The sequence below is a fragment of the Oncorhynchus clarkii genome, chromosome 7 (genome assembly GCF_045791955.1).
Source record: "Oncorhynchus clarkii lewisi isolate Uvic-CL-2024 chromosome 7, UVic_Ocla_1.0, whole genome shotgun sequence".
Taxonomy (NCBI): Eukaryota; Metazoa; Chordata; class Actinopteri; order Salmoniformes; family Salmonidae; genus Oncorhynchus; species Oncorhynchus clarkii.
Window position 1 is genome coordinate 17,194,426 of NC_092153.1, and position 211,741 is coordinate 17,406,166.

The 211,741-nt window shown below is 43.1% G+C and overlaps 3 protein-coding genes across 11 annotated transcripts; 1 reads left to right on the forward strand and 2 right to left on the reverse strand.

Annotated features, from left to right (window-relative positions):
- Window positions 1-6,482: 6,482 nt before the first annotated feature.
- On the forward strand, window positions 6,483-15,866 carry LOC139412987 (cystein proteinase inhibitor protein salarin). Of its 5 annotated transcripts, none has more exons than XM_071159928.1 (12): window positions 6,483-6,737; window positions 7,397-7,539; window positions 7,768-7,803; window positions 7,890-7,947; window positions 8,559-8,701; window positions 8,835-8,943; window positions 9,058-9,200; window positions 9,313-9,339; window positions 9,448-9,508; window positions 9,600-9,742; window positions 9,899-9,934; window positions 10,077-10,330. In XM_071159928.1, the coding sequence occupies exons 1-12, from the start codon at window positions 6,581-6,583 to the stop codon at window positions 10,095-10,097; spliced, it is 1,077 nt and encodes a 358-aa protein (XP_071016029.1). In that variant the 5' UTR covers window positions 6,483-6,580; the 3' UTR covers window positions 10,098-10,330. The 5 variants fall into 5 exon arrangements, with proteins under 5 accessions (XP_071016029.1, XP_071016025.1, XP_071016026.1 ...); XM_071159924.1 differs by lacking the exon at window positions 10,077-10,330 and adding an exon at window positions 14,926-15,866 and having other exon boundaries at window positions 6,511-6,737; XM_071159925.1 differs by lacking the exon at window positions 10,077-10,330 and adding an exon at window positions 10,798-10,950 and having other exon boundaries at window positions 6,530-6,737.
- Window positions 15,867-30,583: 14,717 nt separating this feature from the next.
- Window positions 30,584-147,325, reverse strand: LOC139414132 (beta-1,3-galactosyltransferase 1). Its single transcript, XM_071162012.1, has 3 exons — window positions 147,230-147,325; window positions 85,761-85,815; window positions 30,584-33,006 (listed from the first exon to the last, which is right to left on the reverse strand). Exon 3 carries the CDS (start codon window positions 32,735-32,737, stop codon window positions 31,748-31,750), a length of 990 nt encoding a protein of 329 aa, XP_071018113.1. The 5' UTR covers window positions 32,738-33,006; window positions 85,761-85,815; window positions 147,230-147,325; the 3' UTR covers window positions 30,584-31,747.
- Window positions 147,326-149,175: 1,850 nt separating this feature from the next.
- Window positions 149,176-202,156, reverse strand: LOC139412988 (xin actin-binding repeat-containing protein 2-like). Of its 5 annotated transcripts, XM_071159931.1 has the most exons (11): window positions 201,753-202,148; window positions 181,243-181,363; window positions 171,743-171,918; window positions 170,252-170,392; window positions 169,190-169,279; window positions 166,932-167,001; window positions 166,468-166,571; window positions 155,817-166,182; window positions 152,676-152,714; window positions 151,597-151,730; window positions 149,176-151,499 (listed from the first exon to the last, which is right to left on the reverse strand). In XM_071159931.1, exons 1-10 carry the CDS (start codon window positions 201,981-201,983, stop codon window positions 151,636-151,638), a joined length of 11,433 nt encoding a protein of 3,810 aa, XP_071016032.1. In that variant the 5' UTR covers window positions 201,984-202,148; the 3' UTR covers window positions 149,176-151,499; window positions 151,597-151,635. The 5 variants fall into 5 exon arrangements, with proteins under 5 accessions (XP_071016032.1, XP_071016031.1, XP_071016033.1 ...); XM_071159930.1 differs by lacking the exon at window positions 152,676-152,714 and having other exon boundaries at window positions 201,753-202,156; XM_071159932.1 differs by lacking the exons at window positions 181,243-181,363; window positions 201,753-202,148 and adding an exon at window positions 175,860-176,189.
- Window positions 202,157-211,741: the final 9,585 nt, after the last annotated feature.

Sequence of the window (211,741 nt, forward strand, 5' to 3'; positions counted from 1 at the left end):
CTACTAGTCCTATACTGTCTCTGTCCTACTAGTCCTATACTGTCTCTGTCCTACTAGTCCTATACTGTCTCTGTCCTACCAGTCCTATACTGTCTCTGTCCTACTAGTCCTATACTGTCCGTCCTACTAGTCCTATACTGTCTCTGTCTTACTAGTCCTATACTGTCTCTGTCCTACTAGTCCTATACTGTCTCTGTCCTACTAGTCCTATACTGTCTCTGTCCTACTAGTCCTATACTGTCTCTGTCCTACTAGTCCTATACTGTCTCTGTCCTACTAGTCCTATACTGTCTCTGTCCTACTAGTCCTATACTGTCTCTGTCCTACTAGTCCTATACTGTCTCTGTCCTACTAGTCCTATACTGTCTCTGTCCTACTAGTCCTATTCTGTCTCTGTCCTACTAGTCCTATACTGTCTCTGTCCTACTAGTCCTATACTGTCTCTGTCCTACTAGTCCTATACTGTCTCTGTCCTACTAGTCCTATTCTGTCTCTGTCCTACCAGTCCTATACTGTCTCTGTCCTACCAGTCCTATTCTGTCTCTGTCCTACCAGTCCTATACTGTCTCTGTCCTACTAGTCCTATACTGTCTCTGTCCTACTAGTCCTATACTGTCTCTGTCCTACTAGTCCTATACTGTCTCTGTCCTACTAGTCCTATTCTGTCTCTGTCCTACCAGTCCTATACTGTCTCTGTCCTACCAGTCCTATTCTGTCTCTGTCCTACCAGTCCTATACTGTCTCTGTCCTACTAGTCCTATACTGTCTCTGTCCTACTAGTCCTATACTGTCTCTGTCCTACTAGTCCTATACTGTCTCTGTCCTACTAGTCCTATTCTGTCTCTGTCCTACTAGTCCTATACTGTCTCTGTCCTACTAGTCCTATACTGTCCGTCCTACTAGTCCTATACTGTCTCTGTCCTACTAGTCCTATACTGTCTCTGTCCTACTAGTCCTATACTGTCTCTGTCCTACTAGTCCTATTCTGTCCGTCCTACTAGTCCTATACTGTCTCTGTCCTACTAGTCCTATACTGTCTCTGTCCTACTAGTCCTATACTGTCTCTGTCCTACTAGTCCTATTCTGTCTCTGTCCTACTAGTCCTATACTGTCTCTGTCCTACTAGTCCTATACTGTCTCTGTCCTACTAGTCCTATACTGTCTCTGTCCTACTAGTCCTATACTGTCTCTGTCCTACTAGTCCTATACTGTCTCTGTCCTACTAGTCCTATACTGTCTCTGTCCTACTAGTCCTATACTGTCTCTGTCCTACTAGTCCTATACTGTCTCTGTCTACTAGTCCTATACTGTCTCTGTCCTACTAGTCCTATACTGTCTCTGTCCTACTAGTCCTATACTGTCTCTGTCCTACTAGTCCTATACTGTCTCTGTCCTACTAGTCCTATACTGTCTCTGTCCTACTAGTCCTATACTGTCTCTGTCCTACTAGTCCTATACTGTCTCTGTCCTACTAGTCCTACACTGTCTCTGTCTACTAGTCCTATACTGTCTCTGTCCTACTAGTCCTATACTGTCTCTGTCCTACTAGTCCTATACTGTCTCTGTCTACTAGTCCTATACTGTCTCTGTCCTACTAGTCCTATACTGTCTCTGTCCTACTAGTCCTATACTGTCTCTGTCTACTAGTCCTATACTGTCTCTGTCCTACTAGTCCTATACTGTCTCTGTCCTACTAGTCCTATACTGTCTCTGTCCTACTAGTCCTATACTGTCTCTGTCCTACTAGTCCTATACTGTCTCTGTCCTACTAGTCCTATACTGTCTCTGTCTACTAGTCATATACTGTCTCTGTCCTACTAGTCCTATTCTGTCTCTGTCCTACTAGTCCTATACTGTCTCTGTCCTACTAGTCCTATTCTGTCTCTGTCCTACTAGTCCTATACTGTCTCTGTCTACTAGTCCTATACTGTCTCTGTCCTACTAGTCCTATACTGTCTCTGTCCTACTAGTCCTATACTGTCTCTGTCCTACTAGTCCTATACTGTCTCTGTCCTACTAGTCCTATACTGTCTCTGTCCTACTAGTCCTATACTGTCTCTGTCCTACTAGTCCTATACTGTCTCTGTCCTACTAGTCCTATACTGTCTCTGTCCTACTAGTCCTATACTGTCTCTGTCCTACTAGTCCTATACTGTCTCTGTCCTACTAGTCCTATACTGTCTCTGTCCTACTAGTCCTATACTGTCTCTGTCCTACTAGTCCTATACTGTCTCTGTCTTACTAGTCCTATTCTGTCTCTGTCCTACTAGTCCTATACTGTCTCTGTCCTACTAGTCCTATACTGTCTCTGTCCTACTAGTCCTATACTGTCTCTGTCCTACTAGTCCTATACTGTCTCTGTCCTACTAGTCCTATACTGTCTCTGTCTACTAGTCCTATACTGTCTCTGTCCTAATAGTCCTATACTGTCTCTGTCCTACCAGTCCTATACTGTCTCTGTCCTACCAGTCCTATTCTGTCTCTGTCCTACTAGTCCTATACTGTCTCTGTCCTACTAGTCCTATACTGTCTCTGTCCTAATAGTCCTATACTGTCTCTGTCCTACTAGTCCTATACTGTCTCTGTCCTACTAGTCCTATACTGTCTCTGTCCTACTAGTCCTATACTGTCTCTGTCTACTAGTCCTATACTGTCTCTGTCCTACTAGTCCTATAATGTCTCTGTCTTACTAGTCCTATACTGTCTCTGTCTACTAGTCCTATACTGTCTCTGTCCTACTAGTCCTATACTGTCTCTGTCCTACTAGTCCTATACTGTCTCTGTCCTACTAGTCCTATACTGTTTCTGTCCTACTAGTCCTATACTGTCTCTGTCCTACTAGTCCTATACTGTCTCTGTCCTACTAGTCCTATACTGTCTCTGTCCTACTAGTCCTATACTGTCTCTGTCCTACTAGTCCTATACTGTCTCTGTCCTACTAGTCCTATACTGTCTCTGTCCTACTAGTCCTATACTGTCTCTGTCCTACTAGTCCTATACTGTCTCTGTCCTACTAGTCCTATACTGTCTCTGTCCTACTAGTCCTATACTGTCTCTGTCCTACTAGTCCTATACTGTCTCTGTCCTACTAGTCCTATTCTGTCTCTGTCTACTAGTCCTATTCTATCTCTGTCCTACTAGTCCTATACTGTCTCTGTCCTACTAGTCCTATACTGTCTCTGTCCTACTAGTCCTATACTGTCTCTGTCCTACTAGTCCTATACTGTCTCTGTCTACTAGTCCTATACTGTCTCTGTCCTACTAGTCCTATACTGTCTCTGTCCTACTAGTCCTATACTGTCTCTGTCCTACTAGTCCTATACTGTCTCTGTCCTACTAGTCCTATACTGTCTCTGTCCTACTAGTCCTATACTGTCTCTGTCCTACTAGTCCTATACTGTCTCTGTCCTACTAGTCCTATACTGTCTCTGTCCTACTAGTCCTATACTGTCTCTGTTCTACTAGTCCTATACTGTCTCTGTCTTACTAGTCCTATACTGTCTCTGTCTACTAGTCCTATACTGTCTCTGTCCTACTAGTCCTATACTGTCTCTCCTACTCTGTCTCTCCATATGTCTCAGCCTCCACCCTGGTGAAAAGTCAAGCCTCAGAAGATTGAACACACTTCCCATGTCATTACTACCTACTGGGCGGCTGGTAGCGTAGCGGTTAAAGTGCTGGGCCAATAACCGTAAGGAACCTAGTTTGAATTAAGGTGAAAAATCTGTTGACGTGCCCCTTGAGCATGGCACTCAACCCGAATTGCCCCAGGGTTGCCGTTGATAACGGCAGACCCTGTCTCAGGGAGAGCGGGATATGCAGAAAACACATTTCCAATTCAAACATGCGTATTTGTACATGTGTGAAACAAGACAAATACAAGCACCCACCAAGTTATTATTGAACAGTCAATGCGTTTGTATTAAGCAGCGACAGCAACTGTGATTTAGAGACCTCTGTATTTCTAATGCTCCATCATCCACCGATGACACAAGGGGCCTCAACGAGAATGAGGAACGGGGGTCCAACTAAATCAAAGACTGTAGGTAGGCCTGCTCCCAAATGGCCCTGTCAGAGATTGAAGTTGCTTTGGTATTGAATTAGATGCATTTATAAAAAAAATCTAAGACCATGTCCACGGTTGGAATTGGTTGGAGATGGAATTTGATTCACTTGGGAGTGAATTACATTAAACTAGTGGTAAACTCAGTGGCATTAGTTGACCACTTGGTGGCATTGTATCCTATTCTTTTCACAAGTATTGTAGTGAACTGAAGTGGTAATGTAATAACAGAGTGTAGACCATGAGTAGAAGCACGGTAGAACATGTACTATATGCAGGATGGAGTACTGAACTGCGGAGGTAAGGTACCCTGCTGAATTCCACCTGTTGTGTTGTCATGAACTCATAGAGTGCCATTTGGGTAGAGTCATTTGGTTTTTAAAAAACTTCAAAAATCGGTCAACATTCTGTCATAAAAAGCATATGTTCAACTTACTTCCCATTTCAATGACTCTGGCGAAACAGATCACTATGATTTTACTATTTGACGTTCAATGTTTCTTTAAAAATATATATTTAAAAAGGAATAGTTTCACCGTTGTCAAAGGAGAGTCCAGTTCACATAACAGGGTTGACCTTAAAATGAGAGACAAATGTGAATCACGTACAAAATTAATTATAATCTTCGGAAATGACTTTGTCAAAGCAAGAAAAATAACTAGGGCTTTACAAAAAAAATATAACAATAAGATAATATTTGGGCTTCACAATGAGGTGAAAAGTTGGGGAAATGTTTGGGTTAAGTGGATTAAGACTTCCTAGAAGTCAGAAAAACAGGAGGGATATGTCAAAAAGCTGATTTGGGTCTAACCCTTGTCGTTGAAATTCTTCTCCATGTCGTGGAAATTACCACTAGGGACACTCGAAGTCTATCTTAAATGAATCATTGTTTATTAACAATTACCTGGAGAGGTTCCAACCAACTCAATGCACCATGTACACATGTTGATCAGGAGCTCCAACTGAGCAGTCCCGTTAATATTGAATGATGAATAAGCTAAATCATGCAAATATGACCTGTCTGCAGTATATAAGTGAACTAACGGATAACGTTTGCTTCATTCATGTGACCAACCAATACTGGTTCATGCATGTGGCAGACCAATACCTCACAAGGCTTCTTCTCTCCAAGCGGAGACCTTGACACTGAGATACCTTTCATTCTCAAAACAAGGTCTGGGCATACTGCCAAATTGCAGATACTGATAGTGAGGATTTTGTTCAATCAATCACTCACAGAAATTGGTTATTAGAACAGCACATGAATAGAACACAGAAATTGGTTATTAGAACAGCACACGAACAGAACACAGAAATTGGTTATTAGAACAGCACATGAATAGAACACAGAAATTGGTTATTAGAACAGCACATGAATAGAACACAGAAATTGGTTATTAGAACAGCACATGAATAGAACACAGAAATTGGTTATTAGAACAGCACATGAATAGAACACAGAAATTCGTTTTTAAATCAGATGTATTTAATTTTTCATGTAGTCTATATTAAAGGGCATTTCATTTAATATAAAAGGCTTTTAAAAGTCACTATTGGTGCACCATTTCTACTTAAAATATCAAAATGCACTATTTGTGGAACAACTCAAATAATGTGGACTATGCAATGACCATGGAGCGGATTGTGAAATTGGCCAGTTGTTGTTTGTATAACATGCATCTGTTTAACATCTGTTAAAAGCCCTGTTTATACCTTGTGCTAATGTGTCCTTATCTTGTCTACATTTTGATCGTGCCCACATTTCCAGAAATGTGACTACACATGGTATTCAAATGTATATGTTATCCCTTCCTGACGGTGGCCCGGAAGATCTTATCACAATGTGTCTTTTACTCATCTTCACCTGTCTAAAAATGCGGGCACAATCAGAATGTGGACAAGATCAGGATAAAGGACAAGTTATAACCAGGTATAAACAGGGCTTTAAACAGGACACTTATTTGAACAGAGAAACTGTAAAGTGATGAGTCATTAGCCTACCAGGTGACTTCGAATCAAGATGAGGTTAGATTAGGAAACATAGGGTTCATTTTACTTCTCTAAAAAGCTGTTTTGTAAGTGATTGTGAAAGACAGCATTGTGTGCTTGTGCAATGTGATTTTGAAAGAAGTACAGAGTTCATCTGTTTTGTTTGTCTACTGTGTCACTGGTGGATATAAAGTGGCAGTGTGCAGTGGTGCGCATTGTGAGTCTACGATCACAGGGAGAAGGTACAGTAAAACATCGCTGTCGAGTGAGTGTGGGGGTGTGTGTGTGTGTGTGTGTGTGTTCTTGTTTTGCTGACCCAATGTGGACTTTGAACTGTTTGCACACCTTTCGTACGGGGATGTCATGACCAGCTGGGGACAAAATCTTGGTCCCCACAAGGCGGACCGTGTGTGTGCGTGCGTGTGTGTGGTTTTGGGGTAGAAGTAAGGGGATGTGGATAAGCCTTTGAGTGTATCAATATCAATATATGGCCTATTTGAGTATATTGAGCTGGACCCAGATCTTTCCATGTGTTTCTACCTTTTCCCGCTCATCTCTAGAATGAAGTCTCTCGTGCTCCTTCTATTGGTGGGTGTTACTGTATCATCTGTGCTGTCTAAACCCCTCCCTGAAGACTCTGAAGCAGAGGTTCACAAGGAGTTTGAGACATGGAAAGTTAAATATGGTAAAACTGGTTCAGTACTAATATTTCACCAATGGATATTTACACTGAGTATACAAAATATTAAGAATTCCTTCTCTTTCCATGACATAGACTGGCCAGGTGAATCCAGGTGAAAGCTGTGATGCCTTATTGAACCATTCATTGTTAAATCCACTTCAGTCAGTGTAGATAAAGGGGAGGAGACAGGTTAAAGAATGATTTTTAAGCCTTGAGACAATTGAGACATGGATTCTGTTTGTGTGCCATTCAGAGGGTGAATGGGCAAGGACAAAATATTGAAATGCCTTTGAAAAGGGTACGGTAGTAGGTGCCTGGTGCACTGGTTTGTGTCAAGAACTGCAACGCTGCTGGGCTTTTCACTCTCAACAGTTTCCCTTGTGTATCAAGAATGGTCCACCACCCAAAGGACATCCAGCCAACTTCACAAAGGTGGGAGGCATTGACGTCAACAAGGGCCAGAAATCCTGTGGAACTCTTTCAGAACCTTGTGGAGTCCAGGCCCCAACGAATTGTAGCTGTTCTGAGGGCTAGACAGGGAGTGCAACTCAATATTAGGAAGGTGTTCCTAGTGTTTGGTATGCTCTGTGTATAATTGCATTGACAATGAATTAGTTGTCAAAATGTCAACACAGAAAGATACATTTAGAGTACATTTGCAGGGAAGAGCTATCCGTCTACCGAGGAGGAAGCCAAACGTAAGGAGATGTGGTTAGCAACGAGGAAGAGGGTGATGGAACACAATATGAGAGCAGGAAATGGATTAGAGAGCTTCACCATGGCGGTCAATCACTTTGCTGACCTGGTACGGTTCAATATTTACTGGTCAATTATTAACTTTCAATTGAGGTAGTTAGTTTAGAAATTCTATCTCAGCCACTGGCTTTACAATAACATTTCCAAATCTGTCTTAGGCCCATAGTTTTAGTTTAAATGATTGATTTATATTGTAGTCAGTTACTTCTGTGATATTTCCTTAGCAGCCCTGTTGAGTCTCTTTGTTGAGTCTCCGTGTCTTTGCTTCCTCTCACAGACTAATGAGGAGGTTCCTAGAGGACTTTTGCCCATGGTAAAGTACCACCGTCATTACAACGCAATTACCTATATGCTGAATCACAATAATAGTATGATGAAGAACTCTGTCTTCTGTCTCAGCCTCGACCTGAGGAAGAAGAGGTGGACAGAGAGTTTGAGATGTGGAAGACTCACAATGGTACAACTGGTTTAAGACTAACTGAATGCAAAGGAGGCTGGTGGCACCTTAATTGGGAGGACGGGCTCGTGGTAATGACTGGAGCAGAATGAGTGGAATGGTATCAAATACAACAAGCACATGGTTTCCAGGTGTTTGATGCCATTCCATTTGCACCATTCCGGCCATTATTACTAGCCTCCTGTGACTGAATGAGGCTTCATTTAAAGGCAGTGGCCGTGTCAGAATACCCATAATAGCGTACTACATAATTAAACTGCATACTCATTTCGGCATATGATCTAGTAGAAATCACTCGTTTCTTCCGACTCACGTATTTGACAACAGCTGGTAATCAGATAAATTGTTGCGCTGTACCAAAACGAATGAATGGTGGGAATCAACGCAATTGCGCATTAGATTACATATTCGGAGTACTGTTCTTTTTTTTAAATGTCGCATTCTATTTAGTACGCTAGTATGGGTATTCGGAGACGGCTACTGTTTCCACTGGTAGTAGTGCAATGGCCCCTAAATAATTAAAGGGAAACATGCTTTTAAAATAAAGTGTGGTGTTAGCCTAGCATTGGTGAATGCTGATGCTAATATTTACTAAAGAGACATGTTTATAGGTAAGACCTATAACTCCACCGAGGAGGAAGCCAAGCGTAAGGAGATCTGGTTAGCTACTAGGGCAAGAGTGATGGAACACAACAAGAGAGCAGAGAATGGCTCAGAGAGCTTCACCATGGGGATGAATTCCTTCTCTGACATGGTAAGGTGGTACCAGTTATTTATTGTCCAATAATTATCAAATTGATTCAAGTATTTAGAATATTCTGCTACAAACAGCTTGTCTAACATTTTATTGTCTTATTTTTGAGTCTCTGTCTTTTTTACACCCCCAGACTTCTGAGGAGATTCCTAGAGGAGGACTTCTGGTTGTTTCCCCCAGTCGAGATGGAGGGGAGGAAGCAGAGGTGGATAAAGAGTTTGAAACGTGGAAGGTTCAACACGGTAAAACGGGTTCAATACTCACTGAAAGAAACAAAAATAGACACCAGTGATGGTTGACTACAACAGTTTGAACAATACAGACGTTGCGTCTCAATGTTATCTGACCATTTGCAGGGAAGAGCTATGGTTCCACTGAGGAGGAAGCCAAGCGTAAGGAGATCTGGTTAGCTACTAGGGCAAGAGTGATGGAACACAACAAGCGGGCAGAGAATGGCTCAGAGAGCTTCACCATGGGGATGAATCATCTTTCCGACCAGGTATGATCACTGTCAGGGAGAGGTTCCTTGGTTCCGAGGTTCCTTCCTTGGTTACTGATGGTACTTTTCTTATAGGCTTTCTTGATACTATGCATGTTGCTTCCTTTCACAGACTACTGCGGAGGTTACAGGACGAAGGGTAGGGTCACGCACTTACTGCAATGCGCTGCACTTATAAGGTTGGTGAAAATATGAATCAATCATTTGTGGTGGTAATTGTATGATTGAGAACTCTCCTATTCCTTAGCTTCAAGATGGGGAGGAAACAGAGGTGCACAAGGAGTTTCAAACATGGAAAGTTAAATATGGTAAAACTGGTTCAACACTGACTGATATAGATATTTCCTGCATACTTAAAGTCAAACTCATTAAATAAGTTGACGTTTTTCATGCTTGCAGGAAAGACTTATCCGTCCCCCGAGGAGGAAGCTAAGCGCAAGGAGATCTGGCTAGCTACTAGGAAGATGGTGACGGAACACAACAAGAGAGCAGAGAATGGCCTGGAGAGCTACACCCTGGCAGTCAATCACTTTGCTGACTTGGTATGGTGTTATTATTAATAGTGAAATGAATTCAGATTAGTCTGAAAGAAATCTGGGTTGTTATTTGTAGTTATACATTACATTACTATGTTGATATAAGTTATAAGTTGATATAAGATTTCTCAAACAAGTTGTTTGTCCCCTTTTTGCTTCCAGACTACTCAGGAGGTTCCTAGAGGGCTTTTACCCATGGTAAGCTATCAGCATTTCAAAATGTAATGCGTTTAATGCAACAATGTCATTTAACTGAACTTACAGTGATTTAAAGTTTGTGTTAACTCCCGTTTCTCTTTCCCAATCACCCTCCTGGCCCTGACCACTCATCTCATCACAGGGTATGCTTCCAGTCACATAAGTTACTGACATTGTACTCACTACAGTCCGATTCACAACCCTTAACTACAATGAACATAGTCTTAAAAAAATGTTAAAGAAACCTTCACATTTACTAATGTTACACTCCTAAATTCACAAAAGAATCAGATATTGACAGACTGTCTGTTTCCTCCAACAGAATGAAGAAGCTTTGACCCTATGAGGAATGAACAATTTTGAAATTTACAATAAATATAAACACTACTCTTTCAATTCTTGTGTCCATTTCTTCTTTTATTTTATACCAGCCCATATGGCAGGGTTCCCCAACTGACAGTGGGCTGAATTTGGCCCGTGGGTCATTTTATTTGGCCCCCCAATGTCACGTTCTGACCTTAGTTCTTTTATTATGTCTTTGTTTTAGTATGGGCAGGGCGTGAGTTGGGTGGGTTGTCTATGTTCATTTTTCTATGTTGTGTTTTGCGTTCGGCCTGGTATGGTTCTCAATCAGAGGCAGGTGACGTTAGTTGTCTCTGATTGAGAATCATACTTAGGTAGCCTTTTTTCACCTGTGTTTCGTGGGTAATTCTTTTCTGTTCTGTGTTTTGTATTTCACCGTTCAGGACTGTTTCGTTTTGTTCTCGTTGTTTTTGTTTTGTGTTCATATAATAATAAATACAATATGGACACTTACCACGCTGCGCATTGGTCCTCCGATCCTTCTTACTACTCCTCCTCAGAAGAGGAGGACGAGAATCGTTTCACCCAAGTAAAAAAATATATATACATATATACACTACGGTTCAAAAGTTTGGGGTCACTTAGAAATGTCCTTGTTTTTGAAAGAAAAGCACTTTTTTTGTCCATTAAAAAAACATCAAATTGATCAGAAAGACAGTGTTAATGTTGTAAATGACTATTGTAGCTGGAAACGGCAGATTTTTTATGGAATATCTACATAGGCGCACAGAGGCCCATTATCAGCAAACATCACTCCTGTGTTCCAACGGAACGTTGTGTTAGCTCATCCAAGTTTATCATTTTAAAAGACTAATTGATCATTAGAAAACTCTTTTGCAATTATGTTAGCACAGCTTAAAGCTGTTGTCCTGATTAAAGAAGGAATAAAACTGGCCTTCTTTAGACTAGTTGAGTATCTGGAGCATCAGCATTTGTGGGTTTGATTACAGGAACAAAATGGTCAGAACAAAGAACTCCTCTGAAACTCGTCAGTCTATTCTTGTTCTGACAAATGAAGGCTATTTCATGCAAGAAATTGTCAAGAAACTGAAGATCTTGTACAACGCTGTGTACTACTCCTTTCACAGAACAGCGCAAACTGTCCAGTACTTTAAAAATATCCTCTCATGTTGTCCTCCAGTGGCTTGCAGAAGAGGATGTCTTCCTTAATTGACCCCCCATAAACGTAACGGACATATACCAGGAGCTGTGCCAGGCTCGCCACGTATGTTGACATCCAGCTGTAACACATATAATTCCCTGCGAAGCAGTAATTGTTTCATAACATCTCCTGCCATGTCACTGACGAGTCATGAAACAGTGTTTGATTAAGTCATTGTCTGTATATTTTTTTTGGGGCCTTTTCCCCCAGCATTGTCCCAGCCATATCTGCGGCAGCAGGAAGAATTAAGTCCTCCACAATAGTATGGGGCTTGCCTGTCCTCGCCACACGGTAGCTCAACATATAAGACACTTCTAGCCCCTTCTTATTAATGGTATCTGTCTTACTACTCGAAAGTAGTCTTTATTCTTGCTCAAAAAACTCCCGTGGCTTATTTTTCAAATTGTGATGTTGCATTTCAAAATTTTTGAGCAAGAGTGAAGGTTTCCCACGAGAGAGTAACGGTTAATGTGATTGGATGTTAATTATTTGACTAGGCTCCCTGTATTTGACATTGTGTTGTTATTTCGCTGAACACTAGATGGTTTAATTTAATTTTTGGCAGTGAAATGAGGCTATTCAGGCAGAGAAAAAAAACTCCGCCAAACGTATAGCCCCCGTTGGAAAATATAAATGTACTGTTTGAAAATGTGAAGGATTTGAAATTTTTTTACAAAAAATTTGGCATACCCCCGATGGCATTGCTCGTACCTCTGGGTATTCCAGTTTAGGAATACCTGGCCAAGAGAAAGTTATTAACAAGCTCTTACATCCTGACCAAACAGGGTTTATTAAGGGTCGTCATGCAGCCAGTAACATGCACTGCCTGTTTCATGTGGTTGCTGAGGCTTCCATTCTGGATACCCCATGTGCTGTGTAATCATTAGATGCAGAGAAAGCCTTTGAGTGGGAATATTTATGGCATGTTCTTGAACATTTTGGTTTTGGGGCTAGATTCATACCTATGATTCGCACCATGTATGTGAATCTTTCTTCTATTATACCAACAAGCACTACCCATTCTAATCCATTTACCATACAACCAGGACGTAAACAAGGCTGTCCCGCCTCCCCTATGCTATTTGCTCTCTCTCTTGAACCGCTGGCACAAAGCATATGTCAAAATTCTGCTTCTTCACATATCAAAATCAAACCGAACAAGCATTGTCTCCATATGCAGATGACATACACGTCAGAAAATGTTCAGAAAATAATTTCACAGCATTCAGCAGATGGTCTGGATAGAAGATCATCTGGTCTAAAACAGCTCTACTACCTCTTAACTCAGCTAAGGGAAGTGTGCAACTACCACCCTTTATCCAAGTGAAGAAACAAACCACCTACTTAGACATTACTTAACCCCCTCTATTCACACTACTTTCAGGAAGAACTACTTAGAAACCTTTCAGAATATCCAGAAATAGATAAAAAGATGGTCTGCTATGGCCACTTCTTTACATGCTAGAATCTCAATGATTAAAATGAATGTCCTCCTTCGTATCAATTTTACGAGTTCCATGTTCCCACTGCCGCCTCCTATCGACTATTGGTCTAAACTTGACTCTGTCATAAAGAAGTTAATTTGGTGGGGGAAAGAGACCACAGATTGAATATGCAACACGACAGAGAACGGAAGCATCAGGTTGATTTGCAGTTCCAAATCCCAATTTTTATCACCTAACTTTCCAAATTAATTTCCTGAAGACCTGGTTAAACCCAAAGACTTCTGTTCCTTGGCGTGCTATAGAAGATTCAATAGTTTCACCATTTAGATTACAAGATTGATTCTTTTCTGGATTGACTCCTAAAAAATGTGCATTATTGTTTGGACCCATTATAGCATACTCAGTAAATGTGTGGAAAGCTACAGAGAAGCATATGAGATCTAATCTTAAATGGCTTTCATAATCTCCAATATGGCGTAATAAACTATTCTTAGCGTGTAAGAAACCATTTACATCAGATTCTTGGTCTAAGAAGGGTATTTATACTTTCAAAGACATATTCAATGTGAATGGACTCCTCGGTTTCCATGAAATCCGCCAATGTTTTAATGTCCAGGTTCATCATTTTGTCTTTACCTTCAACGCCTATCCACGCGAGCCTATGGGGTCCTCTGGGGAGCAGAACTAGCAGTACACCCATTGGTCAAACTTCTAACGGACAGACGCCCCTCAAAAGGAGTGTCTAATATCTATAGTCAATGAACTCTAGCAGCACAAAAACCATGACCTCTATCCACTGTATGGGAAAATGATTTTACTCCTGCTGACAGACAGATAAATTGGGAGACAATATGGAAAATATATTTGGATCATCTAGAAACCCCAATCACCAATGATTTAAAACATTTTGCCATATAACCTATCTAACACCTCAAAAAAGACATCACATGGTATTAGTCCATCAGCATTATCTGAGTTTTGCACCACAGGGGACCTTGGTACTTTTCAGCATGTGCTGTGGAAATGACTGGGTGTGTTTGAATTCTGGGGGAAAGTCAACCATGTCGTCTCTGTACTTAGATTAAATACTGCCATGAGATCCAATAGGGATGTTGCTTTGTGATGTCTCTGATTTGCACTTGTCAGAAAGGCAACAGAGAGTGTGGTTGGTAGGAACCACAGCTGCTAAGAAAAAGATTGTACAGAGGTGGGTTCCACCTCACCACTTACCATTGCAACAATGGCTGCTCACATTTAACCCTCAGGTTGTCCTCATATTCTGTATACACCTCTTGTCCTAAGGGTCAAACTGTCCCGCCTTCATTAAACCCCCAATGAGCACATTTGGGACAGTATGCGTGTGCACAGCCTTTGTAGATATATTTATTATACCTGCAGCACACAGTATGTGTTTTACAGTCCTTCTTTGGTGGGCAGATCTGACTCCTCTTCCTCTTACTTGCCCCAGTAGGGGCAGTGGCTGGGGCAGCCTGGCTCCTCAGGTTGATCACGAGATTTAGCCGTGTGAACAGCTTTCACAACTGCTGCCGATGCACCTGTGCGGGGGGGACGCTCCCTTCTTTCGATGAATGGAGTTACAAGTGCCTTTCCCAGCTGCTCCAGGAACACCCTCCTCTTGTTCCGCTTACGAGGCATCCAGCTAGGGTTGATCTCTCTCCATATGACAAAGGCATTGTAGGAGGAAACATCAATGATGTTGTGGAAGATGACCAGGGGCCCAGCAGGCAGTCATCCTTCTGCAGCTGTACGTTCCAATCACCTTATCTAGGTTGTCCACGTCTCCTTTGTTGCAGTTGTAGTCTAGGATGATGGCTGGCTTCCTGTCCTGGCGATCGCCAATTTCAGCCTCTGTGAGCAGTGTGCTCAGAAGTAACACATTCTTGTTTTTCCCACTGGGTCATCTCCAGGCCCTTATGCTCTGTCATCCTGCCCTGGTTGTTCATATGCTACTGAGGACCATTTGATTTAGCTGTTTTTTGACAGTAAAGTCTCTCTTTCAGCTTGAGGGATTCCTTCTTCCTCATCTTCTGAAGATAATGCATCGTGCTCTGGGTTGTATTCCTCCCCATCTTCATCTTCTGACACATCCTCTTCAAAATCAGAGTAGTCCTGCTGAAAAGATTTGAAAAAATCTGTTTTAGAACCTGTTCAGCAGTGAACCGTTATGGCTTCAGCACCTTGGAGAAGACCACATGTCTGGCCATGTACGGACGTGTACCGATGACAATATTAGTATATTTTGTTTCCTACAGCTTACAGGGATACATGAATAAAGGCAACAGTTCACTTTTGTACTACTGGGGTCAGTCTAGGACAAGTAATCACATTCCAAGTTGAATAATATCCTGGACGGGATTGTTTTCACTGCTCCACATGAGCATGTACGGACGTGTGTCGACGACAATAGTAGTATATTTTCTTTCCTACAGCTTACATGGGTAGATGAATACAGGCAACGGTTCACTTTTGTACTACTGTGGTCAGTTTAGGACAGGTCATCACATTTCAAGTTGAATAATAGCATGGAGGTGATTGTTTTTACGGCTGTTAAAGAAACTCTCACTGTCACCTTCACGCAAATGATCCCAAAAATATAAAAATGAAATAAAAGTTGGTTTAACATAGGGGTGGGTCATGTTGGCCCGAGGACATTGGGAGGGTTAAATACAAGGGTGGGTCATTTTGACCCAAGGACAGCGGGAGGGTTAAGGAAATTGTACTTATGGAGCTCTCCACGGCCAGGATCCACAGGGCCAAAGATGTCCACTCTGGACACATGGAAAAAAGCAGCAGCGGACATTTCTGAACTCTTAACCAATGGGCATTTACATCCATGAATGTGTATCAATAATTTGTCACTATTTCTGAGGCTTTATGATGCATTGTTCAGCAGATGTATGTAATATTAATTTAATTGTTTTTATCTCGTTATTTATTTGACATGCTATCAGATTGCCGGTGAGGGGTGGGAGGGATTGAAACAATATATCTGTAAATGTACTGTATGAATCCTGTGAATTGAAATGATAAAAACTTAATGTAAAAAAAGTTTGGACATACTCATTCCAGGGTTTTCTTTATTTTGTCTATTTTCTACATTGTAGAAGAATAGTGAAGACATCAAAACTATGAAATAACACATATGGAATCATATAGTAACCAAAAAATTGTTAAAAAAATATGTATTTTAAATTTGAGAGCATTCCAGGTGAAGCAAAGTAGCCACTCTCTTGCCTTGAAGACAACTTTCCACACTATTGGCATTCTTTCAACAAGCTTCCTGAGGTAGTCACCTAGAATTCATTTAAATTAACAGGTGTGCCTTGTTAATTTGTGGAATTTCTTTCCTTCTTAATGCGTTTGAGCCAATCAGTTGTGTTGTGTCAAGGTAGGGGTGGTATACAGTATATAGCCCTATTTGGTAAAAGACCAAGTCCATATTATGGTAAGAACCGTTCAAATAAGCAAAGATAAACGACAGTTCATCATTACTTTAAGACATGAAGGTCAGTCAGTCAATTCAGAATATTTCAAAAACTTTTAAAGTTTCTTCAAGTACAGTCACAAAAACCATCAAGCTCTATAATGAAACTGGCTCTCATGAGGACCACCACAGGAACGGAAGACCCAGAGTTACCTCTGCTGCAGAGGATACATTCATTAGAGTTACCAGCCTCAGAAATTGCAGGCCAATTAAATGCTTCACAGAGTTCAAGTAACAGACACATCTCAACATCAACTGTTCAGAGGAGACTGCATGAATCAAATTTCTGCAAAGAAACCACTAATAAAGGAAACCAATGATAAGAAGAGACTTGATTGGGCCAAGAAACACCAGCAATGGACATTAGACCAGTGGAAATCTGTCCACTGAGTCCAAATTTGAGATTTTTGGTTCCAACCGCCATGTCTTTGTGAGACACACCGTGAACCATGGAGGAGAAGGTGGGATGGTGTGGGGGTGCTTTGCAGGTGACACTGTGATGGAGTGCTGCATCAGATGACCTGGTCTCCCCAATCACCCGACCTCAACTCATTTGAGATGGTTTGGGATGAGATGGACCGCAGAGTCAAGGAAAAGCAGCCAACACCGTCAAGACTGTTGGAAAAGCATTCCAGGTGAGGCTGGTTTGGAGAATAACAAGAGTGTGCAAATCTGTCATCAAAGTGAAGGGTGGCTACTTTGAAGAATAAAACATTTGCTTAACACTTTCTTGGTTACTTCTATTTCATAGTTTTGATGTCTTCACTGTTACTCTACAATGTAGAAAATAGTCAAAATCAAGAAAAACCTCTGAATGGACTGGTACTATATAGTACCAGTCCAAAGTTTGGACACCCCTACTCATAAAAGACTGAACAAAGATTTTAATTTTGGAATTCTGTTCCCAAGTATTCCCTATAGAGAGACGTGATCGTATACAAATGTAATCATTTGAAAATATGATGTTTTAGTCAAGTATTATATCTGTGTGGGCTTCTTGCGATCAATTTGCAATTTCCAAATTATTTGTAATTATGCTCCGTTCCCCCAACCATCTGCTTAAAGAAGAAATCGGACCATGGCTGAATCTAGTTGATGATCCCTGGAATGTGGGTGGGACATTAAGTTGACTTGACCAATAGAGGGCAGAGTTTTCTCAGTCAGTTCAGAGCCATTGCATTATCAAACGTCACTCACACACACACAACCCAGTTTTCTTGTGTCCCCAAAATCGCACCAATAAACATGAGCAGTAGATGCAACATTGCCATGTTTTTGTGTAGGTTATGGTAGACTTCTGCTCAAATTGGTTAGAAGACAGAGTGGCAACAGCCAAGAGAAGAGTGGCATTTAGGATCCTGTCGTGAGAAACTTCTGAAAATGGATGTGTATGTGCTGACAGTGTGTGTGTGTGTGTGTGTGTGTGTGTGTGTGTGTGTGTGTGTGTGTGTGTGTGTGTGTGTGTGTGTGTGTGTGTGTGTGTGTGTGTGTGTGTGTGTGTGACTGATGTTTACAGGCAGTAATTACATTGCAGGGCTTTTTTTGCATGTGCAATGACAATGGCACACACTGTCTCCATTTTTTGTCCCTGTACCTTGAATTTGCAACGTTGTCTCTAACATTCATTATAGCCATACATAATGAAAAATGTAGGCTTTAGGAGAGCTGAACATCTATTCTCAGTGTCATCTATGGTCATTCCAATAGAAGCAACAAGATGACGACTACTGAAGAACATTACGATTACATCGACATGCACATTACATTTTAGTCACTAAGCAGACACTCTTATCACCCAGAGCAACAATACAAGCACTCCAATTAGCAGGCTGAAACAACCGCACAACACAAGCATCCGCCAATCACAGCACTTGAGACATACGGTGCAATGAAATAAAGCAGTACAGCACCACAAATTGACACAAAGGAGGAGCAATAAGATAAAGCAGAACACATGATTGGTCCAATGATTCCATTATGAGTTGAAGGGCTCTTTCCTTCCTTGCTCTGAGATATCATTACAGTCCCCTCAGGTGTGACAGCCAGACATTGGGAATAGTGATTTGTCATGATTGGGTAAGTGTGGAGCCCCTCTAAGTGTTTTGAGTCAATACAACTCCAGGAGGGAGTCTTTCAGCTGACACTGATATCATTCAGCCCTGTGTGGGTGTTTGTGTGTGGTGTCAGCATGCAGGTGTGTGTGTCCGCCCCTGCACATGTTTTTTTGTTGTTGTGTGTGTGTGTGTGTGTGTGTCTCACCTTGCAGTGCCAGTCGAGGTACTGATTATTACTGCCATAAAGAACCTCAGTGCTATTCTCCCGTCAGCCATTATCCTATCACAGATTATCTCCCCATCAGCCCACAGAAGCCATATCTCCCACAATCCCCCTGTGACAAGAGCCCACTGCCAACCGCCTTAATTACATTTTCCCATTATCTTCCCCAGCAGAGAAGCCGGGACGGGTAGCTCCCCCCAAATGAAATGGATTGGAAAGGAAAGGGTAGATGACTAACACCCAAAGTTATGTAATCACTGACCTTGTGTTCGTCCAAACTGGTCTTTTTGATATTGCACTTTTACTTTAGCTCCTCTAACTTAAATCAAATCAAATCTAGTTTTATTTGTCACAAGCAACGAAGACCGGCAGGTCTAGACTTTACCGTGAACTGCTTACTTACGAGACCTTTCCCATCGATGCAGAGTTAAAAAGAGTTTTAAGAAAATGTGCTAATATAAATATGAAAAGTAACACAATAAACAACAATAATGAGAATATTTTCAAGGAGTACCGGTACCAAGTCAATGTGCAGGGATAGTTTAGGTAATATGTACAGTCGTGGCCAAAAGTTTTGAGAATGACACAAATATGAATTTTCCCAAAGTCTGCTGCCTCAGTTTGTATGATGGCAATTTGCATATACTCCATAATGCTATGAAGAGTGATCAGATGAATTGCAATTAATTGCAAAGTCCCTCTTTGCCATGCAAATGAACTGAATCCCCCCCAAAAATGTCCACTGCATTTCAGCCCTGCCACAAAAGGACCAGCTGACATCATGTCAGCGATTCTCTCGTTAACACAGGTGTGTGTTGACGAGGACAAGGCTGGAGATCACTCGGTCATGCTGATTGAATTTGAATAACAGAATGGAAGCTTCAAAAGGAGGGTGGTGCTTGGAATCATTGTTCTTCCTCTGTCAACTATGGTTACCTGCAAGGAAACACATGCCGTCATCATTGCTTAGCACAAAAATGGCTTCACAGGCAAGGATATTGCTGCCAGTAAGATTGCACCTAAATCAACCATTTATCAGATCATCAAGAACTTCAAGGAGAGCGGTTCAATTGTTGTGAAGAAGGCTTCATGGCGCCCAAGAAAGTCCAGCAAGCACCAGGACCGTCTCCTAAAGTTGATTCAGCTGCGGGATCGGGGCACCACCAGTACAGAGCTTTCTCAGAAATGGCAGCAGGCAGGTGTGAGTGCATCTGCACGCACAGTGAGGCGATGACTTTTGAAAGATGGCCTGGTGTCAAGAAGGGCAGCAAAGAAGCCACTTCTCTCCAGGAAAAACATCAGGTACAGACTGATATTCTGCAAAAGGTACAGGGATTGGACGGCTGAGGACTGGGGTAAAGTGATTTTCTCTGATGAATTCCCTTTCCGATTGTTTGGGGCATCCGGAAAAAAGCTTATCTGGAGAAGACAAGGTGAGCGCTACCATCAGTCCTGTGTCATGCCAACAGTAAAGCATCCTGAGACCATTCATGTGTGGGGTTGCTTCTCAGCCAAGGGAGTTGGCTCACTCACAATTTTGCCTAAGAACACAGCCATGAATAAAGAATGGTACCAACACATCCTCCGAGAGCAACTTCTCCCAACCATCCAGGAGCAGTTTGGTGACGAACAATGCCTTTTCCAGCATGATGGAGCTCCTTGCCATAAGGCAAAAGTGATAACTAAGTTGCTCGGGGAACAAAACATCAATATTTTGGGTCCATGGCCAGGAAACTCCCCAGACCTTAATCCCATTGAGAACTTGTGTTCAATCCACAAGAGGCGGGTGGACAAACAAAAACACACAAATTCTGACAAACGCCAAGCATTGATTATGCAAGAATGAGCTGCCATCAGTCAGGATGTGGCCCAGAAGTTAATTGACAGCATGTCAGGGCAGATTGCAGAGATCTTGAAAAAGAAGGGTCAACACTGCAAATATTGACTCTTTGCATCAACTTCATGTAATTGTCAATAATATCCTTTGACACTTATGAAATGCTTATAATTATACTTCCTTTTTCTATAGTTGTCACGACTTCCGTCGATGTCGGCTCCTCTCCTTGTTCGGGCGGCGTTCGGCGGTCGACGTCACCGGCTTTCTAGCCATCGCCGCTCCATTTTTTAATTGTTCCATTTGTTTTGTCTTGTTCCCTGCACACCTGGTTTACATTCCCTAATCACACTGCCTGTATTTATTCCTCTGTCCCCCCCCCATGTCTTTGTGTGAAATGTTTTTTTGTGTTTCGTGTGTACGCACCAGGCTGGGTTTTACCCGTTAGTCCGTGGTATTTTCACGAAGGATGTTTATTGTAAAACATTTGCTCATTTTTGTGAATGTTTCGCTCTTTGCCCTTTGACCTTTGGCTGGTGGTTTTTACACAGTGGCGTCTTGTCTGTTTTATTGCCTAATAAAGTGTGCACCTGTTCACAACTCTCTGCACAGGACTTCTCCACCAGTAGCACCTTGACAATAGTAACATCTGACAAAAATATCTAAAGACACTGAGGCAGCAAACTTTGTGAAGATTAATATTTGTGTCATTCTCAAAACTTTTGGGCTACGACTGTACATGTTGTCACACCCTGATCTGTTTCACCTGTCTTTGTGCTTGTCTCCATCCCCCTCCAGGAGTCGCCCATCTTCCCAATTATCCCCTGTGTATTTATACCTGTGTTCTCCTGTTTGTCTGTTGCCAGTTTGTCTTGTCGAGCCTATCAGCGTTTTTCCCGTTCTAATTTTTAAAAAACTTCCCAGTTTTGACCATTCTGGATGACCCTGAGCCTGCCTGCCCTTCTGTACTTTTTGGACTCTGCTCTGGATTACTGACCTCTGCCTTCCCTTGACTTGTCGTTTGCCTGCCCCCTGTTTTTGTAATAAACTTTTGTTACTTCGAACTGTCTGCATCTGGGTCTTCTCCTGAGCCATGACACATGTAGGTAGGGCATAGGTAATAAACAGAGTAGCAGCAGTGTATGTGGAAAGTGTGTGTGTGTGTATGTGTATGTGTGTTGTAGTGTGTGTGTGAGCATATGTAGTGTGGGTGTGTTGGAGTGTCTGTGTAATCATGTGGGAATTGGCCCAGTGTTGTCCGGGTTTGGCTGGTGTAAGCCATCATTGTTAAATAAATAAAGGTGAAAAAAGTGTATGGCTTGGGGGTACAATAGAAGCTGTTCAGGAGCCTTTTGGTCCTGGACATGGTACTCCGGTACCGCTTTCTGTGTGGTAGCAGAGAGAACAGTCTATGGCTTGGGTGACTGGGGTCTTTCACAATTTTCCAGGGCCTTCCTCTGACACCGCCTGGTATAGAGGTCTGGACTTGCAGGGAGCTCAGCTCCGGTGATGTACTGGGCCATCCACTCCACCCTCTTGCGCCTTGAGATCGACTGCGTTGCAGTTACCATACCAAGCGGTGATGCAGAAGGTATCTGAGGGGCCAAATCTTTTCATCCTCCTGAGGGGGTGTGAGAGGACCATGTTAAGTCCTTGTTGATGTGGACACCGAGAAAATTGAAGCTCTAGACCAAAGATCCATCACTGTCCGTGTGACACTCCAAACACTTCCACTCGTCGCACTCCCCTCTCGCTCTCGCTCTGAAATACCCTTGTAGCTTTTGGGTTTTGGACAGGAGACTGATGAACAGATGGTATCAGCTAATTTTCTTTCTCTCATGCCTCATTCTGTCCTCACAGCCACAAACCTGTCTGCATATAAAACACCTGCCTTCGCTCTCTCCCCTCTCTCTCTCTCTCTCTCTCTCTCTCTCCCTCTCTCTCTCTCTCTCTCTCTCTCGCTCTCTCTCTCTCACACACACACAAACACGCACAAACACATATTTTCTTTCCTCTTAAGTTGAAGAAACACCATAACCTTGAGCCAAATCCCCTTGAAATGAAAAATGACACGGCCAGCTATTAATCTTTTGGACAGTTGTATGCGTTTAGCTGAAACATCCCATAAAGGTGGAACTACACTGTGACAATATGGGCATGCTGATCTGAGAGCTGATCTTCAGATGTTAGATTGCGGTCAGTTGAGCTTGGAATTGATAATCACAACGATCAGATAAAGATAAGTACTGTTCACAGATCAGGGCTTACATGTACCTATCTATATAAGGGAGATATAGTAAAGAGACATAAATAGGGATGATAATGTTTAGATTGTTGAGAGGGGAATATTTCTCTGCCAGTCAGTACATCCCTAGTCCACTCACTATTGCTGCGTACCTCCCTTTCCTACACAGGTAAATAAAGACTGAATCACCAGCCCTTCCAAACACATGAAAGCAAAAAGGAGAGGTAAATAAATCATTTTATTCGACTGTGTCACATGGAGATTTGGTTTCTGTTTCGATTAATCACGCGCCGCCATTATCATTTGATAGGGAGGGAAAGAAGCAAATGCATTTGTCTCAAAGGGGGCACATTTAATCCAATTGAAATTGACGGCACTATTCGGGCTGATTAAATTACCTTGGAATCGGCGTTATCTTTTCATCCCCACAAAGCTACAAAGTATCGCAGGCAAAGTAAGTGCCACATCTAATAGATATTGATTGGATTCGCTTTATTAGTTTCTATTTGCAGATGAGATGAAACTGTTGTCTCTGAGGGCATCTTTCACAGTAGGAGGAGAAAAAAATGATGGTGGCCTAGAGGAAGTATAGGAACAAAGACAAGGAGGTAGGGAATAGGAAATAGGAACTCTTGTGTAGGGAGTAGGAAGCATCATTGACATGCTTTTGACTATGAGGAGGCTGTGCAGAGGCTTATAATATTATTAGGACTATAAGCAGCACTGCTGTGATGATTTGATAAGGGGCCAAAGGTGTAAAGAAGTTTCAGACTAGCTCTGCCTTAAAGCACTCTCCATAGATTGGTTTAGGAGGGCTATTGAATAAAAAACAATGAATTCATTTTTCATCGAAACTCTATGGTGACAGAATGCCTGATCTCCCGTGCATAGCTTTCCCAGAAATACCCTGTTGTGTTTTCCAAGCTGTTCTGGCTGTCTGAAGCCGACACACACAAAGTCTTGTCCTGCCTGTCAAAAGCTTCACAGGCATCTGCTGCGGATTTCGCTCTTGGTGTGGACAATGGAGGGAGCCTTAGAGGAGAAATTAGGAAAATGGAGAGAGATAAGGGATGAGGAAAACAAAGAGAGAGAGAGAAAACAGATTGTCACAATGAGTTCAAGCCCTGGGTTATCAGATTACCCTCCTGTGACCCCACAGCAGTTGGGCAAGCGACAACCCCAGCATCACCAAAAAGTGAGTGAGAGAGACAGAGAGAGAGAGAGGGAAGGAGAGAGGGAGAGAGGGAGGGAGAGAGGGAGGGAGTGAGGGAGGGAGGGAGGGAGAGAGAAAGAGAGAGAGGGGGGAGAGGGAGGGAGAGAGGGAGAGAGGGAGGGAGAGAGAAAGAGAGAGAGAAAGGGGGGAGAGAGGGAGGGAGAGAGAGTGAGAGAGCGAGAGGGGGAGAGAGAGGGAGGGAGAGAGAGAGGGAGAGAAATGGAGAGAAAGGGAGAGAGAGAGAGAGAGAGAGAGAGGGAGGGAGCGAGAGAGAGAGGGAGAGAGGGAGAGAGAGAGGGAGGGAGGGAGTGAGTGAGGGAGGGAGGGAGAGAGAAAGAGAGAGAGGGGGGAGAGGGAGGGAGAGGGAGAGAGGCAGGGAGAGAGATCCATCTAGTGCCTGTCACCTCAGAGTCTTAAAGCAGCAACACACTGACTCTCTAAGATGCACTCCTTACATGATAAAAGTGAGACAGAAAGGAGTGTTTGATATAATCCTCCCTCCATCCCTTCCTTCCCCTGTCTTCTCCCTCTTTCCTACAGAGCTCCATAGACCTGGTCAGTAATAAGACGTGTTTGCTGCTGGATTGCATTGAGGCCGACAGCATTGCATGCTGGGATGTACAGTAGGTCAGGTGAATAAGAGAGCGAAGTGAAGAGCAGGTCGGAGATGGAAGAGATTAGAATAGAGATGAATTGCCTCCCAAATGAGCCACCTAATTATCCTCCTCCTGTGTTTCAATTATTATTAATGGTATTTAAGAACTCTGTAGATAAAAGTTAAAAACTTGAAAGACACCAATCTAAAAGAAGCATCTAAAAGAGCTGGCTTGATGATGTTGTATTGACAGGGCTTATGGAAAGAGCTGACTTGATGATGTTGTATTGACAGGGCTTATGGAAAGAGCTGGCTTGATGACGTTGTATTGACAGGGCTTATGGAAAGAGCTGACTTGATGATGTTGTATTGACAGGGCTTATGGAAAGAGCTGGCTTGATGATGTTGTATTGACAGGGCTTATGGAAAGAGCTGGCCTGATGATGTTGTATTGACAGGGCTTATGGAAAGAGCTGGCTTGATGACGTTGTATTGACAGGGCTTATGGAAAGAGCAGTTTGAGAGGATGAGGAGATTGATTGTAATGCAGTGATTGATCACGAAGATAAGTAATTTTAATCTCTCCTTCATGTGTCAAGTGTCTTGCGTATTGAGACTAGCCTGAGGCAATAGCGAGACATCGACATCGTACAAGTTCTGCTTCTGCTCTTACTCTGAAGCACTCTGTATTCTGAACTAATTCTGTCAGTCTTATATCCAACATCCTAAATCAAATCACCTGTCAACACGTTGAATAATTCATCAATTAATTAGCTACCTGATGAATTATTTCAAATTACTGCTGAGATCATTAAAGTTTCAGCAGAAATGTATCAAAAGCAACAACAAAGTTTGTTAAAAGCTTATCAATTACAATCTCCTTTTGACAACTGTCACAGCTGGCTGAAGGACTGGACTGCATGGTAAGCGTACATGTTCTTTATTTAAAAATGACTTCGACAAAACAAAGAACAAAACCAAACCGTGAAGCTTTGGGCTATGTGCCCTGAACAAAGTCAAACCGTGAAGCTTTGGGCTATGTGCCCTGAACAAAGTCAAACCGTGACGCTTTGGGCTATGTGCCCTGAACAAAGTCAAAGTTACCTTCCCACAAAACAGGTGGGGGAAAAGGGTACCTAAGTATGGTTCTCAATCAGAGACAACGATAGACAGCCTCTCTATGGCCAGGGCGTGACAACAACAATAACAACAACAATGGACGTTAAAAATAATTGTGATGAATGATAAATCCTTTTGAATGCAATACCTCTCAACTAGCCCAGACAACCAGCGGGATCTGATTGTGATCCGAACTACGATTCATAAAGCTTGGGATGCCCAGAGCTATCCCAGGGCTGAGTCTCTAGGCTGGGCTAGTGTAGACTAGAGGAACCCTTCTAGCTGTCCGGATGGGTTAGGTATGCTGCTGTGAACACTGCTGAGTCTGTCATGGTCGGGAGAACAGAGGAACACAGCCTTGACCCCTATCAGTCCCACTGAGACAACACCACATAAACACTGTGATTCACCATGGTACAATACTAGACATGGCCTCAAAACAGGATGTTGTAAGCAGCAGGCTTACCTTATAGAATGTCTATTATCACAAGGGGACTTCAGGTCTGGTAGTTCTCAATATCTTCTTTGTGGTTTTGGGGGAAGGAGACAGAAGAGACATGGGAGGCATCCGAAACATAATACCTTCCTTGTGACATAAGTAACCTATTACTGTTTCTGTCACAGGCGATGTTCTGGAGTCTAACGGCATGCGACTGTAATGTTAAGCAATGGAGTGCTGCTGGCTTTAGGATGGTTTCTGTAATGGAGTTGCCTTGACACGGTGTGCTTCAGTGTGGTACCTTGTCTATTTAGCATCAGCAGTGGTCTGAATCACCCTCTTTATGAAACCCATCAGATATTTATGGTGGTCACCTCCACGGGCACGACCGCCTCTCCTCGCACAATCAAATAAAGCAGGGCTGCCTCGTCTGAGGCGGTGGGAGGCGCTAACCATAAATACTTCTACTTTCCAATGCATTGAAATGAACGGAGTCTGAGTCGGAGGAGGAAGGTGGAATAGGCCTAGCTCACAGCCCATCTCCATCACATCTAACAGAATGGTTTCATTCTGCACTTTAAAGAGTTCATTTATCACAGGAGAATTCCTCCGTTTCCTTGGGTGTCACAATTATCTGTCAGTCTCACTGCTCTCCTCCTAGTCTCTGGCTGATGTATGCGGCCCATTGAAATCACATCCATCTGTTATGTATGACAGAGCATAATTCACATAGGGCTGAATCCTGTCTATCCACCACGGCAAGCGCAGTCTCTTAAGGAAGAATTCAATATTAATGTCATGTTTTTCATTTTGCTGGTTGATGGTTTGCAAATGGCGTCTCGGTCTTGGACTAAATTAAATGGGGTAAATACTATTACGCAAATAGTTCCTGCTGTTGAAGTGGCAATAAAGGATGTGACGCATTCAGAGCCATCTTTAAGATTGTCATCTAATTACTTTTAGGAAAGTGAATGTGGGGTTGTCCAACTACATGGATAGAGGGACAGAGAGCGAAAGAGACAGAAATAGAGATAGAGAAAGAGACAACGACAGAGATAGAGAAAGAGACAAAGACAGAGATAGAGACAGAGATAGAGACAGAGATAGCTAAATAGACAGAGATAGGGAAAGAGAGAGATAGAGAAAGAGACAGAAAGAGACAGAGATAGTGAAAGAGACAGAGATAGATAAAGAGACAGACAGAGAAAGAGACAGAGATAGATAAAGAGACAGATAGATAAAGAGACAGATAGATAAAGAGACAGAGATAGATAAAGAGACAGAGATAGATAAAGAGACAGAGATAGATAAAGAGACATAGATAAAGAGACAGAGATAGTGAAAGAGACAGAGATAGAGAAAGAGACATAGATAGAGAAAGAGACAGAGATAGATAAAGAGATCGCAAAAGAGACAGAGATAGAGAAAGAAATAGAGAAAGAGAAAGCAGTTTTTTTAGATGCAGACAGGCTTATGGCATAGAGAACAGAAAGAGAGGGAATGAATGAATGTCAATCGTGCAGTATGAGCAGTATGAGTCAGAGTTGATTCAGTATGAGTCAGATTTGATTCAGTATGAGTCAGAGTTGACTCAGTATGAGTCAGAGTTGATTCAGTATGAGTCAGATTTGATTCAGTATGAGTCAGAGTTGACTCAGTATGAGTCAGAGTTGATTTTGTGCTTAGATGACACGTCTTTAGTAAACGGTGAATATCACGTTTTTATCCTCTAACTATTGGACTATTGGACTACTGAATGTTCAAAGCAGTCAGGGTCTCCATGAATGACGTATTGCATTAGCTTTAGCGATTACATGTCAACAGGATGTCTTACAAATATAAGATATGTCTGAGGCAATATCTGCATGTGATTTGATGTGATATATTCAAAGCCTGCCTTCACAAATCGTCTTGGGGCAAATATAAAGTGTTTTCTGAAAAACGAGGCAGACAAAATCCCTTCCCTAAAAACTGCAGTGACGGGCATGATATTATCGTTGTGGTTCAATGGAGTAAAAGATAGCAGACACAAGAACACAAACTCAGCTTGTCTCTCTGCTTGCCTCTCTTGGAAGTATTCTGATTGATCTGATTTTCAATGCAAATTCAATCCCAAAACATTCCAATCCAAACAAATGTACTTTTGTTTCATGCATATTTATCACACTTTTAAACTCCAGCAACTGTGACAAAGATGAATAACACGTGGGAGGATCATAGAGGCACTGCATCACATCCTGACCTTTAAGTCAGTTCTAAGTAATAAGAAAATGTCACCAACTGCCAAATACACTGTGCCCTCTCCAGAGTACAAGACCACGTCAATAGATGTTTGGAACTACTCGGCACTGAGGATTGAGCTGGGGTATTTACCCATGTGATGGAGTATTGCTTTGGCAATGTGTAAGCCTACATGCACGCACCGACAGGCCTGCTCACATACAGCACGGCACGCTGCTTTGCAAGACAGTTCCAGAGGAGATAGCTGTTGATTGGCAGATGTGGGGGAAAAAACGATAAGATTTTAAAATCTGCATAATCAACTCATTTTTCTGCTTCATCACAGTGTGCGTGGGGGAGCTTGTCTCCCAGGAGACTGGCACTAGAATAAAAATGGCTCGTTCTTCGATCATTTCTATTTCAAGGCTTTTCCTCAACACTCACAACAAGTGATCTGCACTCATCCACTCAGAAAAGCAGGGCAACAGCATCCCCGCCCCCCTCTTCCTGTGTGTGTGCTCCCATACACACAGACCACAGGCTCAACACGAAACAGTGTACAATGAGTAACCTAGATAACTTCTCTCTATTAGATCCACCAACGCCCTCTGTGAAACAGATGCAGAAAATCCCTATGCATATTCCTCCAGCTGAACAACACCAACACTCCATAATCCCATTGTATATTCAGAGATCATTTTGTGACACAATAGCATTACAGAAAATAAAAACTATTGTGTGCCCAGCTGCTTTCAGTGAGCCCTCATCTGAAGGAGCCCTTTGCTACCATGGCAGATGGTACTTGCTGCCCTCAGATTGATACCACTTTTTTTATGCGTTTTTTTTTTTTAACATAAATGCACTTTGAATGTGATAAAAGTCTACTAAGAAACTTGTATCTCTTTATTTTCCAATTTGTTTTACCAATGGCCTAGAGTCTATTGAAATAAACACACAAATGAATCCACTTCAAAGACTCAACACAGCAGTTTGTCTTCTCCGTCTGGCTGATGCCTCCTTGTCCTTGTCTCCTTGTCCACATGTCTTCCATTACTACATTATGTTATTCACAATTGTTCAGTTTATTGTACAACACCGCAAATATAACTGCAATCTATGGAACACAAAATGAGTCATATAGTGAATATATCACCCGTGAGTCATTTAATAGAAAACCATCAGCTAAATGGCCATTCTACTGAACAATCTCTGGGAATGAACATGTGGTTAAGTGGATCCATTTAGAATGGAGCAAGCCATCAAAACACCATTTATCTACAGTATTAAAAGTCCAATTACATTTCAAGGGGTTTCAAGTTGATCACAAGTTAACCAAATAGATTTTCAACCAGAACAGCATCTGGGAATACTCTTATTTTGAGGAAAACGGTTAGGACATAGGGATGTGTTTGTCCCCAAAGATTTCATGACAATATTGTTTGTGAGAACACTGTAAATGTTTTACCACAGTGTGTCTTTGTGTGTTCAACATATATACTGTTGAGAATCCCCTTTTGTTCTATATAGAATCTACCTCACTCCCCAGAGGCTCCCAGGAGCCATGATGGTAAACTTGTGTTTCAAAGTGTTCTCACCTCCGCCACACACACACACACCTGTCTGCATCTGACAAACCTGCTCTCACAGATAGGAAGAACCAATTACTGGAGCTCTATTCTTACATCACACACACGCGCACACACACGCGCGCACACACACCACACACACACACACCACACACACACACACACACACATTTTTAAATGTCTGTAATGTATGTGTCGGACCCAAGTAAGACTAGCTGTCGCCAATGGCGTCAGCTAATGGGGAGCCTAATTGACAACTCAAAACACACACACACCTCTACAAATGCAAATATTGAGTATTCAGTCGAGTAGTTCAGAGTCATAGCATGAAGGCGTTTCTCTGAGTAGTTGTTCATGGTGTGTTGACAGCTTTACACAGAGAGTTGTGTTGATAGGCAATCTTAATGAGTGCCGAACATGTTTACAATTCATTACCGGATGCACTGCAACTACAGAGAGGGACTTGGGTAAAGCTGAAGTCATTAGTTCAGGTATAAATAGGTATTTGGCAGTCTACTGCATGCATTGAAATACAACTCATTGAATAATTAAACAATCTTATAAACTGCCCTCTTACTAGGATCACACACAATAAATGACAGCCTTTTTAAAATCCCAAATACGTGGGAAAAAAAGGGATACACTCTCAAATGAAATACGTCTTTAATGTAATGCGGCTTCAAGTAATATAAAATATAACAATCTGCCGTCTGTCTTGTCACAGCGCGGCTTAAAGAGCGAAGAAGTTATTGCACATCACATACAGATAGAATAACATTCACCTGGGAATGCATGTGGTTAATATTGTTACATCGCCATTTGTACCGTCCCATAAGAAATACTGGTGTTCAAGAAATGAAGCCACTCTCTACCTAGTACAATACAAAGGACTCCAAATACATAGTAAGAAAATATGTTTGATCTTTAAAACAATATATTACAACCCAATTGCAGAGGCAAGTATGTCCGTCATGTCACACAGTAGGTCCATTGAACTGTTAGTCTCCTGTTCTAACAATCTTAGATCATTCCAATGAACACTCAATCTATGTCGACAGCACGTTGTTACATTGTATACTTATCATGGTCTTTTCACTATGACAACATCTGTTGCGGTACCAAAACAGTATATCCCACAAATACATCTTTATTAAATATACAAATTAAGAGTGGACATTCATTATCAACCTAACTGACAGCAGAACATTTTACATAGGTTGTATATCTTGGTATTTCTTATCATCCCTACTACTTCAGTAACAGGGCCAGACTTTTTCTGTAAATTAGCAGCGTTGCCTACATAGATTAGCCTAATAGCATCTGAGCTATTCTGTTCCACTGCTAAGCTTCTACCTCTGTGTTTTAGTGATGTCATCTCATAAACAACATATGGTGCAAATGGCATACTGTTGCATTGTGGGACATTATTTGATTTTCATAAGAGTAAAGTAAAGTCATAGAGTCATTTTAATCAAATATATTTCTGAAAATGTCTATAATTATTTTATTTTCTTACCTGTGGCCTTTAAACTCATCAATAGCTTCGGGGGAGAATGCAGAAGTTACAACGGCAGAGAGAAACCTTGGTCTGATAAAGAGGCTTTTAGCGAAGCGTCTCTTGGACTATGCAAACGGCCAGACGGTTATTGTTACAGTACTATTCCCTCAGGGTCATGTGCTGTACAGTGACAAAGAAAAGCAGAGATCGGAAGAGGAGGAAGGGGCAGAGGAGGAGGAAGAGAAGAAGCAATAAAGGAGAAGAAGAAGAATTCCGGACCTCCTCATATTGGCACTAACTGTAGGTAGCTGATTAACACTTGAGGTGTTTCTTGCTGGTCATGTCATTCCAGATGCGGTGCATCTCCTCCGGGGAGATCTGGTGGACCGTTACGACCCGTCTGTAGCGGCATAGACTGTAGGCCATCTTCCAGTGGTTGAAGCCACTGTTCTGGAAGGGGTGGATGCCCAGCTTGCGAAGACACAGCCCCACGTACACATCCTCCAGGTGGAGCAGTCTGGTGTGCAGGGACGTCTTGTAGATGAGCTCGGCCACATCTGCCGAGAACACGTACCCAGTGCCCGAGCAGAAAGGCGGGTACTTAGCCTCAGGGTAAAGGTCTCTGGGCATGTACCACTTACTGCGCATGTCTCTAATCGGACCTCCGTTGATGACGTAGCCCGTGAAGTAGCGTCTCCGCGGCTTGGAGGTGGGCTTGAGGAGGTTGTAGACCAGGTTCTCCATGTTGACGAAGATGTCCGAGTCCGTCTTGAGGACGTACTGTGCCTTGGAGCAGAAGGTGGCCACCCAGCGCATGCCCATCAGGGTCTTGAGGGTGAGGTTGTGGTAGGAGTCTATGAAGTCCTCCACCACGACATCGTGGAAGATCTGGCTCTCCTGTTCCACCATCTGGTTGAGCACCGGGTCCGTGTTCCTCCCAAGCAGGAAGAGTGTGAGGACGCGAACGCCATCGCCGAACGTGCTCTCGTCGCCCCACGTCTCTCGAATCGCTTGACGTGCATCAAACTCCTTGTGGGTGGTGCTGATCAGGATGACTAAGAAAGGTGCCTCCGTCTCACACTTCTTGGGCTCGTTGATGACAAAGTCGAAGGAGTGTGGGTTGAGCGGCCGAGTCCGTATATTGCTGAAGGTCACGTTCTTGGTGAGCTTGGTCTTCTGGCGGATGGGGATGGACAGCTGGCCCACGTAGGAGGTGGAGGGACGGGACAGACTCAGGTACCAGAGAGCGCTAGCCCAGCAAACGACCGTCAACAAGTATAAGCAGCTGACCTTTGAAGGCATTTCTGTTTACTTGGTGTGTGTTAGGAGCATTGAGAACGTCGAGAAGGTGGAATCTCCATGGGTGGTCCTCCAGCTACTTCCAGCGGTGCAGCATGATGCTGCCTCCACGAGACGCTTGACATTAATTCAGTACCCTCGACTGCTTTAATACAGCCTAGTGGTGGGATTCTGGTTGAAAAGGAGGGTTGTCGTTTTTCCTCAATGCAGCCATTGTACTATTCCATTCCATTAGGGGTGTTCCCTTGCATTCTTCTCGCCAGCACTTGATTCTGGACAGAAACAGATAAAAAAAAAATTAGTCAAGCCTTAACAAGAAGGTTTCAGAACTCTTTGGCAAAATTAGAGTATTCACTTGCGTGGAGTTATGAGGAGGGTTAGTATGATCTTAGAAAAACATACAGAAAGATCCTCTTTGTTTGTTTCCTATAATGACAAATAACAGATAACTCAACGTATGAGACGATCTCTATAGCTTTAGGTGAGTGAATACTCTTCCAAGCCGTCCTCTGGCGGTATGTTTCTGTCCTGCTTTTTCTTCTTCTTTAGTTCTGGCTACTTTGTGTTTACAAACACTGTTTATCTCCGCTTGTCCTTCCCTCGCTGCATACGCCGTGTTAAATTAGCAATATCACTCTTACTCTCTGAAAAGTCTCCTCAAGAAGAAACACTCCCGAAGGAAATGCTCTGGGTCCTCTCTTTCACTCTCTCGCTCTTCTTCCCTCTTTCCTTCTCTCTTTATATCTCTCTCTTCCCTTGCCTCTCTCTCTCTCTTTCTTGCTCTTCTCTCTCTCTCCTCTTTCTCTCTCAATGACACATTGATCTTGGCATGATGGGAAATATTGTTCAGTAATGAGCTCTTCCTCACTTGGTGGAATAGGTACTGTAGCATCCAGAGAACTAATGCCACAATGCTCTGGCGCCATTATTATGAGTTGTATGGATATATATCTCATTGGTATATACGTATGCACACACACTGCTTTTTAGAATGGTTTATGACGGAGCAAAATGAATCACAAAATAACCATTGTTTCGCTTTGATGATGAAAGACATGATTAAAGACAGTCAGCTCTGATAAAAAGCCCACCATGCTCAGTGAGTGTTTCCATCACAGACAGCAACAGCATTGGTCCTGGATCAAAGTGAAGAGTGCATTTTTCCATCATTACAGTAACAAGAAGTGAGAGGCACTCTACTGGATTTTACTCAGGGAATATTCACCTGTTGCTACCAGCAGTGAGACTACTGATTGTGGTCTGGAATAAGAAAAAGTGTGTCTTTATAGGTGTGTTGATGAAAAACAGTTTTACACCATGTGGAAATGTACAGGTAACTGCCAAAATAAAGGAAACACCAACATAAAGTGTCTTTATAGGGCGTTGGGCCACCACGAGCCAGAACAGCTTCTATGCACATTGGCATAGATTCTACAAATTACAACAGGCTATGCCAGTGGTTCAGAAGTTTACACTAAGTTGACTGTGCCTTTAAACAGCTTGGACAATTCCAGAAAATGATGTCATGGCTTCAGAAGCTTCTGATAGGCTAAGTGACATCATTTGAGTCAATTGGAGGTGTACCTCTGGATGTATTTCAAGGCCTACCTTCAAACTCAGTGCCTCTTTGCTTGACATCATAGGAAAATCAAAAGAAAGACAGGACCTCAGAAAAATATTTGTAGACCTCCACAAGTCTGGTTCATCCTTGGGAGCAATTTCTAAATGCCTGAAGGTACCACGTTCATCTGTACAAACAATAGTATGCAAGTATAAACACCATGGGACCATGCAGCTGTCGTATCGCTCAGGAAGGAGACGCATTCTGTCTCCAAGAGATGAACCTACTTTGGTGCGAAATGTGAAAATCAATCCCAGAACAACAGCAAAGGACCTTGTGAAGATGCTGGAGGAAACAGGTACAAAAGTATCTATATCCACAGTAAACAAGTCCTATATCGACATTACCTGAAAGGATGCTCAGCAAGGAAGAAGCCACTGCTCCAAAACCGCCATAAAAAGGCAGACTACGGTTTGCAACTGCACATGGGAAGATGAAAGTTTGTACATTTTGGAGAAATGTCCTCTGGTCTGAAGAAACAAAAATAGAAAAGTTTGTCTATAATGGCCATCTTTATGTTTGGAGGAAAAAGGTGGAGGCTTGCAAGCCGAAGAACACCATTCCAACCATGAAGCACGGGAGTTGCAGCATCATGTTGTGGGGGTGCGTTGCTGCAGGAGGGACTGGCGCACTTCACAAAATAGATGGCATCATGTGGGAGGAAAATTATGAGGATATAATGAAGCAACATCTCAAGACATCAGTCAGGAAGTTAAAGCTTGGTCCCAAATGGGTCTTTAAAATGGACAATGTCACCAAGCATACTTCCAAAGTTGTGGCAAAATGGCTTAAGGACAACAAAGTCAAGGTATTGGAGGGGCCATCACAAAGCTCTGACCTCCATCCTATAGAACATTTGTGGACAGAAATGAAAAAGCATGTGCGAGCAAGGAGGCCTACACACCTGAATCAGTTACACCAGCTCTGCCAGGAGGAATGGGCCAAAATTCACCCAAATTATTGTGGAAAGTTTGTGGAAGGCTACCCTAAACATTTGACCCAAGTTAAACCATTTAAAGTCAATGCTACAAATACTAATAGAGTGTATGTAAACATCTGACCCACTGGGAATGTGATGAAAGAAATAAAAGCTGAAATAAATCATTCTCTACTATTATTCTGACATTTCACATTCTTAAAATAAAGTGGTGATCCTAACTGACCTAAGCCATGGAATTTTTACTAGCATTACATTTCAAGTAATTGTGAATAACTGAGTTTGAATGAATTTGGTATATGAAGGTGTATGTTCTGATTTCAACTGTAGCTCAGATTTGAAAAAAAAATCTCTGTCTTGAAATTTGTGGAGTGGTTGAAAAATGAGCTTTAATGACTCCAACCTAAGTGTATGTAAACCTCCGACTTCAATTGTATATATTGGTCATGACTCCCGAGTGGCGGTCTAATGCACTGCATCTCGGTGCAAGATGCTTTACTACAGTCCTTGGTTCGAATTCAGGCTGTAACACATCCGACCGTGATTGGGAGTGCCATAGGGCGGGGCACAAATGGCCCTGCGTCATCCGGGTTTGGCCGGGCTAGGCCTTCATTGTAAATAAGAATTGGTTCTTACCTGACTTAAATAAAGGTTCAATTAAAAAAACAACTGGCTGCAACCGCAGCACAATCAATAGGAGGTGAACAGGGGCTGGTGCTGAAAATATAGCTGACTTGTTGTGCAAGTGTTGCACACCAACAGATGGAGAAAACCTACACCAGTCGAGCAATTCATTTCAACAAAAAAATGAATTTTAATTTGACTTTACAAACAACAAGAGGGCTTAATTGGAGTCTATTTCTTCGGAGCCCAGACCTATATAAACTAACTTAACTGGCTGAGGTAGGCTATGAGCCTTGACAGCCTAATAGAAGTAGGATTTTAATTAGGCCTACTTACAATTGCAACTGGTCAAAAATGTAGCACCTACATGAAATAATAATTTAAAGAAGAAAAGTCTGCACATTCAAACTAAAACAATGTAACTAATAATTAAAAGCGCACATTTGTAAATCCCAAACTCTAAAAGTAATTGGAAAGGTAGATACAAATGAAGTGCGGAATTGTGGTTACAATAAAGAATGTAGCCCGTCATGCAAATGTTTCCTATTAGCAGGACAATATACTTTTTACAGCCCGGCTACTGTTGTGAAAATCCCTCAAATTGCATTGTATTCAATGCTAGAGTACTCTAAAGTGTTACATTTCTAACTCAAAACAGCAGTACAGCATTTCTTCATCAACATCTTTATGCTTTCGTTAATAAAATAAAATAACAAGAAAAACGCAGATATTTATATTAACTACATTTGAGCTTCCCCCCAGCTCCAGGACCACAGGTAAAACCTTGCTGAGATGATCAATGTATTTGTTCCATTGTTGTATCGTCAATTTCTCTAGCCGAAACATCTCGATGGTCTTGACCAGTTCATCTTTGCCTGTCGGCTTGGCAGATATACGGATTCATGTTTTCAGTTGATGCCTAACAAGTTCGATCGGGTTGAAATCAGGAGACCTACATGTAGAGATGAAAAAAATATATATTTTGAGATATACTGTAGGTCTACCGAAGGTATTTTTATTTAACCTTTATTTTACCACATAAAGGTCTACTTACTCTGTTGGCGTTCTGACCCAGTTTATTCCCTCATTTGCAATGCAAACCCGGGCGGCAGTGTGTTTTGGGTCATTGTCTGCATTTGGAGAAGAAAACAAGACATTTAGCCTAACAGCCAACATTTAGGTACAATACTAGAAATATAAACGTAAATCGCCCTAAACGTAACCTAATATTTCTATAATCCTACCTTGATAGAAATGATGTGTACCCAGAAATACCTCTCTGACATAGGGTCCAGCATATCTCTTGATGTTTTCTTCCTCAAAGAAATCTCGAGCCATGATACCTGAAAAAGGAGGCAAGAGTGAATTATAGTGGAACACATAACAGTCTGTGAGGTGTAGGCTACAATATTTTATGTACTGTTTGCTTTGTAAATAGCCAAACTTACCAACAAAAATCAAATATGGGCCTGGTCCCTGGCAAGAAATTGCCCCCCAAACATGGAGTTTGAGGGGATGCTTGGTACTCGGCTTACTTGATCTTCTTCCTTTTTTTCTGTAGCAATTTTGAGCCAATTGCTCAAGGGCCACGGTTGATTTGTCTGTGAAGATGACGTTATTGAATGTCTCGCCAGCTTTTATCCATACCTGCACCTGCAGGACGCAAAGTTATTTGTTTGTCAGATGAATCATCAACAGTACAAAACAAGCAAACACACATGGTTAGTGTTCTGATAATTAAAACAAATAATATATATATATATATACAGTGGGGAGAACAAGTATTTGATTTTGCAGGTTTTCCTACTTACAAAGCATGTAGAGGTCTGTAATTTTTATCATAGGTACACTTCAACTGTGAGAGAAGGAATCTAAAAAAAATCCAGAAAATCACATTGCATGATTTTTAAGTAATTAATGTGCATTTTATTGTATGACATAAGTATTTGATCACCTACCAACCAGTAAGAATTCCATCTCTCACAGACCTGTTAGTTTTTCTTTAAGAAGCCCTCTTGTTCTCCACTCATTACCGGTATTAACTGCACCTGTTTGAACTCGTTACATGTATAAAAATAAAAGAAACCTGTCCACACACTCAATCAAACAGACTCCAACCTCTCCACAATGGCCAAGACCAGAGAGCTGTGTAAGGACATCAGGGATACAATTGTAGACCTGCACAAGGCTGGGATGGGCTACAGGACAATAGGCAAGCAGCTTGGTGAGAAGGCAACAACCGTTGGCGCAATTATTAGAAAATGGAAGAAGTTCAAGATGACGGTCAATCACCCTCGGTTTGGGGCTCCATGCAACATCTCACCTCGTGGGGCATCAATGATCATGATGAAGGTGAGGGATCAGCCCAGAACTACACGGCAGGACCTGGTCAATGACCTGAAGAGAGCTGGGATCACAGTCTCAAAGAAAACCATTAGTAACACACTACGTCGTCATGGATTAAAATCCTGCAGTGCACGCAAGGTCCCCCTGCTCAAGCCAGCACATGTCCAGGCCCATCTGAAGTTTGCCAATGGCCATCTGGATGATCCAGAGGAAGAATGGGAGAAGGTAATGTGGTCTGATGAGACAAAAATAGACCTTTTTGGTCTAAACTCCACTCACCGTGTTTGGAGGAAGAAGAAGGATGAGTACAACCCCAAGAACACCATCCCAACCGTGAAGCATGGAGGTGAAAACATCATTCTTTGGGGATGCTTTTCTGCAAAGGGGACAGGACGACTGCACCGTATTGAGGGAAGGATGGATGGGGCCATGTATCGAGAGATCTTGGCCAACAACCTCCTTCCCTCAGTAAGAGCATTGAAGATGGGTCGTGGCTGGGTCTTCCAGCATGACAACGACCCGAAACACACAGCCATGGCAACTAAGGAGTGGCTCCGTAAGAAGCATCTCAAGGTCCTGGAGTGGCATAGCCAGTCTCCAGACCTGAACCCAATAGAAAATCTTTGGAGGGAGCTGAAAGTCCGTATTGCCCAGAGACAGCCCCGAAACCTGAAGGATCTGGAGAAGGTCTGTATGGAGGAGTGGGCCAAAATCGCTGCTGCAGTGTGTGCAAACCTGGTCAAGAACTACAGGAAACGTTTGATCTCTGTAATTGCAAACAAAGGTTTCTGTACCAAATATTAAGTTCTGCTTTTCTTATGTATCAAATACTTAATGTCATGCAAATTAGTGATTTTCTGAATTTTTGTTTTAGATTCTGTCTCTCACAGTTGAAGTGTGCCTATGATAAAAATTACAGACTTCTACATGTATTGTAAGTAGGAAAACCTGCAAAATCGGAGGTGTATCAAATACTTGTTCTCCCCACTGTATATATAAAACATTTCTTACCGAGCCTTTCCATAAGCCCACACAAGTTTCTTCGACTGTCTTCTGACTGTAATTAGAGCGATGTTGTGCCGTGATGCTAGTAGATTACAGATTGCCTTTGCCAATCGCTCATCATCTTCATGAATATAAGCAAGTGATGTCTGCTAAATAATCTATTTAGGTTTCTCCAGAAATAATTCTAAATAACAAACAGGCTTTATTTACAAATTAGTGAGAATGTCTCACCCCATGCTCAAGAATTGCCTTTTCCCCGCTAACACTAGGTTAAATGCAAACGAAATCTCCAAAATATCGTTACTTTTTAAACAAAACGATTATTATTATAATAAATTCATTTAGAATTATATTTAAAAAATTTAGATATTCTCAGATATTCTCACAAATCCTAACAGAAAATGCCCCTTAGATATTAATGTAGAGTCCTCCAATCCTCTGAATGTAATTATTGGCAGAGAGTCAAGTCATTGAAAAAAATATTTTTCGATATACTGTAGGCCTACCATAGGCAAAATGAGTCTAACTAGTGTTTAGTAACGTGCTGTTAAAAATGGTGTAGGTCTTATTTATCTAAAGAGCATATAAAAGTTAGAAGCAAAAGCCTACAACTATTTTAGCACCGTTACGCGCTGCTCTGAGGCAAGCATGGGGACTGGTCTTGATAAATCAATTAGATTTTTATTTTCACTTAATCTCAGTTTGGGTATTGGTTAATAGACAAAAACTAGAACATTAGGGTGCAGAAATGTTATGCTCTTAGTGTAACCTTTATTTAACTAGGCAAATCAGTTAAGAATAAATTCTTATTTACAAGGACAGCCTAGTCCTTCCTCATGCCCTGCTGGGATTCTTTAGCTAAATAGCCCAGTACTGTACTGCCGTCCGTCACGTTATACAGCGCCATAATTTCGGTTCCAGCAAGTACCAGTCAAACGTTTGGACACACCTACTCATTCCAGGATTTTTCTATATTTTTACTATTTTCTACCTTGTAGAATAATAGTGAAGACATCACAACTATGAAATAACACATGGAACCAGTTAAGAACAAATTCTAATTCAGAAGGACAGCCTACTCCTTTCTCCACAATGGGGATTTGAACCCCGGTCTCCCGCGTGCCCCACATTCTTCAGTACAGACAGGGCCTGCTCTCCCTTATGTAAGGAAACAAGCACTTTCACATGTTTACTACAGTATGTATTGTAGACTGAACAGTAGCCTAATAAACAAACAAACACATTTCGTTCATAAAATAATTATACAAAAATGCAGATGTTGATTTAGTTATGGATCCATAACGAATTTCTACGGGAATAAATTTCACTGATTTACAGAAATATTGGAACAAAGTTGTTTAATGAAGGCAAACAATTTAGAATCCTCCAATCCTGTAGCCTACTCCCGGCCGTCATGTTGTACAACGCCATATTTTCCATTCCATCCTAACGGAAACCCTGAGGGTTTCGTTTTTCTCTGAATAGAAACACCATAATATTAATCAAATTAATTAAGCCAAATTGATTTCTTAAAATCATTCCCATATACTATATTATTACAAAAAAAGGTCTTGAATTCTCTGGTAATGCCAATACGGAATACTATCAAATGCTTCTGAAAGATGCCCTCTGGTGGTCAAACTAGCAATAACTTGCAGTAACAGAAAAAATGGCTGAAAATTAAATGACGTGCCACAGAATGCTGCGGCAGTGTAACACAACTTTTAAAGGATGAACCACTGTATGTGTCCCTTTTATTTGTCACAAAGATAATCCTTTGGATAACGCAATATGACATCTGTGCATCAACATAGGTGAACATTTATATTACTGTATCCAAAGGATTATCTTTCTGACAAATAAAATGTTCAGAGGTTCAGAGGGCTGAAGTCCATGTCTTTTGGAAATGAACATAGTTTTGGCATAGTTGAATGCTGTGTTGCGTGATCAAAGGAAAGTCCTGTGGATATCCCACAAATGTCATTTTGAGTGAAATGCTCAAAATGGTGAGATGCTCTCATGATTTCTTTGGATTAGCTTGACATCACAGTTCTGGAGTTGTGGTCCTGCCTTATCTGTCACACTTTGAGAGTGGACACTATTACATCTATTCATATTCTTTATCCCATCTCTTTCAGTGGCAGAATGATCTATTCTTTGTCTTCACATTTTCCGTCCTCCCATCACTTTTCACTGGGAGTTCAATCCATCTCATCATGTTTCCCTACCTCTCTCCCCTCTTCTCAATCATTCCTCCTCCATCTCTGTTTATCACTCTCTCCCTCTCTCTTTCCACATTGTTCGCCATCATTTCTCCTGCATCCCTTTCTCTCCCCTCATTCTCCATCATTCTTCTCTTTCTATCACTCACCCTCGCACTCCTTTTTCTCAGTGATACTGTTGATCCCTCTCCCCATGCTCTGCTGGGTCTTAGACACCCACCGAAAACACACTGCCTTACTGGCAGCTTTTTTACGCCACCCACTATAAACCATTCAATCTCTATGGACACCTCTGGCTGCTTCCTCTCATCTATCTCTCTATTCCCCTCTCTCTTTTAGTCTAGCTCCGCTACTAAATCATCTGCCCTCCATCCCGTTCACTCTATTATTTCAGTCTCTGAGCGAGAGAGCAATAGAGAGATACATTTTGCTTGCTTTACATCAGTCATTTCCTTGGGATTGTACTGTACAATTCCTTTAATTATTTTCTCTTAGACTGATTATTTGTGCTAGAGATCACAGTGTCAGCTGTTTCTGTTAAATGGTACAGGGAAAGTAGTACTAGAAACCTCAGCTCTTTTCATGACAGATGGACTTACTATTTCCTAACCATCTTAAATAAGCATGCCCCTTTCAAAAAATGTAGAACTAAGAACAGATATAGCCCTTGGTTCACTCCAGACCTGACTGCCCTTGAACAGCACAAAACCATCCTGTGGCGGACTGCAATAGCATCGAATAGTTCCCGCGATATGCAACTATTCAGGGAAGTCAGGAACCAATACACACAGTCAGTCAGGAAAGCAAAGGCTAGCTTTTCCAAACAGAAATTTGCATCCTTTAGCTCTAACTCCAAAAAGTTTTGGGACACTGTAAAGTCCATGGAGAACAAGAACACCTCCTCCCAGCCACCCACTGCACTGAGTGTAGGCAACACGGTCACCACCGATAAATCCATGATAATCAAAAATTTCAATAATCATTTCTCTACGGCTGGCCATGCTTTCCTCCTGGCTACCCCAACCCCGGCCAACAGCTCCACACCCCCCGCAGCTACTTGCCTGAGCCTCCCCAGCTTCTCCTTCACCCAAATCCAGATCGCAGATGTTCTGAAAGAGCTGCAAAACCTGGACACATACAAATCAGCTGGGCTAGACAATCTGGACCCTCTCTTTCTAAAATGATCCGCCGCCACTGTTGCAACCCCTATTACCAGTTTGTTCAACCTCTCTTTCGTTTTGTCCGAGATCCCTAAAGATTGGAAAGCTGCTGCGGTCATCTCCCTCTTCAAAGGGGGTGACACTCTAGACCCAAACTGTTTTAGACCTATATCCATCCTGCCCTGCCTATATAAAGTCTTTGAAAGCCAAGTTAATCAACAGATCACTGACTATTTCGAATCCCATCATACCTTCTCCTCTGTGCAATCCGTTTTCCGAGCTGGTCATGGGTGCACCTCAGCTACGCTCAAGGTACTAAACGATATCATAACCGCCATCAATAAAAGACAGTACTGTGCAGCCGTCTTCATCGACCTGGCCAAAGCTTTCGACTCTGCCAATCACCGCATTCTTATCGGCAGACTAAATAGCCTAAGCTTCTCAAATGACAGCCTCGTCTGGTTCACCAACTACTTCGCAGACAGAGTTCAGTGTGTCAAATCGGAGGGCCTATTGTCCGGACCTCTGGCAGTCTTTATGGGGGTACCACAGGGTTCAATTCTGGGGCCGACTCTTTTCTCTGTATATATCAACGATGTCGCTCTTGCTTCTGGTGATTCCCTGATCCACCTCTACGCAGACAACACCATTCTGTATACATCTGGCCCTTCTTTGGACACTGTGTTAACCTCTCTGATCTCCCCATCCCGGATCCGGTATCAGGAATACAGACTCAAGCTCATTACCATAACGCAACGTTAACTATTCATGAAAATCGCAAATGAAATGAAATAAATATGCCATCTCTCAAGCGTAGCCTTTTGTAAACAACACTGTCATCTCAGATTTTCAAAATATGCTTCTCAACCATAGGAAAACAATAATTTGTGTAAAAGTAGCTAGCTAGCGTAGCATTTAGCGTTAGCATTAGCGTTAGCATCCAGCACGCAACATTTCAACAAAAACATAAAAGCCTTCAAATAAAATAATTTACCTTCGAAGAACTTCTGATGTTTTCAATGAGGATACTCTCAGTTAGATAGCAGATGCTCAGTTTTTCCAAAAATATTCTTTGTGTATTAGAAATAGCTCCGTTTTATACATCACATTTGGCTACCAAAAAAAAACTAAAATTCAGTCCTCAAAACGCAAACTTTTTTCCAAATTAACTCCATAATATCGACTGAAAACATGGCAAACGTTGTTTAGAATCAATCCTCAAGGTGTTTTTCACATATCTCTTCATTGATATATCGTTCTTGGAAGCATGGTTTCTCCCCTCAATCAAATGGAAAAGTACAAGCAGCTGGCAATTGCGCACCGAATTCCACGCAGGACACCAGGCGGACACTTGGAAAATGTAGTCTCTTATGGTCAATCTTCCAATGATATGCCTACAAATACGTCACAATGCTGCTAACACTTTGGGGGAACGACAGAAAGTGTAGGCTCATTCCTTGCGCAATCACAGCCATATAAGGAGACAATGGAAAACAGAGCTTCAGAAATCTGCTCATTTTCTGGTTGACGCATCATCTTGGTTTCGCCTGTAGAATGAGTTCTGGGGCACTTACAGACAATATCTTTGCAGATTCTGAAACTTCAGAGTGTTTTCTTTCAAAAACTGTCAAGAATATGCATAGTCGAGCATCTTTTCGTGACAAAATATCGCGCTTAAAACGGGAACGTTTTTTATCCAAAAATGAAATAGCGCCCCTAGAGATCAAAGAGGTTAACTAACCTCCAAACAAGCTTCAATGCCATACAACACTCCTTCCGTAGCTTCCAACTGCTCTTAAACGCTAGCAAAACAAAATGCATGCTTTTCAACTGTTCGCTGCCCGCACCCGCTCGCCCGACTTGCATCACTACTCTGGACGGTTCTGACCTAGAATACGTGGACAACTAAAAATACCTAGGTGTCTGGCTAGACTGTAAACTCTCCTTCCAGACTCATATCCAACATCTCCAATCCAAAATCAAATCTAGAATCGGCTTTCTATTTCACAACAAAGCCTCCTTCACTCACGCCGCCAAACTTACCCTAGTAAAACTGACTATCCTACCAATCCACGACTTTGGCGATGTCGTCTACAAAATAGCTTCCAAAACTCTACTCAGCAAATTGGATGTAGTCTATCACAGTGCCATCCGTTTTGTTACCAAAGCGCCTTATACCACCCACCACTGCGACCTGTATGCTCTAGTCGGCTGGCCCTTGCTACATATTCGTCGCCAGACCCACTGGCTCCAGGTCATCTATAAGTCTATGCTAGGTAAAGCTCCGCCTTATCTCAGCTCACTGGTCACGATAACAACACCCACCCCTATCACGTGCTCCAGTAGGTATATCTCACTGCTCATCCCCAAACACTTCGTTTGGCCGCCTTTCCTTCCAGTTCTCTGCTGCCAGTGACTGGAATGAATTGCAAAAATCACAGAAGCTGGAGACTTACATTTCCCTCACTAACTTTAAACATCAGCTATCTGAGCAGCTAACCGATCGCTGCAGCTGTACATAGTCCATCTGTAAATAGCCCACCCAATCTACCTACCTCACCCCCATATTGTTTTTATTTACTTTTCTGCTCTTTTGCACACCAGAATCACTACTTACACACCATCATCTGCTCATCTATCACTCCAGTGTTAATCTGCTAAATTGTAATTACTTTGCTACTATGGCCTATTTATTGCCTTACCTCCTAATGCCATTTGCACACACTGTATATAGACTTAATTTTTTTTCTATTGTGTTATTGACTGTACACTTGTTTATTCCATGTGTAACTCCGTGTTGTTGTTTCTTTATCTTGTCCAGGTCGCAGTTGTAAATGAGAACTTGTTCTCAACTAGCTTACCTGGTTAAATAAATGTGAAATAATAAAAAATAAAAAAAGTATTCATTCCCCCCTCATGTTGAAGTAGGTAATTTTTTTAGAGAGAACACCTTGACCTGCAAACGCTAATTGAATGAACAGGATATCAACAGGATATCATTTCAGTATCATATTCATGTTTTCTCCCTGATCCTGGGATTGCCATAACGGAAGCGGAAAAGACAGGCTTTCAACAAAGCTCTGTTTAACTTTTTCTCAACATTCAATTAAAGAATAATAATTTTAACTGAAAATTAAAAATATTATTTTTTTCCTTACACTCAATAAAACTTAGTTAATCTTTCTAGCGGGAACCCCTCGTCAACATTCCGCTGAAAAGGCGAAATTCAAAAATATTTTTTAGAAATATGTAACTTTCACACATTAACAAGTCCAATAAAGCAAATGAAAGATAAACATGTTGTTAATCTACCCATCGTGTCCGATTTCAAAAATGCTTTACAGCGAAAGCTGTTAGGTCATAGCCAAGTTGAAAAAACACAATTTTCCCAGGCAAAGATAGGAGTCACAAAAAGCAGAAATATAGATACAATTAATCACTAACCTTTGATGATATTCAGATGACACTCATAGGACATCATGTTACACAATACATGTATGTTTTGTTTCGATAATGTGCATACTGCCTTACGTGCAGTAATGTTTTGATTCCAAAACATCCAGTGATTTTGCAGAAATACTCATAATAAACATTGATAAAAGATACAAGTGTTATTCACAGAATTAAAGATAGACTTCTCCTTAATGCAACCACTGTTTCAGATTTCTCAGCATAATCTGAGAACGGCGCTCAGAACCCAAAACAGCCACAGGAATATCCGCCATTTTGGAGTCAACAAAGTTAGAAACGACACCATAAATATTCACTTACCTTTGATGATCTTCATCAGAAGGCACTCCCAGGAATCCCAGTTCGACAATAAATGACTGATTTGTTCCATAAAGTTCCATCATTTATGTCCATTAGCCACTTGTTGTTAGCGTGTTCAGCCCAGTAATCCATCTTCATGAGGCGCAGGCACTTCATCCAGACAAAAACTTGAAAAGTTCTGTTACAGTCCTTTAGAAACATGTCAAACGATGTATGGAATCAATCCTCATTCAAGTTTCTAAAGACGGTTGACATCTAGTGGAAGCTGTAGGAAGTGCAACTTTATCCATATCTCAATGTGTATTCGGTAGGCCAAGCTTTGAATAACTACAAACCTCAGATGTCCCACTTCCTGGTTGGATTTTTCTCAGGTTTTCGCCTGCCATATTAGTTATGTTATACTCACAGACATCATTCAAACAGTTTTAGAAACTGCAGAGTGTTTTCTATCCAATACTAATAATACTATGCATATATTAGCATCTGGGACTGAGTAGGAGGCAGTTCACTCTGGCCACGCTATTCATCCAAAAGTGAAAATTCTGCCCTCTATCCCAAAAAGGTTAAACTTTTTCCCTTCACTCAATGAAGCGTTGTAGAGCTTAATTCACAAATTAAGTATTTGGTGTAAATAACAATAGAAGCCTATTAACATCAAGCAACAGCAGTCTTTGACTGATGTGAGCTATTGTATTGGTTGTCATGACAGCAGGAAGCAGACAGTAAAGCCTTGTGGAGAGAGAGAGAGAGAGAGAGAGAGAGAGAGAGAGAGAGAGGTCCCACCGCAGCCCTGTCACCGCCCCTGACTGACAACTGGCAGACAACAATGCACTCTGGGTAATTGAAAGGAAAAACTGTCTTCACACTGGACTGGGTGGGGGCTGGAGAGATGGGGGAGAAAATGCATCTGGCTGGATTAGCCCATTCAGCTCTAAATCCCCACAAACATCCTCCTCTCGTTGATCACCCTCTCATTGATCTACTGCTTTGGCCTGACGCCTAACACTCCTCTCCTTAGTGTGTGCGTTTTTGTGTGGTTCATTTGTGTGTGCGTGTGATAATACACAACCACTCTGTGTTGATGAAGGCTGGAGCCAGTTAAAGGTATTTTCCTCCCAGAGAGAGTATAATATACTGACTCTGATGCGCCACAACATTAGACCAGCCTGATGGCTACTCACTTCTGAGGGCCTCTCATTTTGTCCTCACACCTAATTAACTGAAGTTGTTAACTGACGTCGTTATTTAAGTGGAAAATGTCCTTGGCTAGAAGGGTGTGATTAGGGACGCACGATTCAAAAACAAGTGTTCAGGTAGAGGCTATTGTTGAGTAGACTGAGAAAACGGAGTGCTTCAGAGATGGACTTCAGCTCATAAGATGAGAGGAACATGCTGCTTTATAATAAATCATACATCACATCTATGGGCACATCCATCAAATGCCATACCAAAGGCAGACGTCTCACACTGCCCTGTCTAATTTAAGGATCTGTCTCGAGATAAAAGGCGGAAAGGGAGAAAAATACATAACTACCCCCTACAGATCTGATGCCTACCATCTCTTCATGAAATAACCTCCTATCACCCTGTGATTATCAGGTGTAACTATATCTGAAAGCAGGGAAAGAACTGTAACATAGAACTGTAATATAGAACTGTAATATCATTCAATCAAATCAAGGAGTGCGAAAGGCAGGTTTAAGACTTAAATGGAAATCCCCCTACATCCAAATAGAATATAGAGTATGCCGTTTCAGATATATTGTTAGCCAGACATGAAGTCTTGCTGTCAATGAGGTATGTCTCGGAAAGCTTCTGCTGCAACTAAGGGAAATCTCAAGAGACCCACTTTTCAATCTCTTTGAAATGCAAGCTGTGGAGTCAGTCAGACAGAGGCTGCTTGGGAATGCAGCACTGTGGGCCCCCATAGGCAGCAATACAGTGACATGGCAATCAAGGCAGCCTATCAACAGCCACCTTAAGGATCTGGGCCTGACCCTACAGTAATTACATGGGCAGCAGTGGAGGCCGCTGAGGGGAGGACGGATCATAATAATGTCTAGAACGGAGCGAATTGAATGGCATCAGACACATAGAAACCATGTGTTTGATACCGTTCCACTGATTCCCCTTCTGCCATCACGAGCCCGTCCTCCCCAATTATAGTGCCACCAACCTCCTGTGATGGGAATCTACACATAGGGAGCAGCTGGAGTAAGGGGGAGGTAATTGGGGTGCTCAGTGTCTTGAAATTAAATGAGTGTGCTGCAGGTTGCATGGAGCCAGGAGGACATAGTGTAATACATAGTGAACTACACCTTAACACTGTAGCATAGCCCCATATGGTTACTCCTTAAAGCTGCAATATGTCATTTTGTGGGCGACCTGACCAAATTCACACAGAAATCTGAGTTATAGATCTGTCATTCCCATTGAAAGCAAGTCTAAGAAGCAGTTCTATGTGCACTATTTCTATGCTTCCCGTTCTTAAGATTATTTTTTGTGTCTTTTACTTTCAGTTTTGTGCACCAGCTTCAAACAACTGAAAATACAATATTTTTGGTTATGGAGAATATATTTCACACAGGTTTAGATGGTACAATGATTCTCTACACTACACTTTTATTTTGTCACATAAGCTGAAATTAGGCGAACTATCAGAATTTTACCAACCAGGAAATGGCGGAGCGATTTCTGCATAGTGCATCTTTAACACCACAAAGGCACCCCACATGGTTCTGTGTGTAGGTGTAGTTCACTATGTAACTATTTGACCTAGTCCTTAACTACAGAGCATATACACTGAAGGAAAAAAGTATCTGATCCCCTGCTGATTTTGTACGTTTGCCCACTGACAAAGAAATTATCAGTCTATAATTTTAATGGTAGGTTTATGTGAACGGTGAGAGACAGAATAACAACAAAAAAATCCAGAAAAACGCATGTCAAAAATGTTATAAATTGATTTGCATTTTAATGAGGGAAATAAGTATTTGACCCCTCTGCAAAACATGACTTAGTACTTGGTGGCAAAACCCTTGTTGGCAATCACAGACGTTTGGCAACTCGAACCTTCAGCTCCCTCCACAGATTTTCTATGGGATTAAGGTCTGGAGACTGGCTAGGCCACTCCAGGACCTTAATGTGCTTCTTCTTGAGCCACTCCTTTGTTGCCTTGGCTGTGTGTTTTGGGTCATTGTCATGCTGGAATAACCATCCACGACCCATTTTCAATGCCCTGGCTGAGGGAAGGAGGTTCTCACCCAAGATTTGACGGTACATGGCCCCGTCCATCGTCCCTTTGATGTGGTGAAGTTGTCCTGTCCCCTTAGCAGAAAAACACCCCCAAAGCATAATGTCTCCACCTCCATGTTTGACGGTGGGAATGGTGTTCTTGGGGTCATAGGCAGCATTCCTCCTCCTCAAAACACTGCGAGTTGAGTTGATGCCAATGAGCTCCATTTTGGTCTCATATGACCACAACACTTTCCCCAAGTTGTCCTCTGAATCATTCAGATGTTCATTGGCAAACTTCAGACGGGCATGTATATGTGCTTTCTTGAGCAGGGGGACCTTGCGGAAGCTGCAGGATTTCAGTCCTTCACGGCGTAGTGTGTTTACCAATAGTTTTCTTGGTGACTATGGTCCCAGCTGCCTTGAGATCATTGACAAGATCCTCCCGTGTACTTCTGGACTGATTCCTCACCGTTCTCATGATCATTGCAACTCCACAAGATGAGATCTTGCATGGAGCCCCAGGCCGAGGCAGATTGACAGTTATTTTGTGCTTCTTCCATTTGCGAATAATCGCACCAACTGTTGTCACCTTCTAACCAAGCTGCTTGGCGATGGTCTTGTAGCCCATTCCAGCCTTGTGTAGGTCTACAATCTTGTCCCTGACAGTTTGGAATCTGATTGATTACTTCTGTGGACAGGTGTCTTTTATACAGGTAACAAACTGAGATTAGGAGCACTCCCTTTAAGAGTGTGCTCGTAATCTCAGCTCGCTACCTGTATAAAAGACACATGGGAGCCAGAAATCTTTCTGATTGAGAGGGGGTCAAATACTTATTTCCGTCATTAAGATGCAAATCAATTTATAACATTTTTTACTTGCGTTTTTCTGGATTTTTGCTGTTGTTATTCTGTCTCTCACTGTTCAAATAAACCTACCATTAAAATTATAGACTGATCATTTCTTTGTCAGTGGGCAAATGTACAAAATCAGCAGGGGATCAAATACTTTTTTCCCTCACTGTACTTTGGGGCCCAGATTTGTTATTATGCCCCAATGCTGTCATGCCAGCTCCCACTCCCCCTCGCTGGAGCTCGAGTGCGCCAGAAGGCCCATCATTACACACACCTGTCACCATCATTACGTGCATCAGCGCTTCAATGGACTCACCTGGACACCATTACTTATTGATTGCCTTCCCTTTATCTGTCTATTCCTCAGTTTCATCCCCGTGTCAGCATTAATGTCGTTTTGTTCTCCCTGTCCAGACGCTGTCCTTGTTTTGTTTCATGTCAGTTAATTATTAAATATTCACTCCATGTACTTGCTTCTCGTCTCCCAGCGTCTGTCCTTACAGAATGCTGACACCACAATATTGGAAGCATCAGGGAGTTTTTTGCTTTTTGTTGGTAACGTCGGTTCCTGGTGCCGCTGCCGAAGGAACCGGGGGTGCCTCAGCTGGCTCGTCAGGCTTCCATGCCTTAGCTGGCTCGAGAGGTTTTCTTGCCTTGGTTGGCTCGTCAGGCTTCCATGCCTTAGCTGGCTCGAGAGGTTTTCTTGCCTTGGTTGGCTCGTCAGGCTTCCATGCCTTAGCTGGCTCGAGAGGTTTTCTTGCCTTGGTTGGCTCGGCAGGCTCCCATCACACGTTAAATATTCACTCCCTGTACTTACTTCTCGTCTCCCAGCGTCTGTCCTTACAAATATACAAACATAATTGGACAAAAAGCATCAGGAAGAGGAGAGTAAATCAGAAATCAACCCATTATGTTGGACATTCTTCCAAGCTTCTCTCATCCACCAATTGGATGTTGCTGTGAATACTGTGAAGATGTCATTCTGCTTTCCTGCTGTTAAATGATGCGTGAAGGTCCTGATGGAGGCTGAATTAATAAGCACGCTCTCACTTTGATTAGTGTTAATTAAAATGGCATTGATAAAGAATCCCAGTATGGTTCTAGCCTTTGTGTATTCTCCTGTTAACAGATATAATTGAATGACTGTTGGTAAGAAATAATTAACTTAAGGCCACACACTCCACTTCTTGGAATAGAGAATTATGCAGAGCTGCTTGGAAGAGGCTCTTAGAGAATGAATGTATGTTCTGCGCAGACACTGTTTCTGTAGGGGCAACCATAAATATCTCTGGTCTCCTTATCAAATCTGTTACAGACAAACAGATGCTGGCATCATTGGCACAGACTCTTCCTTCAGTACCACCTTGTGACTACACTACATATTTTAACTGTGAGTCGCTTTGGATAACCATTCGCTAAATTACAAATACATTTGAAATTCTGAAGAGGGTCTTGTATGTCGGAGTCAGAGAGACACTGTTACTGTTTGAGGAGGGATGGAGGGAGAGAGAGAGAGAGAGACAGAGAGAGAACAAGAGAGCGGACAGCATTAGTAGTCTGTCCATGGCACCAGGACCTGTGCTCTGTCATAAATTGGAAATGACAACTTGATTCATGCCGGTGATATATTTTACCGTCTGACCGGGTGACAGTCTTATCATCTAATATCTGAGACTTGCGGCAGCGCTCCAGAGACGCGACGGGATGAAAATACTGGGTCCAGACGAATGAAGTAGAGCGAAAAGCAGGCCTAGAATTCATAGTTTAGTATAAACATGAGTGGGTAGACCAGCTGTGCATGTGAAATCAAAGAAAATGGAAGGGGGTCTTTAAAACCTGTCGATACACTGTGAAGGAAGTACAGGATGTTTTATTACATCAATAGAGTAAAAGCCTCCAGCTAAACATGTAGGTGACAGAGACCTTCAAAACCTTCTCTCTCAGCTTAGCTATACTGTATATTCTGGAAGTTTGAACTCTCATTATCTGGTATGGTATGTTGGATGTAAGCTAGTTGAGGTGAAATAAGCCATCGGCAAATGAGAACGGTGAACACTAAAACCACAAGAGGCTGGTGAGAGGAGGACAGGCTCATAATAATGTCTGGAATGGAGTGAATGGAATGGTATCGAACACATGGAAACAACGTGTTTGATGTGTTTGATACCGTTCCATTCATTCGGTTCCAGTCATTACTATGAGCCCGTCCTCCCCAATTAAGGTGCAACCGGCCGCCTGTGACTGAAACGTTCAGACTTCAAAAAGACAATCACTTTTCTGGCATTGACCTATAAAAGTTGGAGTTAGTTAGGGAGAGACAGAGTCCGATTGTTATTTTATTCATTTCTATGAACAATAGTACAGGACAAACAAGAACTGCTGTATTGCACCAGCGGGGCCAATTTGGAAACATTATTTTATATTTTAAAAGAAAGTGAAAATCTGTGCTTATTATTCAAAACAAATCATTTGATCTCAAGAGCCACTCCTGACAAAATGAAAAATACTTACTAGTACAGGCAAAACATTTCAGGAAATAATTGCACTAAAGCTAAATATATTCCAATATATAAATATAATGCCTCTTAACTGTAGTGTCTACACACACACACACCTCTCTCATCTCCCTTATGAGCTCTCTTATCCCCATGTCTCATCGGCCTTTCCTCCACCTCACGCTCTCAGGTGGAGGAACTAGCCCATATGTTCACCGGAGGGACTACTGAACCCCTGCAGTCATCAATTAGTGTGGGCACACACGCACACACACGCACACGCACACACACACACACACACACACACACACACACACACACACACACACACACACACACACACACACACACACACACACACACACACACACACACACACACACACACACACACACACACAGCCCTACTCTGACAAACACATATTCTGATTGTTCCAAGAGCATTTTGCTTAGATAAACATCTGGAGGCCTGGGTGATGGAGAACTAGCAGCAACCAAAACACGTGTCCAGAAAATACCCCCTCCGGTGCCATTACCAACCCCCTGTGCTGTGCAGTCCAGACACAGCATCACACAAAGAGCTCCACCAATAAATGAATGAATGACATTTTATTTTCATGTCAAATCGTCCTTTCACAGTGAGAATGTACTAGGAATTATCACAGGCACCATCTCAGTGCTCGTGGGTAGAGGCAGGCAAGCTGCGAGCACCCTGAACACATCCCATTATACTGCACAGCTGAAACACCATACCTGTCCTGATAACATCACAGCTCTGTACAATAGGCTTGCTCTGTCTCCCACTCTCTTACACACACACACACACACACACACACACACACACACACACACACACACACACACACACACACACACACACACACACACACACACACACACACACACACACACACACACACACACACACACACACACACGCACACACGCACACACGCACGCACACACACTCTCTCTCTCTCCCTTGCTCCATGTCGGTGCTGGAGGCTGACAGGGGTCCTGTTAGTCGCTCTGATGAACCTGGGAGGGGAGCTGGAGCGGTGTCTGAGCGGTGTTGAGGCGCTGAGCAGGCTTACGGCAATTACCCTGTCCTGTCCTCCTCTCCGTGCCAGACCCTGCTGCTGCTGACACAGCCAGGCACAGGGACAGCCAGGCACAGGGACAGGACATGCTGCGCCAGCATCTCTTTTCTCACTGCACTACTCCCAGAGAGGGTGCTGAAAAGCTGCATAAGATAGATGCTCTGTGTGAAGATAGATGCTCTGTTACGACAGCAACACATGCACACATACCGTATAAAGTCATGGGTATAATCAATTATATACTGTATTTGTGCATATAATCAACACACACACACACACACACACACACACACACACACACACACACACACACACACACACACACACACACACACACACACACTCGTCCCAGTGATATGTCAACCTGAGTTCAATACTTTCAGAGCCATGAGCAGGGTAAAGTATTTCCAGTGACCCTCTCTGGACCTAACCTGACAGTAACCTGTAGCAGCTCCAGGCTACTAACTACCCGGCATGGTGCTCTGCTGGTAAGGAGCTGTCGCTGCTACATCTAACTACCCGGCATGGTGCTCTGCTGGTAAGGAGCTGTCGCAGCCTCATCTAACTACTTATTTCCAACCTCTGCAGAGCAGGAGACCATAAATAAATGATTAAACTTGTCAGATCCACTCAAGCCTGATCCTTCAGGAAGTGGCTTGAGAGGAGGTGGTGGTGGTGGAAGCGGGGAAAGGGGGTGGTGGCGGGGGACACCGGAGGATGTCCACAGGTTAGAGGTGGGAGGATTAGATGGAGGGCATGGGTTGAAAGTGGGGAAGGGTGTTACAAATGATATCTGTCTTTTTGAGCGATACAATGAATGAAGCATACTTTATTTGATCTATTGTATTTGACCCTTATTTTACCAACTGGGAACACATTTACTTTTAAAACAACGACTTAGGGATAAGCTGCAGGGGAGAGGAGGCACACACACACACACACACACACACACAGACAGATACACACACAAGAGAAAACATTAGACATTAAGATCGCTGCTCCTCTGCCCACAGGCAAACAGATCTGTATGTGTCCTTGAACACTGTTCAAAGAACAGGCCTTAACCTTTAACACGGTCTCTGTTTGACTACAACATGCTTCAAGCCAAGACAGAGTTATGGGGAGTGCGTGAGCCTGTGTGATTGTGAGACAATGCGGATGAGAAAGATATAGTGTGTGAGTGAGTAATGTGTGTGTGTGTGTGCGGTATGTGTGTTTGGTAATGGAAGGGTTTGCATCGAAACACCCTTTTTGACTCCAAATGGCCATGTTACTATGGCAACAGGCTGGGTGAGGCGAGGGAATGTTCTCAATAGGAGAGTTCTGACACTGTGACGTGATCTGAATGCTCCCGCATGATCAGTCGGACTCAGAACGATGTCTGTTCAAAAGAAAAGCCAACTTCCTCTTGGGTTTGGGCAGACCTTGTCCTCTGATTTAGCCCAATAGACAGAGAGACTCAGGAATATTAGGCAACACTGGAACCACAGTGTGGGATCTAAATGGTATCATGAAAGTGATGTCCATCAGTGATTAGGAGAGCGTCAGGACTGGTTATATCAACGACTGACAGGAACAAATCAGGATGTACACATTTCAGGTTTAGTTGATATGAAACAATGTATAATCTACAGGATTTGCAGGGTGAATCAAGTCAAAAAAATATATATAATCAGCTCAATAATATCATTATTGTACATCCTCTATGGGTATCACATGATAAAGCCATATGCACCAGCTTAAGCAGCCTTGGATATAAAGAGGACTTAAATATACGCTGATACAAACACGTCAACAAGCACAGATTGGCACGGCACGTTGGGTAGAATAATTGGCACAGCTCTGAATGAATATTTTACTATCTTCTGGACTGGTTCCCTCTGCTGAACGAGGGGGATCCGCAACACACTTCTACTGAGAGCTCCGTCTCAAATCCCTGACCATTGTTTTTAATGAGTGCACTCCATATGTCTTCTTGTGAGTGTGTGTGTGTGTGTGTTCGTGGGCTCCCTTAACACAGTTGACAGCCCTTGATACAGCACCAGCTTCACTGAGTGTGACTGGCTGTCACGGTGGAAGGGGACATTAATTCATTGGAGACTGAAGGAAGGGGACTGGCTTTCTGCCATGACAGATCGATAGAAGGAGGCGTTAGGGAGAGACACCCTTTGGAAGACACCAAGACAGCAGCCAGCAGGCAGATATTGTAGGAACTCTTCAAAGAGCACTCAGTGGAACCTTAAAGAGACTGACTGGTGGGCAGCTGTCTGACTTAAGAGGAGGAGGAAAGAGGAGGAAGGAGGGAGGAGGACTGAGACGAGCCGTCATATCTAGCTGGCTGGCGTGATTAATGTTGAGATTGGAGAGGGAGGCTGTTCTACTTTATGAGGCCCCCGTCAGCTTTTACTGCCTGAAGTGAAGGGCCATGCAATCTGTCCTAAGATGGAGCCATCATGGAGAGATAGGGGGTTTGCATTCGCGGCTCGGGTTCACTTCTTGTCTTGTTGCTGCTTCGAGTTTATCCTCCATACACAGTACCAGTCAAAAGATTGGACACACCTACTCATTCAAGGGTTTTTCTTTATTGTAGAATAACAGTGGACATCAATACTATGAAATAACTCCTCTGGAATCATGTAGTAACCAAACAAGTGTTAAACAGATTAAAATATATGATGTATGTGAGATTCTTCATAATATCCACCCTTTGCCTTGATGACAGCTTTGCACACTCTTGGCATTCTCTCAACCAGCTTCATGAGGTAGTCACCTGGAATTAATTTAAATTAACAGGTGTACCTTGTTAAAAGTTATTTTGTGGAATTTGCTTCTTTCTTAACGCGTTTCAGCCAATCAGTTGTGACAAGGTAGGGGTGGTATACAGAAGATAGCCCTATTATGGCAAAAACAGCTCAAATAAGCAAAGAGAAATAGTCCATCCTTACTTTAAGACATGAAAGTCAGTCAGTCAATACAGAAAATGTCAAGAACTTTGAACGTTTCTTCAGGTGCAGTCGCAAAAACCATCAAGCGCTATGATGAAAATGGCTCTCATGAGGACCACCACAGGAAAGGAAGTCCCAGAGTTACCTCTGCTGCAGAGGATAAGTTCATTAGAGTTACCAGCCTCAGAAATTGCAGCCCAAACAAATGATTCACAGAGTTAAAGTAAGAGACACATCTCAAACTCAACTGTTCAGAGGAGACTGCGGGAATCAGGCCTTCATGGTCGAATTGCTGCAAAGAAACCACTACTAAAGGACACCAATGAGAAGAAGAGACTTGCTTGGGCCAAGAAACACGAGCAACAGACAGTAGACTGGTGGAAATCTGTCCTTTGGTCGGATGATCTCTGCATGTGTAGTTCCCACCGTGAAGCATGGAGGAGGAGGTGTAATTGTGTGGGGTGCTTTGCTGGTGACACTGTCTGTGATTTATTTAGAATTCAAGGCTCAATTAACTAGCATGGCTACCACTGCATTGTGCAGCGATATGCCATCACATCTGGTTCGCGCTTAGTGGAATATAATTTGTTTTTCAACAGGACAATGACCCAAAACACATCTCCAGGCTGTGTAAGGGCTATTTGAACAAGAAGTAGAGTGATGGAGTGCTGCATCAGATGACTTGGCCTCCACAATCACCCAACCTCAACCCAATTCAGATGGTTTGGGATGAATTGGACTGTAGAGTGAAGGAAAAGCAGTCAACAAATGCAAAGCATATGTGGGAACTCCTTCAAGACTGTGGAACTCCTTCAAGACATTCCAGATTTGTTTAACACTTTTTTGGTTACTACATGATATGTGTTATTTTATAGTTATGTTATCTTCACTACTATTATACAATGTATAAAATAGTAAAACAATAAATAAAAACCCTTGAATGAGTAGGTGTGTCCAAACTTTTGACTGGTACTGTATATGTATCAGCTGTATCTGGAGTGACACTGTTAATCAGATTGTTTGAACCTTTCTAATACTGATCCATCTGCACATTATATAAGTTAAGAGGTGGAGTATATTATATACTGAATAAAAATATAAACAAAACATGCAACAATTTCTAAAATTTTACTAAGTTGCGGTTCATATAAAGACATCAGTCAATTGAAATAAGTTCAATAGGCCCCAATCCATAGATTTCACATGACTGGCAATACAGATATGCATCTGTTGGTCACAGATAACACAGATTTAAAAAAGTAGGGTCGTGGAGAGGGTCGTGGATCAGAAAACCAGTCAGTATCTGGTGTGACCACCATTTGCCTCATGCAGCATGACACATCTGTTGATTGTGGCCTGTGTAATGTTGTCCCACTCCTCTTCAATGGCTGTGCAAAGTTGCTGGATATTGGCGGGAATTGGAACACGCTGTCGTACACATCGATCCAGAGCATCCCAAACTTGCTCAATGGGTGACATGTCTGGTGAGAATGCAGGCCATGAAGGAACTGGGACATTTTCAGCTTCCACAAATTGTGTACAGATCCTTGCGACATGGGGCTGTGCATTATCATGCTGAAACATGAGGTGATGGGGCGGATAAATGGCATGACAATGGGCCCCAGGATCTCGTCACGGTATCTCAGTGAGTTCAAATTGCCATTGATAAAATGGAATTGTATTCTCACTCTGTTCACAACGTTGACATCAGCAAACCGCACGTCCACATGGCACCATGCACGTGGTCTGTGTTTGTGAGGCTGGTTGGACGTCCTGAAAATTCTCTAAAACGACATTGGAAGCGGCTTATGGTAGAGAAATGAATATTAAATTATCTGGCAACAGCTCTGGTGGACATCCCTGCAGTCAGCATTCCAATTATAAGCTCCCTCAAAAACTTGAGACATCTGTCACATTGTGTTGTGTGACAAAACTGCACATGTTAGAGTTGCCTTTTATTGTCCCCAGCACCTGTGTAAATATCATTATCTTGGCAAAAGAGACACTCTCACTAACAGGGGTGTAAACAAATTTGTTCACAACATTTGAGTGAGGTAAGCTTTTTGTGCGCATGGAACATTTCTGGGATCTTTCAGCTCATTATTTCAGCTTATTTCATTTCATGAAAGATAGGGCCAACACTTTACGTGTTGCGTTTATATTTATGTATATAGTTGGTCTTTGAAAGTGACAGGCAGTGGAGCTGTCAGATGAGTGGGGCACGGGGGGAACTCAAGGTCTGTATTGTTCGTTAGTTCTCAGACAGGTAGCTATAGCAACGTGAGAGAGGAGCCAGTGTGAGTTTGCTCTGTGTGAGAGGAGAGTGAGTCGAGTGTTGCCCGTGTCGAGGGAGTGAGGGAAGAGGTAGCACTTCTCTGAGGTCTCAGAGGGAAAGCAGTGTGTGGTGTTTGTTTAAATTGGACCAGTCTGGTCTCCTGCTGGAGGTTGAGTGGACCAAGGGACCTCAGGGCCAGTTATTGTAATGATGAGAAACCGATGTGTGAAGACTAGAGACAGAAAGCTGTCAAAAAAATGCAGGAAGTAAAAATGCAGGAAGTAAGAAGTAGCAAGTAGGAAGTCATTAAAGCAACAGGTGGTGTGGCATCCTTCTCATCACTTTCTTGTGTCTCTCGCTCCCCATCTTGCTATCTTTTCTTTCAGTCTCATCTTGCTCCATCACCCCTTACCTGAATCCCTCCCATCTTTCTCCTTTCTCTTCCTGTTTCTCCTCATCGCTCTCTCTCTTGCCCCTTACCTGAATCCCTCCCACCTCTCTCCTTCCTCTTCCTGTTTCTCCTCATCTCTCTCTCTCTTGCCCCTTACCTGAATCCCTCCCATCTCTCTCCTTTCTCTTCCTGTTTCTCCTCATCTCTCTCTCTCTTGCCCCTTACCTGAATCCCTCCCATCTCTCTCCTTCCTCTTACTGTTTCTCCATCTCTTTCCTACTCATTCACTCTTAGGTAGTTTTTTTTTCACCTTCCAATCCAAGAGGTTCTTCTAATCTCTCCCTCTCCTGCTCTTGCTTTTGTTGCTCTTCTTCGAAATCAATTACAAAACAGTCTGCAGTAGTGATTGGTACAGCAGCATCCCCTATATTGGAACAGTGAGTTCTTTTTAGGTTTACTTATGTTAATTCTAGTCCTCCGACTCCCTTCTCAGAGTGCTACTTAACGAGACTGCTCTGCTTCTAAATGCATTAGGGAAGGTTTCCAATTATATGATGCAAATACAATTAATAACATTCTTTGTCAGATAAATGACACATATCAAACCAAGGAGAGAGAAAAGGCACCAGGTTAGTTAGAACTCCTCTGCACATTTTAATATTTGCATTACCCCCCCGTTCCTACTCTGCAATAAATAGAGGTGTGATATCGTGATCGACCAAAACAAAAAGGAACGATCGTGACTAGTAGAGTACTTGTCTTGTTTCTAGGGCTATTAGCGTTTCGGCTATTTTGAAAGGATCTGTGTATAATCAGCCTACACAACACATTATCCAGTGATGGGAGTGGTAATTATGGGCTCTAATAGGGGCCAATTAGGCTGACTCTTCAAGCTTTACACTGTAACGCTTGGTTTCATTCCTCTATCCACAGTGGCATGTGGATTTCCTGTACTGTGAGGGCTGCTGTTACTGTGGTAGAGATGGAATAATGTGAAGTCGGTTAAATCCTAGTGTAACCACACCGATTTCTAGTAGATTCAAAAACATGAGCTGGCGCACGCCCAGAAAAATGTGTTTGTGTGGAGGTGCTGTCTAACGGCGAATAAACTATAAACTATCAAAATAAAGGAAGTAGCACACTCCATGTATAATCTCCCAGCATTAAGTTGCTGGGAGTGGGGCCTCCCGGGTGGTGCAGTGGTTAAGGGTGCTGTACTGCAGCGCCAGCTGTGCCACCAGAGACTCTGGGTTCACGCCCCGGCCATGACCAGGAGGTCTGTGGGGCAATTGGCCTAGCATTGTCCGGGTTAGGGAGGGTTTGGCCAGTAGGGAAATCCTTGTCTCATCGTACTCATCCTGTGGCGGGCCGGGCACAGTGCACGCTAACCAAGGTTGCCAGGTGCACAGCTGGCATCCGGGTTGGAGGGCTCTGTGTTAAGAAGCAGTGCGGCTTGGCTTGGCTTGGTTGGGTTGTGTATTGGAGGACGCATGACTTTCAACCTTCGTCTCTCCCGAGCCCGTACGGGAGTTGTAGCAATGAGACAAGATAGTAGCTACAATTGGATACCACGAAATTGGGGAGAAAAAGGGATTAAAGAAAATAAAAGTTGCTGGGAGTTTATACATTTTGATAAATACATTTAAAATACATTTAAAAAATATATATTTAACCAGGCAATTCAGTTAAAAACTAATTTTTATTTACAATGACGGCCTACCCCGGCCTACCCCGGCCAAACGGACTCCCAATCACATCCGGATGAGATACAGCCTAGATTCAAACCTGTACGGGAGTTGTAGCAATGAGACAAGATAGTAGCTACAATTGGATACCACGAAATTGGGGAGAAAAAGGGATTAAAGAAAATAAAAGTTGCTGGGAGTTTATACATTTTGATAAATACATTTAAAATACAGATTTTTTTTTAAAATGAGATTTTTTATTTATTTATTTTTTTTACCTTTATTTAACTAGGCAAGTCAGTTAAGAACAAATTCTTATTTTCAATGACGGCCTAGGAACAGAGGGTTAACTGAACGACAGATTTTTACCTTGTCAGCTCGGGGGTTTGAACTTGCAACCTTCCGGTTACTAGTCCAACGCTCTAACCACTAGGCTACCCTGCCGCCTTAGACCACTGCGCCACTCGGGAGCCCCTAAATGTAGCTCTATGATCAAATATCATGACAAACATGATGTTTGATATTCTTGTGTCTATCCTGTTTGACTCAAATCAGTACGAGAACACACTTTTTAGGTACATTTGTGATATAGCTTGAATACATCAAAGACTGGTCCCCAACAAGCTCTCCCTGAAAATCTCCCTGAATATCAAGCTAGATAGCAGATACTAATGCCTTGAGAAAAAAACAGACGGCAGTCCAACACACTACAAACGGAACACTTCAAGATACCCACTTGTTACCAGACGCCATGATCTTGTTCAAAAACTCTTGTTTTTGTTACTTTGTTAGTACTTTTATTTGATTATTTTATGATGTGATTATTTTACTTTGTTACTTATATCTTTACACTAAACAAATAAACTTGTCTCCCCTTCCTCCCCCCAGTATGTCCTCTCCTCCTAGGCTGTAATGTGACAGACACCTCCCAGTGTGTCTCATCCAGAGGCTGTAATGTGAAGGACACCTCCCAGTGTGTCTCTCATCCAGAGGCTGCATGGTGTTGGAGAGATTGTGTCCCTGGAGCTCGAGGCCCAGGTAGGGAAGGATTCACTACTGTTCTCTAAGAACTCTGAAAACGTACAGCTCAAAACACTCTCAGTCGCTTTTCAAAACTAGATTATATTTTCGTGTGTGTGTGAGAGATAAGAGAGAGGGAGGGAGAGAGAGAGAGAGAGAGAGAGAGAGAGAGAGAGAGAGAGAGAGAGAGAGAGAGAGAGAGAGAGAGAGAGGGGAGAGAGAGAGGGGAGGGAGAGAGAGAGAGAGAGAGAGAGAGAGAGAGAGAGAGAGAGAGAGAGAGAGAGAGAGAGAGAGAGAGAGAGAGAGGGGAGGGAGAGAGAGAGAGAGAGAGAGAGAGGGAGGGAGAGAGAGAGAGAGGGGAACAAATTACAAAAATGTTCATTGCCATAGAACAAATCTGTGGAGACAGTTGATGAGGAAAATAACCAAACCAATAATGCAAGCAAAGATAATATCCTAGTTTAATAAAGGTTCTCATGAAACACATCTTTTAATTAACAAAACACTTTTTTTCCCCCAGCGATGCCAATGTGTAGAACTGGTTTTAACCAATTGCAAAAATCGCTGAAGTTGGAGACTTTTATCTCCCTCACCAACTTCAAACATCTGCTATCTGAGCAGCTAACCGATCGCTGCAGCTGTACATAGTCTATCGGTAAATAGCCCACCCATTTTTACCTACCTCATCCCCATACTGTTTTTATTTATTTACTTTTCTGCTCTTTTGCACACCAGTATCTCTACCTGCACATGACCATCTGATCATTTATCACTCCAGTGTTAATCTGCAAAATTGTAATTATTCGCCTACCTCCTCATGCCTTTTGCACACAATGTATATAGACTCTTTTTTTGTGTGTTATTGACTTGTTAATTGTTTACTCCATGTGTAACTCTGTGTTGTCTGTTCACACTGCTATGCTTTATCTTGGCCAGGTCGCAGTTGCAAATGAGAACTTGTTCTCAACTAGCCTACCTGGTTAAATAAAGGTGAAATAAAAAACCCTAGTGACTCAAAGTCATGTTTTCTATCCATAACGACAGTAGAGGACAGTAGCCACTCTTCCAAGATGTTCAAAACCATGACAACGGCATACTGTAAGAAGAGCAAATACCACACTGTTAAAGAGCATCGTTCCTTGCTAATAGAGCTGTGATGACTCCAGACATTGCAGGGTGGGTAATTCTGATTGGTTCTCTGTTGGTTCTACTGGCCTTGCCGAGCAGCCCTCTTTCAAAGCCCTCTTTTCAACATTCAACGGCGCACTGAGCAATATTGATTGAGATAGTTGGGTAGTTTGAGCATTAAAGAGCCTAAAAGTGGTTATTTGAAGACTGACACCCCCTGCCCAGCACGCATAAAGACACAGATACACACCGACAGTTGCTTTTAGTCAAACAGTCTCAGTCTGTGAGCCATAAAAGCATAAGATTCCCTTCAGACATATGGCCCGTCCGTGAGGGGTGTTACCAGGACTCTATAGGTCTCTACTGCATACACCCCAACTTAACCCTTGTTTGACACTCTCAGCCACTGAATAGTAATCAGTGTACTATTGTGCTTACATACTTTATATGCCTCAACTGTATAACTTGTTAACCCTTGGTTGACACCCTCAGCCTCCTGGCAGTAATCACTGCACTGTTGTCACTCACACACTGACACCTACATGCGTTACTAAGACCCCTGCCTCACTGTGGAAAGAGTGTGAGATCGATGTGGATCCAAACTGAATTGAACCATTATAATGAGGGCAATTTCCTAGGAAACTGCAGGAGAAACAAATCTCCTTAAATCACTACCCACACAGCAGCCTATAATGACCATATAATGGAGGCCTCCAGTGCTCCCACTCGATTTGGGCTGAGTATAAAGAAATCATATTTGCACGCCTTAAATTATACACCACCATTTTTTAAAACGTTTTAAAATGACTAAGCAACCATTTATTAGAAATATTGCAAGTGTTATTGCAAAATCAACCATAGTTACAGGCTCTAGCCTGAACAGTGTTAAAACATGTAATGTGCTATTTAAAACCTCTCTCTAGGTAAATCTCCAACACGGTTGCCTAAACAATAGAACAAGGAATATCCAAGAGAATCCTGTATAAATACATCTCTTATTCAACGTAAACACTAATTCCTACTTAAGTAAAGGGAAGTCGAGCATCACGTCAGTATGAGGTCGCGGAAAGTCTTTTTCGTGAACATAGGCGACAATTAAAGAGAAAGCAGACAGTGAGAGAGTGGGAGAAACAGCGGGTGTAGAGAGAGAGGTATTTGGAGCGGAGCGGTGCCGGAGCGCTCATTAGCCGAGGCTGAGGTGGCGGCACAGGACGCCCGACACGTCTTCAAACATGAGATTGCGCCGGTATTCGACTCGCTTCTACACATTAGCATCATCAAAGTGAATATTTAAGAGACCGAATTAAGAGAATAAAGCATATGCATGACAGAACCCATGACGCGTAAACCTTAGCGAAGGGCATTAGTGTGGGCGAGAGAAAAAGAGAGATTGAGAGAGAGATAAAGAGAGAAAGGGTGTGTGCCGTGCATGCAAGCAAACCTTAGCTTCCCCTGCCTGAGATAGAGAGAGAGAGAGAGAGAGAGAGAGAGAGAGAGAGAGAGAGAGAGGGGGGGGGGGGGGGGGGTGAGATTTAAGCACACATCAAATCTATTGAACGTTTACCAATCAAAACAATGAATTACACTGTAAATACCGAAGTAATAGAAAATGACAAAGCTGACGTATGAAAGTCTGCAATCCAAAGCTGCATCAAGGATACTTCTTTAGAAAAGGCTGAATAATGTTTTCGAAAATTGTAGTCTTCAGGCCATGAAAAGAAAATGAACAAACAGAGAACTTTTCATTTTCGACAGTGCAAAATCCTTGAAGAAAAAAAGTGGGAGGTACTCTATTTTCAACTCTTTTCCCCCAAAAGGTTTCCTGGTATGACGCCTTTTCATAAAGACTGACTTTGAATTTTTATCTCACCTTAAGGTATAGAGCTTGTCATCAAAACTTAATCTCTCACTGGTCCTACAGGAAAAACAATGGACAGCCTTGACCTCAATCTTTCAGACTTCTGGCTTGTTTCCTTCAGCCCCTAGACCCTTCTTCTACCCCTTTGGTGTTCACAGATCTGAAAGGAATGGATAGGAGTAAGCAAGAAAGATGATGACTCCACCTCCCCCATAGGCTAAGTGGAGTTCCTCCGCCATTATCTCTTACCAAACCAATCCTTTAATATCTGTGAACCTCTGTCTCTGATTGGCAATTACTATTACCCTGCAATTACTCTTCAATTCAATGAATAGCTTACGATCACAATAGATAATTACAACACTCCTATTCTGACAGAGGCACAGTAGGCTGCTCTGAGGAAAATAGGAACAAATACACCATCCAAGGATTTTAATCAGTGTAATTAGTAAATGGTGCACAATAGAAAGAGTATAAATGACAGTTTATCTTCTTGTAGAGTCTCCATTGATGTGTCACCAGGTGGTTGTGGGTAAATTGGTGAGATGGGTAAATTGGAGAGATGTAGAAACTAGATAATACATGAAGCACTTTATACCATAAATTACCTGAAGTCTACAAAATAAACTCTTTGTCGTACCTTCCCAAGCTCCCATTTGACAACAACTACAGTACATTCCAATTTTGATGTGAATTCATTCAGGCTAAAGCGTCAAAATGGCATATTGTACAGTACAAACAATGTAGGGATACAGAGAAGGAACTCTGAGTGAACTGTTGAACTCTGGTGTGTTTCGTCAGTGATGAGGGACTCTGTGTTAGCAATGTGATTTATGGTAGTTGGCAGATCAGAAGACAATTTCTCCAGGCATCTCTTTGTACTGTATGTGTGTGGGCAGATGTAGGATACTGTGTGTGTGTGTGTGTGTGTGTGTGTGTGTGTGTGTGTGTGTGTGTGTGTGTGTGTGTGCGTGTGTGTGTGTGTGTGCGTGCGTGCGTGCGTGCGTGCGTGTGTAAGAGAGAGAGAAAGAGACTGCCGTAGGTACTTGTGTGTACAATAACTGTTAGTGTCTGTGTGTCCTTGTGTTTTTGTATGCGTGTGTTTGTGTGCACGACTTAGTGCGCTTATGTGTGACTTCGCAGTGTTCACAGGTCCGCGAGTGGGAAGAGAAAAAACAAGTGGGCTGGGAGAGGGAGAGTGTGTGATTGCATGGTGCCAGTTCTTTGGTTTTAGAATCTAAATTTGGATTATTTTCAAAACCATTAGTGTCACAGTGCTCTTTGTTTGAGGTCAGAACAACTCGCTGAGGTAAAGCATTTTCAATTATTTATCCTTCTACTTTTTAAATTACCTTTAGTCATAGAGATTGCCGAGTATCTAGCAAGGGAACAAGGATAAACTACAAACAGAACATCAAGATGGTAATGGGTACTACCATCACACTCAAACATGCATCCTTCAACCAGACACATGGTAGAAGAAACTCTGTCTTACTCTCTCGCTCTCTTTTTCTCTCTCTACCAACCTGTCTATAACCCTGTCACCATGGTGATAATGAAGACAAATTGATAATAAATACAGTAAACACACCTTGACCACAAATCTAAATGACTAGATAGATACCATAGGTTTCCCAGCCAATTTTCTCAACCAGGTGTTGATTGGCTATTTCTCTCAAGAACCATGACATACCAATACCTTCCATACCATCCCATGGAATACACCATACATACATATCTACCACACTACACATATTTCTCTTTCCCTCATGAAATGTCCCAGATAATACTGACAAATCTGGTTCTTGGCCCAGTTTCTGCATTCAACATTCCTATACATGATTGGGTTAGTGTACAATAACTGTATGCAGCTTCAGGATGGTTCAAAGACTCCCCTGTTCCCCCTCCTCCCACCCCCGCCCATCCCCCAGTCTCCATAGATGGGTTGGTTGTTCAGCAACGAAACCGAAGCGTGCGCAACTATGGGACAAAACAGACTTACTGTAGATGGTTGACAACATGTAAACTATATTTAGTGTCCAATGTTGTTGGCTCTCGAATACATCGTCACAGTTGTTGGTTAGCTAGCTAGCCAGCACATTTTTGCCACATTAACGTAGACATGACATCAGCCAAAACACCTAATAACAAGATGGTATCAAGAACAACTTAAAACTAGTTGAAATGAGCAACCTGCAATTCTCCACATGGCAGCGTCTTGTCATCGTCATTGCTAGCTATCTGACCATCCAGATGTAATTACAACACAGGGACTTCTGCCCCATTGAATCGTGTGTATCTCTTCGGTGACGTTGTCAGCTAACCCGTCTATAAAGTTGAGCAGTGATGCGGTGACAGAGGGGGAAGGAGAGGAAGACGATGTCACCATGGGACAGGTACTAATTACGCTTCCATTATCCTACAGTTCCACTCTCTGCATAGCATTGAAAGCTTACACCCTCATAGAGCGTGGTGTCTGTCAGTGTAAATCCTCAGAGCACAGCTGCATGGATATACTGCCATTTAGGTAGACACCCTGTCGCCATGGGGATAAGAGTGATGTAGCCTGGTCATTTTATTGGATATTTTTCATTCGGTTAGTCTTGCCTTACCTCTGCTCAGTGTACCTCTGCCCTGTGTTAGTAGTTCTAAGGCAAGCACAACATAGTAAACTTGACAAAACTGAATAGCTGAATATTGAATAGGCTGATGCAATAAGGGGCTTGTGAAGCAAGAGTCCCCACTTTAAATCTTTGTCATACTTCCAATTATTATGATTTGGAACGCTACTCCTCTTATACTGTTTAGGCTAGAAACATAATTCCAACTTTAATTAAAATGTTCAGAGTGGTCAGGACCAGTGTGCTTGCATACAACTTTTTAATATATATTTAATACTTTTAAACTTTTAAACTCCCAGAAATCCAACATTCCATTCACAGTCAACAATGCAACTTTTGACAAAAATCTACTAATTTGACCCCTTTCGCAACCAGTTAGTCAAAACATGAGAGCATGTGAAATCTTCCTCTACTTCTCTGCTATTCCAATCGGAACAAAAATAGCTGCTACCAATCTACCAATACAGCTGTTTTAGTAACCTCATTAACAATTTTCCCCAAAACTTTTTTACAAACAACTGAAAAATGACATCTTGGTCTCCTGCTCTGGTATTAAAATGATCTGGAATCAGAACAAAATTATCTACTACCAATCAAAAGTTCCAGCTGTTTGTCTGAGTTTAGAGTGACGAAAAGTAGCTAGCTAAAGCCAGCAAACAGCTCTCTCAGTCTTGTCGTTGAGCAGCCCAAACGGAGCCGTTGCTATGGACACTCACACACACTTAAAGGGTATGACATCTTGGTTTACTTCTGTTCTATTTAAAGCTGGAATCAGAAAGAAATTATCTTCTACCAATCAACAGTTACAGCTGTTTGTCGGAGTTTAGAGTGACGGAAAGTAGCTAGCTAACATCAGCTAACAGCTCTCTCATGTCTTGTCATTAACTATATAAATGTGCATAAATGTGCATAAAATAACTTACCAAAAGTAATTCTTGAACCGTTCAAGATAGAGACCCCAAACCAACTTTCACATGTTCAGGCTATCTTAACTTCAAGTTCTTAAAAACGTTATTAATAAGGATTAGTCCCTTTTTTTCAATTTTCACCTAACTGCCTGTAACTCAGGCCCTGAAGCAAGGATATGCATATTCTTGATACCATTTGAAAGGAAACACTCTGAAGTTTATGAAAATGTGAAAGGAATGTCGTAGAATATAACACAATAGATCTGGTAAAAGATAATACAAAGAAAAAAAAATGTTATTTTGTATTTGTTTTGTACCATCATCTTTGAAATCCAAGAGAAAGGCCATAATGTATTATTCCAGCCCAGGTGCAATTTAGATTTTGGCCACTAGATGGCAGCAGTGTATGTGCTAAGTTTTAGACTGATCCAATGAACCATTGCATTTCTGTTCAAGGTTTTGTATCAAGACTGTCCAAATGTGCCTCATTTGTTTATTAATAACTTTTCATGATCAAAATTGTGCACTCTTCTCAAACAAAATCATTGGTATTATTTCGCTGTAATAGCTACTGTAAATTGGACAGTGCAGTTAGATTAACAAGAATTTAAGCTTTCTGCCAGTATCAGATATGTCTATGGCCTGGAAAATGTTCCTGGGAAAAACCTCATGTTTTAAGTAAGAAGCATCACTTCATGTTGTAAGTATCATGTTTGTCGGAGTTTAGAGTGACGAAAAGTAGCTATCTTATGTCAGTTAAAACAGCTCTCTCATGTTTCGTCATTGAGCAGCCCAAACGGAGCCGTTGTTATGGATACTAGCACACGCAGAGGAGCTCATGGGGCAGCACAGGAAGCTAGGGACAGACAGAGAGGGACAGAAGTTGATCCATCCTTAGTTTTCCACTATCACAGCCATTATGTAACTGTTTTCTTCCTCTCTGGCAACTGAGTTAGGAAGGATGCCTGTATCTTTGAAGTGACAGGGATTATTGATACACCATCCAAAGTGTAATTAATAACTTCACCATGCTCAAAAGGATATTCAATGTCTGCTTTTTTATTTTTACCCATCTACCAATCGAATCAAATTGTATTTGTCACATGCGCCGAATACAACAGGTGTACCTTTACTGTGAAATGCTTACTTACAAGCCCTTAACCAACAATACAGTTTTCAGAAAAATACCTACAAAAATAAGAAATAAAAGTAATAAATAATTAAGAGAAGCAGTAAAATAACAATAGCGAGGCTATATACAGGAGATACTGGTGCAGAGTCAATGTGGAGGCTATATACAGGGGGTACTGGTACAGAGTCAATGTGGAGGCTATATACAGGGGGTACTGGTACAGAGTCAATGTGGAGGCTATATACAGGGGATACTGGTACAGAGTCAATGTGGAGGCTATATACAGGGGATACTGGTACAGAGTCAATGTGGAGGCTATATACAGGGGGTACTGGTACAGAGTCAATGTGGAGGCTATATACAGGGGATACTGGTACAGAGTCAATGTGGAGGCTATATACAGGGGATACTGGTACAGAGTCAATGTGGAGGCTATATACAGGGGGTACTGGTACAGAGTCAATGTGGAGACTATATACAGGGGATACTGGTACAGAGTCAATGTGGAGGCTATATACAGGGGATACTGGTACAGAGTCAATGTGGAGGCTATATACAGGGGATACTGGTACAGAGTCAATGTGGAGGCTATATACAGGGGCTCCTGGTACAGTGTCAATGTGGAGGCTATATACAGGGGGTACTGGTACAGAGTCAATGTGGAGACTATATACAGGGGATACTGGTACAGAGTCAATGTGTAGGCTATATACAGGGGATATTGGTACAGAGTCAATGTGGAGGCTATATACAGGGGGTACTGGTACAGAGTCAATGTGGAGGCTATATACAGGGGATACTGGTACAGAGTCAATGTGGAGGCTATATACAGGGGATACTGGTACAGAGTCAATGTGGAGGCTATATACAGGGGATACTGGTACAGAGTCAATGTGGAGGCTATATACAGGGGGTACTGGTACAGAGTCAATGTGGAGGCTATATACAGGGGATACTGGTACAGAGTCAATGTGGAGGCTATATACAGGGGATACTGGTACAGAGTCAATGTGGAGGCTATATACAGGGGATACTGGTACAGAGTCAATGTGGAGGCTATATACAGGGGGTACTGGTACAGAGTCAATGTGGAGGCTATATACAGGGGATACTGGTACAGAGTCAATGTGGAGGCTATATACAGGGGATACTGGTACAGAGTCAATGTGGAGGCTATATACAGGGGGTACTGGTACAGAGTCAATGTGGAGGCTATATACAGGGGATACTGGTACAGAGTCAATGTGGAGGCTATATACAGGGGGTACTGGTACAGAGTCAATGTGGAGGCTATATACAGGGGATACTGGTACAGAGTCAATGTGGAGGCTATATACAGGGGCTCCTGGTACAGTGTCAATGTGGAGGCTATATACAGGGGGTACTGGTACAGAGTCAATGTGGAGACTATATACAGGGGATACTGGTACAGAGTCAATGTGTAGGCTATATACAGGGGATATTGGTACAGAGTCAATGTGGAGGCTATATACAGGGGGTACTGGTACAGAGTCAATGTGGAGGCTATATACAGGGGATACTGGTACAGAGTCAATGTGGAGGCTATATACAGGGGATACTGGTACAGAGTCAATGTGGAGGCTATATACAGGGGATACTGGTACAGAGTCAATGTGGAGGCTATGTACAGGGGGTACTGGTACAGAGTCAATGTGGAGGCTATATACAGGGGATACTGGTACAGAGTCAATGTGGAGGCTATATACAGGGGATACTGGTACAGAGTCAATGTGGAGGCTATATACAGGGGATACTGGTACAGAGTCAATGTGGAGGCTATATACAGGGGGTACTGGTACAGAGTCAATGTGGAGGCTATATACAGGGGATACTGGTACAGAGTCAATGTGGAGGCTATATACAGGGGATACTGGTACAGAGTCAATGTGGAGGCTATATACAGGGGGTACTGGTACAGAGTCAATGTGGAGGCTATATACAGGGGATACTGGTACAGAGTCAATGTGGAGGCTATATACAGGGGGTACTGGTACAGAGTCAATGTGGAGGCTATATACAGGGGATACTGGTACAGAGTCAATGTGGAGGCTATATACAGGGGATACTGGTACAGAGTCAATGTGGAGGCTATATACAGGGGATACTGGTACAGAGTCAATGTGCGGGGCACCGTTTAGTCGAGGTAATTGAGGTAATATATACATGTAGGTAGAGTTATTAGAGTGACTTATGCATAGATGATAACAGAGTAACAGCAGTGTAAAAAGAGGGGCATTGGAAAACCTCCCTGGTCTTTGTGGTTTAAATTCAGTGCTCGTCTGAGGGACCTTACAGATAATTGTATGTGGGTACAGAAATGATGTAGTCATTAAAAAATGTAATTCAAACACTGTTATTGTACACAGAGTGAGTCCATGCAACATAATATGTGACTTGTTAAGCTAAGCTTAACTTCTAAACTTATTTAGGCTTGCCATAACAAAGGGGTTGAATACTTATTGACTCAAGACATTTCAGCATTTCCTTTTAAATTAATTTGTAAACATTTGTAAACACATAATTGCATTACTGGGTATTGTGTGTAGGCCAGTGACACAAAATCTCAATGTAATACATTTTAGATTTAAGGTTGTAATACAACAAAACTTGGAAAAAGTCAAGGGGTGTGAATACTTTCAGAAGGCACTGTAACAGCTTTGCTTTAAATAGTAAGGTACAATTTTTTTAACTTCTTCCACTACCACAAATATACTTTTAAAAGAGCTAAAGCAAGCCCCACAACCATCTAGTTATCTAGTTATTGTTTTACTCTTCATAAAAGTAGAGTTTGTACATTTTGGAATTGGAAAACATGTTTGTTGTGTTCAGCCAAAAAAGACGAACACTATCCTGCTTTTAAGCGGTACATTAAACTGCAACATGGACAAAGGTCAAATGGACATTAGAGCCTTCATGAAGTAGCCTCTAAAAGCACTCAACGCAGATTTGCCTACAGAATGTGCACTTGCTCTTACTACGAGTCAAATAAATGCTCCCAATAAAGAACATAATATCCATAATTTGATTCAGAGACAAAAAGGGCCTTGGGGGGTATTTTATCTAACGTTATCAGAGAAGAGGATTCCAAAGTACTTATTTCTTTATCAGGCTAGTTTCAGAGGCACATGTTTTATATATAATTCCTGAAGATACATCTATGTGTTTAGCTGTTCTACTTTCCTCTCAGTCTATTGTACAGCCTGAAGAGGTACAGATGCTCTGATGTATCTATTACACACCATCCTCAAGGTCTGTTCAGCAATACATCCATTTGTTCTACTGACAGACAGTAGTAATAATACAGGAAGACCGATTACCTTATACATGCTAACATTGTAGCTTTGTCTTTATGTTCACTATAGACCTACAGTAGAGCACACGTCCAATCTGTTTAAATCTTCCATAGACCGTACCATAGACTACCTTGATGTCATTGTACCTAATGATCATAGGGCGTGATAATATGTGCAGGGGGCACGTCTCACCATTTGGCAGCGTGGGGAAATGTACCTTTGTTCACTGCTTCGTCCGTAACAGACCACATAAGACTCATCAAATATGACGGAGCATAAAGTCAGCCTGGAGCAAACGGATGGTGTTCCGAGCACGACTGTGGCCCATGACAAATTGGGTGATGACAATCGTTTTATGAAATGAAGCGTGTGTGTGTGTGGAGGCCAGATCATGCTGAGCTGACATGCCCCTGTGCTGTGAGACTTACGGTACGGGACCGGGGACAGACTCACAATTGACTCATGGCCCTGATGGCAACACTAACACACACACTGTACATACATCGGGCGTGGGCCAAGGTTTCACTAGGCAAACATGGGGGGAGCAGAGAGAATCCAATGCAAACAGGTGAGAGCTGAGTAAAGCCAGCAAAGCTGGTATGGTTCCCATTCAGTGAGCCTTTGATACCTAGGTCCATCCCTGTCAGTGAAGGTCCCATGGTGGTACTGTGGTGCAGTACAGTAGCAGGATAGGGCTATCAGTGCAGGTCCCATGGTAGTAGAGTCCTGCATGGGTCAGTTATTTGGAGCCACACCCGCCCCGAGCCTAACATCAGGACCAATTTTATTCCGAGAGCCGACCTGTTACTCGCCAATTACATGAATGTATTATTATTTTATTTATTTAAAAAAAAAGTAAAATGAAGGGCTGGATCAGCTGTAATATTGCGGATAGATTGTTGCTTCCATCAATGTAACTGTCTGCATAATTTCCTATCCCCCGTATATTTTTTGTGTAATTATATATATCCATATAAGTACATACATACAGTTGAAGTCAGAAGTTTACAGACACTTAGGTTGGAGTCATTAAAACTAGTTTTTCAACCACTACACAAATTTCTTGTTAACAAACTATAGTTTTGGCAAGTGGTTAGGACATCTACTTTGTGCATGACACAAGTCATTTTTCCAACAATTGTTTACAGACAGATTATTTCACTTATAATTCACTGTATCACAATTTCAGTGGGTTAGAAGTTTACATTCACTAAGTTGACTGTGCCTTTAAACAGCTTGGAAAATTCCAGAAAATTATGTCATGGCTTTAGAGGCTAATTGACATAATTTGAGTCAATTGGTGGTGTACCTGTGGATGTATTTCAAGGCCTACCTTCAAACTCAGTGACTCTTTGCTTGACATCATGGGAAAATCAAAAGAAATCAGCCAAGACCTCAGAAAAAAAATTGTAGACCTCCACAAGTCTGGTTCATCCTTGGGAGCAATTTCCAATGCCTGAAGGTACCACGTTCATCTGTACAAACAATAGCACGCAAGTATAAACACCATGGGACCACGCAGCCGTCATACCGCTCAGGAAGGAGACGCGTTCTGTCTCCTAGAGATGAACGTACTTCAGTGCAAAAAGTGCAAATCAATCACAGAACAACGGCAAAGGACCGTGTGAAGATGCTGGAGGAAACAGGTACAAAGCATCTATATCCACAGTAAAATGAGTCCTACATCGACATAACCTGAAATGCCACTCAGCAAGGAAGAACCCACTGCTCCAAAACCGACATTAAAAAAACAGACTACGGTTTGCAACTGCACACAGGGACAAAGATCGTACTTTTTGGAGAAATGTCCTCGAGTCTGATGAAACAAAAATGGAACTTTTTGGCCATAATGACCACCGTTATGTTTGGAGGAAAAGGGGGGAGGCTTGCAAGCTGAAGAACACCATCCCAACCGGGAAGCACGGGGGTGGCAGCATTATGTTTTGGGGGTGCTTTGCTGCAGGAGGGACTGGTGCACTTCACAAAATAGATGGCTACATGAGGGAGGAAAATATTGAAGCAACATCTCAAGACATCAGTCATGAAGTTAAAGCTTGGTCGCAAATGAGTCTTCCAAATGGACAATGACACCAAGCATACTTCAAAAGTTGTGGCAAAACGGCTTAAGAACAACAAAGTCAAGGTATTGGAGTGGCCATCACAAAGCCCTGACCTCAATCCCATAGAACATTTGTGGGCAGAACTGAAAAAGTGTGTGCGAGCAAGGAGGCCTACAAACCTGACTCAGAGACACCAGCTTTGTCAGGAGGAATGGGCCAAAATTCACCTAACTTAATGTAGGAAGCTTGTGGAAGGCTACCCAAAATCTTTGACCCAAGTTAAACAATTTAAAGGCAATGCTACCAAATACTAATTGAGTGTATGTAACAGATTCTACTTTTGGGAACAGAAAACTGTATTGAGATGAATTCTTTTATCGATGACAAAATTAGCAAAATGTCAGCCAAAATCCATACTGTTCTATCTTCTCCCACTGCCGGCTTGTGGGCTTCCTCTCACTACCATATTTGGTAGTGAGTGGAAACGCCAAGTGGATGCTTCACATTTATACATCTGGTGAAATATCTGTCTCATTGTTCTATCTGGGGTGGTACTGTAGCAGGATAAGGCCGGGCTGCTGACTGAGGCATTGGGCCGGCTCTGAAACAGTTACAGTAGGGAGAATAAAACTGCATAATGACTTGGGGTATTAATATTGTAAAGACCTGCCCGGGCTGACAGACGCTAGCTCTGAAATATCTGAGCCGTTAAGGGGAAAAATCTATCTAAAATACCTGAGCCGACATGATGAAAATCCTTGAGCAAAGAACTTACCCTAATTTGCTACAGGGTCTCCGTACTAGTATGACTGACCCTGTAAAACAACACATTTCACTGCACCTATCCAGTGTACCACATGACCAAAGGTACGTGGACACCTGCACGTCGAACATCTCATTCCAAAATCATGGGCATTGATATGGAGATGGTCTCCCCTTTGCTGCTATAACAGCCTCCACTCTTCTGGGAACATTGCTTTGGGGACTTGCTACCATTCAGCCACAAGAACATTAGTGAGGTCAGGCGCTGATGTTGGGCGATTAGGCCTGACTCGCAGTCGGCGTTATAATTCATCCCAAAGGTGTTTCGATGGGGTTGAGATCAGGGCTCTATGCAGGCAAGTCAAGTTCGCTACGCGCTTCAGCACCCGGCGGTCCCGTTCTGTGAGCTTGTGTGGCCTACCACTTCGCGGCTGAGCCGATGTTGCTCCTGGACGTATCCACTTCACAATAACAACACTTACAGTTGAACGGGGCAGCTCTAGCAGGGCATAAATTTGACAAACTGACTTGTTGGAAAGGTGGCATCCTATGACGGTGCCACGTTGAAAGTCACTGAGCTCTTCAGTAAGGTCATTCTACTGCCAATGTTTTCCTATGGAGATTGCATGGCTGTGTGCTCAATTTTATACACCTGTCAGCAACAGGTGTGGCTGAAATAGCCGAATCCACTAATTTGAAGGGTTGTCTACATACTTCTGTATATATAGTCTATGGAAGTATGGTAATGTTGTCATGCATTGTATTACAAACACACATTACCTCTAAACCCAGATTAAAAAGGCTAGAAGAATTAAGTCTCTCTCTCTCAACCCTGCGTTCTGTGGGTAATCCATGTTTTAATAACTCAAGGTGAGTTGGTGAGCCAAACTACATTATCCCCCAAGGAAATCACTTCTTTAGCACCTACGGGGCACCTTTGATTTTCCCCTATAGATTCGGACTCCCTTGGACCCTTCTCTCCTTTTCTCTCCTCTCCGCTCCTCTCACGTCCTCATCCCTCCTCTCATATTCCCGTCTCCTCTCTTGGCAGCGTTGGCTCTGGAGTCCTTTTTCATTTCAACTTCAATTACCGCTGCCTTCAAGGCAGGAGTCCCTCCGCACTGCGCATTTTCAGGTGTCTCTGAAAGGCGATCCTCGCTCTCTAGCAGCGCACACACTGATAATAGCATACACACACACCAAAGTCCCCCCCCCCCCCCCCCCCCCCCACACACACACACTCTACTTTATTTTTTAATGTGAAACAGAAAAGGTGCAGTGCCAGCGTGGAGGACTGACTGAGCCAGGGTGTTGGGTGTAATCCCTCTCATAATGCCCTTCACCACTGCCAGGACATGATGTCATAAATGAACCTGCCGGGAGGTCAGCAGGACTAATGACCAGCACAGCAGCCTTGAAAACATTGTGTATTATATCCTGAAAGACGTTCAGAAGGTCGAATGGTGAAGTGGTCAAACGGTATTAAGGTGGTTGTGCTAGAGTGTCGCGCGTGAATTCATGTAAAGGTCTGTGAAATACGGCCATATGACCAGATGGTCAAGCGATCGTATGGTCAAGTGTCCAGACGGTTATGCCAGAGTGTTACGCATGTGATGACAGAAGGGGGTGAAAGGTCAGCTGTGGGCGTGTAAAGTGGTTGCACCGTCCTCCAGTGTTCCTGTCACAGACACACATGATGCCTGGGGGGTTGGAGTGGGGCCAGGCGGTGTTGTGAGCCTAGGTTAGCCAAGTCAGTGCAGAGCTAGGAGGTGAAAACAATAGCCATCTTGTGAATGTCTGGAGGTCATGTTGAATCTGACCCCTGTGATGATAGGTGAGAGCAAAGGATGTCTCATGGGAAACTAGAGCCTTGAGTTTGGCATTCTGCTATAGGCATTCTGCTATGGTGGGTGGACTAGGACTCATGGTTCACTTCTGTCTCCAGGGGCCCCTGGGGAACGTAGACCTTGCTGAGACCTTGAGCTACTCTCTCTGCTCGACACTCAGACACGTACACATTCACACTCGCAAACAAGCATATACACATGCACACAATGGCACAGCCCACACTTGTATCACATCATTGTATCAAACCAAGGTTTCATTGTTGTTATCAATATTGTTACAACAGATACTGTTTTGTACACACCAACACAGTCCTCAATATAAATCCACACCAAACACGGTGATCTGTCACCATACAGCCCCCCAACACAAGGCTTCTATACTCCCACTCAAAATCTGTTCTGATAAAACTAACTGTGGCTCACATCAACTCTTGAAGACCATCGAAAAGCACTTTAAAAGTTAACAGCCCCTCTAAACAGCAGGCTCCCACTGGTCAAACTGTTAAGAATATATATATACGTATAGTTTTTTCTGATTACTGAGAGTAATACTGCCAGGTTAAAACATCAAATGATAAAATGAATGTTGTCTTTGTTCCGAGACAAAGCAGCAATTTGTGATATTCCCGCAAAAATTGGTTCTGAGTGGAAGTCGGGAATAGAGGTATGCCTCACGTTTACCCTCTCATACAGGGAGGACCAACCAAACAGGAAGGAAGGACATGATAAATTAGGTTTCGAAAACATCCGTCTTGAAACCTGTGTTCATTTCACTGGGTATCACAATAATGGTTTATTGTGTTCTTGCTCCTGAGGTGGAGTTGAAACAAATGTATTGAACTACACAATAGTATTTTATGTGCTGTACTTTAACTGCGGCAGCGTTTGTCTGTTCATCTACTGAAGTTCACCTCATCAAAGGTCGGTCTAGTGAAAGGGCTGCTCACTCTTTCAGTATGCAAAGGATACTAGGAGTTTGTGGTTATAAGGACTACGTGAACATAAAACAGGGAAGTGGACCAAAAAGTTAAAAGAGGAAAAAAATGAAATTTTATTTGCTTATTGATTTCCCTTTAATAGTTCCAGCGTACTGTATTGTCAAAGATGCAGCACTTTGGCAATACAGCATGAAGCGACCTGATGGACGTGTTTGAACTATCAAGTACAGGCGCTTTACACTCTATAGTTCCACGCCAGATATTTCTATCACCTAAAAACAACACATCAACTGGACAGAAACACTTGACTGAGTAGTATACATTACAGATCCAGAAAGCGGCTGCAGGGTTTACCCTATTAAAGCTCCTCTGTAGCCACAACACTAAAAGGTATTTATTGTGCTTCTGAGAGCTATAAGACCTATACCATCCAAGCTTTCACAGACTACAAAACAATCTCTATACAATGTTCTCAGCTTAGCGAAGCCTGGTGGAGATAACCTACAGTTGTGAATGCTACACTGTTTTTGTGAAATGTCATTATGTGTCTACAAACATGTATTTTCCTCGATCTGTGTAATCAGACGAGGCTGGAGATTTCAAACTTTTCTTTGCGGCTGACCCTAGTTTTAGACCTTGGGACTCTGAAGCTCAACTCAACTTAAAATCGCTTTTGTGGGCTACAGTAAAAAGGGTTGAAGCTACAGCGGAGACAGGTTTTTAACCCTATGAGCTATGATTCCATAATCTAGCCTTCATATCATAAGTGGTAGTTGGAATTTCTCCCATTGCGTACAGCGTAATCTGCAGTACACAGCACGTTGAGTCCCCTAGAAAAGTGTTATAGGAATCTAATCCAATATCAAATCAATTATCATCTGTTTTTTGCTTCGTTTCCCCAATAAACCCGAGAACGGATTTGATTGATTATCACATCCCCACATTCCTGCCCCTCTATCTCAGGAGCAGTGGGTTTGTGTGTTTATACCCCCTGGAACTGAAGAGAAGCGCTTCACGCTAGACTAATGAAACCTGTGCACTGTGTCATTTAATCTGACACTAGAGTAATCTTCTCAACTGCCTGTTTCCCACCCTGGTATGTTGCGTTATCCCAATTACAGACATGCTCTATTGATCTGAGATTAAAAGTGTTCTTAGCTGTTGTTTCCCCTCCACAATAACTACATATAGACTGGAAATAGAATCATGTCACCCAGTACCACTCAATAATTTTATTGGTCATTTTTAGTTGGTGTGTGTTTGCATGTGTGTGTACGTGTACGTGTGTGTGTGTGTGTGTGTGTCTGTGTGTGTGTGTGTGTGTGTGTCTGTGTCTGTGTGTGTGTGTGTGTGCATGTGTTAATTTTGGCACTTCAATAGAGTGGCAGGCAGAAGATGCTTGCTTTGTGTGCCTACACTACTATAGGGGCACCTTTATCAGGAATGTGTTACTAGAGAAATCCACTCAGTGGCACTTTTCCCTCCAAGAAATGGATGGATGCCAGGTTGGATGGCATCACCCACATCCACCACAACAAACCTTACTGAGATCATTCCATGACTTTATTTTTCAGAGAAGAAAAAACTTATAATATGTTTTATTGTCACATACGAACACTATATGTTGAGTCAGACTTGCTTCGGTCATTTAGCATTTCCTATTGATTCTCAATGCTAATCCGTGGATGCCTCCTTAACATGCTAGGGAAACAGCTTTCCTACACAGCTGTAGTAGAAACAGCATCCCTTTCCCTCCCTCCCTCCCCCACACCCCTATACATGCCAGAATGGATTTTCCTCAGAGGTCGGCATTTAGGGTGTATCCTTCTAATTTCCCTCTGTAATTCAAGTCTGATTGATTAGCGACTATCGACTAATTAATTAAAACGCACAGGGCTCTGTGGGAAAGTGGCTGTTAATTTCAGAGTAGGATCCAACGACTCCATTAGCTTAGCATCCATTCACCAATAATCACAGGAGATTGGCTGCAGTTGGCTACTTTACCAACCAGGAAGCTTTTTACTGCTATAGTGTATGGAGTTTACACACCACAGACCATCACTGTGTCTGAAGTGGCACCCACAATGTCCCCTATAGAGTGCACTACTTTACCCTATTCCCTATAAATAGTGCACTATAGGGAATAGGATGCCATTTTTACAAAGCTCTACTACACAAGCTTTCAACTTACCTAACTTCGCTGTTAAAATATAAAAACATGAGATACCAAACCCGTTCACAAGGTTGCTTAACTCTTGAGGTTCCTCGGGTGTCGACCAAACTCGATAAATCTGCTTTTAGCTTTAAAGCACCTCATTGCCGGAACCAACTACAAAATACATTACAATTAGATGTTCTGGTGTTTCTGTATGGACCTCGCTTTGTGCACAGGAAAGTGCCTTCTCCAAACTGTTGCCACAAAGTTGGAAGCACATAATCATCTAGAATGTCATTGTATGCTGTAGCGTTAAAATTTCCCTTCACTGGAAATAAGGGGCCAAGCCCAAACCATGAAAAACATGGTTCTTGTGCTGACGTTGCTTCCAGAGGTAGTTTGTAACTTGGTAGTGAGGGTTGCAACCGAGGATAGACGATTTTTATGCGCTACGCGCTTCAGCACGCTGAGGTCCCGTTCTGTGAGCTTGTGTGGCCTACCACTTTGCAGCTGAGCTGTTGTTGCTCCTAGACATTTCCACTTCACAATAACAGCAATTACAGTTGACAGGGACAGCTCTAACAGGGCATAAATTTGAAAAACGGACTTATTGGAAAGGTGGCATCCTATGACGGTGCCACGTTGAAAGTCACAGAGCTCTTCAGTAAGGCCATTCTAATGCAAATGTTTGTCTATGGAGATTGCATGGCTGTGTACTCAATTTTATACACCTGCCAGCAACGGGTGTGGCTAAAATAGCCGAATCCACTAACTTGATGGGGTGTCCACATACATTTGTATATATAGTGCATATGCAGGGTTCCTTTGTGAAAGAGACCCTGCTCTGAATGGTGACTCCCTGCTGAAATAAAACGAATAATAAAAATAAAATACAATCGGAAACAATGATTGCCAAAAACACAGATTGCATATCAATTTCAGAAATAATCCACCTTGTGGAGTGGCATTGGGTGCATGTGAAATGACACCTTATTCCCTGTATAGTGCACCACCTTTGACCAGGTCCAAATTAGTGCGCTATATAGGGAAAAGGGTGCCATTTTGGACGTACCCCGATGCTAATCACATGGATACAACTATGTCCTTTGTGAAAGGGTGTGAGGCCAATGACTGTGCTGAAGGCAAAGGAGGTAGTAGTAGATTTGAGGAAAAATAAATGTATGTTTTTAATCCTATTTTTATTAATGGTGAAGAGATTGGGACTGTTGACGCTTACAAGTACTTGGGTGTAATAGTGGAAACAAACTGAACTGGAAGGAGAACTCCCACAGCATCTACAAAAAAAGCCCGATCCAAACTGTACTTTTTAAGGAAGCTTAGATCTTTTAATGTCTGTGACAAAATGCTTTGCATGTTCCATGTTCTACAGCAGTGTCGTGGTGAGTATAGTAAGCTATGCCACTGTGTGCTGGAAAGATAATTTAGCCAAGGAGGATATAAACAAGCTTGACAAAATCATCAGGGAAGCCAGCGCTACAATTGGCTGCAGCCTGTAATCAATGCAGGACATGTTCATAAAAAAGCTGCAAGCAAAAACACAAATGATCATGGACAATGACACACACCCACTCCACAGCACTCTAAAGCAACACAGGAGCAGCTTCAGTAGCAGGTCCATCCTGCCCAGAAGTTCCACAAAGAGGTTTAGACATTTTTACCCAAAGACATGAGGCTTTTTAACGAGTATAATTGAACTGTTTTATGATGTCTTCCTATTGTGAACAGTATTCTTGCTGTTTTTTCCTCCAGAGTGGGATGGAAAACAGCACTTGAATCCGACTGCGCATGCTAAGGAGCAGGTGCCTTCATGTGTCTTGATATGTGTTGTGTTTGGTTGTGTGTCTGTCATTGTGTCAAGTCCTTATACGTTATGGATGATGAATGCTGCGATAAAACAATTTCCCAAACTGGGATTAGTAAAGTAATACTCTACTCTACTCAGTTCACGCACAAGGACGGGCCAGGAAGATGTATGGGCTGGAAGCATAATGTATTCATAGGGAGGACGATGGAAAAATTGGTCTGGAGACATGATGAAGCACCTGCTGAGGTGTCATTGATAAATTATTATGGAGTCTATAGGAATTGAGTCAGATCCCCACCAAAGACCATTCAATTAGCAGAGCACTATACGGTGCTTTACTGCTTCAGTTGAATTGACATATGTACAGTAGTGTAAACTGAACATATTTGGGATGATTTGCATGGGAAATGACAAGGAAATATCCTATTTGAATATTTCAGAGGATGCTTACGACCAATATTAGTTTATGATTGATTAAATTATGCTAAGTGCATTGCTACACACTGAGTCCAGAAGCACACTGTTCTGTGATATTATCATCAGACTCTTGTCAGGTTGCAAGTCAATGAAAAATCTGCAACTTCAAGTCACTGACTTAGCTAGATTAGTGAAATGCTTGTTTTTGCATTATAGTTCTACCCAATGAGAATCTAATTTATACTGCACAAACTAATCATAACAGATTGGGTTTATCTGGCACATTTTCTTAGCTCGCACACACCCATTATTCACAATATAGACTGTGTTAGAATCTGTGTCAGACCAGGTACTTTACTAAAACCTGCTCTAATGATGTGTGCATTATTCATAGGTAGCCTAACACTGTCTTTGTACAGTTTCCCTTCCTCGTGGAAAAACCCGCACAGATCCTCTGGCTTTTCAGACAATTAGCCTAGCGCAGGGGTGGGAATATTTTGGATGCAAGGGTCTTGAACTGAGCAACATCATAAATGAAAGCCTTGGATAAATTGAGTCAAATGGATTTACTTTAAATGTCTGACATCTTCATGTTGAACTCGATATGACTACCGCTAGGACTAGCCGTGGATCTGTTCGGGCGGGTTCAAAAGTGGGCGGTGGTGGTTTCTCACTCCCAGACGTAGGCTATGCATCAGACCTTTTTTATGTCCCATTCGGGGTTCACTGCCCTCCTGGCTTTCACTCATGACCGGCCTTCACCACACTGTATCTAGGAACTCTTCTGCTGTTGCTTCCCAATCATATCTGCATTCACGTAACGTGGCAGGCAGCTCTTGAAAGTTCTCTGTGCTGTTTGCCTTTGGTAATTAGACTGTGTCAAGACAACATGGGCGTCTACGAAAGCAGAGATGGGTTTGACTAGCCCAGCCTCCCACTTTTCACAGAACACAGGGTGATGCGACGAGTTGAACACAGTCTCACAAAAAGACGTAGGCCTTTATACATCTTCCTCTATTAGAAATTGATCTCTAGTAACGGTAGCTGAAGCTGTGTACATTTCTGATTTACTCTGTGCCCTCAATAAAACACTATAGTTCAGTGTAAGTAGAATGATGACCACAAATTCTGATCAGTTCTAGCCATATTATTATCATAATAAGTAGTGTTAGTCGTATTAGTACTGAAGTAGTATAGCAGTTAGTTGTACAGCAGTAGCACGTAGCAGTGGTAGCAGTGGAGGTGGTGGAATTATCCCTGACCTCATTGACATACAATAGCCTACTGAGAGGTATAAATGTCAATTGTATGCAGATTGACAGAATGATTCACTTCTTGTATCGCCAAGGTATTCAGCTGTAATTATGTGAGTGGGCTGGAGCAGTAGGTAGGTAGGCAGGCGCCTCTTGCCGTGTTGTTAGCCAGCGCTAATGATGGAGGACACAACATGCCTCTCAGCTTTACTCTGCAGCATGGAACATGGATGACCTTTCTACCTGCAACACACTGTCTGTATTCAAAATAGCAGCCTATTATCCTATATAGCCCTATGGGGCCTTGTCAAAAGTAGTGCACTATATAGGCAATAGGGTGCCATTTGGGATGCAAGCACTGATTCACTAAAAGAAAAGCTGAAGGTCAGCACAAGTCTAAGAACCCCTCGTAGCTTAGCATAGGATTGTATGTAGTTTTTCCTCCCAATCACATTACATAGCAGTCATACTGTAACACTATAGGTCAATGTGTTAGCTAGCTAGGCTGCTACAGGTAGATTGACAAGGTGTTAGCTAGCTAGACTGCTACAGGTAGATTGACAAGGTGTTAGCTAGCTAGGCTACTACAGGTAGATTGACAAGGTGTTAGCTAGCTAAGCTGCTACAGGTAGATTGACAAGGTGTTCGCTAGCTAGACTGCTACAGGTAGATTGACAAGGTGTTAGCTAGCTAGGCTACTACAGGTAGATTGACAAGGTGTTAGCTAGCTAAGCTGCTACAGGTAGATTGACATGGTGTTAGCTGGCTAGGATCCTACAGTTAGATTGACATGGTGTTAGCTACAGTAGCTAGGCTGCTAAAGGTAGATCAAAAAGCAGCTTTGAAACACTGTAACAGTCAAGGTGTTAGCCAGCAAGGTTATTATAGGTCAATTGAGAACAGTGCTGTACTGTGTGTTTTCATATATATTCTGGGGGCTTCTGTTGCAATATTATACTGTATGCTGCCAAATACTGGGATGTTTTAGTACAGTACAGGCAACATAGTCAAATACAATGTTGGTTCTTTATATCAGTTATGAATGATGTGATTAGACAGAGAGACAGATGGGCCAAACCAGCAGAAAGGGTTTGATAATAGAAAACACTGAGTCATTCCTTACCTCACACAGCTGGCTCCTGCCCTTAATGATAGGCTCTTTCCTCTTCACTCCATCTCTGCAAACAGAAGACAAGACAGCAAGGTGAGTGGTGATGAGAAAGACAAGAGAGGTGAATCATGAGCGAGAGAGAGTATATCATCAAATCAAATCTTATTATGCACCGAATACAACACCTTACAGTGAAATGCTTACTTACGAGCCCCTAACCAACAGCGCAGTTTTAAAAAATATGGATACGAATAAGAGATAAAAGTAACAAGTAATTAAAGAGCACCAGTAAAAAATAACAATACTGTATATACAGGGGGGTGCCGGTACAGAGTCAATGTGCGGGGGCAACGGTTAGTTAAGGTAGTATGTACATCTAGGTAGAGTTAATTAAAGTGACTATGCATAGATGACAACTGAGAGTGGTAGTGGTGTGGAGAGGGGAGGGGTGTGGGGACAATGCAAATAGTCTGGGTATCCATTTGACTAGATGTTCAGGAGTCTTATGGCTTGGGGGAAGAAGCTGTTTTAGAAGCCTCTTGGACCTAGACTTGGCGCTTGCCGTGTGGTAACAGAGAGAACAGTCTATGACTAGGGTGCCTGGAGTCTTTTACAATTTTTAGGGCCTTCCTCTGACACCGCCTGGTATAGAGGTCCTGGATGGCAGGAAGCTTGAGGGTTTGCACTACCCTCTGTAGTGCCTTGCGGTCGAAGGCCGAGCAGTTGCCATACCAGGCAGTGATGCAACCAGTCAGGATGCTCTCGATGGTGCAGCTGTAGAACCTGAGGACCAATGAGGATCTGAGGACCAATGCCAAATATTTTCAGTCTCCTGAGGGGGAATAGGTTTTGTCGTGCCCGCTTCACGACTGTCATGGTGTGCTTGGACCATGTTAGTTTATTGGTGATGTGGACACCAAGGAACTTGAAGCTCTCAACCTGCTCCACTGCAGCCCCGTCGATGAGAATGGGGGCGTGCCCGGTCCTCTTTTCCTGTAGTCCACAATCATCTCCTTTGTCTTGATCACGTTGAGGGAGAGGTTGTTGTCCTGGCACCACACGGCCAGATCCCTGACCTCCTCCCTATAGGCTGTCTCGTTGTTGTCGGCCTACCGCTGTTGTGTCATCTGCAAATTTAATGATGGTGTTGGAGTTGTGCCTGGCCGTGCAGTCTTGAGTGAACAGGGAGTACAGGAGGGGGCTGAGCAAGCACCCCTGAGGGGCCCCTGTGTTGAGGATCAGCGTGGCGGATGTGATGTAACCTACCCTTACCACCTGGGGGCGGCCCGTCAGGAAGTCCAGGAACCAGTTGCAGAGGGAGGTGTTTAGTGCTAGGGTCCTTAGCTTATTGATGAGCTTTGAGGGCACTATGGTGTTGAACGCTGAGCTGTAGTCAATGAATAGCATTCTCACATAGGTGTTCCTTTTGTCCAGGTGGGAAAGGGCAGTGTGGCGTGCAATAGAGACAGCATCATCTGTGGATCTGTTGGGGCTGTATGCAAATTGGAGTGGGTCTAGGGTTTCTGGGATGATAGTGTTGATGTGAGCCATAACCAGACTTTCCAAGCACTTCATGGCTACAGACGTGAGTGCTACAGGTCGGTAGTCATTTAGGCAGGTTACCTTAGAGTTCTTGGGAACAGGCACTATGGTGGTCTGCTTAAAACATGTTGGTATTACAGACTCGGACAGGGAGAAGTTGAAAATGTCAGTGAAGGCACTTGCTAGTTGGTCAGCGCACGTCCTGGTAATCTGTCTGGCCCTGCGGCCTTGTGAATATTGACCTGTCTAAAGGTCTTACATCGGCTGCGGAGAGTGTGATCACACAGTCTTCTGGTACAGCTGGTGTTCTCATGCATGTTTCAGTGTTATTTGCCTCGAAGCGAGCATAGAAGTAGTTTAGCTCATCCGGTAGGCTCGTGTCACTGGGCAGCTCTTGGCTGGGCTTCCCTTTGTAATAGTTTGCAGGCCCTGCCACATCCGACGAGCGTCAGAGCTGGTGTAGTACGACTCGATCTTAGTCCTGTATTGAAGCTTTGCCTGTTTGATGGTTCGTTGGAGGGCATAGCAGGATTTCTTATAAGCTTCCAGGTTAGAGTCCCGCTCCTTGAAAGTGGCAGCTCTAGCCTTTAGTGCGGATGCTGCCAGTGTGGCTTATCATGATAAACTCTACCTCAGGCGAGCAATAGCTCGAGACTTCCTTAGATGTCGTGCACCAGCTGTTGTTTACAAAAATACGTAGACCGCCGCCCCTTGTATTACCAGACGCTGCTGTTCTATCCTGCCGGTACATCGTATAACTAGCCAGCTGTATGTTGATATTGTTGTCCTTCAGCCACGACTCCGTGAAGCATAAGATGTTTCAGATTTTAATGTCCCGTTGGTAGTTTAATCTTCCCAGTAACTCGTCCATTTTATTGTCGAAAGATTGCCGTTTTTTTCTAGCAGAATTGCGGGAAGTGGAGGCCTATTCGATCGCCTCCAACTTCTCAGAAGGCAGCCCGCTCTCCAGCCTCTCTTTCTCCGCCTCCTCTTCACGCAGATCACTGGGGTCGGTGCCTGTTCCCGAGGGAGCCGTATATCCTCCGCCTCAGGCTCGTCAGAGTAGTGAAAGAAGAAAGCGTATTCTGCTAGTCCGTGGTGAGTAATCGCAGTCCTGATGTCTAGAAGTTATTTTCGGTCATAAGAGACAGTAGCGGCAACATTATGTACAAAAAGAGTAAAAAAATAAGTTACAAACAATGCAGATAAACGAACAACAAAACACAATCGGTTGGGGGCACGTAAAACGTCTGCCTTCTGCTCCAGCGCCATCTTACAAACGGACAGAGTGAAAAAAACACAGGGAAGACACGGGACATTTGTATACTGCAGAATAAATGCACTTAGAAGTTGCATGTTATATATTACAACAATACTATTTCTATTTTACGACTACAGTGATATTGTGCAAAGGAAAGGGATCACAGCCGCTACCTCGCTCTCCGAACCAAGGTGTATGAATTGTGGAACAAACTGAAGTAGAGAGGCGATTCAGCAACTCCCGGAGGACAACAAAAGTAAATTAAAAAGCTTTTTTGTTGTTGTTACAAGTGAAACCTGATATTGTGAACGGCCTTTCTACCTCCACTGTGCAGTCATAACAATGAACAAGGTGGCCAAAGAAAGAACAGATGTGGCCTCATTCATCCACACTGCATACAATTCAAGCCAAATTCATGTTGATATGGTAGAAGCGAAGAGCCAACATCTGATCAGTATTCTGCAGAAATGTTGCTGTATTAACCATCAACACTTCTGGAAGGTTGAGAATCTATTGATGTATGTGCAGTTCTTATTCAGACCCACTTACTGCATAAAAGGTCACATGAAATTCTCCCGTATCAAATTGAGTTTCCCCTTTCTCTGTTGATGAATGTGTTACTATGGCTGACAGCGCTGATGCAAAATGAAGGACTAAAAGACATATATTACTACCAGGTTCCCATTTCTGTTGTGAATTATATTCAATTGAAGGAAAATTAATCTATTTAAATAACCATAAAATAGTCAAATTACTTGATTAGCATAATGCATTAGATTACTTTTTTTTTAAATTAGGAAAAAAAACAGTGAGAAAATGGAATCAAACACTTGCCTGTATGACAGCATCTGTATGTGCACACAATAGTTTGATAAAGGTTTTCAGAGAAAACTATATATAAAAGCAGAGAAAAGTTACTGCAATTACTGCTAGACTCTATTTTGCTCTAAAAGGTTAAAACCCTGTGTAGTGTTTCTAAATGGGAAAGTAATTGAGAGTACAGTAATTTTAGAATACAAAGTGCACTTAGGTGTTCTGGAAACATAAAAAATAAATGTTGTTTTTCCACAACATGCCTTGTAAACCATTCTGAACCACTTCCTAGCCGAAGCCATTTCTAGTGCAAGCCAAGAACCTGCCATCTACCTATCAGCCTCTGTCAATCAGAAGAACCATACTGACTAGGTAAGTAAAGAGTAGAGCCAATTGAAAATAGAAAGGGAGAGAGTGAGAGGGGGGAGAGAGATTGAAAGAGAGAGGGAGAGGGAGAGTAAGAGAGATAGAGACAGGGAGAGAAAGACTGTTGCCCCACCTTACTGCAGCCTTGTCACCAACCCTGACTGACAACTGGCAGACAACAATGCATTCTGGGTAATATAGAGAAACCCCTCTCTTCATAATGGACTCTAAGTGGCAGGAGGGAGTCTGTCTGTCTGTCTCAACCCCAGCATGTGCACTGTCACCTCAGGCTCTGACCCCTGAGAATCACAGCAAATAATGTCTTATACACCCATGCCTGTCACCCAGGGGCCATAGCAGTCAGAGTACACACAAGACAGAAATCCACAGGGCTGACTCACTGTAAGAGGGACACCAGCATGAACAAAGATGCATGTACACGCACACACACATAAGCACACACACATGCACACAAACAGGAACTCCTTAAACAAGTGGCCTGCCGATGATCTTTCATCACTTTATGAAAAACCCTTTATAACAGTGATAAATTAAACCGTTTTAAATCTATTTCACATCCCATCCACCAGGCATGGGCAATTTGGTTGGGATTCTGTGAATGATTCCGCATTCGGTGGGGTCTTTCTCACATTTACACTAATGCATTTATCGCAGTTAGAAAACATGCCGTTGTTCACAGTTCACTCCATTCATCTGAAGCTGTAATCATTTAGCCATTTGAAATGCATTATGAAACTCTTTCTGTGGGCTCATCAGCATAACATGAATTATTGCCATCATTACGGAGGGCAAAGCAGAAACACAGTATCACTTAATTATTCACCAATCAAAGAATGAAGGTAAATTATGGAGCTTTTACTTTAACTGACAAAAAGATTAGTCGCTTACTAGATTTCTCTCCTTCAGGAAAACAAGACAGCACTAACAGTATAACCCTTACTGGATCTCTCCTTCAGGAAAATAAGACAGCACTAACATTATATCCCTTACTGTACCTCTCTCCTTCAGGAAAATAAGACAGCACTAACAGTATAACTCTTACTGGATCTCTCTCCTTCAGGAAAATAAGACAGCACTAACAGTATAACCCTTACTGGATCTCTCTACTTCAGGTAAATAAGACAGCACTAACAGTATAACCCTTACTGGATCTCTCCTTCAGGAAAATAAGACAGCACTAACAGTATAACCCTTACTGGATCTCTCCTTCAGGAAAATAAGACAGCACTAACAGTATAACTCTTACTGGATCTCTCTCCTTCAGGAAAATAAGACAGCACTAACAGTATAACCCTTACTGGATCTCTCTACTTCAGATAAATAAGACAGCAGTAACAGTATAACCCTTACTGGATCTCTCCTTCAGGAAAATAAGACAGCACTAACAGTATAACCATTACTGGATCTCTCCTTCAGGAAAATAAGACAGCACTAACAGTATAACCCTTACTGGATCTCTCTACTTCAGGTAAATAAGACAGCACTAACATTATAACCCTTACTGGATCTCTCCTTCAGGAAAATAAGACAGCACTAACAGTATAACCCTTACTGGATCTCTCCTTCAGGAAAATAAGACATCCCTAACTGTAAGGGATTTCCTCCTCTTCCTCCGAAGAGGAGAGGCGAAAAGGATCAGAGGACCAATATGCGGCGTGGTAAGTGTCCATGGTTCTTTTAATACGTAAATGTACACATGAACAACTGAATACAAAAACAAGAAACGTGAAAACCTCAACAGTCCTATCTGGTGCAAACACAGAGACAGGAACAATCACCCACAAACACACAGTGAAACCCAGGCTACCTAAGTATGATTCTCAATCAGAGACAACTAATGACACCTGCCTCTGATTGAGAACCATACTAGGCCGAAACATAGAAATAACCCAAAACATAGAAAAACAAACATAGACTGCCCACCCCAACGCACGCCCTGACCATACTGAATAATGACAAAACAAAGGAAATAAAGGTCAGAACGTGACACTAATAGTATAACCCTTACTGGATCTCTCCTTCAGGAAAATAAGACAGCACTAACAGTATAACCCTTACTGGATCTCTCCTTCAGGTGAATAAGACATCACTAACATTATAACCCTTACTGGATCTCTCCTTCAGAAAAATAAGACAGCACTAACAGTATAACCCTTACTGGATCTCTCCTTCAGGAAAATAAGACAGCACTAACAGTATAACCCTTACTGGATCTCTTTCAGGTAAATAAGACAGCACTAACATTATAACCCTTACTGGATCTCTCCTTCAGGAAAATAAGACAGCACTAACAGTATAACCCTTACTGGATCTCTCCTTCAGTAAAATAAGACAGCACTAACATTATAACCCTTACTGGATCTCTCCTTCAGGAAAATAAGACAGCACTAACAGTATAACCCCTACTGGATCTCTCCTTCAGGAAAATAAGACAGTACAAACAGTATAACTCTTTCTGGATCTCTCCTTCAGGAAAATAAGACAGCACTAACAGTATAACCCTTACTGGATCTCTCCTTCAGGAAAATAAGACAGCACTAACAGTATAACCCTTACTGGATCTCTCCTTCAGGGAAATAAGACAGCACTAACAGTATAACCCGTACTGTACCTCTCTCCTTCAGGAAAATAAGACAGCAATAACAGTATAACCCTTACTGGATCTCTCCTTCAGGAAAATAAGACAGCAGTAACAGTATATCCCTTACTGGATCTCTCCTTCAGGAAAATAAGACAGCACTAACAGTATAACCCTTACTGGATCTCTCTCCTTCAGGAAAATAAGACAGCACTAACAGTATAACCCTTACTGGATCTCTCCTTCAGGAAAATAAGACAGCACTAACAGTATAACCCTTACTGGATCTCTCTCCTTCAGGAAAATAAGACAGCACTAACAGTATAACCCTTACTGGATCTCTCCTTCAGGGAAATAAGACAGCACTAACAGTATAACCCTTACTGGATCTCTCTCCTTCAGGTAAATAAGACAGCACTAACAGTATAACCCTTACTGGATCTCTCCTTCAGGACAACAAGACAGCAGTAACAGTATAACCCTTACTGGATCTCTCCTTCAGGAAAATAAGACAGCAGTAACAGTATAACCCTTACTGGATCTCTCCTTCAGGAAAATAAGACAGCACTAACAGTATAACCCTTACTGGATCTCTCCTTCAGGGAAATAAGACAGCACTAACAGTATAACCCTTATTTGTGATCAGTTGTAAAATAAATTGTGATGCCAGACTCTTTTGACTGGTAAGTTTGTTATTATGTGGCAAGATGTTGAGCGTTGACATTACATTAAAGGCACACTAAGCTTTAATAATCCTCTAAACTGCTACGAACAACACAGGGCTGTCGAAAAACGTGTGGCAAGCAGACATTTTCCCTTTTCAATCAGGTGGAGCACCATTTCTTATTTAGTTTAGTACAAAATATTGAAGCGGAGTACTGTTTTTTAGACTGATTTGCCGCATGATTTGTCAACTCGCAATTTATCTGTCCTTCACATCAGAGTACTGCAGGCTTGATGAGTGCTTGACCAATCAGATTCACGGAAATCATGGGCTGTGTGTGCTGTGCACAACGCACACTCAAGTGCGCTTTCCACTTTCCTCCAGTATTTATTTAGCAAATGTGATAACACATCACCCTGACAGACACATGCAAAAACTCTAGGTGTCACATCTGCTCCTGCAACGCCCTCTACAGCTCATCCTGTGTCTCCTTGACCTGCCGCCACTCCCCCAGTACTCTCTCCCTCTGTGTGTGTGTGTGTGTGTGTGTGACTGTGTGGGTGGAGACAGTTGTGCTGGAGTCAGAGCAGATCCCTACCAGCTGCAACCTATTCCATAATCAAGACCTCGACAAATACTCAGCCCTGCCACTTCCAAGCTGCCAGATTGTAATCTCTGCTCAGTCAGTCTACGCGTCTAGCTGTTGTTACTATTCAATCCTGTTGTGCCTGTTTTCCTTGCCTGATGCTGTTTTCCTCTCCGCTGCAGTTTGCCCGCTCTGACTCTGGTCCCTGTCTCCAGTTCCACGTCTCGTCATCCTGCTACTCTGTCCTGGATTCCCCACTCTCCTACTCCCTTGGATTCCCCTACGGACCTGCTTACCCTGTCCCAACCCCTCTCGCTCCAGCCTCAGCCTCCGTACCTGGTTTCCCCCAACCCACCCGAGCTTCCCCTGGCCTGCACTCCAACTTCCCCCTGTGTTTCAATAAATACCTTGGTTACTTCATCCCAGTCTCCTCATCTGAGTCTGCTCTAGGGATCCCCTGTTCCACTCCGTGTAACACTAGGCTACCAACAACAGCAGTTTCATACAGCCTATGCGCCCTGTCCATCTGGCCAGGGTAAATAAAGTGGTAATGTTAAGTATATATAATCAATTTATTTGTGTTAGGAGAAAATGTGTATGTGATCAACTTGGTTTATATTAAAACTTGGGCTGCCTATTCCTTTTCTATCCAAAATGTCTAACTGGAATTAATGAATCAACATAAAAGTGATGACATTCTGTAGACTATCAGTAATTATTTTTTATTGGACATACAGTTTTTATTGTTTAAATTTAAACTTTATTTAACCTGTTGGATCTCTAGGGGCGCTATTTCATTTTTGGATAAAAAACGTTCCCGTTTTAAGCGCGATATTTTGTCACGAAAAGATGCTCGACTATGCATATTCTTGACAGTTTTTGAAAGAAAACACTCTGAAGTTTCAGAATCTGCAAAGATATTGTCTGTAAGTGCCCCAGAACTCATTCTACAGGCGAAACCAAGATGATGCGTCAACCAGGAAATGAGCAGAATTTCTGAAGCTCTGTTTTCCATTGTCTCCTTATATGGCTGTGATTGCGCAAGGAATGAGCCTACACTTTCTGTCGTTCCCCCAAGGTGTTAGCAGCATTGTGACGTATTTGTAGGCATATCATTGGAAGATTGACCATAAGAGACTACATTTTCCAAGTGTCCGCCTGGTGTCCTGCGTGGAATTCGGTGCGCAATTGCCAGCTGCTTGTACTTTTCCATTTGATTGAGGGGAGAAACCATGCTTCCAAGAACGATATATCAATGAAGAGATATGTGAAAAACACCTTGAGGATTGATTCTAAACAACGTTTGCCATGTTTTCAGTCGATATTATGGAGTTAATTTGGAAAAAAGTTCGCGTTTTGAGGACTGAATTTTCGGGTTTTTTTGGTAGCCAAATGTGATGTATAAAACGGAGCTATTTCTAATACACAAAGAATCTTTTTGGAAAAACTGAGCATCTGCTATCTAACTGAGAGTCTCCTCATTGAAAACATCAGAAGTTCTTCAAAGGTAAATGATTTTATTTGAAGGCTTTTATGTTTTTGTTGAAATGTTGCGTGCTGGATGCTAACGCTAATGCTAACGCTAAATGCTACGCTAGCTAGCTACTTTTACACAAATTATTGTTTTCCTATGGTTGAGAAGCATATTTTGAAAATCTGAGATGACAGTGTTGTTTACAAAAGGCTAAGCTTGAGAGATGGCATATTTATTTCATTTCATTTGCGATTTTCATGAATAGTTAACGTTGCGTTATGGTAATGAGCTTGAGTCTGTATTCCTGATACCGGATCCGGGATGGGGAGATCAGAGAGGTTAACTAGGCAAGTCAGTTAAGAACAAATTCTTATTTACAATGACGGCCTACCCCGGCCAAAACTGGACGACGCTGGGCCAATTGTGAGCCGCCCTATGGGATTCCCAATCACGGCCTGATGTTATACAACCTGGAATCAAAACAGGGACTGTAGTGATGCCTCTTGCACTGAGATGCAGTGCCTTAGACCGCTGCGCCACTCAGGAGCCCTGCATAGTTGCATAGGCCTACACGATGCAAACATGCATAAAGCATGTTCTATTGTCCAATCACAGTTGTCTCCGTGATTGTAGAAGAAACCCTGTTAGTCTAGTTTTAAAATATATTTCATATGAACAAGTACAAGGTTGCTGAAGTTTGACAAGATTTTAATCCTCCCCAGCACCAGTTTTTCCAGGATTCTTTTTGAAAACCATGTGACCTGATAAGTTTTTTTCATCTCATTATACACCATATAAAGCATTGTCACAACTGATTTAATCACTGTCATATGCTATAGAGTCTGAAAAAAATGGCCTACCACTGTCATGTTCTGACCTTAGTTACTTTTTTTTATGTCTCTATTTTTGGTTTGGTCAGGGCGTGAGTTAGGGTGGGCAATCTATGTTTTTGTTCTATGTTTTGTATTTCTGTGTTTGGACTGGTATGGTTCCCAATCAGAGGCAGCTGTCTATAGTTGTCTCTGATTGAGAACCATACTTAGGTAGCCTGTTCCCACCTGTGTTTGTGGGTAGTTGTTTCCTGTTTTGTGACCTGATAGGTCTGTTTAGTTTTTTCACCTTTGTTATTTTGTGTTCAGATTAATAAAGTTAACATGGACACATACCACGCTGCATTTTGGTCCGATCTATCCTACTCCTCATCAGACGAGGACGAGAATCGATACAACCACTCTGGGACCTGTGGTTCCACCTCTGTAACAACATCTTAGCTACCAGAGAACATTCTGATTTTGACAATGTAAAATCACTGTAAAATATATCAGCACAATACCTGATTATCTATGTAAGACCTGAGAGCATACAGGGTACATCATGGATCAATTAGCCATTCCGGTGTTAATTAGCTGAAATATGCTTCCGCTTCCTCACTTAACAAAATAGTGTTACTGTCCCTGAATCAATCAATTCATTTCAACACTGTTAAAGCATCCGTGGTCTAACCATCCTCTTCCGTTGTCATGGCGCATTACATCAATCGTAGCCTATTATGTGAACAAAACATTAGGTTCAATCCACACATCCATTTTACTGTATTATTATGAACCATATCAAATCAAGTACTGCCAATCACATCTATCCATCTTAATGACCATGGTAACAGCGAGATAATAGTGGCAGTGATTAACAACTTTAAATATCCTTGTCCGTCAAAAATTAACCACCAAAAGTCATGGACGGCTCTGGTATAGATGAGTTATGACTTCCTGTTGATGGAAAAAGAACGACGTTGTTTCAGATTGTGTGGCGTCACCTGTAGATTAATGCTACTCCCCTCCATCCTCCCCTTCAACCCCCCCCATCATTCCCCCCTCGAACGCCATTGTAAGAACACGGCCTTGGCGAGCGAAGGCCATTAGAAGCATCAGTCAAACCCGCCGTCTTCACTTTAAACTCTTACATTGACACTCCTGCTCTCTCCGATCCTAATTACCGTGGAGAAGTGTGCGGCTGAAGGGCGCGTTCTGAATTCAAAGTGTCAGGAAACGGATAGCGAGCGTCTGATCCAAAGAGGACCACAGGCGGGAAACGGGATGATTAACCTTCAGAAAAACGTTTCTTAAGGGGGACCTGTCAGATGTCGTTAGCGACGGCGAAGTGCCCGAAAGACTGATGACATGAAATAACTGTGTGAGCGTCATGGAAGTGTAGGTGCTGAAATGTTCTCTAAGCGGTTCCATGAGATTAATGTCCTCAAAGTTGTAGGGTTGAAATACATCTGGGAAGATAGAGAGATAGCAACCCTGAAGTCAAAGTGTTTTCAAAGTGGATATAATTAAGGACGACAATCATGGGCTCTGTACTGTAAGTACTGTACTACAAACTCTAGCCAACATGAACCTACCGGCTCAAAACAATGTCGGCCCATCGACCTTTGTCAACATCATGCCAAAGACCATAACACCCTTCTTGTAATACTGGTGAAATCATGTTTGTTGAGCTTTGTCTACTCAACAAAGCTCTCGATGCATTGAGCAGAAAAAACTTCCATACGCAACTCCATCTCTAGCAGCATTGAGATTCCTTTTCCTACCCGTAACCTGGAGGAATGATCTTCAGTCTGCCCTGATAGGCTCACGTCTTGATGTAAATGTTTACCGAAAGGAAATTTTCCAATCAAGGTTGATCTGAGCACTTGTCACTCTTTAAGCTCTGCTCAGCGTTATAAGTCTAGATGTCCTTCAAGCTCAGATGCAGAGATAGGTTTGTGCACAGCAGTGGAAAACACAGGGCTGATTGAAGTGGAAGCACGTCCCTCCCTCTCTCCCTCTCTCTCTCGCTCCCCCTGAACAGTAATTTACCATCGATTCACACTTGAGACACTGGATATAACGGTTTGTTCTACCGGAAAATACTACAGAGGATGTTGTGGACATACCTAGGTAGGGCTATGGTGGTCACAAAATGTTGTCAGCCGGTGATTGTCAAGCAAATAACTGTCGGTCTCACGGTAATTGACCGTTAATTAACATAAACACATTTAACATCTCCTGGCTTCCACACAGAGCCTACAAGCCATTTTAAAAAGTCTAATGAATCCATGTAATATAGCCTACACCTTCACAATAAATCCATTATTTATTTTAGATAGGTCTAAAGAAACATGAAAATGTAGTATATTTCAGAAGAAAATAATAGCATACTCTGAGTTGTCCTTATGTTAGGTCCCAATGTGGCTATGCCAAATGGCTGTGGGCTACACTAGTTAATTCAGCAGATAAGATTTGCTTATAATTCCGTGGCATTATTTTATAGTTTGAAGAATTCAATTGAACAAAGCTGAATAAAATATACATATTTTCTCCAAACGATTTGAGGAAGTGCACACATGCACTTTCTGTGTTGAGCAGAAACGAATAAATAGGTACTCCTATTTGCCTAATTTAGAGTTATTAATGTAACTTTAGTTGTTCTACAAATGTTGGACTATATGTTATGTTTAGATTTTAATGCATTGTTAGGCTGAAAGATAAGATTCTAATGATGATTTGAAAAAAGTAGCTTGAAAGGCATGAGCTCTGCTTTGTTTTTTGCGCAGGCTGTTCACACTCTGTTCACACTAGTCTCTCATTCACAATTTGGCAAGCACTTGATAATGCCTCAAATTTCATGGCAGCATCCCCTTTGTGTCCGTAATGCACCCTAAAGAAATCCATGCCTTTTGTGGACCGGAGTGCTGCATTGTGCCCTTCTCCCTGTGTGTGCTGCGCAATCCAAAGCGTTTCTCAATCACTCAACTCTCCGTCAAGTGATCGGGTCTTTCTCACAGGCTACAAGTTAAGACAGACACATCGGGGACACAACTGTGGGCGTCCTTATCCAATTCCGAGATGCATATTGAAGATATTTTTTCAGCAGCCAACAAGATGAGTAGGCCTAACAAACAGTAAAAGCACTAGCCTATGTCAATCTACTATCCCCCACAGTACAAAAGTCGACCTATTCTATTCTGTGCGAGAAATAAATATTCCAAACATAGTCTGGGACAATTGTGGGATGAATACAAACCTTTTTTTACGCAACAGATCAAAACGTTTAGCTTAAAATGTTGATAAACTGTTAGGCTATTTTTTGATATTATCAGCGCAGCAATGCGCACATGGCAGTAGGCTATACGCTTGAATGTTCCATAAGCGGAAAACACCATTAACAAAAGTGACCGCAAATGCAATTATTCATGTAATGCTTTTATTATAAAGTTGCATTTTTATGGTGAAAATTATCTTCCCCAAACTTGAAACTCACGCGCTGCTTATGTATACCAGTTAGGCTCTACACCCCTTGCAAAGCCGATTTAATGTGCTTTATTTTAAGAACGTGAAATGTCAGAATAATACTTGAGAGAATTATTTATTTCAGCTTTTATTTATTTCATCACATTCTCAGTGGGTCAGAAGTTTACATACACTCAATTAGTATTTGGTAGCATTGCCTTTGAATTGTTTAACTTGGGTCAAACATTTTGTGTGGCCTTCCACAAGCTTCCCACAATAAGTTGGGTGAATTTTGGCCCATTCCTCCTGACAAAGCTGGTGTAACTGAGTCAGGTTTGTAGGCCTCCTTGCTCGCACTCGCTTTTTCAGTTCTGCCCACAAATGTTCTATAGGATTGAGGTCAGGGCTCGGTAATGGCCACTCCAATACCTTGACTTTGTTGTCCTTAAGCCATTTGGGGTCATTGTCCATTTGGAAGACCCATTTGCGACCAAGCTTTAACTTCCTGACTGATGTCTTGAGATGTTGCTTCAATATATCCACATCATTTTCCATCCTCATGATGCCATCTATTTTGTGAAGTGCACCAGTCCCTCCTGCAACAAAGCACCCCCACTACATGATGCTGCCACCCCCGTGCTTCACGGTAGAGATGGTGTTCTTCGGCTTGCAAGCCTCCCCCTTCTTCCTCCAAACATAACGATGGTCATTATGGCCAAACAGTTCCATTTTTGTTTCATCAGACCAGAGGACATTTATCCAAAAAGTACGAACTTTGTCTCCATGTACAGTTGCAAACCGTAGTCTGGCTTTTATGTGGAGGTTTTTGAGCAGTGACTTCTTCCTTACTGAGCGGCCTTTTAGGTTATGTCAATACAGGACTCGTTTTACTGTGGAAAAAATTTGCTTTTGTACCTGTTACGTCCAGCATCTTCACAAGGTCCTTTGCCGTTGTTCTGGGATTGATTTGCACTTTTCGCACTAAAGTACATTCATCTCTAGGAGACAGAATGCGTCTCCTTCCTGAGCAATATGACGGCTGCGTGGTCCCATGGTGTTTATACTTGTGTACTATTGTTTGTACAGATGAACGTGGTACTTTCAGGCAATGGAAATTGCTCCCAAGGATGAACCAGACCTGTGGAGGTCTACTGATTGGCTGATTTCTTTTGATTTTCCCATGATGTCAAGCAAAGAGGCACTGAGTTTGAAGGTAGGCCTTGAAATACATCCACAGGTACACCTCCAATTGACTCAAATTATGTCAATTAGCTTATCAGAAGTTTCTAAAGCCATTACATAATTTTCTGGAATTTTCCAAGCTGTTTAAAGGCACATTCAATTTAGTGTATGTAAACTTCTGACCCACTGGAATTGTGATACAGTGAATTATAAGTGAAATAATCTGTCTGTAAACAATTGTTGGAAAAATTACTTGTGTCATGCACAAAGTAGATGTCCTAACCGACTTGCCAAAACTATAGTTTGTTAACAAGAAATGTGTGGAGTGGTTGAAAAACGAGTTTTAATGACTCCAACCTAAGTGTATGTAAACTTTCGACTTCAACTGTACCTCATCATGAGACTCAAAAGGTTTACCAATTGGACCATTATTTCTGGGACTTCGTGGATTCTTCCTCTTGAGAATCTGATGCTTCGTAATCCAGAGAGTCTTAAAAACACTTCCATCACTGCCTCACTGGAAGTCAACATTCCTTTCCTCTCCTCTTCTCCCATCATCTCCCCTCCTTTCCTTTCCTCCCCTCCCCTCCACTCTCCTCTCCTTCTTCCCAGTATGACAAAAGAGCATCTGCGCTCCACAGTAAAATAGGTCAGGCTGGCCTAGATTTCCTCAGTAACCTTCTGGTTCATTATCATCATGTGTAATGAGGGAAGTCGCTCTCGAGGCATTGTTAAACATGGAAGTGTGTGCACCTGTAACAGCATTCAGAGGAAGAAGGTGAGGACCAAGATGCAGCGTGGTACATGTTCATATTTATTAAACTGAACTGAACACTAAATACAAAGTAACAAAAGGAATAACCGAAACAGTTCTGAAAGGTGAAGACACACAAAACAGAAAACAACTACGCACAAACACAGGTGGGAACAGGCTACCTAAGTATGGTTCTCAATCAGAGACAACGATAGACAGCTGCCTCTGATTGGGAACCATACCAGGCCAAACACAGAAATACAGAACAAAAACATAGAAGGAACACCCCAACTCACGCCCTGACCAATCCAAAAATAGAGACATAAAAAAGGAACTAAGGTCAGGACGTGACAGCACCATGGCCACCAGGCCACTTTGTTTCCCAAATGGCATGTTACACTCCGCGACAAATAGCCAGAATGAGCGTAAAGCGGAAAAATGGTCAGTGACTCACAGGGCCAATCGGTCTTGAGGAATGAATCTGCTCAGTCAACTGTATGATAAGCAGTGATTCATTTTAATAGATTTTGCAAGTGTAGGTTCAAACATCTTAATAATGATGTTGATAAATAATATGATTATGCTAATGACTAAAGAGAAAAATGAAGAGAAATGGTTTTAGCTGGCTAAAGGAGAAGGCTTCGTCCATCCTGATGGCTACAGTGTCTCGTCATTCACTCTCAATTGGCATTGTAGCGCATCACAGCCGAAGAAGAGACAATCTTCCGGAAGCCTGCAAACACCCCGCCCTCTTTCTACGTCTCGTATACCTCCTCTCTCCCCTCCCCTCCTCCCCTCTTACTCTTTCTTTCTGCCTCTCCTCTTCTTACCCTCTTTCTCTGTCTCTCTGCCTCTTCCCCTCTCCTATCAATTAAATTCAAAGGGCTTTATTGGCATGGGAAACATATGTTTACATTGCCGAAGCAAGTTTCCTCTCTCTCTGCCAGGACCCTGTAGTGTGGCATGTCTGTCTGCACCTCTCTACACCAATCGCACCTCATCCCGCCATGGACACCATCGCTGACCGTCTGTGTACCTGGGCTCCCTTCATCCTCTCCCAAACCTAACGCCTTGCATACTGTTATACTGGCAATACTAAAGTGCCTATAAGAACATCCAATAGTCAAAGGTATATGAAATACAAATGGTATAGAGAGAAATAGTCCTATAATTCCTATAATAACTACAACCTAAAACTTCTTAACTGGGAATATTGAAGACTCATGTTAAAAGGAATCAGCAGCTTTCATATGTTATCATGTTCTGAGCAAGGAACTTAAACGTTAGCTTACTTACATGGCACATATTGCACTTTTACTTTCTTCTCCAACACTTTGTTTTTGCATTATTTAAACCAAATTGAACATGTTTCATTATTTATTTGAGGCTAAATTGATTTTTATTGATGTATTATATTAAGTTAAAATAAGTGTTCATTCAGTATTGTTGTAATTGTCATTATTACAAACAAACAAACAAAAAAATTGGCCGATTTGATCGGTATCTGCTTTTTTTTTGGTCCTCCAATAATCGGTATCGGCGTTGAAAAATCATACTCGGTCGACCTCTAGTTTAGTCCCAGGGTACTCAGTTGAGTAATGAGCTTTGAGGGCACTATGGTGTTAAACGCTGAGCTGTAGTTAATGAATAGCATTCTCACATAGGTGTTCCTTTTGTCCAGGTGGGAAAGGGCAGTGTTGAGTGCAATAGAGATTGTATCATCTGTGGGTCTGTTGGGGCGGTATGCAAATTGGAGTGGGTCTAGGGTTTCTGGGATAATGGTGAGCCATGACCAGCCTTTCAAAGGACTTCATGGCTATAGATGTGAGTGTTACGGGTCGGTAGTCATTTAGGCAGGTTACTGTGGTGTTCTTGCGCACAGGGACTATGGTAGTCCGCTTGAAACATGTTGGTATTACAGTCTCAGACAGGAGAAGTTGAAAATGTAAGTGAAGACACTAGACAGTTGGTCAGCGCTCGGAGTACACGTCCTGGTAATCTGTCTGGCCCTGCGGCCTTGTGAATTGTGAACCTGTTTAAAGGTCTTACTCACATCGGCTACGAGAGCGTGATTACACAGTCGTTCGGAACAGCTGGTGCTCTCATGCATGTTTCAGTGTTACTTTCCTTGAAGCGAACATAGAAGTAATTTAGCTCGTCTGGTAGGCTCGTGGGCAGCTCGCGGCTGGGCTTCCCTTTGTAGTCTGTAATACTTTGCAAGCCATTCCACATCCGACGAGCGTCGGAATCAGTGTAGTTCGATTTGATCTTAGTCCTGTTTTTTTCCTTTTAAAATTATTATTTATTTTTTTAAGGGATGGATGAGCTTAATATTGCGGAGAGAATGTTGCTTCCATCAATGTAATTGTCTTCATCACTTCCAATCCCCCATATATTTTTTGGGGAAATATATATATCCATATACAGTGGGGCAAAAAAGTATTTAGTCAGCCACCAATTGTGCAAGTTCTCCCACTTAAAAAGATGAGAGAGGCCTGTAATTTTCATCATAGGTACAGTTCAACTATGACAGACAAAATGAGAAGAAAAAAAATCCAGAAAATCACATTGTAGATTTTTTTATGAATTTATTTGCAAATGATGGTGGAAAATAAGTATTTGGTCACCTACAAACAAGCAAGATTTCTGGCTCTCACAGACCTGTAACTTCTTCTTTAAGAGGCCTCCACTCGTTACCTGTATTAATGGCACCTGTTTGAACTTGTTATCAGTATAAAAGACACCTGTCCACAACCTCAAACAGTCACACTCCAAACTCCACTATGGCCAAGACCAGAGAGCTGTCAAAGGACACCAGAAACAAAATTGTAGACCTGCACCAGGCTGGGAAGACTGAATCTGCAATAGGTAAGCAGCTTGGTTTGAAGAAATCAACTGTGGGAGCAATTATTAGGAAATGGAAGACATACAAGACCACTGATAATCTCCCTCGATCTGGGGATCCACACAAGATCTCACCCCGTGGGGTCAAAATGATCACAAGCACGGTGAGCAAAAATCCCAGAACCACACGGGGGGACCTAGTGAATGACCTGCAGAGAGCTGGAACCAAAGTAACAAAGCCTACCATCAGTAACACACTACGCCGCCAGGGACTCAAATCCTGCAGTGCCAGACGTGTCCCCCTGCTTAAGCCTGTACATGTCCAGGCCCGTCTGAAGTTTGCTACAGAGTATTTGGATGATCCAGAAGAAGATTGGGAGAATGTCATATGGTCAGATGAAACCAAAATATAACTTTTTTGGTAAAAACTCAACTCGTCGTGTTTGGAGGACAAAGAATGCTGAGTTGCATCCAAAGAACACCATACCTACTATGAAGCACGGGGGTGGAAACATCATGCTTTGGGGCTGTTCTTCTGCAAAGGGACCAGGACGACTGATCCGTGTAAAGGAAAGAATGTATGGGGCCATGTTTCGTGAGATTTTGAGTGAAAACTTCCTTCCATCAGTGAGGGCATTGAAGATGAAACGTGGCTGGGTCTTTCAGCATGACAATGATCCCAAACACACCGCCCGGGCAACGAAGGAGTGGCTTCGTAAGAAGCATTTCAAGGTCCTGGAGTGGCCTAGCCAGTCTCCAGATCTCAACCCCATAGAACATCTTTGGAGGGAGTTGAAAGTCCGTGTTGTCCAGCAACAGCCCCAAAACATCACTGCTCTAGAGGAGATCTGCATGGAGGAATGGCCTAAAATACCAGCAACAGTGTGTGAAAACTTGTGAAGACTTACAGAAAACGTTTGACCTCTGTTATATACCCTTTGTTGGCAATGACAAAGTATTGAGATAAACTTTTGTTATTGACCAAATACTTATTTTCCACCATAATTTGCTAACAAATTAATTAGAAATCCTACAATGTGATTTTCTGGATTTTTTTCTTCTCATTTTGTCTGTCATAGTTGAAGTGTACCTATGATGAAAATTACAGGCCTCTCTCATCTTGGTGGGTCCTGTGGCAGCCCCACACACCAGGCTGTCTCTCCGTCTCCTCCCTCCAGGTTCTCCCGCCTGCCCGGCGCCTCCATAGTCTCCCTCCTGTCCGGAGCCGCCAGAGTCGCCCGTCAGTCAGGAGCCGCCGGAGTCGCCCGTCAGTCAGGAGCCGCCGGAGTCGCCCGTCAGTCAGGAGCCGCCGGAGTCGCCCGTCAGTCAGGAGCCGCCGGAGCCGCCCGTCAGTCAGGAGCCGCCGGAGCCGCCCGTCAGTCAGGAGCCGCCGGAGCCGCCCGTCAGTCAGGAGCCGCCGGAGCCGCCCGTCAGTCAGGAGCCGCCGGAACCGCCCGTCAGTCAGGAGCCGCCGGAACCGCCCGTCAGTCAGGAGCTGCCGGAGCCGCCCTTCACTCCAGCACTGCCGGAGTCGCCCTTCAATCGGGTGCTGGTCGGAGTCTCCCACCTGTCCAGCGCTGCCGGAGTCTCCCGTCTATTCGGGGCCCGCTGCAAGAGTCCCAATCAGAGGCAGCTGTCTATCGTTGTCTCTGATTGAGAACCATACTTAGGCAGCCTGTTTTCCCACTATGGGTTGTGGGTAGTTGTTTTCTGTCTTTGTATTAGTTTCCAGACGGGACGGTTTCAGTTGTTCTTTTTGTTTACTTTGTATTGTAGTGTTCAGTTCAGTTTAATAAAATGACGAACACTTACCACGCTGCATATTGGTCCGATCCTTCCTACTCCTCCTCAGAAGAGGAGGAAAACCGTTACAGTGACTATTAAAACCATCACCCCTTTTGAATTTCTTTGCCCATGGGAGAAATATATTTCACCCATCAGTCCTTTTTCCACAAAACTTCATCTAAAACTGTTGAATGGGTTTCCTGTAAACAATAGATATTATATTCCTTCTCTTTTAGCCAGGGAAATACTGATTGTCTTTTCTTATTATCTGCTAAGCCATTACAATTATAACTGGCTATACTTATTTCACCACTTACCATAATGAGACACAACTTGAATTATATTTATCAAAATATATGTTTGCAAACGTACCATTAAAAAGTGACATGATGATTGTCTATATAGCTGCACCATGATATTTGCATTGCTACTAAGTAAACCTCCAATTTTTCCCCATTATTCCACCTTCTAAAAGCCCTCCTCATCCTGAGTTGGGTTGTCATCCCAATGCCCGGCAGACCACCCCTGACACCCCGTATCCCATAGCCCTGAAAAGACTGGGATCCATTCTTCGAAAAGAGCACACAGTGCCATTTACAGAACAGAAGTAGATCAACTGCCAAATGCATTTCCATCGCCCTCCCCTAGATTTGTATTATATATAGCCATAAAAAAAAATATATAAATATTTTAAGAATATTTTTTCTTATTTTCCATAATTAGCTAATATTTGTAGTAATGTAGGCAATTTATGAAAATGATTTTACCTCTCACTAGTCTCACCATTATCAAAATTACATTATTACACACAATTATTATATTAGCAAACAATCACTGTGAATCATCCTCTATTGTCCCTAACATCTGTTACTCCTTCAACAACAGTTGTTCTTCACAACACACACACACACACACACTCATACACACTCAACCCACACAACCATAGGCTCACATTCTCAACAGTTGCACCATCCCAGAGCCCAAGTCGAGAAAGGTCTTGAATTACGAATGCATTTATAGTCGCAGCTGTTTGAGACGGCCTGGAAGACTGTGCACAAAAAAAAGGGCTGAAATGGAGAGATTTTATTAACCATTGTCACGTTACGCGTTGCCTGTTTGATGGTTCGTCGGAGGGCATAGCGGGATTTCTTATAAGCAACCCTCTGCATCCGTGTGATTGGACATTACATAATTATGATAAACATGAATTATGAGTCTGAGTAACAGCAGAGTGTGAGCTGAACAGTGAGAGTTGATTGGAGTGCACCGACCTCATCACTGCAGGCTGCTATAGACGTTAATGGAGGGAGAGGGTAAACAACATTGAATGTTAAGTTCTCGCCGTGTCAAAGCCAGCAGAACAGTAGCGGGCAGATGAGAAAATTACATATTGCAGTAACGGTGTCTCGCTATGAAAACATGCTTTCAGACCTTGATCAATAAATTGTATTATTATGGTGGTAGGAGTCACATTAACCTGGTTAAATATGCAAATGAATGCACCGTTTGAGAATTAAATGCATAAATTGGTTTTAATAACACAAAATATGGTTATAATTTAGATGATGAATTGTCTTTGTGGTAACAATATTGTGACTAGGCAAAAACACATTTGAATGAATCATGGTTTCTTTTTAAGGGAAATATTATGCAGCAACATAGTGTAAAGAAAATGATTATGAACATACTTTTTATTCATTATGTTATGAACGATTCCAGGTAAGTTTAGAAATACAGTATATTTCTTCCACCATGGCGTAACCTTTGCAGTGACTGTCTACCATTATCTTTACCTATAATTTCCGAAAGCCGAAATCCTTTTTTAAGACGCCGAAATGGACAAACCAGAATGGAGAGGAGGTCAGAATAAGCCAAAGTCATCTCTCTTCACTTCCCCAGAGCCATTAGAGACTTGCACAAGGCCTTCCTCTCAACAGAGCCTTACAGCTGGCACAGTAACTTACAAACTCACACAGGGTTCAATTGTTTCCCCTCTGACTGAGCATTTTAAGTAAAAGCAATGAACTACTAATCAGGAAAGACTTTGGGTTTCATTTTTTAACCAAAGCTAAGTGTTTACACAGTGCACGCTAAACCCTAGGGGAATAAATACTTTCCTTCCTTAAAACACTTTGCCAAACAATCTGAGACGAAAATGGAAAAGTTCAATCCCGTGTAGAATATATTTTGGCTCTATGGTAAAACGGGAAGGTCGTCTGAGGAGAAATTTGTCATTTCTTTGAACATCATCAGCACGATGAGACAACATACGGAGAGGAGAATGAGAGAGACAGATATAGAGAGAAAGGAAGGAGTGGGGGAGAAACAAGGACAGAGAGGGAGAAAGAGAGACCTCGGATAATGGATGTGCGTAGGGTGCAGGGTTACTTTCTAAAGGAAACAGTTGAATTCATACCTCAGCTTTCTCTGGCACAGCACGCCTGCACTTAAAGGTGAACGGAGCCAGAGCCAGAGGAAAAGGAAAGGCATGATCTGTCTTAGAGGTACAGTCATAACAACCTGCCGTGTACCTCCTACCTAGACAACATCCCAGGTCTTTAACCAGCACACATACAGGAAGTGTTTCGAAAGGAAGCAACAACTACGGACACCAGGGAGTGAAGGTTATACTGGAAGGCGTGAGCTACGCATTACTGATAGCCAGCCTACAGAGTCACTATCCAAATGAAGAGACATAATGTGGTAGGCAGGAAGCAGCTCTCTAGGTGAATTAAGTGTCACCCTTAGTCACCTGCTCGTGTCCGGATGCTGCCATGAACTGTCACCGTCACAGAATCACAGTCGTGCCAAGGAGAGAGAGAGAGAAAGAGAGAGAGAGGAGAGCAGACGGACTCATCACAGGGCCTGTTGCTTCTTGAGCACCTCTCTACTGTGACTCTGTCTGTAATTCATGACTACCGCTTCCCCGCCACGCCTGTTATGACAATATCCTATAGATGAGGTTTTAAAAAGCCCATTGAGGTAGTTTCGTTTCACCTCTCTTGTCCTCTTTGAAATGTGCCGCTCAGATGGCAGTCAGACACGCGCCACAACCTAGCTGACGTGGCGGCGAATAAATAAAGCAGTCGCTGCTGGGAGTAGCAGCACTGTGGGTAGGCATTGACGTACAGGCAGAACCCATACAATTTCACGTTGATTCTCTCACAATGTGATTATAAAAGGGGATAGAAGAGGTTCAATGTAGTGGGTCGATAGAATTATTTGAGCTTTTAACCCTTTTGAGTGAGAGCTCAAGGATACAATAGAAGCAACTAGGCTCCTAGGGACTACAGCGTGGCAGTTCACCTTCCCTTCGGTCGTCACAGACAAAAACAAATGAGACAGAGAGAGAGAGAGAGGTCTTCAGTGAAAGCTCTGTTGTTGCTTAGAAGCTCTCTGAAACCAATAGACAAAAACGAAAACGCCCTGAGCTCGATACGAACAGCAGGCATTATGTGGGAACAAAAAATGAATACACTTGCGCTTTCGACATTCAAGATGGAGTATTACTCATTCTAATTAGACACACTCTTTCTTTTCTTCCCTCTCTAGATACAAACAGCACACACACTATAAAAGATGAGTCTTTGAACGAGAGTGTGAATGGAAGCTATGCCCTCCAGACTGATATGGTAATAAGGCTTCTTTTCAAAACGAACCAGTCAATAACTAGTGTAGTCATATTCTCCTACCTTTTGGACCATTAAACCCAGTGAGGTTGATGCTTTATAAAATGTCAATTATGACACGTGAACTAGATGAATACAAAGTATCTGCCCTCCCACACAGATGTAAATAATCATCCTCACACGGGGCACCATTACACACACATGCACCCACGTAGCCAAATGATATGAGCTGTCTTTATCTGTCTCTAGCTAAGCAAGAAAAATAAGATATTTCTGCACATGAATAAAGCAATCACATAGTTGTCAAACTCATAATGGTGTTTACACACACAAGGAACAACTGTTGGTTATTGTTTCACGAGTCGACAAGTCACCCTAATTGCTCATCTTTCATGAGGAGCCTGACACCCGTTCATCTATATTATCATTACTGACTAGCGGTTATTATTCTCAGCCTCCTTGTTAGCGCGGCAGAATGGCAACGGCACTCGTTTGTTTTCCCATGATTCCCTTTCTTCACGGCACAATTGGCTGAATCATATTTCTGCAGGAAATTGCACAGTGGCGGTTGGCAGGTGGTGGTCTGAAAAAAAAACGGAACATGTGCGTGAGAATGCAGATAGGGAGAGAGAGAGAGAGAGAATGAGAGGGACATCGCTCGTGCGTCTGACTCACTGAGCCCGGCACACACATCAGCTCTGACACAGACGCACCAGATGGGCAGAAGCAAAACAGAGGTAGAGCAAAAAAAAGTCGCTGAGAAAACAACAGCTGTCAAGCCACAGAGCTGGCAAAACAAAGACGTTATTATTCCAATCCACCCTTGTAAAATATCTATGGTCCCAACCTCTAATTAAGCCCAGGTAAACTGGCTAGGTCTGATTGGTGTTGAATTATCTGTCAATCTCATCAGGAATCATGGAGGGATTAGCTAATAAACATGTCAACTGCTAACAACATGTCAAAATGTCAGCTGGCTACGGAGCAGTTGCTCTCTGGTAGCTGCCAGAGCCAGAGAGAAACATTTACATGTGTTCATGAAGCTGATTGGCGAGGAGGGGATAGAGGATAAGTAGTGCACAGATGGAACACAAGTACAAATGCACTAGAGGTCGACCGATTATGATTTTTCAAAGCCGATATCGATACCGATTATTGGAGAACCAAAAAAAGGCCGAAACCCATTAATCGGCCGATTTTTTTTTTAAAACATTTATTTGTAATAATGACAATTACAACAATACTGAATGAATACTTGTTTTAACTTAATATAATACATCAATAATATCAATTTAGCCTCAAATAAATAATGGAACATGTTCAATTTGGTTTACATAATGTAAAAACAAAGTGTTGGAGAAGAAAGTAAAAGATGTGCCATATGTGCCATGTAAGAAAGCTAACTTTTAAGTGCCTTGCTCAGAACATGAGAACATATGAAAGCTGCTGGTTCCTTTTAACATGAGTCTTCAATATTCCCAGGTAAGACGTTTTAGGTTGTAGTTATTATAGGAATTATAGGACTATTTCTCTCTATACCATTTGTATTTCATATACCTTTGACTATTGGATGTTCTTATAGGCACTTTAGTATTGCCATTGTAACATTATAGCTTTCGTCCCTCTCCTCACTCCTACCTGGGCTCGAATCAGGAACACATTGACAACAGCCACCCTCGAAGCAGCGTTACCCATGCAGAGCAAGGGGAACAACTACTCCAAGTCTCAGAGCGAGTGACGTTTGAAACGCTATTAGCGCGCACCCCGCTAACTAGCTAGCCATTTCACATCGGTTACACCAGACTAATCTCGTAAGTTGATAGGCTTGAAGTCATAAACAGCGCAATGCTGCTGGCTAACCTGGATTTCTTTTAGCTAAATATGGCAGGTTTAAAAATACATACTTCTGTGTATTGATTTAAAAAAAGGCATTGATGTTTATGAAAATGCGCTTTTGTTAAATTATGCCCCGTTTGGCAAAGTTGGCTGTCTTTGTTAGTAAGAAATAGTCTTCACACAGTTCGCAACGAGCCAGGCGGCCCAAACTGCTGCATATATCCTGACTCTGTTGCAAGGGAAGTGACACATTTTACCGAGTTAAAATACATTTATGTTAGCGGGCAATATTAACTAAATATGCTGGTTTAAAAATATATACTTGTGTATTGGTGGCATTGATGTTTATGGTTAGGTACACGTTGGAGCAACGACAGTCCTTTTTCGCGAATACGCACCGCATCGATTATATGCAACGCAGGACACACTAGATAAACTACTAATATCATCTCCCATGTGTAGTTAACTGGTGATTATGATTGATTGATTGTTTTTTATAAGATAAGTTTAATGCTAGCTAGCAACTTACCTTGGCTTCTTACTGCATTCACGTAACAGGCAGGCTCCTCGTGGAGTGCAATGTAATGCAGGTGGTTAGAGCGTTGGACTAGTTAACCGTAAGGTTGCAAGATTGAATCCCTGAGCTGACAAGGTAAAAATCTGTTTAACCCACCGTTTCTAGGCCGTAATTAAAAATAAGAATGTGTTCTTAACTGACTTGCCTAGTTAAATAAAGGTGTAAAAAAAAAATTGTAAAAAAAAATCGGTGTCCAAAAATACCGATTTCCGATTGTTATGAAAACTTGAAACCGGCCCTAATTAATCGGCCATTCCGATTAATCGGTCGACCTCTAACATGCACACCAATGGACCAACACACAAACAGTGCAAACATGCACACATACAGTGCCTTGCGAAAGTATTCGGCCCCCTTGAACTTTGCGACCTTTTGCCACATTTCAGGCTTCAAACATAAAGATATAAAACTGTATTTTTTTGTGAAGAATCAACAACAAGTGGGACACAATCATGAAGTGGAACGACATTTATTGGATATTTCAAACTTTTTTAACAAATCAAAAACTGAAAAATTGGGCGTGCAAAATTATTCAGCCCCTTTACTTTCAGTGCAGCAAACTCTCTGCAGAAGTTCAGTGAGGATCTCTGAATGATCCAATGTTGACCTAAATGACTAATGATGATAAATACAATCCACCTGTGTGTAATCAAGTCTCCGTATAAATGCACCTGCACTGTGATAGTCTCAGAGGTGCGTTAAAAGCGCAGAGAGCATCATGAAGAACAAGGAACACACCAGGCAGGTCCGAGATACTGTTGTGAAGAAGTTTAAAGCCGGATTTGGATACAAAAAGATTTACCAAGCTTTAAACATCCCAAGGAGCACTGTGCAAGCGATAATATTGAAATGGAAGGAGTATCAGACCACTGCAAATCTACCAAGACCTAAACTTTCAGCTCATACAAGGAGAAGACTGATCAGAGATGCAGCCAAGAGGCCCATGATCACTCTGGATGAACTGCAGAGATCTACAGCTGAGGTGGGAGACTCTGTCCATAGGACAACAATCAGTCGTATATTGCACAAATCTGGCCTTTATGGAAGAGTGGCAAGAAGAAAGCCATTTCTTAAAGATATCCATAAAAAGTGTTGTTTAAAGTTTGCCACAAGCCACCTGGGAGACACACCAAACATGTGGAAGAAGGTGCTCTGGTCAGATGAAACCAAAATTGAACTTTTTGGCAACAATGCAAAACGTTATGTTTGGCGTAAAAGCAACACAGCTGAACACACCATCCCCACTGTCAAACATGGTGGTGGCAGCATCATGGTTTGGGCCTGCTTTTCTTCAGCAGGGACAGGGAAGATGGTTAAAATTGATGGGAAGATGGATGGAGCCAAATACAGGACCATTCTGGAAGAAAACCTGATGTAGTCTGCAAAAGACCTGAGACTGGGACGGAGATTTGTCTTCCAACAAGACAATGATCCAAAACATAAAGCAAAATCTACAATGGAATGGTTGAAAAATAAACATATCCAGGTGTTAGAATGGCCAAGTCAAAGTCCAGACCTGAATCCAATCGAGAATCTGTGGAAAGAACTGAAAACTGCTGTTCACAAATGCTCTCCATCCAACCTCACTGAGCTCGAGCTGTTTTGCAAGGAGGAATGGGAAAAAATTTCAGTCTCTTGATGTGCAAAACTGATAGAGACATACCCCAAGCGACTTACAGCTGTAATCGCAGCAAAAGGTGGCGCTACAAAGTATTAACTTAAGGGGGCTGAATAATTTTGCAGGCCCAATTTTTCAGTTTTTGATTTGTTAAAAAAGTTTGAAATATCCAATAAATGTCGTTCCACTTCATGATTGTGTCCCACTTGTTGTTGATTCTTCACAAAAAAATACAGTTTTATATCTTTATGTTTGAAGCCTGAAATGTGGCAAAAGGACGCAAAGTTCAAGGGGGCCGAATACCTTCGCAAGGCACTGTACATACATACACATGCAAACACAAAAGCGTGCATGTGCACACGCGCACAAACACTTCTGTCCATCCATCCACCCACCCACCCATCAATCCATACCCATACGTCCTTTTGATTCACCTAGCATACAGTGAGTGTGGAAAGGGAGGGGGAGTCGCTCAGTCCTCCATTCTCTCCCCCCATCATCTCTCCTGGGTGTAGGTTATCAGGATCCAGCCCTGCTCCCAGCAGCTGCTGCTTCCCCAGCTATGGACTGCAGTGAGCTGTGTTTAATGATCACAAGCCATCTGCATACTCCGCCTGCATACACACAACTCCCCCTTTTATACATACTGTATGTACGGAATGATATGATATAATATATTACAAGGAGAATGTATACACTATGTCACCAGAATGGTGAAGAGAAATCAACAAGGATTACTGGAAAACAAACATAGCCGCATCCCAAATTGCAACCTTTTCCCTATATAGTGCACACCAAATATTTCTAGCCCGGCCTAACGGAGGGAAGGGTGTTTCATTCATATTACACGTACAAAGGAAAGGGAACGGATGAAAGTGTGTTTGGTTAAATTAAACTGATATGGAGTTATTTATCCTGGAGTATAGGGACACTGATTAGGAACACCAGCCACATGTCTAGATGCTTCTAAGCAGAGGAGGCTTCACAACCCAATTGGTATTCATTTATGCAGAAATGGGGCGGCTGTGGAAAATAACCAGTCTAGTACATAGAATATTGTTTTTATAGCCTTTCTCCCAATTTCTAACTCTTTCCTCTCTCTCAATACATATTTGCTTTTCAGTACACATTTGTGAAGAACAATATATTTTAATAAAACGTGTTGTTTGTATCCTGGATGCTGATTGGTTGATAGCAGGGAGTTATTAACGACAATCCCTGGGTAATGCCTGTTATTAACAGGTTCCTGAGTGGCACAGCGGTCTAAGGCACTGTATCTCAGTGCTAGGGGTGTCACTATGGACCTTGGTTCGATTCCAGGCTGTATCACAACCGGCCATGATTGTCAGTCCCATAGGGCGGGGGCACAATTGGCCCAGCTTAGTCCGTGTTAGGGTTAAGCCGGGGTAGGCTGTCACTATTATTAACTGACTTGCCTAGTTTTAACTGTTTTTTTAGTTGTACCTTTATTTATAAAGACCAGCCAAGCAATTCATAAACTTAATTTCCCCTGGAAAAAAGCATCTAGACATTTCCCCATGCTTCCAGCCTTCGAAACCAGATGTTTTCAAAGTTAGAGACAGTGGGCCTCCCTTCGTTCAGAACAACCTGTCACGCAAACATTTAATCAAACTGACCACAACCTCAGGCTGCAAACTCCGGTTGTATTGGCATTTTTAAAACAATTCCATGCTCGCAATTTTAGGAATTGAAAAATAAACGTGGTAGCACTGGAAAGCTAAAATCTGTGTTTTCCCCGCGATTGTAGCTAGACACAAGCCTAATATTTATTCATTTTAGAGAACCGAATACAGTTTGACTTGGCTTTCCTTTCACGCCTCCCCTGAAAACTCTGGTACCCCCCTTGGGAGGTGCGCCACACACTTTGAAAACCTCTGGTCTAAACCTTGCTGCCTGCCTCTCTGACCTGTGCAACAATGTTGCTGGGGTGTTTTTGCGATTTCCACTGTGCCATTGAGAATGAACGTGTCCAGAGGAGACTCACTATAATGGATATATCCAAAGAAATTACAATAAAAAGCAAGTTAAAACAAACTATAATGTACATTGTTTTCTGTAATTTCAGCTGCTTGATGTGATTGTCTGAAAGCTTTACAGTTTCTCAGTCGCTTTGGTGCATTTCTTAGATCAAAAGTGCAATTCTTGATACTACTTGTACAAATTCCAAGGTGGAAGGTGTACGATCGTCAGCCACACACACAGATGACCCTGCTGGCTGCAATGGATGCAGCATGTGAGGACATCACAGTAGATGCCTGCAGAGGATGGATAAGGCATTCCAAAAGATTCTTTCCACGTTGCATTGGAAGGGAAAATATCCGGTGTGATGTGGATGAGAATATGTGGGCCGACAGACAGGAACGTCTGGATGTGTAGAGACAGCACAACAGTGCTGCGGGCAAGGTTGTGCCTTAGGGGTGGTTTCCTGTGTTTCTTTCTAATTTAGTTTTTTTTTCCTTTGTGCCCCTTGGGTTGTCCAGTCTCTTTCAATCAATAACCCACATACAGTAATATGTAAATAGTACTGTTGAAATTGATATATGCCATAGAAGTGCAGCCTTGTGCATTTTCAATACAGTAACTGTCATCCAAACTGTAGCCTAAGTTTACATCAGGTAATACTGTCAAAGTACACAGTTACATTGACAACATGCCTAAACATTTTGACGACCTTGTTCGTGAACAATGACTCAATGACTTATCATTCTGATGACACTGACATGATCATTGGCATGAATATTTACTTTTGAGAGATGTACTAAGGATTTTTAGTGACTGACTAGCTTTAGAAACATATCTATTGTATATTGCAGTTTGTACAAATTGTTCTGAGAAATGCACTTATTATTTTGCACATGTTAGGGATGATGTGAAAAATGCACCAAAGCGCCTGAGAAAAACCGTAATTGGCTAACTAGTAAAGGAGAAGTAGCCAGCTTGCATAGGAACTTTTTTAGCCTAGAATGGACGACCAGTCCACTTGGCGGGAAACCATGCCAATAGAATGGACGACCAGTCCGCTTGGCGGGAAACCATGCCAATAGAATGGACGACCACTCCGCTTGGCGGGAAACCATGCCAATAGAATGGACGACCAGTCCGCTTGGCGGGAAACCATGCCAATAGAATGGACGACCAGACTGCTTGGCGGGAAACCATGCCAATAGAATGGACGACCACTCCGCTTGGCGGGAAACCATGCCAATAGAATGGACGACCAGTCCGCTTGGCGGGAATCCATGCCAATAGAATGGATGACCAGCCTGCTTGGCGGGAAACCATGCCAATAGAATGGACGACCAGCCTGCTTGGCGGGAAACCATGCCAATAGAATGGACGACCAGCCTGCTTGGCAAGCAATTTAGAAATCTCCAAACTAACTAATGGCTTTTTCACAGACTATATTGTCTGGTGGAAGGATGAAATAAAACAAATGTAAAGTTTTTAATGTAAACCTGTCTTTAAATATTTTTTTATTATGTTGGCAACCATTTTATAAAAGCAATAAGGCACTCGAACCCGGGGATTATTGTGAATAACACCCTCGTAAGGGCTGTTTTCCCGGCCCTCAGCTTCACGCCAGCCCCGGGTTCGAATGCCTTATTGCTTAAATACTCAGTTAGTTTCTCTAAATATCTCTCAATTTCTCATCAATCCTTGTAAATGTAGCTGTTCCTGTACAATGTTGTGAAGAACAATATCTTAATAATATATTTTTTTCAAATGCTCTCTCTCTCTCTATATTTCTCTGTTCAGTGAAATCCCTGTGCATGTTACTGATTCAGTACAATGTGGTGAGAAACAATAGCCAAACTACCTCCAGCAGCCGCAGCCTGGAGCTAAGCTAAATAGCCTACATTAGTCTAAAACAAGGGCACTAAAATCCCAGAGGGAGGGAGGGATGGGGACCACACTGGCAGAGTCCTCATTTACTCTAGACTCACAAATTGCTGTGCATTACGGGAGTTCTCCCCGTGCCTAGACTGTTCCTGCCTGCTCAATTATGGGTCTCATTTTCCAAGTTGGCATTTTCCAAAGTCCCAAATCACGAACAGCATGGGGACGTCAGAGCAGTTCATCTTCGACAACACAACTATAATGGCTGCACAGCCAGCGCACACATTTTTGCAGCCCACTGTATGCGTATTTTACTGTCGTATCAGCTGTGTATCATGTATTGGACTAAATTCGGTAAAACAGTTATATTACATCTGCTCAGTATACAGCAATAATGATATGTGACCGACCGGCTCGATTCGGTCTTATGTAGCACATTTCGAAGTGGAGTTTTTTTTTTACATTGGGTAAAAGTAGAGCTAGAAAATGGTATATCATACACTACAGTTGATGAACAATGTGAAAGTTGATAAACTTGTAACCTCACTTTTGAGAAAATGGCCCTTGAATGTTTTGGTACCTACTGGAGAGCTATTTTTTGTCTACACGCATTCAGCATCGTTCACACCCTATTACGCTTTAGCCCCACCCATCTCTTTAAGGATTCACATGTGAGGCTATGTACTAAACAACTAAAAATGTCAAGGTTAAAGGCTGGCTTATACTACGGGTGTGTTCGTAAATTTATTCTGGAGTGCCAGAGTGTACTCTGGGCGTTTGTAAACTTGTCAGATTGGCCGTTCGTAAATTCAGAGCGTTTCGCTCCCGGAGCTCTCAAAGCGCACACTGGAAGCTCTGGCCGAAACGTAGGGTTGATCCGAGTGTTCTGAGCTAACAACAGCAGTCAAGGACCCAAGCTAACTGGCTAATGTTGGCTAGCTTGCTAGCTACTTCCAGACACAAATGATAGAACAGCCGACATTGATCATTTTACAGAGATGGTTATGCTGTTTTTATGTTATCCATAGCGTTGGTGACTGTGCTGCTGGCAAAAATTGTATTATGCTTTTTTGCCAAAGTTTACAGACACCAGCAATATTAAACAGGTGTTGAGCGTTCGTAAATGTATCAGTTATTCTGCACTCTGGCACACTTAGATGAGAGTGTTCTGAAATTGGAGTAGACAGCCAGAGTGAATTTACCAGCTACGTCTATCGATAGTGGTTGCAGTGACATCATAAACATTTTAAATAGTTACTTGTGTAACGGGATGTGAAACGGCTAGCTTAGTTAGCGGTGCGCGCTAAATAGCGTTTCAATCGGTGACGTCACTCGCTCTGAGACCTTGAAGTAGTAGTTCCCCTTGCTCTGCAAGGGCCGCGGCTTTTGTGGAGCGATGGGTAATGATGCTTCGTCGGTGACTGTTGTTGATGTGTGTAGAGGGTCCCTGGTTCGTGCACGGGTATGGGCGAGGGGACGGTCTAAAGTTATACTGTTACATTGATGCTGTTGACCCGGATCACTGGTTGCTGCGGAAAAGGAGGAGGTCAAAAGGGGGGTGAGTGTAACGGATGTGAAACGGCTAGCTTAGTTAGCGATGCGCGCTAAATAGCGTTTCAATCGGTGATGTCACTTGCTCTGAGACCTTGAAGTAGTAGTTCCCCTTGCTCTGCAAGGTCCGCGGCTTTTGTGGAGCGATGGGTAATGATGCTTCGTCGGTGACTGTTGTTGATGTGTTCAGAGGGTCCCTGGTTCGCGCCCGGGTATGGGCGAGGGGACGGTCTAAAGTTATACTGTTACACTTGCACAGTGCAGTCTTTTGTTTTCACAGATCATACATGTAACGTTAGCTAGCTAGCCAGCTAACAGTACATTTGAACTTGAAATTAAAATGACTTTCTGACAAAATTAGAAACGTGTAATATCTGAAAATGTAGCTAGCTAGACTCTCCTACCCGTATACATGGATGGACACTTCTCAATCTCTGTCACGGACGCCATGTTTGCACTTAGTTTGAAGATGTAATCCAGAGACAGGTGTGTTATACAACAGCCTTCTGTGTGTTCTCTTTTCGACACCGTCTGCACATTTGCAATCAAATGCCATCTCCTTAGCTATCATACTCTAATTCCACTGATTTCAAAACTAGGTCCTGCAGAAAGTGAAGAGCAAAACGTATACAATTCTACAACGTGATATCTTTCAAAAATACGCATTAGAAAGGATTACCTACACATACTGACCAGCTCATATTATAGACAGAACGGCAACATGGCAGACCAATCCGAACTCATCTCTCAGCATGCCCAGCACACTCATTATCTCAGCCAATCATGGCTAGCGGGAAGGTTGCTCCCTTTTTCGGTGGCTAAACCAACTAGGCTCGTAATTTAACAATTTGATTCATATTTACAGATGTCATACAAGTGTGTTATTACGGTACATGAAAGTTAAAATGTTCCAGAAGGCATTTCTGCCCAAATAAGTTAGTTTACGTTCAAATGGCACTCCTGTGAAGTAGTAACGCACGACATATGCCTAGTTTCCTGAAATGAGTCACATATAGCTAATCCTTTAGGGTTACCGACTTCATAACGTCAGCCCAAGGCACACTTAAACCTAATGAGACCACCTACAGTATTACAGTACAAACCATGCAAGGCTGTGACAACACATCACTCTTCTCCAGTGCACCTCTGCATCGTTATCCGGAAACACCTCCACTCATTAATCAGACAGAGAGAGAGGCAGTGTCCCAAATGGCAACCACCTATTCCCAATATAGTGCACAGCCTTATGGGCCGTGGCGAAAAGTAGTGCACTGCATAAGGAATAGGGTGATATTTGGGACACTGGGCCCGTTTTCTTCGTGCAGCATGACGCCACGTCGCGAGGCTGAGAAACATATTAGTCGCTGACAAGTATTGTTGCTCTTCAAATGTTTTACACAAGAAGACAGCAAATGAAGACTGAATAGAACACTGTAGGCGCAGGAACTAAATCCCTATTTTCAAGGACTGGAATACATGCAAATAGGATGCCATTGTCTTTAGGCATCTTTCACAATAGAAACATTGGTATGTTTCTGTGCATTGTATGCAAAGACAAAGCCACGAAGCCAGTGAGTGTTTATCTACCAATGTCCAAAGTCAATGTCCAAGGCCTAGGCCAGTAGCAGCCAGCCAGGGAGGATGCAGTACAGTAACGTTCCAATGACATTCAGGAATGGAAATCTCACCACCAGCCCTCCTTCCCCTTGAATATGGAACAGGGCCATAAGTGATTAGACCATTTTGAGAATAAATTAGAGAGCTTGCAACTGGAATTCTAATGTCCATGTTAACCGGTTAGCCAAAGTCCATTTGACATTCACTTTGAGGGTCCTCGTGTAATTCCACTATAATGCAGCTCAACCTTTGCTATTTTTTTACCCTTGTGTTCTGAGTTTTGCCAATCTAATTGGGAGAGAAAACTTCCAGTGGATGAGATGATTGAAAATCAGATTAAAGAAGATTAATGTAAATCAAATCACAGCCCCCCCCCGATGACATCAAGGGCTACGGGAGAGTAAGGAGAGCATAAAAGCTGTCTGAACTCGTGTGTGTGTGTGTGTGTGTGTGTGTGTGTGTGTGTGTGTGTATGTGCGTATGTGATGTGTATGTAATATGTGATCATCTGATAGCGTCACTTAGGCATGAACCATTTCAAACATCATCGTGCCAGGGCCCACACAGAGTTTGTCAACTGACACACCACCGTTACATCACTACACCACAATTAGTCTTAACTCAGTGATTAACAGTCAAACAGCTGCATACCTACACTTTTAAATAACACACGATTCGTACAGAGAGGATGAGACCTCCTCTTCCTAATGCCCTTTTATGAAGCAAAACATACAGACACCACACACACACACAAAGCAGAGGCAAATCTCAGGAGGGAGATGGACAGAAAAGAAGAAGAGAGGAGTGTATAGTGGAGTGGAACCAGCAGCATGCAGGCTGTGTTGTCTGTGCCTCCAGGTGGGTGCTTATCTATTCCAGGGAGATAAGAGAAAAACAAGCGTGCTATCTCCCCCGAGGGCTGGCCTGTGTTGGGTGGTTAACCTCAGAGCGCCTCGCTGCAACTCACAGCAAATGAAACCGAGAGCAAGAACGATACAGCTGAATGCTCACATACCTTCCCTTAGCACACCTATCACCTTGAAATGAGAAATCTATGCCAACACAGCAAAATGTGTATTGTAGGAAAAGCCATACCTTTAACATTCCAAGTAGTGAGCGGAGGTTTAGCGCCTTTCTGCACTGAATAATAATGGTTTATGATGCTTATGATGCAGTGGGCTGTAACATCATTGTATGTGGAAATGATGTTTGTGACAATCTGTGGCTGTGGAGAGAGAGAGAGAGAGAGAGAGAGAGAGAGAGAGAGAGAGAGAGAGAGAGAGAGAGAGAGAGAGAGATGGAAAGATGATGTATGAACAGAGGGATGAATCAGTTGAAAGACTGGCATTTTCATACCACATGAACATTCCTGGGTGGATGAAGTTTGATTTTTTTTTTTTATACGGGTAAAACTATGTAATACACAAGACTAAGAATGACAGTATGGATCTCTTACCAACGATCATTGTAATAATACTATATTTTTAGAAGATCGATTATCGCGTCATTTTACAATGTTTCGAGATACAGTAAGTCCTACAGCAAGTACTGGGAGTAATAGAGTAATTGCTAGCCATTCCTGTGATGTTTAGCTGACAGAAAATGTCACCCTGGAGTCTCCTGTCAGAATACCCTGGTAATTCTATCGTGTAGGACTCAGTCCCTCATCCCCATTTCCATTTGGCCTGGACTACAAACAGAAGTTAAACATATTTCTTTTCACTGAAAAACACTGGGTTTAATGAAATTCAGCCTGCCTTCCCACACATTTCCCTTCTCTAGAGTATTTACATAAAAGAGCTGCCCCCCCCCCCCCCCTTCTAAATAGGAGATGCTAGCTACATCAGTGTGAGTTCTGGGTTTGATGCTGTCGCTCTGCTAGAAGCCCATCGCTCATAATTACTGCATTTAGCTATCGCTGGGTCTCGCCTACTAACTGAGCTCAGACCAGTCTTTGCATGCCTCTTCAATTGTACCATATTCCCTACATAGTGCATTAATTCTCCATAAATAGGGGCTAAAAAGGGAAATAGGGAATAGGGTGCCATTTGTGATACATAGTTTATCATCAACTGAGCTGGGAATCAGTGTAAGACCAACGTTGTGGTCGCACACGTGCCGACACTATATGTCCTATCTAAAAAACAACTGGAAAGGGGGAATGCAATGTAAATTAATTCATTGTTATTGGCGAGATAACAGATGGTGGTGAATGAAGGCATAAGGGGTGTGGTTCTGGCTATAGGGAGCGTCTTTGTGAGGTAGGAGTGATGATGTTCATGTTTGTGCCTCGCACACTCTCTCACTCTCTCCCTCTCTCCCTATCTCATCTTTGGTCTTTGTTGAGGTTCTTCTTATCACTCCCATACTCCACATCTGACAGTCGTTGTAGGAGAAGAAGCATCACATAGCTAATCTTTTTATCAACTACTGTGTACAATCATTTGTGAACGCAACATTAATACAGCATTGGGATTTAATCGAAGGAATCTTCAAAGACAACATCATAAGGGAGTCGGGTATGACCCAGAGGCTATAAAGCAAAGTCATAATGTTATTAATTACCCATGTGAATAATACAATCTACATTTGACAGTCAGGGATGGTTATTAGCTTTTGCTTGTGAAAAAGCATTTTGGATAAAGGCGTATTAAGAAGATTACAACAGTAATCTATCTCACAACATAATGAAGCAGCTGTCTTTATAGAAGGCTTTTGGATCTTATGTATTTGAGTACTGCTGGTTGGACAGCAGGGTATTTAACTCTACGATACAGAATCACATGGATAAATAATGCCTGCAAATTGCCACAAACTTCCATCCATGTAATTGCGGTATTGAACATTTCCATGTGAAGGCAGCCTACACCATAATGTGAAATTAATGCATTTCTGAGACGCAAACGAGACACAAAAGATAATGTTCTGCAATGAAATTACCCGTTTGATTGTGTTTTCTGCTGTGATTCAATTCACTATGTGAAAACAGATGCCGATGTGCCACATCTTCCTTAATTGTTTCTGTGCAATGTGTTTTTTTTATAGCATCAATTCATAAAACACATTATATCACAATTATAAGCAACACTAGTGCATTCATATGTTTGTATGAGGAACTTTCCTACCATGACAGACAGCAGCTTAGAGCTGAATTCTGAAAGAGCACCAAGTACGTACTTGCTCATTCCTCACACAGTCAAGTAGTATGATACCTCTGTAACGGTTTTCTTCCGTTGAAGGAGAGGAGGACCAAAATGCAGCGTGGTTAGTTCATGGTTTTTAATAAGAGAAACTAAACATGAACACAATTACAAAACAACAAACGTTGTTGGACTCCGACCGCACAACCTAAACCTATAGGGGAGGGTCTGGGTGGGCATCTGTCCGCAGTGGCGGCTCTGGCGCTGGACGTGGAACCCACTCCACCATTGTCTTTCTCCACCTCCTTAGCATCCTTTAAGTGGCGACCCTTGCCGCCGACCTTGGCCTAGGAACACTAACAAAGGTCACCACTGGACGGCGGAGCGCCTCTGGACTGAGAGGTGCCTGACTGAGGGACAGCTCTGGACTGAAGGGCAGCTCATGACTGAGAGGTAGATCATGACTGAGAGGTAGATCATGACTGAGAGGTAGCTCATGACTGAGAGGTAGCTCATGACCGAGGGGTAGCTCAGGACTGTGGGGTAGCTCAGGACTGAGAGAGAGCTCAGGCTGGTTGACGGCTCTGGCAGCTTCTGGCTGACTGACGGCTCTGACGGAGCCTGGCCGAATGGCGGCTCCTTGCAGACTGGCAGCTCTGGCGGATCCTGGCCGACTGGCGGCTCTGGCAGATCCTGGCCGACTGGCGGCTCTGGCGGACCCTGGCTGACTGGCGGCTCCTTGCAGACTGGCGGCTCTGGCGGCTCCTTGCAGACGGGCGGCTCTGGCGGCTCCTTGCAGACTGGCGGCTCATGACAGACTGGCGGCTCTGGCGGCTCATGACAGACGGGAGACTCAAGCAGGTCTGGACAGGCGAGAGACTCTAGCAGCTCTGGACAGGCGGAAGACTCTAGCAGCTCTGGACCGGCGGGAGACTCTAGTAGCTCTGGACAGACGGGAGACTCTAGCAGCTCTGAAGAGACGGGAGACTCTAGCAGCTCTGGACAGACGGGAGACTCTAGCAGCTCTGGACAGACGGGAGACTCTGGCAGCGCTGGAGAGGAGGAAGGCTCTGGCAGCGCCTGGACAGGCGGGAGCACCTGTAGGGCTGATACGGAGAGACAGCCTGGTGCGGGGCGCTGCCACCGGAGGGCTGGTGCGTGGAGGTGGCACTGGATAGACTGGACCGTGCATGCGCACTGGAGCTCTTGAGCACCGAGCCTGCCCAACCTTACCTGGTTGAATGCTCCCGGTCCCCCTGCCAGTGCGGCGAGGTGGAATAGCCCTCACTGGGCTGTGCAGGCGAACCGGGGACACCATGCGTAAGGCTGGTGCCATGTACGCCGGCCCAAGGAGACGCACTGGAGACCAGATGCGTAGAGCCGGCTTCATGGCACCTGGCTCGATGCCCACTCTAGCCTGGCCGATACGAGGAGCTGGTATGTACCGCACCGGGCTATGCACCCGCACTGGGGACACCGTGCGCTCCACAGCATAACACGGTGCCTGCCCGGTCTCTCTCGCCCTCCGGTAAGCACAGGAAGTTGTCGCATGTCTCCTACCTGGCTTCGCCACACTTCCTGTGTCCCTCCCCCAAGAAATATCTTGGGGTTGACTCTCGGGCTTCCATCCGCGCCGCCGTGCTGCCTCCTCATACCAGCGCCTCTCCATCTTTGCTGCCTCCAGCTCTTCTTTGGGGCGGCGATATTCTCCTGGCTGTGCCCAGGGTCCTTTTCCGTCCAACTCGTCCTCCCAGGTCCATTCCTCCTTGCGCTGCTCCTGCTGCCGCTGCCTGTCACCACGCTGCTTGGTCCTGTTGTGGTGGGTGGTTCTGTAACGGTTTTCTTCCGTCGAAGGAGAGGAGGACCAAAATGCAGCGTGGTTAGAGTTCATGGTTTTTAATAAGAGAAACTAAACATGAACACAATTACAAAACAACAAACGTGGCAAAACCCGAAACAGTCCTATCTGGTGCAGAGAACACAAAGACAGGAAACAACCACCCACAAACCCCAACACAAAACAAGCTACCTAAATATGGTTCCCAATCAGAGACAATGACTAACACCTGCCTCTGATTGAGAACCATATCAGGCCATACATAGAAACGGACAAACTAGACACACAACATAGAATGCCCACCCAGCTCATGTCCTGACCCACACTAAAACAAGGAAAACACAAAAGAACTATGGTCAGAACGTGACAACCTCCAAAACAGGAGTGCTTCCATTGGAGTAGATACAGGAAGAAAGACATGTTTTTTATTGAAGTAACCCCCACCCATGCAGGAGAAGGTCTCAGGCTATGGCCGGGTGACCTGTGAGTGAGTGTTCTGAAAAGTCCCTTCCTAAGAACAACACAACAATTACATCGCTATCTGCCGCAGTCTTTCTCTCGGGCTATTGTTCCATCTATGACATCATAGCCTTAACAAAAGGTCCCAATATAAAAGAGGCGTGGACAAAAGAAAAGTGGTAAACAAAACAAAAATATGAAGGGCTTTCTTCTGTGGAACACAATGGGCCTATAACACCCAACCCGCCGAGCGTCGCCGTCCTCCACATATAAACCCCAACAGCTTTCACGGCGAGATATCAAGCCGCTTTAAATGAGATCTGTCTGTGTTTTGTGTGGTTTTTCAATTTCACAGACCCAGGCCTCCGTGTTTTCTCATGAAATGAACAGACACTAGAAGACTGTCTGTTTAGAGTCACGTGCGCGTGTGTGTTTACACGTTGTGCCTGTCAGGGAACACAGGGGACAAACACGTCCCTGGAGGCTCACAGCGCTGCTCCTCCACTTCTCCGTCAGCCAGGGTCACCATGAAAGACAGGAAAGGACTTGTACGGTGACGGCATCATAACCAGGCCTGGGACCAATTCAATTAAATTCAAATGGCCATTATGATCACGGGAGGTAAATGACAAAAAGAGTTGTCCATGCTTCAGAAAATGTCACTGTTGGAAACTGGAAGCATTGGATATATTCAAATGGTTTTTTTTGCCTAAGGTCTGATTTTCACTCTGGAGCAGGGCTGATTTGTTAGGGAAGCAGAGCTGTGATTTGCCTGCTGTCTCTGTGCAGGTGAACGGAGTCTACTAATGATACTGATTTGCTTAAAAAGGTACACTGCCAAGACAGGTGGGTTTAGGCAACACAACTCCATTGTTGAGGTCAGAATGCCCTCTGATTATTATCATGTCATAATCACCATTAACAACCAATAAAATCATCTGAAATTAGGCCTATAGCTGATATTCAGCCAGGTTCAATAGATATTTTGTAGCTGTTTCCCTTGCATCAGGATCATAAAGGTCCACTAATAATGATGATGACAACAACGGATTGCACATATACAGAAAATGTTTGACTCTCAAAACGCTTCACATTGTGTGAGGTTGCTCACCCCATCCTGCATTTTCCCCGAATCAACCACATTTCCAAGTCCCTGGAATAAAACCAACCTCTCACAACTGGGGAGTTATGAAACAATAACCTCAACGCCAGGCTGCTGTACATTCAACAATAATATTTATCATCTGTTTTCTCCTTCTCATCCCATCGCCCACACTGTCCCACACACCCTCGGGCTCCTAGTACCAACATAAGCCAACTAAATAAAAAGGCAACGGTAAACATGTGAATGATGCAGTACCACGAATGATGCAGTACCCCCCTTTGCCCAATCAGTGTAATTTTGTAAAGTACAGATCTTTATGGCAAGACGCATCATTCACCCAAGTTTTGTCAAAATCAGGCTAGTGATGTCTGAGTTATTGTCTGGGTTAGCTAGACTCATATCCCTGAGCATCTGGGACAAATTTCATCACTGTGAGTCAAACAGCTCAAGAGATATAAACATGTGCCTGTTATAGCGCCACCATGTGTTCGATGTTGAGGCTTGACAGTGTGTACACATTTTGTTACACACACACACCCATGTGAACGTATATTGGCCAATAGCAGCCATGTTGGTGTGGGTATTAGTCTGGAAAGTATTCAGCTGAGAGAGCTTTGTCCGTAGTTTCGTGCAGATCGGTCATTCGTTGCCAGAGAAGTAGCTTTTTAAGTGTTTTTCACAAACTTCAAAATGGCAGAAAATCCATCATGGCGGACCTTATTGGTCCCTGAGGCAAATGTGTTCCTTGTGATGAGAGAGACCTATGTACCGAATGATGACCTCAAACAGGTTGAGGGGCATGACATTTCAAAGATATCATTTTCAATCACTTGTTATAGCGATACCAACTTGCCAAACAGTGTAATTTTGTAAATGCCGGATCTCTATGGCAAGACGCATCATTCACCCAGGTTTCGTCAAAATCAGGCCAGTGCTGTCTGAGATATTACGTGTGACTATCGCATGAACGTACTAATGTACTAACAGAAGGAGACAGATCCACAGCCCCCTTCACGATTTCATTGTGGCGGACAATAATATCACTGTAAAATTAATACAATAATGCAACAGCAGGTCTGAAGGCAGGGTGAAGTACCCTGTACAGTACAAGACACAGGACCTTGGTGAAAACATGTGGATCAGCCAATTCATGTTGGAATGCAGCCCTGTCCAGCCTTCTATTTTGCTCTGAGGGAGTGAGGAGTTTTGCATGGCTATTATTTGCCTGAGAGGGAAAGTGGAGATGTATCTAATGTTCAGGGTTAGAGGTAAGAGCAGAGAGAGGGTGGGGGGCACAAAGAGCAATGGGATGTTCAGGTGAGAAAAGGAAGCCCTATGATTGGTGGGCTGGGTGTTCCAGGTGGGTGTGGCCAGGTAGATGGAGCAGGTAAAAGAGCAACAGCAGGGTCAGTTCAGCTCCACACCACACTGACTGATCATCATGCAGAGGAAGAGCAGCTTCACTGGGCTCCTCATCACTGCTCTGTGTGCAGTGGCCTCTGGGCTGACCAGCAAAAAGTACTACCATGTGGATAAAATATTGACCTGGCACGGTGCTCAACAGTACTGCCGAGAGCACTACACTGACCTGGCATTCATCAGCAACCAGGAAGAGGCAGAGCTGGTCTTCAACATTAAAGAAACGACCAAGGTGATGTGGATTGGTCTGTACAGAGATAACAATGACCCAATTGGGTGGAAGTGGTCAGGAGGGGAGGACTCAGAGTTCAGGCTTTGGGGAAAAAAAGAACCAAACAAAGGTAAATCTGAGACCTGCGCCAATGTGCTTGATAATGTATGGATTGACACATCATGCAATAATAAACACACTTTTCTCTGCTATGGAGGGGAGAGTGAGCTGATCCTGGTTCAGGAGAATAAGACGTGGTTGGAGGCTCTGAAGCACTGCAGGAATCACCACACAGACCTCCCCAGCCTACTCTCTGAGACAGAGCAGCTCCAGGCCCAGAGCAAAATGAAGGGGGCCCAGACGGACCACGTGTGGACGGGCCTGCGCTTCCATGCCGGCTACTGGCTGTGGGTGAACGGGGATGCTCTGGAGTACCAGGCCGGGCTAGGGACCGGGGGAAAGCTGCCCCAGTGCCCAGGCAGTTACCACTGTGGGACCCTGGCCAAAGAAGAAGAGTACTGGGGAATTAGGGACTGTGAGGAGATGATGAACTTCCTCTGCTACAGAAAGTGATTTGACTACATCGGCCAACTGTCTTATCCATATGCCTCCATGTCAATTTTGCCAGGTTTTGAAGGTTGAGGAGCATATTTTATTGCCGTGTGTACAAAGTGTATCTATTACTTATTTACTGTGTGATAAATATACTGAACGTGTATATTCATAATTTAATCAAACTTTATTTTACTATCAGAAGATACATACAAATATTCATAAAGAAAAAAAAGCTCTAATGGTTTCTGTTGGTTCCTGCTTCATATTGCAGACTGAATATTATTGTCTTACAGAAGATACAGTAGACTTTGCTTATGCTGGCCTTTTACGAGGCTGGCAACGCTACATTAGAGTTTACTTGATAAGTGATAACTGTAACCTGATAACTGTGGCCAGAGTTGCCATACATGCAATATGTTATCGGTGTGGGAGATGTGCTATTCCTCTTCACGTAAGGGAACATGTTTTCCCTATCTTCTATAGCAGGGATGGCAACTTTGGTCGGGGGGGTCCACAAAAAAACGGAACTCATCATGTTTGCAGTTTTTAATATGATATCTGATGATCAATGGGCCCCACCCAGGGCGGTAATAGGACCATGCTTACTACAAGTTTAGATAGCTGGCAGCTAGACTCATTTACCAATCTCATTTGTTTTAGATGACATGGGCTAATTGAGTGACTGCTGATGCACAACCAATTTTTGAAATTGCATATTGGATATTCTATTATTCTAACTCTCAACAGCAAGTTGAGACCCCGACTGAGTTCCAAAAAAAAGTATTATTATTATTTTTTTTAAATGATTGGTCTGCGGTGGGGTCCAGCTGTGGTGGGGTCCAAAGTGGGGTCCAGTTGACCATCCCTGTTCGATAGCATGCACCAGCTGAGACACAGGTAAACAGAACCGGCAGGGCTGGCCACCTGCTGTCACCCTTCCTTTCCTACGTCTCATCCTCCGTCTCGCTCCGGGGCCTACCCGCTCTGCATGGTAGCAGCCTCATCAGCATTCACTCAGGGGAGCACCTGCTGCTGCTGAGGTGGATTTTTCCACCGTTATTGGATCGCTAATCTGTTCCTGGGAGGCCTTTCAGACAGGCGAACGCTGGAGGACACGGTAATAAGCCATCTACAGGGGCCGTAATGATAAACTTTGAGCACGGCAAGGCGCGAGAATACAACGGCGGCCCAGACACGTTTGGGTTTGTGAGGAAAAAAGACAGTCGGTTGCTTGTCGGTTGCTTGCCAGCTAGGCCCGGCACCAACCGGAAGCACAGAGTTATTGCTTTTATCTGTAGACTGCTCCGGTTTTCACCCCCAATAAATCACAGCACTCGATATTACAGCGGGGAAGATGGTGGAGGAGCCTGGCCTGCAAACCATCTGGTCTCTGTGTCTCACAGACTACTATGCCAATCTCCTGGAACATTGAGTGCTTGCTCAATGGTGATGAATATACTGTAGCCTAGCTACCAGCGGAGAAAAATGTATTTCTCAAATCTGGTTTGACTTTACTGTACCGAGGCTGCTCTGTAAAAAACTCCAACTGTGACTGAAAGCGATTCATTCTTACAGTGAAAATATTTCTCATTATTTTCCTACAATGCACCTACAAATGACTTATGACTCTTGGAGATCCATTACATTTCCACCTCCAATATGAATTAGAAACCACAAAGAACGATGCCCTTAGACTGTAATATTTCTCAATTCGGTAACACTTGACACACAGCGTAATAACACATAATCGTGTCATAATGCGTCATAACAGCTGACATAACTTGTCATAACCTGTCATAAAATGGTCATAAAGCTGTCATGACACATATATTTACATCTGTTGGGACATATATCGCGTTATTTTATGGCTGGTTATGACACCGACATAAGAGTGTCAAACCCCAATTTTATTCAAATGTGTTTTTTCCTTTTGTTTTAAGTTTCCTTTTGTTTTAAAGTTTGTTTCTTAAATCCCTGGTTGTTGTAATTCATTATTTACAGTCATGTTTTTTCCCATCATATTTTAAATAACTGGTAGAAAATACATTTTATGACACTGTCATGAAGCATTATGACCATCCTGTATCACTTTACTTGGACTAAGAAAATACACATTATAACACTGTCAAGAAGCATTATGACCATCATAATCATATAAGCCAGATAGGCCGATCACGTCCATGCCCTCATATCAGTCATCAGTCAAAAAGAGCTGTCTTGTCCTGCTCCTGCATTCATTCCAGTAATCAGCAACAGAGTATTGGAGTAGTTGCATGTCTCACATAAATGTGTGTGCAATTACAATGATAATTTAATACGGTCAATTTCAGAAAATGTTATATAACATACAGACACTGTTGACGGGTAAATTATGGTGTAATGGAATGTTTTTCCTTGTGTGGTAGGATTTTGTGGGTTTTGACACTCTTATGTAAGTGTCATAACCAGCCATTTAATGACACAATATATGTCACAACAAGTCTAAATATATGTGTCATGACAGTGTTATGACCATATTATGACAGGTTATTACACGTTATGTCTGCTGTTATGACATATTATGACATGGTTATGACCGTGTTATGACAGGTTTTGACACATTATGTCTGCTGTTATGACATATTATGACAGGTTATGACCGTGTTATAACGTGTTATGACGCTGGGTAAGGTGTTACTTTGTCTCACTAAACCTCATCAACAGTAATGATAGTCTATAATGAAAAGAAGATGCCCCAAAAGAGAGAACAATTCTAGGAGAGAGTTTCATAGAGAAAGGTACAATCAAACATCTAAGCGTTGAGCACAAAGCAAAAAAAAACTAAATGTCGGATAATATAGCAGATAGCTGTCGTAAAACAGATGCTGCTTGGCCTAATGGCTGTATGTTTGGCTTTTAAACAGCAGCACCCATTGGTTCTGTGGTTATAAGAATCACAGTGTGGCCGCCACATCTTTGATTCAGAGCTGTGATCAACACTGCAGAGCAGACATGGGCTGTAAAGTACTGGTGGTGCGCTTAATGGCTCTCAGTTGATGTTTCGCTGGGAAGAGTGATGCATGCATCCTTGACGGTGTCTTTTTTACAAGACAAAATGATTGCATGTAGCCTCCGTTCTTTTGATCTCTCTCCAACCGCTGCCAGTCTTTAATGCCCCAAACTGAAATGCCCAACAAATGAATAGCAGATATTCATAACACTTTTTCCATTTGGGCTGACATCCACTACTCTGTTGGCAGAGTACGGGGTCAATTATGGATGATTAATTATCGTTGAACAATGGTGAAGAGTAGCACAGTGGTAAATGGCTTGTGGTAAAATGTCCAAGAGGAACAGATGGTGAATTAAAGTTGAGATATGTTGCATGATGGTGGATGGAACACTGTCAAAAGTTACAGGTTTGGGATACGGATATACTGCTACTCTCAGCACTGGCAATTTAAGCAGGAGGCTAAGAGCAGTACAAGAGATAAATAAGAATTGACAGAAACAATGAATGACCATGAGTAGGGCTGTTGCGTTGACCGTATTACCGCCACACTGTTTAGCCACGGCAATTAGGCTTCTCCAAGCTCTGATGCTGCCGATGGTCATTAGTAAACTTGCTTACCTGGTACTCAGTACTCCATTGTCCCTCTAATCACTCTGACATCAATGCAAATGTATTTGAAAATCTAATCAAACACTTCATGAGAGCCCATGAGCTCATGTTGCGCAACATTTCTATAGGCATGAAATGAACCACAGGAAAAGTGTCCTCCATCCACTCTTAAATAGAGCATAGATGACATGTATTCTTTCCCGCTGCCCCTATTGACCAGGGATGTTCTGTAGATAAGTGCGAAAATGACTATTTTCCTGTCCTGCTAAGCATTCAAAATGCAACAAGTACTTTTGGGTGTCAAGGAAAATGTATGGAGTAAAAAGTACAATATTTTCTTAAGGAATGTATGTAGTGGTGTAAAAGTAAAAGTTGTCAAAAATAGCGCTGCCGAGCTGGCGAACATCGTAGAGACAGTCCAGCATCACGAGGACAGTCTCTCCAGACTCGGCAGCGCCATGGACAGGATGCTGGAAACCATCCTGCGTTTGGAGGGGAATGTGCAGTCCCTCCAGTCTCTAGGACTAGTTCCGGCACAAGGCCCCACACAACCACTACCTGCCTCCGTCCTATCTGAGCTGAGGAGCGCTTTGAAGGTGCGCCAGCGAGATGCAAGGGATTCCTTCTGCAATGCTACCTGTACCTCACTCTCCACACCGAGGCTGTCTCTGGGAGAGACAGGGTTGCCACCGTCATCTCGGGACTGACCGGACGGACCCTGGACTGTGGTGCAACGTTCTGGGAAACGGTCGGGACCCGAGGTTGAGTCCTACGAGCGCTTCCTCTTCCACTCTGTGTTTGATCATCCTGTGGAGGGCCGAGAGGGGGGTGAGCGCCTACTCCGATTACGCCAGAGGTCTAGGACTGCCTGACTTCGCCTGTGAGTTCCGGACCATCGCAGCCTCCACCGGATGGAACGAGTCGGCTCTGGTCACCGGGAAATCTTGGTGGTCAAGAAGGCTCTGAAGGCGTAGAGGCACTGGCTGGAGAGGTCCAAACACCTTTTCCTGGTGTGGACGGACGACCACAACCTGGAGTACATCAGGGCAGCGAAGAGGGTAAACCCGAGACAGGCCAGGTGGGCTCTATTCTTCGCCAGGTTCCAATTCCCACTTTCATATAGGCCAGGCTCGAAGAACGTGAAAGCAGACACCCTGTCTTGCCTCTATGACGAAGAGGAGATAAGTGCCCGGAGAATCGCACGGGTGTGCGGGACCGTCTCCTTACCTGTGCACACACAGCGCCTGTGTCGGGTCATCCTGGGATAAGCTGTACCATCGCCTGCCTGACTGAGAAGTACTGGTGGCCCACCTTGGCTAGGGATGCCCACCTCCGCAGTGAGGCGCTTGTTTTCTGTCAAGGCGACCAGGTCTGGCTCTCCACCCGGAACTTGCCCCTCCGCCTGCCCTGCAGGAAGCTGAGCCCGCGGTTTGTGGGGCCGTTTAAAGTCCCGAGGAGGGTTAATGAGGTAAGATACCGTTTGCAACTCCCTGCTGATTACCGCATTAACCTGACTTTTCATGTGTCTCTCCTCAGGCCAGTGGTGTTGAGGCTGGACCCAGTGACGCCCCGCCTCCTCCTCTGGACATTGAGGGAGGTCCGTCGTACTCGGTCCGTGAAGTCCTGGATTCGAGGTGTTGGGCGGGGCGTCTCCAGTAACTCATCGAATGGGAGGGGTACGGCCCAGAGGAGTGGTCCTGGGTTCCTGCGGTGGACATCCTGGACGATTCTCTGACCAGGGATTTTCACCGTTGGCGCCCTGACCGAAGCACACCGCGTCCTTGTGGTCCTCCCCGAGGCCGGTGTCGTCCAGCTGGTACAGCGCGTCAGGGGGGGTACTGTCACAGGTCCCCCAGGTACTGCTGCTCATTCCGGTCACCAGCTCCGGAGGTCTACGACACCGGCCTTCTAGACATCACTGAATTGGATACCTTACCACCAACCCCGGACTGTCTTGTCTCATTACACAAACCTGGTTCCCATTCCCCCTGATTAGTATGTATTATGTGATTAGTAATATATGTGCCCTCTGTTCCCCATTGTCCTTGTCAATTATTGTCCCCATGTCCATTGGTCTTGTGAGTACCTGTGCTCTGTTGTATCGGCTTTCGTACTTCGTGTTATTGTGCACTTGTTATTACGGGTCTCGTCCCTTGTATTATTTAGAGGTTTACACCTCGCTCTTTTGTTTGGGTTACATCACTGTATTATATACTTATTTGTTTTGGGCTTCGTCCCCGACGTTTTCATGACGTACTTTATTTTGAATGGAGAAATAAAAAACCCTATTATGTATTCCTGCGCCTGTCTCCAATCATTAAACAGCGTGACAGTAGTACTTTAAAGTATTTTTACTTAAGTACTTTACACCACTGCTTTTGATAATGGTGTTTTCCCACTAATGGAAAATTTGCGCTTATAGCCTACTGCCATGTGCGCATTGCTGCGCTTATAATGTCAAGAAATAGCCTAATAGTTTATCAACATTTTAAGCTAAACGTTGTGATCTATTGCGTCAGACACATTGAGTAAAACATTTTTTTTTTTATGCTAGTGGTTTTATTAATTTGGGATCTATTGCACCCGACAACTGTCCCAGACTATGTTTGGAATATTTATTTATCGCACAGAATAGAACAGGTCGACTTTTGTACTATAGGGGATAGTAGATTGATAGGCTAGTGATTTTGCTGTTCGTTAGGCCTAATCATTTTATTAGCTGTTGAAAAGTAAATGTGGACAGTTCTTCCAATATCTTCAATATGCACCTCGGAATTGGATAAGAACATGCGTAGTTGCATCCTCGATGTGTCTGCCTTCACTTGTAGACTGTGAGAAAGACTAGATCACGTGTATTCTTCATACTATAAAATAATATAAAATAATGCCACGGAATTCTAAGCAAATCTTGTCTGCTAAATGAACTAGTGTAGCCCACAGCCATTTGGCATATGTCACGTCTAATCAAGGTGGGTGGAATCAGGCGCAGAGAGCAGATAGCGATTTAAAGTTTTATTCTCCGGTGAACATAACAAACACGATCAACCCAAACACACACAGGGTGAAATTATCCAACACAGGATAACAGACTAACCGGAGAATAAGAAACACAAAAACACAGATAGACGAAATGAATGACAACATAAACAATCCTGCACAAAACAAGGGTGGGACAACCTACATTATATACAGACACTAATTAACTAAACAACACACAGGTGCAGCCAGTCAGACAAAACCAACAGATACACGAAAAGGGATCGGTAGTGGCTAGTAGGACGGTGACGACGACCGCCGAGCACCGCCCGAACGGGCAGGAGAGCCAACCTCGGCGGAAGTCGTGACAGCATAGCCACATCAGTGGCTTGTAGGCTCTGTGTGGAAGCCAGGAGATGCTAAATGTGTTTATGGTAATTAACAGTCAATTACCGTGAGACCGACAGTTATTTGCTTGACAATCACCGGCTGACTAAATTTTGTGACCGCCACAGCCTTAATCATGAGCTCATCTTAATTTAGCTGGAAGGGTCAGGAGACATGAAAAATATAAATTTTAACTTAGTAGATCAAGACTAATGATAACTATCAACAACATTTATAAGAGATTGGTTATTTGGACACACATCGCTAGATGCTTGGGAATATGTCAGGAAAGAATATTCCAGATGGCACAATTTATTCAATTTTTTAAAAATTATTCTTTGCTAAGGCGATGTGATAAGCACAGTGAAGTATATTTCGCTACAAGCCAATATAAAGAGATTGATGTGCATCTGAAGTCTAAGCTTGGTTTATTCTCCATCATGTGGAGTTATCAGATCACTCATCATAATCACTCCATCCCTTCCCAATTTTCTGGGTCGCTGGCAGATGCTCCTAAGCACAATGAGATTAAATCAGTATTGTATGAAGATCAAGGAGTTTGCTATCAAAGATTTAATCAAAAGGAGGCTCATCACATATTTCAGTTTCGGGAAAGACTCAATGGCTTTATGTACTGATGTACAGTGGTGTAAAAAGTACCCAATTGTCATACTTGAGTTTAAGTTTAATTGCAAAAATATACTTAAGTATCAAAAGTAGAAGTAAATGTATAAATCATTTGAAATTACTTCTGTTTGGCAATCCAAATGGCGCAATTTTCTTGCATTTTTATTTTATTTACGGACAGTCAAAGGTACACTCCAACACTCCCAGATCAGAGCCAGTAGGGATGACCAGGGATGTTCTCTTGATAAGTGTGTGAATTGGACCATTTCCTGTCCTGTTAAGCATTCAGAATTTTGTACTTTTGGGTGTCACGGAAAAACATACATTATTTCTTTAGGAATGTAGTGGAGTAAAAGTAATAGTTATCAAAAATGAAAATAGTGAAGTACAGATACCAAAAATAACTACTTAAGTAGGACTTTCAAGTATTTTTTCTTAAGTATTTTACACCACTCCTGATGCATAAACAGGTCCTGGGTCAGTTGACAGCAAGGTGAAATGTACACAGGACAAAGTGAGAAAGGAAAAGGAAAGGGGGATACCTAGTCAGTTAAACAACTGAATGCATTCAACTGAAATGTGTCTTCCACATTTAACCCAACCCCTTTGAATCAGAGAGGTGCGGAAGGCTGCCTTAATCAACATCCACGTCTTCGGTGCCCGGAAAGGGCCAAGGGAGCATAATGTGTGTCACGGAAGCAAGCCTTGTTGCATTGAACAGATTCAATAGAATTCCTGCTTTCATAAGTTAATTCATAGCATCTGATAAACATCTGAAAATATTGCTGGAGTATTACCGACTCGTGGTAATCATGATGTATAATACGTATACTCAAGACATAATCCAGTATCTTCCTTTGTGTGAGATCATCCCATCCAAAGGCCCTGTGCTTATTAAATACAAACATCATCCAGAAACTGTAATCAACTGCATCATGAAATATGCATGGGCTCAACAAATGAGAGATGATATTGTGTGCAACACATCACAGCGCCCCTATCATGAAGCAATGACATTTTGTGTAGCCTGCGAAAGGAAAATAAGGACTTAAGGAGACAGATGCTTTGCTAAGAAATGGCTAAATCCAAATATTTGGATTACAGTTGAAGTACAAGTCAGGTCGATTTACTATTTTTGACTGCAACAGAGATGATGTTCTTTAAAACCTTGTTAAACTACAAAATGCAATACATTCAACACCCATGTTCAAATCCATGTTCAAATGCCTACAGTACTGGGGGTCTCGTCAAGAATAAACTGTGAAAACGGTGACCTCTATATGTACAGTAGCACCACATGATTAAACAAAAACAAAACAACTACGAATTAAAGGACAATAATGTAAGTAGTGCACACAATTGATTTCAAATTCCCCTCAGGAGGGATAACAGAGCATTCCTTCATCCTTAAGTCATAGATATTCTTTCCCACAATTCCCAGGGGACAGTAAATACACACAATTTGGCTCTATACTCAAGCATTTTGGATTTGAGATCAAATGTTTCATGAGGTCACAGTATGTAATAGTATTTTCACCTGATGACAAAAAAAATCATAAGCATTTTGACAAATTCACGTAAATGTAAGTGTATTCAAGTATGCAAAATGTTAGTATTTGGTCCCATATTCCTAGCCCGCAATGATTACATTAAGCTTGTGATTCTTGTTGGAACTTGTTGGATGCATTTGCAGTTTTTTGGGGGGTTTGTGATTCAGATTATGCTTTGCCCAATAGGAACTGAATGGTGCATAATGTCATGTTGTAGTCATTTTTATTGTAAATAAGAATAGAAGATGTTTCTGAACACTTCTACATTAATGTGGATGATACCATGAATATGGATAATCATGAATAATGATGAGTGAGAAAGTTACAAAAGAACAAAGATTATACACCCCCCCCCCCCCCCCCCCAAAAAAAAATGCAAACTTCCCCTGTTTATTGGTAATGGAGAGATGTTGGATCAGGGCCGGGCTACTGCATTTGAGGCCCCAGGGCACCGGCCTCCAGCAAATTTCCTGCAATTCTACACATTTTCCTAACATATACAACGTTACCTCCAGGAGGCACACAACCCCCAAAAACAAAAACATTACTTGGTTAGGGGCCCCCTGGAAATCTGAGGAGTCTGACTCCCTCCCTGAATATGCCCCTATCACGACTTCCAACGAAGGTGGCCTCTCTCCCTGTTCGGGCGCGGCTCGGCGGTCGGCGTCGCCGGCCTACTAGCCATCACCGATCCATGTTTCCTTTCCGTTTGTTTTGTATTTGGTTCTGTCACACCTGGTTTTCATTTGCTTTGATTTCTGTGTGTATATTTACCCTGTTTCCCCATTATTTTTCTTGTTGCTTGTGGAGGCTTGCCTCAGTGTATTTTCGCGTGTAGTGATTTTAGTAAGGTGCGTTGTGGTTCTACGCCTTACGGGAGAAATGTTTGTTCCCATTGGGTTTTGGGCATTTGTACTGGACTGTGTTTGTTTTGGACCTGATTAAAAGTTACACGCTACATTGACATTTCTGCTCTCCTGCGTTTGACTCCTCACCTACCTTCAGTACGCAGGCAACAGAATCCCGCACCAGCTTGATGGAGTCAGCAGGAGCAGAGGCTCTCCCTACATCAATGGAGGAGCGCGTGCAACAACATACAGCCGTACTGCAGTGTCTGGGAACGGCAATGGAAAAGGTGATGGCGACGATGGACAGGTGGGAGAGAGGTGGCCTTCCTCCACCGGCCACACTGCAACCACCCCCACAACCATCTCATGCGTCACCTGGCTCCAGTGTAATTCGGCTCGCGCTCCCGAGGGAGTACGATGGGACGGCTGCCGGGTGTCAGGTGTTCTTGCTCCAACTAGAGCTCTACCTGGGAACCGTGCACCCGGCTCCCTCGGGACGTGAGAGCGTGAACGCTCTTGTCTCCTGCCTCTCAGGCAAGGCCCTGGAGTGGTCTGGAATGATGGAGACTCGGCAAGGGACCACTACCCAGAGTTCCCCCGCCGCTTTCGGGCAGTGTTCGACCACCCACCGGAGGGCCGAGCGGCGGGTGAAAGTCTGTTTCATCTCAGGCAGGAGACAAGGGGCGCGCAGGACTTCGCCCTGGAGTTCCGGACCTTGGCCTACCGGTGCTGGATGGAATGACAGGGCCTTGATCGATCACTATAGGTGTAGTTTGCGTGAGGACGTCCGTAGGGAACTAGCCTGTAGAGATACCACCATCACCTTGGACCAGCTAGTGGTCTATTCGGCTGGACAACTTGCTGGCCACCAGCGGATGTCCGGATCGGGCTATGTCCGTTTCATCCCCCAGCACCTCTGCTCCAACACCTATGGAGCTCGGAAGTGCTGCAACGAGGGCGACAGGAGGAGGAGCTCTTTCCTGCGCCAGATGTTGTTGGTGGGGGCACACCGCTGACCGGTGCAGGAGGAGCTTTTCTGGGAGTCGAGACGACGGGCAGGGCACTGTTCGGGCACCCCAGGTGAGTAGGCACCAGACTCACCGAGAGTCCCCTGTTGCTCACATGTATGTGTTGATTGCTTTTCCAGAGTTTGGCCCCTCATTCCCAGGGTAAGGCGCTAGTAGATTTTATTGACCGTGGTTTTGCTTCTAGTCTAGGGATCCCTCTTGTTCAGGTTGATCAGCCTTTCCCAGTGCATTCTTTGGATAGCCGACCATTAGGGTCAGGGTTAATCAGGGAGGCCACGGCTCCACTGGACATGGTTACGCCTTTTGTATTGTAGATATGTAATGTTTTATGATGTACTGTTTTATCTTTTGTTTTATGTGTGATGTAAGTGCCTTAATGTGTTGGGACCCCAGCAAGAGTAGCGGCTGCCTTGGTAGGAACTAATGGGGATCCATAATAAACCCCAGGAAGAGTAGCTGCTGCCTTGGCAGGAACTAATGGGGATCCATAATAAACCCCAGGAAGAGTAGCTGCTGCCTTGGCAGGAACTAATGGGGATCCATAATAAACCCCAGGAAGAGTAGCTGCTGCCTTGGCAGGAACTAATGGGGATCCCTAATAAATATTTTATTCATTTTCTTTCTCACAGAAGACTGGTCTAGTGGAGTCTAGTAGAGCAAATGAGATGAGTCAATGTGTGTATTTTTTTAAGTGATCTTCAATTTTTTGGTTCATTTCAAAGTCAGTCAAAGCCTTTAAAGAGCACCTCTGATTCATAGAGTGTTTAAATCCCCTAGTACTAGTAGGTCATGTGACCATCGGGGATAAGCCAGGGATCAGACAGTTCCATATTAAACCTGCCTCCCTTCAAAATCAATTTGAGAGGCATAATTCTGAGAGGAAGGCAAATGTCAAATTGACATGCAGATCTCAGAGGAAAACTGAAACATGCGTGGTCTGTATCTAATTACTGTTTGCAAGAAAAATACTGTTAGGTCTACTCCATTCTATATACCGTATAAACAATCAGAATAGTGCATCGATGGAGGCTGCTGAGGGGACTACGGCTCATAATAATGGCTGGAAACGGAGCGAATGGAATGGCATCAAACACAAAGAACCCATGTGTTTGATGTTGTTGATACCTTTCCACCTATTCCGCTCTAGCCATTGCCACTTGCCCGTCCCTTCCAATAAAGGTGCCACCAACCTCCTGTGTAGTGCATAGCCTATTGGAGTGAACACATCAGTATTCAAATGAAACATTGTAGTCCACTGAGCTGTAATATTGTTTTGTTCACAGACTCACAGCGTGGAAACAGACTAGAATGAACAATGTGGGTTACCTTGTCCCATCTAAATGTAGCATGTCCTTCCAACAAGCCATAATCCTTCAATGTGACATCTGGGGGCTATCGTGGTCTGTACATGGCTTCAGATATGCAAAGTTACATGTATGGACCAAGCCTCCTCTTCCTCATCCTCCCTTTCTCTCAGTCTCTCAACCTCTAACCCAGGCCCATCATGAGTTTGGAGTCGTGCTGTGTTCTAGGAGGGTAAAAAAAACAACAATTAAGAGCTTAAATGGTTCTAATGGCGCACTGAGCCTGACCCCCTCCCCCTTCTAAATGGCACCGGACCAGAGACATAATGTATGTGGTGTGGGTGGGACATAACAGCTTCTACATAATGGAAATATAGGAGCAGATTCAACAACTACTATTGTTGGAAAAAGGGCACTTGCCAAAGTTTAACACAAGTAGGCAGCAAGGGGACCGCTCGTTCCCCTGAAGCCCCTCTCTTGTATGACTACTGAAGCGCAAATCCAATCATCCACTTGACCAGGGGAGCTGGGAGCCGTCCGCCTCCAGTGGCCAGTTTGGCAAACCAACAAAGGCCCTTCAGCAGAACCAAATTATATCTGAGACCCATGAGAAACTCTCAGAGCTTGGAGCTCTTCCCTTCCCACAGCCAACAGTGGTGTGGTGGCCTATGCTCTGTAGGCTGCTCATGTACTGTAGATCCACACACCGACACCGCAGAGCACGGACCAGAGTCGGTGCTCAGTCCCAGCTGTGGTGGAGGCAGGGCTGCAGAAAACAAAGTGGGCTACGGCTGTTGATGCTGCTGATGTGGTGGAATCGTGGTGCATTTGCCTCCTCTTTATCTCTTGTCCCAGATTGGCTGCCGAACACCGTGATACCAGCTCTACGAGCTCCAAGGACGTGTTAAAGAGGAACCTTTGTCCTAAAGGTCCTCGCATACTGTCTAAAGCACTTCAAGGAAGACTGCAACTGCAAGTTTACAGTTTAGCTCCCCCACATAATCAGCCGTTGGATTATATTGGGAAAGCTAATGGACTGAGTTTATGTAGCTGCGTTCATTAGACATCACATTGCTCACAATTCTTCAGATGGCGGTAGCTCACCTCATCAACCTCGGATGTGTTTGTGATTTTTGGCGTGACAGCCGCTTGGCTCCGCTCCGACACGTTCACATCACATCACACGCTATTCAATTGTTTCACAGAGAATGAATGTGGACGTCTGCCATTAGAATGCTTACGGAGGATAACAACGCTGTGTTTGCCATACAGGGCCATTTGCCATTCTTGTAAACAAATATGGTGGACAATGCTTGTGTCTATAGCTTGGCTTTGCTTAAATCACTGATAAAACAACCATTCACATACTGTACAACACAATCAATTTGACTCTGTACCTTCCTAATCACTGGTGTTGCATGCACTTTGGTATACAACACAGTGTTGTGGTCCTTTGTGGCTCAGTTGGTAGAGCATGGGGAATACAACGCCAGGGTTGTGGGTTTGATTCCCACGGGGGATCAGTACGGAATTGTATGCACTAACTGCTCACTGTAAGTTGCTCTGGATAAGAGTGTCTGCTAAACATCAACAAATGTATCTAGCTCGCCTATTTTATGCATGAGTCAAATCAAATCAAACATTAAAATTGTGTCACTGTGGTTGACTGACTGTGTGCTGCTGTCACATTTGGGCCTTGGAAAGCACAAGCAGGATGGGAGCCATGTGTGACTGTCATAGCTAAAGGGATTATCTAGCGATCCAAAAAACTCTGGATGGCAATGACAAAGATGATCAAGGCCGAGCATTGAGTGAGACGGATGAAATGTACAGTTGCATTTGTTAGTGACTCTGTATAGAGGAGGACAGCACAGGTCAAATCACATCAGCATGAAAACGTTGGAGACGCTTGGAGAATGAAAATCACTAATGGAAATGTGAGGAATTGTATTATAGCTGTACAGTGGTTCATACCACACACAAACATACGGTACCACACGCAGACATACGGTACCATACACAAACATACGGTACCACACACAAACATACGGTACCACACACAGACATACGGTACCATACACAAACATACGGTACCACACACAAACAAGACTAGTGCCTTTTATGCATGCTATACCAACACAATTGACATTACCAGCAGAAACACATAGAGTATTTTGGTAAAACAAGTGAACTATTGCTTTAGGTAGAATATAGTCCCACAAAAACGTGGTCACACAAATAATATATAGCCAACAGACTACAGGTAAAGTCTTAGATAAAAAGGTGCTATCTAGAACCTAAAATGGTTCTCCAGCTGTACACATAGGAGAACACTTTGAAGAACCCTTTTTGGTTCCAGGTAGAGCCCTGTTGGTTTCCCAAAAGAGTTCTACCTGGAACCAAAAAGGTTTCTCCTATGGGGACAGGAATAGAATAGTAAAATATATGACACTCTAAGTCATATTAATTCATATGTAAGGGGTAAACTGTATTTATTGTAAACAGCGGAAGACACTTTACAGGGAGAGTTTATGCTCTTGCTAGGCCCCTTACTAAACCAACCTGCCATATAGCAGGCTTTTAAAAGGCCTTCAACTAAAACAATCCCAAATACTGACCCAATATACACACATCCACAGGGTGTTAATAAAATGGCAGCTGTTTCAAGCGGACTCTGTTTGGACAAAAGAAGATAGGCATTTGACAAGCTCAGGCCGGCTAGACTTGAAAGACAGAAATACTCCCCTGAGTTAAAAATAAACTAAAAAAGTTTACCGCGACACAGATTTTCCTTTTAAATTGTTTTGATATGAAAGAAAACAAACAAACGCTGAAGTGCACATGACCTGGGAACAGCGTAATATGCTATTTTGCAATCCACATTTATATTGCTCTCTTATCGATGCCATCCATCACTGTCACATAGTGTTTATCTCCTGAATTAACTATTAACCTTGTAGATTCTTATAAATATCATTCCACCACAGCACACAAGTGTAATTAAGAATATGTAGCACTTGGATATTTTATTATCCCTGTGGGTAGAAGAGCATTCAATATTCCATTCCATTAGAACTGTGGCGGTACACTGTTGCATTGTTCTGAAGTGTTTATTTCAAAGGATCAATTTCTCAAGTCAAATTACATCCTTGATGTAGACCTACATGTTCCCTACACGAATGGAACAACGCATACAATGAATCTTAAGCAAGTAGCCAGTGGAGAGAAGGGCCATAAACACGCAATCAAATGCCCCTCAGCGAGTTAATACATAGGGTAGAGTGGAGCTTCTCCTCGCCAGTGTCAACGGGACATGACGGTAAAAGATAAGTAGCTATTTATAGATAAGAGGGTTTGTGATATGACCTGGATCGGTACACGTTCAATATTGCAATAGATTTGACGGGAATCAGTGCTTCTAAAAAAAATGCACAGGATGTTTCCTTAAGGCAAATCGTTGCTTCCCGTCGACCACCGCTGTTAACGTAAGATAAAGTGCATCCAAGGCTTTTATTGGGTTCCTATTACACTTGACCGATGCACGGCCTGCTGACAGCACACGGCTACTTTCTGTATTGGCTTACTATCGATCTATATCTAAGGTAATGCAAACGTGAACATAGACTCTGTAGGGTACAGCCAGGAGAAATAAGACGCTTTCGCTTTGATTATAGCCCATGATTTCTATTGAAGGAACCGTAATCTTTCAATGCAGTAGAGAAGAATAGGCAATTGTGAGGAGTGTGATATTATTGAGATCAGTCAATATGACAGTGTTTAGATGGATCAAACCAATTCAGCATCTCAATCCCTTGTACATATAAAAGCCCCTCCTCTCTCTTTTCTCTTCCACAACCTTCATTGTTCTCCTCATTTAAAGCTTCCATCTGTCTCAGATACCCGTTTGATATGTCATTGTTTAATTGAGATTCAACTGCTGCCTTTCTTGTCAAATTAGATAAAAGGGGCACTGAGGATGTTTGAAATGAAATGGGACATTTTTTTTCACCCATAAAATATCAGTTACTGGTAGGATGCCAGAACGCAGGTTTAAATGAGGGAATTTTGGCAGGACCAGGGGAATTAGCGACCAGGCACTGTAAGGTCGAGAGACAGAGAGAGGCTGCGCTTACACAAGACAGACTATACTTCTTGCTACAGCATTACTTTCTGACAAGCAAGTGTGTGAAAAGTATTAATGTAGCAAGTTCAAGCAGCAGTGTAATTCCAAAAGAGGATCAGTCGCACAGTGAAAAAGCCTACGGCGTGAGATCTATGGCGTTTCGCACTCCAAAAAAGCTCTGTCAGAATAAGTCTCTGCCAATAGATTTCCCGAGGTTTAGGCACACTGTTCACAGAATGACAAGACGCTGCAACTTAAATGGTCACTATGCCCTATTGGCTACAATCAACAGTTCTATAAAAGGAGGAGGTTCAGTCTTGCTTTGATTTACGTGGTCATGCTTGTGTATACTACACCTAAATGGTAAACAGTGGTGATACTCTAGTCCTGGACAGTAAACAAATCAACGACCTACTGTTGGGTATGTAACATTTGTTGTCCACATGCAGTTATTGGCTTTGTATGTGCAAGGTCATTGTAGTAGAACAAGTGCATTGAACCTACTTACTGCAAACAGATGCCTCTATCAACACTGTTCATCCTCTCCTCCCCTATGATATAATTAAAGGCTTTTTCAAGTATAGCAATTACATTTTCATCTCAATAGTGTGATGTGGCTGGTGCACCATCATGTCAAAAAACAGATGCTATCACCAAAACGTAATATGAAAATCAAAACGTAAAAAGTGAATATACTTTTATATATTTTGCCTATGCAAAGTCGATATTAAGAAACCATTCATAATTCATGTTTATGCTTTGAATACGATGAATCCTTGCCTCCAAAGGCTTATAGGTTCCCATTTGATGAGGGAGATTCTGAGTAAAATATCCCGTTAGTGTAGCCTATGTGTGGTATTTAAAAGAGTAGTTGTATATTAATGTATGTCCCTATGCTGAACGCCCTGTAGTATGTGGATGACATACAGTAAGTGCTAGTGGACTTGTTCCCGAGGCATGTGCTCAGTATGATAGACTATATAAACAAACAACAATATGACATGAAGTTCAAAATGACATAAACATGTAGGCTAGCCTTGCGCAATTAACTTCAAGCGCAGCAATACAAGGGTTTCAACTCATAGCTATTTGGATCGCTTTGCATCAAAGCCGTAGTTTACATCAAATCTGTCGACAATTCTGGACCACAAAACATCGCAGCATCACTGCTAATGTGAGACGCACTCTTCAATACAGAACATTCCTTTGGAGTCCCGGACGGTGCATCAGAGGGCAAAGCCAATAGGACAATAGCGAACGACGATGCATTTCTAAACACAAAGAAGCAGCGACCGAATGGTTTGCACTGTCACTACAAAACGATTATAATCTAACCACAAAGTAGTCGCATGCACGAAATAAAAAGGCTGAATGACGACGAAAGCTTGTACCAAGTGTTCAGTAAACTGTTGCGGGCTGTCGCCACTGGACAAACACAAATAGCAGCAATAGGATTCAGTTTACAAAGCATTTGAACCTACCGGTCTAGTTGTCTACATCCCACCAAGACAAGAGGTGCTGAAACTGTGTCCGTCCTGCGCTGGGCTCTGCATCTGATCTCACCGCAAGAAAGGAGTGGGGGAGACGTGACAGTGACTGTATGCGGTACTGCAGCTGACAAGAGAGCTGTCCAATCAGGATTATTTGCGAAATGAATAGTAGCCAATCAATCTGTCTGGAAGTGAGGACTCTACTTTCTTTAGCAAGGTTGACTGACATTGCCACTAAACACATTTGCAATGCATGACCGAAGGCTTCAAGGAATTGCACTGCCGAAGCTGAGAAGTTTGAGGTAGGCTAATGTGTATTTTTGTAGAGTTTGCATGGATATGATGCTACTCATAACAGACCATTGGAATTAGACAGTTTTAGGCTAAATTAACTCATGACTCGACTTCACAGTGAGGCCATGCTATGCTAGGGTGACAGAGCCCTAAAGTGCCTTCAGAAAGTATTCACACCCCTTAACATTTTCCACATTTTGTTGTGTTACAGCCTGAATATTAAAATTGATATACCATAATGTCAAAGTGGAATTTTGCTTGTAGAAGCGTTTTGCAATCAATAAAAAATGTGAAGCTGAAATGTTAGTCAAGTATTCAACCTCTTCGTTATGGCAAGCCTTAATAAGTTCAGAATGTAAAATGTGCTTAACAAATCGCATAAGAAGTTGCATGGACTCATTCCGTGTTCAATAGTAGTGGGGAGCATGATTTTTGAATGACTACCCCATCTCTGTACCCTGACACATACAATTATCTTTAAGGTCCCTCAATCAAGTAGTCAATTTCAAGCACAGATTCAATCACAAAGAGCAGGGAGGTTTTTAAATGCTTTGCAAAGAAGGGCACCGATTTGGTAGATGTGTAAACAGACGCTGAATATCCCTTTGTGTACGGTGAAGTTATTAATCAGGCTTTGGGTGGTGTATCGATACACCCAGTCATTACAAAGTCACAGGCGTCCTTCCTAACTCAGTTGCCGGAGAGGAAGGATTTCACCATGAGACCAATGGTGATTTTAAAACAGTGACAGAGTTTAATGGTTGTGATATGAGAAAACTGAGGATGGATCAACAACATTGTAGTTACTCCGCAATACTAACCTAAATGACAGAGTGAAAAGAAGGAAGTCTGTACAGAATAAAACATATTCCAAAACATCCTGTTTTCAATAAGGCACTAAAGTAATACTGCAAAAAAATGTGGCATTTTTAAAAGTTTTTGTCCTGAATACAAAGCGCTATGTTTGGTGCAAATCCAACACAACACATCACTGAGTAACACTCTTCATATTTTCAAGCATGCTAGCATGCTGGTGGCTGCATCATGTAATGGGTATGCTTGTCATCGGCAAGGACTATAGAGCATTTTAGGATAAAAAGAAACAGAATATCTAGAATATCTAAAAAGAAACATCTATAAACTCAGGCAAAATCTTAGAGAAAAAAACGGTTTAAATTTGCTTTCCAACAGACACTGGGAGACAAATTCACCATTCAGCAGGACAATAACCTAAAAACTCAAGGCCAAATCTACACTGGAGTTGCTTACCAAGATGTCATTGAATGTTCCTGAGCGACCTAGTTACAGTTTTGACTTAAATCGGCTTGAAAATCTATGGTGAGACTTATAAATGGCTGTCTAGCAATATCAACAATCAACTTGATGGAGCTTGAATAATTTAAAAAAGAATAATGGGCAAATATTGTACAATCCAGGTGTGCAGAGCTCTTAGAGACTTACCCAAAAAGACTCACAGGTGTAATCACTGCCAAAATTGATTCTAACATTTATTGACTCAGGGGTATGAATACTTATGTAAATTAGATATTTTTGTATTTCATTTTCAATAAATTAGCAAACATTTCTAAAAACATGTTTTCACTTTGTCATTATGGGGTAGTGTGTGTAGATGAGTGAGACAAATATATATATATATTTATTGAATTCAGGCTGTAATACAACAAAATGTGGAATAAGTCAAGGGGTATGAATGTTTTCTGAAGGCACTGTACATGTTAAAGTCTGTATTCCTATTACAACCCTCTGGTTCCCTCAATGGAAATTCAATATGGCTCTAACTTAAGAGATCTCAGCTGGCCAACCATACAGACCGTAGACCAAACTACACCTCTACACACAATGTTTACCTTAGTATCTCTTCCCCCACTGATTAAAATGTAATGTACCAGAAACATGTCAAGTCTTTAATAATAACTACATTACTAATGTAGAAACAATAGAATAGGAAAAGTAAATCATCTTTAATCAGACTCAGAAGATTAAACCTCACAGACATTCATTCCAACAAACCAAGCAAATCAAAAACCATTATACTGTAGAAAGAAATTATAATGAATGTTTTGCAAAATATGAATAGGTTCTGTTTTGATGATTTTAAAATATCAGAATCAATGTATACAGAAAAACATGAAACAGAAAATCCCTTTATAATTTTTAAAAACTGCACACCAGGTGCTTTTAAACAGCAAGATCAAATCAAGATATTGTAATACAGAGCATCGATATCATTGCCAAAACACAGTCCAAAAATAGTTATAGGGAAGTTGTGATATTAGCTTGATTCTTCTCTCCACGGACAGAAATGAAATTAGGGATTGTATGAGGACAGAATTAACAAATTGAGTGCTAGAAAATATGGATTAAATGTTATCAGATTTAGGAGTTGTCACTGTCGTCATCGTCATAATATCTGTTCCTCTTGATTTGTTCCTCCACTGACAGCGAGTCATAATCATCTTTCCACAGCATGCTGCTTTCCCCCTGTGCACAGACATCCTTCATGGCAAAGCTGTCAAGCTGTTCATCCCCTTTCCACCCGTCTTTGGGCTTATCTGTGTTTCCTCTTGACTCCATTCCAAAATCCAAAAGGTCGTCCAGAGATGACACCAAGGCCCTCTCACTGACAGACTCACTGAAGAGGTCAGACTTGAAATCAGACAGGAGGATGGAACTGTTATCGAGCCCAGCAAAAATGTCCTCCAGGAAGCTAGAGGTGCTAATCTTTTGTTCCGCTTCAAAATAAAATGTACTCTGAGTCGCCTCTGTGAAGACATGTTCATCTAGACTGTCGTCTGTGGCCTCCATACATTTGGCACCCATTGGCACAAAAGCGTCATCCCTCTGTGCCATGTCTAGAACGTCGGTTGGCATCCATTTTAGTTCTTCATCCCCGAATATGCCCTCCTTAAAATCGCTTTCGGCAGCCGCTGGTTCTGTGGACTGAAGTATTAAATCTCTTTCTCCTGTTTTGTAGTCATCAAGCATTTTGAACATTGGTTCATGGTCAAATAATAATAGTCCGTTATTGTTGTTGTTGGAGTTTGCGTTTACTGCTGGCTCACCTGATGCCTCACCATCTATCACTGTGACCTTGACCTTAACCTCCTCACTCCCATTTACTTTCTCGGGTTTCTCCTTCTCCTCTTTATAAGGGTTCTCTGCCTCAGCCTCCCCGCTATGTCCATTTACTCTCACATCCTCTACCTTCTCTCCACTTTCCTTTTCATCTTTTTCTGTCTCATTCCCACTTTCCACAGCTCCTTCCTCATTCACCTCGCGTGTCACTTCCACATTGGCTTCCACTTTCCCAGCTACCTCTATGCCACCGTCTCTTGGGGGTTCATGGGTGGGAGTACTCTCTGTTACCTCTACTAGGTCTACAGGGGTGGTCAAATCCTTCTTCTCTGCTGGAGTTTCTACAGTTACAACGGCACTTTCCCATGCAGTTTCTTGAGAACAATTTTGTGTTTTTATATCATTTAAAGAAGGTTCATTGATCTGGCTTTTATGGGCATCGGTGTCAGTCTGTGGAGAGCTATCCTGGGGAGGCCATGAGGGTTTAACCAGCTTCACCTCATCCTCCATCATGAACACTTTCTTGGGAGAATCATTCTGAGGGGGCCATACAACCGCAATCTTACTAGTGGGCTTTTTGTTTTCATCCTGTGATTTGTTCACTTCCTTTTCCTGTGGAGGTGGTACCTCTATCTTCGTCGAACTGACACTGCTCCTGGCTGTGGAATTTCTGGAATCTAGTTTTTCAGGGGACAGGGATTTTAGCTTAGTCTTTTCATTTTCAATGGAATACTCTTGATTTTTAGCACTCCAAAGGTCTTTGTGAGGCTTCTGTCCGAATCCTTCGTCATAATTTCCTTTGGACTTGAACAGCTGTTTGAAGTGGGGCTTGCAGTACATTCGTCCATGGAGAGAGGCGTAGTTGCCAAGGCTGAGAAAGACAAATGTTGTAACTATTCAGACACAACATTTGAAATAAGATAGTTGTTATTATTTGTACGGGTTATAAGTCGAAGTTTGTGGTTTACCTTAGTTTGCCACTGCAGTGCTCACAGCGGAAGCAGCTTTTATGGAAATTGTGTTTGTCTGCGACCAGACACTCCATCGGATACACCCTCTTCCGACACACCGTACACAGTTCGGACTCTGGAACTCGAATCTTCTGCAAGAGAAAGATAGCGTTAGTGCCTTCTTTTATGGACCTTTTCAGTAAAAACAAACAAAGCGACAACACTATTAGTTAATAATTTGTCATTATTACGAAACCTACTGGACTGTAAGTAATTTATGAAATCACAAAAAAAAATGTTCCCACTTGAAACGAACTACAAATTATGAAGGCTTTATATAGCTTACATACAATAACATCTTGCCAAGCACTACACAGATGCTTCACAAATCTGTTAATTCCATACTCTATAAAGGGTGTAGAAAAGGTGACAGAGTCTACCATTTGTTTGTACCTTTATTTTTAACTAGGCAAATCAGGCAAATGAGTTTCACAATGACGGCCTACCCCGGCAAAACCCTCCCCTAACCCAGACGACGCTGTGCCAATTGTGCGCCATCCTATGGGTCTCCCGATCACGGATGGTTGTGATACAGTCCGGGATCGTACCAGGGTCTGTAGGGACGCCTCGAGCACTGAGATGCAGTGCCTTAGACTGCTGCGCCACTCGGGAGCATCTCCCTATGTATAGTAGGCTGCATTGCCAAATATGACTTAACCAAGGCAGACATAACACACACCGACACACAGATGTTACCAAGCTAAGCTAAGTAGGCCTCATAAAGATGGCGTTTGTGCTGATGTTAATGATGATGATTGTATGTTAATGATGATGATTGCGGGTTCCGATACTGATTGTACGTTAAAATAACACTCCTGTAACATAATTGTTCACCCAGACACATTAACGGGACTTTTTATCTAGTTATAATTTGGAAGAAAACAAGCCTAGTGGAATTTCTATTTGGCTAGTTAGCGGGTAGGGTATTTTGAAATAATAGCTAAGCTAGTTATCTAACAAGGTATTGTTCAGGCCGTTTAGCCTTGCTAATTTCAAGGGTATAAGGGTTTCCTATTAATTTTCAAAAAACAGATTACCTTCTTTTCCAAAACCTCTTCTCCTGCGTCTTCTTTGATCTGTTTATAACAGATAAAAGAAGAGGTCAATAACAGGAGAATTAACTTGGCTGTTAATAGCTGTAAGTGTATGAGACCACATGTTAGAGGCCTGTAACACACTTATTCAGCATGCATCTGTGTTATACGAATGTCTAAAGCCAAGATTCCTATAGCTAACCTAATGTAGTTCAGATGCATTGTTTCCAATAGGAATTAACCAAGCACAATGCAGCAATATCTTTTTAGGTGTGTTATGAATGTCAATAGGTGTGTCACTTTAAAGGAAGTATGACAAAGCACTACCCAAAGTAGTCATGAGTGTGATCTAAATGAATCTACCCTATTATAAAAGTAGTATCGGGAATGATTGGTTACTTTAGGTGTGATAGGGTGTGTGACATCAGATCGGCAATGCTTTTTGTGGCGTAGATGGAGGCCTCTTCATGCAAGGTATGTACAACAAGGCAATATTAAAGTAAATCTGTAGCATACACCATGTGGCCTACCTATGCCAATCAAACATTTGCGTGTATGACTATACGTGGTGACTGGGTCCACGTGTCTATCGGTATGTATTGGCACTGAGAAAGATGTAACTTGGTGGTAGGTGTAATAATACCGGTTGTCTGCTTTCTATCCCCTTTTAAGGCCCTCGTTGAGGGCTTTCCTGAAGACAAGTAATGTCACCATCAGAATTGCCTCCTAACTAGTAGGGCTGTGACGATACCAATATTGCAATATTTTTTTACATGGCTGGTCCTGTATTTAAAATATTGTGTGCTATAGCTTGGACAATAAACACATGTGACTGGTTGATGACATAATGATGTTTGTTTCCAACATAAAGGATGTTTTCCTGAAGAAATTGAATCCGCTTTCAGTTATGTTTCCTTGCCATTATACTAATGTGTATCGCGATACTGGTATCGTCCGGTCCCTACCAATAAGCATTCGTCATGTCACCCTTTATAACCACAGATTTTGGGGGGAATTAGCATAGTGCGTTATGCGTTTAGCAGTGCACCCTACATATGGAGCGGTTATGTTAACCATCTATATAGTGCTTTATAGGTGACTCGTGAAACATCTACTGTCGGTTCCGACACCCTTGATAAAGATCAGCAATAATGACTGTATAAAATACAGAATTCAAATGCTGAGCTCTATTGTATGCTAAACATTTTTTTTTTAATTATATCATTTTACACTAATACAATTGCTCAGAAAAATATATTTTGTTTTAACAAGTAAAAAAAAACACCTAAAGATTCTTAAATAAATAAATAAAGTAGTCAAATGTTTAGTATTTGGTCCCATATTCCTAGCACGCAATGACTACGGATTACAGATAATCTTGAATGAATTGTGAATAATGATGAGTGAGAAAGTTACAGAAGGTCAAAGATCATACCCCCAAGACATGCTATCCTCCCCGTTATTGGTTATGGTGAGAGGATAGCATGTCTTGGGGGTACGATCTTTGAACCTCTGTAACTTTCTCACTCATCATTATTCAGGATTCATTCAGGATGATCCGTAACCATGGTAGCATTCATATTAATGTGGAAGTGTTTAGAAACACATTATATTCTTATTTGCATTAAAAGTGAATCCAAAATGACACAATACATGATTTACCATTCATTACTATTGGCCACAAAATAATCTGAAACACAACCAAAACTATGTAATTAGGCAAATGCATCCAACAAGTTTGTAGAGTCACGTGTTCGGAATATGGGAACAAATACTCAACTTTTGACTACTTTATTTATAAGATTTTTTTATTTTTATATATGTGACTTATTCAATAAAATCTCTTTCTCTGAGCAATTGTATTAGTATAACATCATATAATTTCCCCATAAAATGTCACATACAATATACATTAGCTCAGTATTTTAATTGTTTATTAGTCATCAGTCATTATTGCTCATATTAATTAAGGGTGTCAATAATTTAGGACCCCACTGTATGTAGTGCTCATGAAGACTTTATATTATACTATATGAGTCCATTATAAATTGTAGTTCATGTTTAGATCATATCAATTTAGATTTAAAGGTACACTATGCAGAAATCGAGCCGCCATTTCCTGGTTGCTAAAATTCGAATAGTTCGCCTAATTAGATTTTTAGTGACAAAACAAGTGAATTTAGTGTGGTGAATCATTGTACCATCTAAACCGCTGTGAAATATATTTTACATAACCAAAAATATTGTATTTTCAGCTGTTTGAAGATGGTGTACAAAACCAAAAGTGAAAGACTCAAAAACGAAACTTAAGAAATGGAAGCATTGTAATAACACAGATAGAACAGATCTACCGCTTCTTAGACTTGCTTTCAATGAGAATGACAGATCTATAACTCACATTTCTATGTGACTTTGGTCAGGTCCCCCAAAAAGTTACATGTTGCAGCTTTAAATCCTAATCAGAATGATCATATAACTTGTTACTTTTTTTATGGAATATACATGCTAATTCTATACTAATACGGTCCGAGGAGGTGTGGTATATGACCAATATACCACGGCTAAGGGCTGTTTTTAGGCACTACGCAGCCCCCGAGGTGCCTTATTGCTAGTATAAACTGGTTACCAATGTAATTAGAGCAGTAAAAATAAATATTTTGTCATACCTGTGGTATACGGTCTGAAATACCACGGCCGTCAGCCAATCAGCATTTATGGCTCGACCCACCCAGTTTATAACTAGAAATATACAACCGCATCCTCACACAAGCATGAAAACATTAATCCATAACTTCCCATCACTGCTTTTTGCAAAAGCAGCTCTATATCTTAGGCATCAACAAAACCACCCCCCTGTAGACAAGCACATCATGAGGCGCTCTCTTGCTGTGTTTTAATGCATTCTAAACAGACTGCCAGTACCCATTAGATTCATTATGCTTTAGAAGTGTTAGTGTCTGTCAGATAAAAATAAAGAAGAAGAGCAACAAAGGGGAAATGCATCATTAAAAACAGTGCAGATGCAAAACTTTAATGCTGAATTTGAAGGTACTGTTAATAGCTTTTTACTTTCACACAAAAAAATATGTTAAACACACCATCACTCTCTATTAGTCTCCCCTCATGCTCCACGTGTTGGTTTACCCGTCACGACAGTCTCCTGCTGGTGTGTTACGATCTGTGATGTCCTCTGTTCTGAGACACTGAATCCCAGATTCTGGAACACACTCTCGCTTTCGGCCCAGGACTGGTGGAAGCTCTTCAGTAGGTCCTCGGTGGCGGCCTCCACAGGAACTGCCATCTCTTCAACCGTCCCTTTCACCACGTCGGCATAGGAGGGAGGGAGGGGGCGGGTCATGTGGCTCTCAGAGTGCATGCTGGTCTCGCTCCTCACCCCTCTTGTTACGGTGCCAAATTCATCCATGCCAGAGAACTCCTCAGTGACGGACTTTGTTTTGGAGTGCCCCGTCGGTTCAGACTCTGATTCTCTCCTCTCTCTCTCCTCTTGTTTCTCCCTCACTTCTTTGAGAGCATTACGATCACCCAAGTCAAAGGCATTCTTGATGGCCTTGATGTTGAAGGCAGGTGTTTCACCGGTTTTTGGCGTTTTGGGGTCTGCCTCTGGATCTTCAGTGTCACTTCCCAGTCTATCCGTGATGATGATGGGATCTTTTCTGATGTACAGCTTTGGTTGTGGGGATTCAAATTGATTGACCAGCTTTGACAGGTCAAGCCTAGGGAGATCCTCTTTCATTATGTCTATATTCACACCCTCAGGAACTTCCTCTAGATCCTCTGGACCCAGGCGCTCCGGGATTTCAATGGGGTCCTTCCGCATGTATGTCCTGCTCACCTCTGCCTTCTGAGCTTCCTCAAAGAAGAACTTCTTGTCTCTGACAGTCATCATGGAGTCAACCATATCAGCCACATCCGGAGTCGTCGTCCCAGTCTCCATCTCCTGTGTCTGCATGTGGATCTCAGGTTCAATCAGCGCTGGGGAATCCTCTCTGTCAGAGGCTTGCTCTGTGGTCAGAAACTCAGGCATGGGTGGGGGAGGGGTCATGCCCCGAGAGAGCTTCGCAGTGGTGTCCTTCAACTTGGCTAGCTTTTCTGAGCGGCTCAAGGTGGGAGAGGGCGTGGCCCTACAGAACCGAGAGGTAGGGGTGCGGGGAGGGGGAGGTGGTGGGGTTGGGGTGGCACCAGACCTGTATGACAGAGGAGGTGAGGGTGTCACTGTGAGGGGTGAGTTTGTTCTCCTCACTGATTCAATGCTTATGAAGGTAGGTGAAGGTGTTCGCATTGCAAGCATGGGAGAGGGAACTCTGGGATCAGGACCTTTTACTTCAGTCAGCTCCGGCTTTTTGCTCTCATGAGAGATCTTCCTCTCCTCAACCACTTTCTTATGGGTTTCGACTCTTGACGAGCCAATGCTTATTTTAGATATTTTGGCTGTTGCTCCTCCAAATCCTTTCTTTTCCAGTGCTGGTGCAGGTGGTGGTGCAGGTGCTGATGCAGGTGGTGGTGCAGGTTGTGGTGCAGGTGGTTGTGCAGGTGATGATGCAGGTGCCGGTTCACTTTCCTGTTTTGCCGTGGCTGCCATGTGTCCTTCTAAGAATACAAGTTTTGCTTGTGCTAGGTTTCTCACGTGGAAAATGATCTCTGTGAGCTTCTTCTTATTCTGCTGAATAGCAACCTGTGTTAAATCACGCGTTTCCTCCGCCCTCATCAACCAGACAGGGACCTCACTAAGTATTGTCCTCACTGAGTTTGAATCCATTTTCCCTGGATGAAGCTGCTTAATGTTAAATAGCAGCTTCTGTACCATTACACATTTCTCTGAATCTGTGCTCTCCTCCACTGATTGAGCTGAGCTTTCCACCATTGATTGAGCTGCTTCTGTCTGTGCTGCTGCCTTCCCTGCAATGTTCATGGAGACAGCCGTAGACTCTGCCTTCGACCTCTCCTGATGCTGCTGCATTTTGCTTACTTCTCCTTGTTGTTGGAAAGACTTGACCTGCTGCTTTTGTGTGCGAACCTGCTGTTCCTGTTTCTGGAAGCTCTGTTGAACTACTCTCGCATTAACAATCACTTGCTCGTGCTTCTGAATGTGCTGTTCCTGCATGCTTTGTTGACTATGGGAGACAGATATGTGGCAGTGCCCTGGAGCTTGAGCTACTGGCATGGTAACTAGCTTTGGCTCTTTGGGCAAAGGGACTTTAATGGCTTTCTGCTTTGGCTTTGTCTTCATTTGACTTTCCAGCTTTGTTTCCTTGGCAACTGCAGTTTTCTCAACCTCCTCAGCTTTCTCCTGTGTCACATTCATCTCCACCTTTATGTCATTTTTTGCTGAGCTACTGGTGGCCATCTGGGTGCTCTCCTGAACTACTCTGGTCTCACTCTTAGAAATAGTCTCCATACCCGTTTGATGTACATGTAATTCGTTTTTCACTGCTCGTTGCTCTTTTTCCACCACCTCGCTTTTCTCCTCCTTCTTCTCTGTTGGCAACTTCACTGTTCTCACCTTGAAATTTGGTGTCACTTTTGGAATTTTGATTTTGGTGGGCTGAGATGGAATCTTTTTTACTTCCTGTGTGAGTAAGGCGTTAGTATTCTTTGCATCCTCTGCTTCGGATGTGACGGCGGATTGGGTTTGAAGATGTACATTTTCCTGGACAATACTGGAGATGATAGACCGTGAGCTAGCATTCATACCACTCTGCTGCTCAGCTACTGAGGAAGAAATCACATTAGAGCCAGATTGGACTTTAATGTTGGACTCATGGTGAGGGTGAGCAGCAGGGACTGAAACAGACTGATGTTTGCCAGTGGAAACAGACTGATGCTTGCCAGAAGAAACAGACTGATGTTTTCTGGAGGCAACAGATGAGGCGAGTTCTTTCCCAGAAGAGGCCATCGAGGACTGATCAGTGGTAATGTGTTTCTTATCTGAGGAAATATTTCCAGATTCAGAGTTTGATTTTTTATTTACCATGGAGATCAACGGTTTGCTCAGGGGGATATGTGATAGAGCTTTCTTCATGGGCGGCTCTTGTGATGCTGTGCGTACTTTGCTTTTAGACTGAGTTTCCTCAGCCTGTTCATGTGTTACCTCTGAGGTCACTTTTGACTGCTCTGTTTTGTGTGCAACTGAGTGTTGTTCACTTGCAACATTGGTTGAGCCCATCATCTGCATCATATTAGTTGGAGGAGAGGAGGGAGATGTGACTCGTGAAGTGGCGGGAGTTGTGTCTTGTGACTTGTTTCTCTCAGCCTCCTCTCTTTGCACACGATACCTTTCCTCTGCCAGCATCAGTGGGGTTTTGAATTTACGGGCATATGGTTTAGGTTTTGCCACTGGTGCAAGTTCTGCAGGTGGGGGTATTTTGATTTTAGGGATGAATGCCTTTTTAGGTGGTCGTGGCAACACTTCCTGTGGTGGTTTTGCCACTGGGATTGGTGAAGGGATTTTAGTCATGGACACTGTCGAATCAGATTGAACCTGTGTGTTGGTAGTATTTGTATTTTCTTCCTGTTTACAACTGATTTCACTTTTGACTTCCTGGACTACTCCTTCCTCTTTATGTTCTGTTTGAACCGTCATTGGTTGAGGAGGTGGAGGAGTTGGTGGTGGTGCTGCTGGCTTTTTCTGCCATTTTGGTTTGACCAGTATTGGTTGCTTGGGTGGCTCAGGTTTTGGGATTTTGAATAAAGGCCTAGTTTTAAATGGCTTTCCAGGTGGTGGTGTAGGCACTTGGTGTGGTATTGAGTTTAGCTCTTGCTGTGAGGGCGGTGGAGGAAGAAAGTCTTGCCCTGCCACTGATGGTGGGGGTGGGGGAGAAGGGAAAAAGTCGGGCTCCCCGCATTCTACTGGGGGTGGAGGAGGTGGAGGCGGAAGGTCACTGTCCTGTCTCATAATCAGGGGACGGGATGTGGGAAACATTGGGCTACGGCTTGACAGGGACATTGGGCAGCCTGCCACTGGTGAGGGAGCGGGAGGAAGAGACATCTCAGACTCAGAGGGTGGAGGCGGGGACGTGGGAGGAGGAGGGAAATGAATCTCAGGCGCCCCTTTCTTTAGCATACCTTTTCCCTTCATGTCCAGGTTCCGGAAATTTGTATTCAGATTTTTGACGTTGTGTTTTTGTGTGACAGTCTTATGCTCTGTCACTGTTGTTTGCAACTGTTTCATTGTTTTTGTTTCCTGTGTTTGCTTTGAAACAATATTAGTTTGAGATGTGCTTTGTCTTTCTTTCATCACATTTATGTCTGAGGCTGCTTCATTCTCAGTTATCTGATTGGCTGCTTTAATCTCCTTCATCTGATTCGTTGATGTATTATCAGTCGTCTGATTGGTCATGTTTTTCTTGTTTATGAAGATGGGTTTAGGGGGTGGTGGTATTTTCTGTTTCACAGCCTGTTCTTTAACATGTGTCTGCTGTGAGGACTCAGACATATTGACTGTTTTGACCTGTGTGGTCACGTTCATGTGTGAGACTTGCGTTTCTCTCTGTGTTTCTTTCATCACATTTATGTCTGAGACTGCTTTATTCTCAGTCATATGATTGGCTGATGTATTCACAATCATCTGATTGGCTGCTTTATTCTCAATCATATGACTGGCTGATTTATTCACACTCATCTGATTGGATGCTTTATTTTCGGTCATATGATTGGCTGATTTATTCACACTCATCTGATTGGATGCTTTATTTTCAGTCATCTGATTGGATGCTTTATTCTCAGTCATCTGATTGGCTGCTTTTTTTACAGTCATCTGATGGGATGATTGATTCACAGTCATCTGATTGGCTGCTTTAGTCTCTGTCATCTGATTCATTGATGTATTATCAGTCATCTGATTGGTCTGGTTTTTCTTCTTTATGATCATGTTCTTAGGAGGGGGTTGCATTTTCAGTTTCACACTCTGTTCAACACGTGTCTGTTCTTTAACTTCAGTCTGTTCTTTTACATGTTCCTGCTGTGAGGCCTCCAAAATATTTACTGTTTGTACCTGTGTTGTCATAGAGTGTTCCTCTTGGGTGAGGGTCCTGCTGCTCTTCACTGATTTGTTCTCGGTGTACGTCCCAGTGTGCTTTTGTGTGGTGTCCTGTGATTTACTGCTCTGACTCTGAGACAGGTTTTTCACAGCAGGGGCTAGATTGACTGTGACGTTCTCATTCTTAGCCACATCTGAGTATTCATGGTCCATCACTTGCTGTGTGGGTAATGAATTTTTCACATGAGCTCTGGGAGCTTTCCTGGGAGGATACTTTCGTACTTTCCGATTGGAATATTCTTTTCTCTGCATCAGATTCTTTATCGCTCCTTTAACATCTCCCTTTATCACCTCCTCCTTCTCCATCTGTGATTGCTCCTCATCCTGGTCCTGCCCCTGCCCTTCGTAGAGGCATTTTATGGAGGTCTTCACATCTCCCTCAGTGCTTCCCCTGCGTTGCATTCGTGGGGATGTGGATGGTTCTAGTAACAGCTGTATTGTGCCTCTCACGTCCCCCTGTTCACTCACTTGGTGCTGGTAAAGCTTTTTCTCACTCGAGGCCTCATGCAAACCCTTCAGCGCAATATGAATGTCTCCCTTTACAATCTCCTCCTTTTCCATCTCTTTCACTGCCTGCTTAGCCTCTTCTAGTGATTTCAAGGTGCCTTTGATATCGCCGGGCACTAAATCCTCAACAGTTACCTCAGTCTTGGTGGTCGCCGACTTCTCTAATGATTGGAGGGCTCCTCGGATATCACCTCTGACAATTTCTGGCTTTTCCATTTCCTTGGCTTGGTTTTGAGCCTCCTCCAAAGACCTCAGAGTGGTGTGCAGGTCCCCTTTCACCACTTCCTCTTTCTCTATCACGACTCTCTTGCTAATAGTTTTGGTCAGTGAGTCCAGGGCCGCCCTCAGATCTCCCTTGACAATTTCCTCTTTCTGCAGGTTGTCCAGCAAGAGAGCAGGTTCCATCATGAACACCTTCACAGTGTTGATGACATCTCCATGGACAATATCGTCGTCAGCCACTGTGCGTTCAATCTGCTGTTGATTCTTCCTTAGTGTCATTTTGGTTTCCATAACGTCGCCACCAATGATACGTTCCTTCTGCGCCTGTTCTTGTTCCTCATTAGGTTCAAACTGGAGTTGTTTGAGGTAATCCAGTGCCCCAGATTCAATACAGGTGGAGTAAAAGCTAACGTTACCCCTTTCCGTGTCTTCCACCCTTATCCTTTTAGATTCCTCTGACCCTGGGTTGGACAAGAGACTGTGAAGGGTCCTACTGACATTGCCTTTGATGATATCCTCCTTCTCAATGCCACCACCGTCTTCTTTATTGAGGAGGGAGTATATAGTCATTCGCACATCTCCCTTTTCATCTTCTTGAATCAGAATTCCACGTTTTGAGGAGCCCTCCTCCTTCAGTAGGTTGTTGATGGCCTCTTGAATGTCGCCTCTGAGGATTTCCTCCTTCTCAACATTGAATCCCTTTTCTTGGTTGAATAGCTGGTTTACTGTTGTGTTGATGTTGCCTCTCTCGTCCTGGTCTATGACTATCCCTTTCTCTGTCATTTCTCGTCTGTTTAGGAGGTTCATCATGATGTTGTTCAGATCCCCTCTGATCACCTCCTCCTTCTGGATTTCTGGAGCATCTTGGTTCATGAGTCTGTATTTTGCCATTCTGACATCTCCGATCTCATCCGTCTCAATGAGAATCCCTTGTGAGTCAACCATTTTCTGACAATACAGCTCTTCAAGGGTCTCTTTGATGCTCTTCCCCATTATTTCAGTTCTTTCTACACTGTTCTCATTAAATTTGGTTAAAGGAGTGGTTTCAAAAAGCCATGTTGTTGTCTTTACATCTGCTTGTGGGATCTCCTCCCGGGTGACAACAGTCTCTGTTCCGTCTGACTCTTTAATGCTGTCAAGCGGCTGTTTTTCAAAGAGCCACACAGACTGTTTGACATCTCCTTTCATCACTTCTTCTTTTGTCACGGTCTCCATTTCATCATATTCTGAGCCCTCGCCATGGATCTTATCGATGCTGTGTGTTTCAAACATCCACGAGGCAGTCCTGACGTCCCCTTTTTGGATCTCACTCACGCTAACAGTTCTAACATACTTCTGGGACAGTTCATCTGTCTCAAAAAGGTGTTTGTTTGTCTTCACATCCCCACCCTGGATATCGTCAACTGTTTTAGTCAACACTTTCATGTCCTCAGCGATTTCATCAAGAGGTTGTGTTTCGAACCTCCACCTGGCCGTGCTGACATCACCTTTCTGGACGTCCTCCTCAGTGACAGATTTGATGACATAGACGTCGTCTGTGTCCTTTATTGAATCCAGAGGTTTTGTCTCAAATAACCACCGGGCCCCCACCACGTCTCCTCTCATGATTTCTTCCTTTGTCATAGTGGTTACTTCATGGTAGTGGCCCTCTTTGTCACAGATTGCATACAGTGGCTGATTTTCAAACATCATGGTGTAGCTTTTCACATCCCCTTTCTCTATATCGTCCCTGATGATGCTCTGGAGTTTTGAAATTTCAGTCTCGGTGGACTCCTCCTGGATTTTATCGAGAGAGTAAGTCTCAAAAACGAAGCGTCCTTGACCAACGTTTCCTCCCAGCACATCGGTTACAGTGCGAGTGTCCTTGGCTTCCTCTGTATCCTCGCGGATAGTGTCTATAGGTTGGTTTTCAAAAAGCCACGTGTTGTTCACCACATTTCCTTTCTGAATTTCCTCCGCCGTCAGGGTCTTCAGCTTATGCATTGTTTCAGATGAGGTTGAGGTCATGATGTCGGAAGACCGATTCTGAAAGAGAAACTTCATCCTAGACACATCTCCAGACTGGACATCAATCTTAGTCACCCTCCTGAAGGCACCACTCTCCTCCCCTGTGAGGTTCTCCAGGTTCTCTGTCTCAAAGAGGAAGCGAGCGTGATGCACATCTTTGCCTTGGACGTCCTCTTGTTTGACAGTGCAGGTTTTGAGAACGGTCTCCGATTCGGACTCGGAATGGTCACAGATGTTATCGAGGTTCTGAGTCTCAAAGAGCCATGTGCATGTTTTGACGTCCCCTTTGTTGACCTCCTCAACCTCAGTCTCATTCCTCACCTTATCTGCTTTCTCATACAGATTGTCCATTGGTTGAGTCTCGAACAGCCACCTGCAGGTTTTTACATCACCCTTCTCAATTTCAACACTCTCCTTTGTCTTAGTTTCATCTTCTTCATTGTTGCTGAAATGTTTAATACCATCGAGGGGTTGAGTTTCGAATAACCACTTGGCTGTCTTGACATCACCCGATTCAATCTCCTCCTTTGATATACCTTTTATAATCTGGAACTTATTGCTACTTTCATCAAACCCATCAATAGGACGTGTTTCAAACATCCACCTGCAGCTGCGAACATCTCCTTTTACTATCTCCTCACGTCGCACGGTTTTCACCTCGTGGTAGTGTCCCTCGCTGTCTTGCATGGCATACATCGGGGTGGATTCAAAAATAACTTTGTTTGATTTCACAGACCCACTGGTAACACCTTCAACTTGAATTCTCTGTGCCCCCTCACATCTGCTTAAATCCAAGGTTTCAAATCTTTCCTTGTGATTTGTGACGTCGCCCTTATCAATTTCTTCAAGGTTTATAGAGCGTGTCATTTCCTTCTTCTCCTCCCTTATGTTTTCAAGTGGTTGACTTTCAAAAACCCACTTCTGATGTCTAACATCACCCTTCTCCTCCTCGGACGCAACCATCTTCTGAAGTTTCCCTACTTCAGCCAGATCCTTCAGGTTCTCCATTGGCACTGTCTCAAACAGATGTTTTGCTGATCGCACATCACCTCCTACAATCGCCTCTGAGAGAAAATGTCTGGCATTGGCGTTGTCTTTCAGAGTATCCATCTGCTGTGTCTCGAAAACCAAGCAGTGCTTCCGCACATCAGCTCCAATAATCTCCTCCTTTTGCCTGATGCTTTGCCATTCCTCATCTTTAATGGAGTCCAGTGTCTTTGTCTCGAACAGCCACCTCCCCCGGTTCACGTCTCCCTGCGAGTTGTCCTCCATGGAGACGCCACAGATCAGCTTCACCTTGGCAGGGTCTTTGTTGATCATGTCCAGAGGCTGGGTCTCAAAGAGCCAGCGGGAGGTCTTCACGTCTCCTTTCTCCATCTCCTCCCTGCGGATGGCGGTGATCTCCAGTATATTTCCAGAGTTGCCCCTGATGACACACATGGGCTGGGTCTCAAACATCCGTGTGGTTGTCTTCACTTCCCCTTTGATCTCCTCAAGCTCTGACTTCAGGTTCAAGAAGTGGCTCTCCTCAATGGTCTCTGTGTGGCTGAGGGAATCCAAGTGTTGAGTTTCAAACAGATACCTGGCCGTTTTCACGTCCCCTCCTGTAATATCTTTAGTGAAGACAACCTCCAAGGCTTGCTCATCATCCTGGTAGATTTTATTCAGACAATCCAGTGGCTGGGTCTCAAAAAGATATGTGGCTGTTCGTACGTCTCCTCTCGCCAGCTCGGTCAATTTCCCTGTCTGTACGGTGGAGTCTGGGGTGTCTGCACGCAGCGCATCCATGGGCTGGGTCTCAAACATCCAGGCTGTGTATTTGACATCACTTCCTGCAATGATTTCCTGCTCAGCAATGTTCTTCACTTCATCATCCTCATCTGGGGTGTCATCTTTAATGGTATCCAGCGGCTTATTCTCAAACATCCAGCGCATGGACTGCACTTCCCCTTTAAGGATCTCGTCCCACTCCAGGTAATCTCCCTCAGGGCTAATACATTCATCCCCACCACTGTTCTCAAACACATAGCAAGCCTGCTGGACTTCCCCGGTCATCTCATCTTCACTATCCAGCTGTGCCTGCTCGATCTCAGTGACGTCGGTGAAGTAGTCCTTCTCCATGGTCCTCCGAACCTCTGGGTGCATGTGCTTGTACAGGCGCTTCAGCTCATTGAGGTTCCTCTGCTTGGAGTACTGCTCCTTGTTGAATATGTATCTCTGTTGGCCAGGCTGCTCCTGAGGCGGGAGAGAGTCACAGCACTCGGGGACCTCCTGGGGCATTAGTTCAGCGGGTGGAGGAGGGAAGTGCTCCATGGTCTCATAATCCATGGATGAGGCTGAGACAGCGGTAGAGGAAGAGACAGCCCCTGTTCTCATGGTGGATGAGGTTGAGGCATCGGTAGATGAGGAGACAGCCCCTGTCCTCATAGTGGATGAGGCTGAGGCAGCGGTAGATGAGGAGACAGCACCTGTCCTCATAGTGGATGAGGCTGAGGCAGCGGTAGATGAGGAGACGGCCCCTGTCCTCATAGTGGATGAGGCTGAGGCAGCGGTAGATGAGGAGACAGCCCCTGTCCTCATAGTGGATGAGGTTTCATAGCTCGTTGCTGCTGAAGCTTTGGATGACTGTTTAACAGTGGAGGAACTTTCATAGCTAGCTGCTGCTGAGGAGGACTGGTTTACCGGTGCCCATTGAAACTGGTTGTAATCCAGATCTATCTATGGTTTAATGATTGATGGAAAGAAGGACAGTGATAGTTGCAGTCAGAATATGAAGTGAGAGAAATGGAAAAGAGGACAGTATAGCAGAAAAAAGCATAGAGTAGATTTAAGCAGATAATGACATCTCTGAATATGTTTGTTTTTACACAAAATTCTCACATCATCCAATTTACTCAGTACACACTACCCTGAAAGTGAATTCCCCTGCTTTGATGGTGATATCATGGCATCGTCTATAGACACACTATAATGGCCATGTAGATAAACAGACTTCATCATTACCTTAATTTGCTTGCCCGGCGTGGCCTGTTCTATCGTCTTCTCATACTGCTGCTTCAAAGCCTGAGTGGAGACCTTTGGTAAGTCCTCTCCTCCTATGACCCTAACTGAAATAGAAACAGGAAGCAGTTGTCTCATTAAATGATTCTCAGTTTGAAGCCCAGGTGGTTTGGAGGAAACTAAAATTGTGTCTTTAAAACCTACCATTTACAATTCCGAAAGTGGCACTGATTAACCTATTCCCAGTTGCAATATTTTTTGCCTTCCTATGCCTTGATTTAATTTGTGGCCATGCACTGAATTTCTAATAGAAAAGCATCTGCGATACAATTCAATTCGACACCTCCTCTGTAATTTAGGCTTGGAGAATAATCTCCAGCTTTTCAACAGTCATTACTATACAACGTACTCTCTAGGGTGTGATCAAAAAAGCCCAAAATGTAAATATGAATGGTATTATACTCTACCCGTTTCATCATAATGGTTTTCATAACTGGAGGCCACGTTGCTTTCTTGAACTCTTTGATCATGAGTCACCTGTAGTGAGATGGAGGCAAGCGGTGAGCACAATAGGCAATTCTTCTCATTGATTTCCTTTCCACACACTAACAACAGAAAGGGTGTGTAAGTGGAATGTTCATTCGTAATGAAAACAGCATTTTTCTTACCACGTAAGGTTCATTTAGTCCTGCATCTTTTTTAGTTTACTAAACTTTGGTAAACAAATAAAGTGATATGTGAAACAAAAAGTGTTACAACTATTCACGTACACTTAATTATAGATGTAGTTGCAGGGGCAGCTAACATATTGAGTTTAAACAATTAGACTTATTGAGTAGATGTGGGCTGAAATTATGGGAAACGGCCTAGCAGGCTTCATGATGGGCTCAATATGCGTTTGTGAGAAATAGGTTGAGTTTGAGACTGCACAGTTGCAGGGTTAAGGGTCCAACTGAATATAAAGACAAATTAAAATGTATATACAGTTGAAGTCGGAAGTATACAGACACTTAGGTTGGAGTCATTAAACCTCGTTTTTCAACCACTCCACACATGTCTTGTTAACAAACTATAGTTTTGGCAAGTCGGTTAGGACATCTACTTTGTGCATGACACAAGTCATTTTTCCAACAATTGTTTACAGACAGATTATTTCACTTATAATTCACTGTATCACACTTCCAGTGGGTCAGAAGTTTACATACACTAAGTTGACTATGCCTTTAAACAGCTTGGAAAATTCCAGAAAATCATGTCATGGCTTTAGAAGATTTTGATAGGCTAATTGACATCGTTTGAGTCAATTGGAGGTGTACCTGTGGATGTATTTCAAGGCCTACCTTCAAACTCAGTGCCTCTTTGCTTGACATCATGGGAAAATCAAAAGAAATCAGCAAAGACCTCAGAAAAAAAATTGTAGACCTCCACAAGTCTGGTTCATCCTTGGGAGCAATTTCCAAACGCCTGAAGGTACCACGTTCATCTGTACAAACAATAGTACGCAAGTATAAACACCATGGGTCCACGCAGCCGTCATACCGCTCAGGAAGGAGACGGGTTCTGTCTCCTAGAGATGAACGTACTTCAGTGCGAAAAGTGCAAATCAATCCAAGAATAACAGCAAAGGACCTTGTGAAGATGCTGGAGAAAACACGTACAAAAGTATCTACATCCACAATAAAGCAAGTTCTATATTGACCCAACCTGAAAGGCCGCTCAGCAAGGAAAAAGAAACTGCTCCAAAACCGCCATAAAAAGGCCAGACTACGGTTTGAAACTGCATATGGGGACAAAGATCGTACTTGTTGGAGGAATGTCCTCTGGTCGGATGAATCACAAATATAAAAGTTTGGCTATAATGGCCATCTTTATGTTTGGAGGTAAAAGGGGGAGGCTTGCAAGCCGAAGAACACCATCCCAAACGTGAAGCACAGCATGCATCATGTTGTGGGGGTGCTTTACTGCAGGAGGGACTGGTGCACTTCACAAAATAGATGGCATCACGAGGGAGGAAAATGATGTGGATATATTGAAGCAACATCTCAAGACATCATTCAGGAAGTTAAAGCTTGGTCAAATATGGGTCTTCCAAATGGACAATGACACCAAGCATAATTGCAACGTTGTGGCAAAATAGCTTAAGGACAACAAAGTCAAAGTATTGGAGTGGCCATCACAAAGCCCTGACCTCAATCCTATAGAACATTTGTGGGCAGAACTGGAAAAGCGTGTGCGAGCGAGGATGCCTACAAACCTGACTCAGTTTCACCAGCTCTGTCAGGAGGAATGGGCCAAAATTCACCCAACTTATTGTGGGAAGCTTGTGGAAGGCTACCCAAAATGTTTGACCCAAGTTAAACAATTTAAAGGCAATACTACCAAATACTAATTGAGTGTATGTAAACTTCTGACCCACTGGGAATGTGATGAAAGAAATAAAAGCTGAAATAAATAATTCTCTCTTCTATTAGTCTGACATTTCACATTCTTAAAGTGGTGATCCTAACTGACCTAAGACAGGGAATTTCTACTAATATTAAATGTAAGTTCAACAGTTGAAGTCGGAAGTTTACATACACCATAGCCAAATACATTTAAACTCAGTTTTTACACAATTCCTGACATTTAATCCTAGTTAGGATCACCACTTTATTTTAAGAATGTGAAATGTCAATAATAATACCAGGTAAGTAACGATTTGTAATAAGGTTTAAGTGTATATTACCTCCTGGCCATGGGAGTAGGCCACTTGCTGAGTGGTGGGACTGACCTCCCTGACACTGCTCCTCACTGTCACCTCCTGTGAGCTAGACACCTGTCAAGAAAGACCACACAGACCGTTCACACACTCGGCCTACATATTTATGATTCACAAACACAAATGTCTCCAGATGCCGGTGGGTGTGGTTTACACCGGTTCTACTTTACGGGGTTACGGCGGCATACAGTATTTTGTCACGGACCCGCTCGACTAGCGTCTGTTCCTGTCGCTGACAGGTCGCCAGCAACACACTCTCACACAAACACTGTAGCTAGCAGTCACAAACACACAGCAGTATTGTGTTCCCCCTGACAGCAGACCATATTTAGCAGCAGGAGTGGAAAATATGAATGTTTAGAGAGCAAAGCTTACTGGGAAATGAATCTGCTACAAATAATACATGATTTCCTATCAATTGCAGTAATTTGAAAATACACCAAATGCACCTCAAATAGGTTTTCGAAATTGAATACCTGAAATTGGACTTTCTTTCCCTGGCATTTAGAGCATAGAAGCATACATGCCAGAATAGTACTGCCTCCCTGAGACCACCTAGGTCTGGTATAACATGTTGTTGCTGTACAACTTGCCATACAGCGAAAACAAAACAGCATGTGGACCCATTACCTGAGCTGCAGAGACACATAAAAAGGCTCTTGACACACAGTAACAACAACTCAACAAAACCCACTGCTCCACATCTGACCACAGCCCCATGCATCATGAAGTATTTACACAAGCCCACTCTCTGAATCCAGCCTGTTTTTAAAGCTCGGCAGGATGAGAGAGACTGGGCAAAATTGAACCGACTTCTATGAGATCCAGTGAGATCACTACAGCATGCTGAGTCATCACACACCTCTATCCCCGTGTGGCTGTGACCTGTATATGGGCGTTCTGCCTTGTTATACTCGAGATTTGTATGACTCAGTATGGTTCAGTATGCTTTACTATGGTAGTGCAATATAAATAAATAAGAATACATTTCTATGTATGGCTTATGCTTTGCCTGTTTAGTTGCAGTACCTGCACGGATCTCTTTTCTACATGGGCCTGGGTAACGCTGGTCTGGGACTGGGAGGATGAGGCGTACTCCTGGCTCTCAAACTGTTTCTTCACGCTGGCCAGACCCCCTGGCAGAGAACAGGCTTCCGACTCCTCCATAACCTATGAAGAGAAGACATAGGCATCATTCGTTCGAGTCCTCGCCATGCAAACAGTTCTCATTAAAGTATCTTCAGGGGTACAGTGGTAGTTAATGCAGAAGTGATAGTTCCCGGGACTTCCTGAAGGGGGCATAAGTGAGCAGCATATTCCACAGGACTGGACTACTTTCCCTAAATACAGTAGGGAGTTATGACTTGGACCTCTTGACGTTTGCAAGAGAAGTCTCCCCACACAATTGGAAATCCCAAACATCTGTGACATCAAGTCAAATCAAACTAACTAGTACAACACAGTATAACAGTATCAAGCAATGTTTTAGCGGCATATGCAGACAGTGGCTGTCAATGTATTGATGGATAATTCTGGTCCAGATTCTGTCTGTTTCCCCTCATAGTGTGCAGTAACCCTACAGCCCAGCCTCCCACCGCCAGCTGTCAGCAGCCTCCCCATGGGCTGTGACACTGGGATCAACGGAGGTCACCGCAGAGGCACTGGCAAATGACACCGATGGCCTCAGAGCAAATCTATATTGCTGTCATTATTCAGTACTGAATGTAAAAGTAAATGATGCGTGATGAATGTTGATATCCCACTACTTGTCTTCAGAATGTTACAGATTACTGTGTGGACAGAGGGTCCTGGAATATGTGGTTGCTGGAAGATCTTTGTCGTGTCCAGGAATATTCAACACTGGGTTTCTTCATGACAAAAGAGGAATTCTTTCTAATTATGAGGATTCTCAATATAAAAAGGCTTAGGAATATAAAAATGTCTTCCTGACGTTCCTTTCAGTTCCAATCAGATAACCGTGACCTGGGTATAGAGAAGCTGAATGGAAGGCAACAGACCAGGGAAGAGAAGCCGTATAATAGTGAATAATAGTGAACCGCTGAGAATAGTAAAAGGCTAAAAGGCTGCGGCTCCGATGGCTTCAGTCCACAGACTGAGTTGAATTAATGGCCTCGGCTTAATACATGCCCTCGTTTTCAATTACAGGTTGGACACAGTGTAAGCTGCTTCCAGAGAGGTGTTTCTTTACTCTGATGAACCAGGCACGTAAAACTCTTTTTTGTTTTTTTTACACAGCATGTTTGTGTGGTCGTGGATGTCTGTGTAGAATCGTTTTGAGAATGCGTCATATTTGGAGGTATGTGAAAATGTTCTGTTAATAATTAAAATGGGATTAAAATGGGATGCACTGGCAGTTATACCGCGCGCATTTCAATGTGTGTGTTTGAAGGTATAGTGTCTGTCTTCCTGTCCTGCCTGCTTATCAGCCTGTCTAGTTATTATCCTTGGAGTGTCTTTCCCTCCATCTCTCTTTACGTCCTTGTGGAAGTATCCCCTTACCGTGGCGGATGAGCTGCTGGCCTCCTTCTTGGACACGGCAGCCTGATACATGGCCATGCGTTCCTTTAGTGACACGGACTCCGGCTCCTCGCTGGTGGGCGCTCCTCCGTCTCCTTTCCTCTGACTCGCCACCCCTTCCCTTTCCTCAGGACGTCCTGACCTGGTTCCACCCGCAGCTGCAAAACGCAACAGTTTACACTACAGGACATGAGAATGCAGTTCATGCACATAAAGAGCCGAATCCAGACTTGAAAGCGTCGTTTGTCACACGAATGTCTGCGTTCGTTCTCATCCTTGATTTACAGTAAATCCGTGGTTTACGTAAGAGTCGGATCAGTTATGAGTCAACCTTTCTGCGTTTCAGCTCATTGATGTCCACCATTTTGTGGTGCCAATAGACTAATGGTCAAATAAAAAAAACATGTACCAACAGAATAGATACTTTCAAGAGATACTTGTTGAAATAACCACGGAGGACATTTTAACAGGACGTATTGGAAAACAGCTGTGCTAGCTACGTCCTATTATCTGTAAGGACGGGGCCATGATGTAACTGCGAGCGGCAGAGCGACAACAGTGACCGTCTCCACCAGTGGAGGCTGCTGTAGGGAGGACGGCTCATAATAATGGCTGGAATGGAGTCAGTGGAATGGTATCAAACACGTGGGTTCCATGTCCCATTGACTCCATTCCAGCCATTATTATGAGCCGTCCTCCCCTCAGCAGCCTCCACTCATCTCTTCTGCCATCCAAGTTAGCTTCACACCTCCGTCCGGCTTGTTCCAGAACCACGTCCTGTCACATGTCCCTTACAGGACCCCTCTACACATAGCCATAGGCAAGACAATGGGGATTCACAACGGATGTCGTCATGAAACTGAAGCAAGTCAAACTCATCAATCAAACAGGACTGCTCTAACATCACACGCGCACACACACACAAATGGACGCGCACACTGATTAGTGGTTAGTACAGTACATCCCTGTAGACGTCCAATTAGAGTCAAGTATTGATTTATGGTTGACTCCGCTACGCTACAAGGCATCATTAAGCCAGTGAGATGACTCCACTGAGGATCTCTCTAACACCCACACTGGACCTCAAGGCTTTTAGCATGTTGAGTCTGCCGGGGTTATAATGCATTGAGATTAAAGAGGGCACGGATGGAAATGGTAATTGTGTTATGTAGTACACGTTGACATTTCTACGTTGTGGATTTTCTCTGCTGTTCCACATACTGGGGGGGGGGGGTCGTAGCCAAAACAGACGCACATGGATAGAACACTGGTATATTTTAAGGAACTGTTCCAATGGTATCTCGGCTACAACTATTAGCGAATAAGACTATTCTTTGCTGGGTACATACCGTACGCATATACCCCTATGGAGAAGAGCTAGTCGCCCTAATGGCTGTCAGACCACTTTTAGAAAAGTCCTATGAATACATGTGTTACTATCTGCCGGTTTGATTTCCTATTCCTGGAATTGACTGGTTGTCTGACCGGATGACACAAGTCAAACATGCTCCCTACTTCAAGTCTTTTAAAACAGGGCCAAAGTATTTCTCACAGGAGCCAAGCACTTGGATTGGCTACCATGTGATGAAAGCACGTTCCCTTAAACCACCATTTTTAGATCCTCCTGCTATGGCGGGCGTGTTAGTGTTAACCAATCACCCTGCGCTGCCGAGAGATACCTAGAGGATTACTGACCCGCACAGCAACGTCCAAAAATAAATCTGGGTTTTACCCGCTCTTGACTATAAATACGGGTCAGATACTCTGCACCTGAGGTCACCTGAAACCTGACACTCGATTAACACAGCGAACGAGGGATAATGCCCTCATTTATCACTGGGGATAAGTGTGTACCACACGTCATGGATCTGGTCTCGGTTTCCCAAAGGCATCTTAAGGCTAAATTGCTCGTTAGAACCTTCATAGGAGCATCATTAAATCTCCAAGCTGTTTCCCAAAACCATTATTGACGTTGCACTGGAAAACGTTTGTAATCTAACGCCTGCCTCGGACCACTCGTAAACAGCAAAGTGCGTTGTTAGAGGCATTGTTTGCGTTCCTGCGTCACTTTATCCACAGCAGATCTCCGGTAATTAGACTAAGCCACATCAATATTTGTAGCCGTAGGTGGTAATATCTCTCTAGGAGCTGATCCGTTGTCAGTATTGTGGAATAATTATAATGTCAAGGAAAGATTTGAATGGAGAAAGCTGATCCGAGAGCAGCACTCCCTTTCTATTGATCCTATCAGTATTGACACATGCGCCAACAACACACTTACTGACCGTTCTCTCTGCCTGGTGCTTTGGGAAACGTGTGTTATGTCTTCGGACGTTGTAGGAAAGATGCATATTTTAAACAATCCTGGCCCTAAATTACATGGCTATCAGGAAACTGGGCCCTGGGCTGTCAGTAAGACAGACAGACATACAAGCGGTTCTGATGCCATAAAAACAGTGACAACAGTCCCTTGGTATGTTCAGCCTGCGAGCTGAGGTATGGTGGTGAATGAATGCAAAGCTCGCCGTAGCGGGGAAGTGAGGTAACTAAACCAGGCTCCATGAGAGTCGCAAAATAAATCCTCTTCTTTTTCTACGGCCCTGTCTGCAGTCATGTTTCCCAGTAAGGGAGTGCTGCTCTTGGATCAGCTTTCTCCATTCAAATCTTTCCTTGACATTATAATTATTCCACAATACTGACAATGGATCAGCTCCTAGAGAGATATTACCACCTACGGCTACAAATATTGAGGAGGCTTATTCTAATGAAGGGGAGAGAGAGAGAGAGAGAGAGAGAGAGAGGTCAAACACAAGGACATCTCAAAAGAGCTCAGTTTCTCCAGAAGCCTAAAAGCTTTTTCATCTACATCACTGGCGCGTTCGTCTGTTTAATTAGTGATATCAACCGATTTCAATGATTATAACATTTACAAATGACTTACTGGGTAAGATGCCATAATCTTCCAGCAGATTACCATCTGTTTGCGTTTTGACATCGCTGTCTTAAAAGCAGAGGTGCTTTAACTGATTTTATTTTCCTATATTAACTTCCCTTCCATGGAAGGCCACCTACTGTATCATTAGTCAGCAGTGCGTTTGCGGAAACTCCACTTGGAAAAGTCTATGGGGGAGACAGTATGTGTGGGGGAGGCCTTGCATCTGGTATGCATGGCTCAGTGGCTATATTGAGCTGAGCCAGCCCCCCCCCCCCCCCACGGTCACTGCTGCTGCTCTGCCTGTGGTTATGTGATCAGAGGTGGGCTACACTACTAGCTAGCTAGCCTCATGGAACCACAGACTCAGAGCAGCAGCTGAGATCCTGAGCCAAAGCTTGCTGTTCTGTGACTCCAGTTCAACTGGCTGTTCCCCAGGCACAGAGACGACGCACAATTATTAAGCTGTCAAATGGATCAAAGAGACCACTGGATCGGCCTCAAGTACTTGGTCACGATGTCTCTACTGAGTACGCTAACAGTCGGACAGTCGGAGAGCATTCCAGGCGAAATAACTAAGTCATATCAGATTGGGAGAAACAAGCTGACTTCATGCATACTTAACAATCCCTCATCCTCGTGGAATCATGCTTCCTTTCGCAATTTTACATTTTATTCATTTAGCAGACACTCTTATCCAGAGCATCTTACAGGAGCAACTAGGGTCAAGTGCCTTGCTTAAGGGCACATCGACAGATCCCTCGCCTAGATAACGCAGGGATTCGAACCATCGACCCCTCGGTCACCGGTCCAATCAGCATCATCTGACAACTCTATACTTCTGGAACACATTTAGAAGACTCTTGCTGTAATTCCAGTCCTGTTACATGGTAAAACAACCTAGTCGTACAGTACACGCAAGCAAAAGCTGTATAAAACTGAAAAGGCAATCTACTGTCAACACAGTCAATTTACCATTCAGCCTCTCATTCATCCAGTACATATAGTATCTCTCTCTCTCTCTCTCTCTCGCTACATATCTCTCGAAGTGTCTTTGTGTGTCTCACTCAAATCAATCATGTGACAATGAATGTCAGTCCACCTTTACATGCAGAGTATTGCAACACACTGAAAGGCTATGAAGGTTGTAAAGACTGGCTTACTTACTGTAGTGCTCTCTATGCCTTTAGCACGACCGTGTACCTCAGACAATACAATCCCTCAGATAATGTTGAAGGGCCTTGAAATCCCCTGAGAGCAAGCAGCAGGGTCTTTTCGCCCAGCCGTTAAAAGAGAAAACTAAACAAAACCCTGGGAGGTGATTTAATGAGGGTTGGAGACCGGCTCCAGCAGTGTTGCGATCAGCTCAGCTCTGTGGGGCCTAGTGGACAGTGACAGCTGATTTTATTTTAGATGCCCCCCCTTCCTAAAAGACGGAGCTCAGGAGGGGTAGGGGGGGCTTTTTTTAGATGAGGTACCCTACATTCCCTTTACCTTAAGTCACACGGACCTAACGGAACAGACGTTCCTCACTGAGACCTCGAAACCGGACCCGCATCCCTCGTTTCTCAGAGTGGAGGGGAAAAGACGAAGGGATGGGGTGGGTAAATCAACCCAGTGAGAGGACCGACCCAGATAACCTCATACACGTCCCCAAATCCAGAAATATTGACAACGATGATTCACCATGATGACGTTCTTTTAATATCTTTGATGATGAAATGCGTGAATCCACCCTAGGCTCCCTTTTAAGAGCCACAGACAGCAGGACTTTTTACATGCCAAAAACTGAAAAGTAGAAAATGAAGGGGACTGAGTAGAGGGCAGACACCTGAGGTTCAGGGATCTCCCTTGGCTGCCCGGGCCCAGATGGGGAACAGGGATACCAGATGGACAGGAGTCCCCTCTGAGACCACAACAGAGCCGCCTGTCATAGCTCGCCCTGATGCATCAGCCATGATCATGGCATTTACAACACACTATATACAAATATATCTCAGATCTTAGTGTGTGTGTGTGTGTGTGTTTGTGGTACCGGGCCTGTCTAAGTAACTGAGTGACGCTGCTCCCTCTTTGTGCCATCGAGGCTCCCTCCCCTTAAGTTACTGTCCAGCCTTTCTGAACTGCCTGGCTGAACAGCACCTTATCATCTGAAGATGGAAGAACATCGCCCAACACATGCCAGATCTCTACATTAGCTTTGTTTGTTTTAACAAGCGTATTTAAAATGATCTTTGTAATGAAAAGCACTACATAAAATAAATCTATTATTATTGCTTTTATTATTATTATTAAAGCCACTTGTGTTCTGGGAATCGAAACATTTCCAGGAACTGTTACAGAAATGCATGCCTTAAAGCTAGAATCCTTAGTTGCTAGATCCATTTTTGGACTTGATTGATTCCCATTGATTCTTGAAGAGTATCTTATAAATGCTTAATGAGTTTAGTTCAACTGTCGTACCCCATCAGAACCCCAAATAGCTTTACTCCAATGTTTATAAAACATCATGAATGTAAACAAACACTGTAGAGATTCAAAACATGGTTAAAACTATACATTTGATATCATAAATTTGAGTGTGGTTAAATTTCTCCAGCACCATTACTTAGCTTTTTTAGCTAAACAGGGGCGGGGAGTGTGTTTTGTTATTGTTTCAATTAAGAATTCTATCTTAAGAACACACATAAATTAAATACAATATTTTGTGACTGGAAACTTGTCCCTTTATGTGACATGCAAGAAGTATCATTCAATAATTTATCATTGAACTGACATCATGTTGTAGTTAAAGGGCAATTCCGCCACTATTCAACCTCATATTCACCATTTCCAGCACCAAACCAGTGTTTACATACAGTGGGGTCCAAATTTATTGATACCCTTGTTAAAGATGAGCAATAATAAGTGTATACAATAAATAATTAAAATACTGAGCTGTGTTATATGCTCCAAAAAAATGATCAGAGAAAGAGATTTTGTTTAACAAGAAAGACATTTTATTTTTTACCTCTTAAGGATCCGCCCCTTTTTTTCAATTTTCGCCTAAAATGACATACCCAAATCTAACTGCCTGTAGCTCAGGCCCTGAAGCCAGGATATGCATATTCTTGATACCATTTGAAAGGAAACACTTTGAAGTTTGGGGAAATGTGAATGTAGGAATATAGGATAATATAACACACTAGATCTGGTAAAAGATAATGCAAAGAAAAAGGTCATAATGTATTATTCCAGCCCAGGTGCAATTTAGATTTTGGTCACTAGATGCCAGCAGTGTATGTGCATAGTTTTGACTGATCCAATGAATCATTGCATTTCTGTTCAAAATGTTGAATCAAGACTGCCCAAATGTGCCTAATTTGTTTATGAATAACTTATCAATTTCAAAACGGTCCACTCTCCTCAAAAAATAGCATGATATTCTTTCACTGTAGTAGCTACTGTAAATTGGACAGTGCAGTTAGATTAACAATAATTTAATATTTCTGCCGATATTAGATATGTCTACGTCCTGAAAAATGTTCTTGTTACTTACAACCTCATGATAATCACATTAGGCTACGTTAGCTCAACAGTCCCATGGGGGATGCACCAATCCTGAAGAAGTTTTAAGGTAGGAATCAATATTATTGACACCCCTGAAGATTATTATAAATAAAGAAGTCAAAAGTGTAGTATTTGGTCCCATATTCGTAGCAATGACTCTACAAACTTGTTCGTTTTGGTTGTGTTTCCGATTATTTTGTGTCCAATAGAAATGCGTGGTAAATAATGTATTGTTTCATTTTGAAATACCTTTTATTGTAAACATAATATGTTTCTAAACGCTACTACATTAATGTGGATGCCACAATGATTACGGATAATCCTAAATGAATTGTGAATAATGATGAGTGAGAAAGTTACAGTGTCAAAGATCATACCCCCAGGACAGGCTATCCTCCCTGTTATTGGTAATGGCGAAGAGGTTAGTTAGCATGTCTTGGGGGTATGGTCTTTGACCCTCTGTAACTTTCTCACTAACCTGCAGAAAGAGAAAAGAGCTCAGCATGAAAGAGGGGAGCAAACTTTGCCCAACAAGAGCGAGCTCCCCTTAAGCCATTGACCTTGTGAGAGTAGCTTTATTACACTAACTTCTCTCATTCAGGCCTGTAATCAAAGACTGATTAGCATTAGCTCGCTGAAGGCACCAATGTGCAGACTCTGACATATCTTGACATTCTACCCAGGGTACTCCTGGTTCTGTTCAGAAAGCCTCCAGGTATTGTATAGTTCAGGAAATTCAAATAGATAGCAGTGATTGTTGTTTTCTGGCCCTGCAGAGGAAACACAGTGCATACCATAGGAGGCTATTGGGAGGAGCTATAGGAGGAAGGGTTTCATTGTATTGGCTGGAAAGGAATGAATGGAACAGTATCAAGCATATGGAAACCACATGATTGACTCCATTCCATAAATTCCATTCCAGCCGTTACAATGAGCCCTTCCTCCTATATCTCCTCCCACCAGCCTCCTCTGGTGTGTAAGTACCCCCAGAGTCAGACATAGCAGTGCATCGACGAAAGGAAAGCCTGGTTATCTCTGCTGTAGGAACCTGTGCCATGCTGATAATCCCTCTAAAATTGCACATGGATTTCCTGTTCGTGGAGTGTAAACAAACTCGCCCGGAATATCTGATGTCATAGACGGTATCCCTTGGCGCTTTATCAGCTAGCTAACGCCTGCAGGCCTTCAAAGGGTTAATAATGAACGCATTTCACAAATTCTGGAAACTTTTTTTGCTAAGGCACAGTAGATGTGTATGCAAATTCACTGGCAAGACTTATTTTCAGGTCAGTGTTTAGACAGCAGTTTATGTTATGAGCTGACTGTCTAGGTGGAGACTGTCCCTCAAAGCACCTTAGCCCTCTGATTCTGTTTGAGTATTGTGCTTAATGGAAGATAATGGGAGGAAGTGAACTTTTGCCATTTAGAGAAGCCCTAAGAGAAACAATGTGGATCAATAGGTGTCAATCTGAGTGACTGGAGCTTCGATTTCCAATTCAAGCAGGTATCCTGAGGCTAAAATCTCCTCCAATAACCTTTGTTGGGTAAAATCCCAAAACAAATTTGCCTTGTTTAACGAAATCAGTGGTGCTTTTCCCAACGGGGCGTATCCCCTGATATTATAAAATAATATCACTACAACTGTGAATATTACATTCCATGTCAAAAATATAGTGTTGTTTGGACCCACAGGTGTGGGATATATAAACCAGACCCAGAATCCAGTGGGATATACAAAAGGGAGATATTGTAACCAAGGTTGTCTATTTAAAAGACAAAAGCATGCTGCTTCAGAGGTGAGGTTTAAAGCACAAAGCTCAGTGTGTCGTTCACAGGTCTTTATTTAACACGGTGGCTTCGGGAAAACAGCTCCTTTACCTCCTCTGTCACTCACTGTGAGCTGTAAATCACATGATGCTGTCACTAGCATGACACTGTCAATCGGTCAGCTCTCACAAACCCTCATCACTTACACCCACACTGGTCCGCAAAGGCCACAGTGTCATCCAACTTTAGCCACCACAGTGATTTAGGACTGGTTAACCATTTCACATGGCCGAGGTAACATTTGAGAAGAGAAAAAAAACATTCTGGAGATTGAACTGCTGTATATAGGTTGTTACTGAAACCACAACAACAACTAGGAGTAATGTCGTGTGTGCTTGTGTGTGTGTGTGTCTGTGTGTGAGTGTGTGTCTGTGTGAGTGTGTGTGTCTGTGAGTGTGTCTGTGTGTGTCTGTGAGTGTGTGTGTGTGTCTGTCTGTGTGTGTGTGTGTCTGTCTGTCTGTGTGTGTGTGAGCGTGTGTGTGTCTGTCAGTAAGTATGTGAGTGGAACACACAGTGAGCTGTCAACATGTCCATCAATCCACTGAGCCGTTCTGTCTCTCTTACACACACACACACTCACTCACAGAAGCACCTCAACATGACCCCAATGTCACACACTCAAGCACTATCTCTCTCAGGTCACGTCCTCTGCCTTCACATGTGTAAATCATTTAAATGGAGTGAAACAGTGAAATTATTTGTGGATGGTTTTCCATAAAGAAACATATATCTGTGGACTTTTTAAAATTATAAATATTGCAGTTTTTTAGATGGAGAATACTGCACCTTCCCTACGACTACTCTGTGCAGACAGTGTTATCAGTTTCAGTGGAAAAGGGGAAACCCACAATGCAGCCACCACAAGCAACTTCTCCTATCACAGTAATGGAAACACTGTTTGTGTATCTAGGGTTGTTCATTTTCTGCCTCGGATGATACTCCATTCCCAGAGTTGATTTGATCCCACACAGGACAACACAGTACATTCTCAACATACAAGCTCGTCTTCGGGGGTTCTCTCTCAAGTACACATAACCAGTATCCCATTCTGTAGCTGCTATGTGGATTTGAGGAAATTCTATGAAAGTTGTGCTACCTGATTTCTGATGGAATAAAAGTCCTGGAGGAGGAGGAGATAGGGCAGTGTGTAATACTACAGTAATGAACTACTTACAGAGGCTGCGGTCATGAGCTGAGGCCATCTTCTCACCAGGTGATGGGTCCCTCTTCTGGTCAAGCTGGTAGCTACTGGCTGGGGCTCTTCTGGATGGGCTGGACTGTACGGCTCTCACTTCCTGGTTAGGGAAAGAGAGGGAGGGAGGGAGGGAGGAGAGAGAGACAAGAGGGGAAGGTGGGTATATTATCAGAGGAAACACCTGTGCTTTCCAGAAGGGGGTGGTGATTGAGGTACAGGTCATAGCTCAAATCGGCACACACACACAGGCTGGTATACACACACACACACACATGCCCATATCTGAAAAATGATCCACCCAGTGAGTGTTAGGTGTCATTGAACCCCTGGACAACAGTGGAACATTATCGTTGGTAGCGAGGATGCCTGTGTCTGTTGACTGGATGGCAAACAAACCTCTGAACTTACAGCGCAAACACTGACGACCTTGACTGGAATGTGCAAAACAGGCATCGACTGGAAAGTTACAGCAGACAAAACACTCCAGTGAATTTTAATTGGCAAACTCTTGGTGTGTGTAGCAGCTTAAGGCTCCACCCTTCAATAGAATCGTAGGTTACACAACTACCGTGTTAGACAAAACCCAATATTATAATGCAAAACATGTCTCGTTGTTAGTGGTATATCCTTGAGGCATACAATCTTGTGTTTCCTGAAGTGTTTTTTTTTGTGTCAAATGTAGAAACCAGTAGAATAAGCACGCCTAGTTTTCCTGCAAATTTTCTTGCAAATCAGTCTTTCCAAAAACGATTTGCAAATCAAATGTGTTCCCTGTGGTATTTAATTTACAGATTCCCAGCGGGACCTGGGGAAGTGTGACAACAAGCAAACAACAACACAAGGACACAACAGACGATGTTCCAAAACACACTGCCGCAATCAGAGGAACGCACCTGAGACAAATCTGGGACACACACAAAGACACAAAGACACAAAGACACAATGTATTTGAAGGGCATGTCCATGAGAGGAACAGCTTGTGCGGTGTGTCGAGGTTACAGGTCCCAAAACAGCGTGAACAGAGTTAACCTGTGGTCTGGGTTCTTCGATTGACTGAATGTGGGATTTAGTCCCTCACACTTCAAGCTTTGTCAACAGCAGTACAGTGGTAAACACCATGTCGCTGAACGCTCCATTCTGAGACTGTAAAGCTCGAACCACTCCTCTCCTCAGGAACGAGTTCCCAGCCTCCCACTGGATCGTTTTACCAGTTCTGTTGACGTCTCCCGTTATTTAATAATGATAAACAGTAAGTCTACGGCAGCATTGTGTGTTGCTCCGGAGATGTTTAAGAGCGTCATTAGTGGCAATAAAACTGCTGTTTGAACAGCATTTGTGTCTGTGAAGTGGGGATTGATGGTATAGAGAGGACTGTGTGCTAATCTCGAGATTAGGGTTCCATTCAATCTAATCCACAAGGGGATTTTGGAGTTAAATCTCCTGTAAATAATAATGCTCCACTGCAAACATGTTGGCACAGTGATCTTATTTTACTGTTTACAACAATCCAGTTGCACATTGTATCACAGCAGGCAAGTGGTGTATTCTAATTGATTTCATTGGATAGGGCCCGCAGTCATGTTACCGGGCAGACTGGGCTCGAGCCTCTCTGTGGCTATTCAGCTGAGGTCATGATTTCAACAAACAGGGCAGGATGTCAAACATCTTTATCAGCGGAGTGAGCATTTACATCACATAATATAGGCAGCAATTATGTGACATATTCCTATACAAAACATGTCATATCCCTACTGTGTATATATACAGTTGAAGTCGGAAGTTTACATACACTTAGGTTGGAGTCATTAAAACTTGTTTTTCAGCCACTCCACAAATTCCTTGTTAACAAACTATAGTCGGTTAGGACATCTACTTTGTGCATGACACAAGTCATTTTTTCAACAATTGTTACAGACAGATTATTTAACTTAGAATTCACTGTATCACAATTCCAATGACAGAAGTTTACATACACACGGTTGACAGTGCCTTTAAACAGCTTGAAAAATTCCAGAAAAGGATGTTTAGAAGCTTCTGATAGACTAATTGGCATCATTTGAGTCAATCGGAAGTGTATCTGTGGATGTATTACAAGGCCTACCTTCAAACTCGGTGCCATTTTCATGAGAAAATCAGCCATGACCTCAGAAAAAAAATTGTAGACCTCCACAAGTCTGGTTCATCCTTGTGAGCAATCTCCAAACGCCTGAAGGTACCACGTTCATCTGTACAAAAAATATTATGCAAGTATAAACACCATGGGACCACGCAGCCGTCATACCGCTCAGGGAGGAGACGCGTTCTGTCTCCTAGAGATTAACGTACTTTGGTGCGAAAAGTGCAAATCAATCCCAGAACAACAGCAAAGGACCTTGTGAAGATGCTGGAGGAAACAGGTACAAAAGTATCTACATCCACAGTAAAAACGAGTCCTATATTGACATAACCTGAAAGGCCGCTCAGCAAGGAAGAAGCAAGTGCTCAAAAACCGTCATAAAAACGGCAGACTACGGTTTGCAACTGCACATGGGGACAAAGATCGTACTTTTTGTAGAAATGTCTTCTGGCCTGATGAAACAGAAGTTGAACTGTTTCGCCATAATGACCATCGTTATGTTTGGAGGAAGAAGGGGGATGCTTGCAAGCCGAAGAACACCATCCCAACCGTGAAGCACGAGGGTGGCAGGATCATGTAGTGGGGGTGCTTTGCTTCAGGAGGGACTGGTGTACTTCACAAAATAGATGACATCATGAGGGAGGACAATTATGTGGATATACTGAAGCAACATCTCAAGACATCAGTCAGGAAGTTAAAGCTTGTTTGCAAATGGGTCTTCCAAATGGACAATGACCCCTCGCCAACAGCCAATGAAATTGCAGGGCTCCAAATACAAATCAACAGAAATCTCATACATCAAATTTCTCAAACATACAAGTATTAGGCACCATTTTAAAGATAAAATTCTCATTAATCCAGCCACAGAGTCCGATTTCAAAAATGCTTTACAGCGAAAGCTCCACAAACGATTATGTTAGGTCACCACCAACTCACAGCCATTTTTCCAGCCAAAGAGAGGAGTCACAAAAAGCACAAATAGAGATAAATTAATCACTAATCTTTGATGATCTCCATCAGATGACACTAATAGGACTTCATGTTACACAATGCATGTATGTTTTGTTCAGTAAAGTTCATATTTATATCCCAAAATCTTATTTTACATTGGCGTGTTATGTTCAGTAGTTCCAAAACATGCAGTGATATTGCAGAGAGCCACATGAATTCACAGAAATACTCATTATAAATGTTGATGAAAATTCAAGTGTTATGCATGCTACTTTAGATACACTTCTCCTTCATGCAATCGCTGTGTCAGATTTCAAAACAACTTTACGGAAAAAGCATAATCTGAGAACGGCGCTCAGAGCCCAAACCAGCCAGAGAAATATCCGCCATGTTGGGTAGTCAACATTAGTCATAAATAGCATTATAAATATTCACTTACCTTTGATGATCTTCATCCGAATGCACTCCCAGGAATTGCAGTTCCACAATAAATGCTTGTTTTGTTTGATAATGTCCATCATTTATGTCCATTTATGTCCAAATAGCTTCATTTGTTAGGGCGTTTGGTACACAAATCCAAAAGCGCGTTCTGGTCCAGTCGGACGAAAAGTTCAAAAAGTTATATTACAAGTCGAAGAAACTTGTCAAACTAAGTATAGATTCAATCTTTAGGATGTTTTTATCATAAATGTTTAATAATATTCCAACCGGAGAATTCCATTGTCTGTAGAAAAAGCAATGGAACGAGAGATACCTCTCATGTGAAAGCGCATGACTGAGAACGAGGCTGCTGGAAGACCCCTTAGTCAAACAGCTCCCATCCGGCCCCCCTTCACATGAGAAGCCTGAAGCAACGTTCTAAAGACGGTTGACATCTAGTGGAAGCCTTAGGAAGTGCAAAATAACCCATATCCCACTGTGAATTTCATAGGGGCTGAGTTCAAAAGCTACAAACCTCAGATTTCCCACTTCCTGTTTGGATTTCTTCTCAGGTTTTTGCCTGCCGTATGAGTTCTGTTATACTCACAGACATCATTCAAACAGTTTTAGAAACTTCAGAGTGTTTTCTATCCAATACTAATAATAATATGCATATATTAGCATCTATTGACTGAGTAGGAGGCAGTTCACTCTGGGCACGCTATTAATCCTAAAGTGAAAATGCTGCCCCCTATCCCAAAGAAGTTAAGGACAACAAAGTCAAGGTATTGGAGTGGCCATCACAAAGCCCTGACCTCAATCCTATAGATAATTTGTGGGCAGAACTGAAAAAGCGTGTGCCAGCAAGGAGGCCTACAAACCTGACTCAGTTACACCAGCACTGTCAGGAGGAATAGGCCAAAATTCACCCAACTTATTGTGGGAAGCTTGTGGAAGGCTACCCGAAACGTTTGACCCAAGTTAAACAATTTCAAGGCAATGCTACCAAATACTAATTGAGTGTATGTAAACTTCTGACCCACTGGGAATGTGATGAAAGAAATAAAAGCTGAAATAAATAATTCTCTCTACTATTATTCTGACATTTCACATTCTTAAAATAAAGTGGTGATCCTACCTGACTAACCTAAAACAGGGATTTTTTTACAGCAGCAAAGAAAGACATAGCAAAGCTGCAGCTAGTTCAAAACAGAGCATCACGCCTCACCCTTAACTGCACATACAGAACTAACATCAACAACATCCATGATGGTCCTTCCTGGTTGAGGGTTGATGAGAGATGAACTGCTTGTCTTTGTATTTTTATGAGAAGTATTACTGTAATGAAAATTCCAGATTGTCTGTATCATCCAATAACATTCAGCACAGACAGCCATACATACCTCACAAGACATGCCACCAGGGGTCTCTTCACATTCCACATAAAGTGGTGATCTTAACTGACCTAAGACAGGACATTTTTATTAGTATTAAATGTCAGGAATTGTGAAAAACTGAAATGAAATGTATTTGGCTAAGGTGTATGTAAACATCAATACGCATATGGTCATTCAGCAGTTACTTGTGTATTTCATCATCCATTCCCATTCAAATGGATCAAATGTTTTCTGCTTTTCTCCACTATCATGCCACAGCATCTCCTGTTCTGAAGAGGAATGGGGGTCAGATAAACCACAGACAGGAGGCCATTTCCCAGGGCTCCCTGTTAGCCAGATCTTGTCCTCCATATGTTCTCGTTGGCCCTGCCATGTCTCCAACGTCAGCTTCCCCGTCAGCCTTCCCGTCCAGCCTGGGGAATCACTCCCCTTACGCTCCCCTTGACAGACTGAAATCATTAATAAGGTACGTACTTCAGGAAATCTACCAGCCTCAGAGACAATCCTGCAGGAAAAATAAATAACCCTTTTAAGGGTGTCTCACTAATGAATTCAATGCCACCCATCCATGACATTAATGCTGATATGACAGCGTGCACAGTAAACCGGTGTGGCCGGTCGGACACTTGTCAGGGGAAACCATGGCGATGACATCAGTTTTTTATATGGAGCTGCAGATTAGGAAGTGACATCGTGACCTGTTGTTTTGTGTCACATGAGGGTGCACTAATGCACAACCATGCCTATTAAAATCCAGTAAAGCACGTCATACAGCAGCTATAGGTGATCTCTCTCTCTCTCTCTCTCTCTGTCTGTATAGAAAAAGGAGTTCTGGCTGAGATGACGGACTAGAAGGGGTTGATGAGGGAAATGGCAGCTCATATGTGACTGGCTCACCGCTTGGAGGGATGCTTTGTTTCAAATGATGCACACACAGACGCACATATACACACCACCAAGCCCGATGGCTCCTGGCTAGGAGGTCTAATGTTGTGAGAGCTGCCTTATCGCTTTCCTGGCACAACATGAAGTGACATGAAGATGACTCATCAGGATCCACAGTTGCAAGTCAAGACAGAGACATACCATTAGGCTGTAGGAGGCATCTGCCTTGCTGCTGGTGGAGAACATCTCATGTTTCTTTCCTCGCCTTAAATCAATCCAATTCTTTACTAATCGATCCGATGTTTTCAGTTACAGCGTCACAAAACTTGTTTCACCTGAGCACGTACTGTACCTGAACAAGTTTGATTTCACGTTCTCCTCCTCTTATTGAAATAACAAAGCTTTAGTTCCTGGTTTGGAAGCTTTTGCTGAAACAGCAGATATTTCCTGTCTTTGAAGGTCACCCAGAGGCACTTAACAGACTCCAGAGTGTCTCATCCAAACCTTGGCACGAGCTTCTCTTTCCATCTGAGTTATTTGTTTGCATCCAATGCCATAAGCTTTCCTCACAATCCAAACGTTTGCAGTGAAGAATATTGTACAGTACAATTCTCTATTGACTCTCACCATTATTAGGAAACACAGGCCACTGAGATCCACCCACTTATATTTCACTCTCAAGCCAACACAGTCACAAAAGAGTTGCAGTGAGGATAGAAAGATAGAGATGAGAGCGGGGAGAGCAAGAGAGAAAGGGGGATACCTAGTCAGTTGTACGACTGAATGCATTCAACTGTAAGAGTTAGTGACGATAGTTGGCAGTAGGAAGCCTAAATAGTATATTTGACCTTTCAGCTTCCATATCAAATATAGACATTTCAAGCAGACAATTAACAACAATGACAAATGATTTGATGCAAAAACCTAAGAAAGAAATTGGGAAACCTATCAAACCAAAAACAGAGATCCAGAAAACCACAGCCTACGCTTTCACTATGGTGAATCACTAAAACAATACAGAAATAAACTACGGAAAAAGAAGGAACAGCACGTCAGAATACAGCTCAATGTAATTGAAGAACTCATAGAATCTAACCACTTCTGGTAAAATTGGAACACACTAAACAAACAACAACACGAATGGTTAACTATGCAAAACGGACTAAACCACTTCTCCAATCTTTTGACCCTATAACAAAGATCAAACAGCAAAGACATGATCAATTAAAAATCTTAGAATCAACTATTAAAGATTCTCCAATTACATTGAATGAACTACAGGGCAATTTCTTCAGTGAACTAGGTCCCCCACGGGGACACCTGTCCACAACCTCAAACAGTCACACTACAAACTCCACTATGGCCAAGACCAAAGAGCTGTCAAAGGACACCAGAAACAAAATTGTAGACCTGCACCAGGCTGGGAAGACTGAATCTGCAATAGGTAAGCAGCCCGTCTGAAGTTTGCTAGAGAGCATTTGGATGATCCAGAAGAAGATTGGGAGAATGTCATATGGTCAGATGAAACCAAAATATAACTTTTTGGTAAAAACTCAACTTGTCGTGTTTGGAGGACAAAGAATGCTGAGTTGAATCCAAAGAACACCATACCTACTGTGAAGCATGGGGGTGGAAACATTATACTTTGGGGCTGTTTTTCTGCAAAGGGACCAGGACGACTGATCTGTGTAAAGGAAAGAATTAATGGGGCCATGTATCGTGAGATTTTGAGTGAAAACCTCCTTCCATCAGCAAGGGCATTGAAGATGAAACGTGGCTGGGTCTCTCAGCATGACAATGATCCCAAACACACCGCCTGGGCAACGAAGGAGTGGCTTCGTAAGAAGCATTTCAAGGTCCTGGAGTGGCCTAGCCAGTTTCCAGATCTCAACCCCATTGAAAATCTTTGGAGGGAGTTGAAAGTCCGTGTTGCCCAGCAACAGCCCCAAAACATCACTGCTCTAGATGAGATCTGCATGGAGGAATGGGCTAAAATAACAGCAACAGTGTGTGAAAACCTTGTGAAGACTTACAGAAAACGTTTGACCTCTGTCATTGCCAACAAAGGGTATATAACAAAGTATTGAGATAAACTTTTGTTATTGACAAAATACTTATTTTCCAACATAATTTGCAAATGAATTCATAAAAAATCCTACAATGTGATTTTCTGGAGAAAAAAAAAATCTTATTTTGTCTGTCATAGTGTACCTATGATGAAAATTACAGGCCTCTCTCATCTTTTTAAGTGGGAGAACTTGCACAATTGGTGGATGACTAAATACTTTTTTGCCCCACTGTATATCAACGAATTGGCGAAGGCATTAGAACAGACTGGAGCACCCCGCCTCACCCTCCTAGAATCTGAAGTCAAATGTCTACTGTTTTCTGATGATCTGGTGCTTCTGTCCCCAACCAAGGAGGGCCTACAGCAGCACCTACATCTTCTGCACAGATTCTGCCAGACCCGGGCCCTGACAGTAAATCTGAGTAAGACAAAAAATAATGGTGTTCCAAAAAAGGTCCAGTTGCCAGGACCACAAATACAAATTTCATCTAGACTCTGTTAACCTAGAGCACACAAAACATGATGCGTACCTCGGCCTAAACATCAGCACCACAGGTAACTTCCACAAAGCTGTGAACAGTCTGAGGCAAGAAGGGCCTTCTACACCATCGAAAGGAACATAAAATTCGACATCCCAATTAGGATGTATGAGACACATATTTATCTCAGATTACACAGATCCACAAAGAATTTCAAAACAAATCCAATTTTGATAAACCCATATCTATTGGGTGAAATACGACAGTGTGCCGTTTTGTGACTTGTTGTCACAAGAAAAGGGCAACCAGTGAAAAACATAAATATGGGTTGTATTTACAATGGTGTTTGTTCATTTATTTTCCCTTTTGTACTTGAACTATTATCTAATCGTTATAACACTGTACATAGCCATAATATGATATTTGAGATGTCTCTATTCCTTTGAAACTTTTATGAGCCTAACGTTTACTGTTAATTTCTGATTGTTTATTCAACTTCTGTTTATTGTCTATTTAACTTGCTTTGACACTGTAAACATATGTTTCCCATACCAATAAAGCCATTTGAATTGAATTGAGAGGTAGAGAGAGGGATACAGAGAGAGAGAGACAGAAAGGGAGCAAGAGAGCGAATACAGAGAGTGAGAGAGGAGACATACAGACAGGCACATAGTGGAGAGAAAGAGAGAGGACGAGTAGAGAGAGAGAGAGTGTTGTGACGGAGTGGGCCCAGCTTGGCTGTGGCGTCTCCAAGCAGGTTTGAGATGATTAGGAGCCTCTGTCTCGCTGGGCCAGCTGACTCACACAGAGGAGCTAAACAGTACTGTGTGCCAGATGGCCAGACGGCCAGACAGACAGGCTGCAGAAGTGTCATATGTTGTATGGGTGGAGAGGACTATTCTAGGCACCAGGCTTTATTGTTGGTAACACCTCTCACTCTATCACACTCATCACAACACAGTACATCAAACCCAGAAAAGCCCCAGCTACAGTGGTGGGTTAGTGATGATGTAACACTCCTCTGAGTGTAGGCTACTTTGCACTTGATTTATGGAAGGTGTAGCACGTACTTTATGGAAGGTGTAGGACGTACTTTATGGAAGGTGTAGGACGTTGCCCATGTTGATATAACATGCATGATCATTTTTTTCACTGAACATTTCTGAGAGAGATGTATAGAGAGATAGTGAGTTGGAAGTACAGAGAGTCAGCATGAACAAAATAGTGTGGTTCTGAAATGTGCTCGTCATGCTCCACCGTAGATGGGACTTGTTTATGAAGTACAGTGACCTGCTTGTTAAGTCCCGAGAACCAACATCTCTCTCTCTCTCTCTCTCTCTCTCTCTCTCTCTCTCTTTCTCTTTCTCTCGCTCTCTCACTCTCTCGTTCACTCTCTTTCTCTCTCTTTCTCAATTTCAATTCAATTTAAGGACTTTATTGGCATGGGAAACATCTGTTTACATTGCCAAAGCAAGTGAACTAGATAATAAACAAAAGTGAAATAAACAATAAAAATGAACATGAAACATTACACTCACAAAAGTTCCAAAAGAATAAAGACATTACAAATGTCATATTATGTGCAAATAGTTAAAGTACAAAAGGGAAAATAAATAAACATAAATATGGGTTGTATTTACAATGGTGTTTGTTCTTCACTGGTTGACCTTTTCTTGCGGCAACAGTTCACACATCTTGCTGCTGTGATGGCACACTGTGGAATTTCACCCAGTAGATATGGGAGTTTATCAAAAATTGATTCGTTTTCAAAATGTTGTGGATCTGTGTAATCTGAGAGAAATATGTGTCTCTAATATGGTACATTGGGCAGGAGGTTAGGAAGTGCAGCTCAGTTTTCACCTCATTTTGTGGGCAGTTTGCACATAGCCTGTCTTCTCTTGAAAGCCAGGTCTGCCTACGGCGGCCTTTCTCAATAGCAAGGCTATGCTCACGGAGTCTGTACATAGTCAAAGCTTTCCTTAAGTTTGGGTCAGTTACAGTGGTCAGGCATTCTGCCACTGTGTACTCTCTGTTTAGGGCCAAATAGCATTCTAGTTTGCTCTGTTTTTTTTTGTTAATTCTTTCCAATGTCACTCTCTCCATTCACTCTCTCTCTCTCTCTCTCTCTCTGACTAGGCCATTCTCTCTGTCTCTTCCCACTGGGCCTATGCGTAATGAATGCAAATCATGTTTCACTCCCTTTCATCAGGCTCCTCTGCCTCCTAATGTTTACTGAGCGCTGCCAAACACCAACTCCATCCGACACTATTTATACGTACGAGTGGCGGATCTAAACCGGTATATCCAGAACCTTCTCCATTTCCAGACAGTGACTTTGGACATAAGCTGAATCAGGGGCCCCTTGTCCATCAATGCCGATCCAATGTTCTGGGGATATAGGCCTAGTCTATCTTTGTTTACATGGACATAGACAGGTGGAAGCAAAATAAACTAGCTGCGAGTGTGTTCTCAGTTTGACCAACGGTGCTGCTGTTAATGATTAATCCGTCACCCCGAATACCGTTCGTCATCCAGTAAGTTATAAATAAAGCTTTAACAGGTTTGAAAAAAACAACAACAATTGAATCTATTTCGCCATGGCAACCGTCACAGTAGCAGCCAGGTCTGAGTGAGGGGACGTTATGAATTATAGTGCTGTCTTTGTCTCAGAGCAATATCTACATAAATGATTAAACTGTAAGCCCTGTGGTTCGTGTGGTAATCCGTTAGCGTGCACGCTCCGGTGCCGTTCTGGGTGTCATCATAATACCGCTGGAAAAAAAAGAAAAGGGCCCTGAAACACAGAATCATGCTGGTGGTGAAGATGGATTATGACGATAATGAAGATGACTGGTGAACGATAGGAAAGGAATGCTCATATGCACATAACAGATAAGTACAAGATGAATGCTTCAGAAAGGGAAACCCCCCAATCAAACTCCCGGCCCATACAGTATCTAGAATAGAACCTGTTTTAGGGCAAGTCGATGGAAATGGAAAACCAGGTGACGACCTGGCCTGGCCATTGGTTTAACTATACAACAGATAAGTGCTGGTAATAATTGGAATGTCTAGCGTTCAGAGACCCACTCCTTTGTCATTGGGCCGTGTGGTTGGACTCATACATCCGTGACTCCATTAAATGATTTGAATCAGTGAAACTGAGACGAGGTGGAAGTGTCTCATAGAGCTAATGGAATCTTACGAGTGAGCCGTTGAGCCACTTTGGGCCGGGCCGGGCTGGACAAGAGAGGGCTGGAAAAATGGGTCAGAATGAAGGGGTTTTGATGTGGGTGTTAGTAAACTGTAGCCTCAATGTCAACATAACATTAACCATTTGGAGCTTTAAAAGAGGCTCTCAAACCTGTTTGCCAAATACCACTTCCTGTCAACCGGGGCAGCCAATGAAATGACAGTAAACACAATTGACTAACCCCAAAATAAAACACACAAGCATACACATAATGTCGTGTCAAGTGTCAAGTTACCTAGCTGAAAATGATGCATAAGGGACACATTAAGCAATGTTCAAAGCCTCCATAAAAATGAAAAACAATCATTCTCCCGAGTGGCGCGGCGGTCTAAGACACAGCATTGCAGTGCTAAAGGTGTCACTACAGACCCTGGTTCAATTCCAGGCTGTATCACCATGATTGGGAGTCCCATAGGGGCGGTGCGCAATTTGCCCAGCGTTGTAAATAAAAATGTGTTCTTAACTGGCTTGCCTAGTTAAATAAAGAGAAATGCTTTTGCAGTACATCCAACACAGTACAGAGGTACGGTAGCTACTCAAGCTGTGAAGATCAACCCAAGCTCCCATGTACATTCCCACCCGCATGTGCCACCATCTGAATGTGTGCAGACGCTTCACATTTAAGTGTCCAACTGGACTTCAGGATATGTCACATTTAAAGCCACCCATGACATCAAGCTTCATAGGTCACAGTTGACTGTATATTTAGAGTCTGGATGTCCCATGAAGTGAGGATGGGGAGTGGGCTATCGATCTCAGAGAACCCCTAGGACCTTCAAAAACAAACTAACCGAGATTAAATCCCTGGTGAAATAACAGGACAATGACATAGCATGTGCCATGGTTTGGTGACATAGATCCTATCTCTGTGCCATGGTTTGGTGACATAGATTCTATCTCTGTGGCATGGTGTGGTGACATAGGTCCTATCTCTGTGGCATGGTGTGGTGACATAGATCCTATCTCTGTGGAGATGCTGTATGACTTTGGTTTCTTCATTATAGTCCTACCTGTTTTGGTATGCAACTTTTATGGATTGCTTTAGATTGCATTTGGATTACTGATAGCGTGTTATGTGGGTTGTTAACTGGATTCGTTCTGGCATTTGTGATTTATCGTTTTTGATTATTATTTGACATTTTTGCTGCACTGTTAAAGCAGGACTAATTGATGTGACGCCCAGACATTTGATTGCCCCCCTCTGGTTGGGACTGGTAACGACATCTGATTCCACTGTCATAAACAGAAACAGAAACAGAAGGGGGGTCGGCTAGTCAGCTAGCACTCGAGCAAAAAAAGGAACTCTTTGCTCCGAACATAAACTATTGTATCACTCCACATCTGTGGATAATGGAAACATGCCTGTCCTCCTCACCAGTGGAATCAGTAAAGTTTTGGCACTACTTATAAGGCCTCCCAGCGATGATCCATCCTCCATTGTTATGTCCAACCTCTCAATGACATCCCAGGCATTCCACTGTATAAATAATACAATATCCCACCAAAGCTGACATTTGCATTACAACCCTACAGATAAGGCAAGAGACAGAGTCATGTTTTATAGTGAGCTGCACACCTTTTCTTCTGTGATCTGTGAACACTGGCCCTGTGTTGAACTGACACAGGCTTTTGTTAGACGACTAAATCAGAGATAAGAAGATGACCTTCCCGTTGCCTGTGAATAATGTGTGGCTGAGAATGTTATTAGAAGCCAGAGTGAAACAGAGACAAATTAACAGCCAGATGATTGTGCTTCATTCAAGGTCTCCTTTATTAATTAAATGTTCTAAAGGGGAATTAATCAAATATTAATATTCTGCTTTATTGTTTCTCAGGTCACCTTGCCCCAAAAGGGGGCAGAATTCATCTGATTTGGGGGAATAAAAAAGCACTTTAACACCATGGGCAACACAGAACGAAAATTAAAAACGGGAATGAAATCTTCTGCAGAGGAAATTGAAAGGAAACGGCAAATTGGATTATCATTCATTAAGAATCAAATGTCAAAGAGAAAGGTCAGATTCAAAGGAAGAATTAAACATTGACAAGTATCCGTGTTCTCAAAATTAAGATTCAAGATAATGACACAAAGATCGGTTTCTTTGCGAATTTTGGTCATGCAAAATAAAGGATGAATTCCAAATGGGCGTGGCAGAGTAAAAGTAAGTCTTTATCTCTCTTTCCTTGACTTGAATGAGGAGGTAGAAGAAGGATTGAGAGTCGTCATATTGGATCCCTACAGAAATACAAGCAGTTCAGCGTTAGTATATCACAACGGTACAGTTGTATGGGGTTTGGGGGCGGCAGGTAGCCTGGCGGTTAAGAGCGTTGAGCCAGTAACCAAAAAGTTGCTGGTTCAAGTCCCTGAGCTCACTAGGTGAAAAATCTGTTGATGTGCCCTTGAGCAAAGCACTTAAACCTAATTGCTCCTGTAAGTCATTCTATATAAGAGCATCTGTTAGCCTAACCTACATTGTCTCAGTCTCATCATGATTGTCAGTCAGCTCATGTCAAGGGAATACAATAATTCATCTTTGAAGCAAATGTCTCCTAAATGTATAACAGGACAAGGTCCATTGGGGAATAGCCAAACTCTGTTCTTATCAGGATGTGTTTGGTTTATTATGGCTTCGTTCCACTCTGTCTCGCCACACTCGTCTAAATATACTTAACAAGGCTTAACTTTCCCTAAAATACTACATTTCACTCAGTACCAGATGAAGTTTTTACTGTGTATTTGAGACATGGCCAGTTGTTCTGAGCCAAAGAATGTCTGTGAAAGATTGCATCTTTTGGACCTTTGGCATCAGTGGTTCAGTGTTGTGGTCGCAGCAAACTACGGTACAGTCATCTGAGAAACCTCTCACATTTCCTTTCACACATAAGTACTAATTAAAGAACAGTAAAGATAAAAACCCTCACAAAAAACAACAAACCCATCACAAAGAAAAAAACTTTCAATAAAACAAACCCCTAACTATTTCGTTTTTGTACACTTCTGCTCTTGTAGTTAAACTACGAAGAATTAAGCTTTTCAGCTGGCCTTTAATCAGTTCAGCTGACTTCACCTTCCTCTTTGTGATCTGAAGCAACACCAGAACCCACAGATCCACATAAGAAGACAGACAGACAGCAGGACCCAGTCCAGAACTCTGACTACGACAGGCATGATCCAGTTCTCTATAGATCCACGTCTCTACTCTGCCTGCTCTCCCATCTGATCTGAGGCAGGCTGGCAGTACCTAAAGGCCCTCCACTCCCGCGCTGTCAGCCACAGCCGACATACCAATTACAGGGTTATTTTTAAAATGCAGCTTAACCATACAACCCCAGGAATAGGTCTTAAATAGCACAGTGTGGAATAAGCCCCGTCGTCTGTGCATGGCACTGCACTGCACAGACAGCATGTGCCACCTACAGGTTTCAACCCACAGTCGGCAGGCTAGAGACACCATACTGCAGCTGTGCTGCCGCCTCAAGACCTCTAAAACCTACAGAGTTGGTCACAACTGTATGTTTATTATGAGTAGGGCTCAGAGTTTTCCCTGACCATGAGCTAACTAGGAACAACTTTGGTTAAGTTAAGGCTATATGGTCATGAACAACTCTAGAACCTAATTATGGACTAGTCAGAGCTACTATGAGTCCCACAACTAAGCAATCAAAGCCAGTGAGCTCACTGAATAGATAAATAAGAAGTTAATCAGTATCAGAATGGGTGATTAATAATACACAGTTCTTAAATACATCTAAAACTAAAAGTATTGTATTTGGTAAAAAAAACAAAAATAATCTAAGACCCAAACCTCAACTGGAAGTTATGCATTAAGTGTGTGACCATTGAGCAAGTTGAGGAAGCTAAACTCCTAGGTACAGTTGAAGTCGGAAGTTTACATACACTTAGATTGGAGACATTAAAACTCATTTTTCAACCACTTCACAAATTTCTTGTTAACAAACTATAGTTTTGGCAAGTCGGTTAGGACATCTACTTTGTGCATGACACCAATAATTTTTTCAACAATTGTTTACAGATTGATTATTTCACTTATAATTCACTGTATCACAATTCCAGTGGGTCAGAAGTTTACATACACTAAGTTGACTGTGCCTTTAAACAGCTTGGAAAATTCCCGAAAAGAATGTCATGGCTTTAGAAGCTTCTGATAGGCTAATTGACATAATTTGAGTCAATTGGAGGTGTACCTGTGCATGTATTTCAAGGCCTACCTTCAGTGCCTCTTTGCTTGACATCATGGGAAAATCAAAAATCAGCCAAGACCTCAGAAAAAAATTGTAGACCTCCACAAGTCTGGTTCATCCAGCAATTTCAAAACGCCTGAAGGTATCACATTCATCTGTACAAACAATAGCACGCAAGTATAAACACCATGGGACCGTCATTCCGCTCAGGAAGGAGACGCTTTCTGTTTCCTAGATATGAATGTACTTTGGTGCGAAAAGTGCAAATCAATCACAGAACAACAGCAAAGGACCTTGTGAAGATGCTGGAGGAAACAGGTACAAAAGTATCTATATTCACAGTAAAACATGTGCTATATCGACATAACCTGAAAGGCCGCTCAGCAAGGAAGAAGCAATTGCTCCAAAACCACCATAAAAAAGCCAGACTACGGTTTGCAACTGCACATGGGGACAAAGATCGTACTTTTTGTAGAAATGTCCTCTGGTCTGATGAAACAAAAATAGAACTGTTTGGCCATAATGACCATTGTTATGTTTGAAGGAAGAAGGGGGAGGCTTGCAAACCGAAGAACACCATCCCAACCTTAAAGCACGGGGGTGGCAGCATTATGTTGTGGGGGTGCTTTGCTGCATGAGGGACTGGTGCACTTCACAAAATAGATGGCATCGTGAGGGAGTAAAATTATGTGGATATATTGAAGCAACATCTCAAGACATCAGTCAGGAAGTTAAAGCCTGGTCGCAAATGGGTCTTCCAAATGGACAATGACCCCAAGCATACTTCCAAAGTTGTGGCAAAATGGCTTAAGGACAACCAAGTCAAGGTGTTGGAGTGACCATCACAAAGCCCTGACCTCAAACCTATATAACATTTGTGGGCAGAACTGAAAAAGCATGTTTGAGCAAAGAGGCCTACAAACCTGACTCAGTTACACCAGCTCTGTCAGGAGGATATGGCCAAAATTCACCCAACTTATTGTGGGAAGCTTGTGGAAGGCTACCAGAAATGTTAGACCCAAGTTAAACAATTTAAAGGCAATGCTACCAAATACTAATTGAGTGTATGTAAACTGGGAATGTGATGAAAGAAATAAAAGCTGAAATAAATAATTCTCTCTACTATTATTCTGACATTTCACATTCTTAAAATAAAGTGGTGATCCTAACTGACCTAAAACAGGGAATGTTTTACTTGGATTAAATGTCAGGAATTGTGAAAAACTGAGTTTAAACGTAGTTGGCTAAGGTGTATGTAAACTTCTGACTTCAACTGTATATCATTGGATGGTCAATTATCATGGTCAAGTCATATTGAAAAATGTGTCGTAAAGATGGGGAGGGGTATGTCTGTGCTGAAAATATGTTCTGCGCTTTTGACACAAAAATCAACTGTACTAGTTGTTCAGGCTCTGGTCTTGTCCCAACTTGATTACTGTCCGGTAATATGGTCAAGTGCAGCAAAGAAAGACATAGCAAAGCTGCAGCTAGTTCAAAACAGAGCATCACGCCTCACCCTTAACTGCACATACAGAACTAGCATCAACAACATCCATGATGGTCTTTCCTGGTTGAGGGTTGATGAGAGATGAACTGCTTGTCTTTGTATTTTTATGAGAAGTATTACTGTAATGTAAATTCCAGATTGTCTGTATCATCCAATAACATTCAGCGCAGACAGCCATACATACCTCACAAGACATGCCACCAGGGGTCTCTTCACATTCCCCAAGTTCAAAACCAATTCCCGACAACACGCAGTATTATACAGAGGCATGATCCAATTACTCCAAGAAACAGGAAAATTACCTTTAAAAAATGGATTAAACAACGTCTGATGGCAAAATAGCGACTGTGAAATGACACACACACAGACACACTCGAACACAATCCACACACGCGTTATTCTTCAATTGTACACCGTTGCATTCTACATTTGTGTGACTGCTCTTGTCTATCAGTGTACCATGTGCTTGGTTCCTCGTCATGTTCTTTGTTTCGTGTGGACTCCAGGAAGAGTAGCTGCTGCTTTGGCAAAAGCTAACAGACATCTGAATAAGCCAATAAACACTGTCAGTGTATTGATCTAGTTTATGAATAACTAAAGCTGCTTTCAGGTGGTTGACACTGAGACATGGTCATCTACTTTGTTTACAGCATGACTAAGTTCCCTTTACAACTCTCAAGAGGACAGTAATGTCATGGCCGGGGGCTAAGAAACATCAGTTGTGTATTTAGGCTCCACTCCATAGACAGGAGGATGGACTAGAGATCAATACAGATCTCCCTGTGCAGCTAATGGGGAGACCACTCATTTCTTTCACTTTTGCCTTGCTCTTCATACCATCTGCTGGTAGCTTATAGATTCACTAAGGATATTGTAATAATATTTGTATTATAGTTTTGATTAAACCGATCAAATCTGCGGTGGATCTTTGGCATTACGAACACATCACGGCCAGATTTGGGAAGAATATGGTTGGACATCATGACGATGTTAAAACCAACTAAGAGCATAACTAGGTCAGATGGACCATTCGTTACTCCACGGTAGACATTTGGCAGTAGGATGGTTTGCCCAAAAATGACCAACTTTGCTTCCAAGTGTCTTAGATGTTCCTCTGAGAGCAGCCTGCTGTAATGTGATGGAAAACCAGGTGGTGAGTCATTCGCCCTTGACTTCAGTGAAAAAAGAAGACGTAAGCACTTTTACCAGAGTCAACAAACTTTGGGTAAACCCTTTGCCAAAGGCTGAATCATATTCTCTGGCTTTGAAACAATACTCCTAACCCCTAGACCGTGGTATCCACTGCTCTTTGTAACAATACTCCTAACCCCTAGACCGTGGTATCCACTGCTCTTTGTAACAATACTCCTAACCCCTAGAGCGTGGTATCCACTGCTCTTTGTAACAATACTCCTAACCCCTAGACCGTGGTATCCACTGCTCTTTGTAACAATACTCCTAACCCCTAGACCGTGGTATCCACTGCTCTTTGTAACAATACTCCTAACCCCTAGACCGTGGTATCCACTGCTCTTTGTAACAATACTCCTAACCCCTAGACCGTGGTATCCACTGCTCTTTGTAACAATACTCCTAACCCCTAGACCGTGGTATCCACTGCTCTTTGTAACAATACTCCTAACCCCTAGACCGTGGTATCCACTGCTCTTTGTAACAATACTCCTAACCCCTAGACCGTGGTATCCACTGCTCTTTGTAACAATACTCCTAACCCCTAGACCGTAGTATCCACTGCTCTTTGTAACAATACTCCTAACCCCTAGACCGTGGTATCCACTGCTCTTTGTAACAATACTCCTAACCCCTAGACCGTGGTATCCACTGCTCTTTGTAACAATACTCCTAACCCCTAGACCGTGGTATCCACTGCTCTTTGTAACAATACTCCTAACCCCTAGACCGTGGTATCCACTGCTCTTTGTAACAATACTCCTACCCCTAGACCGTAGTATCCACTGCTCTGCTCTTTGTAACAATACTCCTAACCCCTAGACCGTGGTATCCACTGCTCTTTGTAACAATACTCCTAACCCCTAGACCGTGGTATCCACTGCTCTTTGTAACAATACTCCTAACCCCTAGACCGTGGTATCCACTGCTCTTTGTAACAATACTCCTAACCCCTAGACCGTGGTATCCACTGCTCTTTGTAACAATACTCCTAACCCCTAGACCGTGGTATCCACTGCTCTTTGTAACAATACTCCTAACCCCTAGACCGTGGTATCCACTGCTCTTTGTAACAATACTCCTAACCCCTAGACCGTGGTATCCACTGCTCTTTGTAACAATACTCCTAACCCCTAGACCGTGGTATCCACTGCTCTTTGTAACAATACTCCTAACCCCTAGACCGTGGTATCCACTGCTCTTTGTAACAATACTCCTAACCCCTAGACCGTAGTATCCACTGCTCTTTGTAACAATACTCCTAACCCCTAGACCGTGGTATCCACTGCTCTTTGTAACAATACTCCTAACCCCTAGACCGTGGTATCCACTGCTCTTTGTAACAATACTCCTAACCCCTAGACCGTGGTATCCACTGCTCTTTGTAACAATACTCCTAACCCCTAGACCGTGGTATCCACTGCTCTTTGAATCATACTTTCTATCCCTTGTCATCTTGTTCTATCTTGACATTTAAACCATCTTAGTAAATAGTGCATTTTCTAACTGTGTAAAAACTAAATGCAATAAAAAGAGGGGCCAAAATACTGAAACCAGGTGCTGCACCAGGGGTTTTCTATTGGTCAGTGATCACACGGACGTCTTTCAGAGGATCCCACATAGCCACCCTGAAACTAGAATAGACGTATTTATGGAATTAAGTGAGAGACGCAACAAGAACACAAAAACAAGCAGCAGAGCTGATGTTTTTAAAAAAGTGTGATGCCATTGGTCACCAGACCTCCCTCTATCTACACGGATACTCTGTTTCCCGTCTCTCAGAAACTGTGACAAAATCTCCAATGAACCTACTTCACTAAACTTACTTTTTTAACTTTCCACTAAAGTTTTATTCAGTTTCTCACGGTAAATGTAGCACATAATTGCCCATCAGTGGGTTCCCTCCCAAACAGTCCATGGACAGAGTGCTTTGGGCCACAGTAAGTTAGGGCACTGTTTGGCTTAAACATTCATTTCACATAAAGCTGTACTGCATAATAAGAAAAGAAGTGTACTTACAGTGTTGGCTGCTCCTGGGGGCTTCTCAAACATCCTCTTCAAGTTACTCAGAGGGATGTCAAACCTCTCAATGGTCTTGGCAGCCTGGAGGTCCTCCCGGAGTACTTGGTCGTCCGTGCCGTCTGCCTGAGGGACAGAGAGATACGGCGAGGAGGAAACAGAGCCCGAGGTCGCTAATGACTCGCCACTCACCACCTCCAACTCCTCTCCATTTCCTGATTGAATTTCCATTGTTGTGGAAACCGTATCCCCCTGTTCTTTCTTCTGGGCAGGAGCGTACAGGGGAAGTCTATTGTATGACTGGGAGGTAAAAGGGGGAGAAAGGAAGAGAGATTTGTGAGTATTGTGAGTGAGAGAATGAGAGAAAGAGGAGTAGATGGGGTAGATGCCTTTCTCTGCTCTGTTCTGACTCTGTGGCTAGCTCTAGACACACCAGGCTGATAGACGACACAGAGAGGCTGGCCTTCAGAGGAGGAGAGAGGGAGAGGAGAGAGGAAAATGTTTTCCCAGTGACACACTGTTTTGGGTCTTGGATGCAGCTCATAGTAACGTCAGCTACATAGCTATGAGAAATACATATTCACTTTAGAGAGAGAGACATAGGGAGACAAAGGGACAGAGAGAGAGAGAGAGAGAGAGAGAGAGAGAGAGAGAGAGAGAGAGAGAGAGAGAGTGAGAGAGAGTGAGAGAGAAAGAGAGAGAGAGAGAGAGAGAGAGAGAGAGAGAGCGAAAGAGACAGACAGACAGACAGACAGACAGACAGACTGACCAAGATAGGGCCTACTTTATAAATGTAATATTACACTAATAGAAGTATTATAGCCTACCTTTCAGCTTAATCCTGAAGCAAGGAACTCCAGAACCCAGTTTAGACTGTACAGACCCTTTTCTCCCTCCCTCTGTCAGTACCACCCAGGTCAGGTTGACAGGAAACAGTTGAGACCCAGGGTTGACCCCAGCCCTAGCCTTGTCTGGCTCCAATCCTATTTTTCCTGAACAAATCATGGAAGCTCTGTCACAATTAACCTCCCACCCCAGTCGCCAGTGTGATAGTTGTTTTATTGCCCTTCCTCTCCTTGGGAGGGTTTTACTTCACTGGGCACGGCTAATGATTGTTTGACGGTTTAAACACATTTTTTCCTCTACTTACACAATTGGAGCACAACTTTTCTACTGTTTTTCTTTGTCCCCCTGTGACATTAATGGTGTCTCTCACAGCTTTGCGTTGAATGTTTTTTGTGTCAAGACAAGGGCCATTCAGTGTGGGGACTTTGTGCTGTGTGAGCATATGCTAACTGTACTGCAAGGTTTTGCTGGGTTGTCTTAATGAATTTAAGCAATGAATCGTCAACCATGCGAAATGAATTGAATTACTTATGCATAGGTTGTGAAATCCGTCAAGGCAACTCTGTGGTCCTCTCAAGTGTGTCAAAGGGACTTTTTTAAGCAATAGCATTTCAAAGAGTACCTTGGCAACCATTTCAGAGGCAGTATTTGAACATATTTTAAAATACACTTAGAAGCTATTGGAAAAATAGCCAAATACACTCCCATGCGTTTTAAAATAGTGTTTAAAATACGTATTTGAAAATACTTTCAAATAGTAGGCTATTTAAAGCATATTATTTGAAAATGCCTTAAATTACGTCCGATAGCAGTAGTTGATTCGGGCCACATTATTAGAAAATAGTCAAATCCCCAAAAGTCGTTCGGCTCAGGGAATAAAGAGAAGGATACGGCGGGATATGAGAAAGGGACACAGGGGATATGAGAAAGGGACACAGGGGATATGAGAAAGGGACACAGGGGATATGAGAAAGGGACACAGCGGGATATGAGAAAGGGACACAGCGGGATATGAGAAAGGGACACAGGGGATATGAGAAAGGGACACAGGAGATATGAGAAAGGGACACAGGGGATATGAGAAAGGGACACAGGGGATATGAGAAAGGGACACAGGGGATATGAGAAAGGGACACAGGGGATATGAGAAAGGGACACAGCGGGATATGAGAAAGGGACACAGCGGGATATGAGAAAGGGACACAGGGGATATGAGAAAGGGACACAGCAGGATATGAGAAAGGGACACAGCGAGATATGAGAAAGGGACACAGCGGGGTATGAGAAAGGGATACGGCTGGATATGAGAAAGGGATACAGCGGGATATGAGAAAGGGACACAGGGGCTATGAGAAAGGGACACAGGGGATATGAGAAAGGGATACAGCGGGATATGAGAAAGGGACACAGGGGATATGAGAAAGGGACACAGCAGGATATGAGAAAGGGACACAGCGAGATATGAGAAAGGGACACAGCGGGGTATGAGAAAGGGATACGGCTGGATATGAGAAAGGGATACAGCGGGATATGAGAAAGGGACACAGGGGATATGAGAAAGGGACACAGGGGATATGAGAAAGGGACACAGGGGATATGAGAAAGGGACACAGGGGATATGAGAAAGGGATACAGTGGGATATGAGAAAGGGACACAGGGGATATGAGAAAGGGACACAGGGGATATGAGAAAGGGACACAGGGGATATGAGAAAGGGACACAGGGGATATGAGAAAGGGACACAGCAGGATATGAGAAAGGGACACAGGGGATACGGGGATATGAGAAAGGGATACAGGGACACAGGGGATATGAGAAGGGGAACACAGGGAATATGAGAAAGGGACACAGCGGGATATGAGAAAGGGACACAGGGTATATGAGAAAGGAACACAGGGGATATGAGAAAGGGACACGGCGGGATATGAGAAAGGGACAGGGACACAGGGGATATGAGAAAGGGACACAGGGGATATGAGAAAGGGATACAGTGGGATATGAGAAAGGGACACAGGGGATATGAGAAAGGGAGGGACACAGGGGATATGAGAAAGGGACACAGGGGATATGAGAAAGGGACACAGCAGGATATGAGAAAGGGACACAGCGGGGTATGAGAAAGGGATACGGCTGGATATGAGAAAGGGATACAGCGGGATATGAGAAAGGGACACAGGGGATATGAGAAAGGGACACAGCAGGATATGAGAAAGGGACACAGCGGGGTATGAGAAAGGGATACAGCTGGATATGAGAAAGGGATACAGCGGGATATGAGAAAGGGACACAGGGGATATGAGAAAGGGACACAGGGGATATGAGAAAGGGACACAGGGGATATGAGAAAGGGACACAGGGGATATGAGAAGGGGACACAGGGAATATGAGAAAGGGACACAGCGGGATATGAGAAAGGGACACAGGGTGTATGAGAAAGGAACACAGGGGATATGAGAAAGGGACACAGGGGATATGAGAAAGGGACACGGTGGGATATGAGAAAGGGACACAGGGTATATGAGAAAGGAACACAGGGGATATGAGAAAGGGACACAGGGGATATGAGAAAGGGACACGGCGGGATATGAGAAAGGGACACGGCGGGATATGAGAAAGGGACACAGGGGATATGAGAAAGGGACACAGGGGATATGAGAAAGGGACACAGGGGATATGAGAAAGGGACACAGGGTATATGAGAAAAGGATACGGCGGGATATGAGAAAGGGATACGGAGGGATATGAGAAAGGGACACGGCGGGATATGAGAAAGGGACACAGGGGATATGAGAAAGGGACACAGGGGATATGAGAAAGGGACACAGGGGATATGAGAAAGGGACACAGGGGATATGAGAAAGGGACACAGGGTATATGAGAAAGGGATACGGCGGGATATGAGAAAGGGATACGGAGGGATATGAGAAAGGGACAGCGGGATATGAGAAAGGGACACAGGGGATATGAGAAAGGGACACAGGGGATATGAGAAAGGGACACAGGGGATATGAGAAAGGGATACGGCGGGATATGAGAAAGGGATACGGAGGGATATGAGAAAGGGACACGGCGGGATATGAGAAAGGGACACAGGGGATATGAGAAAGGGACACAGGGGATATGAGAAAGGGACACAGGGGATATGAGAAAGGGATACGGAGGGATATGAGAAAGGGACAGCGGGATATGAGAATGGGACACAGGGGATATGAGAAAGGGACACAGGGGATATGAGAAAGGGACACAGGGGATATGAGAAAGGGACACAGGGGATATGAGAAAGGGACACAGGGGATATGAGAAGGGGAACACAGGGAATATGAGAAAGGGACACAGCGGGATATGAGAAAGGGACACAGGGTATATGAGAAAGGAACACAGGGGATATGAGAAAGGGACACAGGGGATATGAGAAAGGGACACGGCGGGATATGAGAAAGGGACACGGCGGGATATGAGAAAGGGACACAGGGGATATGAGAAAGGGACACAGGGGATATGAGAAAGGGATACAGTGGGATATGAGAAAGGGACACAGGGGATATGAGAAAGGGACACAGGGGATATGAGAAAGGGACACAGGGGATATGAGAAAGGGACACAGGGGATATGAGAAAGGGACACAGCAGGATATGAGAAAGGGACACAGCGGGGTATGAGAAAGGGATACGGCTGGATATGAGAAAGGGATACAGCGGGATATGAGAAAGGGACACAGGGGATATGAGAAAGGGACACAGCAGGATATGAGAAAGGGACACAGCGGGGTATGAGAAAGGGATACAGCTGGATATGAGAAAGGGATACAGCGGGATATGAGAAAGGGACACAGGGGATATGAGAAAGGGACACAGGGGATATGAGAAAGGGACACAGGGGATATGAGAAAGGGACACAGGGGATATGAGAAGGGGACACAGGGAATATGAGAAAGGGACACAGCGGGATATGAGAAAGGGACACAGGGTGTATGAGAAAGGAACACAGGGGATATGAGAAAGGGACACAGGGGATATGAGAAAGGGACACGGTGGGATATGAGAAAGGGACACAGCTGGATATGAGAAAGGGACACAGCGGGATATGAGAAAGGGACACAGCGGGGTATGAGAAAGGGATACGGCTGGATATGAGAAAGGGATACAGCGGGATATGAGAAAGGGACACAGGGGCTATGAGAAAGGGACACAGGGGATATGAGAAATGGACACAGGTGATATGAGAAAGGGACACAGGGGATATGAGAAAGGGACACAGCAGGGTATGAGAAAGGGATACGGCTGGATATGAGAAAGGGATACAGCGGGATATGAGAAAGGGACACAGGGGATATGAGAAAGGGACACAGGGGATATGAGAAAGGGACACAGGGGATATGAGAAGGGGACACAGGGAATATGAGAAAGGGACACATCGGGATATGAGAAAGAGACACAGGGTATATGAGAAAGGAACACAGGGGATATGAGAAAAGGACACGGCGGGATATGAGAAAGGGACACAGGGGGTATGAGAAAGGGACACAGGGGATATGAGAAAGGGATACAGTGGGATATGAGAAAGGGACACAGCGGGATATGAGAAAGAGATACGGCGGGATATGAGAAAGGGATACGGAGGGATATGAGAAAGGGACAGCGGGATTTGAGAAAGGGATACAGGGGATATGAGAAAGGGACACAGGAGATATGAGAAAGGGACACAGCAGGATATGAGGAAGGGACACAGGAGATATGAGGAAAGGACATAGCGGGATATGAGAAAGGGATACAGTGGGATATGAGGAAGGGACACAGGAGATATGAGGAAGGGACACAGGGGATATGAGGAAGGGACACAGGAGATATGAGGAAGGGACACAGGGGGATATGAGAAAGGGACACAGCGGGATATGAGAAAGGGATACAGCGGGATATGAGAAAGGGATACAGCGGGATATGAGAAAGGGACAGAGGGGATATGAGAAAGGGATACAGGGGATATGAGAAAGGGACACAGTGGGATATGAGAAAGGGACACAGGGGATATGAGGAAGGGACACAGCAGGATATGAGAAAGGGACACAGCGGGATATGAGAAAGGGATACAGGGGAAATGAGAAAGGGATACAGTGGGATATGAGAAAGGGATACGGCGGGATATGAGAAAGGGATACAGGGGATATGAGAAAGGGATACGGGATATGAGGAAGGGACACGGGATATGAGGAAGGGACACAGCGGGATATGAGGAAGGGACACAGGGGATATGAGGAAGGGACACAGGGGATATGAGGAAGGGACACAGCGGGATATGAGAAAGGGACACAGCGGGATATGAGAAAGGGACACAGGGGATATGAGAAAGGGACACAGGGGATATGAGAAAGGGACACAGGGGATATGAGAAGGGGACACAGGGAATATGAGAAAGGGACACATCGGGATATGAGAAAGAGACACAGGTTATATGAGAAAGGAACACAGGGGATATGAGAAAAGGACACGGCGGGATATGAGAAAGGGACACAGGGGGTATGAGAAAGGGACACAGGGGATATGAGAAAGGGATACAGTGGGATATGAGAAAGGGACACAGGGGATATGAGAAAGGGACACAGCGGGATATGAGAAAGAGATACGGCGGGATATGAGAAAGGGATACGGAGGGATATGAGAAAGGGACAGCGGGATATGAGAAAGGGATACAGGGGATATGAGAAAGGGACACAGGAGATATGAGAAAGGGACACAGCAGGATATGAGGAAGGGACACAGGAGATATGAGGAAGGGACATAGCGGGATATGAGAAAGGGATACAGTGGAATATGAGGAAGGGACACAGGAGATATGAGGAAGGGACACAGGGGATATGAGGAAGGGACACAGGCGATATGAGGAAGGGACACAGGGGGATATGAGAAAGGGACACAGCGGGATATGAGAAAGGGATACAGCGGGATATGAGAAAGGGATACAGCGGGATATGAGAAAGGGACAGAGGGGATATGAGAAAGGGATACAGGGGATATGAGAAAGGGACACAGTGGGATATGAGAAAGGGACACAGGGGATATGAGGAAGGGACACAGCAGGATATGAGAAAGGGACACAGCGGGATATGAGAAAGGGATACAGGGGATATGAGAAAGGGATACAGTGGGATATGAGAAAGGGATACGGCGGGATATGAGAAAGGGATACAGGGGATATGAGAAAGGGATACGGGATATGAGGAAGGGACATGGGATATGAGGAAGGGACACAGCGGGATATGAGGAAGGGACACAGGGGATATGAGGAAGGGACACAGGGGATATGAGGAAGGGACACAGCGGGATATGAGAAAGGGACACAGCGGGATATGAGAAAGGGACACAGGGGATATGAGAAAGGGATACAGTGGGATATGAGAAAGGGACACAGCGGGATATGAGAAAAGGACACAACGGGATATGAGAAAGGGACACAGCGGGATATGAGAAAGGGACACAGCGGGATATGAGAAAGGGACACAGAATGAGCGATCAGATCATCTTAATGAGTGCGAGGCCATGTGGCAGATGCATCTGATAGTACTGTGGGGATATAGTATCCAGGTTCATTTGAACCTGTGGCATATACATTATTTAGTGGAGGCCAAAGGTATGTGTGTCACTTTCAAATGGATCCTGTATCCGCCTGGCACACTCATCTTACAGGAGTTGCAACACTCACGTGCATGCATACGCATGCACACAAACACATGCACATGAACTCAGCAAAAAAAGAAACGTCCCCTCACTGTCAACTGCGTTTATTTTCAGCAAACTTAACATGTGTAAGTATTTGTATGAACATGACAAGATTCAACAACTGAGACATAAACTGAACAAGTTTCACAGACATGTGACTAACAGAAATGGAATAATTTGTCCCTAAACAAAGGGGGGGGTCAAAATCAAAAGTAACAGTGAGTATCTGGTGTGGCCACCAGCTGCATTAAGTACTACAGTGCATCTCCTCCTCATGGACTGCACCAGATTTGCCCGTTCTTGCTGTGAGGTGTTACCCCACTCTTCTACCAAGGCACCTGCAAGTTCCCAGACATTTTTTGGGGGAAAGGTCCTAGCCCTCACCCTCCGATCCAACAGGTTCCAGACGTGCTCAATGGGATTGAGATCTGGGCTCTTCGCTAGCCATGGCAGAACACTAAAAATCCTAAAATCCCGCACAGAACTAGCAGTATGGCTAGTGGCATTGTCATGCTGGAGGGTCATGTCAGGATGAGCCTGCAGGAAGGGTACCACATGAGGGAGGAGGATGTCTTCCCTGTAATGCACAGCGTTGCGATTGCCTGCAATGACAACAAGCTCAGTCCGATGATGCTGTGACACACCGCCCCAGACCATGACATACCCTCCACATCCAAAACAATCCCGCTCCAGAGTACAGCCCTCGGTGTAACGCTCATTCCTTTGACGATAAACGCGAATCCGACCATCACCCCTGGTGAGACAAAACTGCGACTCCTCAGTGAAGAGCACTTTTTGCCAGTCCTGTCTGGTCCAGCGATGGTGTGTTTGTGCTCATAGGCAATGTTGTTTCCTGTGGTCTGGTGAGGACCTGCCTTACAACAGGCCTACAAGCCCTCAGTCCAGCCTCTCTCATCCTATTGAGGACAGTCTGAGCACTGATGGAGGGATTGTGCGTTCCTGGTGTAACTCTGGCAGTTGTTGTTGCCATCCTGTACCTGTCCCGCAGGTGTGATGTAGGGATGTACCGATCCTATGCAGGTGTTGTTACACGTGGTCTGTCACTGCGAGGACGATCAGCTGTCCCTCATGTCTCCCTGTAGCGCTGTCTTAGGCGTCTCACAGTACGGACATTGCAATTTATTGCCCTGGCCACATCTGCAGTTCTCATGCCTAAGGCACGTTCATGCAGATGGGCAGGGACCCTGGGCATCTTTATTTTGGTGTTTTTCAGAGTCAGTAGGTATGCCTCTTTAGTGTCCTAGGTTTTCATAACTGTGACCTTAATTGCCTACCGTCTGTAAACTGTTAGTGTCTTAACGTCCGTTCCACAGGTGCATGTTCATTCATTGTTTATGGTTCATTGAACAAGCACGGGAAACAGTGTTTAAACCCTTTACAAGGAAGAGCTGTGAAGTTATTTGGATTTTTAGGAATTATCTTTGAAAGACAGGACCCTGAAAAAGGGACATTTCTTTTTTTGATGAGGTTTACACACACACACACACACACTGCCCTCTGCCTCCGAAAGCGGATCAGAAGTAAGAAATGGGCCTCATATTGTGAAAAAAAAAAGTCCTCTTCATTCCCATGGAAAAGACATAACTCAACAGTTACATACCAGCCATGTCATGACAAGTAGGAATATCATTTGTTATCATGGAATGCAAAAAGTAGGATGGGGGTGTATTTCTCTACAGAGAAGTTCTCCATTAAAAAAACATCAAAATAAAAGCTCTTATTTCTAAACGTTCATTAGATTAACGTGGGCTTTACTTCAGCAGACGGGGAATTGCTGCATGCAGTACTAGACATGTGGGTAGGTACAATCTATTCCTGGCTTTCTAGTCACTCAGTATCAGATCTCTGTCTCGCATACTCCAGTTACTGAGGTTTACTTCAGAGCTTGGTTTTCACACGTCACCGATACGGCAGGTGAGAAGGGACACTCTACCTAGTGAATAGTGACACTAATACTGCAGCCTATGTTTACACAATGTTTCATGGGGTGTTCGTGTAGCTCAACAGCTACAACAGAGATGCACATGGCACTCAATGCCTTGGACGTTATGGGACTTTATCATACATTTCCTTTTATATGATTTAGTTGTGCTTATTTCACGATAGGTGTTAAACAGTGTATTGACCTTCCTTATTTATTGACTATACATCTTTAAACAAACGTCCATTTGAGTGAACTTCTAACAATGCTTGACCAAAAGAACAATGCATTAACTGTTATTGAAGATTTTTTCCCCAAACGTTACACTGCTTCCCCCGTTCAATCATTCGTCATGTTGTCTTGACAGCCGGGGGGAATAGTTTAATGACTGACTTCCCGGAAACCAGACTGAAGAGACAGATTGCAACATAGACAGTTGAAAGTTCACCATTTTAGTGAGGGAAAGCTTCATCTTGAAGTTTTGGAG

Coding starts and splice junctions, on each gene's coding strand:
- LOC139412987 (XM_071159924.1), top strand. CDS start 6,581: ATGTGTTTCTACCTTTTCCCGCTCATCTCTAGAATGAAGTCTCTCGTG. Junction 7,540..7,767: donor TCAATCACTTTGCTGACCTG/GTACGGTTCAAT, acceptor TTCCTCTCACAG/ACTAATGAGGAGGTTCCTAG. Junction 9,201..9,312: donor TGAATCATCTTTCCGACCAG/GTATGATCACTG, acceptor TTCCTTTCACAG/ACTACTGCGGAGGTTACAGG.
- LOC139414132 (XM_071162012.1), bottom strand. CDS start 32,737: ATGCCTTCAAAGGTCAGCTGCTTATACTTGTTGACGGTCGTTTGCTGG.
- LOC139412988 (XM_071159931.1), bottom strand. CDS start 201,983: ATGGAAATTCAATCAGGAAATGGAGAGGAGTTGGAGGTGGTGAGTGGC. Junction 152,715..155,816: donor GCAGGAGACTGTCGTGACGG/GTAAACCAACAC, acceptor TGTTATAAACAG/ATCAAAGAAGACGCAGGAGA. Junction 151,731..152,675: donor AAGAGGTTTTGGAAAAGAAG/GTAATCTGTTTT, acceptor TTTCTCTTGCAG/AAGATTCGAGTTCCAGAGTC.